Source organism: Lepisma saccharinum, chromosome 23, assembly GCF_977018435.1.
Source record: "Lepisma saccharinum chromosome 23, izLepSacc3.1, whole genome shotgun sequence".
NCBI lineage: Eukaryota > Metazoa > Arthropoda > Insecta > Zygentoma > Lepismatidae > Lepisma > Lepisma saccharinum.
The window spans coordinates 49,660,303-49,948,660 of record NC_139251.1 but is presented as its reverse complement, the minus strand read 5'-3'; the positions used below and the strand labels follow the sequence as shown (position 1 = coordinate 49,948,660).

Genomic DNA, 288,358 nt, shown 5'->3' with positions numbered 1-288,358 from the left:
AATCACGTACTGGACAACATACAGGGTGACTTGGAATCGTTACGGACGAGCGTACCTTCGAGCGAAGATTTGGAAAAATTGAAAACAGCGGTGACGGCACTATCCGAATCGAGCGACATCAAAAGTTCATTGAGCGATCTCGAGAGTAGGGTGGCCAATCTCCCCACCTCCAAAGAATTGCACGCTTTGAAAAGAAACATATCTCGAATGCTGAAACGACTAGAAACGGAAACGGCGAGCGTGGAACAGATTCGAGACGAAATTAGTTCGCTGGTGTCGACGCTGCCCACTTCGCAGAGCGTCGCCGACCTTCACACGCAGTTTACAGAGATGCGAAGCATCGTGAACGATCTTACCGAGAAGAGCTCGAAATTGAATCAAGTCGAGAACCTTCAGAACATCGTCGTCAACATCAGAGATCAAGTCGGAGTGCTGGAATCCACGCAGGAATCGACGCTGGCCTCTTTCGGTGCCAAGTTGCAAGAACTCAACGAAAACTACAAGCAGTTGAACGTGGAAGTGAAAAACAAACCGTCGTTTTCTGCCGTAACGGATACCATAATCGAGCATTTGCTGCCCATCGAAAATAAACTCGGACAAGTTCACAGTAATCTGCTCGGCGTCGACACTAAATTCGCTAAACTGCATTCTCTGCAAGCCATCGAAATCAACAGCGTACCCAATCAACAGAGAATCTCCACGTTCGTCGAAGGTAACAAACTGTACATGCTACTTCCTTATCACCCGTACTACAAGTTTCTCCTCGATGGCACGATTCAGATAAACGAATTTTCGTACTGGTCTCACGGTAGAAAAGCTAGCGTTCCCACCATGACTTTGATATCGAATCGTGGCGTCCAGAAAGCAGGAAACATTCCTCTGGCACGTTGGAACGAAACGCGCAACATATATGAAATACACGAAGACGAAGATCTTACCGTTTTCGACGTGAGTGCCGGCGATAAGCTGATCATTCAAAACACGAGCGAAGTGCCACCCTCTTTGAATCCCATCACGCTTGTGCTTCTCTTGAAACGTAATCTCTAAAAAAAATGTCTAGGCAAGCCATCGTCGAAGAATTGCATAAACCTGCACGCCGTAACTACGAACGTTTGGCTGTGGTAACCAAGGGCATCGACGACCTCTGGCAAAGTGACCTCGTGGAGATGAGTAGCGGCAATTTGAAAAACGTACATAAATTGAACAAGGGCAACAAGTACCTTCTCACCGTCATAGACACGTTTTCGAAATTCGCATGGGCTCTACCTTTGAAGGCGAAAACGGGAACATGCGTCACGGAAGCATTCAAATTAATTTTTCGCGAAAGCGGCGGCAGACTACCACGGTTTCTGCAAACGGACAAGGGGAAGGAATTTTATAACGCTGTATTCCAAAAGTTTATTCAAAAACACAAGATTCGACATTATTCGACCTTCAGTCACATCAAAGCCAGCATCGTGGAAAGATTCAATCGAACCTTGAAAACACACATGTGGAAACGATTCACGCTTCGGGGAAATTACAAATGGGTCGACATCCTGCCGGAACTCGTCGACACCTATAATGATACGGTACACAGAACGATAGGCATGAAGCCAGCCGACGTTACCAAGTCTGACGAGCAGCGTTTAATTTCTACCGTTTACTGTCCAAAGTACACACCCACGACAAGAAAAGCTAAATACAAAATTGGAGACCAGGTGAGGATCAGCAAATTCAAACGCACCTTCGAGAAGGGATTCACAAAAAATTGGAGCACGGAACTCTTTACGGTGGTTCGAGTTCTACCCGGAAACCGACACACGTATATAATAAAAGATAGTAGCGGCGAGATTTTGAAAGGAAGATTTTACGAAGAGGAACTCTCTAAAACAAAACACCCCGACACGTACCTCATCGAGAAAGTATTGCGTAGGAAAGGTGACAAACTGTTTGTCAAATGGCTGGGACTTCCGGAAAAGAGTTGGATCGACGCGAACGAAGTGATCTTGTGAGTACGTGGAACGTGGTGAAGCGTCTACCGGATCCGGAAAGTCAAACGAGAAAAAAAAAGAACGGCGAGTTGCTTCCCGACAGCATCCGCTGTCTGATCGTAGGTCCTTCGGGGTGTGGGAAAACGACACTGCTCGTGGACAATTTTCTGCTCGCACCGAATTGGTTAGATTGGAAGAACAGGCACCTGTACGTGTTCTCGAAAAGTTTGGAGCAATCCAAATACCAGCAACTGATGAAAGTGTACGATGGTCTGGACATTGCAACGTTCGCTTCGGAAATAAAACCACTCGACGATTGTCGTGAAAATTCAGTCGTTGTGTTCGACGACGCCATCCTGGAAAATCAAAATGAAATTCGCAACTTTTTCACGCAAGGTCGTCACAAAGGAATGGATTGCTTCTACCTAGCTCAAACGTTTTCCAAAATTCCAAAACAGTTAGTACGCGACAACGCTAATTTCATATGTTTGTTTCGTCAAGATCACACCAACCTCAAGCACGCGTACGATGACTACGTAGGCGGAGACATGAACTACAATCAATTTTCGGAACGCTGCTGCTCTACTTGCTGGAACGGTGACGATTTCGGATTCGCAACGATCGACATGACGAGGAAACCCAACGATGGAAAATACAGAAACAAAATCAACGACTTTCTAAACGTTGCAACGTTGTGAGAAACGACGTGTATAAATAACGTCATGACGAAACGAGAAATCGAATCCGAAAATCTCAAGCTTCGCGATTACCTCGCGAAACGCTTCAAAGGTTGGAAATCCGAGAATCGCGGATTCTACGAAGAGAAGAAACGTCAGGATCAACCTGTGATCGATGCCATCAGCGGTCTAGGTAAAGAAATTAAAAGTGTCACGGAACAAAATAAAAATTTGATTAATGAACTCGTACCACTCGCAGCTAAAAGTTACGCCGTACCCACGCCCATTTCGAGCATTCCTTCGACGCCGTTCGAACTGAAGGATGCACCGGCACGACGTCGAGCCATAGGCAGCACGTCTTCGGATAAAATCGAGTTGGGGCCTTTGGCACGAGATTACCTGAGCACGGGGATATTCGACAAGGATGAAGTGTTCGGATTGTATCCTACCATGGAAACCAGCGAAGGCGGCGGTGTGGTGTGGAAGATTGGGAAATCGAAGGTGACCTTCGAAGGCAACGACATTAAAGTCAATTTTGGCGACAAGGATAGTTGGAACAGGTATCCGGGTACGGTGGGACTGTGGGAACTCGTCGCCAAAAAGCAGCCGAAAGATCACACCGACGAAGATTACCAAAGTTACAAGGAAATTCTGATCATGACGGATGCCTTGTACCAGAACAACGACGCCTCGCAGAATAGGGTGAAATCGAGCAGCGGCGAGAAGTACAGGAATCTCATCAAACCGATTTGGAACCAGGTCAAAACAGGCAGCGGCGTCAAACGCTACAACACGTTACCCAAAGAATTCGTTTGGGTGGACGACGTTAGGAAACTCGTGGACCGATTGTTGGTGATAGCAGGCGAAGAGAATGCAGGCAATCGTAATTTCTACAACGAGAAGGTTGGCATCGTAGACATGATCAGCACGAAACTTTCCAACTTCATCGTGAACGACGACAAGGGCATAGGTTACCTGATCAAAATCATCAACACGCTGCCTCCGAAATTTTGGAACGTGGCCGAAGGAAAGGGACTCGTGAACGACATCATCAACAAGTTACCTTTCGAGATGCATCTACCTGGCTACCAGTACTGCGGACCGGGTACCAAACTCGAGAAAAGATTGGAGAGAGGAGACAAGGGTGTGAATCCGTTGGACGCGGCATGCAAAGATCACGACATCGCCTACAACACCACGCAGACGGATCTGGACGCACGTCACGAAGCAGACAGAAAGTTAGAGCACGCAGCTTTCGAAAGGTTCGTGAGCAGAGACGCATCGTTGGGTGAACGGGTCGCCGCACTGGGTACCACCATCGCCATGAACACGAAACAAAAATTGGGGTGGGGTATATAAATAACATAGAGTAAAAAATAATAATAATAACAACATGTCTCACATAACCAATTTGCCACCCGAGCTACTATCTAAAATATTCAAAAAAGTAGTAAACGGAGATGTGGGGAAACTTGTAATCATAGCAAGAACGACGCCGGAATTTCGCACCCCTTGTGAAATGGTTCTCAAGGACCTTCTTCGGGAGATCAGCGGCCTGAGGTGCGGTGATCTCAACATTCTGCTTTCGGCTGCAGGGGAAAAATTAAACGAAAGGTTAGATGAATTGCACGAGGCAAGGCAGGGAAGAAGACGGTACACAGTAGATTGGCGCAAGTCTAAGCAGGAGACGGAAGATATCATTACGCACATCATCGCGTTTTCCGAAGCACGGACTTTCTTCCTCTGTTAAAAAAATAATAATATATATACGTGCCAAAAAAAAAACTTGATATATAAATAACACACATCGTGAAAAAAATAATCTTCGGTATATATAAATAACACACATCGTGAAAAAAACAAATAAATTTCTCTCTAACACTTTGAAATTTTTCTTTGATATGACGACTGAAAAAATAAGTGATCTCCAAGCATTAAAACAAATGCTAAATTTGTCAGTCGAGTATGTAAAAATTCAGGAATTGGAAGTCGACAAACCTTACACGATAACTTCCGGTTCAATTGTCTCTACCCAGTATGGTCCCAAGGTACGCCTGTTGCTCAACGCACAATACAGTCTATTTTTACCAGATCGATACGCTAACATGTTATCCGACGAGAAGCTATCTATTTTAATCGAGAACAAAACTCGAATCGTGTACAAGGGGACAAAGGAACTTCTTGGCAAGAAAACGAAGCACGTAATAGAATTTGTGTAACGACTGCGAGGCCTTGAAAATATATAAATAACATACCGTAAAAAAACTACACAAGAAAAAATCTCAGAATATATATATAAATAACATACCGTGAAAATAACACATAGAGCATCAACATGAAGCCCAAGGGTGTCGTGTACCAGATACCATACTCCAATCTTAAAAATCTAGGTACCCTCGATGGGTTACTCACCAAGAAACAACGCGAGAAGAAACGTTCTTGCTTGACGAAAGGACACGGAATGAAATTACCTCTCAGCACACCTCAATTGAGACGCTTGCAGCGTTCGCGGAAACAGCAAAAAATCGGAGGTTTCATATTCAGCATCCCGGCCATCCTGGCAGCATTGGGGGCCGTTGGAAGTTTGGCCGGCGGAAGCGCCGCCATCGCAAAAACCGTCATCGACTCGAAGAAGAACAAGGCGGAATTGGAAGAACAGAAACGTCACAACCTGGCCATGGAGAAGAAAGGAGGAAAGGGCGTGATGAAGAAGTTTAAAAAAAAGAAACAGCAGCACTCACCAACCGAGACATTGAATCTCTGATCGAACCGTTACAAATCAAACACTTCAGAGGAGTTTTCATGTCCGACTCGTTACCTTCAAGCGTTAAAAGAAGAGAATGCGGAGTAGTCAACTTGGACGGTCAAGAAAATCCAGGCACGCATTGGATATGTTACCACAAAAACGACAATGATAAAGCATTCGTTTTCGATTCTTTCGGAGGTGTTCCACCTACAAATTTAATTCATTATCTGAAAACAAACAAAACCTCTATATACTACAACGACGAACGCATTCAAAATTTCGGAGACGTGAACTGCGGTCATCTCTGCCTCTCCGTGCTCGCGTTTCTCTCTAAAATAAATAACCCTACGATCGAGGATTTCCAGAAAGCATTGTGGAACCTCAAACAGCATCACTAGGATGGGCGTGTTCCATCTCACGAGCGAATCTTCAATCTTGAAACTCACGCTGCACGACGACATCGTCTATCCTAAATCCGTGGCTCTGCGCGCATTCTACAGCATGTACCTCATACCTAACGTTACGCAGCACAACAACAAAATTAGCGTCGGAAGCGAACACATCGTCGTCACGCCAGGACAATACAATCTTTCCACTTTGCAAGCTCAATTACCCAAAGGCACATACCTTTCTCAAAATTCGGTCACGCACAGAGTGGAAATCCTATCCGCGACGGAGACCGTGGACCTGGGCACCATGGGAGAACTTTTAGGTTTCGAGAACGACACCAAACTCGAAGCTGGCATCAAGCACACGGCAGTCAATATTCCTAAATTCTTGGCCATAGAGACTCTGAACGTACACTGTAACGTGGCCGAAGGCATGATCACGAAATCTTCGGACGGATTGTTAGGAAGTCACAAGCAGACGGGAATCATAGCCACGTTCAAACCAAGTTCCGAGTTCATGGAACCGATCATCTACACACCCTCTTCGCCGATCTATTTTCCAGTATGTCGCAACCGCATAGACGACATAGAGTTGGTGGTGACGAACGAGAAAGGAGACGTGGTGGATTTCGCAGGTGCAACGACCACTGCCATCGTGGAGATCAACGTATAATAAATAACACACATAGTGAAAAAAAAAATGGAGCAAATCGAAAGTTACGAATTGCAATCTTTCCCTCCCAACCGTCGCACGTTCGCCAATCTCAACGAAGCGAACAGGGAGATCGAATACGACGTGGACGTAGGGGATGGGTTCGTTCATCCTCACAGAGCGGACCTCTACCTTCAATTCGACGTGGTGAAGAAGGAAAGCGGAGACGCGTTTCCCGCAGCAGCAAATTTGATACTCGTGGACAACTTCGTGCCTCACCTGTTCTCGCAGGTGGAGGTGAGGAAACACAACACCGTCATTGACAGAATAGATTATCCAGGCATCACGTCGACGGCAGTGGGAACGTTGAAATTATCCAAAACGGACGCAGCGTACTACCAGGCCGGGGGATTCGAAGCCGGGACCAAAATATCGACGAGAAGTCACACGGTGCTCTTTCCCATGCGTCTGCTGCCGGGTTTCTTCTCGGACTACAAGGAGATCATGTGGAAGGGGGGACTGCGCGTTACGTTTCGAAGAGCGGCCAACGACAACGACGCACTGATGCGATACACCAACTTAAACGCCGACGGCACGCCGATAGCCAACACTTTACCCGAAGCAGCCAAGTGCGTCATCCGGAGCATGGAATTGAGAATGCCGATCGTGGAATACGAAACAAACTACGCCCTCAAGTACAAAGCGGAGATCTTGAAAAGTCCGCAGGTGCCGATTCACTTTCACGGTTACCAGTGCGTGCAGAAGATGGCGTCGGGAAGTCACATGGAATTCGACGTGACGACTCAGTTCAACAACATACAGTTCGACATGCCAGATTTCGTCGTGGTGCTCTTTCAGACCGGGCGCAATAACAATCAGGAAAAAGATTCCAGTAAATTCGACGACTGCAAGATCAAGAACGTTTATCTCAAGAATGGACGCAACGAAGTGTTCCCGCGCGAAAATTACAACCTGGACATAACCAAAGATGATTACCTCAAACTTTACGAAGCTTACACGGCTTACAAACGCGTGACCGAGGGAAGTGTGGACATGTACTACACCCCCAGCGAATTCAAAATCCGCAGGCCGATGTTCGTCATCAACACATCTAAGAGGAAGAAGGTTGTGGTCAACGATCGAACCAACATCAAGGTCGTCTGCGAGTTCCACGATGCCTTGCCCGAGGATACCCTATGCAGTGTCATCCTGATTGCAGAGAAGTCCTTCGCCTACGACGTGAAGAACGAGAGGGTCACAGAGCAGTTTTAACAAGTTTTTTACATCTTTTCTTGCACAATAAGTAATTTTTTGGACTAGCACAATCAGTTACAATAGCACAATACAAATTTCACTAGTTCAGATCAGTTACAAATGTCAATTTCATTAGTTATCAGTTACAATATCTTTTTTTGCACTATAGCACGAGACAATCAGAATTTGCACAAAATTTGTTGTTGTTTTTACACGTGAAAATTAACAATAAAATTTCTTTTTTTATCGTTTCAGATGCTGTCGAAACATCAAAAACACATACACACACTAGAAAAAAAGCATGCAACTTTATTTGTAACACACACATATTCTCCATCTTCATCAAGAAAATATTATAATAAACATAATTATTTTTATCTATATCTCACAATAAAACTCTATATCCAAAAATATCACAACATCAAATAACACTAGAGCTGTTAGTACACGTTGCATGCATTACGGAGGTCCTCTGTAGAGTTTCATAGAAGTTTGAGAAAAAAAAAACACGTGAAACTCTACAGAGGCATGACTTTGTTAGCCGTGGCCATTAGAACTGTGTTGGGCACCACGCACCCCTCGCGAGGTTATAGGGGCCAGGTATCCTAAAAGACAACAATTATTATTTTGTTTGTTTGCTTGCGTCACAATACAGGTGTGTGCGCGCGTGTGTGTGGCACATCGTTCCCCCGAGAGAGGTTTACAAAGGTCACGATATACGGAGTTGGAAAATTACGATATGGCGCATTCGCTCACCACTGTTGCCAGCCATAAATCTCTCTCTCTCTCTCTCTTCATCTTACACCAACGTTGGCATCTCTATTTTTTTTTTAGTTGTAAGTAAATTGCCAACACACTCTAGTTAATAATGCTACATATTATACACACATACGCACACACATACTGCGTTGCCATCCACCCATCTCTCTCTCTTTTACAGCAGTGTCGCTTCTTTTTGTCCAGTGTGTGCAGGTTGGCAAAAATTGCTTTATGCGCTGTAAGGCAAGCCTCAAGCAAAATTGCCAGCTCCTTGCTTTAGGTTAGGTTAGACCAAAAAAAAATCTTGGTGATTTTTTTTCGAGTGAGGAGTTGGCAACGCTGATTTTTACTTGAGGGCGGTCAACCGGGTTGATTGCACAAGCAAAATTGCCAGCTCCTTGCTTTAGGTTAGGTTAGACCAAAAAAAATCTTGGTGATTTTTTTTCGAGTGAGGAGTTGGCAACGCTGATTTTTACTTGAGGGGGGTCAACCGGGTTGATTGCACAAGCAAAATTGCCAGCTCCTTGCTTTAGGTTAGGTTAGAGCAAAAAAAGGCTGTGGGTAAGCTGTCGGTTGTTTAACTCTTCCCTTTCTCTTTTTTTTTCTTGTAAAAGGCTATGGCAAAAGTACCAGTGGGTTGGCAACCTTGCTTTATGCACTGTAAGGCAAGCCTCAAGCAAGGTTGCCAGCTCCTTGCTTTAGGCTAGGTTAGACCCCAAAAAAAAAACCTTGGCGATTTTTTCGAGTGAGGAGTTGGCAACACTGCGAGAAAATACCTCAAGCAAGGTTGCCACCTCCTTGCTTTAGGTTAGGTTAGATCCAAAAACAAAAACCTTGGTGATTTTTTCGAGTGAGGAGCTGGCAACACTGCGCGCGAAAAGTAGGTCAAAGGACCCAGCCAGAACGTACCATTCCACCTACTATACGAATTTCAACTCCCTTAGTATTAACCACAATTCTATTGTTTTCTCCTATCACTCGAACACAAGAGCACCCACAAAACCAATTTCAACCCCCCCCGTGTCGTATCCACAATTACGTTGTGTCTCTCCACTCACTCGAACACAAGAGCACCTCCAATAAGAATTTCAACTCCCCTAGTATGTATTAGCCACAATTCTATTGTGCTTCTTCACTTACTCGAACACAGGAGTACCTTTCATACGAATTTCAACTTCCCTAGTCATAATCACAATTACGTTGGTGTCTCTCAACTCACTCGAACACAAGAGTACTTAAATACGAATTTCAACTCACTCAGTATTAAGCACAATTCTATTGTTTTCTCCTATCACTCGCACACAAGAGCACCAACAAAACCAATTTCAACCCCCCCCCCCTTCCGTGTCGTATCCACAATTATGTTGTGTCTCTCCACTTACTCGAACACAAGAGTACCTACAATACGAATTTCAACTCCCTTAGTATTAACCACAATTCTATTGTTTTCTCCTATCACTCGCACACAAGAGCACCCACAAAACCAATTTCAACCCCCCCCCCCGTGTCGTAACCACAATTACGTTGTGTCTCTCCACTTACTCGAACACAAGAGTACCTACAATACGAATTTCAACTCCCTTAGTATTAACCACAATTCTATTGTTTTCTCCTATCACTCGAACACAAGAGCACCCACAAAACCAATTTCAACCCCCCCCCGTGTCGTATCCACAATTACGTTGTGTCTCTCCACTCACTCGAACACAAGAGTACCTCCAATAAGAATTTCAACTCCCCTAGTACGTATTAGCCACAATTCTATTGTGCTTCTTCACTGACTCGAACACAGGAGTACCTTTCATACGAATTTCAACTTCCCTAGTCATAATCACAATTACGTTGTGTCTCTTAACTCACTCGAACACAAGAGTACTTCCAATACGAATTTCAACTCCCCTTGTCGTAACCACAATTACGTTGTGTCTCTCCACTTACTCGAACACAAGAGTACCTACAATACGAATTTCAACTCCCTTAGTATTAACCACAATTCTATTGTTTTCTCCTATCACTCGCACACAAGAGCACCCACAAAACCAATTTCAACCCCCCCCCCCGTGTCGTAACCACAATTACGTTGTGTCTCTCCACTTAATCGAACACAAGAGTACCTACAATAAGAATTTCATCTCCCTTAGTATTAACCACAATTCTATTGTTTTCTCCTATCACTCGAACACAAGAGCACCCACAAAACCAATTTCAACCCCCCCCGTGTCGTATCCACAATTACGTTGTGTCTCTCCACTCACTCGAACACAAGAGTACTTCCAATAAGAATTTCAACTCCCCTAGTACGTATTAGCCACAATTCTATTATACTTCTTCACTTACTCGAACACAGGAGTACCTTTCATACGAATTTCAACTTCCCTAGTCATAATCACAATTACGTTGTGTCTCTTAACTCACTCGAACACAAGAGTACTTCCAATACGAATTTCAACTCCCCTTGTGTTAACCACAATTACGTTGTGTCTCTCCACTTACTCGAACACAAGAGTACCTACAATACGAATTTCAACTCCCTTAGTATTAACCACAATTCTATTGTTTTCTAATATCACTCGAACACAAGAGCACCCACAAAACCAATTTCAACCCCCCCCCCCGTATCCTATCCACAATTACGTTGTGTCTCTCCACTCACTCGAACACAAGAGTACCTCCAATAAGAATTTCAACTCCCCTAGTACGTATTAGCCACAATTCTATTGTGCTTCTTCACTTACTCGAACACAGGAGTACCTTTCATACGAATTTCAACTTCCCTAGTCATAATCACAATTACGTTGTGTCTCTTAACTCACTCGAACACAAGAGTACTTCCAATACGAATTTGAACTCCCTTAGTATTAACCACAATTCTATTGTTTTCTCCTATCACTCGCACACAAGAGCACCAACAAAACCAATTTCAACCCCCCCCCGTGTCGTATCCACAATTACGTTGTGTCTCTCCACTTACTCGAACACAAGAGTACCTACAATACGAATTTCAACTCCCTTAGTATTAACCACAATTCTATTGTTTTCTCCTATCACTCGCACACAAGAGCACCCACAAAACCAATTTCAACCCCCCCCGTGTCGTATCCACAATTAAGTTGTGTCTCTTAACTCACTCGAACACAAGAGTACCTCCAATAAGAATTTCAACTCCCCTAGTACGTATTAGCCACAATTGTATTGTGCTTCTTCACTTACTCGAACACAGGAGTACCTTTCATACGAATTTCAACTTCCCTAGTCATAATCACAATTACGTTGTGTCTCTTAACTCACTCGAACACAAGAGTACTTCCAATGCGAATTTCAACTCCCCTTGTCGTAACCACAATTACGTTGTGTCTCTCCACTTACTCGAACACAAGAGTACCTACAATACGAATTTCAACTCCCTTAGTATTAACCACAATTCTATTGTTTTCTCCTATCACTCGAACACAAGAGCACCCACAAAACCAATTTAAACCCCTCCCGTGTCGTATCCACAATTACGTTGTGTCTCTCCACTCACTCGAACACAAGAGTACCTCCAATAAGAATTTATACTCCCCTAGTACGTATTAGCCACAATTCTATTGTGCTTCTTCACTTACTCGAACACAGGAGTACCTTTCATACGAATTTCAACTTCCCTAGTCATAATCACAATTACGTTGTGTCTCTTAACTCACTCGAACACAAGAGTACTTCCAATACGAATTTCAACTCCCCTTGTCGTAACCACAATTACGTTGTGTCTCTCCACTTACTCGAACACAAGAGTACCTACAATACGAATTTCAACTCCCTTAGTATTAACCACAAATCTATTGTTTTCTCCTATCACTCGAACACAAGAGCACCCACAAAACCAATTTCAACCCCCCCCGTATCCTATCCACAATTACGTTGTGTCTCTCCACTCACTCGAACACAAGAGTACCTCCAATAAGAATTTATACTCCCCTAGTACGTATTAGCCACAATTCTATTGTGCTTCTTCACTTACTCGAACACAGGAGTACCTTTCATACGAATTTCAACTTCCCTAGTCATAATCACAATTACGTTGTGTCTCTTAACTCACTCGAACACAAGAGTACTTCCAATACGAATTTCAACTCCCCTTGTCGTAACCACAATTACGTTGTGTCTCTCCACTTACTCGAACACAAGAGTACCTACAATAAGAATTTCAACTCCCTTAGTATTAACCACAATTCTATTGTTTTCTCCTATCACTCGCACACAAGAGCACCCACAAAACCAATTTCAACCCCCCTCCGTGTCGTAACCACAATTACGTTGTGTCTCTCCACTTGCTCGAACACAAGAGTACCTACAATACGAATTTCAACTACCTTAGTATTAACCACAATTCTATTGTTTTCTCCTATCACTCGAACACAAGAGCACCCACAAAATCAATTTCAACCCCCCCCCCCGTGTCGTATCCACAATTACGTTGTGTCTCTCCACTCACTCGAACACAAGAGTACCTCCAATAAGAATTTCAACTCCCCTAGTACGTATTAGCCACAATTCTATTGTGCTTCTTCACTTACTCGAACACAGGAGTACCTTTCATACGAATTTCAACTTCCCTAGTCATAATCACAATTACGTTGTGTCTCTTAACTCACTCGAACACAAGAGTACTTCCAATACGAATTTCAACTCCCCTTGTCGTAACCACAATTACGTTGTGTCTCTCCACTTACTCGAACACAAGAGTACCTACAATACGAATTTCAACTCCCTTAGTATTAACCACAATTCTATTGTTTTCTCCTATCACTCGCACACAAGAGCACCCACAAAACCAATTTCAACCCCCCCCCGTGTCGTAACCACAATTACGTTGTGTCTCTCCACTTACTCGAACACAAGAGTACCTACAATAAGAATTTCATCTCCCTTAGTATTAACCACAATTCTATTGTTTTCTCCTATCACTCGAACACAAGAGCACCCACAAAACCAATTTCAACCCCCCCCGTGTCGTATCCACAATTATGTTGTGTCTCTCCACTCACTCGAACACAAGAGTACTTCCAATAAGAATTTCAACTCCCCTAGTACGTATTAGCCACAATTTTATTATGCTTTTTCACTTACTCGAACACAGGAGTACCTTTCATACGAATTTCAACTTCCCTAGTCATAATCACAATTACGTTGTGTCTCTTAACTCACTCGAACACAAGAGTACTTCCAATACGTATTTCAACTCCCTTAGTATTAACCACAATTCTATTGTTTTCTCCTATCACTCGCACACAAGAGCACCAACAAAACCAATTTCAACCCCCTCCCGTGTCGTATCCACAATTACGTTGTGTCTCTCCACTTACTCGAACACAAGAGTACCTACAATACGAATTTCAACTCCCTTAGTATTAACCACAATTCTATTGTTTTCTCCTATCACTCGCACACAAGAGCACCCACAAAACCAATTTCAACCCCCCCCGTGTCGTATCCACAATTAAGTTGTGTCTCTTAACTCACTCGAACACAAGAGTACCTCCAATAAGAATTTCAACTCCCCTAGTACGTATTAGCCACAATTGTATTGTGCTTCTTCACTTACTCGAACACAGGAGTACCTTTCATACGAATTTCAACTTCCCTAGTGATAATCACAATTACGTTGTGTCTCTTAACTCACTCGAACACAAGAGTACTTCCAATGCGAATTTCAACTCCCCTTGTCGTAACCACAATTACGTTGTGTCTCTCCACTTACTCGAACACAAGAGTACCTACAATACGAATTTCAACTCCCTTAGTATTAACCACAATTCTATTGTTTTCTCCTATCACTCGAACACAAGAGCACCCACAAAACCAATTTAAACCCCCCCCCGTGTCGTATCCACAATTACGTTGTGTCTCTCCACTCACTCGAACACAAGAGTACCTCCAATAAGAATTTATACTCCCCTAGTACGTATTAGCCACAATTCTATTGTGCTTCTTCACTTACTCGAACACAGGAGTACCTTTCATACGAATTTCAACTTCCCTAGTCATAATCACAATTACGTTGTGTCTCTTAACTCACTCGAACACAAGAGTACTTCCAATACGAATTTCAACTCCCCTTGTCGTAACCACAATTACGTTGTGTCTCTCCACTTACTCGAACACAAGAGTACCTACAATACGAATTTCAACTCCCTTAGTATTAACCACAAATCTATTGTTTTCTCCTATCACTCGAACACAAGAGCACCCACAAAACCAATTTCAACCCCCCCCGTATCCTATCCACAATTACGTTGTGTCTCTCCACTCACTCGAACACAAGAGTACCTCCAATAAGAATTTATACTCCCCTAGTACGTATTAGCCACAATTCTATTGTGCTTCTTCACTTACTCGAACACAGGCGTACCTTTCATACGAATTTCAACTTCCCTAGTCATAATCACAATTACGTTGTGTCTCTTAACTCACTCGAACACAAGAGTACTTCCAATACGAATTTCAACTCCCCTTGTCGTAACCACAATTACGTTGTGTCTCTCCACTTACTCGAACACAAGAGTACCTACAATACGAATTTCAACTCCCTTAGTATTAACCACAATTCTATTGTTTTCTCCTATCACTCGCACACAAGAGCACCCACAAAACCAATTTCAACCCCCCTCCGTGTCGTAACCACAATTACGTTGTGTCTCTCCACTTGCTCGAACACAAGAGTACCTACAATACGAATTTCAACTCCCTTAGTATTAACCACAATTCTATTGTTTTCTCCTATCACTCGAACACAAGAGCAAACACAAAACCAATGTCAACCCCCCCCCCCGTGTCGTATCCACAATTACGTTGTGTCTCTCCACTCACTCGAACACAAGAGTACTTCCAATAAGAATTTCAACTCCCCTAGTACGTATTAGCCACAATTCTATTATACTTCTTCACCTACTCGAACACAGGAGTACCTTTCATACGAATTTCAACTTCCCTAGTCATAATCACAATTACGTTGTGTCTCTTAACTCACTCGAACACAAGAGTACTTCCAATACGAATTTCAACTCCCCTTGTCGTAACCACAATTACGTTGTGTCTCTCCACTTACTCGAACACAAGAGTACCTACAATACGAATTTCAACTCCCTTAGTATTAACCACAATTCTATTGTTTTCTCCTATCACTCGAACACAAGAGCACCCACAAAACCAATTTCAACCCCCCCCCGTATTCTATCCACAATTACGTTGTGTCTCTCCACTCACTCGAACACAAGAGTACCTCCAATAAGAATTTCAACTCCCCTAGTACGTATTAGCCACAATTCTATTGTGCTTCTTCACTTACTCGAACACAGGAGTACCTTTCATACGAATTTCAACGTCCCTAGTCATAATCACAATTACGTTGTGTCTCTTAACTCACTCGAACACAAGAGTACTTCCAATACGAATTTCAACTCCCCTTGTCGTAACCACAATTACGTTGTGTCTCTCCGCTTACTCGAACACAAGAGTACCTACAATACGAATTTCAACTCCTTTAGTATTAACTACAATTCTATTGTTTTCTCCTATCACTCGAACACAAGAGCACCCACAAAACCAATTTCAACCCCCCCCCCGTGTCGTATCCACAATTACGTTGTGTCTCTCCACTCACTCGAACACAAGAGTACCTCCAATAAGAATTTCAACTCCCCTAGTACGTATTAGCCACAATTATATTGTGCTTCTTCACTTACTCGAACACAGGAGTACCTTTCATACGAATTTCAACTTCCCTAGTCATAAACACAATTACGTTGTGTCTCTTAACTCACTCGAACACAAGAGTACTTCCAATAAGAATTTCAACTCCCCTTGTCGTAACCACAATTACGTTGTGTCTCTCTACTTACTCGAACACAAGAGTACCTACAATACGAATTTCAACTCCCTTAGTATTAACCACAATTCTATTGTTTTCTCCTATCACTCGAACACAAGAGCACCCACAAATCCAATTTCAACCTCCCCCCCCGTGTCGTATCCACAATTACGTTGTGTCTCTCCACTCACTCGAACACAAGAGTACCTCCAATAAGAATTTCAACTCCCCTAGTACGTATTAGCCACAATTCTATTGTGCTTCTTCACTTACTCGAACACAGGAGTACCTTTCATACGAATTTCAACTTCCCTAGTCATAATCACAATTACGTTGTGTCTCTTAACTCACTCGAACACAAGAGTACTTCCAATACGAATTTCAACTCCCCTTGTCGTAACCACAATTCTATTGTGCTTCTTCACTTACTCGAACACAGGAGTACCTTTCATACGAATTTCAACTTCCCTAGTCATAATCACAATTACGTTGGTGTCTCTCAACTCACTCGAACACAAGAGTACTTAAATACGAATTTCAACTCCCTTAGTATTAACCACAATTCTATTGTTTTCTCCTATCACTCGAACACAAGAGCATCCGCAAAACCAATTTCAACTCCTCCAGTAGTAGCCACAATTTCGTTGGGTCTCTCAACTCACTCGACCATAACAGTACCTTTAATACGAATTTCAACTCCCCTAGTCGTAACCACAATTACGTCGTGTCTCTCATCTCACTCGAACATAAGAGTATCTTTAATACGAATTTCAACTTCCCTAATGTTAGTCACAATTCTATTGTGGTTCTCCACCCACTCGAACAGAAGAGCAGCCTCAATACGAATTACAACTCCCTTAGTATTAACCACAATTCTATTGATTTTCTCCTATCACTCGAACACAAGAGCACCCACAAAACCAATTTCAACCCCCCCCCGTGTCGTATCCACAATTACGTTGTGTCTCTCCACTTACTCGAACATAAGAGTACCTTTAATACGAATTTCAACTCCCCTAGTCGTAACCACAATTACATTGTGTCCCTGAAATCACACGAACACAATATTACCTCCAATAAGGATTTCAGCTCCCTTAGTATTATCCACAATTCATTGATTTTTCTTCTATCACTCGAACACAAGACTACTTCCAATACGAATTTCAACTCCCCTAGTCGTAACCACAATTACGTTGTGTCTCTCTCCACTCACTCGAACACAAGAGTACCTACAATACGAATTTCAACTCCCTTAGTATTAACCACAATTCTATTGTTTTCCTCCTATCACTCAAACACAAGAGCACCCACAAAACCAATTTCAATTCCCTTGTGGTGTCCACAATTACGTTTTTTCTCTCCACTTACTCGAACATAAGAGTACCTTTAATACGAATTTCAACTCCCCTTGTCGTAACCACAATTACATTGTGTCCCTGAAATCACACGAACACAATATTACCTCCAATAGGAATTTCAGTTCCCTTAGTATTAAACACAATTCATTGATTTTTCTTCTATCACTCGAACACAAGAGCACCCACAATACCAATTTCCACCCCCCAAGTCGTTACCACAATTACGTTTTGTCTCACCACTTACAAGAGTTCCTCAAATGCGAATAGCAACTCCACTAGTATCCACAAGTCTATTCTATTGTTTCTCTCTTATCACTGGAACACAAGAGGACCCACAGAACCAATTTCAACTTCCCTAGTCGAAACCACAAGTACGTTGTGTATCTCAATTTACTCGAACACGAGTCTTCAATAGGAATTTCAACTCCGCCAGTATTGGATACAATTCTATTGTGTTTCTCCACTTCCTCGAACAAGAATACACCTGCAATAGGAATTTCAACTCTCCTAGTAGTATCCACAATTCTGTTGTGTTTCTCCTATTACTGGAACATAAGAGTACCTCCAATACGAATTTCGACTCCCCTAGTATTAAGGACAGTTGCATTGTTTTTCACCACTCACTCGAATACAAGAGAACCAAGAAAACGAATTTCAACTCTCGTAGACGTAATCACACTTACGGTATATCTCTCCACTCACTCGAACACAAGACTACCCCAAATAGGAATTTCAACTCTCGTATTATTAAACTCAATTCTATTGTGTTTCTGCACTCACTCGAACACTAGAGTACCTTCAATACGAGTTTCAATTCTCCTAGATTTAACCACAATTAAGTTTTGTACGAGTTTCAATTCTCCTAGATTTAACCACAATTAAGTTTTGTATCTCCACTCGTCCCAGGTTCGATTCCCGGTGAAGGCCCATAGTTGTTCGGATCACATTTTAACCTGTAGATTCAGTCCCAATTAGACTTACTGTGCAGAAAGTGGACTTGAAACCCCGAATCAATCAATCAATCTCTCCACTCACTCGAACACAAGAACTCCCCTAGTATTATGCACAATTCTATTGTGTTTCTCCACTGAATCGAACACAAGAAAACCCCGAATACGAATTTCAACTCCCCTAGTCGTAACCACAATTATGTTTTGTCACTCCAATCAAGCGAAAACCAGAGCACTCGCAATACAATTTTTTCTTATTTTTTGGTGGGTGGAGGTATTCTGCCGGTTCTACATGTTTCACTTTTCTGTAATTTTTGCTCTTCTGACGCGTGTACAGTCCGATTGAGAAGTGGGAGGCAAGTAGAAACATGTTCGAAACAATGCTGTAGATTTCTATCAGTATTTCCTTTGTTTGGATTTTAAGTCCAATGTATGCAGAGACAAGTTAATCGGGACAGAATCTACAGTTTAAATGGGATCCAAATCACTATGTGCTTCCATCGGGTATTGTACCCGGGGAACCATTGAATTCACTGCAACGACGTTACCACTAAGCCACGCTTGATTGCGTTTGGTCATTTTTTTTATTATCGCTCGCTTTGTTGTGTCCGTAATGGCTGATAAAACTCGTAACACTCTCCTCGTTAACGCATTGTACTGGCCATGTTTCTATGTGTGATATTAAGTGTTAGTTTAGCATACGATTTTCACGGAAAGTATTCCCCGCATGCGTTTGGTGCGGGGCACATTCAGCAGCTAACACTTCATGAAATCTGTTTCTCAAACATGTTGATATCAAAATTAACCCTCCTAATCAACCACATGTATTAAGTTTGCAATGCCAATTCTAATAATGCCTTTGTTAGGTTAGAAGGTCAGGTTTAGGGCTGATATCAACCCATTTTCGCTACGTGTTAGCACCTGGATGTGCCTCTCACTCGATCATTCCCCGTATCCGTTGCACTTGCTGCTCTCACGAATGTTTGGCCACTGCACTTAACGCACGCAAACGTAGGACTAACACCTAACACCTAACACAAGAGGACTGTAGCTCAACGATGAGTATGAGTGATGAAATAGACGAAACATCCTCAATAGTCGAGATTGTAAGCCACATACTCAACACTCTTAGCCAAGGAAGATTGTAAATATCAGAGCATGAACTTCAGGCACAAGGCATAACGAAGTAATCTTATATTACTGTAGAAGCATTTTCGGGAACGACCAAGGATCTATTGTTGAAACAAACATTGTAAACTCAAAATTAAGCTGCACCGTCAAAATGCATGGATTAATAACGAGAGAAACACAATTTTTTGAATATCTTCGGCCACCATATTGATGACGTCACTAAAATTTCATACTACATCATCACACTGCAACCAATTGTACACATGAATGTTTTTCTTTGTTAAACAAAGCAGATTCGCGCCATTTTCGCCACTAAACGGAACACAAATCATTCTTTCTTCAGTTGCACATATTTTCCACATCACCCGCGCGCCAAACATTTACGGAAAACGTTGTTCCACGCTGAATAAAATATTCTGTGCTTTAATCTCTGATGTTCTTTTACCAGATTTTATAACACTTTCATCGGTTACTTTCTTCTGCGAAGTTTCACAACATTGTAAACGATAAGAATATTTCTGCGGATTCGATCCATCGTAACACACACACTAGAACAATACATCTTTAAACCTTATAAATTCATACAAAGACTAATGTCACTGGAATGAAGCAAGCGCATTCAAATCCTCTAGTTTGTTGTCACGTTGCAAGTGAATTCGAAATCTCGTGAGTTAAATATCCTTCATCGTAACCTTAAGGCACATAAATGCATCTTCATAACTTTCCAGCACTCCTGAAACAGTTTAAAAGCCTGTAAAAGGTAACTGAAAACACAATGAACTTACCGAGTAGAGTTGTTGCCTTTGCTCCATGCTGCTCAACCACTATCACTGGTGAAGTCCACTCGCTGTATACAGCCAGTCTAGTGCCGGGGACACCCTGCGTACAATGAGCCAATTAGATGGCAGCATAATAAGATATTTACAAAACATTATGCGACGTTGGTGGACGATATCCAGCAAGGGGGAGGTTCGGCGACTGCACTGAGCTGGCCGTGACGTCACATGCAAGGAATTCAAAACATAACCAACGACCTACTGCATGCAGGTGGGTTTCTGTGAAGAATAGGACTTCAATATTGAAGTCATGCGATTCAATACAGGCAAACAAACAAGAGAGTGTTGTGATTTCTATATAGGGTATCGCACCTTCAAACACGTTTACAGTTTTATTTATTTTATATTACTTTACGGGGGCATGCGATAAAATAGAAAAAAATAGGATTATCAGTATTTCGGTGGTTTGCTTCCATTCACTACCGTAGGCAGGAATTTTTATTCGGAGGAGGTTGGAATTGTAGAAGTACATAGCTGCGTTTAAAAGGGGGGGGGGGGTATTCACTATTAAATATTTCGTAATTACCATTTTCAACCTTCGTTTTAAAAGTTGTTCAAAGACGAAAAATAGTAATTGGAGTCATTTAAAGGGGGAGTTTGCATTACCACTTTGTTTATTCCTGAGTTCTTTGCTGCTTTCACTTTATAATTTTGATTTTCTCAAATTTTGGGGAGGAGCTGTAGCAACTTCCTCCTTGCTTACGCCACTGCTTCCGCTATGTTGTCCAGGGTAAAGGAACAATATTTAAAATTAATATTTGCTTGATTTGAGTATTTAACTTATCTGTCATTTTAACTAATCGTGACGATGAGGATGAATAGTGAAAAAGAGTGGCGGTGATTGGATGCCAAAGCTTTCGGGGGAAAGGACAGTTCACTTAGATATTCTTGGTAGGCAAGGCTTAGCCATAGTGGAGGGAGATAAGTGGCACCAATGGGGGGGGGGGGCGACTCACTCCTTTGTACCCTATTCGCTGTCGCTGGTAATTAGAATATATAAATGAAAGGACAATAACAAAAGTGGATGGTCTTTAGATCGAATGAGGTTATTTTACGTCGCTTTTCTGCCAATTTTGGTTAATCGCGAAGATAAGAATGAGCGATGATATGAAATTTGTGCACCCAAAAAGAATAGCCATGCCCAAACCGGGATTCGAACTGTGCTAACCACTCCGCCATGGAAGGGTGCACATATGAACAGGACATATCAGAATCTTCACAAAAGGGCCTTCCAGTTGTTGTAGTTGTAACGTCGTTACCTTGCAATCAAGAGGTCTCGGGTTCGATACACTGTGGAAGCACATGGCTAAGTGATCCCGATCCAACTTTAATCTTTACGTCCAACCCCGATTAGCCTATCTATGTCTAAAGTGGACTTAAAAAACAAACTCACAATCTTCACAAGGGATTATGAATTCAGACGCCAAAGCAAGGAGCTTGCAAACGTACTAATTAGCATAAAAATAGCAAGATTGGAAGGGAAGCAGCAACGGCGCAAAACATAATATATTGGATTCGTCAGCGCTTGGGTTATTTGCACCGTTATATTTTCTATTATGTTGGCAAATTCCTTATTACGAACTTAATACATTTCATACATTGCTCCTTTGGAGAAGGAAAGTTTTGTGACTTGGCGATTCTTGTCTCCGTGCATGGTTCGTGTTTTGTATCATCATTCATCATAAGGTCTGATCGTGATGTTACTGTTAATTCCAAGGGTTATATTTGCCTCTGTGTAGCGTAAAATTTTATGCCTTTAAGTTGAAGATCGTGGCCTACTGCTTGAATCTCTTCAGTGACATCATCCTGCAGAAGCTGCGAATCTTGCTGGAACACTGGAAACCTCATCGTGAGTCAGGCGAGGATTTCCATGAGCTGTTCCCTTTGGCTGTTCCGTTCCTCCTCCCCGGTAACAAGGGCCCCTTAATATAGGCAACCAATGTTAAATCCAGCCAATTTCCTCCAGGAGGGATATCAAACTTCACGGTGGTGTGTCATAGGTATCCAATTATAATATCAATATAGCAATTCTAATATTTTAAAAATTACCTTACTTCTGATATTAATTAAATTAAGTGTATTTATTTATTTATTTATTTATTTATTTATTTATTGCGTCTTGTTTATCATGGCGAAGTTAAGGCTTTGTAGCCTTTTCTACCACTTAACCATGTTTACAACAACATTTAAACCATTACATAGAAGGGTAAATTTTAAAATATAAAAAGAGAAATATAAAATTACAAAGAAAAAATTACTGAAAAAAAAATGATAAGAAAAAAAATACATATGGGAATAAAATCCTAACCTATACACACGAACATACAACAAAACACACACATACACACACACACACACAATCAGATATTCATGACAGTAGTCAGGGATTTGAAATATTAAGGTGAATAAGGATTTTCAGTGTTGTTCTGCGCTTAACTGTATGCAACTTATCACTAAAATATAATGTGCTAACTATTTGTGCCCAATAAAAAATGTTTTAATTGCGTCTTAAAAACATATACTGAAGATGAGTTTCGGATTTCGAGGGGCAGTGAGTTCCAAAGACGAGAAGTAGAAACGGTGAAAGATTTTGAATAAAAATTTGAGTTATGAAGGGGGATGAGTAGTTGAGTTCTCCCTCGCGATCTGGTGTCAAGGCTGTGTGATTCGGAAAGCATTGAGAATCTGCTCGAGAGATAAGCCGGTTCCTTTGAACTGATTGCCCTATAGAGAAGGGTGAGGTTGTGTACCTTTCGCCGATCAATTAATTTGAGCCAATTTAGCTTTGTAAAGAAAACGGATAAATGGTCCCTATATTTCAGATCGAAAATAAAGCGGACGCAGGTGTTTTGTACTCGTTGAAGACGTTGAGCGAGATCATCTGGTAATTCGGAATAGACAGAATCGCAGTAATCGAAGTGTGGAAAAACAAGTGCTTGCACCAGTTTGATTTTAATGCTAACGGGTAGAAAATGTTTAAGCCGAACAAGAGCGTGTAATGCAGCGAAGGCTCTTTTACTAGTTAAATTTACGTGATCTGACCATGAGAGATGCTGATTAAACATTACGCCCAGATTTTTGGCTGTTTTACTTAATTTAATAGCTTTCCCTAAGACCATTATGGGCGGGAGGGAAGAAATTTCAAATGCTGAAAGCATTTTTTGTGAACCTATAATAATAGTTTTGGTTTTAGAAGGATTAATTAGTAGCCCATGATTAGCTGACCAAGTACTGATTTTGTTCAGATCATAATTTATATCGCGAATTGAATTTTCAATATTCTTTGGAGGAAATGACAAATACAGCTGAACATCATCTGCATAGATGTGATATTTGCAGTGTTCGAGTGCGTCAGGAATATGGTTAATGTACAGAGAGAAGAGGAGTGGACCGAGGACGGTTCCCTGGGGGACACCGGCGCTGATTGATCGCCAAGACGATTTCTCACCAGAGTTGAAGACGCATTGTTGGCGTTCATTAATATACGAACGGAACCAAGCTACGGTTGGGTCAGAGAAGTTGTACAGGAAGGATAGCTTGGATAGCAGGATGTCGTGGTCAATAGTCTGAAAAGCTTTACTAAAGTCCAAAAGTACAAGAATAGTTACTTCTTTAATGTCCATGGCGTGTCTTATGTCGTCCGTCACGTTGATGAGCGCTGTGCAGGTGCTATGGTTGCGCCGGAATCCTGATTGGAGGGGATTCATTAGATTGTTTCGTGATAAGAAATTACGCGTTTGGTTACTGACAACGTGTTCGAGAGCTTTGGACAGAGCCGGAAGAATACTTATCGGCCGGTGGTCGCCGAGGCTGAGAACTTTGTTTGTTTTCGGCAGAGGGCGAACCTTAGCCAGTTTCCAAATCGACGGGAATATGCCGAAGGACAGGGAGAAATTAAAAATGCCTGTTATAGGAACGAGAACGTACGGGAGAATTTTTTTAATCATTAGAACAGAGATTTCGTCTATTCCCACAGCAGTGGATTTTATTTTATTGAGAGCTGACTGAACGTGTTCTGGCCGAATGGGCGAGAAGAAAAATTTTGGTGCGGTTCTGTGAACGGTGGTCGAAATCGTTCGTATTGTTTCTTCCCTTACATTATTGTCCAGTGTTTGAACTTCGCTGAAATATTCGTTCAACATTTCTATGGAGAAGTTTAATTGATCGTTCCTTTTTTGTTTACCAACCCCTAAAGTTTTCAGTTTTTTCCAAATAACATCCGACTTTTTCTCATAATTCAGAAGATCGTTCGCGAATCGACGCTTTGCTTTCCTGACCTCTTGGTTACAACGATTTCGTAATATTCTGAAACTTTCGAAACTGCCACTTGCCGACTGGCCGCGCTTTACGTCCCTCCGATGTTTGCCGTAGGCTCGATCCCTGGCTGCCATGAGCTGCCGCAGGTCGTCCGTCAACCACGGACAAGGGGGGCGAGAGACGCGTTTCTTTTTCACCGGGGCGTGCTTGTCGTACAACTGGAGAATGAAAGTGTTAAGGAGATTCACCTGTTGGTCGAGAGTGGGCAACGTGCTGATTACGTGCCATGGGAGAAGGGCGGCGTCGGCAGATAATTGCCCATCGTTTATGTTTTTAATGTCTCTGTAACATACAAGTTTGGCTCTGTACTTGGGATGATTAACTATCATTTTAAGAATGAGATTATGAGAAGCAATAAAATAATATTGCAGCATGTAATAATTTACATTTACAGCAAACTAAGGGTCTAGGGTTTCTACAGCATTTCCGTGGATGACATCAATGAAACATTCTGTGGGTTTCTCGTCCCCATCAGCTGCCACCTTCACACAAACTTGAAGCGTATCCTGATCCCATCATATTTCTTAATTAGCAGTTATTCAAAACGGACGACAATTTAAATTCATTCATTATTTTAACTTTTAATTATAAAGAGAACTGAATCAATGCTTATTACTACGAAAATAACAACAACTGAATAAGCACTTTCTACGTTACATCAAAATTAATTAAAGAAATGCAAAGTGAACATAGTGCTAATTTTCTTAACTATTGTCAAAATACTCTCCCAGCTTACTGACATTTTCCGGAGGTACTTCCTAATTTCCGGAAAAATTCCCCCCTCCCCCGGGCCTCCACCTAAATTCATCACTGTTGGCAACTCTCCCATAGTATTTCCAGCTCTCTTGTGTTGCCCTCTGTCGGATGTTTATCGGATGCCATGTAGCCCGCTCCGTCAAGGTGTATAACTTATCGCACACCGTATTGACCTCCTTCGACTACTGACGTCAGCGCGGATTGAATTCTTTGTTAGGTTAGGCGTGTAAATTTAGGGATCTTAGCATAAATGCACTGAAATTTTTCGGGGCTTGACAAAAATAGTATTATCTATGCTAAGAACTAGAAACCTAGCATGCCTAACCTAACAACGAGAAGATTTATCGTGACGTTAGTAGACGAAGGATATTTTCTTTATTGAAAAACTTTTAGAGATGAATCGTACATACAATCTAATAGTTTTGAAAATTCCACATTCATGTTTAGTATGTTCTTAGATTGAAGATTGATTGCAGATTGATTTGCTTAATTTTTCTTCGCTTTTTGTGCCACTTTTGGCTAATTTGCAAAGATGGGGATGAGTGGTAATATGATACAATTGATGAATGGACACTCACAAACATCCATGCCCAAGCCAGGATTCGAACCTCTGGCGTTGTAGAGCGATGTGCTAACCACTCCGTCACTGAGGCCGGTTAGTATGTTCTTAGATATAGGCTAGTCCATGAGCCAGGTCCTCAAATCTAGGAGATTCGTACCACTCGGAGGGATGGGTTCTCATATGACTTTCTTACAAGGTCTGGATGCCTGGGCCTGGGAAATGTGTGACAGCATCTCATAACTCTTTTCCTTTTATAAAATACTAGCTGATTGCCCGGCGTTGTCCGGGTATTTATTTATTTATTCCAATTTTCTATTAGACAGGAAAATAATGAATTCTAACTATAGTCTAAAATGAACTTGGAGTTGAACGACATTGGGAGTGTCACTATTCATCTTAGCAACCCCGAAAACTATGGATTCCACTAATATCGGTCGATTTACATGTCACCCCTTTCCACCCCCCACTCCTAGGGGTGGCAGGGGTGTCTTACTCCTCACAATATTTCTTTCCAGATTGCAAGTTATACGTGTTCCAAGTTTGGTTGACATCGCTCCAGGCGTTCCAGAGTTATGCCGGAACAAACACACATACACACATACATACATCCATTTTTATATATAAGTATATAGAGTATTGAATTAGTAACCATACAGGAAAAATAATGTTTTTCCCATATTTTATATAAATTGCACATAAAATCATCACAACATGTGAATAAATGAACTTAATTTCAAAAGACTTATTAAATTCAATATTAGTTTATAATAATTATAATTATTAAGTGTTATAATATTAATATAATCCTTATAATAATAACAAAACTTTATTATATTGCATTTATACTGACATATATTAAATGTATAAGATTTACTTACACTTTTCAATAATAATACAGAAGTGGCTAATTCTTAAATACGCGGCATGTATGTTATGATTCTATATAAACAAAATTTCATTATTTATATTCATCATCGTCATCATTATCTTCTGAATAGGTGCCATTGATTTTCACATGTGGGAAGTTTGCACTTCTCAGTGCGTCTGATGTTATTTAGACAGAAGACACACGTTGGCAGTTTGAAATTTCTAATGGAGTTGCAAGCTAGCTAGACCTAACACAGTTTGAGGTGCTGCTTGCCACTCCATCCAATCCACTATCAGCTATTGTTCTCCACCGTGATTTTTTCTATGTCCACCTTCTCTCACTTGGACTACGTGTACGTACATGGATTATTCAGAAGGCATCTTTTGCTTACAGAAGCTGAATATTCGCACGTTAAGCATGTTTCTTGAGACAGTTCCTTTAAGGTTTAAATTGATAAATGTCTATCTCACTCAACCTTCTTTGCAAAGAATAGACGACATGCCATGTCATTCATATAATGTGCTGAAGATTTTGGAGCATACAGTAAGCACGAGAACTACAATTTGCCCATTACTTCTTCATTGAGATCCCATTGATCTTCGAGGCTGCGAGAATATATCCTGTGTATGTCTGTTGGCAGGAAGGATTTTCAACGCACTTACTTTCATTTTTCCTGCAAATGCATATGGAGACGTATAATATCTCGACAAACATGTTTAATAAGAACTGAAGCTATTTTCTCAATGTCAAGAACCCACATGGGTATTTTAGTACTATATTTCAGAAATAATTTAACCATGATTCTTTCGTGGAATCTCAAACACATAATACACACAGCTGGTGTCATCTGAGCCTCTCATTACCACTTCATAACCCTCATTAGCAGCGGCAGTATTCACCAACAAATTACCATCTCTACTTTATCTTTACTGCTATTACTATCCACTGCCTTCTTCTTGGATCAAGAGAGGAACAGAATGAACTAGACGAACACTATGTACAGCCGATGATTATGCAACTGAAATAACATGCAGAGACAGATACAGTAGAGTATGGATTATTACAGGTAACAGAAAGACCCTACAGTCGCTTGAACCAATGCTCACATGATATGCGTCACTATAGAGTAATGTGTGTATCAATAGAACAGGGTCATAGCACTAACTCACACCTAGTTTGGTGTGTGATTTCGAATGACCAATACCGGTGCACATCTGTATGGCATGGACTCGATGAGGTGATCGATGAGACCTTACGGAGATTCCTACCTACTCTTCGCTTTGGGCAACTTCAGCTCTGGAAGAGTTGAGGGAGATGCCATCCTGCCTACAATGCGTCTGCAAAGCGCATCCCAGACATACTCTATGGGATTTTAGTCCAGTAATCACGGTGCTAACTCCATACTATCGATTTCCTCGTCCTCTGGCACGTTGTGCACTAACAAAACTTTGCGAGGACGAGCATTATCGCCGATGAAAAGGAAACGATCACTTATTGCATCTGCGCACGGCATTGAAGAGGTCTGAGGTTCTCGTCCCCATATCTAACGGTCGTCAAACTCCCATTTTGGATCACGTGGAGTTCCATACGTCCCACAGTTTTGATTCCAACACACAACATCAGTCCACCACCTCCATTTTAGAACATTTCTTGCACAAAAGCAGTGTTATAGAGTGTTCAACATTCCCTCCAGATTAGGCACATATATTGTAAGGCAGGAGGCTGATCCACGACTCATTGAAGATCACCGCTCAACCCCATTCGCTGTGGCACCAATTACGATGTTCCTCAGCCAAGTTTCTACGGACTGAAAGCTGTACAGTGATGGAACACACACCATGAGGCTATATGCATAGGGGCCATCTTCAAGAAGACGATTGCAGACAGTTTGAGATGACACCTGCGCCGTATAGCTGTGAGAATGATGGCATGTTGTAGTTTCGTTGCATTCTGTCATCTGTTCCAATGTGAATGTTGTATTTTCGCTGAAATGTTTTGTTTTATTAAGGACAAAATGTGTTGAAAACGAGAGAAAGAACACAATTCGTGTATTACGCACAATTCGCGTTATTTCGCAATTTCGAATGCATGAAGGACTTCACACTTCCACTGATAACAGTCCTAGTGTATACAGTGAATAATGAGTTTCATCTTTTAATTCCAACAAATTTTCATGGCTTTATGTCATTCGTATATAATTTTGCATACCTTAAAATGCATTACATTTGAAAGCCTTCCCTGGTGGCGTAGTAATAACGACGAGGAATTGTAATTAAGTGGTCCCGGGTTAGATACCCGGTGGATGTACACAGTAGTTGGTATCACACTTTAAACTGTTTTTTTCCATGCCATTATCACCAAAAAATGAAATTTTTAACCCGACCATCTCAGATTTTCATAAAATTTGAGAGAATGGTAGAGGACATGAAGTAACTCACAGATGTAAAATTTTAACCCTCAATGATACACGGTGTTTGTACAGCAGGGTTGCCTGTAAATGTCAAATTTATGTTTACAAGGTCAACAAAAAATCATAACGTTTCTTCTATTCATGGTATAACTTTCAACTTGGGCTTATTTTGAAGCTATGGGAGTATAGTTTTCATAAAAAATAGTATCATATGAAAATATTGAAATTTTCATTTCAAGGCCATACGATGTGACAGTTCAATGTAATCTCTTTGTTTGGTGTAAGTTTCATTTTGGGATGGCTTTGGGAACAGGAATATAAAATATCTGACCGTAGTATATGCTACTTTTCAGTCAAGTAAAGCAATGTCGTGTTGGACCAACTGCCTCTACAGTAAAAACATGTGAAGAATCCGATTTTGAAGAGTTTACCACTCTTTGACCTATAGGATCGCTTCTATCCTTGAAAAAATGGCTCCAAAATTCACCTTGAAAATTAAAAATAAATAATATCTCGAAAACGGTGAATTTTACACAAGAAGGGAAGATAACCAAAACGTTAGGGCAGAAAAGTTTCTAAATTACGGTTTTGTTTGATAGAGCTACCTTGAATCGTAATTGATTTAGAAAGCTAAAGTTATTTTCTTAATTTTTAGAATTTGCGTAAAAGTTGGTTTCTGGCACAAAATAACAGCAAATATGAAACAACCTACTGTATGTGATTTACGTCCAAAAGTCACTGGACGAAATGCATAACTCATGATTTCCTCTAGAAAATGGTAATTGTTTCGTGCCTGTAGCGTCAGGGGTTGAGGAGATACGTAATTAAAATAAGCGTCATATGTTTCACTCATTGCGTTGTTGGTGAGAACGTAATGCACTTTTCTGCAGTGTCGTTCACTTCAGTTTGTTGGCTGCTGTTTTAATTGTTTCGAAATGTATGCACAATATTTAACTAATATGATATTGTGAAATAAGGTTCAGTTGCCAGGTAAACCAAAAATCGGCCACTTCGTCTAACATGTAGTTCGTTGCAGATTTTTCAGAGATAGCTTGTGATTGATTACACGTTGGGTTTTATCATTTCCTGTTCATACTGACGTGTACTTAAAAAGGGGGAGTGTATCCGTAACTGATCAGATGCAAACTTTATTTCCAAATACTCTGGGCTTTCCAAGAATATGGAGCACCCTAATATTTGGTAACAAAGAGAATCAGTATCCTGTTATTTTTCAGAGTTGAAGAAAATGTAGTTAAAATTCTTCGGAATTTCATTAAAGCCCCTGAATCTACAGGCACGAAACAATAACAATGTTCTAGAGGTAATCATGAGTTATGAATTTGGTCCAGTGACTTTTGGACGTAAATAACATTGTTTGTTTCATATTTGCTGTTATTTTGTGCCAAAAACCAACTTTTACGCAAATTCTAAAAATTAAGTAATTAACTTTAGCTTTCTAAATCAATTAGGATTCCAGATAGCTCTATCAAACAAAATCCATAATTTAGCAAATTTTCTGCTTTATCGTTTTGGTTATCTTCACATTTTGTGTACGTACAATTCACCGTTTTCAAGATATTATTTATTTTTAATTTTCAAGGTGAAGTTTGGAGCCATTTTTTCAAGATGGAAGCGATCCTACAGGTCAAAGAGTGGTAAACTCTTGAAAATCGGATTCTTCACATCTTTTTACTGTAGAAGAAGTTGGTTTAATTTCTGTTGCAATTAGTTCAAAACACGACATTGCTTTACTAGACTCTAAGGCGTTCACTGAATGTAGTAGCACTATATTCTACTATCAGATTTCTTATTATTCTTGTTCCCAAAGCCATCCCAAAATGAAACTTACACCAAAGAAAGATTACATTGAACTGTATAACATACCTTATTTACACAAAAAATTAAGATACGTTTTTTTTAGATATTCAAGGCCAAAGTCACATCATGTGACCTTGAAATGAAAATTTCAATATTTTGATATGACACTATTTTTTATGAAAACTATGCTCCCTTAGCTTCATATATGACCAAGATGAAAGTTATACCATGATTAGAAAAAAAGTTATGCATTTTTTTGTTGACCTTGTAAGCATAAATTTGACATTTTGTATTAAGTTGGCAACCCTGCTCCATGAACACCGTGTATCATTGAGTGCTAAAATTTTACACCTGCGAGTTACTTCATGTCCTCTACCATCCTACCAAATTTTGTGAAAATCTGAGGTGGTCGGGTTGGGAGCTGTGGTGATTTGGCATGGAGTGATCCAACTGTATGTCCAGTCTAGATTAGCCATTGCGTGCACCAAGTGAACTTGAAAACCAAAATCTCAAAACCCAAGGATTACATTTGTACAATCATTCTAGGGATGTGTGATCAAGGATTTTTCCAGCAAGTCAAGTACATAAGTAAATTAAGCGCCACCTCCACCTCTTACATTTTGCATCTTGCCATAAAGGCACATAGGGGAACGTGTCCACACATTCTACATCTTGGCCACTTTTTTGAGCTAATGTCATCAGCACAATGCTTTGGCCGTCTTTACTGACCATGGTTGGCCCGGTACACACTTATTCGCCCCTTGTATCGAACCAGAGGCTCTTGCGTGGCAGTCAGACACCTTACCGACTAGACCATCGCAGCCCCTGGACAACATAGGTATTACCAAGCAAATTGTTCTGACCATGTTTATTCTCAATGAGAGCTAAAATAATTGAAGCAAGACGCCAAATAAGCTGCTGACAGACCCTTCAACCAGCAGAGGTAAAAATCGATTCATTAAAAACCATTCGAAGCAAGAGAAAAATTAATGCAAATAGTCGTGGACAATTTTCCGAGCAATACTTTGATACGTTCTTGCTATTACTTCACGCGTCGTATTATTTTACTATTAATATTAACTTAATAATACTCAGCGGTGAACGATGAGACTCAGTGAAGTACACAGACTCCTCTCAGGTATAGGGATAGTGTTAGGCAAAGTCAATATTCACACCACAGAGAAATAAAACCACATTACTGCAGTATGTATAAACTGAAAGGGTTTATTCTTTATTTATTGCAATTATAATGCAAATGTACTTGAGACGAAGGCGAGCACTTCACTTTGTCGATGAATTGACTCAACTAAAACGCATAATCTCAATGCGTGGCTATGGGAAAGCCTATGATCACATAGACCTAGCTTGCGCCCCGAACTACCACACCAAGAGATATGCAATGATAACTGAGCCAATATTTGCTCTTTAGCCTTTTATTTCCAAATTAATTCTTAGGCTAGCTTTATTATTTAACGTAGAATGGTTGCAGTATTGTGCATATCATCAATGCATGGCTATCGGCGTACCTATGATCACAAAGGCCTAGCTTGCGCCCCGAACTACCATACCAAGATGTATGCACAACATCGAGGAGTTCTTTTTAATTTTAAAAGCTTCGTCGATCCGTGGCGAAAAAGTGTGATGTTTCTTACGCGATATCGTAGCTTTTATACTATTTTCGAGAACACAGATTAAAGTACAGATGAATCACTCACTATCTACAAAAGGATACTATCAACAAAACTGACATCTATACATCTTTAGAAAAACAAATTCGTATAGTGCACTCTCGCAAACATGAAGATACATTAAACTACTCATAACGGAGCATAAAATACAATAAACATTAAACAAAATATATACATTACAAACAGGGTGCAATATTACATATAATAACACAACATTTACGTGTCCTTTCATAAAAGTATAATATATCAGTGACATATTTTAAAGTTGTGACGTCACATAAAAATATGGATCATATCAACTTCTGCATCCCATTGTACCGTTAACATTTATGCCATGACCAAAATGCTACCGTGTAAAGTGAATATTTCATGGCATTTCTCAAGGATAGGATCCATCTTCTTTCCGTAGCATAGCCACTCAGAAGCGGCCTCTAGGTAACGAGTGCAGATGTAATGGCGGCCGAGTGATATGTAAACAATGTATCACTTCACATTTTTAGAAGCCGATAACTATTCAACCGAGAGGAATAACGTATCCTAAAATACGGTGTTAGGTACAAATCAGTGGCACTGCTTAAATACATGTTTATAACGTATACTGTACATGTATGGAAGAATATTTTAGTTGTATGAAATGTGAACACCGTGAACTCACCATAGATGGTGTAATTCGGCGTGCCTTTTGTGCTGTAATACATTATTTATTGTAATCGCAAAAGTCAAGCGAAATGTCACATGAAATGTCTCCGCGTAAAGTACTACCTGCTAAAAAATTTTTGGAAGCATTTACATAATACAGGGTGCGGCAGAACCAACTAAGCAGTTTTAAGGAGCAATAAAAAGTAAATCTGGATATATAGAGAAAAAATGTATTTGTTTTCTAAATTAGTACAATATACCATTTTACATTCATTTAGTTTTGAAAATAATGTCCTCAAGATGGCGGCCGTCAGCATCAATACATTGTTGTAGACGATCCCTGAAGTTTCGAGCAGCTCTTGCACACATATCGCGGGGTATCATGGCCGTAGGCAGGAAAAAATTTCGGGGGGGGTTCATTCATAATTGTTCGCATGGGCGTCGCCAGAAATTTGAATAATAGAGATAATAACAATAATTGTACAATAATAATTAAAATTTCATAGTAATAAAACAATTTTATTCCATAATAATAATACTAATAATAATTATTATTATATTATTGTTATATCCTTGAGGGGGCTTACTCAATCCAGCAGATGAGTGAATATCCAGCACAAGTTTCTTTTTTTTTTTTTACGTTTCATACAGTGTGTACTGAAATGCACAATTATTATACTTCGTCATTAAACTTTAGATACCTTCAAGAGAAAAGCTTTAAAAGTTAGATGGAAATTTTAGTCATAAAGTTTTTGTTGTTTGACTTTAAAATTAAATTTTTGGAATTTTGAAAAGTGTGGAACCAGTTATTCTTTTTAAAAACTTAGCCTGGTGCATGGATTGTAACCTCAATCGCGAACGTAATGCGCTACAAAACTGGAGATCCTAGGTTTGAACTCCTATCAAGGGGGATTTTCGACTTTATCGGACAGGAAATTTAAAAGCTGGAAAGGGAATTTTTGCACAATCATAAGGGAATCTGCAGTCTATATTCCTTGTGACGCAGGAGCAACACTGGAAAGAGGACAGCAGAAGTGAAAGAGGAGGGGTCACCGGTTGGCTGTGATTCCAAGAATAAATCCTGTTTCACTCAAGTTTCAGAATTCCAAATGTATGAAAATTCTAGCTCGATCGTTTCAACATTGTCTCAATGTATTTTTGTGATGCCTCGAAATAAAAAATTGAAAATTTGTTACAGATTTTGGTTTCTGAACTTCCATTAATCCAACATGTCAGAAGTTTCGGGGGGGGTTTGAACCCTAGAAACCCCCCCTCTAAATACGGCCATGCGGGGTATGGCATTCACTTCGTCAATAATTCGCTCTTTTAACTCTGGTAGGGTGTGAGGGCGGCTTTTGAAAACCTTTTCCTTCAGATATCCCCAAAGAAAGTAGTCACAAATGCTCAAATCTGGTGACCGCGCAGGCAACCGGACATCACCCCTCAAAGAGACGAGGCGTCCCGGAAACATTTCTCTCAAAACATCAAGTGAAATTCGAGCTGTGTGAGCAGTAGCTCCATCCTGTTGGAACCAAAGTCCCCCAGTCCATGTTCTTCAACAATCTCGTCCATTCTGGGTTGCAGAAAATTTTGCAACATTGAAACATAACGTGTGGAATTGACTGTCACTGTCACTCCTTCCTCCTCAAAAAAGTAAGGGCCTACCACGCCAAATTGTGATATGGTACACCACACTGTCACTTTAGGAGAATGTTGCGGTCTTTCATGAATAATGCGGGGGTCATGTTCAGCCCAGTAGCGAAAGTTTTGCTTATTCACGAACCCACAAAGATGAAAATGTGCCTCGTCACTACTGAAGAAAGCTGCATTCGGAGGGATCTGAGCAAGCATTTGCTCACACAGAGTTTTACGGTTGGCGTAGTCTGCTGGGCGTAATTCTTGAGCAATCATTATTTGGAAAGGATGGAACTTCAAATCGCAGTGCAGAATCCTTCTCAAACTGCGGTCTGAAATCCCCAATGCAACAGCATGTCGTCGAGCAGAACGTTGCGGCGATTGTTGAACTGCTGTTCTCACCCGCTGCACATTTTCTGGCGTTCTGATGGATCTGCGTCGGCCATGTGTATCTCTTCTTAGTGTGCTACCAGTTTCCTCCAACTGCCGAACCCACGACCGAATTGTGTTTGCATTAGGAACGGCATTGTTGCGTGGAATGTTGAACTGGCGCCGAAAAGCTCGTTGTGTAGCGATCACAGATCTGTTGTTTTCATAATACGCGCGAACGGCAAAACCACGATGTGCACCGGTCCAGACCATCTTAGCTACTGAAATGGGGTCAACGCCTGAACAAAGGCAGACCACGTGCAACTGCCTACCCCCACCACAGCTCCCGCGGTAATCGATAGAAACTGCTTAGTCGGTTCTGCCGCACCCTGTACTTATGCTAGGAAAAATGCTAAGGGAAATGCATTCGTCTAAAGCGGGCTTAAAGGATAACCCTACTAACAATTCCCACCTAAGGGGGACTTCAGACGGAAGAGAAAAGAAAAACCCAACACATGTCGCTTGGGAACGAGCCAATGAACATCATTGTTTCGCACTGTAGTGACATGACAGGCTGCACAAGCCTGTGTTCGATTGGTGATATCCTCAAGCGACTTTTGTTGCGTGTCGCTTTGGTGTGAAATCTCTCTTAGAGTGAAGGGGCTCATGTCACTTGTCGCTTGGCGCTTCGATGTAAATTCTCCGCGCCCCTTCCCATTTGTCGCGTGTCGCTTGTCACCTGTCGCTTACCGCCTGTTGCTTCGGTCTGAAACCTCTCTTAAGGGGCATTTTTCTTAACGAAGCGAGAAGAGCATATTGAGAGGGAGTTAAACGTGACCAAGTGACGTCATGAAGTTTGTGCGTTTTAAGTCCTCGCCGGTGCTTTAAGTCCACTTTGTGTACACATAGGTTAAAGGCGAATTTACCTACAGTTTAAAGTGGGATCCAAACCACCAAGTGCCTCCACCTGGTATCGAACCCGGGACACCCTTGATTTCAAGATGTTACCACTAAGCCATTAAAGAATAATATAATTCAACTAAAAATGCTAAGTAGTAAAAAATCTTAAGTCAGACATTCTCCATAATAAATCAACGGAGTCCCAAACACATTTTTTATGGTATTTTCAACAACATTTATGTATCATAATCATAATAATCAAAGTTACTTGCAACTACCACACGAAAAAAGGACGTTCACTAGCGGTTCTAGACTAGAACAAAGTCAGAATAGGATGTTTATGCGATATTGTACTCGGAGAATGGATAGGAATAGTGTTAGAGTGCGCGTCAACTCTCCTGCATATAGCGATAGCCAATAGCAGCTCACTGCAGCGATGCCATGTCGAAATCTCACACGGTTGAGCGAAACCTCTTGTCACAGAGAGCACGGAACTAGGCAACGCTGCACGTCTGTGATTCGCTGGTGCTGTTCAGCCGTACAAGGCCATATGCAGGAGATTTGACGAGCACTCTACACCAGACAACAATGGCATTACGCAATTTGGCTGTGTCATTTCCGCTGCTTATCGATAAGCGTTCCTACGTGGTATTGTGAGAATGTTAACCTTCAACGCGCAGTAATGGTGTTGCATTTTGGATTGTCAAAATAATTGAGAATATCTAGGGGAAAATTAACGTCTAAACCTTTAAAGGTTGTTATAGTTATTTATAGTGGTGTAGTGCGGTATTCTACTCTCTCCTTTAAAGATAAGAACCCGTGGCTCCTATAGCTCTTTTCAGTTCTTACGTCGTGCGCTCTAGAAGCTGGCAGGGGAAGTGGGGAGCGGGGAACGTGCCGCTGACCAACCAGAGAACAGACCACCTAGCGGTGGAGCCGAGAGTTACGCAGTTGCGGGAGGAAGCTGCAGCGCTAACTTCGTTCTGCACGTTGCTGTGTTGCCAATTCACCGCGTTGCCGATGGCGTTTTGCCTCAGTGTTGATTCCTGTTTGTTATGAGCGGAATGTAGGAATAACATACGTGGGAGTAATTGTTGTCGCGTCGTGTATTGCCTAACTGCATTGTTTCTTCGATAAACGTGTATGTGGCATGTGATGTGACGTTTATTTGTACTCTCGTTGTTCCATAGGGAGCTTTGTGCTTATTAAGGAAGTCAGTATCGTACGATGGCGAACAGGAAAGAGGTAGTTTGTAGCCAATGCAGGAAAATAATCAATAGGGTTCATGGATATTTTCAGAAGGAAGCAGAAAACAGTAGTCCCTTGGTAAGTGTGCACAAAGTGCAACAGAGAGTGTTGGAAGCTTGTGGAGTGAGTACGCGAACTGTGCAGCGTATTGTTAGGGAAGGCAAAGACAGTATTGAGGCGTCGGGTTCCATGTCATTTGAATCACCGCGCAAACGAATCAAAAGGAATAGTATCACAAAGGCAATCGGCGGTTGCGATAAAGATATAATGAGAAGAATAATCCTCGGGTATTATGTAAAGGGTGAATATCCAACACTGAACAAGTTACGCGTTGATTTGCAAACACAAATAAGCTTTCAGTGGGGAGTTTCGTCGTTGTGGAGGATACTGAAGTATATGGGGTTCACGTACAAAAGTAGCAATGACGGTAGACGATTTCTGATGGAGAGAGCCGATATAGTTACAGCCAGAGTAACGTTTTTGCAAAAAATGCATCTTCTAAAAAATAAGGAACCTTTGCCCTATATAGGTATTTCATTTAGATGAAACGTACATACATCAGAATTACGCTCCAACGAAAATCTGGCAAAATAAAGAGGGTACCGGGGGTTTAAAAGTGCCCGTGGGTAAAGGTGGGCGCATTATTGTTTGTCACGTAGGTTCCAGTCACACTGGTTTTCTACAGGAATGTAAATTAGTTTTCAGTGGTTTTTGCAGTTTTTAGATACGCTTGACGAAAGGAACATCAAAGACGCAGTGATTGTAATGGACAATGCTAGCTACCATTCGGTACAGTTGGAAAGAATTCCTACAACGTATACACTTGATATCATACACTTATCGGTATTCTACTGACCACAAGATGGGGATAATACGCATTCTCAGGCCATACGCGAACAATGGGACGTCTGTATTTCATGGTTCTTTCGATTTAAACTCCCCTTTCCCGCTACTCTGGCAACGCTGCAGTCTCTCTCTCTAACTGGCCTGTCTCGTTGCGCTGGATAGCTCGTTTCCCCGCTCTCCACTTCCCCTGCCAGCTTCTAGAGCGCACGCCGTAACAACTGAAAACAGCTATAGTAATAAAAGTGGTCAGTGGTCAGAACGTGGCTCTGTAAACTTTTTTCAAAGTTTATTCCTAGATCACAACTATTTTACTCGTAATTATCTTTCAAATTTTTGAACTTTATGCATAAACTAAGATTACCCACGGAATTCAATATTAATAAATATTTGTGGCAAATAGCTCGAGTTTGTCTAAGCTTGGTCATACATATAAAATTAAGTTTAAATTAGTTGTCAATCATTGCACCCGGATTCGATTCTCGTTGTGGGTGATCTTAGGTTTGAATTCTTCCGACTTTGTCACCGCACAAAGCGGCTCAGGGGCTTACCCAGCCTCAAATCGATGGGTACCTGGGGGCATACGTGGATGGTAAAGACGGCCAGAGCGTGGTGTTGATCACATCACCTACAAAATGGCAGAGATCGATAATGTGTGCGGGTCCACCCTCACACCTCCTGAATATGCCTTCATTGCACGCTGCTATATATACGGGGAACTTTACCTTTTTATGTTGCATTTTGAATGCAATTCAAAATTCCAATTAAAACTAATTGGGAAATCGATGCTCGGACAACGGAAAACTATATTATCTGCATTAATTGGTTTTATTGATGTTTGTGGGAGCCAAACTTATGCATTACAACTTACTAATTCTGTTAGCTGAACAAGTGATGCGGCAAAATGACGTCAACTTTACGAAACACCTGAAATTCGGCCTAATTCTACACGCAACCCACCATTGTGTAAGTTGGGTTGCCTAGTATAAAATATTGCTATCCTCAAACTTTTAGCCAACGCTGTACAAAATTAATGAAAACTTCTAATTTTGCATAACTTCCAGGATAACTAGAATCCGCCAAAGTGTCGCACTACTTTTTGCAGACCCCGCGAACGATCCAAAGGCAGGAAAAATATCGGCCGATACCGGCAAATAAAATTCAACCGATACTTTCCGATACCGATACCGACACATAAACATCGGTATCCGCTCAACCGTAGTATAAACACGTACACACACGAGAATATGTCACCTACTTACGAAGAAACGAGTCACCACTGAGATGCGGAAATAACTTTATATCCAGTAAACTAGAATATAAGATCCTTAGGAAAATATTTGGACCTAAAAGGGATGAGGAGACAGATGAGTGGAGAATGTTACATAATTTAGAACTACATAATTTGTATTCATCTCCAGATATTATTAGAATGCTTATATTAAGAATGCAATGCAATGCCCTGGTTGTCGCCCTCGGGGGCCGCCATACCAGGGATTCTCCCTTCATTAGCGCCAAAACCCTGTACATAAATGTGGCTATTTGTTTGATTGAGTTTATTTTTTAAGTCCAATGCATGCACAGAAACGGTACCGGGAATGGACCTACAGTTTAAAGTGTGATCCGAAACGCTTTGTGCTGCTGACCTCTTATGCGAAGCGGTTATCACAACGCGCTACGACGACAGGGATCTTGGGTTCCAATCATGGCCTGGACGTGGGTGTTACTTATGAATATGCCATCGTTGAGACTGCGCTCAAACTCAGCGATGGAATCTTATTCATTGAGATAATTTCAATTCCCGAAGAAAGTGCAGATCCAGAAAATGGCAATCATGATGTAAATAGACATATATATATGAAATACGAACAGTTCAAGGAATTAGAAGTTTGCTGTATTCACTTCTTTCTCCAAAAACTTAGATATTGGCAAAATAAACATATGGTGAAGCCTGAAAAGGAAAACTAGAAAATAGCATTACGCAGTTTCATCATGTCATCACTCATTCTCATGGTAGCGATTTGCCAAAAGTGGCAGAAAAGGAACGATAAATAACAACAATCTAATCAAATCAATTCGAACCACTATGCACCTCTATCAACTAACTAACTAACTAGCCTTCTGAAACCCGAAGGTCTATGGCTGCAGTAACACAAGCATTCCATCTGTCCCTATCCTGAGCAAGCTCAATCCAATCTTTTCCGTCTTTTCATTTAGGTCCATCACAACGTTATCTCTCCGTCTTCGTCTTGGCCTTCCTACAAGTCTCTTACCACCAGGCTTCCCAACAAGAATCCTCTAAACTCTTCTATTCTATCCCATTCGTAACACATGACCTACCCATCTAAGTCTTATTGAATTAATTATTCTAATAATATCTGGACACGGACACAATTTATGATGTTCTAAATTATGTAATCTTCTTCGCTACCTGTCTCCTCATCCTTTTTAGATCCAAATATTTTTATACGGATATTTACTCTTAATTTATGTTCCTCTTTTAATGTAAGGTACCAAGTTTCACATCCATAAAATACTAAATAATACCATATTATATCCACATAGCTTTTTATATTTTAACTTTTAGTTTCTTACATATTAGACGAGAAGATAAAAGCTTGTCTTCGCTTCGACTCCGCCTGTAGTATACGAGGAACTATATTGTACAGATGTTATTAAACAGCTACTGCCAGAGTAATGACCTACATTTGTTGAGAGTTTCCTTTCTAAGGCCGTGTCCGAAAGGTACAAGACCGTACTTGAAGCGAGCATCCCCCGGGTATGGTCTTGGAGTTCGATCTTCTAGTCGTGGACTGGAAGTGAAAGTCTTTCGAATTGCACTTCGACTGCAGCGCCAAATACGAACAGTAGATAAAACTGAGTATTCGTTGTTTTCCCAACGTTTTAAACATTTGTTTTTCGCCATAGAAATCACGAGAGAAGAACACGTTTGGTCTCTCTCGTGACCTGTAGAAACTTGAGCATTCGATAACCTGACAAAATCACTCACAACGCTGTACCGATAAACTGATATGGTTTGCAAGGAATAATAATATTACCAGTATTCTGTGTAATTATCTTGTTTTAATATGTATATTATCTTTCTTCAATATAAATATATCCCTTCAGAAATCCAAGTTTAATGCTACATAAACATTTCAGCGTACACTTCAGTTAATTACCATTTTTAACGAACTTATTAAATTTTGTCATTATCATGAGGATCCTCGAAACCCTAATCAAATGCAGATAGTTCTTTCCAGAATCTTTGCAAAAAAATTCTAAAATCAGTAACATGTAGTATAAGTTAAAAATTATCGTATGCACTGCATAACGAATTGGATTGACTGCTCTATGACAAAAATACAAGATTAAACTCTGATTATTTAATTTTTTTGTTAAACTTCCAAATTCAAGTGAGAGTTTCTAAATGACACCAATTCCCACGACCTTATGAATGGGTTTAATTCAAACCATTGGCATTTTTAAAGTATTTTTCCAGCATCTGTATCTCTGAATTCCACTCATCGTATCTGGCCTTGCATCGTTGAATACGCTCGTCACTACACGCCACGAATGAGCATATATCAATGCTCTATTCCAGTGTTTTATAAGTTGCATACCATCCAGAGTCTTACATGTTGCATCTATTCCAGTGTTTTACAGGTTGCATACCATCGAGAGTCTTACGTGTTACATATCTTCCAGTGTCTTTCAGGTTCTATACCATCCAGAGTGTTACATGTTGCATGTATTCCAGTGTTTTAGAGTAGGGATGGCCAGATCCGGATCCTGGCGGATCCGAAATCCGGATCCGGTTGGTTTCGGATCCTAAGCATCCGTATCCTAAAATTTCTCGGATCCGGAATTTTCAGATTCGGATCCGGTACTTTCGGATCCGGATCCAGAACTTTCGGATCCGGATCCGTTTTGCCATCCCACATGCGCTTCTTTGGAAAGTAAGAATGTGTTTATAACATATTGTTACCTGCTAATATACATATATAATATACATACATACACACATATACAGGGTGTCGCAAAACTCTTTCAACAACGCTTGGGAGCTGGTAGATATCATAAAAACAAGTAACTTTTCCCTATAAAGTTTACCTCGAAAGCGCTTAGTTTCTGCGCTATAAGGGCTTAAAATCAATCCTGTACGTATGCAACCCAACACAGCAAACGCTTGCTCTGACATAATTACCAGGGGCGCATGACAGGGTTGCCACTAGCCTTCCTCGTTAAGAGAGACGACTTGAAAACAACAACCTGGGAGTCTTGCCTGAGCAAAATCCAAAACATTAATGATACTTGCGATGTTGTAAGAAGCATTGACAGTATTTATAAACTGACCAAGACAAATAATTGGCAGACTGAAATTCAAGATTACGTACTCATTCTAAAATATCTCCATAATTGATCGATTGATTTGGTTTATTTTAATTTGCTTTTCTGCCACCTTTGGCTAATCGCGAAGATGAGGATGATAGCTATGATGAAATAACAAATGACACCATTGTCTAGGCCAGGATTTAAACCCGAGACACCTGGCGCCTTAGCGATCTTTGCTAACAACATCACCACGGAGTGTTTCGTGTATCATGCAATATCAACAATTGCAAGGGACACGTAAGATAGGGGGAAATCCACGATTTATTGATTGAGTGTTTTAAGTCCATTTTATGCACAGTAAGGCTAATTGGGACTGGAGCTACAGTTTAAAGTGGGATCCGAACCACTATGTGCCTCCACAGGGTATCGAACCGGGGACTCCTTGATTAGAAGTCGACGACGCTACCACTGCGCCATCGGGGATGCCTAATGAGACGAACACGATTAGCAATAACGGTAGCACAGATAGGAATAATTTTCAAATAAATTGTAATAACATTACAGTCTGCAAGTTCGAAACGAGGCAGCAAACACATCATGTTTACATTTGTTCGTTCGTGGATTTCCCCCTATCTTACGTGTCCCTTGCAATTGTTGATATTGCATGATACACGAAACACTCCGTGGTGATGTTGTTAGCAAAGATCGCTAAGGCGCCTGGTGTCTCGGGTTTAAATCCTGGCCTAGACAATGGTGTCATTTGTTATTTCATCATAGCTATCATCCTCATCTTCGCGATTAGCCAAAGGTGGCAGAAAAGCAAATTAAAATAAACCAAATCAATCGATCAATTATGGAGATATTTTAGAATGAGTACGTAATCTTGAATTTCAGTCTGCCAATTATTTGTCTTGGTCAGTTTATAAATACTGTCAATGCTTCTTACAACATCGCAAGTATCATTAATGTTTTGGATTTTGCTCAGGCAAGACTCCCAGGTTGTTGTTTTCAAGTCGTCTCTCTTAACGAGGAAGGCTAGTGGCAACCCTGTCATGCGCCCCTGGTAATTATGTCAGAGCAAGCGTTTGCTGTGTTGGGTTGCATACGTACAGGATTGATTTTAAGCCCTTATAGCGCAGAAACTAAGCGCTTTCGAGGTAAACTTTATAGGGAAAAGTTACTTGTTTTTATGATATCTACCAGCACCCAAGCGTTGTTGAAAGAGTTTTGCGACACCCTATATATATATATATTTATAATTATATATAATTATATATGTAATTAATTAATACACTTACAAGGGAGGTCTAAGTCTCCCCCTCCGATTTCATGAAACTTGGCAGGTGTATAGAGGCCCCCCTCAAATGTCAAGATGAGGAGAAATTGAAGTGGGGATCTGACCCCGAAACCACGTAAATATGGCATAGGAAGAAACAGGGGGCATAGGGCCCTTCTATACACCTGCCAAATTTCATGGAAATCGGAGAGGCCACAGGGGTCAGATGATCCCCACGTCAATTTGTCCTCATCTTGACATTTTGGCGGGTTTTTCCCCCTAAAACAGTTTTTTAGCCGAAACAAAAAAAAGACACGTATTTCTTGCTTTGGGCCCCTCTATACACCTGCCACGTTTCATGGAAATCGGAGGGGAGCACAGGGGTCAGATCCTCACTTCAATTTTTCCTTATCTTGATATTTGAAAGGAGGTTGCTCCTAAGAACAGATTTTTAGGCGAAACAAAAAAAAACACGCACATCTTCCTTTTGGCCCACTATACACCTGCAAAGTTTCATGGAAATCGGAGGGGGACACAGGGGTCAAATGCCCACTTAAATTTGTCCTCATATTGACATTTGAGGGGGGTTGCTCCCTAAAACAGATTTTTAGCCGAAACAAAAAAAACACGTATTTCTTCCTTTGGGCCTGTTTATACACACACCTGCCAAGTATCATGGAAATCGGAGGGGGACACAGGGGTCAGATCCTCACTTCAATTTGTCCTCATCTTGACATTTGAGGGGGTTTTGCCCCCTAAAACAGTTTTTTTAGCTGAAACAAAAAAACACGTATTTCTTCCATTGGGCCCCATTATATACCTGCCAAGTTTCATGGAAATCGGAGGGGTACACTTAGATAACCTCCCTTGTTAGTCTTACACTTTGTAATTATATAACACTGCATATATTATAATGTTTTATTTAATTTGTAAAACTGTAACTAGAAAAATTGTATAATTTTTGTATAAAATTTCTATCTTGTTATATGTGTTAAAGGTTTCATCCTGGAATGGAATGTCTCACATTTATGTGGGTTTTCATTTCCAATACATTCGAATGAATACATATTCGTTTCAATGGCATTTACAAAATCACCTCTGACATTTTATGTTAAACAAGTAAGATTATTTTTGTGCACGAGTGTGTTAGCCGATGCGTAGCAAAGTATTTTAGGAACAACACTTGAAAAAAATTCTTGTAGGACTAACTAATGAAAAATGTCTTTGTAATCGAAGATCATAATACCTTTTAAGGTGTGGTAATATTATAATGGGATTGAGATACGAAACTCTCGGATCCGGAACTTTCGGATCCGGATCCAGATCAGAAACTTTCAGACCCGGATCCGGATCCGGAATTTTCGGATCCGGATCCGTTTGGCCATCCCTATTTTAGAGGTTGCATACTATCCATAGGTTTACATGTTGTATCTATTTAAGTGCTTTACAGGTAGCATACAATCCAGAGGCTTACATGTTGCATCTATTCAAGTGCTTTACAGGTTGCATACTATCCAAAGTCTTACATGTTGCTTCTATTCTAGTGTTTTAGAGGTTGCATACCACCCAGAGTCTTACATGTTGCATGTGTTCAAGTGTTTTAGAGGTTGCATTCCATCCAGAGTCTTAGATGTTGCATCTATTCAAGTGCTTTACAGGTTGCATACCATCGAGAGTCTTAAATGTTGCGTCTATTCCAGTGTTTTACAGGTTGCATACCATCCAGAGTCTTACATGTTGCATATATTCCAGTGTTTTACAGGTTGCATATCATCTAGAGTCTTACATGTTGCATTTCTTCAAGTGTTTTAGAGCTTGCATTCCATCCAGAGTCTTAGATGTTACATCTATTCCAGTGTTTTATAGGTTGCATACAATCCAGAGTCTTACATGTTGCATCTGTTCAAGTCTTTTAGAGGTTGCATTCCATCCAGGGTCTTAGATGTTGCATGTATTCCAGTGTTTTAGAGTAGGGATGGCCAGATTCGGATCCGGTTGGTTCCGGATCCTAAGGATCCGGATCTGGATCCGTTTTGCCATCCCACATGCGCTTCTTTGGAAAGTAAGAATGTGTTTATAACATATTGTTACCTGCTAATATACATATATATATAATATACATACATACACACATATACAGTGTTTTAGAGGTTGCATTCAATCCAGAATCTAAGATGTTGCATCTATTCAAGTGTTTTACAGGTTGCATACCATCCAGATTCTTACACGTTGCATCTATTCTAGTGTTTCACAGGTTGCATTCCATTCAGAGTCTTACATGTTTCATCTATTCCAGTGTTTTACAGGTTGCATACCATCCAGAGTCTTACATGTTGCATTTCTTCAAGTGTTTTAGAGGTTGCATTCCATCCAGAGTCTTAGATGTTGCATCTATTCCAGTGTTTTATAGGTTGCATACAATCCAGAGTCTTACATGTTGCATTTATTCAAGTGCTTTACAGGTTGCATACCATCGAGAGTCTTACATGTTGCGTCTATTCCAGTGTTTTACAGGTTGCATACCACCCAGAGTCTTACATGTTGCATATGCTTCAGTGCCTTACTGGTTACTTTATTTATTGATTTTCTTTATTTTACTTCGCTTCTTGTGCCACTTTTGACTAATTTGCGAAGATGGGGACGCTTGATGATATGATGAAATTAATGAATGGACACACACAAACATACATGCCCAGGCCAGGATTCGAACCCGAGAGCCCAGGCGTCGTACCGCGATGTTGTAACCACTCCGCCATGGGAGCTGACTCTTACAGGTTACATATCCGGAAATGTACCTTGCTTGTCTCACATATAGTCTGCCCAGAAGAATGTGGAGAATCGTTACACTTAAACGTTAAAGAAGGGAACAAAGCGATTGGGCGGATCATAACATAGCGCTCTGCTTGAAACAGGTTTTAGCTGCAGTCACGTTTTCGCCTCCATACCATCTCCTTCTCGCTCACGTGTTCATTGGTCGAGCCCTCTCGAATCACTGCTTGCGCAGATGGTTTGTTTTCGTTCGTTTGCTCCACAGACTCCTGGGACAGAGTATGGTACGAGAAAGATCTGTGGGTATCTTGAGAGCTATGAGAATATTATTGACCCGATGAAGGCTTAAAATAATTGATGGTCCAAATGGCCACCATCTTAAATTTCAATCAGATCATCAATAGTAATACTTTTTTTTGCAATATATTAGTACTACACAGATCATTGCCAGAATTTCTTGTAGCGTAAAAATGCTAAATGTTTAATCAGAGGCATACCTAGGAGTTGGCGAGACCGGGTCCTGTTGGAGCTCAGCTAGCGGCTTGCAAAAGTCAACCCAAAAATATGTAAATAGTTATGTTGATTGATTGATTGATTTAGTTTATTTTACTTCGCGTTTTGTGTCTCTTGGATAATTTGCAAAGATGGGGATGAGTGATGAAATTGATGAATGAACGTTCACAAACAACCAAGCCCGAGCGGGATTCGAAACCGGGACCCTTGGCGTCGCAGCGCGATATGCTAATCACTCAGCCACAAGGTCCGGCGTAAATAGTTATGTGTTTAAGTCCTAAGGGTAATTAAAATCTCGAGAATGGTTGATGCTCAAATTGTGGTACAATTTTTTAAATTCAATCTTGTTATTTTTATGAGTTTTATTTTAAATTCACTCAATTCACAGTTAGGCTAATCGGGACTGTACCTACACTATGTGCTCCACGGGGTAGAATTCAATCTCGGTGAAAGCTTTGTGGAGAGCGAATAGATAGAACTCAACACCGATGCATATAGGGATATTTGATTTATTATGAAGAAGTGCGATATTTTGCTTCTTAGTGAAGGAAAATTTATTGTAATGAAGATAATTCATCATATGTACCACACAAAATTAACAAAGATGAAAGGGTTCCGACGTCGATACCATTGATTTTTTGGTTTTAAGTGTACTTTATGCTCAGATAGGTTAATAGGGACCTACAGTTTAAAGTACGATCCGAATCCTTGTGAAGTGTATCTCTACTGGATAAAGAACCCGAGATTATTTGATTACAAGGCGACCAGAAGCCATGGTGGTGGTCCATGCACGTTCACGAGGCTCCCAGAGTACCAACTCTTAACGCATTTCACGCACATACATTACTATCCTACATAATTATACAAATGAAGTATACTTTAGTATCTTCAAAAGAGTGTGTATAATTTATTTAGAAATTTGGATAGTGCTGTGTCTTGAATCACCACGATATTTCGTACATTTTGTGTATAGTTTCCTTCCAAGTACAAAATATGAACAACCAGAAGAGGGATTCAAACCCCATAAGGAGGAATATTTTTCCTTATTCTCCCTTCAAATATCAACCTAGACACCACTAAACCAAGATGACACGCATCCAGGAAAATTATTACAAGGAAACCAGAGTGGAAAGAGAATTAGAGGATGTACGGCATTACAATATAAATGCCAATTTGGAACGATATCACCAAAAATTAAGAAATATATTATACAACGTTCTTCTTCAAACGTGTAATGCAGTTATATAAAGAATTGTAATGAAAGACAAGGAATAAAAGTTAAAACTACTGAAGCGTTCAAGTGTTTGATAACTCTGTACTTGCCTCCTATTTCTGCGAGGGTCTCTGCTCAATTAACTTTTCTAACGAAGCAGGACCAATGTTCTAAGTCGGAGAGGAGGGGGTAGGGAATTTCCTCTCTGTGGATTCTCTCTTCAATGCTTTGATTCTTTTTATTAGTCAATTTTCACAATTAATGTAAGAAGCTGAAAGTGGCAGGTGTCATGCAGTTTGCTTACAGAGCCAATACTACGTGTACCTGGAAGCAAGGACGACAGGAAATAACAAAAACACATGATCTGGATAGCTGTGCACCGCGCCAGCTCTGGGCGAGATTACATCACACCTTAGCACTGCCTCATGGCTTCAGCATTTGCTTCTCAACTTTTAACTACCATGGACCATCTCTCAGACCGATCTGACTTTAGCTTTTTCTTGCATCCTCCAAGAGTAAACCCTTCCCCACGCCTTTCAGTTGGGGTGCTGGCTACACGTTTTCAAGGTCACGAGGTCTTGCCTTTGTTTGTTCCAATATTATTGAATTCTATTTTCGGCAAGCTGTCTGACAGACATACCATAGTAGTTACTTGTGATTTTTGTCAAGTTGATCTTCCAATAACTCATTACTCATTCTTAGGGACATTGAATTTTGGCGATGCTCGAAATCGCGAAATGTAAAAAAAAAGATTCAATTTTGAACATTCTGCACGTAACTACACCCCCAATAATGAAATATGCCTGAGTTTTATTCGCGAAGTAATGCGAAATGTGTGCTTTTACACGAAATGAACGCTTTTTCGAGAAATAACCGTGAAATATCATCAAATTAAGTAGAAAACACGCAAAAACCGGCAATCGAGGTTGCGAGCGCAAACTGTCGATTTGTAACGAAACGTTTGCCTAAAGTTTCCTACCACTAGCAGCTGAAGAACGTTTTATCTTCGATCACATCAGGAAGACGCTGGAAATTGGGATTTCCCATGCACATAATCTCAGTTCGAAAACTTCGCTCCCTGTCAAGCTGCATTCCTTTCTTCCCCCGAATGTCTACTCAACTTCCAGTTTCATTGAACTTGCTAGCTGTAGCAGCGATAAGATTAGTCTGTTCCCGCACATCAAGGGAAAGAATGGTGTCATTGGTGTTCAGTCATGAATGAATTTTGTTTATCATCATGTGATTTTTAACATGTGTTTGTGTATGTGCAGAAGTGATTATTTTATTTGTTGGACAGCAAGGATATCCTTTAAATACATACAATGAATAAATCACTTGAGACATGCAATTTAGAAATGAAGTGATTTTGTGTTGATGTTTTCTTTTTGGTTGGACAACTAAGTACTTGTGCATGTGTACAGTATATAAAAATGAAGTAGTTTATCAATTTATAGGTCTTTTGTATGTTGTTTCCTCTCATAATGAAAAAGTGTGTGCATTTTTTTCACCGCTGGTATATACCGCTGATCTAACATTTTATTTACAGCTCTCCTCAGTTTTTATTTACCATAAATTTGTGTCCCTACTCATTCTCAATTTCAGTAAAAAAAAAATACATATTGGTTTGAGCTGCTCTTCAAAAAAGAATGAAGACATTTTAAGAATTTGGAAATTAGAAAAAATAAAGAAACGACTGCTGCAATTTTTTATCGATTTTCTTCCCCTTCCATCAATTTCGTTACGTTTCTTTAACTAAACAATAATAATGAAAAACTGCTTCACAATAGTTTTCTATAACCATGTCAAGTGAAACGTGTCAGAAATTGGAAATAGTAAATCATCTATTTCACAGTTCATAATCCAAACATCGGTCTGACAGACCCCTCCAAAGTACGTATTTGTTTTATTATCCACCTCAAGAGTAGTTGATGGTTAAAAATCTAGAACTAGAACCTACAGCCAAAAGGAAAAAAAGTTACACACACACACACAGTGGCGTCGCGTGGAGTAATTCCTTGGGTGTTCACAGCCAGCCTAAAATCAGAAAAAAATACACTCCCTCCCCCAGACCGAGGGGGCTACAAACACACAGATAAATCAATTATTGATCACCATCGCAGAGAAGAGAACAGTGAACCTAAGTGACATTGGATAATCGAGCATAGAAAGGCGAAATTTCAGCCAAGAATCGAAGCTAAGATTTCTTTTCTTTTTTCTTCGAGTGTCTTTGCCAAATGTCGTAGAAAAGCAACATAAAAGTACGAATATAACAGCGTGTGTTTTATCGAGGACGCGAACCTGGGACATTTTATTTGTAGCGCATTGTGTAGACACTCTGCCAGAGTGCTTAGCGAAAATACATTTACAAAATACAGGCCAATTTTAATTTAATCGTGTCCGCTTAACACACCCTCGCCCGTGAAGACTCCCTAAAAAAAACAAGGGGAAATTACCAAGTTAAACAATGCAAAAATTATTTTGCAAATTTGAATTATTGAAATTCCTTACTTTTCTCCTCGCCGAACTCCGTGGCAGAGTGATTATCACAGCATCCTACAACTCTAGGGGTCCAGGGTTCGAATCCCGGCCAGGGAATGGACGTTCTTTGTCATTGTCCCTTCATCAGTTTCATCATGTCATCACGCATCTCCTCATCTTGGTGATTAGCCAAAAGTGGCAGAAAATCGAAGTAAAATATACCAAACCAATAAACAATTACTTTCATCTTTATTTTAGTTTTGGAAATTCCTTTTCTTGCTCCTAAAAATTAAGCCCCTCCCTCATTTTAGCTAATCATGATACTGTCGCATATGTGATTTGTTTTAATAGCTATTTGTAATTGCACAGCAGCTTCCCTATATTTGATTCGTAAGTCTCTGGTAATGCTCAAATTTCATGATGAGAATTGCAACTTTCGATACTTAAAAATTATTGTTTTAAAGCTTAATTATAATTTATTTTCCAAAATATGTAACTGGTAAATATCCATATTCGTTTTACATGTGTACCAAGATAAATATTATTTTCTGCTAACAGTGTCTTATTCTGAAGAAAAAAGTGGGAATATAATCAAAATGTCCATCAGCTATTCATTGATTTCAAAAAAGCATATGATTCGGTCAAAAGAGATAAATTATATAAGATATTAGTCGAGTATGGAATACATAACAAGCTTGTTAGTATGATAAAAGTATGCACCAGTGAAGCAGAAAGTAAAATTTGTGTGGGTATTAATGTGTCTGACAAATTTACAATTCATGATGGGTTAAAACAAGGAGATGCATTATCTCCATTGCTCTTTAATTTTGCCTTAGAATATGCTGTTAGGAAGGTAAAAGAAACTAAAGAAGGACTAAAATTAAATGGTGTGACTCAGTTGTTAGCATATGCAGATGATGTAGACTTACTGGGGGATGATATAAATACAATTAAGAATAATGCTAAAATATTTTTCAAAACTGCTAAAGAGATAGGTTTGGAAGTTAACAAAGAGAAAACTAAATATATGCTTCCAGGCGGAAACCAAGTGTTAGGAAATTATCAAAAAACTAATTATTAATAACAACTCGGTTGAACCAGTTTCCAAATTCAAATACTTAGGTGTAATATTAACAAATGAAAATTATATTCAAGAGGAAATAAAAAGTAGGCTTAATTCAGGAAATGCATGTTACTTCTCTCTTCATGAACTTTTGACTTCTCGTTTAATATCTAAAAAAACTAAAAGTGAAAATATACAGAACAGTAATTTTGCCTGTAGTATTATATGGGTGTGAAACTTGGTCCCTTACATTGAAAGAGGAACATAAATTGAGAGTATTTGGAATTAAGATCCTTAGGAAAATCTTTGGACCTAAAAGGGATGAGGAAACAGGTGAGTGGAGAAGGTTACATAATTTAGAACTACATAATTTGTATTCATGTCCAGATATTATTAGAATAATTAAATCAAGAAGACTTAGGTGGGCAGGCCATGTGGCACGAATGGGAGAGGAAAGAGGAGTTTACAGGATTCTTGTTGGGAAACCTGATGGTAAGAGACCTGTAGGAAGGCCAAAACGAAGATGGAGGACAAGGTTGAGATGGATCTAAGGGAAATCGGTAGGGATGAAAAAGAGTATATAGATCTTGCTCAAGATAGGGACAGATGGAATGCCTGTGTTGCTGCAGCAACGAATCTTCGGGTTTAAGAAGGCAGAGAATTAGGTAGTTAGTTAGTGTTTTATTCTTCTTTCGTTTTGACTCATCTGCATTATCTAAAGTTTTAAGCAACACATTTGAACTATCGATGTAAGTGTAAATCTGCTAATTTTGGTGATATAGTGTTTTAAAACGTAAAACCTTCGGCATGCAAGGGTTTGGGTGCAAGACAACTATTTGCAATGGGGTTGTTGAGGAGGTTTGCGGCCTTAATTTTTGGTGAAATGTATTGGAAAAGAAATATATTAGGCTAAAAGATCGAAGACCTTAAGAATTACTATAACTAGGGAACGGAAGTTTAGGTAAATAAATGTTTTTTCTGCGATAAGATAGATACCCTCTTTTTTGCCAAAATTCTGATCATAGCCTTATATGTCAACACAGCAAATTTTATTTTACATAAAAACACATATTTTACACTTTTCCGTATGTAAATACATATTTTGCGAATTTTTATTTTATATACATAAAATCACTCATTGACTTCAGCTACCTCGATATCCTCGAAGGAAAAATGTTTATTCTCCGCACCTCTTTCATATCGAGAGTGTTAGGTTTGTTTTGTCTTTGAACAAGCTCGCTGGCAGACTTCTGGCGCCTCGTCTACGATCCTATTGGGGGAAAATATTACCCCCACTGGATCTAACCCTCAAGTGCTAATGTCTAAATGTACATAAATTTTTGGGAAAAACCAAGGTTTTCAAACTTTGTGCCAAATTGCACGTGTTTTGGAAGCTGAAAAGGAAGCTTTGGAAAACTTCAGCGTTAGTGGCATTTCGTGCTTCAAATATGCAAGAATTGTTTCTTGTGACGTGGAGCGATCTTTCTCACAATATAAGATGCTTTTTAGAGACAATCGTCACAGATTTACAGCGGAGAATTTGGAAAAAACTATGGTGATTCACTGCAACTCTTCCAAAATATCTCGCTAAGAGGTAAACATTTAGAAACAGATTTCAGGTGTTTAAAATGCATGTAATATTTTTGTTTTTATTACCAAATGTTTTTTTTTAATTTTTGTCACATATTTTCCTGTTTTTATCACATATTTTCAACATTATGACACATAAAAAAATAAATATTTCTGAGTTTTTTAGCACATAAAGTTCCGTTCCCTAACTATAACAATGCAAACAGTGCTTGCATTATATCTTAACTATTGTTTACTTCTCCCCAATACAGAAGCTAAACGAAACGAAAAAGAATACCTTGTTCCTTCGCCGCTATCGGCATTCTCCGAACAGTTGCTGCTATCTGTTGACAGTGTTCTTTCGGAAGGCGCACGGGCTCCGATCTGCAGTTTTCCCCCCTTGGTTTCTCTCGGCTCCTTCCGTAGTGCTACAACAACACAGGAAGAATACAGCAGAGGGAGTTCATAGCGCCAGATGTGCGCCGGGCTCTCGCTGCCTAACCTGGTGAGCTTTTCTTGTCAACAGTCGGGGAAAAATGGAAAAAATTGAAGCATTGTGAAGACTTTATGAACGAAAAAAGCTGCTTTGTAATATAAGTATATTGAAATGTAGTGTTTCATTGTGCAGAAAAGAAAACAAATTGAAAATTTTTCATTTTCGGTTGGGGGTTCGTGTGCTCCGTGTGCTCAGGCGACGCCTCTGTACACAGATAACACTCTGGACTTAAGTTTATCATGTAATGATATAGGAAAATGTCTTGCATCTCCTGTATATATCGTAACATAGCCCAGCGGTGAGGGTAGAATCATGCCAAGACTTTTCTGAACTTGCATCTCGATTTTGTTCAGGAGAGAGGTTTTGACAGAAAGCGGCGGGGGAAGGTGAGTGAGAGGAAACAAAGCTAGGAGGATAGAGATGAAAAGGGTCTTTTGTTTTGTATTGGTCACTGGAAGAGGAGTAAGATTACTGGAATAGAGGCTGCTCGCACCGAACGGGATAAGTTATTCCTTATTCCTGTAACCTGCCATTCTGTCAGAAGGGTTGGGACAAAACATCTGTTATGTCTTTTAATTACTTATGCTAGGTTATCTACCTCACCTCTGGCCCTTTTAGGGCCGTCGCAGCAAGCAAGTGTTATTATTTGGGGGAAGGAGCTAGTTCCCCATTGGTTCGATCCCCAGTTCTACGGGGTAGAACATTACATAGTGGAGATGCGGGTCATTTACGTTACGACATGTATATTTTCAAGAACGGCTTCACATTTGTAACTGCTCCAATGCGTGAATTTATTGAAAAAAATATAGTATTTTTGTATGATAGTAATATTTCTGACTTACAAAGTTAACTGAAAAAAAATCTATCATAATGAACTTTGAAACATGTTTTTACACAACCAAATGTTTTTGATCAATTCGTGTATATTTTTTAAAAACCTAATAGTGGGAGAAAAAAACTTTTATGCAACCAGCTGTGACCTACGCACAACTTCCAGTCCTAAGTTTGGATAAAGCATGAAGGGGAGGTTTGTGAAATGATAAGTAGCTAAATACATACTTTCCCTCAGACGTGTATGTAAATTCCACGTCGCCTGTCACTTCCAGGAAGGCAGGTATAACCCCCCACAACTCTCGTCCTTCCCCTATACCAAATTCTACGAATATTTCTTGTACGCATTCTCCACGTCCGCATCCTCGCTGACACCCTTCAGTGTATCTCTGGGCTGCTTGTTTTTTCTCCCTGTCCGTACTGGCAGCTGACGTGTGTAGGTACCTCCATACCCCAGCCTGTTACTCGGCTACGGCCTTGATTGCATCCTCTGATTCCCTTCTTCGAGACCAGAAAGTGAGGAGTCGTAACAAGAATAGAATATGGAAGAAGGAATAATGATATCATAAAGAAGAAGTCGAAATACAGTGAACTAATAGGTACGAGTGTGTGCTAACTAATTTAAGAGATGTGTAATGTCTTCTAAACAATATAAAACAATTGTTATTTGACAACTAAAGTGTTCTGAAGTTCCAGTTCTTCCAACTGGAGAGGAGAGGAGTGGCTGCAAGGTCAAACGTCTGCATTTATGCTAACGAGATGGTGACGACCGCGCTTTGAACGTAAAATATGCCATTCAAGCATTTGTCTGAAGAGGGTGAGGAAAATCTTCGCCAGGGAGTTCACCCGCTGCTAGATTTCCACTTTACAGCCTTGTTCGTTGAAGATTTTCTTGCTCTTGAAAATTTTCAGTTGGTGCACGAGGCGACAGCCCGTTGAACGTAGCAAGTACCACTCCAGCATTTGGCTGAAGCGAGAGAGAATTTTCGCCAGTAGCGTCAACCGCTGCTGGTTTTACGCTTTCTGTTTTTAACTTGTTAAAGATCTTCATCATCCTTGGAATATGCCATTGGCACATGTTGAGGAGTTTTCCTGAAGCGAGTGACGAAAATTCTCGGCAGGAGTCTCAACCATTGCTGATTTTACACTTTGCAGTTCCATTGGTTGAAGATCTTGTTTCTTTGAGGAATTTCGAACTGGTACAGAGCATTTCAAATTCTCCTTCCTTGCAGTTTTAGATTTACAGAATGTAAAGATTGGCCTTATGGTGAACAAGTGGATATATTCAACGCTCGCTCCAACAATTAAGCCAAACATCCAATAGAAACTGAAATGATAGAATTGTGATCGACAATTAGAATTTGGTAAATAATGTGTGCATTTTTAAAAGCTCGGGATTAGTTATCATACTCATTTCATTTAAAAGAAAATAATATTTGAAATAGTTACATGTCATTAGCGTTGTAACACATGGAATGGCGTTATACGAACGACATAACACATGTAATATATGTTTACAAGGTCCATGCTCGTGGAAGGCCATGGGAACGACGCTCCTCTTCCTAAGAACTATGAAATATATAAACCTACAAAAATAACATTGACGATTTTTCAGATTTAGAAAAAAAATGGATTTCGTTATTGCAAAAACGAATGGATTGTTTCTGGAGAGGGGCAGGATCCAGAAATCTGCAGTCTGAAAAATTTGTTAATTTAGTTTTATTACCATTGATGCAAGAGTACCAGAAGTCCCGTTTAGTCGAGACAGGCCATTCTTATTAATCCCAGTTCCAATATTTCCGAACTTTAGTTGTGATGTGAAATATGCCCCCTTTATTTTGTTAACTCACATTCAGATACGATCTTCATTATAAGAGACATTGTAAATACGTATAATATAATTTGTATGTATATAAGTTGTATATACCCCGTGGTTTTGGCAGGGAAACGGATTGGGGTAAGGTTGTACAGAACAGGCGATAAGAGCATATATGTATAATAGCAGTTAAAGTATGAAGCTAAAACTGCAATAATTCACGAGATTTCTATAATTAAACCTAACCTTACCCGTACAAGAAACTTACCTGAGGGGAGGGGGCCTAAGAGACCTCACATATTTTTTTATCACTATAGTTCTAAAGTTGAAGAAACTATTTTGTTTTTGAATTACTTATTTTCTTTGTTGTTTATATAGATGCGGTTGTGCAATAATTAGAAAAATTACCATTATTAATAAAGAGTTAGAACCAATTATTGCATCATTATCACACATATAAGTGTATTTTATCATTCAATGAACTTGAAAACAAGGGATCTCGTGTTCGATATCCGATGGAGGCACATAGTAGTTCGGATCCCACTTAAACTGTAGATCCAGTCCCGATTAGCCTTAGTGTGTATAAAGTGAACTTAAGCATCAACTCAAACAAGCAAACAATAAACCTAAACATTATTAATATTGCATCTGTTTGTGTTTCTGTTTTAGTCTAGTTATATAGTAATTATAAAAGTAACAAGAATTATCATCGATACTAACCAGACGAGTGTCATGTCGGAACACAATATTGAAACGCAAGGGATGTCTGATAGACCCACCACGTGAATTTTTCCTTTTATGTATTTTAAATTACAAACTACCGTAGAATGCATCTCCTCTCAACATCATATAAAATATTATCTAACACTCTTCTAACAAGACTAACCCAATATGCTAATGAAACTATAGGTGATTATCAATGTGAATTTATACGCAACAGATGAAGTATAGATCATATTTTTCACATCAGACAGACACTTGAGAAAAAGTGGGAATGTGATCAAAATGTCCATCAGGTATTCATTGATTTTAAAAAGCATATAATTTGGTTGTCCTCCACCGTGGCCGTGTGGTCTAAGACACTGTGCTTTGGACTTGGACTGCTGGACGAGTCCGCCTTGGTTCAGTCTCTTCGTTTTTGGCCTGTGTATAGGACCGGTGGCAACCCACCATTGTGAGGAAATTGGAGAGCTACGAGAGAGTAGCGTAATCCGGTCTCGGAAATCTCCTATAACTAACTAACTGTACAATCTGGAGGGGAATAGCTTTGCTAAATATACCAAGGATGTTGTAGAATCAAGACTGAGGAAGGAACAAGCTGATTTCCGCAAACAACGTAGTTGTGTCGGTTTAATAAATGTTATAAGAATGATTCTGGAACAATACAGTGAATGGAAAGCCACTTTATAAATTACATTCATCGACTTTGAAAAGGCTTTTGACTCACTAAATAGAAGAGTCATGTGGCAGACATTAGCAGATTATGGTATTCCAACGAAGATATTAAACCTAATAAAATATATGTACGAAGGTTTCAGATGTAAAATCCTACATGAAGGACAACTGACAGACTACTTCAATGCTACAAATGGAGTGAGACAGGGCTGCATCCTATCTCCTACAATAATTCTATTAGTACTAGATAGAGTTATGAAGAAAAGGTTGGATTGTGGGAAAAGAGGAATACAATGGCGACTGAAAAATAGATTAGACGATTAATATATTGCGGATAACATCTGCTTATTAGCACAAAGACTTAGTGATATGAAGGAGAAACTAAAAAGAGTACAGGAGGAAGCGAAGATAGAAGTACTCACTATTAATGTGAACAAGACTAAAGAAATGAGAGTCAATGCAAGGGGAAAAGAAAAATTGAATGTTTGCCATGAGCTGGTTGAACAAGTAGAGTCATTTACATACTTAGGAAGTGTCATAACAAAACAAGGAGGTTCAGATGAAGACAGAATCTTTGGGTCGGGAAGGGAAAAATTCGCAAGTTCCCGACTAGTAGATTAGTATAGTTTGAAACACCTACGAAGCTTGTTAATATGATAAAAGTGTGCAACAATGAAACAGAAAATAAAATTCGTGTGGGTATCAATGTGTCTGACAAACTTACAATTTATGATGCGTTAAGACAGGAAGATGCATTTAATTTTGCCTTAGGATATGCTGTTAGGATGGTAAAAGAAACTAATGAAGAACTCAACGTAAATTGCCTGACTGTTGTTAGCACATGCAGATGATGTACACTGTGAAAAACAGACTGATTGAAAATACAATGGACATATTTCCTTTGCCGTTGGGTGTACACAACTGAATTTTGCCGACCACCGTAACGAAGTGGTTAGCACAGCGCGTTACGACGCCTTAGGTCCTGTTTTCGAATCACGGGACGAAGTCTCACTTCATCAATTTCATCATATCGTCACTTATCCTCATCGTTGTGATTAGCCAAAAATGTCAGAAAATCGACGTAGAACATCCTAACTCAATCAATCCAACAGTACTATTTCGGATCTTCCCTTTGTTCCACATTTTCGGATGTACCCCCCCCCCCCCTTCAAAAACTCTTCGGTACGGACCTGCTGTAGGAATGAATGAAACAACACAGGGATTTAAATGTCTCACACTTGCTTCTTGGCAGTTGGAGGTGCTTTATTATTAAAATCGGGACTACAAGGTCAAGAGATAGAAGAAAATACAAGACAAACTGCTTATTATTCAATAAAATAAGAAATGGGTAAAAATGTCCAAGCAAGTTATCGTGAAATTTTTGGTAATTGTTTCACATGAGAGGTACGACGATAATCTTTACTTCTTTCGGACCCCATTAGGCTTAGGGTCAGCTTGCCTGTATGTTACGCCCATAATTTTATGTATTTAATAACAGATAAAATCAGAACATTTTAATTTTATTGCCCATAAACATTAGCCTTCTCCATATTTTTCTGACTTCTATTTATTACATACTAACTGATTGCCCGGCGTTGCCCGGGTATTTATTTATCCCGATCTTCTATTAGACAGGATTTTGTGTTTTAAGTTCACTTTATGCACAGTAAGGCTAATCGGGACTGGATCTACAGTTTAAAGTGGAATCCGAACCACTATGTGCCTCCACCGGGTGTCGAATCCCGGACCCTTTGATTACAAGGCGACGAGGTTACTACTGCGCAATCACGGAGGCCTCTATTAGACAGGAAAATAATGAATTCTAACTATAGTGTAAAATTAATTTGGAGTTAAACGGCATTGGGAGTGTCACTAAGCATCTCAGCGACCCCGAAAACTATTTATTCCACAGTAATGTCGGTCGTTTTCGATTATTTTTACATGTCACCCCTTCCCACCCGCTCCCTTAGGGGTGCCAGGGGTGTCTTACCCTCACAGTATTCATTTTCATATTGCAAGTGATACGTGTACCAAGTTTGGTTTAAATTGCTCCAGGCGTTCGAGAGTTATGCCGAAACAAACATACGTACATACAAACAAACACACACACACGTACATCCATTTTTATATATATAGAAGATGATAGATTTGTTATCTGTCTCGTGGGACACAAGGCCCCGGCCGGTCGCCCAATTGGCCCACCCTTGCTACGCCACTAGTTGTGATTTTCCTTTCGCAATTGCCATTAGCAAATAGTGAAAAAAATGCGATGCAAAGTCACCAAACAAATCAATCGAGTTTGGCAGTGGTAATTTTCTGATGTAATGGGCGGGGGCAGTTAATGGACATCCACAGGATTCTTTCCAAGGAGGGGCAAGGAAGATAATATTTAACACTGGGGGCAAGCAAGGCATATTTTCTTCCATAATAGTGTAGCTAGCTCGTCGTCAAAATAGCTCCCTCAGATAGAAGTCATCATGTTCCTTTAACGCCCTTCTAATAAGTAACTTAAATTCCTCTGACTGTGATTACATTTTTATGTGTAAAATATAATATTTATGTCAAAATTAAATTTTAAGGGGGGGGTTGTAGATGTACATGGGCTGTCGATTTGAGGGCTGGTAATTCTCAATATATTGAACACGTCAATCTCTCTTAAATTAGATCTTTTGATATGAAATTCTCACAGAAGTCACATACAATGAAGTACTGCTCTGGCAAGGGTCAAGCGGGTTATGATTGGTTGATTTTTAATGTACAGTAACAAAACGGAAACATGGGCACGGTTGTTAAAGGAAGAGTGTTTTTTTCTCTCTCGAGAAACGCACCAGAAGGACGCTGGTTGCGGAATATGTTTTGAATTCCTTATACTTGACGTCATCATTAGCTCAATGCTGTCAGCAACGAGTTAGAATAAACTATAGGTTGGCAGAAGAGCACTGCACTAATCCTTTCTCCGACGTGACTCTAGAGTCCGAAATAACGAATGCTCCGTAGGAGTCCATTGTAAATGCTACAGGAGTATTCGGCAGAAGGAAATAAAATAATATTCCAGCGAAGAGTATATGAGTTCATGGGCGTATTTAAGGGAAGGGGTCAACGGGTACAACCTCTCCTTTTGGTTCAGTAAAATTACCAGATTACCTGTTCAATCCGGTTGTTCATTAAAATTTCTTCTGACTTTTGGAGTCTCCTAAATTGGATGTGAAAGAAATTACGTAAGTCCACACATCAGATGGGATTGCAGACCAAATATCTGCAATTTACTGATAGTTTCGGAATTTCTGCGATAAGAAACTGAATTGGGACTGTAAAATCAATTATATATTTTTTTCCTCGAGTCTTCTTAAAGGAATTTTTTTAAAAAAAGAAAACGCAGTGCAACAAAACCAGGGAAACACCGTAACATTCTCAATTTGTTTGACACCAGAAGAACAGAGAAGTATCAATACAAAGAAGCGTGACTTGTTGAATTGTATTCACTAATTGTAGAAACTTTACAGACTTTACAATTTACTAGTAGAAGAGAAATATTTCAGCAAGCTCTTCAGCTTCTTCACTGTGTGCAACCTGTGGGGAGTTTGAAATATTCCCACTTGTTCTAACCAAATTGTTTTCATCCAGTGCAAGGTTACGTTGGGCACCTCAAAAGGTGGACTGTTCAGTACTGTGAATATGTCAGTATTCTAATAGATATATTAAAAACAAAACTAAGAGAGAGTTCTGAGAACTATAATGAAATTTATTCCAAAGCAGAGAAGCTACTTAGAGACTATGATGAAGAAATGAAGAGACCTAGAACACCCAGACGTCAAATCTGAGGGATTAATGCACCAGCGGAGAGCACCAAAGAATATTACAAGGTAAACATTCGTTGTTAATTTTTTGAACCATTTTGTGGTACCTATCGAACTCACGTTTCTCTGACCACAGTCAACACATTGCAAAATGCAACAGCGTATTCCAAAAATGTGAAATGCTATACCTCATTCATTGGAACAGTGTGTCAAAATGTTGGATGGCCTGGTTGATAGATTGGTTATTGATAGCCTTATCATACCTAGGCCTGCTATACGTCCCGGATTTTTCGGGACAATCCCTGAATTATATAATTTGTCCTGGTGTTTCGAATAGTTTCTACAGGATGCACAAATGTCCTGGAATCGGGTGGGAAAGAAGAAATGATTAAGACTATACTTTCCTCAACTTTATTTATATTTAAATGCATAATATTAAAAATGCTCATTTCACTAAACAATCTAACTGTACATTTAACTGGTCCCTCTAGAAAATACAAGAGTTATCGAGTTACAAGATGATGCTGCAATGATATTTGATTTCACGATAGCGCCACCGTCTGCTAGCAGCACTGAATTTCTGTTGAAAATCTCTTCCATTGCATAAGAAGCTACTTACTGTAAACAGTCAGTGCTTGGGTGCCCGAACTGTTCAGTCCACAGTTCTCAAAGAAAGTTTCGACATTTTGAGATAGCAGTTAATTTCATAATTGATATACTTTGAAGTGGATTTCTTTTAAGAAGTGTAAAGAATATGATAACAGATATAGCTACACATACACACAACTTTGTTGGGTCCAGCACCCACCCCCCGCTCCCCAACAAGCTTCTGGTCAGCAGTGTCCCGGATTTTCACTTATGAAATATAGCAACCCTAACCATTCCAAAAGTTGAACCCCTCCACTTACGTGAACTATATATACGCCCATGTATGAGTGTATATATTTCATAGAAACACCGGAAAATATTAACACAATGGTCAGATATTGGCTTAAATGTAATCTTTATATAGAAATCTTTACATGTCTACTGTGCCGAATCCAGGGAGATTGATAGGGGTATATCCATTGGCCAAAAATGTGTTTGAATAAAATATAACGTCGGGTACGATTGAAACGGAATGTCCTGGCATGTTTTTCGGCTTTCACTAAGAAATCTGAGGTCGAACATATCTTCATGTATTGGTCCCACGTTCATTTAATTTTAAAGAAAGAGTTCGTGAAAAATTTTAATTTATTAGGCGTTTTAGGTTATGGTTGGGGCCCGGACAATTATGAACTTAAACGACCTTAAATATGCACTTTAGAAATCCCCTTACCTTATAAAATGTTTCCTTTCAGCTACCACCGAAACATTATGTTAACAGATATTTGTACTTTTCTCAGCTTCTGGGATTTAACATGATAAAAAATGTAGAAGTTGCAGTTCCGAATTCTTGCACACGCTCTTGTTCTTTTTACAATGCTGTTTAATAAGATAAATAAAATTACAATTGCACTTAATTACAACACGATATCTCAAGTTTTAACCTTGAATTTCCTTCTGCTTTAGGCAATAATATTTTTAAACTCAGAAAAAAACTCGCTCAAGGGCGAAGTCAACAAATGCACATTGTGAGGAAAATGCGAATTCCACAAAAACGTGGTAAGATTTCCAAAGTTTTTTGTTGAGTTTGATTCTTGTCTCACAACTTGAAACACATTTTCCTCTAAATGTACTTTTGTTGAGTTCACCCTTCCTATCCGCAACGCCTCAATTGGACAATATTTTGAGGCAACAGTATCTGACAAGTCATCCTCATCATCTGAAAGACTGCCCATTTCATTTTTGAGTAAGGTAGGTGAGTTCCCATAGTTCCCAAGGTGGCCCACTTCACAAAAATCATATTAGTATTTAACAAAGTTAGCAAATGACACTACGTCAATGTACACAGTCCCCCGCTAGTGTACTATGCAGAAAACGAACTGTCTCGGGTTTCCAGCAGCCATTTTATGTAAGTTTTTGTGTTAGGGATCGAGCTGATTAGTTGTCGTTGTTATTTTAAGGTAAGAAATGTGTGTGTGTATATGTCCTTGAAATTAACAAATGTAAATATTTCATGAAAAATTTGAAAGCTTGTTTAATTATCTTTTTGATCACATAGTTACGTTGTAAAAATGTTTTTTGTGTCAAAGGAACGATACCTATTTTTGTTGAAAAACGTAGTCCAGAGGCGAGTTTCTAAGGTGGCCCGTAGGGACAGGTTACACTCGCCTCTGTAATTTACCCTTTAAAATACGTTTTATTGTTAAAGATTACCTAATAATGTTAAATTTGCACACACTTGCATGAATCACTAAATGTTATTAATATGTTCGGTTTATATGTTAAATACTTCACTGATTTTTTTTTTCTGAGGTATTTCTTTTCTTTATTTCGAAGACAATTAGTAGGGTGAAAATAGTTAAAATTTTGTTCCAACCCGGAATGAAATAATACAGAAAATATTTTTCCAGGAATGTTCCCCAATGATAAGACAACTCAAATCCAAAATGCCAAGAGATGGAAGCTTGGGGAAATCATTCTACAAACGAGTGTTGGCCAATAAGTAACCACTCCGCCACGGAGGTCGGTTATGCGTCGTTACTGTACATAATGCATGTCACCAATCAAAAGTTTGAGACTAACAATTTCTTTAATAAATTATAAAAAAATGAATAAACATGAATAAATATGTTTTCTTGAGCACAAGCAACATTTTCTACGAAACTATAAGCAATGAGCCACCTTTAGTACCCATGGTCCGCCTTGGGAACAGATGTAACAGTTTTGTAATTATCTTATTTTAAATAACGTGACAAGCAATTTTACAAAATATTTATATGGTGCATGTTGTTAATTAGTTATAAGAGTTATTTCTTAAAAATTTCATAAATTTATCTCTCATTGGAGATTTGTAAATTGGCCTAGAACCTTAACTATGGCCACCATTAGCTCACCTACCTTAGTTGTTGAGTGTTGCTGCGAGTACAACGAAACAAGTCTTGTCTCTTCGTTTTGTAAAATAAAGTTAAGAATGAATAGGAGTGATGAAAGGAAATAGAAAATTATTTTTATTAAAAAGACATTCGAGTCATTCCATATGAAATCAACAAAGCCCACAACCTGACCATCTCCGAGTTTCATGAAATTTGGGGAGTTGAAACTATGAATGGAAGTTAGTAACTATGAAACGTTTTAGTTTCGTGCGTCTTGTAATTGTTAAATTATTCAAGGTCAAATTTAGCATAAATTGGCACTTTTTGAGCCCGCTTAGCTATACTAAATCTGCTGTAACTCCGCCCCCTATTTCGCCTAGGAAGCTCAAATAAAGCTTATTGTAGAGGGAATTGAATACGCTTTCCAGTGATATATAACAAGCCTACCTTTGGATAAAAAATATAATTTTGTCACCTGACCTTGTCTTTTGACCTTGAATATCTCAAAACATGTCATCACCAAAAATCGTGAAAAAAATATATTTGGTCCCTCGTACCATACTGTAAAACATCAAAAAATCATCCTGGGAGTGCAATGGGATCACAAGATACAAAATAATATGTGTAACTATGTGACTGATAAAAGCCCCATTATATGAACTATGACAAGTCAAATGTTATCCTGGGTATAATTGGTCATGAAAGAAATAGGTTTGGCACAGGGAGATCCCTATCCGTGTGTGTCAAGCGCAGGTTCGGCGTATTGTTGACGCCATACTGAATTCAACGCAAAAATTTGAAAGGAAAGGGGATGACGTTATGTATCAAATCAGGCTAGAAAAAGAAAAAAAGAAAAAGAAAAAAGTAGAAAAGGAACAGACTACTGCCTGGTCACAGTTGCCAACTCATAGTAAATCTCTACAAACAAAGTTACTAAAACAAATATCTCCTACAATCCCATCCCCCCCCCCATCTCGAAATGATATCTTACAAACATTTAATACCATTTCCATTTAAACAGCATTATGAATAATACTCTTGCAATGTTTCTCATGCAGATTACGACATAGTGATTTCGTAAATAAGTCTGCTAGATTATTTTCACTTTATACAAATTGCACTTCCACAACTCCTTCCATTACTTTCTCTCTTATGAAGTGATGTTTTATTGCAATGTGCTTGGTTCTTGACTTATCCACAAAGTTCTTAGTATGTGCAATGGCTGCTACTGTCACTTTTGATCATTGTTGGTTCCACATCTGCATCTTATAATTTAAGTGAATTCAGCATTTGCTTCATCCAAGTAATTTCACGTGCACAAGACGCTAATGCTACATACGATCAGCTTCCATGGTACTTAATGGAATTGCAGTTTGCTTCATGCTTTTCCAAGAATGACTAAGTAACCAGCAATGCTCTTGCGATACTCTTCACAGTTAGCCCAGTCAGCATCGCAGTATGCCACCGTTGGTTTACCTACAGGTTGATATGTAATACCACAATGTTTGGTAGTTTTCATATATCAAAAAATCATCTTGGCTGCGTTCCAATGTTTTCTATTATATTTGCAACAATATTGTGCTAGTTTACCAACCCGAAATGCTATATCTGGTCTGGTCCTTTGAGATAAATATAATAGCCCACCAATAAGTTCTCGATAAGGGACATCAACTTCCTGTCCGTCTTCATCTGAGGATTCAGATCGACTTTCTATTGGTGTATGGAAATCCTTGGCATCTTGTAATTCAAATCATCTCAGTAGCTGATCAACATAATCTTCCTGTGATAATGTTATTCCGCCTGTATCTAGATAATTAAATTTCACCCCTAGCAAATGTGATGCTAATCCCATATATTTCACTTTGAAACACAATTCCAAACATGTCTTCAACCACTGCTTCATTTGTGATATGGCTAGTATATCATGAACGTATACCATTAGTATCAATCTTCCCCTTTTTAAATCTAAGCTGTAAACATAAGGATCAACTTTGTTTCTAATAAACCATTTCTTTCTTAGGCTCTCGTCCAAATATTCATTCCAACATCTTCCACTTTGCATTAAGCCATATATAGACTTTTTCAATCTGCAACAGTCTTTCTTGTCCCCTTTTTACATAGCCTTCTGGCAGTTTCATATATATATATATATATATATATATATATATATATATATATATAGTTTCCATCAGTTCACTATGTAGGTAAGAATTCTTCACATCATATTGGTCCAGCTTCTATCCTTTTTCGACAGCAATTGCAGTGAGTAATCTAGTTGTGTTGAAACTTGGTACAGGAGCATAAATGTCATTATAATCTATGCCCTTTTTCTGTGTGAAACCTTTAGCTACTAGTCGTGCTTTGAACCGCACTTTATTCTCATTGGTCTTTTTCTTGAATACCCATTTGCAATCAACAAGAGTGACTCCATGTAGCAATTCTGCTAATTCCCAAACATTATGTTCATTTAGTGATTCTATATCTTCTTGCATGGCTTCAACCCAATGCTTCATTACCATTCATTGCCTCCTCAAACGTTGTAGGATCTTCAACGTACTCATTTTGGACTGAGTATGACTGTTTATTTATTGTCTGATTACAGCAATGTTCTTTCCGAGTCGGATTCTTTCTTAGTGGGAGATTCAAGCTAGAATAAAACTTTAATTTAAAAACATAAAGAGAGGTTCCTTATTATTACATACTATGTATTATATTAAATTAAATTATAATTAGAAATTATCTCACGAAAATTTCCTCCTCTTTGTATTTTTACTCACTTTCTTAGTGTCATATGATGTTTTCTGGTTAAATTTTCTTCATGAGATTTTTCACCCATTTCCTCTTCTTTTCTTGAGACATATTTTGCAAGTTATATTCAGATTCTGCTTGGTTATCTTCGTTGAAGAATATAACTTTTTTCTTTAAATTTCCTTTGTCTGGGGAGTTGTCATGCTACAGTTCATATGTTTTTTTTGCTTCATTATGACTATTTGTTGTACGGTTTCTAATGTAAGCTGCTGTGTATGTTAGTTCAACCCAAAGTGTCCTTGGCATGCTACTATCACTGAAAGCACTTCTCACATGATTCACAAGTGTTCGATTCATACGTTTGGCCACCACATTTTGTTCTGGTGTATATATACTATTGTTCTTTCATGTATTATTCAATGTTCCTTACAAAAGTCATCCCATTCCATCGAACAGAATTCCAACCCATTATCAATTCGTATTATTTTCAAACTTTTTCCAGTTTGTTTTTCAACTTCCACTTTCCAATCCCTAAATGTCCTAAACACATCATCTTTGGATTTCAAAAAGTAAACATATGTATATCTTCTTGCATCATCTATTATGCTATTATGCGTATATACGCCACCTAAACTTTTCACATCCGAAGGTCTCATAAGATTGGATTGCACAAGTTCGAGTACTGACGTTTCCCTTTTGTGAAATAACTACTCATAAATGATTGCCGGCTTGACTTTCCCACTAAACAACTATTACATGGTGTTGGCTTATCTAATTTGCAATTAAGCTCTAACACAGTCTCTTACTTTGCCATTTCTAGAATTTGATGTTTCCCTACATGCATAAAACGACGATGCCACAAATTTAATGATTCATTATGTTTTCTTGTTGACGCAGCACACTTTACACCCTGACTTAATGTATTTACAACATATAATCTACCTTGCTTTTCAGCCTCAATAAATTTGTTCCCATACTCATCATAAATGCAACAACCCTTCTTGTAAAATACAATTTCCTTATTATTATTATTTTAACTGAGGAAGATTAACAATATTTTTTTACGCATAATGTATACACTTCTTGAGGAATTGAAGGAGGTAGAAAGTGCCTCACCCTCCTAAGTCAGCGCCTATGCTTATTCCACAAATAATATAAAATTACAAAAATATATGAAGCGAAACACGAACTGGCTTCCTTTCACGTACTCTCACATTTCTAGTAACATATACATAAAATAGTTACGTATTTCACAGTAGAAATGTAGGTCCACAATTAATAGATACATATATATGAAAGGAAACATCCGACCTTGGTTTACCCAGAGTTATGCAGTCATGTGCACTGCAAGAAATGACCATATATAGGGCTACCGCGCATACAGACAACGGGTTCTTGTAAAACACGGAGACCTCCTGTGTGGCTTCACTTGTCGGTGGCGAGTTAGCTATCTAGCTATTTATATATCATTGGCTGAAACACACCTACGTAGTTTTATAAAAAGACAGTTAATTCTTTGCAAAATAATAAAATGACTAAAAAAGTAACAGTGAGCACAGTGGAAGGTGATATGTGGTGGGAAATGGATTGTGAGAGATTATATTTTGATATAGTTACCGTTAATATTACCACTACTTCTACTACAATTACTGGTCACGCTCCTAACTCGTATGAGTATTACTAACACTGCTACTAATGAAATGCATTTCATATTTATGCCTGAATCCAGCAATAGACGTTATTCTCCAAAAAGTTAAAATAATAATAATAATTGCAAATGTATACACGTGAATTTTACACAAGGACCAATCACGCCAATACCTGAGCACCACATCAATTCTTTCCTACGCTCCTGCCGTCATCGTCACAGCGAAGCAGGCAGGAATCTGCCTATTTACGCCAACATAATATTTCAAATCGGATATTGACACAACAAAGCATTAGAAATGAAGTACACTCTCGTATCTTCTCTACCCAGGGACATTACTTTGTTTTCTTTTGCATAAAATTCCCGCCGCAATTGAGATCGGCACTTGTGGAACTTTGATTGTTTCGGACATTTCCATCATGGCGGACTGACCTTCAATGTGCCTCGGGAGTTCCCTTCCCCCTCGCTATGTATGTATTCTAACTCGTTGCCTGTTACCGAACCTCCCCATTTCTGGTGCAACGTGGCCTGCGCGCGCACGATACATTGATACGTCATGTAAATCGGTTGCTGGCTCTACTAACCTAACCGCGTCAACAGAAGTAGGACTTGGCGTAATTGTAATTGCAAAAGTGTGCACGTTAGTAGGTTAGGTGAGTTAGATTTGGTGTTCGTAGCATATTTTTGTTGCCACGTGATGCTTGGATAGAGATGTTTTCGAACGCAACGTGTGCATGAAGACAAATAAAGAAAGCAACTTCGTACGTTGGTGCAATCTTATTGGATGATTTTGCGCGGGTTGTCTTCGGCGCTACTCTGGGTGCAACGTGAAGTGCAGTGGACTGTCAGTCTTGAGGCGATCTCATAATACGTGTAGTATTTAGTGCCTTCATAGTTGGGTTATGGGGAAACTCGACTGCCCTGAAACTTCAGAGGTAGGTTTATCGTATTTTATTCACTAATTAATGTATTGATGTTGTACGTTGTAACTGTGCACTAAAAATTTCCAATTTTGCGTACTTCAATATGTAGTGAACAATTTCTATGGTGCGTTGTTGTGTCCAACTGATTATGATTCGATTTTATGCATCGGTAAGTGCTTTTAAAGCCTTTTTGGTGAGGTTGAAAGGACTGACACTCACTAATAGACAAAACCAAACATGGTAAGAACTTGACCTTGAGTCGTTCTAAATATACAGAATTTCGATGAACCCCAAGGGTTTTATAACATGAATTTCGGTTCATGATCTTTCGTAATAAAATAACTGAACAAAGTATTATTAAACTTGCTTAAAAAATACAAGAACTTGTAAAGTAACTAACTAACTAACTCTCTAGCCTTCTTAAATAGAAGGTTCATGGCTGCAAAAACATAGGCTATCCATCTTTCCCTATCTTGAGCAAGATCTATATACTCTTTTCCATCCCTACTGATTTCCTTTAGGTCCATCTCAACGTTGTCCCTCCATCTTTCTTCTTGGCCTTCCTACTGGTCTCTTACCATCAGGTTTCCCAACAAGAATCCTGTAAACTCCTCTTTCCTCTCCCATTCGTGCCACAGGGACTGCCCACCTAAGTTTTCTTGATTTAATTATTCTAATAATATCTGGACATGAATACAAATTATGTAGTTCTAAATTATGTAACCTTCTCCACTCACCTGTCTCCTCATCCCTTTTAGGTCCAAAGATTTTCCTAAGGATCTTATTTTCAAATACTCTCAATTTATGTTGTTCTTTCAATGTAAGGGACCAAGTTTCACATCCATATAATACTACAGGCAAAATTACGGTTTTGTATATTTTAACTTTTAGTTTCTTAGATATTAAACGAGAAGACAAAAGTTTATGAAGAGAGAAGTAACATGCATTTCCTGAATTAAGCGTACTTTTTATTTCCTCTTGAATATAATTTTCATTTGTTAATATTACTCCTAAGTATTTGAATTTGGAAACTGTTCAAACGAGTTGTTATCAATAATTAGATTTTGATTATTACGTAACACTTGGTTTCGGCCTGTAAGCATATATTTAGTTTTCTCTTTGTTAACTTCCAAACCTATCTCTTTAGCAGTTTTGAAAAATATTTTAGCATTATTCTTAATTGTATTCACATCATCCCCCAGTAAGTCTACATCATCTGCATATGCTAACAACTGAGTTACACCATTTAATTTTAGTCCTTCTTTAGTTTCTTTTACCTTCCTAACAGCATATTCTAAGGCAAAATTAAAGAGCAATGGAGATAATACATCTCCTTGTTCTAACACATCATGAATTGTAAATTTGTCAGACATATTAATACCCACACGAATTTTACTTTCTGTTTCACAGGTGCATATTTTTATCATACTAACAAGCTTCTTAGGTATTCCAAACTCTACTAATATATTATATAATTTATCTCTTTTGACCGAATCATATGCTTTTTTGAAATCAATGAATAGCTGATGGACATTTTGATTATATTCCCACTTTTTTTCAAGTGTCTGTCTGTTGTGAAAAATTTGATCTGTAGTTGATTTGTTACGTTTAAATCCACATTGATAATCACCTATAATTTCATTAGCATATGGGGTTAGTCTTATTAAAAGAATGTTAGACGATATTTTGTATGTTGTTGAGAGTAGAGAAATTCCACGGTAATTATTGCAGTTCATTTTATCACATTTTTTAAACACAGGAACAATTATGGATTCTTTCCACTGTTAAGGGATTTCTTCTTTATTCCATATTAAACAAATTAATTTATGAATTTGACATATTAACGAATTTCCACCATATTTAATTAACTCAGCTGGAATTAAATCAAAGCCAGGTGCTTTGTTATTCTTTAGCCTTTTAATAGCATCTTTAACTTCAGTCAAGTTAGGTTCTGGAACTAAAGGTTCTGCTGTGTGGACTTCATTTACTTGTGATTTATCTCCTACATGGACATTTAAAAGGTCATTAAAGTAGTTCTTCCATCTATTTAGAATATCGCTTGTGTCAGCTAGAAAATCACCGTCTTTATCTTTTATCAAGTTTACTTTAGGTTGCCACCCGTTTCTAAACTCATTTACATCTTTATATAAATCTCTGATATTTTTATTTTTGCTGTTTGTTTCAATTTCGTTAATTTTGCTTTTCAAGTAATCTCTTTTTTTACTTCTAAACGTGCAGTTAACTTCTCGCTTTATTATATTATAATTGTTTAGATTTGTATCATCGGAGTTATTTAACCACCTAAGTCTAGCCTGATTTCTTATTTCTATTAAATTATGACATTCATTATTAAACCATGGCTTACTTTTTCTCGGTTTATGGTATCTTATACTTTCTTTAGCTGCTGATTCTATTGCATTACGTATGTGCTCCCAATTCTTATTTACGTCTGTTTCATTTATATTTTCATCATCATTTAAATCCTGTAAAACATCAAATCTATTTGACAGTTTAATTTGGTAATCTTTCTTAATTCTTTCATCAGTAAACTTTCCTGTATTAAATTTTAGAACTTTTAGATTTTGTTGCTTATAATTTATCACTGAGAGTCTTTCTCTTAGTTTAGCAATTACCAAATAATGGTCACTTGCACAGTCAGCACCTCTATGTGTTCGAACGTCAATTATACTAGTATGCCTTCTCTTATCAATGAGAATATGATCTATCTGATTATGAGTTTTACCATCTGGAGAAGACCAGGTATATTTATGGATATCTTTATGTTTAAAAGTGGTACTTTTCACAATTAAATTCTTTGAGGTTGCAAAAGTAATCAATCTTATACCATTATCATTACTTAATTCATGAAGACTTTCTTTACCAATTGTGCGTTTAAATGTCTCTTCTTTGCCAATCTGTGCATTACAGTCATCTAACAGAATTTTCATATCATACTGAGAAAATTTATCAAAGACCTGTTCTAACTCTGTATAAGAATCATCTTTAGTATTATCATCTTTATCTTCCGTTGGTGCATGTATGTTTATTAAAATAATTTTACACCACCTACCCTGCAAAACTGCATATGATATCCTATCATTAATAAATTCTACTGTTTTAAGAGCCGAGATAATTCTATTATTTATGAAAAAGCCTGTTCCAAAATTATGATTTTCAGTACCACCCTAGAGAAAAGTATAATTTTTAGTTTTACAATTCCCTTCTCCTGGCCACCTAACTTCCTGGACAGCTACTACATCTAATTTATACTTAACTATCTCATTAACTGTACACTGAAATGCCCCAGGCCGGTAAAGGCTCAGAACATTCCAGGTGCCTAATTTAATATCCTTATTCCTAACGTAGATCTTATCCTTAGTCCAGGGACCTCCCAAAGTAGTCCCCACCCGGAGATCCGAACTGGGGACTATTTTACCTCCGGAATATTTTACCTTGGGAACATCCATGGCCTTATATTCTTGTTTCTTGACATGTCTTTTTACAGTGCAGAGTTGTCAGCTCTACGCCTAACCCCCAATATGAATGGAGGAACTACTACACAAGACAAACACAAACACATTAGACAGCACAATTACTACACAAGACGAACACAAACACATTAGACAGCGCAACTATTACGCAAGACACATTGAAAAAAACTTGTAAAGTATAATATATTATTCACACATACACATTTCTGCATAACTGCCACGACGAATTCCGTAAGATTGTCTTACGATTTTAAAGAAATAACATATGTGCAGTGAAAATATGCTTTGTGCAATTTGTTGTGCAAGTAAAGCGCGAGGCTGTTTTTGTTTAATCGAAAACAATATTATGTTTATGTGTTATATTCTAGTTATAGTGCGTTGTTTTGATATCTATAACAATATGGCCGCGAGACAAATTCATAAAACGTATGTGTCTCACATTTTAATACCTCAATTTAATTTTGTGATTAAAGCCCACTCTTCAACAATAGGGTTAGGTTAATGTTTCCAAAAATGGTTCTAGATTTAAAGAGCCTTGCCTGACAATGTTCCGGTTGAAAAACCTCTGTGGTTTAGGGCACTACAGACGACTTTCGTGGTGGAGTGGTCAGCAAAGTGCGCTACCACGCCAGGGGTGAAGGGTTTAAATCCCTTTCTGGACATCGCTGCTTTTATATCTGTCCATTAATTTTATCACATCATCACTCATCCTCATAGTCGCTGTTAGTCAAAAGTACCAGGAAAGCTACGAGAAATGCTACGAGCATTGAAACAAACAGAACTTGTTAAGTGTGCGACTCAGGATCTTCACTTCTAATTTTCCAGGTTTGAGTACTGAGCAGTACACAGGAGTTTCTTTATGTATTCTTCTTGAAACACCATTAAGCCTTGTTTCCATGATATGAAAAACTCAATATGCTGACCAAGGCAGAAATTTATTTTATTATAAAACATAAACTAACCGTAACGTTTCAATCTACTAGCAAGGTCGTCTTCAGACTCTGCACCAAGTACAAATGTAACAAGGTACAGAACAGGACGATATATATACACAAACATTACTCCCCTCCAGACTATTAGAAAGTTGTTCTGGAAACATTCTAGCAGGTGGCTTTCTCTTGTCAACTGTACGTTCACCTAAAAGGCTAAACATATTTACTTCCATCTAGAATGTGGTTGGACTCTTTATCCTAACGCTCTTTTTCCTTAATTCTTCTTCCTTCTTCTCTCCTCTTTCTCTCTTGTCCTTTCCACTCTTTCTAACACCTTCTTTCATTCTTTGTTTATCATCAGTCCCCCATTCCAGTTCATTAGTCCTCTTCACCTTTCTTCTCTATTTCCTTTTACTCCTTCCATTTTCTCACTAGTATTCTCTTCTCCCTTCATATCTACTTAGCCTCATCCCACTCTATGCCATGTCCTGTTTCTCTCGTGTGTTTAAATATCGCATTTCTCTCTCTCTTAAGTCGTACATCATCCCTATGTTGTTTCAACCTGTCTTTCAGCCTCTTTTTCGTTTCTCCTATTTACACACTCTGACATTCTTTACATTTCACTTCGTAGATAATCCCTTCCTATTCCTCTTCTCTGTTTTCCTTTTTCTTGTTTGCATTCTTCGATATTCTTAAGATGCTTCTCCCTCCCTTCCTGTAAGTTTTAATGCCCGCTTTTCTAAGCACTTTGCATATCTTCTCTGTGGTCTTCTCCATACTCCTTCTTCCTTATGTTTTATAATAAAACAAATATCTGCCTTAGTCAGCATATTGAGTATTCTTCTATTTGATGTAATAATATTGCATTAAATGTGAAAAATGATAAAGAAAATTTAATATATTCGTATTCACCAGCTCTAAATAGCAACATAACGGAATTGCGGCATATTGCAAAGAAATGACCGCTAGTTGCGAACACTAGCCTACGCACATTTTTTTTCGGGAGGGGCTGGAATCGTGATGGTAGCCAGTACCTAGCTGATTTCTATGGAAACAGTATACACAATAATAATATTTTGTATATTAAGAACTTTCTTACTCTCAAAAATAGCAATGGGGGTTTATTTTAACGGGGTTTTGTACGTAGGACTCAGGATTTTTCGGATTTCTTCACTGCTTTTATTTGAAAATGTTGACACTCTCAAAATTTCGGAGGGCGCTGTAGCCCCATCATCTCCGACTCTGCGTACGCCAGTGCTTGCGAAAAAGTTATCAAGGAGTTGCAAATGGTTGGAAATACAATTTTTTTTTCGATCCGGGGAAACTCAAAGAACGAAATGGAGTGGGTGATCAGTGGAGTTCCCAAAATGTCGTAAATAAAGAAATGGGATGGAAGCGAGCTTACATATTATTGTTGTCATTTTATATTTTCTCATTGATCCATGCATCCAGTGTTGTGTCATGATTACAAAACCACACTGAGAATATCGTGAACACTTCTGGCAGGGTGACTAAACGCTAAGTTTATTTTAAAAATCCCTTAGTACTTTTCAGTCATAAATCAAAAGTTGCCGAAGATATACTACCCTGCAGAAACAAATATAATATATTATAAGATAGGGAAGGTATAAATCACCCTCCCCTATGTGGAGTATCCATGACTGCTTTTCAAATATTTCTTATGTTACATACAAATTGCTTCGGACGTTTTCTCATTACCAATTTGGTGAGGAACCTCAGTCACTTTGAAGTTGTAATATTGTAGTATAGTATTGCATGCATATACTTAACTAACTCTGTGGCAAATCTACACCAGCAAGCATCAAATACCTTACCAACATGTTTTTCACTTGCACCAAAGTCAATCCTATCTTGACCTTCTTCTTCCTTAGTGTTGAAGTCTGAATTTCGTTTACTCTAGTTTTTTTTTAATTCGAAAATTTTACTTCCCCCTTCAAATATTTCCCTGTTCACTTCATATTTCCTTCATCTCTTATTTCCTCTTTTGCTCCTGGTTTCCCGTGGATTCAATTTAATTTGTAAGAATTTGTAAGGATCTGTTTCTATTCTGTTCTTGCTATTTTGTTGGATTTATACATTTGTTCATCTGCTAATGTTTCCAATTCTTCCTAGCTTTCACAATTCACATCTGTAGCAATTTGTTTGATATGCTCTATACTGAACCTGCCAACGTCGTTGATGTTTTCTTCTATTTTTCCTTCAATTGCCGTTTTCACTCTTCTATTTAGTTTCAAGATTTGGCCTACCACCCTTCATCCTGTCTGTAGGATGGGTTTCCACAGGCTTCTGTTGTGCAACGTACATGTCTCAAAAATATATTCTTTTGTTCGTTCTTCTGTCTATCTGTTTCATCTTCAACATTCTGCTAGAGCTCCACATCTAAAAAGCTTCTATTATTTTCCTTTCAGCTTGAGCCAATGTTCATCTTCCACCTCAAAAAGTGGTGAGTTAGGAATAACTTCCTTATAGTCAAATATGTTCTTGGATGTTGACAATTGTTTCTTTTCAAAAAAATAACCCTCTTTGAATGTGATATGATACTTCAGCATTGGCTTTGTATTCCCAGGATACTAAAGTTCCTCCGCTTCATCAATTCTGTTCTGCCCTATCATTATGTTTGTTTTTTAAGCTCTAAGAGTCTCCATTGCTTATAATTATCTTTGTTCCCCTCATGTCTATTTTAATTTTATAACCACCCTGAACTACTTTTCTATTTCGGTTGTTATTGTGCCAAGACCTGATTCGTCCTCACTCAGAAGTGCTCTATCATTTGCAAATCAAAGGATACTGTTGAAAAACAATAGTCACCCAGAACATTCTTGTCTGATATCTTTCTTCATTGCCTGTTCTTCTTTTCATTTATCCATATTGATTATGGCTTTTTGGCTTATATAGAGCCTGTAAATATTCTTTCCCTTCCTCACAAATGATGCCTGCCTTTTTCAGAATCCAGTATGTTGTCAAATTCTTCTTCAAGGTCTACGAAGGCTACACGTTTTTCTTCTCCTTACTCATTGTGCTTTCAATCAAGAGTAGCAGAACTGACGCTGTCACTCGTGATCCATTTTTCCTTTCAAACCCAAGCTGCTCTTCTGATAATATTTTTGACACTTTTTTTTTTCCATTCTGCCATATTCAAACCTTGTCAATTTTGTCAATCGTGGTATGTTAGAATGATACGTTTAGTATCATGACACATTTTTGCATTATTTTTTGGAATTATTATGCTATTAGTGATGTCCTTAGAAACATCCTCAGTTTCTGACATATCACCAATTATTTTATATAGTTTCCTATCTGTTCTTCCTTCTGATAACCCTATTAGCTCTGCTAAAATTTCAATCCCTCTTGCAGACTTTCCATTCCAACTCTTTTCAAATTATGCCCTTCACATAATGTCTCTTTTCTCATCTTCCGAAGTTCCTACTTTATTTCCTATGTATCTAACGGCTTGTCACTTATGCAGTTTCTTCTAGTACATTTTCCATCTGCCTGCTTTCTCTTCCCCTCCTATCAGTAACTGTCTTTTCATATTCTCTATTTTGTATCCCTCTTCTTTGGCTCAGTAATGTTGTTTCTCACCATGTTATATGTTCCATATACTTTACACTGTCCCATTTTCTGTTCACCATTTTCACATTTCGTTTCTACACAGTTTTCCTTCTGCTTCTGCTATCCTCTCTTAATCTTGTATATACGTTTTTTTATTTCTCAGTAGAATGCTTCATTCTTTGAATTTTTTAATATTCTTCTTTCTTGCATTACGTTTCAAATCTTTTTCTTACTCAAGGCTTCTTACTTTCCCTTCTGGTCTTCCGAATTTCCGCCTCTGTTTTTTAATTCTATTCTTTCCTCTTCCAAATTTATATATTTATTCATATTTTGCTTCAATGCAAAGAACGTCTAATTTTCCTTAAATTTCTACAGATTCTACACTATTTCTTTCTGTTTACATTTTTGAACTTCCTTGGGCATCATTATTAGGTTCACGTATCACTCCTTTGGATACGTTCAAAACCCTTTATCTAGATTTTAAATCTCTGCTTTACTATTATATAAACAATTTTGTATATTTCTATGTCTGTCGAAATTATCACATTTACATTCTTCCCTCATGATATTTAACAGAGTAATTGCAAAGACTACCTTGTGTTTTAAACATAATTATATTAGGGTTCGTCCTCTCCCATTTCGTTTACCAAGACCGCCTTCTCACATTATTTTTGTTTTCTCCTGCAACTGCTGTCCAGTCTCCAAGTAAGATAAGTTTTTCATCTGCTTTCACGTATTTGGTAACTATCTGTGTGTCTTAATTTACCCTTTCCACTTCATTTTCATAGTGGTCGAAAGTTAGCGTGTATATTTGTACAATGTACTTTTTATCTCAGGTTTCAGCTTGATTATAATAACAATTTCACTACATTGCATGTAGCTTTTCGCACTCGTTCCATTTTCTTTCCTTATTGTGACTCCTACAGCAGCATTTGCAATACCCTCTCCTGAGAAGATTACTCTAAATTCCTTGCTGCAAATATCATCTTGTTTTGACCATCTCACTTCACTAATTCCTAAGATATCTATATTGAGTCTTCGCACTTCGAGTTTCACATTTTCCAGTTTTCCACATTGTAGAAGTTATCCGTTCCATGTTTCGATGTTGTTGCCTTTGATGTGCTCTCTCCAGGAGTCCCCATCGTGAGATCCGAACGCTAGACTTTTAGACCTCTCTAATGTTTTGCCCATACAGCGATATCATATGAGCTTGATATCCTTGGAAAATATATGCGTTGGTTACTATCTGGTACAGCTTAATGATGCCATTTCATCTTTGTCTTGGCCTGCCCACAGATCTCTTACCATCAGGTTTACAAACAAGGATCCTGAAACCTTTCATATACTCTCTCAAATGCATGACATATGGAAGTCTTCCTGATTTAATTCCTCTAATACTATCAGGAGATGGGCGTAGATTATGCATTTCAGTGTTATGCAACCTTCTTCAATCCTTTTGGTCTTTCATCTCTTTAGGTCCGAATTTGTTTCTTAGGATTTTATTTTAAAAATCTCGTGATTTATGTTCCTCTGTTTAGCGTAAGGGACCACGTTTCGCATTCATCAAAGCCTAAGGCATAATTACCCTCTCGTATATTTAGCTATTAGATTCACTGATATTAGTCGAGAGGATAAAAGTTTATGAATGGAACCTTAGCATGCATTACCCTAATGAACTTTGATTTTAATTTTATCTTTAGTATTGTTTTCAGTTTTGTAAAAGTACTCCCAAGAATTTGGATTCAAATGAAGTGTTATCTATAATTATTATTTGTTATTATTATTTAACATTAGACTTCGTCCTGTAAACTTGCATTTACTTTCCACTGTTCAAGATTCGAAACGTATTTCGTTAGTTTTTTTAAAAGTATTTTGGTATTACTCTTCAAACGTGTTTATGTCATTGCCAACTATAAAAATTATAGAACGAGTGAATAAAATGTTGTAAATAGCCAATTAAGATAATTAAGTATATACTCATATATGAAACAATTAGGAAAGTTAATAAATGAGGAAATGAATTCAGAAATGTATCCTTTTTGATCCTAGTGATCAAAATTTCATTTAATAGCTCTGACGATGAGAAAATCGTCAGCCTTTGTGGTTGTCCGTTCCTCGGTGTCGCTGTGTCAAATTAGACGCCTCGAAGCACTTACGGTTGCGCTCCTTATTAGACGCACTGGGTCATAGGTAGCGCTTGCTGTTAGCGATCCTGGGCTATTCCCTTTTTGGTCGTTACATAGGAGGTGGCGCTTCTGTCAGTTTAGACGCCCCAAATCTTTTTATAAGTATAGCTTGTGTTGTTGTATAATGCCAAAGAAGCGGGAAAAGCGAGCACATATAGGTAATAAATAAAATACGCTTTTAAGGGAAAGAAAATAAATTTGAAGAAAGAAAGAAGAAGAGGCTTTTTCACTAATCAACGATAGAAAGGAAGAAGAAGTCTTTTCCCAAAATAGAAGGAAGAAAAAAGAAGAAACCTTTTCACTAATCAACGATAGAAAAGAAGAAGGATCCTTTTCCCAAATGAAAGATAGAAAGGATGATGAAGCCTTTTCCAAAATAGAAGGAGGTAAAGAAGAAGAAGCCTTTTCACTAATCAACGATATAAAAGAAGTAGAATACTTTTCCCAAATCAAAGAGAGGAAGGAAGAATAAGCCTTTTCCCAAAATAGAAGGAAGAAAAGAAGAAGAAACCATTCTTATTGGAAGGATAATCCATTTCTATTTGAAGAAGGTGAAGAAGAAGATTTCCTTTCAATGATACAGGCACATATATATAAGAAGAATATAACCGATGTAATTTTTGAATCAACATATATATATATATATATATATATATATATATATATATATATATATATATTTCATTGTACACACAACCTTCGCTATATATTTTTCTCTGTATTGTGTACAGTTTTCATAATATAGATCCGCATTTAACTATATCCTCTTGGCTATAAAACGCTTTCTTATTTGGAATTCTCGAATAAAGAATTTTTTCCCTGAGATTAAGATATTTCTATAGCCGTGGTAAATAACATTTTTAGTACCTTACGAGAGAGATTAGCACTTTGTGCAATAACTCGGGCCTAATGTCACTAATGCAGCGTTCGATGTTCAATCTTAATGCATCAAGGGTTCGTGGTCTGTTTGCATAGACTATAGATTTCAAATAACCCCACAAAAAGCAATCTAAAGGAGTTAAATCACAACATCTTGGAGGCCAACTAACATTTGCATTTCTTGAAATCATCATTTCCCCAAACTCTTCTTGCAATACGTTGATAGTGGCATTAACTATGTGACATGTGGCACCGTCTTGTTGGAACCACATGCCCTCTAAATCAATTTCATCTAAATTTGGCCACAAAAAAATCTGTTAACATCAATCGGTACCGCTCACCAGTCACTGTAACTGCATCTCCTATATCGTTTGAAAAAAAAAAAAAGAGAAGATGGTTCGATGATGCCTCCATGCCATAAACCACACCATGCAGTGACCTTTTGCGGATGCAAGAGCTTTTCGTGAATCTCTTGGGGATTGTTTTCACACCAAAAACGACAATTTATTTGTTAAGATATCCACTTAACCAGACATGAGCTTCATCTGAGAAGACAATGTTTTTCCCAAAATTATGATACTTTTCAAGTTTCAATAGAACGTCTATTTTCACAAAATCTTTGGATAATAACCAAACGTTCTTGAAGCGTGTATTTAGCCATGATGAATTGTCACAGTATACTAAACACAAATGACAACTAGTGACAGTTATAACATTTGAAGCATAGTTGCCAGTTCATTCCAAAATCATATCATTCTTATTGGAAAACCCTTTACAAAATATTACGTTTTTAGTTCTTACTAGGAAAACAACTGTAAATTTGTTCATGTACATGTTTTACTGAATGAGCACAAGAAATAAATAGTTAAAAGTCTTTCAATACATGTCTTTACTAAAATTCGTATAATTATAATTACCTATTGTATTTCCAAATATGCAGCATTATTTTCTCTTGAAAGAACTCGCATATTGTTAGTTCATATAAATGTAAGCAGGTTAAAAATCATAATGCATTTTATGACGTTAATTATGTTAAGAACTCTCTTTAAAACCATACCATGTAGTTTGATGTGGCAATTAATCTCTTATCCCCTGATTAATGGTAAACCTTGCTCATACTAGACGCAAGACAGATCATCGAGTCTCCACTTTGCACTACACAGTATTTGATGTAATAGTGACATGTTAGATAGAGAAAGGGAATAACTCAGGCCGGGGAGTATCAAGTGAAATTATCATTAAAACTAAATAAAAAAAAATCCGAAAGCACTGTCCTCCTAATTAAAGATTTTATGGGGATTATGACATGATGAACTGGGGGGGAGGGGGTTCTCCATTGGCTTTTAGGGAGGATGCGTCATTGGCTTTTGGGGGGAGGTTGCGCCATTGGCCTTGGGGGGAGATGGGCACCCCTGGCTACATAATACTGTTTATCCATTATACTGAACAGTTCTGTTGTCGATTACAAATGTATATGCTTACAAAATGGCTTTTGTTTTTTGTTCCAATTCGATAACAATTAGAAGCGTGTGATATAATATGGCCACAGTCTCTCGGAGCTGGGGGATACCTTTACGGCACTCTCTTCCAAAGCTAAGAAAAATATGTATTTCTCCTGTCCTCAATAATCCCTATCCCTGGCTTAATGCCTGATCCTCCCCCTATCCATCTTTCCAACAACCGTCGCTTGAACCCATGCACATACAGCCTGACAGCATGTTTCTAAAATGTCACAATCTTTGCTATATTTCATCTCAACTGTGCAAATTCTATCCCACTAGGCGTCAGGCTTTGGCCTTGGGCTGCGGGACGCGTGTTGGCTCGAGTCTCCTGGGGAAAAGCGTAACAACTTTTCTCTTGAGATTTCGCCCAGTGCAAGGGACCGGTGGCCACTCAACATCATGGTGAAATTGGGGAGCTACAACAAGTACGTAACCTGGCCATGAAAACCTACAACAACGACTGGGGGTTCGTTGTGCTGACCACACGTCACCCTGTTACTTGTTGGATAATAGCCCACCTATGCTGAGGCATTTGGGAGTGAGGCCGGCAGCCGGTAGGTAGGCAACGAACCCCAAGGGTTGTTGTGCCACTGGCTATTGTAATTGCGCAAATTATTTATCATAAATTCAAGATTCTCAGGAGAAAGTGGTCGCCTCCAAACCCCTTGAATTAGCGCTTGAAGTTATTTTCACCACTTGCATTTTCCCGTGTCCGGAACCACAGGCGTAACCAAACATGGTCTCACTTTGCAATAGCCCTTCACGAAATTTTTCCACATTATCTAGAAATATTGATCGAAGCATTGAGGTTATTTGCATAAGCGTGCACAAGCATGTAGCTTTCCGGCGGAGCGACAAAATTAGTTTCATCAAGAAAAAGAAATAGGAATAGTGGTGACAGGCTTAAACAACCTGTAAATATAGCTCATTCGAAAAACGTAAACTGTTCATACGCGACTTTCGTAGGTGCGTAAAGACAAGAACCATTGCTATTTTCTATGCATGTGTAGTCTCATGTCCTTGAATTTGTTGTGCGTACGTGCGTATTTTGCGACTGTGATCTCCAGATATATTTCCATGTTTTGAGAGACTTTTTCAAGTTATCGAATGCTGAATTATCTACAGGTCACGAAAGAGATTCACGTCGATTTTCTCGTGATGGACGGAAGAAATCACCAAGGTATTGAAAATTTGTAATAAATAATATTTAATTTTTTTTGGCGAAATACAAGTCTGCGTATTGTCAGTGATAGGTGGGTATAACGAGTTGTGAATACATTTAGCATGATTTAGTGGGTAAAAACGGGTGTGAGTAATTGAGAGGGGTTGATTACTACGGAGCAAATATTGATGTGCTAAGGAACTTGAATATATTTATTTTCACGTTCTAAAAAACAGCGGAAATAAGTTGCTTAATGTAAAAAAATATTTTCTTTCAAAATCAGTCAAACAGATAACTAGATACTCACAAGTGACAGTAGAACGTTAGTTGCTTGTTGAATTCTGTTGATTACAATCAACAGCAAACGACATTTCTAAATTGTCCATTGGAAATGAACGTCGAATATCCATGAACATTGCCTTGTATCGGGAAAACGACCTTTCTACATGACACATAGACGCGCATATTTGAAGTGAGGTATGTCATGCACACTCACATCATTAATTTCACCTACGTGTTCTCGACCTTATAATGAAGGGGTCCCAGCCTCAATACCCGCTGGAGGCACATAGTGGTTAAAGATCTCACTTTACACTGTAGACCAGTAAGGCAGCGCAACTGTACTCGCTGTGTCAGTGTTGTGCAGTTCCGAATAGGATATAACTACTTTACCGTGTATATCGTGTATTTTATGTATTAACTCCAAAATATGCATTTACGCAAAGAATTCGGAAACTTTTTTTTTGTTTGGATTGTTAAAAATATGTACATTATATTCTTTCCTTAGTAATATGTCTTATGTGCCAAAGGGAAAATTCATTTTTATGTGATATAAGAATTCGCAGTGCCATATGGTTGGCACTACTACCTAAAAATTCGCTTCCTAGTGATGATAACACTTCTTATGGACTCGATGGTGCGATGCACACCAGATGGCCAAATCTGGATATTGAAAACGGAGAATCCTGATTTCGGAGGCAATCCGGGTTTCGGAGGGAATCCGATTGCGTCCGAAAAATAGATAAATATATGTGTCTCTTGGCACAGGGAAATAATTCACGTGACGTCACTTCGGGACAGATAACTTGAAAGCAGTGATGTGTCGTGGACGATAAGGCAGAAACTACATTTGCACATTGTCCTTCCCACATGTGGGGAAGCAATTTGGGTGGCGAATCTTGAGTTTCCCGATGACCAATTTGGTGACTAGATTCTAGAGCCTATAACTTGACAAGTTTAAAAACAAGACGCTGCAATACATTGTTTGCGCACCTCGCATCACATTTCCCCACCCCATTGTCTGCGGCGACGTTAGTTCGCAGTGTTGCAAACCTGGAGGGAGAGGAATCGTCTGAGAATTTTCAACGAAATTTGAATGTGAAAGGCATGAATTAGTATCCCCTCACCTACGCTACCTATTGATTACGCTAAATTCTAAATACATTTTGGTATTTTCCCTTTAAACCTTAAATGAATTAAGTAAGGGATATTTCTTACCAGCATAAGAAATGTAAGAAATAAAATGATAGAAAAATGAAAAATATATAAACGATAGAACTGAGCTCACCTTCTAAATGTTTTCCAGTTCTCCTTCTTCAGTTTCACTCTCCCACTCATCCGAGTCTGTGTCTACCGATGAATCTGTGTCCGTGTCTGAACCGGCTTCACCAAGTCTAATTATCAGTTCATCTACACGCTAGTCCTTAAGTCCATCTCTTTCAAAGTAAGAATCTTCAATTTTTTTCACGTGTTCACAGCATTTAATCCATTTCTGTACAGAAATTCACTAAATAATTTTCCCAGCAATTCTTTCTTTGCATCCAGTGAATCCGAAATGAATTCCCTTGCCTTACCCTTGATTTCCCCCCCCCCACAAGTTCAATGGGATTTAAGTCTGCGTGGTAAGGCGGAAGTCGTATTATGGTGTGGCCCGCGTTACTAAATTTCGTGTCAATCGCATACTGTTTCACATAAGGTACACTTTGAATTTTTAAGTACAATTGCCTTTTGTTCATTGTTCACAATGCTTTCACTCTATTCTCCGCATCAATTTCAGTTTCGTTTGCAGGTTTGTCTGTCGCTGAGAGCCACTGTACCATGAAAATCGTCATATTTGTTTTAGCTTAATTTTGCTGAGTTGGCACCACTGGTACTCTCAACGCCAGACCAGTGAGTAGAAGAGTGGTGGGAGGATGACGTAATAGGAAGTGCTCCGCAGCGATCTGCGCATATCGGGACTTAACGTGTCAGGCTATAGAATATTTTTATAGGGATCAGAGAGGCACCAGGAATATATACTTCGGACGGTTGTGTTCAGAAATAATAATAATAATAATAATTATTATTATTATTCGACAGGTTCGTTGTGCTGACCACACGTCACCCTGTTACTTGTTGGATAATAGCCCACCTATGTTGAGGCATTTCGGAGTGAGGTCGGCAGCCGGTAGGTAGGCAACGAACCTCAAGGGTTGTTGTGCCACTGGCTATTGTAATTGCACAAATTATTTATCATAAATTGAAGATTCTCAGGAGAAAGTGGTCGCCTCCAAACCCCTTGAATTAGCGCTTGAAGTTATTTTCACCACTTGCATTTTCCCGTGTCCGGAACCACAGGCGTAACCAAACATGGTCTCACTTTGCAATAGCCCTTCACGAAATTTTTCCACATTATCTAGAAATATTGATCGAAGCATTGAGGTTATTTGCATAAGCGTGCACAAGCATGTAGCTTTCCGGCGGAGCGACAAAATTAGTTTCATCAAGAAAAAGAAATAGGAATAGTGGTGACAGGCTTAAACAACCTGTAAATATAGCTCATTCGAAAAACGTAAACTGTTCATACGCGACTTTCGTAGGTGCGTAAAGACAAGAACCATTGCTATTTTCTATGCATGTGTAGTCTCATGTCCTTGAATTTGTTGTGCGTACGTGCGTATTTTGCGACTGTGATCTCCAGATATATTTCCATGTTTTGAGAGACTTTTTCAAGTTATCGAATGCTGAATTATCTACAGGTCACGAAAGAGATTCACGTCGATTTTCTCGTGATGGACGGAAGAAATCACCAAGGTATTGAAAATTTGTAATAAATAATATTTAATTTTTTTTGGCGAAATACAAGTCTGCGTATTGTCAGTGATAGGTGGGTATAACGAGTTGTGAATACATTTAGCATGATTTAGTGGGTAAAAACGGGTGTGAGTAATTGAGAGGGGTTGATTACTACGGAGCAAATATTGATGTGCTAAGGAACTTGAATATATTTATTTTCACGTTCTAAAAAACAGCGGAAATAAGTTGCTTAATGTAAAAAAATATTTTCTTTCAAAATCAGTCAAACAGATAACTAGATACTCACAAGTGACAGTAGAACGTTAGTTGCTTGTTGAATTCTGTTGATTACAATCAACAGCAAACGACATTTCTAAATTGTCCATTGGAAATGAACGTCGAATATCCATGAACATTGCCTTGTATCGGGAAAACGACCTTTCTACATGACACATAGACGCGCATATTTGAAGTGAGGTATGTCATGCACACTCACATCATTAATTTCACCTACGTGTTCTCGACCTTATAATGAAGGGGTCCCAGCCTCAATACCCGCTGGAGGCACATAGTGGTTAAAGATCTCACTTTACACTGTAGACCAGTAAGGCAGCGCAACTGTACTCGCTGTGTCAGTGTTGTGCAGTTCCGAATAGGATATAACTACTTTACCGTGTATATCGTGTATTTTATGTATTAACTCCAAAATATGCATTTACGCAAAGAATTCGGAAACTTTTTTTTTGTTTGGATTGTTAAAAATATGTACATTATATTCTTTCCTTAGTAATATGTCTTATGTGCCAAAGGGAAAATTCATTTTTATGTGATATAAGAATTCGCAGTGCCATATGGTTGGCACTACTACCTAAAAATTCGCTTCCTAGTGATGATAACACTTCTTATGGACTCGATGGTGCGATGCACACCAGATGGCCAAATCTGGATATTGAAAACGGAGAATCCTGATTTCGGAGGCAATCCGGGTTTCGGAGGGAATCCGATTGCGTCCGAAAAATAGATAAATATATGTGTCTCTTGGCACAGGGAAATAATTCACGTGACGTCACTTCGGGACAGATAACTTGAAAGCAGTGATGTGTCGTGGACGATAAGGCAGAAACTACATTTGCACATTGTCCTTCCCACATGTGGGGAAGCAATTTGGGTGGCGAATCTTGAGTTTCCCGATGACCAATTTGGTGACTAGATTCTAGAGCCTATAACTTGACAAGTTTAAAAACAAGACGCTGCAATACATTGTTTGCGCACCTCGCATCACATTTCCCCACCCCATTGTCTGCGGCGACGTTAGTTCGCAGTGTTGCAAACCTGGAGGGAGAGGAATCGTCTGAGAATTTTCAACGAAATTTGAATGTGAAAGGCATGAATTAGTATCCCCTCACCTACGCTACCTATTGATTACGCTAAATTCTAAATACATTTTGGTATTTTCCCTTTAAACCTTAAATGAATTAAGTAAGGGATATTTCTTACCAGCATAAGAAATGTAAGAAATAAAATGATAGAAAAATGAAAAATATATAAACGATAGAACTGAGCTCACCTTCTAAATGTTTTCCAGTTCTCCTTCTTCAGTTTCACTCTCCCACTCATCCGAGTCTGTGTCTACCGATGAATCTGTGTCCGTGTCTGAACCGGCTTCACCAAGTCTAATTATCAGTTCATCTACACGCTAGTCCTTAAGTCCATCTCTTTCAAAGTAAGAATCTTCAATTTTTTTCACGTGTTCACAGCATTTAATCCATTTCTGTACAGAAATTCACTAAATAATTTTCCCAGCAATTCTTTCTTTGCATCCAGTGAATCCGAAATGAATTCCCTTGCCTTACCCTTGATTTCCCCCCCCCCACAAGTTCAATGGGATTTAAGTCTGCGTGGTAAGGCGGAAGTCGTATTATGGTGTGGCCCGCGTTACTAAATTTCGTGTCAATCGCATACTGTTTCACATAAGGTACACTTTGAATTTTTAAGTACAATTGCCTTTTGTTCATTGTTCACAATGCTTTCACTCTATTCTCCGCATCAATTTCAGTTTCGTTTGCAGGTTTGTCTGTCGCTGAGAGCCACTGTACCATGAAAATCGTCATATTTGTTTTAGCTTAATTTTGCTGAGTTGGCACCACTGGTACTCTCAACGCCAGACCAGTGAGTAGAAGAGTGGTGGGAGGATGACGTAATAGGAAGTGCTCCGCAGCGATCTGCGCATATCGGGACTTAACGTGTCAGGCTATAGAATATTTTTATAGGGATCAGAGAGGCACCAGGAATATATACTTCGGACGGTTGTGTTCAGAAATAATAATAATAATAATAATTATTATTATTATTCGACAGGTTCGTTGTGCTGACCACACGTCACCCTGTTACTTGTTGGATAATAGCCCACCTATGTTGAGGCATTTCGGAGTGAGGTCGGCAGCCGGTAGGTAGGCAACGAACCTCAAGGGTTGTTGTGCCACTGGCTATTGTAATTGCACAAATTATTTATCATAAATTGAAGATTCTCAGGAGAAAGTGGTCGCCTCCAAACCCCTTGAATTAGCGCTTGAAGTTATTTTCACCACTTGCATTTTCCCGTGTCCGGAACCACAGGCGTAACCAAACATGGTCTCACTGGGCAATGGCCCTTCACGAAATTTTTCCACATTATCTAGAAATATTGATCGAAGCATTGAGGTTATTTGCACAAGCGTGCACAAGCATGTAGCTTTGCGGCTGGAGCGACAAAATTAGTTTCATCAAGAAAAAGAAATAGGAATAGTGGTGACACGCTTAGACAACCTGTAAATATAGCTCATTCGAAAAACGTAAACTGTCCATACGCGACTCTCGTAGCTGCGTAAAGAGAAGAACCATTGCTATTTTCTATGCATGTGTAGTCTCATGTCCTTGAATTTGTTGTGCGTACGTGCGTATTTTGCGACTGTGATCTCCAGCTATATTTCCATGTTTTGAGAGACTTTTTCAAGTTATCGAATGCTGTCACGGAAGAGATTCACGTCGATTTTCTCGTGATGGACAGAAGAAATCACCACGGTATTGAAAATTTGTAATAAATAATATTTTAAATTTTTTGGCGAAATACAAGTCTGCGTATTGTCAGTGAAAGGTGGGCATAACGAATTGTGAATACATTTAGCATGATTAAGTGGGTAAAAACGGGTATGAGTAATTGAGAGGGGTTGATTGCTACGGAGCGAATATTGAGGTGCTAAAAAACTTAAATATATTTATTTTTATGTTCTAAAAAGAGCGGAAAATAAGTGGCTTAAAGTAAAAAAAAAAATTTTCTTTCAAAATCAGTCAAACAAATAACTAGATACTCAGAAGTGACAGTAGAACGTTAGTTGCTTGTTGAATTCTGTTGATTACAATCAACAGCAAACGACATTTCCAAATTGTCGATTGGAAATGCACGTAGAATATCCATGAACAATGAATGCCTTGTATCGCGAAAACGACCCTTCTACATCACACGTAGACGTGCATATTTGAAGTGAGGTGTGTCATGCACGCTCACATCATCAATTTCACCTACGTGTTCTCGACCTTATAATGAAGGGGTCGCAGCCTCAATACCCGCTGGAGGCACATAGTGGTTAGAGATCTCACTTTACACTGTAGATCAGTAAAGGAGCGCAACTGTACTCGCTGTGTCAGTGTTGTGCAGTCCCGAATAGGATATAACTACTTTACCCTGTATTTCGTTTATTTTATGTATCAACTCCAAAATATGCATTTACGCAAAGAATTCGGAAACTTTTTTTTTGTTTGGAATGTTAAAAATATGTACATTATATTCTTTCCTTAGTAATATGTCTTATGTGCCAAAGGGAAAATTCATTTTTATGTGAAATAAGAATTCGCAGTGCCATATGGTTGACACTACTACGTAAAAATTCGCTTCCTAGTGATGATAACACTTCTTATGGACTCGAGGGTACGATGCACACCAGATGGCCAAATCTGGATATTGAAAACGGAGAATCCTGATTTCGGAGGCAATCCGGGTTTCGGAGGGAATCCGGATTGCCTCCGAAAAATAGATAAATATATGTGTCTCTTGGCACAGGGAAATAATTCACGTGACGTCACTTCGGGACAGATAACTTGAAAGCAGTGATGTGTCGTGGACGATAAGGCAGAAACTACATTCGCACATTGTCCTTCCCACATGTGGGGAAGCAATTTGGGTGGCGAATCTTGAGTTTCCCGATGATCAATTTGGTGACTAGATTCTAGAGCCTAGAATATTTTATAGGGATCAGAGAGGCACCAGGAATATATACTTCGGACGGTTGTGTTCAGAAATAATAATAATAATAATAATTATTATTATTATAATAGAAATGTTTAATATTTATAATTGCATTAAATTAAATAAAATATGTAAATTAATTAATACTGTATTGCTATTATTAAATGAATCTTTAAAAAGACCGTATAAGAATAGAGATATATCAGCACGTATTCATTATCTAGCTTACGTGTACGGGTTCGATACCCGGTGGAGGCACATAGTAGTTCGGATCCTACTTTAAACTGTAGGTCTAGTCCCAATTAGCCTTATTGTGCATAAAGTGGACTTAAAACAACAATTCAATTCAGTAGCTTACGTGTAGTTACCATCGCCAAAATGTATATAAAAACAACTGCCCTGGCAAGGAAATTAATGTCAAAAAGATAAAGAATTAAAATGTATTGAGTAACAAAAAGAATGTTAGAACCAGTTGACGAAAAGTAAAGTTCCTGATTAATATTTTATGTATATTATTATGAGTTTTGCTTTGAAGTTCGCTTTATACACAGATAGGCTAATCGGGACTGGACCTGCAGGTTATGTGGGATCTTAACCATGCCTCCACAGGTTACCAGGTATAATCTAGGGATATTTATTTCCGCCTAACTTTATGGAAAGCAAGGATTAGAGCTTCACAACATGTAGCTAAACGGAGTTAACATCGTGTGTAATATAGGAAAAGAGCGAAAAGGTGTGTGGCAGTAGGATGTAAAATGCTATCAGGGCTAAACAACACTGGTCTATATGGGTTTCGATGTCTCTTAGGTGACTGTTGTCTCTGAATAATTTCAACATGCTGAATCAAAAAATGAAATCCATCCTTATCCATCACGTCAGAATTTTTCACAATTTCATAATGAAAATTCTCATATTCGCCATTACATTGCATTCATTACAAAACGCAACAAAATAAATTTATACAGTATTTTTTTTTTCATTTGTTTACAAACCAACAGGTAATTCTGGAAGTATTTTGAATACTGATCACGCAAACGGCATGCATTTTTTTCACAATCGCGTCAGGATTTTTCACAATTTCACAACCAAATGTGTTCGTTCCATTATTTCCCCAACAGATGGCTCTGTTTTAATGGTGGTAAAATATTGATTTTCTACAATACAAATCCTTAAATTTTCAGCCATAAATTCATGTAACATTGTATGCATTTAATCCGCCTTCTACCTTGACATGAAACATTGGCATGAAAATTGTATTGACTTAGGGTACGTAGTTTTACTTTCGAAATCCCTCATGAAAATTACCGTCACAAAATTTTATAACATGGTGGGTTGATGGAACACTGTGATATGGAGAAAAAGCCTACCTAGGGAAAAATTAGTGATGGCCAAATCAGGAATCCGGTTTTTGGAGGTAATTTGGATTTGGGGAACCCTGATTTCGGAGGGAATTCGGATTTCAAATGAAATTTGTATTTCGAATTCCAGGATGGCTATCACTTATTTTAATACTAAGTTCAAGTCAAATACAAGTTAATTTGAGAATTTTGTCCTGATTGTCCTGAATTTTTAAAAAAGAAAGAAAATACCAGTGCAGTGCTGTTTTTAGACTTACAAGCTAGATTAAACACCTATTTTAATATTCTCAAACAAACGATAAAAGTATAATTTTTAATGTGTAGACTGTGGCACGAATCATTCTGTGTCGATCATGGCTAGGAGCCTGGTAGAAAGACAAAGGAAGTTGATTCAGCGAGTGAATGCAATAGATATCAGGCGTCACTTCCACGTCATATGATATGCAAATAGGGTTCACTCTCCACAAACATGCAGGGGTTTCGGTGGGGCAGTTGCACGTGCAAGAATGTTCAAGGCCAATATGCGAGCGGAAATGGGTTTCAGTTATCACACCCGAGAGAGAGAAAATAAACGATTGATTGTTCAGCCCTTGACAGCAGGAACTATGTGTATATACATCTATTAGAATAGTGTGTCCTTATTTTAGACAGTGGTTATAACTTGACAAGTTTAAAAACAAGACGCTGCAATCCATTGTTTGCGCACCTCACATCACATTTCCCCACTCCATTGTCTGCGGCGACGTTCGTTCGCAGTGTTGCAACCTGGAGGGAGCGGAATTGTCTGAGAATTTTCAACGAAATTTGAATGTGAAAGGCATGAATTAGTATCCCCTCACCTACGCTACCTATTGATTACGCCAAATTCTAAATACATTTTGATATTTTCCCTTTAAACCTGAAAGGAATTAAGTTATATTACGGATATTTCTTACCAGCATAAGAAATGTATGAAATAAAAAGATAGAAAAATGAAAAATATATAAACGATAGAACTGAGCTCACCTTCTAAATGTTTTCTAGTTCTCCTTCTTCAGTTTCACTTTCCCACTCATCCGAGTCTGTGTCTAACGATGAATCAATCTGTGTCCGTGTCTGAATCGGCTTCACCAAGTCTAATTCAGTTCATCTACACGCTCGTACATAACTAAGAATCTTGCAGAAAAGAGTAAAGAGCATGAACATTTCAATGCTTTAAAAACGAACACAGGCAAGCGTGTTATCAGATTGCGTTCTCGTAGTGATTGTTGTACGATAAACAAACGAACCACCACCCCACTAGTTTAAAAAAAAAAAAAAACTGGCCACTGCTCGATGTTGCATTCAGAAAATGAAGTTATTCGCCCTGTAGTTTCTCTTCGTTATAAAACTTAACGCACGTGCGTAATACTACACTTTACGATCGGCCCACCGCACGCACTTTCAAAGGCCGGATTAAATAAAACGAACCACTGATATAATAGGAGCCTGCATGCACCGTCACGTTAAACAGTGAAAATTGTTTGTCATATTTGTTTTAGCTTAATTTTGCTGAGCTGGCACCACTGGTACTCTCAACGCCAGATCAGTGAGTAGAAGAGTGGTGGGGAGGATAACGTAATAGGAAGTGTTCCGCAGTGATCTGCGCATGTCGGGACTTAACTTGTCAGGCTATAGTCAAGATTTCAGTACATTCAGCTTCAGGTGTGCGCAGGGACAGCGCTACATGGGGGGCTAGGGGGGTTGAAGCACTCCAAAATAGGTCTCAGCCCCCCTGTAGCCCCACTGGATTTTTGTAGTACAGCAGACGCATTTGGTCCAAAAATTTTAAAAGTAAAAGTTTACATTTCCCATTGTAAAACATCCATTGGAACAAGTACAATGTTCAAGTACATTTTCTAGTTTGGTTAGATGGTAAGGTTACTTGATTACGATGTGCTATAAAGTCAGGGTGTAGGGAAAGCTGCAGATATGCCTGGATAACAGTGATCATTTGATACTAAGTGATGGGCCAAATATGAGTCGCCAATGTTGCTACGAAATCTGCTGCCTGTCTGGTAGATGGACGTATTCACTGGCTGTGAGAATGTTCTTTGATTATTGTGTCATATATAGCTAAATGTGTACATAGCCTCTATAAATCGCATCACTATATTTCGTAATAGGTCTAACAGGTGTGAAAAATGAATTTTTTATGAGTAGGACGACTTTCAAAATCTAAGGAAGCGTTATGTTTCTTTTCTGTCCTGTTTGTTAGTTCCTCGTTTGAGTACAGATAATTACATGAGTGTTAGCGATGTTCTCTCTTTATTTTCATCGTCATATTTATCCTTATCGATGATGCCGGACCCTGTAGCCGAGTGGTTAACGCATCCCGGGTTCGAATCCCGCTCGGGCTTGGTTGTTTGTGAATGTCCATTCATCAATTTCATCAATTCATCACTCATCCCCATCTTCGCAAATTAGTCAAGAGGCAAAAAACGCGAAGTAAAATAAACTAAATCAATCAATCAATTATCCTTATCGATGCAAATATTTGCGAGGGAGAAATACGATGTTAAAGTTTAAAAATAAACAAAGAGTAAACAAAGTATCAAATTATTAAATGCTAATATTGGAATGATTAAAATTGAGCTTCCAGCACCGATAGTCTAGCGATAGAACTGCTGCCTTGTTATCAAGGGATACCATGTTCAATCCCCGGTGGAGGTAACATTTCATTAAGTGGTTCGGATTCTACCATAATCTTTCGCCGCTCCATGCTGTTTTTACCTTTTATGAAATTTACAAGCATTGTGTTATTGAAATGTGTATGCCCCCATCAACGACTGCTTGTGGCAAATCAAGAATTACCTTCGTAATCAAATTGTTAACGAGAGGTTGAGTGCTCTAAAAAAGCAAATATACCCCTGCTTGTACTCGCTCCGGTTGATACCCCCTCTATCTGTAAAGAGCTTACAAAATCTTTGGAACGAGGTTGTAGCTGCTCAGAAAAACATAGAGTTTCTTGCTGTTTTTCATTTCCTCACTTTAGCAAAAAAATGTACCTATAATCTTTGCATAGAAATAGTGGTACGTGTAGTATTTATACGTATATGTAGCGAGTTGATAATGAGTGTGGTTTTTATGGTATATTTAGGTACTGTTCATATGTGTAGTATATCTGTGATATAATTCCATTCAATAATGCCTTAGGAAAAGAAAACAATATAATTATTGCATTTTATTTGACATAAAAGATTCGTGCCTGAAAGTACTTTTGTATATTATGGAAAAAATCAACATCTGAGTCATTTATCTTTGCGTCTGATTGTAAAATATGTCGCTGGTAAAATTATACCAGAGTAAGGTTTAAAGTAAAATCATTTTAGCCGGTATTAGTTAACTCCCGAGAATTTGACACCCCAAGGCCCATGACACACTCCCCCCAAAAAGGTAGAACCAGTAGTAGTAGTAGTATCAAAGACGTTATTATCCTCATAAATTACGCAGAAAGGTGGTAGAAGTCTGTGCTAAAGCATTTGTTTGGAACAAACTTTCTGAAATACGTAGTTTTTCAACGCAGTTCATTTCACATTAGCTTATAATGGAAAACAAGGACACAAACTGTATTTTTGAATGGCAGAAAATTAATGATAAGTGCATTCCGAAGATACATGTGTAACTTACATGTACAACATATGTTTTACACATATGCAACATGGAGCGACATAAAATACTTACCCATCCCTGAGATTTCTGGAAAACGTTTATGTAATTCGAATGATGAAATTGTAGAGATATTTTATAACAAAAAGTATTGTTTTCTGTGACTTACAGGCCGTAAGTTACAGAAACTATTATTATTATTATTATTTGAAATAGGTTTACATTTAAGCTTACAGTTTATTTTACACTGATTACTTATCTAACTATAAAAAAACAGCTTTTTGTCTAACATGAATTAATGAATGTTAAGTATACAGTTATGCAAATTGTATATAGATATGCAGAATATGGCAATATTACAAATGAATTTCATTTTGAAAAGCATAAGTAGTAGTAGTAGTAATAGTAATGTAATAATAATAATAATAATAATAATAATAAGTTTCTGTGACTCTTCCGCCTGAGAAAAATACTGCGGCCTCCCTTGAGCACTACTAATCTATTTTGTTATATTTTCCTCTATTCGAAGTTATTTTTTCCGGGAAATAGGAAAATACACTATAAAAGACACTGTCGTGCAGGAGCGGGTTAAGGCCCGAGTGACTTTCGGGAGGGAGCGTCAAATCTGGGCGTTCTCATTTAGTAGCGCCAAAGCATTAATTTTGAAATAAACGTTGTTATTTAAAAATATCATAGAGAGATGTAAAAAAGATAAAATAAATGAATGGAAAATAGATAATAGATCAAAAGGAAAATAGAAGTGGTTTACACCATTCATCAAGTTCAAGCCTGTAGTCAATTGCTAGACAAGTAAGAAGAAATCAACGAAGTTAAACATTTAGGAACTTCAGAAGCACAGTTCAATATAGCCTTTGCCTTCAATACTACCAACTCTCCAAGGAAGAAATTATTGATTTTAGTGCTGCAATAACATAAGAAATACATTGGAAAATCATGTAGCAATTTCAGTTAAGTTATGTAGGTTTTAAATGCATACCTGTAATGAACGTATTCTTTAACTGTAATACTTAAAATATTTTGAAATAAGCCTATTATTTTCTTATTTAAAATGGTAAATATGTAACATGGTCAAGGATTTTATTGGGAGTGGAGAGCAGGGGAGGGGGACCAATGTGGAAAGAAGGTTTGCGCCAAAAATCCACCTCGAACGGGCCCTCGTGAGTCGTGGTGGATTATCAATATGGAACCGCAATTTATACATTGATATCGAGTAGTAGAACATATGTGCTTCTATATGTGGTGTCTCAAAAGTAATAGCGCAAACTGACACAGGTGAAAGTACACGATAATAGAAGCAAAAAAGTCTCAGTAAACATGTGTCTGCAAACGAGCCGTTTTCGTGATAATCGCGAATTACAAGCCGCCACTGACTTCATTGTTTGAAAACGTCGTCCTAGTTGGTAAAATTCTAATAATGTGTGCGAATGTGTGGATACAAGCCGTCACTGACTTCAGTGTTTGTAAACTTCGTCCTAGTTGATAAAATACCAATAATACAGTATGAAAAATCAGGAGATCTCATTGCTTTTATTGAACATTCTACTTACTTTAACAAGGAATACAGCACTACTTTAGTATGTTCTACGTTACAATTACTGTACACTGGTACCTGTTAAAGGAGGTGTTCAAAGTGTCGTTCTTCGATCTGGATGCAATACTGTACGCGATTCCGCATTGAGTTTCGAATTATTTCGAACACACCCGGATCATTTCGGAATTGGTCACAAGCATGTACAATTCTCTGTTCCAGTTCTTCAACCATGTTAACGGGAGTGTTGTACACTACGCTTTTGAGGTGACCCCAGACACAAAAATCCAAAGGATTTAGATCCGGTGGCCTTGGCCCGCCTCGACCTATCCATCTATGATGATATCTGCGTCTTAGATGTCGTCTAAGATCAGCAGAAAAATGTGCCGGTGCTCCATCATGCATGTACCATATACTCTGACCTGGATCAAGGGGAACATCCTCAAGTAATCCTGGAAGATCATGCCTCAAAAACCGAAGGTATCTCGGTCCATTGAGTCTTCTTGGAAGAATGTGTGGTCCAATGAGACGATCACCTTGTACCCCTAACCACACATTTAATGAGAAACGTTGCTGATGTGGTGCCTCATGAACATGTCGGTTTAATACACTTCAAACATGAGAATTATGAAAATTAAAAAATCCATCGCTTGTGAAACCCACTTCGTCTGTAAATAAAATGTTGCTTGCAAAACGAGGGTTGAGTACAACCTGCTGTTGCATCCACTGACAAAACGTCACTCTAGGAACATAATCCGTATCACTGAGACACTGAACTCGTTGGAGGTGGTAAGGGTAGAGTGAATTGCGATGTAAAATTCTCCATACACTACTGTGGCTTACTGGCACTTGTGTGGCAATTCTTCTCGTCGAGGTTCCTGGAGATTGTTCTACTGCTTCCAACACCATATCCTCAACTTCAGGCGTAATGCGTGCAGGTCTACCTGCTCTCCTACCATGATCGAAGCTCTTTTCTTTGAGACGCTGATGTACCCTAGTAAATGTGCGACTCTCGGGGTGCCTTCGAGCAGGGTATTTTTCTTGGTACAAGCGTGCAGCCTCCAGTGAATTGCCGTTAGCCAAACCATACACAAAATGTATATCCGTGCTCTTCGTTGCACGGGTGCCCATCCCCCCAAGGCCAATGGCGCATCCCCCCACAATCATGTCATGCGTCCCCCCAAATCATATCATTCGCGCCCTTAAACTACATGGTAATCCCCACAAAATATTTAATTACGACAGCGTGTCTACCGAATGTAACTTTTTTCTTAGCTTTACCGAACATTATAATTGATCTGCCCCTCCTCCCCAAACAGGGGTGCCATCACTCAAGAGCACTCCTAAATTCGGTCATCATAATCGAGAATATCGCGTGGATCTCACTTTAAACTGTAGGTTCAGTCCCGATTAGACTTAGAGTGCATAAAGTGAACTTAAAACACCAAATCAATCAATCAATCAATCGAGAATATCGCTTGTCTTGTAATGCAGCTTTAGCATTAAAACTTCATATTCATCTCACTAAAGCGCCAAACACACATCGTAGTAACAAATCATTGCGAGCGAAGCAAGCAAGAAAATTTTTACATCCATTTCTTTGCAGCCTTTGAAGAATATTATTTTAATGGGGTTTCAATACTTTCTTAAGATCCAGAGATATTTAGTCCTTTCCCTATCCAGCTTTTTCTTTGGCACATTTGGAGTCGAAAACGTGTGGATGCCTTATCGCTAAATACAGTCTCCAAAATGTAATGTTCGAACTCTCTCTCCACTACAGAAATCCCTTGACAATCTAAGATGTAACACTTTATCAAGAGAAATCTCCCTCTTTAAATTTCATAATGAATCCAATACCACCAAAATTTTCATGACAATTTTAGACTTACTATTAATATTGAAGAGTGGATATTGCCTCCTTCAAAAAATTAATTCTCAGTCTCCACACCAGAATTTCAGTCTAAGACAATAGTAATACACAAAAATTGGATACCCCCTTCAATGTAATGCTCAATCCCCCTCTAACTAAAGTTCTCGCCATAATCTAACAGCTAGAGTTGGATACTGTCCCTCCAAAGTTTAATTCAGAACCCCCCTCAGGACCCACGTGTCAATTAAGGCCTAATATGTACGAGTTCGATATTCACCCTTTCGATAATGCCCTAAACACTTTCATTTCTAAATCTAATGGATTAAATATGGTGCATTTAAGGTGTAAAATTTTTACATATATTTTGGAAAATATTTAAATGTTGAATTTTATATTATTTGTAGGGAAAAAAATCCCCCCCCCCGAAATCTCGATGGCACAACCTGCGCCATAAAAACCCCCTGTGGACACCCCTGCTTCGGTGCTGTAAGGTTCCATTTTCACTACGCAGTCCAACACAACTGACGTAACTCCCACAGTGCGATTACACTGTGTACTGATTGTATCCATACAACGTCACCTCTCGGAAATGTTCTGTTTTGTAAACAAAGAGCAAACCTCGGACCGCGCAAAGAGTAAAGCACTCGGTGTTTACAAAATGCAATCAATGACGGCTTGTAACCACTCATTCGCACACATTATTAGCATTTTACCAACTAGGACGACGTTTACACACAATGAAGTCAGTGGTGGCTTGTAATCACACATTCGAGATTATCTCGAAAACGGCTCGTTTGCAGACCCATGTTTAAAGAGACTTTTTTGCTTCTACTATTGTTTACTTTCACCTGTGTCAGTTTACGCTATTACTTATGAGACACCCTGTATAGCTACATAAATATTTCCACCATTTGACCATTTTTGAAATCTTTGTACAGGCTACACTTTTTTTTGTTTTTTTTTTGCTAATTGTCATATAATCCTTTGCCCTACAAGTAATGTTAGAACATAAATTGGGACGAAAATATAATGGCATTTCAAAAATTTATTGCAAAGTTTAGGATGGGAGTAGGGGCCAAGTACGAATATTTGACAACTACAAATACTTTTTTGATTTGAGATATTTACAACTGCTGATATCTTTCAGCATTCATCTCGTTCTGTATGGGATCAAAATTCGTGTACACTTTATATCAGTCTTCCTCATATTGAGACATTCAGCAACATTGAAACCAAATGAAAAATACATACTTCAGAAAATAATCCAAGTTGAAATGTTATAAGGTACCAGATTTTACTGCTTCATTAGGCCAGTTTTGGTAGCATCTGGGTACTTTTGTCTGCGTTCACTAACAATTTGAATGTTCTGATATTCTCGAATTAACTTCACTCCTCTCTCAGTTACGTCTTTGGCAACAATAATTATTTCCAGTGTTGGAAACCCTGGAAGTTGACATAATCTTTCCAAGTAGATGGGTAGTTTTGTAGAAAATTTGTGTTGATTGGAAATCTTGAGAACAACTTCAATCCAGAAGAAATAAAATGAAAATTGGTTTTCTTTTAAACGGTTGAGGACTTTATCGTGTTTATTTGATTTCCTATATGCAACCTTCTTCTTCTTTGCTGCCTTCTATAGCCACTTTTTGCTTAATGACTAGTGGAACTTCATTATAGAATGGGAATGGCGCAGTTTCTGGTGAGAGATACCATAAATTGTTTACGAGTTATTTTATATCTTTTTAATGGCAGCACTACCAATTTCTGGATTTATTTACTCATACTCGATTAATTTGAGTAAAAAATTGTAATCCAGGTAGGAAGTTTCGAAGCCGCAAGGAACCGGTAGGAACCAAGCTTGTAAATACAGTCTGATAAGAAAAAAAATGCAACAACATGAAAAATGAGGTTTCTTTTGGAAAAAACCCACCAAGTAATATCATCCACAATTCAAATAATAAACGGTAATCATATCCCCACTATTTCTGACATAACTGCTCTTGTAGAAATTCCAGGCTACTGACAATAACTAATTATTAATTTTAAAAGTTTTTGTGTCATGCTTATTTATTTATTTATTTATTTATTTATTTACATTAATGAACTCAACAGGCTGGCGCCCAGTTAGAGAGTTCAGAGATACAGGTTTTCATACATGCTTCAGTGACCGTTATTTGATATTGTTTTCATTACACTGTTTTTAAATTGTATATACGGCATAGACAACAAATCAATATTTTTGTTACGCTTTTCTAAGGCATTGTAGAGAACATTCATTCTCCAGATAGGGGATTTTTGACAATGTTTGTTCGCGCTCTATTCACAAAAAAGGTTTGATGATTGGGTCGCGTCTTATTGTTAGGAACGCGTAATTTAAATTGTGAGATCCAATGAGGAGAGCGAAGTTTTCCATTACATATTTTCGGAGCTCGTCAATTAGATTATTGTACGAATCAAATCTGGGATAAGTATATTCAAGTTTATACTTCATATAACGTAACATTTTTGATTGTACTCGCTCTATTTTTGTAGTCTGTACTATACTGTCAGTGTTCCACACAACAGACCTGAATTCAAGTTTTGAACGCACTAATGAGTAATATAATACCTTAAGTGTTTGGGTGTCTCGAAAGTCTCTGCCCATTCTAATAATGAACCCGATAAGTTTGTAAGCGTTGCCTATTACTTTGTTAATATGGTGAGTGAAAGTTAGCTTAGAGTCAAAATATATTCCTAGGTCCTTTGCTGTTTTAGATTTTTTTAGATTGGTATTATTAAGTTTATATTGAAAATTAAGATCGTTCTTTGTTTAGAATATGTAACGGAATAGCATTTTGCTGCATTTTCTATTTGCCACGTATTACCTGAATGTTGAACAGAATTTTCTCAAAACACTGAAGAAAAAGTACCATTTGGCTAAAAATTATTTTATAGTTTTTGCTTTACAGTTTTCAACTATGCTATTTTTGGTTTTGTATGTACATATTTTTTCTAGGATAATCCAAATTTTTAAGGTACTTACTTATTCGAAATATGTTCCTTGTTAAATCAAGGAATTCGTGAAACGTTGCCACACCTGCATTGAACGTGGCGGACACTATGTTGAAAAAGTGAGGAAGTGTTTTCAATCGTGTTGTATATATTCTGTTAATAAAAATATTAAGGGTACTTTTTGACTCTCCTATGTAATTTCAAATTAATAAACATTTTTTTAAAAGTATACTTTAAAATTATGAAACTCTCTTTTATCTTCCAGTTTCTTCAGTTCACAATTTTACATGTGTTTTATTTAGTACTGTAAAGGGGTTAATTTTGACTAAATTTAATCTCGGATATCTTATTCGCAAAAAGATCTTCACCAAATTTTAATATTATATTAAGCTTCAAGAGATTACAATGTTCTTCAAAATTCAGGTTTTATCCTGTCCCCATTTTCAGGTTACAGAGCTTCCAACGTTTTTAATTTTTTCAAAATTTTCAATTTTTGGAAGTTTGTACACCTGATATATTTAATAATGTAAACGTAAGAAATATGGTTAAGGTTTTTGCCATTGCGGTATTTTGTGTCAAAGAAAAGGAATTATGAAATATTATCTGTAGGATGCATCATACTGTAGTATGGAAACTACTAATCTGGACGCAAAGAAGGTAATAAACAAAATGAAAGATAATTTATTTCTGAAGAAAACTGTTTTTGAATTATTATATTTGAAATTATAGAGCAGAAGTTACAACCATTTTAACAGAGGTCTGAAAATACTAAACTCACCGCATATGATTAATTGCAAATGGGAGCCAGATCTAAACTCAAGCCTGAAAATAAGTTCAGTTTTGATTTTGAACATTTGAAGGATATAGAACTAAGTGGGTTAAAATATTAATACTTTTAAAATGGTGAAGCGATAATGGTTGGTCAAGATTGGATGGAATGACGCAAGTATAAATAGAAACATTGCGTCATTTATCCGGTAACAATATCAACAGAAAACTTCTCTGAAGTCAGTTACTGGTCACTAGCTGGTCGCGTTAATATGCTTTGAATTCCTTACATGTGACGTCATTTGCGCGCTCGACGCGGCGGTTGAACCTTTCTCCAGCCTATGTTTTGTAAATATCATATTGTGCTGTTATTTAATTGGCTGACTGAACCGGCCCATCGTCGGTAATAGATTGCATGCAGTGGTCTTCATCAGCTGGCAGGTATCAGCAGGTATTCCACGAGTTAGTTTGCGTCCGTCTCTTTATGCGCCATGGAAAGAAGTGGACACGACTGCCAAGAATTCCTGGTATGTTTTATGTGATTTTTAGTAACTTTGTAGCCGTCAGACACCGAACTTTTTCAATGTAGTATTTTGTGATTACTGGTAATTTTCACTTCCGGTTAAACATTAAGATTCCCTATGTGAGAGGAGGAGGTGGTGGTTATGGAGCGGATTTTTGCCTAATTCTCTGTTCTGTTCCTTTGCAGTAAAACAAACATAGGCTTTAATGTTTTGTATTCATTCGTTTCATGTTGTGTATAGGGTGGCCTTTTCTAAAGGTTTTCAAATGTTCATATCTTTTTCATGTAGCATACACCGGCGTTCATTTCTTGCAGGCTTACCAGGCTCGGGCGCCTACACCCGGGCCAGGACAATCTTCTTTGATTTTTGTGTTCCGTCGTCTACATGTAGAGATTGTTGTTTCAGCCATCTCAACTTATCGCCATCCATTTCTATCGCCGTGAATAGCTCAAAGTGGTCGAAAACGACCTAAATAAAATGAAACCAAGTCGTTTCATGTTATTCATTCCTATTAACGTAGTTTTGTAGTATCTGTAAATGCTAACTTTGAGGTTCATTGCATATTTTGCTATAAAAAAATAAACCTTTGTGTGGAATTTTTAGTGGTCCCCTCTTTCCTTCACTGCATTGTAGTAGACCCTTGACTGCGATTTGAAGGCTAGCGAGGCTCCGGCGTCTGTGCTAACAGGCAGTATAATCCTCTGCGAGTTTCGTGTCGTGTGCTGTCTATTTGTGTTTGTGATCGTCCCTTCATCCATTTCATCTTATCATTCATCCTCATATCCGCATTTAGCCAAAAGTGGAAAAATCGAATTAAATTAAATTTATCAATAAATATCCTTCACTTCTTTGCGTCGGTCGAAAAATTCATTGCAGAAAAGGACTTCTTTAAAACAGTTGATCTGAAAAGGCATTTTCTGAATTCCGGAATCGCAATGAATGTTGGATTCCATCGACTCACATGCCTCCGAGATGGCGCTGTCGCTTCGTAATCAAGGGGTCACGGGTTCTATAATCGGTGGACGCACATAGTTGTTTGGATCTCACTTTAAACTGTAGGTCCAGTCACGATTACAATATTAACTTGTAATAAACTTATGTTCCTCTCTCTCCCTACATACATACAGCTTAATTAACAGTTCAGAAAAAATAAAAAAATAGAATTTCAAACACTTGTATCTAAAATGTCTCCAAGCAAAACGCTGATTGGACAAAATGTGAAAAATATTTCGTCAGAAACAAATAAATTGCAAGGCTCTTGAGCATTTTTACAAAATTCCCCTATTCCAGGCTTTCTAGCCAATGAGAACCTTGTATTAACAATCTTTATTATTATTATTATTTGTTTACCTAGCGCCGCTTTTCTGCCACCTTTGTCATCGCGACGATGAGGATGCGTGATATGATGACACTGATCGAGGGACATTCACAAAGAACACCCGTAACCATACGGATAATCCTAACATATGGATAATTCGGATATATCCGGATAGTACAGCTTTGATGAAGCTATAAAAAATCCGTACAGTTAAATACGAAGATAACGAATAAAATAATATGTAGATATCCTGCAAAACTGCTCGGATAATGCACACATTCGGATATCATGACATTTCGGATAATCCAAATATCCGGATAACTAGATAATTCGGATAATCCGAATATCTGGATAACTGGATAATTCGGATAATCCGAATATCCGGATAACTGGACAATTAGGATAATCCAAATATCCGGAAAACTGTATAATTAGGATAATCCGATATTTGGATAAGTGGATAATTCGGATAATCCGAATATCCGGATAACTGGATAATTAGGATAATCCGACTATCCCGATAACGGGATAAATCTGTTAATCCGAATATCCCGATAACTGGATAATTCGTGTTCCGTTTGTATATCATATTAGCGTAAAATTTTACCCAAATTTCGCCATCCCTACTAAACTCCGGCACTGAGGTCGGCTGTATTCAGCATGATGATAATGAACACTGACGTATTTGATCTGATTACAGTGATATTGTGCTTGGAAACTATGGGCGGGTGGTGAAAGCGTGAAGTTAAATGTTAAGCAACCAGGTACATCACTATAAATGTTAATAATATTAAAAATAATAATATAATAATATATATAATATATCTGTGGCTTAACTTTTAGTCAAAAGTACTTTTTCCTTAGTGATTACAGAACTTATTTCAATAATAGACAAAATTTTAAGTTAAAAATTAGTAAATATAAGATACAAAACGCAATAAATAGAAAAATTAATACAAGAAGTTGTAAAAATCTCTTTGTGTGTCCAAAATATAATAAAAAATGTGGCCTGAATATACTAAATTGTGTTATTTGAGTAAAAAATTGACATAAAGTTGTAAAATAAGTCGTTAAAAGTTGAAAAAATCTCTTTGCGAGTCCAGAATTGTTATAAAGTCTTGATTGAATAGATTAAAATGTGTTATTTGAGTTAGAATTGGTAAACACTTGTAAAATAATCAGTTAAAAGTTGACAAAACACACTTTGTGTGTTTAAAATATAATGCAAAATCTTGTCTTATAAGTTTAAATTGTGTTATTTGAGTAAAACGTTTACTCAAATATTTACCCAATTTTTAAAAAAATCGTCTAAAAAGCATTTCTTTTACTAATGACTGTGCAAAGTATGGTAGAAGCGATGCCTAAATCTGCAGTTATTTCACTTTTAATTTTACGTGGATTAGCGTCCACTTTACGTATAATGGTCGAACCTGTGACTTTTTCTCTTTCTGTTATCCATGGCCCACCAGAAGCAGCTGAAAACGACAAAAGTCAGCTATCGGCATCTTTTAACGCGTGTACTTTCGTATCGCGACTACTTACAAAAGAAAATGTGTCTCATGCTCTGAACAACTGCGGCAAATCTTTCTCCTCTGATTTCATGCCACCTCTCCTTGCCTTCTATGTGACACCGCCGCTACATGGCGCTGCGGCACAATCGTCTTTCGAGACCGAGCATCGACTTTTCGTTTCGTATTTGAAACTCGCCTTGTATTTTTTTGTAACGAGAAGGAATGCATACCTCTGTGACATTGTTGTAGCTTGGTTACGTACAAATCAACTGTATTTTATGAAAATGAGTACTTATAACACCGAATTACATATAAATGTAATTACCTACAAATAAGGTTTAATTAACACATTTTAAAACTATTTTGACGGAACCTACAGTAATTTACGTATAGAACAGAATTACGCAGAACTGAGTTACATGCAAAGCAGTCTCAACTGTATAAATAATAGTCATCAAGATCCACGGAAGAAAAATCACACATGAAAGAGAGGAAATTTTCGTAACAGTCAAATTTACAAATGAAAGTGAAAAAAAAATATCGAGTGCACTTCATGTCAAGAGAAAATCGTTCGTTGCACTAAATTTGCAATCAAAACTGGGAATTTTTTGTTTGAGAAGACCACAGGGAAATTCTCGCAATCAAATCTGCTAACTTATGAGGGTAATTTGAAGGAAGTCGTTTTTTGTTGAAACAATACACTTTTTCTTCACTTCATCAAATTGACGTCTTTCTCTTCAAATCAGATATTCTGCCATCCTTTCTATTGTTGCATAGCCGCCACCAGTGGCGGAGTGGTTAACCCTTCGCCGTACGACGTCAAGGGTCTCGGGTTCGAATCCCGGCTGGGTATTGATGTTTGAGAGTGTCCATTCGTCAATTTCATCATATTGTCACTCATCCCCATCTTTGCATATTAGCCTCAAGTGGCACAAAAATCGAAGTAAAATAAAGCAAGTCAATTAATCAATTAATTGTTGGATATTAAGAAAATTTCCTCCCACAGTAACTTTCGGATTACTTTCTCTAATACGATTTAGGGCCTCCCCGATGGCGCAGTGGAACCGTTATTGCCTTGTAATCAAGGGATCCCGGGTTTGATACCCGGGATCATTTCCCACTTTAAACTGTACGTCCAGTCCCGATTAGCCTTACTGTTCATAAAGTGGACTTAAAGCACCCAATCATCGAATCTAATACGATTTCCCTCAAACATAGGGTGGCATATTTCATAAGTAAAAATCCTGAACACCGCTGACTGAAAGCCTGTTCATGCAGAGGGAAGGGGTGGGGGTGGAGGGTGGGGGGATACTTGGCTAGATAAAGTAGTATGCATGTACACCATAAGTATTATGGGTGGTCTCATTATCATATTTTTTACTCTTCTTAGTAAATGGAAATTCACTTCGAAGTCCATCATTATACTTACACTTAGTTTTCGGTGACATAGTAAACTAAGCTGCTATTTCACAATGTCGAAACTTTTTCTGAAAACTGCAGACTGAACAGATAAGCACCCGAGCACTGCAGAGGAGTATAAATGTAGCATTATTACTGTTGTCAGCAAGTGTACTGAGCGGCGCCATCTTGAAGTCAAAGTAGCACAAAGTCCCTGTAGCACATTCCTGAAACTCGGTAACTCTTGTATTATTGTGGGAGAATGTATAGCCTACAGTTAAATTGTTTTGTAAAATGAGCGTATTTAAATAGAAATAATGTTCGTGAAAGTATCGTTTCAATCATTTCTGCTTTCCCACCCGATTCCGGGCCACCGGGATTCTCGCGGAAAATTCGTTAAGTGCAGTAACCGTGTTCAAAGAGGAAGTTCCACGGTGGATAAACCTCTTTCATCTGTTCATCAAACGTGTTATTGCCATATTATAGGAGCCAAAAACAAATTATCTTGAATTTAATATCTTCGTTGGCAACACTGTTGGTTGCAAGTTTGTTCATCTGACCGATTCAGATGTAAATGTTATTTTTGATATGTGCAGACAATTGTGCGTAACATTGATTTTCCTTTCCATTTAGTTGAAACTAGGCTCCATTTGAACAGTGAAATGTTATACTTGATAGCGATGTGAACATTATTATATACAATAGTGCTGTACCGTGTTATTTATATTACAAAGATTATTCTCATCTCGTCTGCATGTTCCTGCAAACTTTGAAATCCGTTGTTCCCTGATATTGTTGGAATAAATAAATAAAATGAGCAAACAAGAATAAAATAATGTATTTAAATTGCCAAAGGTGGCCAACACATAAATTCTTATTTTAAGTAGTTTTAAATCTTTGATTTGTTTGGTTTGATGTTTTAAGTCCACTTTATACACAGTAAGACTAATCGGGACTGGACCTACAGTTTAAAGTGGGATCCGAACCACTACGTTCCTCCACCGGGTATCGAACCCCGGACCCCTTGATTACAAGGCGACGACGCTACCATTGCGCCATCGGGGTGACCACTCTTTGATTAGTGAATGAAGTGTAAGATGAAAATGCATTATTATTAACACTATGATACGATTTCGAATTTATTTGCAGGAATCGGAAACTGAAGACGAACCTATGGATCCAGTGGCGGGAAATACCTGTTCTCCCGGATGCCCCGTGTGTGCAGCAATCCATGCTACAATGGTAAGTACGAGATCACGTTTTCAACTTTGAATTAGGTTCTTTATTGGTGTGTTATTCGTGGATAAAATAGATTACATTCAATGTTGTTTAACATCGGGTGTTAAGAAACCTGTTCAATATTCGCATACCACCAGGTGGTCACAATTTATGTTCCCCTTCTGAGAGCCCGATCAAAGCTTAGATTTCAGTAAAAAATACAGTAATCACTTCAGTGGCCGAATTGGAAATTAATTACTGCCGGTATGCTCGTATGCACAGGTCTGTCTTTTGATACAATCCTTTATTCTTTTGTGACTTGTTAAAATATACACCGATTCACATTCTCTCTCCTTTATCACTATAAATTGCGCTCCTTTTTTATGTGTTTCACGCATGAATTGAGGACTAAAAGTGGTAAACGTTGTAAGTGCCAAAAGCGAAAGTGTTGGGAAATCGCATCGTTCCGCACATCAGCCCGTAAGAACGTGCACACTAGTGACCTCTTTACACGCGCTTTGAACTACTTAGAGGCTACCAGCCACATTTCATGTTTACCACATTATAAAGCATGGCACATTTCACAGTTTGACGTGGAAAACGGTGTTTGAATTATTGTGGCACTTACAGCTTTTACCAATTTTAGTCTTTAATTGTTTGGTTTGATTTGGTGTTTTAAGTCTACTTTATGCACAGTAAGGCTAATCGGGACTGGATCTACAGTTTAAAGTGGGATTCGAACCCCTTGATTACAAGGCAACGACGCTACCACTGCGCCACGAGGAGGCCCCACGCATGAATTGTAAGAAATTTTTCAGTACTTACGTTTTTATCACTTTGAAGTTCAACTTCAGTTGTATCGCGTTTGTTGGAAGGTGTCCGTTTTAGCCATAAATCTAAACTCATTTTTCACTTGTGACTTTAACACGCAAAATCAATATGTCGCACAAGTCAGCCCGTGATACCAACATGACGAAAAACAAACATTTATACAGAACAATAACAACTCAATGCGTTTGTTTTTACACTTCAATCCACGAACACAAGAATTGAGATCAGAACTGAAAATGCACGTGAGTAAATGAACTAACCACGTGCAGTTGGAGTCACTACTTCATACATACTATATGAAATCACACCTAGCACTATGGCATATCATAATCTACAACGATGAACGTAAAAGTATTTCCATTAATTAATTTTTTTTGAAAGGCTTATCCACCTCATTTTATTCAATATGGCGCTATTCATAATTTAGCCACACGAAATAAATGTGTAGTTATTTCCATTTTTTATCAAGAATTGGACCCTTTGTGGCAATCTTGTAATTAACATCGCGGCCATTTTGAATCAAAAGTTGTAATTTTCTGTAACGACAGCGACTGAAAGCTACTCAATTTGTCTGAATGTATATTTTATGTAAATTTTCAATGTGGTTAATTGTGGTCAGTGAAAATTTTTGAAAAACATTGGGTGGGCTGAACTCGAAGATTTTTTTGTAATTTTATACAATAATATAGCCTATGGACATAAGTAGGCTGAGGGTTTGCCCTAAAATACCTTTTTAGTTCCTTGGTCAGGGAAAATGTAAATTTGTACATTTAAAAATCGTTTCAAGCAATTTCTGAGAGGAACACATGAATTGTACAGTGGTTGTTTGGCCGTTTTAGTCAAGTGCCTAATTCGCAGATAACTGCTTTTTTTGGGTGGGAAATCCGCGAAAATGACGGAAAAACTGTCTATTTGTCAATTTTAGTGTGTTTGTATTTTCGTTGCTTTTTTTCCTGCCTATTTTGAGAGTTTTTAGTCCCAACAATCCTGGTTACAAACCCTTAACCACCGTTACTATCCGAATCACGATGTGACCATAGATAGTGTAAAATAATATAGGACAAATGTAACAAATTTTCATGAAAGATTTGATATCAGTCAGTTATTTAGTTGTAAGAATTCTGTAGTTGTATTATTAGGCTATGAAATATTTTATTTCTTAGACGCGCGGACTTTATTTCTAAAATAAAATAGAATAGAAAGCAAATTATTGGGTGGGCTCGACCCCTTCCCCCCCTTCCCCCAGGCCCATATAAGTTGGCGCCAGTCCTTGGTCCTCTGATATGGCTACCATGATTTTTCCAACGAATAAAATGACACCAACGTCGCTGTACTCTATCACAAAGCTTGCATACGAAGGTCAAAACCCACCATACAGTGGGATCCATGAGTATTCCCAGTAAGTTGTCCATGACTATTTTCGTTAATATTCCTCTTACATCCAATATGTTTTTAAGCAATGTATTTGTATGTATGCTGGTGCAGAAGTTGTCAACAGCTTGTTTTGAGTTTTCTTTTAATTCTTGAAGCTCTTATTGGATCAAATAAAGTGCACGAACATGGCGATGGACAATTTGCACGGTAATACTCACGGATCCCACTGTACTGATATTTACGCCTTAAAATTAATTAATTAGAACTACTGCAGAAATACCCTCCCCCCAACTATGTGCTGTTACAAACACCACAAAAATCAAGGAACGTAAATAGATGGCGATAGATGGCATCACCGTGAAGTAAATTTTCTATAAGTTGTTACGCGGACAAATCAAATAGAATGAGAATAAATTCTCAACAGAAAGATGGTGAATGATTTGGAAAATATAGAGGAAAGAATAGAAATGAAACGGATATTGGAAGGAAGTGTAACCACTTCCTTCTGTTGGAATATGTTAATTTAACTAGTTTTATATACTTTATTTTATTTGCGTGTCTCAATTATCAAATATAGTTGGTTTGGTTATAACACTGTGCTAAAGGCAATTTTCTGGTAACTTTTCGTGAAGCACCGTTTTCATGGCAATTGAGTTCCATGTTGCCAGATCTACGCGTATATATAATGAAGTTGATAAATACAGGTTGGTCGATCAGGGTATTTTGTTGATGAGTTGATTGCTTAATTGGTTGATTTGGTTTATTCTACTTCACTTCTGCCACTATTGAATAATCGCGATGATATTCGTTGATGGAAGATAATGTCACATTGGTTAGTGGATTTAAAAAAACTAATAAGGACGAGTGGAGCAACCTAATCGACATTTTAGTTATACAGTATGATGAAGAAGTTCTCTCGGGATATCAGCCAGGTGATTTCCGGATAGTCTTCAAGAATTACTATTTTATTTATATGGTCTTAGGAAAAGATCAAATGTATCAGCAACTGACTTTGCTAAAAATTGAAATATTAATATGAAATGCATCATTGTACATACTGCACTGTGGATTTATTTGAATATTTCGAACGAAGAAAAGAAACACCACGAAACGGACCAATATTAAATGAAAACATTTTGCAATTACGTTTGTAGCAATTGTTGCGATGACTGTACAATCAATTTTGTACAGCAATACTTTTACTTTTTATCAGAGACTTTACAGTGTTCGATAAAATGTGAATTGTGGAAGATAGTACGACGAAACACCATTTCTTTTTAAAAAAAGCACCGGTCCTTGTAGGAACACCACTTCAGCATAATCTGTACGCAGCAGTTTGAGTATGATATAGACGTTATATTTTCTATTATTTACCAAAATACATTTATTATAATAATTTTATAAGTAATCCAAAGTGTAATAAATAAAACAATCTTTTAAGTTGCAAAATTTCTTCCTTGCGGAATCTATATTTGTGATACGATTGCCTAGAATTTGAGCCCATGTGCTGGTAGTATACTTTAACAGTCTATGACAGTGTCAGCGATTAGGGGCGCAGTTGGCACCCTACATTTTCACCCTCCCCCCGCACTATGCTAAACCTTATCTACAAAGGGAAAATAACTGTCCTTGCCCCCCAGTTTTTTAACACCATCGCCGCCACTGCTCTATGCTATACACTGGCGCTCACGTTTGGCATCTTAACTGGTAACACTAGTATGTCGATGTTATGTCAACAGACACAGGCAACATGTGCTAATGTATTGGCCATACATTTACATGAAAAATCATAAATCGTAACTTGCATCGACATTTACGTGAAATTTTATGCACCTGGCAACACCGTTGTTGAAGTAGTTGTTTAAAATTTGCAAGAGGGGTGTCATAAAGGAGGCTCCCGATTTCGTCGAGAATGTATATTTCTTAATATTCTTTGAAAAACATAATATCGTTTGGACATTAAATGTCCCGGTTAAACCATTAAACTAACCCTTAACTGGTAACGTGGGGTGCCTACACACCCCAGTCAGTTTTTGCTGGTGGATAGTTCAGCGCTTAGTCACTATAGGGCACTGTGCTCTCGTATACCTCTCAGTCGGTACCTAGCCTTCACACGTGTAGGATCGGCGCTTTGCACAGGGTGAGTAATCTTCCGCTGGAAATATTACAATCCTTGGCTGGGGTGGACTACACCCCCACGTTCCTATTAGCGTAAGTTTTTTTGTGATCGGGCTCTGCATCTTGTTTCGTGCATTATGGAGAGTGAGAGGCACCGAATGAGATAAGATGACTGGGTTTGAAGAGTGGGCCCGCGGCATACTTGATGAGGCTGAAAGCGATCTTAGTGGAGATGATGACTCTGAGGTTGACCCAGATTTTGTCAGTGACTATTCGAGGAAATCCGAATTAGACATCTGAATCTGATTCCGAGAGCGATGAGCCTGCACGTCCTGCAAGACGAGTTTGCACTTCACAACGTGGAAATGATCGCGACAATACCACGCCTGACCCCAGGTATTACTACGGCAAAAATAGGTTCAGATGGGCCTCCGATGCCCCCTCCATTAACGTTCGAACGCGGAGACAAAATAGGTATCATTTCGCATTTGCCTGGCCTGAAAGTACCTGCATAAGCTTTGGGGACATATTGTTCGTATCTTAACGGATGGCACTGTATATTTACAAACGATGTACTTGAAGAAATTGTTGTGCAAACAAACTGTAAGATTGCGCTGATCAGAACTAAGTTGAAAAATCCAGGGAATTCCACTTACAAGGACATTGACTTGGTTGAATTGAAGGCTTTCCTGGGGCTTCTTATGTACACTTATGTATTCAAATCAAATCATGAGGATTTGAGTGCAATCTTTTCCACAGGAAGGGAAATCTTCCGATGTGTTATGTCGGAAAAGCGCATGCATGTAATCCTTATTTGTCTACGCTTTGATGATGCTGACACCAGAGAAAGGGAAGATGTTTCGGCAGCCATTTCTTGGGTTTTCAAGAAATTTGTAGAAAACTGCCAACAGAACTATTCCATCGGCGAGTATGCATGTATGATGAAATGCTTATCGGCTTTCGAGGAAAATGCAGATTTTGGATGTATATTGCCAAACAAACCAATCAAGTATGGTCTAAAGATGTTGATCTTGAGCGATGCAAAGACCCACTACTTTTTGAATGTATATATTTACACGGGGATGGACAATGACGGGATTACTCTTTCTGCTGAACAGAAACAGCTGAGCAAACCTACACAATCGGTACTTCGACATGTCAAGCCCATTAAAGGCTCGAATAGGAACGTCACAGCCGATAACTTGTTCACTTCTATGGAAGTAGTTTCAGAATTGGGACGACGTTCCTTGACGTACGTTGGCACGTGTAGGAAGAATAAAAAGGAAATTCCTATAGAATTCTTGCCATCAAAGCAGAAAGAAGAGAATTCATCGATGTATGGTTTCAGTAGCAATGTGACACTCGTATCATTTGTCCCTAAGAAAAAGCCAGCTGTAATATTGTTGTCGTCTATGCATTTCACCAAATGCACAGACGCTGAAACTGGAAATCCAGAAATAGTAGCATTTTATAACAGCACAAAGGGCGGAGTCGACTCTCTTGATGAGAAGTGTTCCAAGTACTCAACAAGTAGGCGTACACGACGGTGGTCGATGGCTATCTTCTACTCACTCATTAACATTACCTCGATAGAAGGCTGGCCACTGCCAATCTCCCACGAGAGCTGAAGCTTACTATAGCAAGAGTCGTGAACAAGGAAATTCCAACAATAGCAAACGCGCAGCCACTAGGCACACAAAAGAGGTGCTACTAATGCCCCAGAGCAAAGGACAAGAAGACTAACACAGTGTGCGCTGTATGTGAAAAGCCCATCTGCAAAGAGTGTTCCGAAACTGTATGTAAGAATTGTTGAAGTTCAGAACTTGCAGAAATCATTATGTTTGCTGCGTTTTCAAAGTGCTTGGTTTTGTTATTTTCTGTGTTCATTTGAAATTCAGAAAATGCACTGAAACATTTAATTTGAGTATACTATGGTGAATAGCTAGAATTTAAGGATAATATGACGTTATTGCATAATTTATGTACTTGGTTAAGAAATATATGTAGTATTTTGTGTGCCAATTATTTTTCCTCTGCGATCTTCTATGGAGATGACCAAACATAAAAAAATAGTTTACATAGGTTTTACATAATAGTGATCGGGAAGGGGGGGGAAGAAAAAGTGGGGTGTGAAATACCAATTACGCTAAAAAAAACAACAAAAAAAACACGTTACCAGTTAAGGGCTAATCGTGTAGGCTATTATTGAGTTAACAAATTTGTATGATCCTTCATGGTTTTCACTCTTCTGGTTTCCCGAAATCGACGCATGAGTTGTAAAATTGAATGAGTCACACGAACAACATTGCAGCCAACAGTTTTGCCGACAGCAACGACAGAGATGTTAAATTGGAGAATAATTGCTTTTGGCACATTTTATGAATAGAAATTAGAGAATTTTTTTTCCCATGGTGAAATTTTTTTTGGGGCAAAAACTTACTCGATCCAATTGTCATTCAAACAGAGCCTTAGTGACCCAAAAAATCGAGAATTGAAAGTCGCTGAACGAAGTTCTTATTGGAGATTTTCAAATGTCTGAGACTGCACCCGTACACGGTCAAGGAAACATTTGACGACGATTTCACATTTTACCAACAGATGGCAGTACGTGCGGCAAGGAAGAGAAATAAAGTAGATCAGTAATTAGAAAGGTAATAACTTTCTTTCAAGAGGAAGAAGCACAAAGTTGTTTTTTTCCGCTTGGACAGTTTTGATGGTGTTGGCAACACTTCATGATTGTCATTTGCATCACAACTGTACGGCATATACCGAGATCATTGGTGCGAAACTCAACGCTACGTATGAGGGCGTTCCATAAAACTTCTGCTGCCTTTTTTATCTCGGGTGACATGACCTTATTCCATCGTCCAATGGAATTAATATGTTGGTGAAGAATTTTGAAGCTATCGGATGATCATTTAAGCAGACATCCCTACTCAGATATTTAACGTGTCATGGATGATTTCCATCATCATAATTTTCAAAGCATGGCAGTGATTGTGATTGTGGCTATTCATATTTCGTAAATGTGTATTTTTATCTAATAAAACCTAGTATTAGTTCGTTGCATTTAAAAGAGTCCATTCATTTGCCACATCCTGTGTATGAGGAACTCAATAGATTCGAGACGCACTTTCTCGATATTATAAATATAATACAGAGAAACTGTGTGATCCTAAGGACATAAAATTATTGACTTTTCTAAATTTTGTTATTTTAAACAAAATTATTATATTTACGGTTGGTTGTCAAATATAACGTATTACCAAATTACTAACTGCTGTACAAATTGTACATTTTTCTTTATTGTATAGCTGCGATTAAACACAGACAAGAATGCTCCACCGCTTCTCCTTTCCTTTCTTGCAAGTCGTTGTGACTTGTTTCTACACGTTCGGCGTCGCTTTCTTTTCACACAGAATAGGTTTGATATCGTCTGGATACACACAGTGAATCGGATTCCACTTTAAACTGTAGGTCTAGTCCAAATTAACCTATCTCAAAGGTAGAGCTTGGAAAAGATGAACTAAGGCTTCATGGCACCAAACAGACGTGGTGGTACCATTGGTTTCGTCGTACCATTTTATGTGCACATGGTGTCTGAATCATCAAAATCTAAAATCAACGAAAGAAAGTAACAGAAAGCATAGCAAAAACTCTTTATTATGGTATTTCTGGATGATGGAGATTTTAAGGTTTGAAGTGCGCTGTGCGCTAAAGAAGGCAATACGAATATTGTACATTAAAAGAAAATACTGGAACGTGAACAGGATTCTACACAATTCTGCATACACCTGCATCAGTTCAGAGTTGATATCAAACTAATTCGTGGAATTTAAACCAATCAGTAAAAATAAACATGATATTATGGACCTGGCCCATACATACATACATATGTATATAATGTGAAGAGATTACAAGATAGTTCAAATGATTTTTTTTAAGTGTTAGATTTTATTTAATTCTTGCTTTATAATGATTAATAATGAACAATAAAATTTCATACTTATATTAGTCTTTCTTTGTGTTTTATCTTCATTTTGTATATGTTGGTATGTATATGTTGCCGTACGCAGGATATTTTGGGGTGAAGGGATGGTGCGAAAATGTGGAACAAAGTGAAGGTCAGGAATGTTGTGAGATTGATGAAATTAGGTTATTTTGCATTGCTTGTCTGCTAAGTTTGTTTAATTGCGACGATGAGAATGATTGATGATATAATGAAATTGATGAAGGAACATAAAAAGAACGCCTATGCCCAAGCTATGATTCGAACCCGGGACCACTGTCTTCGTAGCGCAATGTTCTAAATACTCCTCCATGGGAGGACAGCTTTCGTCTCTTATACCAGGAACACTGATAAAAACATGATAGTTTTATGTTTTAAAAATATATATTTATAAAATAAATTATACGTTTTAGTAATTAAATTAAAATAAAAAAACATGCCTAAATGTGAATTTTAAAATACGAGATAATTTCGCATCACATATGTAGTTCGAAGAAAGGTCGAGACGGGGATCAACTGTCCCGAATAAATCGGGAAGTTCGGAATCCTTACATCAATTCTTAGACAGGAAAATGATGAATTTTAATTATAGTGCAAAATGAACTTGGAGTTGAACGGCATTGGGAGTGTCACTATTCATCTTAGCGACCCCGAAAACTCTGGATTCCACACTAATATCGGCCGTTTTACATGTCACCCCCTTCCCACCTCCACCCCTAAGGGTGCCAGATGTGTCTTGGAGTTGAACAGCTTTGGGAGTGTCACTATTCATCTTAGCGACCCCGAAAACTATGGATTACACACTAATGTCGGTTGTTTAACATGTCACACCCATCCCACCCCCACCACTAGGGGTGTTAGAGGTGTCTTGGAGTTGAATCGCATTCGGAGTGTCACTATTCTCTTAGCAACTCCGACAACTATGGATTCCACACTAATACCGGTCGTTTTATATGTCACCCCCTTCCCAATCCTACTCCTAGTGGTGCCAGATGTTCCTTGGAGTTGAATGGCATTATGAGTCATCTTACAGATCTCGAAAACTATGAATTCAAAACTAATATTGGGCGTTTTACATGTCACCCCCTTCCCAACCCCACCCGTAGGGGTGCCAGGGGTGTCTTGGATTTGAATCGCATTCGGAGTGTCACTATTCTCTTAGCAACTCCGACAACTATGGATTCCACACTAATACCGGTCGTTTTCGATTATTTTTAAATGTCACCAACTTCCTACCCCCCCCCCCCCTTTATGGGTTTCAAGGGTGTCTTGGAGTTGAACGCCATTGGGAGCGTCACTATTCATTTTAGCGACACCGAAAACTATGGATTTCACACTAATATCGTTCGTTTTCTATTATATTTGCATGTAACCCCCTCCCACCCCCACCCCTAGGGGTGCCAGTGCCCCTCACACCCCCACAGTATTTCTTTCGAGATTGCAAGTGATACGTGTTACAAGTTTGGTTGAAATCGCTACAGGCGTTCGAGAGTTATGCCGAAAGAAACACCCATACATACATACACACATACATACATTTTTATACACCGTATTAGATTTCACATGAGGTATAATTTATTTGGAGATTATGAATGGCACAGTGGAAAAGCAACCAAAATCCACTTCTTAACCTTTTACACGAATGCAATGTAAAGTTTGAAAACGCTACAGAATGAAGCAGAATTTTTTTTTCGATGCTGATTTATGCAGGACCATGTTTTTCCTAAAACTTGGCACGTGGGGATGTAGTACACCACCCCTAAAACATCTTGGATCAAAATCTTAATACTCGCCAAAAGTGGTTCCACCCTGTAGGTACCATTCATTTATATTACAGACATGTAATTTATGTTGTCGTATATTTTGTATTATTCTTATTTTACACCTTCGTTCTTCTACTTCAATGAGAATGAAGGGCGAGTTTCACAAATATATGAAAGAAAACCCCAAAAGGCTTTGCACAAGCTAGAACTCTAATCTGTAACCTTCGGTGGCTAGAGAGTAAGGCGGAAGATTTCAAACATTTCAAGTTTGAGAAAAAAACGTTGTATGCGTATTAAAATATTTGGTATTTGCCCTCACAAATGATATAGTGTGCTCATATATTCATATAATAGGTAGTTTTATTAATTAAACGAAAAAAAAAATATTCTCAGTCTTATTTTGAGGCAGTGTTGGCAAATATTGATATTAATTACAATAATAAAATATATTATTAATACATTTTCAGAGATATACTACAGTATCATTTTACGTGGTTACTTTGTTATTAATTGTATATATACACTATAAACACGAAATGTAGCTGAAGAAAGTATCGGATGCAGTGCTTTAAAGAATGGTAGTGAACTTCAACACTTTCTTTGATTTCCTGTAATAAAATTACAATTGCGTAACTTTTGATGTTTGAACAATCCGCGAATTTCTGGTTACTTATATTGCTAGAGGTCTGGTAAAAAGACAAAAGCAGAGACATTCAAAACATGAGAAGACAATAATGGATTGTCACTTCCCGTTGATACGATTCAGAAGGAATGCATTCAGCCACGCGTACAGGCAACCAGGCAGCTTCAAGTGCAGTTGTTGCCCAAGACCATTGTGGCATTGTTCAAGGTTTTCCTGTTATCAGACCCAGACAGACAATACACAAAAGATACTGAGACCCTGGCAGTAGCATTTTTGTATACGTTCATTGAGTTGTGTGTCATGGAATGCGGTTTGGGGGGGGGGGGGAGGATATGACTTTAATGAGAGTAATGATACCTATGTTGCTCATCTTTTCCTGAACCTTTCGTTCTTTCTTGGAAAGATAATTGTATTAGGTTTTTAGTTTGTTTGTTATAGTGTCGCTTTTCCGGCAATACTGGCTGATCGGGACGATGAATATGAATTATAATTCATTGAGTGATTGATTGATTTGTTATATTTCACTTTCCGTTTCCACCAATTTTGGCTAATAGCGAAGATGAGGGTGAGTGATGATATGATGAAGGAACGCTCACTTAGAACAGCCATGCCCAGATCGGGATTCGAACCACCAAACTCGCTCGGGCACCTTGTAAGGGAAATTGTGTTTCAATTTATTTTAAGTCAATTTTACGCACAGGTGAGCTAGTCGAGACTGGGCCTACAGTTTAAAGTGCGAACCGAACGGTTATGAGCATCCACCAGGTATCGAACCTCGGATCCTTTGATAAGGCACGACGATACCACTGCGCCTTGCGGAAGACCATGGTACGAAAGTATAGATCCAACAAGAACGAACCTGAGTGAGTTAGCCTATACATTCACATAGGCGACTTAAATATTCAAACAGAAACCCACTCCCTTCCCCATTGGCCATGAACCTAATGTCAAAATTCCTTATTGATAAAGTAGAATACTTGATTTTCAATATATAGATAGCAATGTTGTAATAATCTTCGGCAAATACAAATGGATTTATCTTACCTACTGTATCATTCACTTTGTGAAGGAATTAATTTCTGTAATTTCTCTCTTCTTGTTAAAGTGCAATCAGAAAAAATACATTGCATTCAAATTTGTCTCTCAGGTATTGATTTTTGACATCTCTTCTTAGATTGGAATAAGTTCCTCAGATAGCCAGCCTTCGTCGCGGAGTGGTTAGCAGACCGTGCTACAAGGCCAGAGGTTCTGGGTTCGAATTCAATTTACTGCCGTTCCATCGCTTCTCCAAAAGTGGGCGTGGTTTGTCTCGATACAACGCTCCTGATAACGAAAGTGTTTGATCCGGGTCAGGTGTTCCCGATTCATCGCTTCCGAAAATAAGGAAATGAACACTCACAGAATGTACCAGGTTTTTATAATTAAAGTGACGGTGTTCAGAGTGGTACAGCACGGGCTGTAATGAGAGTAGCAGTCTGAAACTTCGTAGATATGCTAATGAAGCAATGCGGTCGCAAAAAAAAAAAGTTCCAATTCTCACCATCAGGGTGAAAAATGGCGCTGTAAACAGTCAAAACGTGGAATTTTCCGTAACTCTGACGTCGAAGTCGGTGACATTGCCTAACCATTGTGTGAGCTCCCTGGTTGTGGTTGGTGACGCTTGTTGCTTTTTCCTTTAGTAATGTTCATGTAATTCGAATAGTGAAATTGTAGCGATATTTTATTACAAAGAGTATTATTTTCTGCGATTTATAGTGTTTTTCCTGTAACTATACCAAGTTTTGACTGCTTACAGCGCCATTTTTACCCTGGTGGCGAGAATTGGAACTATTTTTTTTATTTTTTTGCATTATTCGCGAGCGCATTGCTTCATTAGCATATCTACGAAGTTTAAGACTGCTACTCTCATTACAGCCCGTGCTGTACCACTCTGAACACCGTCACTTTAATTATAACCACCTGGTATATAAAAATCTGTGCCAGTCGCACAAACAAAACTAACCTAACCTAACCTAACCCAATTTGCTACCAAACCCAATAATTCTGGCATCTCTTTCAGAATACTCATCAAACTGAAGAAAATGTTCTCCATCTGATGTCTTCAAGTTGTTTCCCGGAAACTTGATGCCTCTCACTGAAATCGCTGTCAACGGAACTCTTAGGGATGTCGCACGAGATCTATACATGCTCGACTTCAAGCCTAATAGAGACGGCATTCTGGTGACAAACTCTATTTCTTGCTTTACCAAATTCCTCCTCAAATATCTTCGTAACTTATGAAAGTTCTTCCCTCGCTGACCCGGGAAAACCACTTTCGTTATCAGGAGCGATGGATCGGGAAAAACTACGCCCACTTTTCGAGAAGCGATGGATCGTGAAGCGTTGGAACAGGAAGACACCTCGAATAGAGGCCTGGGAATGAGTGTCCCTTCATCCATTTCATCATATCATCACATTCCTCATCTTTGTAATTAGCCAAAAGTGTAAATGCGAAGTAAAATTAAGTAAATCAATCAATTAATGAATCTCAATTTACCAGTTTGTTTATATTTGTCATGATATTTCCTCTTTTTTTATTCAATACTTTGTTTCGTGGTCATACAAAACAAACTATCAGACATTCTTCCAACTTTTAGAGGTGTATTTACTTTCCCACATTAGTTGAAAAAAGCTATTAACATTCTCAACATATTCATCTACATAAGTATCGAGTAAAAACATATATATTTTAAAAATCACGATAAATATTAACATATCATTTGCACAACTTCTGCACAACTGAAATCATTGCTTGAAATACCTATGACCAACAAGTTGCCTGTCTTGTTTTTTTAATCATAGCGAAAGTGAGTTTGGATTGTCAATATTATAAAATGGATTAGTATTAACATAAATTTATCTATTCAGTATGTTAGACAAACATAAAACTAGGATAAGTTATGCAACATATGGATCAACATATACTCGTACATCGAAATGAATTAAATTTGTTAGGGCAGCTGATTCTACAATGGTGTCAGCTTTCTGTGTAACACAAAAGATCAATAGCACCTATGTTAAAATCACCTATCAAAATAATTTGATGTGCTCGTTTAATTTTATTGCAACACCCAATATAAGTACTTAATACGTGTCTAATAGTTAAATTCTGGGGGTATCATCGCTATATAGCAGCTACAATATTAACAATAAAAGGACACTCATTTTCATATAATTTATTACGAATCTTAAATTATATTTTTCATTTTACATTGTTCCTGACGCATACATTTGTGTTGAACAAAAGCTCTGGCTTCAAAGAATGCATTTGTATGGTAGCCGCTGATTTTCTTGAATGTGGACCTCGAAATTCGGTAGTTTTTTCTCTTGTCCAGACATTCTCACTCTAGGCTCGCAGGAAAACATTCCAAGTTTCAGTGCCTGCATGGGCGTAACTTTTGGCCTAATTTAGCGGGGACGAAATCAAACTTGGGGCTCAATCTTAATAGAGGTGAGGACTATTTTCTAAATAACTCCCACACTTGCGAAATCGCAACAATTGCCCTTCCTTACTTTTCTCCAGAGGTCCCAGGAGGGTAAAAACAAACCTTGAAAAGTCTAACGTTTTGGGGGGCAAGTGCAGGGGTCTCAAGATAATATTATCACCTGGACGAGGTGGATTTTCCACCCTGTACTCCCCTTCTTCTACCCCGGTCCTCCTATTTTACACCTTCGCCGTTCTTCGGTAATCACAGAGCGATAGGGCGCGTGGGTTCTCGGGTTCGAATCCCGTACAGGGCATGGGTGGTTTTTGTGATTGTCCCTTGATCATTTTTTTTATATTCTTTATTTTACTTAGTTTTTTGTGCCACTTTTGACTAATTTGCAAAGATGGGGATGAGTGATAGTACCATGAGTGCACAACTGAACTCATTGCTTGAAATACCTATGACCAACAAGTTGCCTGTCTTGTTTTTTTTAATCATAGTGAAAGTGGGATTGGATTGTCAATATTATAACATTAATTAGCATTAACATAAGTTTAGCTATTTACTATGTTAGACAAACACAAAACTAGGAAAAGCTATGCAACATATGGATCAACATATACTCGTACATTGATATATGGACACTCACAAAAATATATGTCCAGGTCGGGATTCGAATTTTTCATATCATCACCCATCCTCATATCCGCGATTAGCCAAAACTGGAAGAAAAGCGAAGTAAATTACACTAAATCAATCAATAAATACTAACCACTTTTCAATGAAGAAACAAGACCACCATGTTATACATTTACAGACTTAATGATGAAAAATACTGAAGTGGACGTCAGCGTGGGAACGAAGCACTTCGATGGTTCTCAGAATTTTCAGGGAGTGGCCCTTTATCCTCGCTTGCAGGCCAACAACATGAGAGGTTGGGTGTCACTGGAACGTCGGCGTTGCTTGCAAGCAATGTATCCAGCTCAAGTACTTTGTAACCAGATTGAAGAGTGACATATTTACAGCAGTAAACAGTTACAAACTCATATGACCACAATACCAAATCAGACGGAACAGGGTGCGAAATCTCGGGGGGGGGGGGCAGGAGAGATTTCCCCCACAAGCGATCATGTTCTAAAATCCCACACAAATCTTTTCCGCGCGGGGGGGGGGTGTAAACAAAGACAAGAGGTTTTGAAGTCTAATATACTTTACTGGAACAATATCGATAACTCACACAAAGAAAGAACAACAAAGAGCCTCATATCTAATCCCCAGAATACAGAAATTAAATCTGACATGTTACCCATTTCTCATCACCTTTCGTCAGCTACTGCGAAGTAATGTAATTTAGATGTAAAATTTTATGCAGGAAACTATTAGGTTTCATAATGTGTCTCTACTTTTGCCCCTTTCAATAGCCTCGCAAATCACTGTTCATAGAATTAGTAGTATATAAAAAACTTCATATTGCAATCTAATTTTGAAAGAAGGACGAGCCGTATAATATATGTTAGTAGTGTGATTTACCATATTATAAACCCGACAAATGAGGAGGTGTTTTGACTGTATAGAAATACTTAAAACTAAGGCAAAATGTCTATAAAATTTTATTGTTACTGTGTAAAACCTACGATTTTTGTAAAAAAAAAGCTTCCGAGAAAAGAGGACCCCCTCAAATTGATGTGGCTAAACCTGAATTTGCTAAAATTGCTGTTTATAAATTTGTTAAAAATATGGCTTTTCTCGATATTGTTTCGGCATCACTTAAAACTAATCCAAGATGCTCTTAAGAGTTTTTTCGATTATACAATAGTACACTGTAATATAATGTTAAATACTTATTCAAAATATTTTTGTATTATTATGTTAATATATTGTTCTGTAATATTCTAAATATTTTAATTTAAGACCAGGTACAACTTGTTTATCTAATACTAAGAAAATGTAATATGCAGAGGTTTTTCTAGAATTGCTCTGTGACTCTTTCATTTCTTACATCATAAACATATGATTTTTCACCTATAAGAATAACACTACATATGGTGTCATCGGGAAGTGTATCATGGAATTCACAAATAATTTTAATATTTGTCCTGTCATTAACCACAACCTGTTTCCTTTTTGAGGTGTTGATGACAAACATGGGTCTCTGTGCTTTGAATTCATCTGGTGAGTAATACATGTCTGTATTCCCAATTGTAACCCTTTTGAATGCTGTAAATGCCTCATATAATTTGAGGACATCATCCTTGGACATGTTTAAATTATAACTTTCTCTAGGAAACACCTCATTTCTGCCATTTTTAAGATATATGTTCTTGATGTTGCAGTTATCAAACTTACTTGAATTTTTTTCTTGGTTATTGTTTCTTCCAGTCTGAAACAGTACTACCACAAAATCTGGCATGTCATATTGTATACTGGAGAATGAGTTTGTAGCATCAAATTCATAATAGCTACCAGTGGCGGGCTTCTGCACACATTGATATGTATAAAATTGTAAAGGCACCTGTGGATTTTTTAGGATATCTGCTTTGTATTTAAGAGCATAACTGGCCTCATATTCAACAACTGGAATTCTTAGCTCCATAGTCTGAATAAGACATTTGCCTTCATCAGGTAAGGTATTAGGCAGAGCTGTCCCAGTAGAATTTAATGAACTATACCTCATCAAAGCATTATTATCATTGGCAGCTCTTCTAAATGTGATTCTTAAACCACCCTTCCACATAATTTCTTTGTAATCTGAGAAGAATCCTGGCAACAAGCGCATAGGAAATAATACTGTGTGGCTCTTGGATAATATTTTATCACCAGCCTCAAATCCACCTATTTTGTAGTATGAGGCCTCGGTTTTGGATAATTTTAGTGTGGCCAAAGCAGTAGATGTAATACCAGGATAGTCTACTCTGTTTATAACAACACCATGTTTTCTAATCTCGATTTCAGAGAACAGATGTGGCACAAAATTGTCTACCAGTCTTATATTTGAATTTGCCGGATAATCAGTACCATCGAGTTTTACAACATCAAATTTGATATATAGGTCTGCACTGTGAGGGTGTATAAAGCCATCCCCTACATCAAGGTCAATCTCAATCTCTGTGTTGGGCTGATTCAAATTGGCAAGAGTCCTCCTGTTTGGGGGGAATGATTGTAGCTCATAACTCTCAATATTTTCCATTTTATTTATTTATTTATTTTATTTTTTTATATTTGTATGTATTTTTATTTAAATATTAATTTCTATGATAGCAGTTGTTGTGGCTCCAGCAAAATCAACTAATTCTTCTTTTTCATTAGTGACCATCAACACAGGAAAATATAATGTTGGCGATGGAGTGTAGAGGATCGGTTCCATAAATTCAGAGTTAGGTTTGAATGTTGCAATAATGCCAGTTTGTTTGTGAGTGCCTATGCCATTTGATTTGGTTATCATACCCTCGGCCACATTACAGTGAATATTTAGAGTCTCTATGGCTAAGAATTTAGGTATATTAATAGCAGTGTGTTTAATGGCTGGTTCAAATTTTGTGTTGTTTTCGAATCCTAATAGCTCTCCTATAGTACCCAGATCTACTGTCTCTGTAGCAGACACAATTTCTACTCTGTGAGTGACAGAATTTTGAGTTAACAATATACCTCTAGGTAACTGAGCATTTAAAGTAGACAAATTATACTGGCCTGGAGTGATGACAATTTTTTGGACACCAACTGTGATTGTGTTGTTGTGGTGTGTAATATTAGGGATCAAATACATGCCATAGAATGCTCTAAGAGCTATTGTTTTGGGATATACTATATCATCATGTAGTCTGAGCTTCAATATTGAATTTTGGCTGGTAAGATGGAATACTCCCATGATGTTTTAGATACCACAGGGCTTTTTGAAAATTTTCAATTAATGGTTTATTTATTTGAGACAGATATCTAAGAACAGATAAACACAAATGTCCACAATTAATATCTTTGAAATTTTGAATACGGGTATTATTATAATAAAGATTAGTTGATTTTAGATATTTTACTAAATTCTCAGGTGGAACACCTCCAAATGAATCAAACACAAATGCCTCATCTTTTAAATATTTAAGATAACAAATCCAGTGAGTGCCCTGATTTTTGTACTTATCCAAATTAACTATGCCACACTCTTTTTTGAGTGGTTGTTCTGGTAAAGAATCAGACATGTATACTCCTCTAAAATGTTTGATGCCCAGTGGTTTGATTAAAGCTTCAATATCTTGGTTGGTAAGCGGCTCTTGTTTTTTTTAAACTTATTTATAACTCTCTTAAGACCTTTGCCTTGTTTTTCCATAGTCAAATTATGGCGCTTTTGTTCATCTAATTCTGCCTTATTTTTCTTGGCATCTATTACTGTTTTTGCTATGGCAGCCGATCCCCCAGCCAAACTCCCCACGGCCCCCAATGCTGCTAAAATAGCTGGGATACTAAATATGAAGCCACCTATATGTGATTTTTTTCTAGATTGCTGTAATTTTTTTAATTGTGGGGTACTAAGTAATAATTTCATACCATGTCCCTTGGCAAGACAAGAACTTTTTTCTTGCGCTGCTTTTTAGTTAGAAGACTATCAATAGTTTTAAGAGATTTAAGACCTGCATAAGGTATTTGATACATAACACCCTTGGCCTTCATTGTTGGTTTATTATATACATATTTTGGGATTAACTAATTCAATTAAATTGTAACTAATTTACTTAATATATTACAACCCCCACCCCAGTTTTTGTTTGGTATTCATAGCTATGGTAGTCCCTAATGCTGCTATTTTTTCACCCAAAGAAGCATCTTTGCTTACAAATCTACCAAAAGCAGCTTCTTCTAATTTTTTTGTCTGCCACATGTCGCTTGTCAAGATTGGTATGTGTGTTGTATGCTATGTCATGGTCTCTGCAAGCAGCATCTAGGGGATTAACACCAGGGTCACCTCTGTTTAATCTATGGTCTAGTTTAGTACCTGGACCACAATACTGATAGCCTGGTATGTGTAGCTCAAATGGCAACTTGTTTATAATATCATTAACTAGCCCCCGACCCTCGGAGATATTCCAAAATTTAGGTGGTAGAGTATTAATAATTTTTATAAGATATCCAATGCCCTTAGTGTCATTCACTATAAAATTAGACAATTTGGTGCTTATCATGTCCATAATTCCAACTTTTTCATTGTAACAATTGTGGTTACCAGCATTTTCTTCCCCAGCTATTACTAGCAATCTATCTACAAGTTTCCTGACATCGTCAACCCAGACAAATTCTTTAGGCAATGTGTTGTACTGTTTGATCCCACTACCTGTTTTGATTTGTGACCATATAGGCTTGATTAAGTTATTGTATTTTGCTCCACTGCTAGACTTGACTCTTTTTTGTGTGGGATCATTGTTCTGGTATAGAGCATCTGATTTTATTAATATTTCTTTGTAGTGCTCATAGTCTTGATCTGTATAGCTACCAGGTCTCTTACGAGTCATCAGTTTTCATAATCCAGGTGTTCCAGGATACTTAACAAAACCACCTCTTTCTCCAAGATGAGATTCTGAATATACTATCAAATCATCTCCCATAAATGTTACCCTAAAATTGCCAATTCTATGTATGATGCTACCATCATGTTCTGTGTCGGCATATAAACCAAAAACCTCATCTTTGTTGTCTTTAGGTGTGCTTAAATATTTTTGAGCAAGAAGACCCAATTCAATAGGATCCTGAGAAGCTTCAATTCTTCGAGGAGGAACAGGACTAGGTGTATGAATACTAGAAAGTGGGGTGATTGGATAATCTAATATGTTCCTAGCAGCTACAGGTTCAAGTTCTGTGATCAAATTTTGATTCTGCTCTGTAACAGTTTTGATATTTTTACCTAGTTCACTAATAACATCAATAATAGGCTGTTCTGTGCGCTTGTGTTGTTCATAGATACCTCGGTTCTCTGATTTCCATCCCTTAAATCTTTTTACAAGATAATCTCTTAATTTAAGATCATCAATAATTGGTCTTTTCATGTTTATTTTTATATATTTCAATATCTAGAAAATTGTTAATTTTATTTCTATATTTACCATTATTAGGTTTTCTTGTCATATCAATTGTAACAAACCCATAACTATCCTGGTTCCAGCACCTACTGCAAAACTTAGAAAAATCATTGTAGCTCAAGTCACCACCTACATATTCATCATGTATGTGTTTGAGGTTGGTATGGTCTTGATGAAACACACATATAAAATTGCTGTTGTCTCTTATCAGCTGTTTTGGTATTTTAGAAAAAGTCTGTGCTAGGTAGAAGCAATCTATGTTTTTGTGTCGGCCCTGTGTAAAGAAATTTCTAACCTTGTTTTGGTTTTCCAGTATAGTATCATCAAATACAACAACAGAGTTATCGAGACATTCATGAAGTGGTTTAACATCTGATTCAAAAGTGGCTATATCCAGTCCATCATATATCTTCATCAGTTGCTGATATTTTAATTGTTCTAAACTCTTAGAAAAGACATACAAGTGCCTGTTTTTCCAGTCTAACCAGTTGGGTGCCAATATAAAATTATCAATCATTAGTGTAGTTTTACCACAAGCCGATGGCCCAACAATAAGACATCTAATATTATCAGGTAGTAGTTTGCCATTTTTCTTAGTCTGCTGTTCAGGCTCTGGTAGTCTTTTTATAACATCCCAGGTGTTCATAGTATTACTTTGTCTGCCTCGATCCAACTGTGTTCTGGGAGACCTAGCCATTTGACCAGTATTTTATTGCCTTTTTTGCGAAAGACTTTTTCTATAAGATATGTATCAGGCTGTTTAGTTTTGTTAAGTTCTTCTTCATAAAACCTGCCTTTGAGAATTTCACCTCGATGGTCCTTTATTATATATGTGTTACGGGTCCCAGGTTTAACTTGAACCACTGTAAATAATTCAGTACTGCAATTTCTGGTAAAACCTCTTTTAAATAAGTGCTTATATTTGCTAATTCTTACTTGATCACCAATTTTGTATTTAGCTTTTCTAGTTGTTGGTTGGTATCTAGGATAGTTAACAGTACTGATCAATTTCTGCTCATCAGATGAAGTTACCTCAGAGGGTTTCATGTTAATTGTAGTGTGAACTGAATTATTATATCTATCTAAAAGTTCTGGTAGGATAGTAAGCCATTTATAATTACCTTGAAGGGTAAATTGTTTATACATATGATTTTTTAAAGTTCTGTTGAATCTTTCCACAATAGAGGCCTTAAGATCACTGTAACTCGAATAATGTTTTATTGACCGGCTTTTAATAAATTGTTGGAACACAAAATTATAGAATTCTTTGCCATTATTTCTTTGTAGATAGCGTGGTGATCTTCCACTCTGATTAATAATTGTCCTAAAAGCTTCTGTAACACATTTTCCAGTCTTAGATTTGAGCGGCAATGCCCAGGCAAATTTTGAAAATGTATCTATGACAGTAAGTATATACTTGTATCCTTTGTTGACCTTGTCTAAGTTTTTCAACTGTCCCGCCTTTAGGCGAGGGGCCATTTCCACCAAGTCACACTGCCATAAATCATCTATGCCTTTTGTAACTACTGGTAGTCGCTTATAGTTACGTCTAGCTGGTTTGTGTAGTTCATTAACAATAGTTTGTCTAGACATAGTATGTAAACAAGAATATTGCAACTATAGGGTGTTCAGCAGCTGATACTACAGGATTTTCTAAATATAATTTGTCTCCTATTTGTATTTTAAATTCCAGAGATCCGTCATCTTCAGCATAGAATGTTTCTAATGTATTGGGATCTGTAAAATCCTCTAACTCTATTTTCGTGACCTTTGGTTTGTTGTCAGCATTCGTTATTGACAAGGTAGGGTAGTGATGTGCCTGTGGTTGTAACCAATATTTAATTTTGATTGGTCTAAGTGTACCTCCAACAATAAACTGGTAATAAAATTGTGCAGGAGACAGCTTATACAGTTTCCCACCTGGTGTAAATGGTGAGTCATATTCTTTGTTGGGGATACTGTACAATTCAAGAATTATTGTATGCTTAGGATTCTCGATTAGGCCAGTTATTTCTCTTTCTGCCGTAAGTAATCTACTTGTTACAGATTCAAGATGCTCGTTGATAGTTCTAACAATCTCATCGTGGCCTGGTTTTATTCTTATGTCTACAGCAAGTTTTTTGTATTGTTGCACAATTTCTTGAAGCTGGGTGGCAAAAACAGACAGGGCATTTGCTTGGTTGGATTCCATGGTCCCTAGCTGTTGCTTGATGTTGGCTACAATTTGCTGTAAATTTTCAACAACTGCCAATTTTGAATTTTGGGCAGTAAGATCATGGACTTGTCTTCTGATATCCTCAAACAAAGCATGCATTCATTAATATGTTGATTAGTTGGAAGAGTGGCCACTGTCTGAGTAAGCTGTTTGATCTCTGTCTGGATATTTTTGATATCTTCTGATTTTAGTATGCGATTTACTGCTCTTTTAATATTTTTAAGTTCCTGAGATGTAGGCAAATTAGATACAGTATTTTGCAAAGATTCAAGTGCTAATTTTACACTATTTAATTCAGAAGCATCAGCCACACTTTGCATAGCATCTTGGAGCAAGGATATGTCCGCCTGAGTAGGTGTCGACTGTTGTAAAATTTCAAGTTTTGTTTGGATATCATCAATCAAGTGATGAAAATGAGATAGCTCAGATTCGGTGTTGAGGTTTTCAAGTTTGGTTATTTGTTGCTGAACACTGACAAGAGTGTCTACAATACCAGGCAAGCGAGATTCTAGAGTTTCTTGTACATCTGTCAGATCATTTTGTACTGCTGCTATGGTACCCTCAAGGTGGGTTATGGTACTCTGAATTTTTCCAAAATCTTCATATGTCTCAAGTTGCAGCTTGATGTTAGCTACACTACGAGTTATAGCACTCAGAGCATCAGAAGATGGTAAGTTGTTCATAAAATTTTCAAGTGTCTCAATTTTTTCTTTAACCTCGGCTAAGGCATTGTTCAAGGGGTCCAGATTAAGTATTTGTAGTATTTGAATTTGTTCTTTTAGAGTGGAAATTACTAGATCAAAATCTTCTTGTGATTTTATGCTTTTGACAATTGTTTGGAGCTGTGTCTGGACATTATTTATCTGTTCTTCCAATTGTTGTTTCAATTGCTCAGAGTTGGTGGCCTGGGTCTTAAATTTGGCTTGAAGAGCTGCTACAGCCTCCTCTAAACTTTGAAAATTATCCAATGTTGCCAAATCAGTATATTTCTGAAGCAATAATTTAAGTTCTGAATCAATTTTAAGAAGAGGGTCCATGCATTGTGATTGTAAATTTGTAATTTCTAGTTGAAGACTGGCATTAAGTGTGGTTTGTAAAGCTTGTAAATCACTTCTTAATTTTTTCACTCTGACATCAAGCATCAGAATCTCATCACTGTGATCTTCATGTCTTGTATGGCCAAATATATCATTAGGCATTTTTATTTTTATTTTGATTTAGTGGTTATTTATTATAACATAACTAATTCTTAATTCTATAAAAAAAGGTATAAGTTTGTCGTAATATCCCGGGACCTCAATATATAAGCAGTCACCGGCAGAGACGGTATATACAGTGCCAGAAACCATGTTTGAGTGCTTAATTCTATAAATATTTCTCCCTACTGAAATTTTGACATCACCCTCGAGAGTTGTAATAAATTGTAATTGACCACCTATAGGTAATTGGTAGTGGTTTAAGTTATTGTTAAATATGTATAATGTTTTACCTGTTTTATCATCAACATCTGTAAGTATGCTATTGAGATGAATAATTAGCAAACCAGTTAGTTTAGATATTATATCAGGAGAGGGTGCTGGTGTCGGCAGGTCCATAATAGCCTTTTTTTAAATCCAAATAAATTCATTGACATGTTTTATTTATTTCAAATCATGCTCTGTAATTGGGCATTGATTACCACTTATCAAGTCACAATGCCCCCATGGTAAAGTATGTATGCCACATGATAAAATACATCTCTTATCGTCATGTGGGTCCAGAGCCACTTTTCTTACAATATTTGTGGTCAACAAATGATCCACACTCTGGATTCTACATTCTGATGTTCTAATTAACCTATCTGATTTAAGACAATCTTCATAATCTTTAAATTCAAGCTCTTTATCTACAATTACTCTACCAACGCCCTTGGCTTTTTTTAGTAACACCACCACTACATGTTTTAAAACTATACATTTTAGCTCTTAACCCAGCAAATCCTACAATAACATCGCCAAGTGTCTCATCTTTTAACTTGCCAGGCACCTTTTTGTTGTGGGGTTGAATATTCAGATGGCCTGGTAATTCACTGGTATCAAAATATTTAATTAATTCAGGATGTGATATATCTTTATAAACATCTTCTGTTTGAATATCAAGAATAAAACTATCTGTATCCATATACATTAATTTTATACTATTACCATAAAATTTTTTCAACACATCATAATATAGTTTTAACATATGTAATTTCGCCAATTCTAATATCACCGCCCCTACATAAATAGGTTTATCAAACTTAATTTTTGTTTTTTTCATGTTGAAGAGTGCCATATTGTCATCATAAATTCTTCTATAATTAAAATTCGGCTTTGCCACTAATTTTTTGCTCCGGCTGGGGTCGGTAACCAATTTAACATCACTATGCCTTCTAACATTTTCTATAGTTTTGCCATACACTGAATTGACCATTAATTTAAACAATGTTTTATCAAATTGGCTTACTGCAGATGTTCGAAGCTCGGTGTTCGTATCAATATATGATTTCAATCATCTTGAGTGCCTGAACCTCAAAACTTTGCCAACCTTAGTTACTTGAACACCATGACGCATCAGAAACTGCAAGTTTTTGTAATATATTACATAATCCTGTTTTGCTTTCAAAGTCATCATTAGCTTTTTTTGTTTAGAATTAGGTGAACTCTCAACCTCAGAAATTGGGGGCAGATCAGAAAACTTATTGTGTAAATCTTCAGGAATTGTCAGATCAACCTCTAAGAATAGACCATAGTGACTGTCATCAAAATCCTGAAGATCCCCAATACTAAAATTTTCAACCCACTCAAGTCCTGCATATGGCAATTTACCCATCATAGCATACCCATACAAATTATTTGCATCCACATAAAGTATATAATTTGATGGCAATTCTGGATCATAATTAGAAATATATTTATTATTAGCTCTGGCATATTTCTGAGAACATTGCACCATGCCCCCTCTTATACACTGTTCCATAAACAAGTACATATCTTGATCTTGGATTAAATTTAACTACATTTTAATGTTTAAAAACATTGCAGACCATGCTAGACCTGGAGCACTATAGAAATAAATTGGACCTAGCTTATAATTTTTTATTGAAGATTTTCTAAATGCCTGAAGTATATCGGCTAAAAGAGTTACATCAAGTTTTAAATATGCCTTGTGATAATCACCAAATGTCTGGCATTTTAAATTAGTCCACATCAACTGAGCATGGTGATAATCTTCATCAGTGATTTCGGATGTCCTGAGTTTACTATAGAATGATTTTTGTGGTGGCAGAGAACACTCATCAAATTTAGAAAAATCAGTAACATAATCATATGGGTATACACCTTTTCGCCTAATTAATTTCAAGTCCTGATTTGGAAACATATCACAAGTAATTTTAAATTGATCATCAGATAATTGACTGGCCAGAGTAGCCAAGCTAGCCGACAAAATTCTGTATGAATCAAGAAATCTTAAGTGAATAGGAACACCATTAACTTTAATTATCTTGCTAATAGCTATATATTTCTCATCATTTTCTGCTAAAATATTTAAATTCTGCTTGTCAAACCCCTCGTACCTGATCAGATGATGAAAATCATAATTAGATGCACCATGGCAAAATATCGGGACAAATTTTGGTCTCTGGATCTTAATATTACAGTTATTACACAGAGCCATTAAGAATTTACCATTTGTATGGGAATGGTGTTTCACCTTGATATTTGTATCTGAAAAATCACAATCACATACCAGACATTTTTCTGCATTTTTAAAATTTTCAATTTGTTCATCTGTTAAAGGCATCATAGGTCTTGATTTTAATAAGATATTAGATGCTATATTATGGCACTCATTTTCTATTCTATGTGCAAATTCTTTGATAGCATTTGGTCCCATATATAATTGTGGTTCACTAGCTACACCATCCCGTATAACTATATAACAAAAACTAGAAGGTTCATGTAATTGGTATGATGTAATTGAAGATTCATCAGGATCTGGGTTGCAGAATGCAAGAGGTTTCAGGTTTGATTCAAAATCACAAACTATATATGCTGGGTGTTCCAACAAAGCTTCAAATTTTTAAAATTTGGCATTTTTACTTGGCATAGGCATAATCATATGAACAGGTTTATGATTCCCACAATATTTTAAATGTTCAACTAACTTGTTTTTAGCAATTTCTGCATTCTCTTTACTAATCCCATTTACCATTTTTTGACCATCAAATACAGTTAAAAATCTTCGGCACAAGATGTTGTATATTGTTTTAGATTTATTTATTTGTTTTCTTACTAAAGCTTCAAGATTGCGTATTAAAGTGTAATGGTATGTGCCATCCCCCTCAATTAAAAGCAAATCAATCGGAACAGCAAAATCGTCAAGTGCACTAATTCTCAGAGGTTCTATCAAGCAATCCCCAGCACCAGTGGAACAAATAAATACATTAATAGATAATTGTTTACCATTGATATCTCTGGCCTTTTTTTCAAATTTATCAATATTTTGAATTGACATTGGATATTTTAAGCCCTCCATTGCTTCATCAAAATCGTGTTCATATTTTTTATAATAACTTATTCTCTCAGGATGCTTTGAAACTGGATACAAAGCAGCTAAAATACACCACAAAAAACATTTCTCATCATTATTTTCTAGGTTAACCACGGCTCTTTTGTTTTTAATATTAGCAGGTAATGGCACATATGTCGAACCTTGTAGTGGGTTAAATTTAGAAATATTAATATATAACTTGTGTGGAGATCCACATAAACTCCATCCGGATTCTTTTGCGGCAAATTCAGAGTGTTTAATAATTAATTGCTCTATCAAACTACTTATTATTTCGTTTAAATTTGTATTTGAATATATAACTACAGTTACTGTTATGTGGGGGTGGGTAAATTTCGTTCCATTTGGCTTCTTATATTGTACAAATAATTTAAAAGATAATTTATAAGAGTTATTTTGCTTATTTAGAATATCTTGCACATCAGAATTGATATTATTCAAAAAATTCTTAATATCACATTTTGGGTCTGATATAAAACGGTAATCACTTAGTTGGTTATTAAAACTAGTATGAATAGGTGCATAGCGAAGCTGCTTTGTTGGTTTATAATTAATAGGGGTTTCAATTTTTCTTTTTAGACCAGATGAAGATGTAGATGGTTGTGATAAAGTAGAAAACTGTGCAGAACAAGTATTTTTATGTTTATATGTAAAATATTCCAAATTATATTTTCTATGACATTTTGGGCAAATTTTTGTGGGAGTTCGATATTTGTCGGGATTACAATTCTTTTGGTGCCTAGCCCAATTGTTGCTAGAGATATTCGTATTGCATTGATCACAATATTTTTGATTTGGCATTTTTGTTATTAGTTATAAAATTTTTGGGGTTCAAATTAAATCTCTATATTTAATATAAAATATGAATTGGGTTCAGCAGTGTACTTTATATAATTATTGTATATATTTAATATGTTAATATTATTAATTTTTATCCTAGGTTTATTATATCAGATTTCTCGGGATTCAAATCAAAATTTTATACTTAATAAAACTATGACAAATTGTAATGCCAATGGCTTACATGCACGAAGGTGGAATAATTATTGATCCACAGGAAAACAGCGACCTTCCTCAATTGCGTGTTAGTACAGGCACGTCGGTGGCAGTGACCCAATAGCGTGTGCTATGTATCGCTTCTGTGGGTCAGTAATTCCGTGGATCAATAATTTGGCAGAGCTTGGTAGAGCTATGTTCTATCCCTCGGTTCCTCTGCTAATCTAGCAAAAGTAGGAAATCGGCACTGTGCTCTGATTTATATAGATTTATAGAGCTAATAGAAATCTTGCTTACTTAAACCAATCAGAAAACACCACGTATAAATTATTAGCCAATCAAAATCTCTGTTTTTTAGCTATCATATTAAAAAAATGCAAAATATCCCAGTTTCAATTCAACCGACAATTCACATATCCCCATATCACTGTATCTTACCCTATTAGCCTCTTTTGCTGTTGTGCTCAATTAGTTTTTACTAATTGGCGGTCTAATAGAGCAAGATACGGCGGTATGAGAAATATGTGAATTAAAGATATTTTAGCAATATACGACGTCTTAAGAAAGGTATATTCGGCTCCAAAGTACTTTGTCTAGCGCTTACTACCAATCCCTATTGCTGGCAGAGAGAGTTCAAAATGATGATGTAGTATTGAAAAAAGTTGACTTGTCGACTCGGGTCTGTTCACCGAGTTCAGACATTTGTACATAGATGGCTCTGTTGAATATTTCTAAAACAAGAAATTCTGCTTGCCGTTTTTTCTAATATCCACTCGGTAATAAGTAAAAGTATAAATACAACTTATACCTAACAAAATAGGGCAATATCAGGCTTATTTTTAACCAGAAATAAACTAGAAATAGACCAAAAATAAATATGTATAAGTATAGGTATAAGTGTGGTTCTTAAGAGCATCTTGGATTAGTTTTAAGTGATGCCAAAACAATATGGAGAAAAGCTATATTTTTAACAAATTTATAAACAGCAATTTTAGCAAATTCAGGTTTTGTCACATCAATTTGAGGGGGTCCTCTTTTCTCGGAAGCTTTTTTTTACAAAAATCGTAGGTTTTACACAGTTACAATAAAATTTTATAGACATTTTGCCTTAGTTTTAAGTATTTCTATACAGTCAAAACACCTCCTCATTTGTCGGGTTTATAATATGGTAAATCACACTACTTATGTTTTATAATATAATGTAATTATTAATGATTAGCATCTATTTATTGAGCTTATATATATATATATATATATATACACACACACACACACTATAATGTGTTGTGTGTGTGTGTGTGTGCGTGCCTGTCTGTCTGCTCCTTCCCCAACCAATCCGCAGTGATTTCCCACCCTGAGACAGAGCGCAGCACACGCCAAATGAGGATAATAATAGTGGGGATGCCTGTGCAAATTATCATATCTCAGGGCAAGTAGAAAAAGGACCGTACCAGTATTCTACTATTAAGGCAACATAAAACTTGCAACATGTTAATATTAATGTCTTCATAAATTTTACGATATGATTTCTTGAGTCACGTATTATTATTTTTCGGATTCCTTGAAGATCAACATATTGTACATTTCGAATAATCTACATTTTCAACAAATGTAAATATGTAGTCTTTTTACTATTTTATTATTATAACTTTTTATTTCTTTTTTGCCATTTTCGGCTCCTAAGTTCGTGCACATTTGTGTAAGTTAATCCTCTGAAATACGCCACTGGAAGAGCGTGTGCGGTTGCAAACATACATATTTAAGCATCTAAAGAATAATTATGTTGTTAGGGCAAGGAGGCGTTGTCATTTGAAGTCAGTAGCGCGACCAAGGGGGTTGAGGGGTTCGGGGTTGTGGGTTGGTGGGTTGGCGGTGGACATTGCCCCACGATTGACCCAATATTCCTAAAAAAAGAACGTCAAGGACAGGAAAAGAAAGCGAAATTGGATTACTTTCCTAAATTTAATAAGGAATTTTTTTCTTTGTTGAAGAGCAGTTTCGTCTTTGGAGTATTCTAATGTTTGGAAGAAATTTAAGAATAGTGATGTTTATCAGGGGGATAAACATCTGTGGATGTTTTACAGTGAATATCTTGGATGTCAGGTTTCTTCGTATTTGAGATGTTTATTTTTCGCAACAAATGTCCTCCGTGTGACGAGTCTTTGATGATTTGGACAAAATTCCAAACCAGAGATGGCAACACTTGCAGGCACGAACGAACTTTCCGCAGAGCTTTACAGAGTTGCCAATTGTCTTAATAAGTAGCTTCACCTAACGGTAGTTCGAGTGTGCTTTCGTGTAAAAATATTGGCGATTCTGAGGTCCTGCTTATCATCATCCTTGTACTATTTTTCTACGGATTTTTTTGTGAAAATGTAGGGCTCAGGACTTTATGTTATAACATATTTTTTATTTGAAAATCATCCGAAACGTGATAAGACATATTTTACCACTTTTGCGTTTTTAACCCTCCTGTTGCCAAGCTTTTCGACACCTTTATTTTACCAAGCGGGGTATGTTGACTACCCCAATACAATTTTGTGATTTAGTGTAATATTTGTTTTTAGATTCTGTTATTTTCAATGAATAGCTTTATTTAGTATTGAAATACAGTCTTTTAAATTATTAAAAGTATTTAAACTGAACTTAAACACCGTATGGTGACACTAGTGCAGCGTTGCCATGTATGAGTGATCTAATTCAACTCAACAATAGTAACTGAAACAATAGAGAACAATATATGTTATTTGAGCTAAACAAAGGATGTATGGTAAAACTCAACAATGCAAAAATTAAATATCGAAGATGAATGAGAGACATATTTCGTAAAACCTTCATTTTTGACATATAAGAAGATAAGACATTTCATACCAAGCGGGGTAGTGTCACAACCCCACCAATATATCCCGTGAATAATAACTATAAATAAAAAAAAATTGGGTCAGTCACGAGTGTGAATACAATTGCAATCATTTTAGGACAAAGTCATGAAACCACAAGTATGTAGCTATTCAGATAAAATTATTAGGGAAAAATCAACGTGGGGTAGTCAGAATACCCCGGTTGGGAAAGCGTGGGTTAAACATATTTCTTTAATTTTCTCGTAATAAGGCATATTTCTGCATAATTTCGTAAATGTATTGCACATAATTGGTTATTTTCTAATTTATTCTTCGTATCTCTAGCGCAACGGATAGTTTATATTATTTATTTGAATTTAAAATTTTGGGTGCGTCGGCACTAAGGCTATTTTGCATCCGTCACACTATACGGGGTCCAGCCCCTTACCATAACTAAAGTGGCATAACTGTAATGCCGTACAACTAAAATCTTAACACTTTCTGACTTTGGTTAAAAGCTGAGGCTGTAAAGGGGCACTCAGCACATATAACGACAAAACACAGGACAAAACACAGAATCATACTGGCCATAGTGCCAGTCGCCAGAGCCTCGTTCGTCTGCAAAATGCAGTCCAGGGCTTGATATTATTTATGGCAGGATCAGGAAATTACGGACGAAGAAATTAAAAGCAGATGCCTTATTTTCTTATGTAGTACAGAACAATCATACCCCATTTTTTTATCCCTCCGACAATTGATAGCCATGCGAACATTATTGAAGGAAAATGTTCTCCGTCATTGTTGTGCAGGCACGAGATTGGCAGAAAGTAAACAAGTTTTGGTAAATTTCTTATATCCGCAAGACGGATTTCTTCAAATTTACAGGAGAAATTACTTACCTAATGCAATTTCTTTATAGTTGCGGAAGTTCGGGATAGTGTTTTCTCGCATCGTTCATTGAATTTTGCCGGTAAATAATTTATTTTTCGATATAAATGTGTGACCGATGCACGAAAGCTGTTGCATCCATTTCCTTCCAGCCGGATGTTGCCTGTGTGTGATGACGTAATCACGGTCAATGCCGGTCAGTGTTTCCAAACACGTGTTTTTGTAACTGAAGAAGGGACGTTTCCGCAAATGGTTTGTGGTGCTGTGTGTCAATGGTTCGTGGGGCTATGCGAGAATGGTGTGTGGGGCTACGCATTTTTGTTTCCAATTTTTAACTATTCTTACCTAAACGTGACCCAACCTAATCTAACCTTACCGGAAATGGTTCGTGGGGCTATGCGTCAATGGTTTGTGGTGCTCCGTAGGTATTTTTGGGTGCAGTGCATGCATGCATGCCGAGTACGGTAGTGAAACTGTGACCGCCATTTTGCGTGTTACCGAAGGCAAAAACAAACGAAGAAAACTTACTCGATATGTCGCAAATAGAGCTTATTTCCATGAAATAAGTGAAATGCCACAACAATGTTTCTCAATGCAGAATACGTAAGTAAGAATATTCAAATTAAATGAAGCAGCAAATTTCAGCCGTCTTGCGGATGTAAGAAATTTACCCAAGTTTCAATTGTTCTAATTTCTTTACCTTTCTTTCGTCTCTCACAACAATCTGTCAAAAGGAAAAACAACATTTCGTACATTACAGCCCCTACACTATCCACAATCGAGCACGGGAATTTCAAGATCACTTGGCGTTTAAGCTACTTAGGCATGTATCAGTGTGTCGAGTGGAGGCGGCAAATGTGGAATACCGTTTTTGTTTTGAACTATAATTACTTTATTTGTGCACATTTTTATATGAAAATTCAACAAAAAAAATACAATACACATTCCTTTTTAAAAAAAACACTCAGGATATTTGAAATAATTAATGTGCTTTTGAAGAAAAAAACATTATTAAAAAAGTGCGAAATGTCAACAAAATGAAAGTGGGGGGTAATTTGGAATAGTATTCCACATTACCCTCATAATTAGAGATTACACAACTTTGACACTTAGCCTTATTGTTCTGTTCATTTATCTTAATTAGACATTCGTTATGCAGTTAAATGAAAAACTACAAATTTACTTGCAAAAAAATAAACACATGTCCCTCTGATGCACTACAGAGCTCATGGGCCCACAATTCACACAATAAACACTGGATCTACTTACACTTCCACATTAACCACCCTCACCTATTCCACATTACCCGCTAACTACTTTTCTTTTTTAATCTTAAATTAGATAATAACGGAAACTTCCAGGACACCTAATTGACAATGGTTATTTAGCTACGACATTGGTGAACAATGTCACATAGAACACTTGCAGAAATCTTACCTTGTGTTTGCTTTGTGTGTACAAAACGACGGTAACGAAAAAAAGTCCGCTCCCTCCAAAACAGCTTTATGTGCTCTGTCAGCAAACATTCATGGCGGGGGTTGCTTCAGTGCTGCCATCTGTACATACCATGTGATGGTTTTAAACTTCCCCGATAGATGGTAGACGTATGTAGTTGTAAATATCATGGCATTCCACTTTTGCCGACCATTCCACATTCGCCGCCTCTACTCTATACTCTGTCCTGGGCATCTCTGAAGCAGTCGAACGAAAACAAGTCTCTGCGCAAGTAGTGACGCGATATGACTCCACTACAAAGTTTCCAGAAAGGTGTAGTAAACTTAGAAACTTAGGACAATTGCATTGAACCTCATGATATTTTCAGTATTTTTTCCCCACTGCATTCTTCAGTTCAAGGGATTCTGACTTCATTTAATAGCCCACCCCCACCCTTGTCGATCGGCCCTGAAAGATACTAACTTCCCATATAATGAGAAATTTGAAAGTATTGCTGTGCATATTTTTGGCTTTACTGGGAATATTTCTGCATTTTTCTGACATATTGTAAAATTTTTATGACATATTTTTAAACTTTTATGACATAACATACATATTTTACAGTTTTATAGGACATAAAAAGGCGAGGGTCCAATTCAAAGGAGCATGTTTGCAGGAAATAAAAATAAAAGTATGTCCAGATCTTATTTCTACTTTCCACCGGACATGTTTCAAACAGAAGGGAGTATGCTCTATCTATCTATTCTTTATCCTGCCCGATTTAGTTCGGGAGGAAATTTTATTGCAGGAAATCAGTAGAAAATTCGGGATAAACAATCAATTTTCTCAAACATTTTCAAGTTCTATGGTGAAACCATTTCGTTTGTTGAGCCATTGTAAACAATATTGTGGGAAAATTAATAATATTACATAACGTTCGTGCAAGTTGAAAACTCTAGGAGTAGATGCATAATTGAGCTTAAAACTACAGTTACTTTTTTAAAAAAAATGATGAAACCTAGCACAAGTTAGAAGTACTTAGCATACTTTCAGAGTATAAGCAGCACTTTTTTTTATCCTCAATTCACACGACGACAGGAAGGAAGGACAGAATCGAAAATATTGCAAAATTTGAAATATAATCGATATAATTTTCGTAGGTGTTTATAGGTTCACATTTAAATATTTTGTAGCTCAAAAGGGGCAAGGATCACCTGGTCCTTAAGCCGCTTCTAGGCAAGTGTCCCCTTCCCACCGCCAAGAGCTGCCTTCCCCAACGTTACAGAAAGGTTACCGTTCAACTTCAACACCCATTGCAAATCCTGCCACCGCGTTGGTCTGTGCTGCCATGCCATCTAGTAGAATGTGGCAGAACTATTTGACTCCCACATTAGTGTGGAACACACATCCCATGACTGAGTAAGTGCAATTTATGGGAACAATTCTTCGTGTGAGAACAAGCGGGACATAACTACAATTTATAAAATTCACAGGATAGTAAATAATGAATTCTTAGAAATATATCCAAATATATCCAAAGGGTCAGTAAATTGGAGATATATGACTCCACCTTACTGCTAAGGATTAGAATTGGAGATATGTCAGTCTGACTAGAAATAGAGTAGTCCATTTTAACAAAACTGATAACAACATTTTTGAACTCATACTAAGAGTTATAACGAGCACGTTGTCCCGGAAATCTCTGGAGCGAGAGGACGAAAACAAGTCTCTGCGCAAGTAGTGACTCCAGAGGGCACGACCAATCAACCCGTGAGAAGAGAAGTGAATGCATAGAAGAGAAATCACGTCGCAGTTGCTTCACAGATTTCAAAATATAACTGTTTCACAAATATAGGCTCATCCTGACTTCTATGAAGAAGATTGTAAATGAAATAGAAGGGAATTTTATTTAGAACAAGGTATAAAAACACCAGTTTAAGGGAAGCAAGTAATTACGTCATAAAGTATAGATAATATATAAGGCTTATTATCTTCTAAATAACGGAAGCAATGAACGCACTCAAAATTCTGAAACATTTTCTATTCATATTACTCAGTACGACATGGTTTGTTGTATTTTAGTTTCATGATGGACTGAAAGCACAAAATCTCACGCCATTGCGTAATTGCGCTTATTTAATTCAATATCGGCATCCCTTTACATTGAAAACACAAAATAATAAAACACAAACACAACGACGCATCCATGCATCATTATTTCAATTACGCATAACACATTTTAATTATTTCGAACATTTTGTAATTTTCTATTACAAGAAAGAAAATGGATCCAATCCAAAATGGACATATTAGGTGAACCACTGGATTATCTTATCCTGACAGGGATCTCTACTAAGTGCTAAGGACGGTAACGGTATGAACAAAAGTCGGCCCCCGTGACGGAGTGGTTTGCACATCACTCTACGACGCCAGGGGTCCCGGGTTCGAATCCCGGCCTGGTCAAGGATGTTTATGAGTGTACATTGATCAATTTCATTCTATCATCACTCATCCCCATCTTAGCAAATTAACCAAAACTGGCACGAAGGCGAAGTAAAATAAAGCAAATTAACCAAATAATCAAAGCTATGAACAAAAGGATAAGTCAAAACACTAGAATACACCATGAAACAAGGCATCTAGTTTTAGATAAGAAAAATGAACATTCTTAAAGACATTATTCTATGAATATTGACCCGGTGCCTCCCTCCCATATGCTACAGTCGGTCCGCGATAAGAAGCAGTGTGCAATCAGAACGCAGAACGGCAGAACGTCACCAAATTCTGTCTCCTCGTTGGCTGCCATGTGGCTGTGGGTTTTCTGGGTTGCCACGTTCGCACAAACAGGCGGACTAATCAGCTGTTGGCAAGCTCGGGAAAAAATAAAACGTCACGCGAAATTAAGAACGTACGTATCAGTATGCTAACATAGTATGTTATTTCCGTCGTAAAGTGGTAAATTAACGAATGTAGAAGTTTGAATCTGAAGTTTCTTGTAGGTTTACGTTAACCTCCCGTGTGAATTTTACTTTCTGGCAAGCATGAAACATTTTCTCTTCCTGCTCTACACAGCAACCCAAAACTTTCACTGAAAGAACCTTTGTTGTGTTTTTATTATGGTACATTGCAAACATCAGCTACCGGCATCTTTTTACTTGTGTTGTATCGTATCACAATTACCAAAAAAAAGAAAATGCATCTTGTGTTATGAACAACACTGTGGCAAATCGTTCCCCTTTGATTTCATACCACCTCTCTTTACCTTCTTTGTCACGCCGCGATTGTTGAAGCTTCAGAACTTACAAATGAAATGTCTTTCTTGAAAATTAGGGCGAATTACGTATAAACATTTTACGTACAACTTCGTTTCGTTAACACGTTTTTAAAATATATTTTGCGGAACGTACAAAAATTCACCTCTAAAACAGAATTTCACAGAACTGAGTTACTGTATTACAGAGAAGAATTTATCAAGAACAAATCAATTGTGTGTGAATTGATTGATTGAGTTGGTGTTTTAAAGTCCACTTTATGCACACTACAGCTAATCTGGAATGGACCTACAGTTGGATAAGGAATCCGAACCACTATGTGCCTCGACAGGGCATCGAACCCAGGACTCCTTGATTACAAGGCGACGACGCTTACCCTACCACTGTACCATCGGGGAGGCACATGTGGGTGTGTGAAGTGAGTTAATTTTGGAAGCTACATGACAATACAGGTTCTGGCAATACAGAGTTCAATAAATTACAACCAAACGCATGGCAATTGCTCGATTTTCGTAACATTAATAATATATTTGGTACATGTGTTATTAATGCTTCGAGCTACCTGTATGTAAAAACATTAAAAAATGAATGAAAAAACAGAAGTAGTTAACGTTGTTCCTTTAAATAGGAAAAGAGTCGGAATGAGAACAATGGAAGGGTCCCGTTGTTGACTGTTTAACCAGATGATTAATCCTACACGTGTCTCTGTGGGCTCGCGAAAATCCTGAAGTAGGTCAATCCAGCAACGACGCGCCACCCACTACCAGAGCGGGTGGTTCCACGCCGCTTGCTAGAGCGTCCCGACTTTAGTTACGAACAGTTTTTATACATGCCTTATTTACGTTTTTTTTAAAAATTATAACTATTTCTAAATTTCTGCATTAATTATTGTTAGGCAAAAAGCCTTTTTAAAAATATTACAGAATCGGTAAAAAGTAAAATTCAAACTAAGTTTTCGCCAGACGATATTCTTAGTTCGTATACAGAGGCACTATACGCCGATATTAGAGAAGGTGGTAAGATATTTCTACGAACATTACACTGGGTTGATGATACCAATTTCTTAGGATGGGAATATCCCTTCACCCAATTAACATATGAATTCCTTCTGTAGTGCCATCATGTGCCGATATTACAGAAATGAGTAATATATTTGTAGGAATTTTTATCCAGATCCGATAATAATTTCCTGAGTAGGATTACTCCTATTCAGTTAAGCCATTAACGAAGTAGGCAAACCATTCCTAGGAATATTTTTTTCCGGGCTACAAGCCGACAGCGTCATATCTACGGTATATAATGGAATGTACTTCAAATACGAACCTCTGTATGCATGAAGTTTTCTAAGGGAGCTCTCAGACCGAAGCGACACATATGCAGCTTCATATGCAAAACACACGTAAGGTATGTTTTGCACGTTGCATAAAATGACTTCTCCGTAACTTTACCTGCATATTGTGTCAGAACTGCAGGTGAATCGTGTGCAGTCAAATGCTTGCTCATCTATTGTAGGCGGTATATGCTTCAGTCACACGACAAACAACAATATCAATGTTAAAGCTTCAAGTTCTCTGGATCACAGTAGAGTGGAAATTATAAATCTGTTTTGACCACGTGAGAATAGTCATTTTCCAAGATATTGATATTAATTCATAGCGTAAGATATAATCTTGTCCGTTCATACAACAATTTCATGAAACCTCGGTTGTCTAAACGCTAAATTTTTCTTACCGATGAGCATCTCTTTACATACATTACTAACGAAATGAAGTGCTTAAAATATTTTATTACCCTCGCTCAGGGAACGATCTCTTAAAAAATCATATTATTCAGAACACCACGTTTCATTGTAAATTAGTTAACTCCCAGTGCCAACATGAAAGAGGAACTGAATGACATTTTCCTAGTCATTAAGTTCGCTTTCCTTTCCACAGAAAAAGAATGTACAGGATGTCCGAATTGAAAGGCCAAAATTTCAAATCCGTACAAGAAACATAATAAACAGGCAAGAACCGTGTGGTAGGTGGTGTATGGTAGCTTACCTGTGGAAATTTTAAATAGGGAATGAATTATAAGGATTTGTTTATTTTGTATCGTTCCAGGTGGTGAAAAGTGAAAATGACAACCAATGCTGAAAAAGAGCAAACTGTGTGCTGGTACGCAGAATTGGGATCCATTATTGCAGTTCAACGGTTTCGTGCAGAGTATCACAGAGACCCTCCCGATGCCAAGAGAATCATGGCGTGGAAAGCAGCGTCTCTAGAGACAGGATCTTTCGAAAAGAGCCATGGTGGTGGCGGATCATGAACATCAGAGGAAAACGTTCAGTGCATTGCAGATTTTATTTGCACGAAGTCCCAAGAAATCCGTTCGTACTGCATCACGTGTGATTGCTCTCCCACGATGTGCTTCACAAGCGTCTTAAGCTTTATGCATCCCAATTCTGTGTACCACCATACAGTTTACGCTTTTTCAGCATTGGTTGTCATTTTCACTTTTCACCAGCTGGAACGATACAAAATAAACGAATCCTTACAATTCCTTACCTATTTAAAATTTCCGCAGCTAAGCTATCATAATTATACCATCTACCACACTGTTCTTGCCTATATATTGTGTTTAATATAATCATTTGAAATTAAGGCCTTTCAATTCGGACATCCTGTATATTATGCACAATTTTACATCAAGGACCAATGTTATGTAATGCACAAGGATGCATTTAATACAATTGACGTACTACATACTATATGCTCCACTATTCGTTGACATGCAGAAAATAGTTACACCATCTAAACATTCCCATGGCGCAGTGTATTGTACAGCGCGCTACGACGTCTGGTATCCAGTGTTCGGGTATGGGGGTTCCTTGTGATGTCCTTTCATCAGTTTCATAATATCATCACTCATCATTATTGACGTCAAATAACCTAATTTAATAAATCACTCAATATAAACCTTCAATTTCGATATTATTAGATGTCAAGATCAGAGGCGTCACCTGAACGCATGCGGTGCATGCTGCGCATGCGTCAATTGTGGGAAAATGGACAGCTTGCTCTGCGACGACATTAATGAGCATTTCTACATTCTAATTTCTTCATATAGGAGAAGTATTTATTTTACACGAGAGCTCTCAACTAAACTTATATTACATTTCTTGGATCTGAAGTGAAAGAAAGTAATAATTATTTTCCCACAATTGACGCATGCGTCACTTCAGATCCAAGAAATGCAATATAAGCTTAGTTGAACGCTCTCGTGTAAAATAAATACTTCTCCTATGTGAAGAAATTAGAATGTAGAAATGCTCATTAATGTCGTCGCTGAGCAAGCTGTCTTTATTCCCACAATTGACGCATGCGCAGCATGCGCCGCATGCGTTTAGGAGTCTCCTCTGGTCAAAATTGATTGTAAAAAAATGAATAAAATATTCAGCAGGGAATATTTCAACAAAGTAAAAGTAGTAATGGTATGCATATTTCAATTTCTTATTTGTCATTAACGAGAACGATATTGATTTTTAAATATAAAAATGCTTAGATATATCATAGCATTTTGTATTTACTTACAGAACTTGATCCAGCAGGATGCGGGAGAGAACGTGTTCCCTGTTCTAGAGGATGTTGAAGGGGCAGCTGCTATGGTAAGTAGCAGACATGGGCGTAGTTAGGTAGGGGCTAGGGGGACCAGACATTAGCGTCCCAAAACGCTGTGGCATAATGCATACACTAATTAAGGAAAGAGAAGCTGCATACAAAAATTAGAAATTTCTCATGAAACTTTTATGTGCTACTCTTGTGGTGTGCTAGTCAGGCATAAGGAAAGAATTTCAAATTATATCCTGATGTATAATACAATGAAAGTTGAAGTGCATGTGCCTCTTTACGGGGACTATATGATCTGGACAAGATTTCAAAGAAAATATATTACCCTTCTTTCTTTTGATCTTCCACATTGGAGCGCTAAATAAATATTGCTACATCCAAACAATAGCGGCGTTGCATCCAGTGTTTACATACATGTAGGCTTCCAACAATGAGATCCTACAATTGTGTATTGTCGAACATGAAAAAGGGAAGCCGTCATTGTAGAGACTTGGGCAGAATAGCAGTTTTAATAGGAAAAAGGCGCCAGTTCTAAGAAGTGTATTTAGTTTCGGTGGATTTTTATTGTCCTGCGGAACAGTTAAGGATGTACGCCTAAATTTCGCACGAATGTGTCGGGATCCTCTAGAAGCGATTAATCGCGCGTAATTGTTTTAGTAAATATTAATACGATACAGCCACAGGCGTAGCTAGAACTTTATATTTGGGTGTGCACAAAGTAAAAAAAATTAGGTCTTGTACCTTTTTAATAGCATATTTTGCAACACAATCACTTGGCTCTTTAACTGCACTGATGTTTGTAAAGCAATATAAATTCACTAAATGACAGTGTTGAAAATTTCTGACAATATGTAGTAGAAAATCAAATTGCATAGAAATTACACACACACAAAATGTTCATAAATGTTACAAACAAATACATCAAAATACACGTCATCTATAACAAGAGACGTCTGTCAAAAGGTGCAATGTTCTTAAACTCATCAATAACTTCATTTAACATCAATAGACTAAGCTTTTCCCTTTTCCACAAATAGCAAGAGCAGGGCTTCCAATCTATCCTGCTTCTGAGTTGCTCTTAATTTAGTTTTAACTTGGGTAAGCTTGGAGAAAGCTCTCTCACACTTGCAGCTTGTGACAGGTATAGAAGAAAAGCGCTGTAGTACAGAGTAGAATGCAGTAAATATCTTCTTTCTCCAATGACATCAAAAAATCGAAAAACTATAGACACTCGTTTCATCAGCGATAATGCACACGTTTGTGCCAAGTAATGACATTTCAACTTCTTACAAACTGTCGCTTATTTTCTCTCTTATTGAAATATCTGTCTTTAATTCTCTTTGATGCACACCCCGCACACCCCGTAGCTACGCCTATGGATACAGCTCAAATCCAGACGAACGTTGAGTTTAAATAGTATTGAAACATTGTTCATATTGATACTTTCTTATGTCAACAAATTATAGGTTCAAAAATGTTGTAAGGCTTCCGCTTGGGCTTTCTTTCTTCAAGAGTTTGAATATAGCTTTTTTTTGGGGGGGGGGGGTTAAGCATTCACTGCGCATACACAAACTACAACCTGAGGTGACACGATGCACTTTATTGAGAAAACGGACCAGTCCAAGCAACACGCAAGCAACGAGAGACACGTGCAGCTTGTCGTGTCGCTTCGGTTCGAAAGGTTCAATTAACTACTAGGAATTCGCTCTCAACATACACGTGTTTCCTGTCGCCTGTCTCTTGTTGCTTCGGTGTGAAATCTCCCTAACACTGGGGCCAGTCTTTGTGACGGTGCGTTCGCTCTAAAGTGCTACTAAGTACGTGTGTTAAGAATCACTAGAGCTTGATCTTTTTAATATTGCAATTTTAATCCAATATATGTAGAAGTCTCCATCCCACCACTCACTCAACGACATTAATGCTCTCCATGAATGAAGCCCCGCAGACCAAAAAATGCTCCATTACAACCGCCTATGAAATGGCATGGAAACATCGAGAAAATGTTTAAAAATCACTCACCCCTTTTTTAAGGGTGAAAATTACATTTTAACGTTCTTTGCAACATCTGTTTCCAAGGACGAAAAATCCTACATTCTTTCTCAGAGATCAATAACACACAGATGAATCAATTCCTAGTGAGAAAACGTGCTTCAAACAAGAAGTACATTAAATAAGAAGATTCAGTGCAGATATACTTAGATACTGGTACTCAATACGAACATATCTTCATAATGGTCTAATAAAATATTTAGGGGTATACCAAAAAAAAAATAATAATAATAATAATAATAAATGAAAATCAGGCTTAATTCAGGAAATGCATGTTACTTTTCATAAACTTTTGTCTTCTCGTTTAATATCTAAGAAACTAAAAGTTAAAATATACAAAACAGTAAATTTGCCTGTAATATTATATGGATGCGAAACTTGGTCCCTTACATTTAAAGATGAACATAAATTCAGAGTATTTGAAAATAAGATCCTTATAAAAATATTTGAACCTAAAAGGAATGAAGAGACAGATAAGGGGAGAAGGTTACATAATTTAGAAATACATAATTTGTATTCTTGTCCAGAATTATTAGAATGATTAAATCAAGAAGACTTAGGTGGGCAGGCCATGTAGCACTAATAGGACAGGAAAGAAGAGTTTACAGGATTCTTGTTGGGAAACCTGATGGTAAGAGACCTGTAGGAAGGACAAGACGAAGATGGAGGGATAATCTTGAGACGTATCTAAAGGAAATTGGTAGGGATTGAAAGGAGTATATAGATCTTGCTCAGAATAGGGACAGATGGAAGGTCTGGGTTGCTGCAGCCATGAACTTAAGGGTTCAAGAAGGCAAGAGAGTTACTTAGGGGTATAACAATTATCAATTATTTCGAGTTTGTCATGTTTGTTATTGACCATAAAAATAAACTTAGGGAACTTAAAAGTTTATTTTCACTCCGAAAATTATGGTGAGTTGTACTTGAATTTTCGTATTAAAGTACGAGCATCAGACTATTAGAGAGGCAAAGTTGGAATTTGCGGGGAATGAAGGAAAACACTTAATTTTCAGTTAGATTTAAAAATGTGAAAATGACAAAAGATGTACCGTATTTACCAGCGTAAAAGATGCAATTGCTTCCCTTAAAAATAGGTACGAAAAAAGCCGATACTCAGTTTTTTTTATTACCTTCATTTCTGAAAATTTAGATGATGTCGTCCTTGTTTCCTTGCGATGTGTGACGAAGATTAAAATGTTTTCTTTGCTAATCAGATTAGGAAAGTTATTTGTTGAAAGTAGACCTACGTATTACTTTACATTTGAATTACGGCAAATTAATTATAAATTCAGTGATAAAGCTTTTCCTAAAATAAAATGTGTAAGCCAGCAAATACGGTAAATATTGTTTTTCCAATTTACTGTCGAGAACATCTAACACACACTTTTTTTTATATATTATTACGTAGCGTTCCAACATGAACGCGGGGATCTTAAATAACGATGTAACTTGCCCCTCCCGATTAATACTGTTGATGGTAGAGACAACCCTGAACGGACAAGGTACAATTATCTAAATTAACATTAAAATAAACTCATGATTCGGTTTAGACTGAAGTGAGCAATGCGAATGGCAGATAAGGGGTGTAGAATAGCTTACCCTGTTCGGTTTAGAAAACAGACCAGTAGCTCCTGCTTCTCCGATGATTCCAAGTAAAAAGACCTCGTGTCGCTCTCATGCGCACCTATTTAAACCCTCGCTTGGCCTCTCGTCACCTCTAGCCAAAGGCCAGTGTTCTTACCATTTCCTGTGAAAGGCTTACCCTACACATTTCTGAGCAGGAGCTGACAAGATCTGCCAGGGTCAATATTTCTTAATCGAACGGATATGCTACGATTATACACTTACCCAGTTTAATATTGAGAAAATAGGCAAACAATAATATTTTGAATATGTGTACAATATTAGAACCCGTACACATATAACGTTACGTTTTAAACTTTTCAAATAAGCGAACGTAGTCACTCGTTTCCCTTCCTGCAATAATACTTGCTGACATTTTCAAAGAGCACTGGGGAACCCAAAACGTTACCGGAGGTCACGTCGGTTAGCGCAGAAAACTTGGTCAATGGCCACGTGGAAGTGGGCGGGTATATATGATAATTCCGTAGACGTGATTTTTATGTTGTGCCAAAAGTGTAATAATTATGATGATGAAGCTGTGCCCATACTTCAAACGCATGATGATTTTTCTCTGTTCATACATAGATTGCACATTCACAACACAACAAGTATGAAAAAGAAATATACATCAATGTTTTGTATGCGTGTCTATTTTATGTAGTGTTTAGCACAAACACACATGTTCAATAGGATTGCCTTTCTGCACACTATGCACTATTCTTGCCTCCTGTGTTTACGAGCTGAAAATAGTTAGTCTCTACCTTTGCATTTATTGGAAACTTGACTGATATAATTATGTGGAAAAATAAATAAAACAGGTGGAATGAATTGTTTGAACTAAGCTGTACAAGGAGCAATACAGTGTGTTTTATGGTAGCATATTCCAATCACTGATTAGCCAGTAGCAAGATCATTTCTAATATCAATATATAATATATTTATCTTAGATATATTATAGTTTTTTTTAAATTTATTTTCAGAATGTACAACAACAGGCAGGAGCTATGCATCCTGTCCCAGAGGCTGGTCAAGGTGCTGCTGCTACGGTAAGTTATACTAGAGAGACCCCGCTGGTAGCAAATGCTCCACTGGCATAGCTCTCAGCCTCATGAAAGCACGCAAAGTCCTCCGCCCGCATGGTCTGTGCTACGCTGCTGCTGCTGATGTTGAGTTGGTGTTTTAAGTCCACGTTATGCACAGCAAGGCTAATCGGGACTGGACCTACAGTTTAAAGTGGGATCCGAACTACTATGTGACTCCACAGGCTATCGAATCTGGACCCCTTGTTTACAAGGCGACGACGCCACTGCGCCATCAGGGAGACCCTGGTCTGAGCTACGCTTAAGCTGCTTTCCCCGGAGGGGTCCACACATATCTTGTGCATTGCAATTTTTTTTAACTATCAGAAATTAACCTCAGGAATGCTTGTGCACAATTGCATTCACAAATCTTGTGGATAGAGTTCAGAGATATGTCAAAAATTAAAACAAAATGTTAATGAGAAAGAAAAACATTTTAATATCCACATTTTCCTTTGTTTAGAGACAGATTACGTCAACCACGAGAGGGAGGGGTATTATGCCGAGAGCCATACGTTTTCAGCCTCCTCATGCTGTGCATGGAGAAGCTCTTCAGTGCAACACAAGCAACCTCGCCAGTGAGTGACAGTTTCCGACTCCACGTAATTCCGTAATCAGAATAGTTAATTGCCCCGTCTAGTTTGCTGCACTTTTTGACACTAGGTGTAGTGCAGGTGTATCCCGGTGTCAGGCTGGTTCAAGGAAATGACGTTCAACCAAGTAAACAAATAGCGGTGTTCAAGTTCAGAAGATTCAACAAATGAATGTCTTCTCCATTAAACGTAAATTTGATTAGTTAGCATGTGATCATACACCATTCACTACATCGACCGTCGGCACTTACAGTATGTAACATTGTTATTCGTACACATATAATTTCCGAGGAAAAAATGTAATATCTACTAGTAAATATAATCATTTTCATATGTACCCGGAAATTACTGTTAATGAAGGTTTCACCAACAAATGTCAATAAAAATGTATGTTCAAAGTGTATAAACAGAGCATATAATTTGTGTGAAAAGAGAAAAACACGATGTTTCATGCAACATTTGTTATTCGTACAGGCAAGAGTTTCAACCTTCCTCGCATACAGCGCCACTGCTATTCGGGCGATTTCGTGCAGTTTGCAACTTCGTAACAAGTTTTAACATGCAGGCGCGCTCCCCGTCAAGCGGAATGCTGGCGTAGGTATTGTTATAGGCCTATCGTCTATCTATCAGCATGTTCGAAATGGGCAAGGTAAAGGAACTTAATTTCGATCTGAAAGATGTTATTATAAATTTGGCCCTTAGAGGTTATTCGTTAAGAAAACATGTACAAACAGTCAATAAATCACACTCCACAGTTCAATACATAGTAAACAAATTTATAGAGGAAGGTTCAACACAGAATGTGCAGAGAAAACCAAAAGAGAGACGGTTGAATAAACGTGATGAACGCTTTATTTTAAAAAGAGTGCGAGAAAACCCTCGACTAAGTGTTCCTCAGTTACGACCGTTAGTAGAAAATGTTGCTGGCAAGGTGATGTCCGATCAAACGGTCCGACCTGCCTTGTGGAAGCATGGATATCATGGCAGAATACCACGAAAGAGGTCGTATGTAAATAAGGTGAATCGCAGGAATAGACTTTCATTCGCGAAAGAGCACATCCACAAGGACCAGGAATTTTGGGATAGTGTCATATGGTGAGACGAGTCCAAGATTAATATATATGGGTCAGATGGGATAAATAGGGTCTGGAGAAAATCAAATATAGACAATGATCACATTAACACAGTTCCAACAGTTAAACACGATGGTGGGTCATTAATGATTTGGGCCTGTATGTCATCCAAAGGTGTTGGTACCATCCAGTTTATTGATGGTATCGTGGATGCATATGTCTATTTGGACATATTGAAAAACAATGTTAAGCAGAGTGCCAAAAAAATGGACATGCCGCCTATCTACAGATTCCAACAAGAGAATGACAGTAAGCACAAGGCGCGAGTTAACATGAATTGGCTAATATGGAATGTGCTCAAACTACTACAAACACCAAGTCAAAGTCCAGCCTTAAATCTCATTGAGCATTTATGGGCAATTTTGAAGAAGCGTCAAGTCCAAACAAGAGTTGAAAACTTGTGCAAGCCGAGTGGAATAAAATAAGCTTTGAAACATGTTGGAAAGCGGTTAATTCTATGAAGAACAGTTGTGAAGGAGTAATTAAAGCCAAAGGATACGCATCAAAGTATTAGAACTGTCAGTCAATTTGTTCTGAATATACTTTTTTCTTTTATATTATTAAGTGTACGAATAGAAAAGTTGTATAAAAAATGGCATGTTTCTCTTTCAGTTTCATTTAATTTATTATGTCATTGGTTATACAGAATTTGGGTAAAATTTTATGTTCCCAATGATATTAGTTATTGAATTGTAAAGAAAAAGATTCAAAAGAGTGTATTTCCTTTCAGATATTAAAGCATTGTCTTTGAAAATCCGTGTGTATGAATAAGAATGTTACATACTGTATTTATTATCGATAGATAAACCTTGTTTCTTGTCTCGAGTTCGTTTGGTTCTGGCATTTTGTGACACTGGATAGGTTGTTCGGTGATACGTAGGAAGATAAATTTTGTTAGTGAGTTTGAAATAAGTGCTCACCAGATTGGATGCCTTGTAGCATTTGGAACATCCCACCCCCCCTAAAGGCCGTGGATGCATCCCCCTAAAGTCGTTCATCAAAATTCCCTTCAAAAGAATAGTTAATCAACCCACACACAAAAATATAATTTGGATAAATACACAGTAATTGAATTTTTTTAAAATGTCGATAATTTGATATCTTTTTTAATAATTAAGTTTTCGAAATACGTAAGCTTTAGACAACAAAAACTGACTATATTTTACAATTATCGAGTCATTCTTAGCACATGGACACATGCAAACTTAGCTAATCGTTCCTGATATCATCCTTGGAGCCGACTTGGAACCACCTCAAAGAAAACACCAGATATTGTTTACCACTGGCCGAGATGACAACAATAGAAAGGCGCATGACATTCGAAACCTTTCATTGCATTTGAAATTAAAAGAGTAAAGTATAGCACGGCTCACTTTCATGTTTGCTACAGGAAATATTATTCTTGTTGAAGTTGTTAAATCATGAAGTAGATGCTGAACATCTAATAAGCATAACGGAAAATCCCTAACAATGAATGAAACGAAACGATCCCCCCATTTTTTGTGAAGATATATATAATTGGTAGCTAAACTATAAAATTTTGTCCACCTTAAAAATTGCCATGACGCAGGCGTGACATCAATACCCCCTGTGGGCACCCCTGCACCACAGTAACATACATATTTCACAATCCAACAGCAGTTCAATGTTTCAAAACCTCTCCCAAGAGACAATATGCACTGAACCGCAATAAATTAAGAAAAACACCTTAAATTATACTTGAATACGGTTAGCTATATACTCAAGCCACAGACAGTTAATCAAAAACATGTTATGCTGTGGCATCTATTAGAAGAATTATCACCAAAAAAAGCTGTCACCAAATTATCTTAATTTACCTATAACTAGAATAATCGACATCACATCCTGTAGGATGTTCCTCTTTTAATCAACGTACCAACACAATTTCAGCACCAGCTTCATTTCCAGAAACAGAGAGTTAGTTTTCTTTCATAATCATTCATGGCACTGGAACGTGTAAATTATAAATAAAACTTTTTCCATCATAAGAAAGCACAAAATTGTGTGAAACCCTTGACTTTTACAGTTTCACTTTCTTTCCCTTGGGTAAATATAGCCAATCCCATTTTCCACTTTGCGTTTCGTAAAAGTGTCATAGTGAAATTCTCAGTTTCATCTTCCACAATGTAGAATTTAAGATAAATTAAGTCTGCGAGTAGTTTGTACAATGTTTTGATGAAACTTAATCTTTACTCGCAGATTGATATCGATTGTGTAACGACACCTACACTTCCTTTGCATGATGGTATAACTCCGAGTATGACATGTTTCAGGTTGTAGATTATGAATACACAATATACACACATTGAATATATAAGTGGTAGCAAACATATAAAAATCTTGATGTGACACTAAAATATTTATTGGAAGAATGTTGCCCCCCTCGCTCGGCCTAAATTACAGGCTGTGTCTCACCTGGGGTGGACAAGTGCAGCTCATGCACAATGTTTAGGGGAATACACATAGCTGTTTTTAGTTCATAAGGTGTGTCTGGAGGTAGAAATCTACCAGCACTTTAACCTCCAAAATACGCAACAAATGTTCAATTATTTTAAGATCAGTTGACTATGGAGACCACATTTGATTCTCCAATTTATCTTCGTGTGTCAAACAAACCATGCTTTCATGCACCGGACAGTGTGAAGGGGACATTTTATCTTGGAACACAGGGAAGAGTCCGAATCATACGTAGAATGAAGGTTATCGCACAGAATACTGTCATAATCCTCTCCCGTGATCCTACCATGGTGGATTACAAGTGGACGAAGATCAAGCCTAGATATCGCACCCCACACCATCACAGAACTTCCTTCCTGATTAACAGGAGCAAGGTAGCAGTCAACATGAAAGGCTTCTGCAGGTTGTACGTACAACAAAAAATGCTCTGCTGTCTGGTATAATGTGAATGCAGATTCGTCACACCAGATTACCTATTTGCATTCCTATTGAGACCAGTCTTTGTGCTCTTGGCAACATTTTAGATGCTATACATCATTTCGCTTTGTCACCAATGACTTTGGAATAGTAGTTCTACCATGAATGTTTACAATATGCAGTTCCCATTGTGTAGGTTTCGTTGATATATAGTTTTGAATTTTGAAGTTCTTCTCGGTTGTTATCTGACACACCGTTGTCTTATATTTTTGGGCTACTATCCACTTCAACACCACTTTATCCTTGTCGGGGTTCTTCATTTTACTTCCACTGTTCTGTTTCAAAGATAATGTATTACCTCCTTTATTATAGTTTGTCATGACAGTTAACAGCACATTCCTTGAGACATCTAAAAAGGTTGTAGAATTTGACACTGAGGCTCCAGCTAGGAGCGTTCCAATTATAATATCTTGCCTCTCTGGAACTCTTAGAGCTCAGATATAGACAACATTTGATTGTTAGCAAAATCTGCATATACAACTGATATGACTACTGGTTATAACTTATTAACTTATACCACTACCTTCACCACAACTAACTGGCAGGCATCTTTGCCAGTTGGAGTGGATGTATTGCAAGATCGAAATGAGACTTGATTCCACAGTCCGGGTGTTGATATTAATGTATCAACCACCTGTATTATATTATTGGACAATATAAAGTTTGTGTTCATTCCTTAATTGCGCAAATGTTACCCCTTGAATTCATCGATTTTTCCCTTTCTCTCTTATTCTATATTGTTGTAGAGCCACTAGAGGATGATCCCCAAATACTTGTGACATTCATGTCTATTAATGTCGCCTCTAGAAACGCACATGCAATAATGAGTTATTCCAAGAAAAAAAGTTGTATTAATATTAAAATTGTAGTACGAAATCTTTCTATGACACACAGAAAACTGGGGTTCATTATGAGAACTGCAAAAGAATTCAATGAAAATGAAGCGTTGTTATCATTATTTAACCTATATGTTAGGCCCAAATTAGAATACGCATCTATAGTGTGGAGTCCACAAACCAGTAAACAAATAGATCTTATTGAAAAAGTTCAAAATAAGTTCACTCGCTATATAGTTTTTAGGATAGATGGTGCATATCGAAAAATGACACCTTATAACGAATTACTAATTAAATTACACATTACCTCCCTTGCAAACAGAAGAAACATACTTCAGCTCCTTCTTCTTTACACACTTCTCAACGACAAATTGGATTCTTCCTCTCTGCTTTCAAAAATTGCTTTCTATGTCCCCCATCCAAAGTTGCGATCAAGAAAGCAACTCTTTGCAATTTCCCGCACCCGTACAAAATCCGCAGAAATGGCTCCTCTGCGAAGAATGACTGGTTAGAGAGGGGCATACACTTGGATACATTTGCTAAATTTTCTGAGTATAAACGCTATTTAATGGACAACATTCTTACTTAATTTTTTATTTTATTTTATTTTATTTTTAATATTTTTATTATTATTATTTTACCTTCTTTATGTGCGTATATATACCCATACATATATGAATGTAATTGTGTAAGATTTGATTCATTTTTAATCCACGGTAATGTATAAGGATGATATATATAACCTCTATATGTGTTTTTCTTTATATCTGAAAATGTGTATAAATATTCTATTTATTTGTATAAATCCTCCAATGTAAGACATTTACTGTGCACTGTAAAAGGGCAGATGCCTGTTGTGTGCAGGATAATAAATAAATAAATAAATATGTTCTTAATAGAAAATTATGGGTGATATTGAAATTTATCGGTATTAATAGAAAGAAGAAGCAATATTTCTGTTTTCCTTTCAATACTGCAAATTTAACTTTAAACAGCAATTTCTGTGTGAAGCCAGAATCGAATATCTACTACTCCATAAAGTCAGAGTTAAAGTAATAATTTGCCAACTTTTTAGTTACCATAAATCTTCCTCCACATGTATGTAGTGCTTTCAACGTACAATACCTGCCAGAAATTAACTTCTGGTATGCTTGTATTCAGAATTGCAAAGTTAAATATTCTAGATATAGTTCAGAAATACACCATGAATTAAAACAAAATACCAATGAGAAAGCCAAACATTTTAATGTACATATTTTTCTTTGTTTAGATACAGATTCCGGCTGTGCCATCAACCAGCAGAGGGAGGGGTGCTGTGCCGAGAACCAGACGTTTTCAGCCTCCTCGTTCTATGCATGGAGATGCACTTCAATCCAATACAAGCAACCGCGCCAGTGAGTCACAGTTTCCGACTCGACGACAGGTGAGGGAATCTTAATGGACTACCTTTACTTCACCTTGTTTTCCTTCAATTGGTATTCTTCGATGTAATCACATCAATTCTGACTCTCCGAAAATTAATATTTCCTCATTGTCATTCTCAGTAAATCACTCACCCTTCATTTCAGTAGAACTTCCACTGCAAGGGACAACGTGTTACCCTGTCATGGCTTCAAGAGTACCAGAAGTATTTCGTGATATATACTGCGTGTTTGCATATTTTTACAAGTAAATGAAAATGATGAAATTCTCCTGGTGATTATTGCTGACTTCCGATTATATAGAAGTTCATTTCCGATCACGATTATTTATGATATGGCGCAGTGATATATGATCTATCCGTGAGACTATTTTTACAAGAACACATAAAGATAACTTATTTATTACCTACTAAACCCTGGCTAGTTATATATGCATTATTACATTGTCAACTTAAGAAAAAACTTAATTCGTAATGTATGATTTCGTTTCAGATATTACTCTCTGTGTACTTTCAATCAATTTGATTTTCCTTCTTCCAATTTATACATGCGACTCTTTCAAACGTGAAGCAAATGATATTCATAAGAGGGAAAATATTGTTAGTATAACAGGATGTTCAGTTCTGTTACATAATTACAATTTATATTTGATATCCTGTTACACGCTAGATGGCAACAAGATGCTGGCACGTGAAGAATTACTCATGTGTTGACGTAATAAGACTAAACTCAGTGTCTTCATGTATGACAGAGCGGGCGTGGTGCGGCCACAAGTGATAGTACCTTGTCGTCGTACAAACTGTGTTATATGTGTGTAATATCTGTTATTATAATACATTTTTATAAAGGTAAACTGTGTGAAATTTAATTCAGTCTCCAAACACGGGATCAGCACACTACTGGACGTGAGAAAGTTACGCCAAGTGTTTGAACGGTGTAACGCTACCACAGGCTCTTCTAAGCCCGGATTTGACCAGTAACTACAACGAAAGTGAATTGAATTAACCAACAGTTTTCTTGGCATCTTATCGCATGCCAGGTGTGTTCTCACTCATGTGTCCGGTCTAGTGTTAGTGTTGTGAACAATGGAGCAGATAATTTCGTGTAAACGCGTTCTAAAACACGATGTTATGCTTGTTGGAAACAAGATTGCGTCAGACGATCTATCACAAGAGAGTGTTACCATGTACATAAACAAAACCGTGAAATTTGTCCAAGGGCAATCCGAAAGTCACGTGATCTGTCGTACGAGTGTAGTGATGAGCAATTTGCGGAATTCGATGACGAAATAAGCTGGATTGAAGACAGATTAGAGGTGATAAACTGGCAGACTTCTCTGCCAAGTTGCTTGACTGTACTGCAAGGGTGAAATAAGACCGACCCATACAGGTGTTCATATTAATTTATCAACCACCTGTATTGTGGGACAACATATAATTTGTTTCATTACATAATTGTGCAAATTTTACCTTCCAATTAATCGAACTTTCCCTTCTACCTCCTTATGCTTTATTTTGCAGAGCCACTGGAGGATGGTCCCCAAATATTTACCTCTGTTAAAGTTGCCTCCAGAAAACAGTAAAAACATCTGCAATAATTCGAAGAAAGAATATATTTGTATTAGTATTAAAATTGTGTTACAAAACCCCAATATGTCCTTAATAGAAAATTATTGGTGAAATAGAATTTCAACTATATTAATAGAAAGAAGTAGCAATACTACTGTTTTCATTTTCAAATTGGCAATTTAACTTTAAAGAAAATTTTCGAAGTGAAGTCAGGATACAATAGCTACTGCTCCATACAGACAGAGAAAAAGTAATAATTTGCCATAAATCGTACTCCACATATTTCTAGTGCTTTCAACATTGTATAACTACTCAAAATTAACCTGAGGTATGTTTGTATTCAGAATTGAATAGTAAAATATTTTAGACAGAATTCAGAGATATACCATGATTTAAAACAAAATACTAATAAGAAAGCCAAACATTTTAATTTACATATTATTCTTCATATAGAGACAGATTCCGGCCGTGCCGTCAACCAGCAGAGGGAGGGGTGCTATGCCGAGAGACATACGTTTTCTGCCTCCTCGTGCTGTCCATGGAGATGCTCTTCAATCCAATACAAGCAACCGCGCCAGTGAGTCACAGTTTCCGATTCCACGACAGGTGAGGGAACCTTAATGGACTACCTTTACTACATCTTGTTTTCCATCAATTGGTGTTCTTCGTAAACACAACAAATGTGAACTCCCGGATTTTTTTTTCCCATTACCATTCTCACTAAATGCCTCACCATTGCTTTCTTTCGTTTCAGTAGAAGATCCCCTGGAAAGAACAATGTGTTGCCTTGAAGTGACTTCAAAAGAACCAGAAATATTTCGTGATATATACTGCATGTTTTCGTATTTTTACAAGTAAATGGAAATTATGAAATTCACCTGCTGATTATTGTTGGCTCAAAACTATGAGGCTTGTCCAGAAAGTAAAGATACAAACACATTTATACCTTAGGGGAAACATGTGTACCAAATTTGGCAACACTGGCAGCAACCGTGATGAGGATTGGGAGTGAGTCGTCAGTGCTGCGCTGAGTTTTGTGAGTGGAACACGCACAAGAGGAACAAGCATTGGAAATGGCAGAGGCGATACCGAATCCCGCCAAGTGCGAAGTGCACACCATGATCAGGTTTTTGCAGGCACAAGAAAAGCGCCCATCGGAGATCCACCGAGAAATTGTGACTGTGTACGGGAACGTAATGAATCGTCAAAATGTGGCAAAATGGTGCCGTGCCTTCGGAGAAGGTCTACGTGATGTTCATGATGAAGAGAGAAGTGGCAGGCCGTCCGTGATCACTGACGCATTCGTATTAAATCAGAGGTGCGTGCGAATAAGCGGGTGACAATTTGAGAATTTTGTGTGATGTTTCCTGACAGTTCGAAAACCACTATTCATGAAGTTGTGTGCGCGCTGGGTCCCAAAACATTTGACTGACGAACACAAAACCAAATGACTGCGATATGCACTGGACTTTCTAACTCGCTACGCAGAAGAGGGAGATGCATTCCTGGACTCCATTGTGACAGGTGATGAGACATGGGCCTTCCACCATACGCCTGAATCCAAGCAGCAGTCACTGCAGTGGTGCCATACCCATTCTCCAAAAGCCAAAAAATTTAAAACGTCAAATTCAACCCACAAGCTGATGGCACCCGTTTTCTGGGATCGCCACAATATCCTTCTGGTGGAATTCATGGTGCCTGGAAGAACGATTAATGCTGAAACCTACTGCCAGACTTTGAAACATCTTCGACGTGCAATTCAAAACAAACGGAGAGGCATGTTGTCAAGTGGAATCCGCTTTATTCATGACAACGCTCACCCCCATGTAGCAAATGTCACCAAGGATCTGCTTGCACATCCATGGGAGGTCCTTCACCATCCACCATACAGCCTCGACCTTACACCCAGCGACTACCACATGTTCCTGTACCTCAAGAAAAATCTTGGTGGCAAAGCACTTTGTCGACAACGATGAAGTCAGGGAAGAAGTCACAACTTGGTTCCAGATGCAGGTGGCGGATTTCTACGATTCAGGGATACAAAAACTTGTTCCGCGTCAGAACAAATGTTTGGACAATGGTGGCACTTATGTGGAGAAATAGCCTATGTATCAGTGTATCAAGTGTAACTTTAGTTGCGAGCAATACATTTATTTTATATCTTATTTTTGGTTTGTATCTTTACTTTCCGGACAAGTCTCGTATATAGAAGTTCGTTATATGATGTGGCGGAGTAATATGTGACCTGTCCCTGAGACTATTTTTACAAGAATGCATGAAGATAACATTATTTAACTACTAAACCCATCCTGCCTACACATGCGATATTACATAGTCATCCTCAAAAACATATGTCGGTAATAGAAAAGTAATGTTGAAGTCGAATTTAATCATGTCTATATTCATAGAAATAATCAGCAATATTACTGAGTTTGTTAATATTGGAAAATTAACTTTAAACAGCAGTTTCAAGGTGAAGCCAATATAGAATATCTGCTGCTTCATAGAGTCAGAGTTAAGATAATAATTTGCTAAATCCTTACTTACCATAAATCTTCATTCACATATATCTAGTGCTTACAAAGTTCTATAACTATCCCAAATTAACCTTAGGTATGTTTGTATTCGGAATTGGATAGTTTAATATTCTAGATAGTGTTCAGAGGTATGTCATGAATTAAAACAAAATGCTATTGAAACAGCCAAACACTTTAATTATAATTTTCTTTGTTTAGAGGCAGATTCCGTCAACCAGCAGAGGGAGGGGTGCTGTGCCGAGAGCCAGACGTTTTCAGCCTCCTCGTGCTGTGCATGGAGAATCTCTTCAATCCAATACAAGGAACCTTGCCAGTGAGTCACAGTTTCCGATTCCACCACAGGTGAGGGAACCTTAATGTGAAGTTTTTTTTATCTCCCATTAGGATTATTTATGTAATATATGATCTATCTGTGAGACTATTTTTAAAAAATACATAAACATAACTTATTATTTACCTACTAAACCCTTAATATTTCTGTATGCGTTATTACATCGTCATCTTTAAAAACATAATTATTAATATATATCTTTTCCGATGTTACTCTCTGTGTACTTTCAATCAACTTCATGTCCCTGCTTTCAAATTTATTCATGCGACTCTTTCAAACTTGAACCAAATTTTATTCATAGGAGGGAAAATATTGATGGCTATGTAGAGCACTTTATTGTTAGTGTAATAGCGCAAGTTGTTTTGAAATGATCTCTCACTATGGACACTAGATACATTTCTGTACATACAGTTTACAACATATTTGGTTTTTGAACGGTGAATGAAAAAGGCAAGACAGAAGAGCGACTTCAATCCACAAACAGTTGTGAATCGGGTCTTGCTAATTAGTAAATGCGAGAGTTAGTGTGGCTGCACTATAAGGCATCCTCCCACAATTCATGGACAGCTATATGTTTTCCTCATGCGTGAGTCTCACTTAATCCACAAATATTAATTAATGTTATTAGTTAAACTTAGAGGTTTCCCTTCATCTGCCTTATTTGAGTGTCTTGTTGCAGAGCCACTTGCGGATGACTCCCAAAGATTTCTTCCATTCACTTCCATTAAAATTGCACCCGAAGGCTCTACATCTATATGGGTGATTTTTTTAAAACTCAAGGTTTTCTTTGTTGTGTAAAATTTGTAAATGAAGTATAATTTCCATGCGGTTTGTGGCAAATGAATAAGGAAGGATGGGAGATTTGTTGGAGTATGTTTACCGGTTTATATGCATCTTGTGTAATATCGCCCACGCCTCAACAAATACAGCAAATATTCACCAGTGTACCTTTTGCGTCTATATGGTCTGGGTGTTTGGATGCAGTGCAGAGGTTTAACTTCACTTGACTTCTTTCTGTGGAGCATCCTAAAGGGACGCGTGTACACAAACCCCTACATCCTTGGAAATGTTGAAGCAGAACATTATCACTGAAAATGCGAACATTAGCGCAGAAACACTATGTCAGACAGCCCTTAACATGGAACGGCATGTTCGACTTTGTTTACAGGAAGGAGGTCGACACTTTCAGCACCTTCTTTAAAGGTGAGATGTTATGTCATATGTCTGTGCCATAACTTTTGTTTTATTTATGTTTGAGTGAATACAAAAAAAAGAACTCATTTTCATTTTCATTAATTCAGTTTAGCAAAAATCCAATACTTCAATGTTATTGTAGGGTACTCTGGTGAATATTTGCTGTTTTTGTTGAGGCGTGGGCGATATTACCCGGGATGCATATAAACTGGTAAACATACTCCAATAAATCTCCCATCCTTCCTTATTCATTTGCCACAAACTGCATGGAAATAATACTTCATTTATAAATTTTACACAACAAAGAAAACCATGAGTTTTAAAAAAATCACCCGTATAAATGACTATCTTTGAAATATGCAGAGTTCATATGGGGGGGGGGGGGTGTAGGGCCCACCACATTATCGATCCCAGAAATTTTGGAGGTGTTGTGAGCAGCACCATGAATTTACCCTCCAGGTATCCGATGATTTGAAGCTGGGTGAATGGATGAGCTGCATAACTGCTTTATGTGGGGACAAGGCCGGTGAAATTCCGACCTTAGATCACCAACACTGGGAATCTACCCCAGGTCTCCTACGTGTCTGTCAGATGCCATACCGAACAGACCACGTGGCTCAAATTGTAAAATAATACTAATGTAAAAGCCAGACTTTTGTACAATTCCCTTGTTTTCTTTTTAGATACAGTTTCCATCTTTGGGTAATATACCGGGTTTTCTACATTATGAAGGGCCTCAAGCCAGCTCAACTACCCACGCCAATGAGCCTCAGTTTCCGAATCCACTACAGGTGAGAGAACTCAATAAACCAGCTTTATTTCAATTGGTTTTCTTCTTCATAATCACAACAATTCTGAACTCTCAGAAAATTATTTATGTTTATCATACTCACTAAATCTCTCATTTCAGCATCAGATCCCCTGCAAAGAACAATGTGGTTCCCTCATCAGACTTGCAATTTGACAGAAATTTTGCATGACTTTTTTTTCTTTCTTGTAGCTAGAGAATGAAATTCTCCTGATGAATATTGTTGGCTCGAATTACGTAGAAGTTTATTTCCGATTACGATTACTTACGTGATATGGGGAATTCACATATGACCTAGCCGTAGTATAATTTTTACAAGAACACATACAGAGAATACATTATTTAACAACTAAATGATTGCTACATACATTTGCATTATTACTTCTTCATCCTTAAAAACATAATAAATTATGTATGATGTATTTTGAAAATGAATGATATTAATAAGTTGGGAGAGCAAGATTTCTTTGGAAGACGATACGATACGTGGTCTTCTGGAAGTAAGTTCCTCACACGTTCTACATTTTCAGTGCTATGTGCTGTTGATTGCCGGCCTAATCGTGGATTGTCTTCAATTGAGAGCCTGCCGTCCCGAAACCTCTTGCGCCATTCTAACACACGGCCTCTCAATAACACATGATTAGATCAACATAGCCTTGCTGTATTAAGTTCCATGTTTCCCTAGCTTAACCCAAAACAAGATGTTGATGCTGTTCCAACTATGCTTCAATCATATCACTCGTGTAAGTCAACTAAATGTGCGAACTCTGCCAGCTGGTAGTGTTGATGCCTTACTACTTCCAAGGAAACGTTTATTCATATCAGGTGACAAAATAAACCCGAGTTCGCATTTTTTAATGTCACAGTTTCAGAATTTAAGTAGGTCCTGGAGATTTTCTAAGAAAAGTTTATATTTTCAGAGATATTTTACTGAACATCAATTGAACATTTCATACCATTGATGATTTCTATAACAATAATATGAATGAAATCGGTCAACACAAGTTTATAATTTTAATAGAAGCTGTAAATCAATGCAATACGTTTGAACATTGTGAGCAAATGGTATGTAGAAAAAAAATATTAGGTTTTTCAAAGTAGGACTAACACACTCCAGTCACTGCAGGAAAATTTTCCACACATGCAGCCCCAGAGCAGTCAGCAAATGGTGAGTCAATACTATTGTGATATAGACATGATCTTCCCTAATTCTCTCCTAACATTGGCAATTGATTGACAGATTAAGCCCTTCAGCTATTGAAACCATCCCAAGTGTCCACAATTGTTCAGATCTATACATTAGTTGTAGTGATAGATATTTTAGATATTCGAACCACAGAAAGAATTCTCGTGACTGAGTTTTACCTTGCTTTTATAATATACGTTTTCAATGTTTACATCCTATGTGTTTGTCGTGGTTATGAACTCATGCGTCTTTGTAAAAATAATTGTTGTTTCAAATTTCAATCGAGTTTAATTCTTTCTGATTGATAGGAAATCTATTATAATTTTATCTTTAATTTATGATTGGTCATGCTATCTTGATGTTAACAATCATTGTATTTCTCTTCATTTGTCTTCTAAGAAAAGTACAGTCACAGCCACTACTGTGTTGTACCAATAGCTTTTTCTTCGAGTGAGGTCGAGGCAAATGAGAATAGTGTGTGACTGTGTATTACATTCTGCATAATAACTGCATGGTTCCCTACTTTAAGTTCTCATGATAATTTCGTTTTGTGCCATCGAACGACACGATACTTGCATACATTTTGTCATTAGTCTGCCCCATAGTTGTATAGAAACCTAATTAAGAGGTAACTAATTTCCAGTGTGGAGTCAGAATTTATCTGTGGAGTATATCCTTTAGGCCAATACATTTGAACAGTTTGTTACTTTTTTGCCCCTAAGTGAGATCATTGGTTGAGTAGATAGCAATTGTCTTTCCGGCTCCAGCCTACCTATCGGTCAGCACAAAAAATTTGTTACTATATTTTTATTTTACAAATCATGTATATGTACAGTTTTTACACACAAAAATTAAATTTTAAAAAATTACCTAATGATGCTTCAATGAATTAATCTTACACAATAATTACTGATCTTTACAATTCAGTTATTTGAACACATTTTAAGTGTGAGGATTGTACTTAGAAAATGCTAATTTACACAATTGCATGTAAGTCTCGTTTATATAAATATGTGTTTTCACACACATCTATGTTAGTTTAAAAGTTATTCATGCCTGGTTAGAGAAGTTGTGAAAATAAAGTACAAAAATGCCAGATAAATGGCAATTTGTAATACCTGTCTTAAACAAGCGGGAAACCCATAGTCATGGATATTCTTCAGTGAGTAAACTGTAGTGTTTGTTTTTAAAATCCACTCGTTTATTATTAAAAAAGAGGTCAAAGGAAAATCGAAAGGGAGTGAGCGAAGAAAGGGAACACTACTGCAAATAAAGTACAATACTAAATGAAAAAAAAAAAACTCGAAACTATAATTTCATTACAGTCACATACATTTTATAATGTAAATAATTACTCATGCAACAATGGTACAAGGTACATGGTCATTTCTGGAGAGTAAGAATTTGAAATTGAAGCAGTGAGTTTTGGAGTGCAGTGGTGTTTATGCTGAAAAATGCCTGACGTGCTCATTTTACAGATAGCCAAGAAGAGATTAATTCCTTGTCATGAACTGAAAACAACTCAAACATATGAGGCCTGAAATCTCCATACCTAACAATGTAAGCTAAAAATTGAGGCAGTGCAAGGACATATATCACAAATGTGGGCAAAATACAATTTTACGGTTCTTGGTCCAGCACCCTTATTTTGCAAAAATATAGTTCCAGGATGTGGTATGAGGGTGAGAGATAAGGAAGCACAATAAGCACATTTCCTTACATTTTCATTCATTGATTGATTGAGTTGGTGTTTTAAGTCCACTTTATACACAGTAAGGCTAATCGTGATTGGACCTACAGTTTAAAGTGTGCCTCCACCAGGAATTGAACCCAGGAACCAATGATTCCTTACACTTTGGTTCATTATTGGGTGGGGGAGGGGGCGAAAAGTATATAACAACAAATAAGCCCAAATACAATTCAACGAAGACGCGAGACGGCTGACTATATATTACTATGCAAACTTATTAATGGTATACTTGACTGTTAAATTCTTTTACAGTTGATAAACTTTGACGTCAATTATAAGGTATTAGGAGTAAGACAACCATTTTACTGCAATAAATCAAACATAAAATTGCATCAAAATTCTCCAATCATTAGTAATAATATTGTCTTGAATGGAATTGACTTGGATTTTGCTTTTGATATTAAAACTTTCTATATAGTATAAACAACATATTAGATATAATATACAAATAAAACAGATCCAGTTATAGAGTGATATATTTATATAAATAGTCTCAAATACAATTTATAACTTTTATCTCATATATCTAGAATTAAATTTTGTATACATATAAATGAATTCAAATTTGAACTTTGCTTTGCATTGATTATTGCTGTTTTATATTTAAACAGTGGCATTTGAATAATTTCTTTATTATTCTCAAGCTTTTATAGCTTGTTACTTGTTTATTTTTTGTTTTTTTGTCCTTTAGTTTTCTCCTCTGTGTAATATATACTATATGCAATTTTTTGTTTTTGTGTAACTTTTGTATTTGTATAAATTTTGAATTAGTATTTATCTAAGATTTTGTGTAATAATTACTATGTGTTTGTAACATGTATTATATATTTATTTCAATTATATTGTATATAGCAAATTGTAATGCCTATTGTAATTGGAGCATTCGCTCTGATATAGGCGACTAGTTAATAAATAAATATAAATATATCGTGGAGATATATTTCATAGATATATTGTATATTGTAACAATATACTAATAAAAAGCCAAACTTCAAAATACGTACATTTTGCTTTTTTAGACACAGATGCCAGATCTGCTATCAACCAGTACAGGAACTGGTGCCATACCGACACCCCTTCGTTATCAGCAGCCTCAAGCCAGCACAAGCGGCTATGCCAATAACTCTCAGTTTCCAATTCAACCGATTCCACCGATACCACCGATCCCTCCATTTCCACTAATTCTACAACAGGTGAGCATATCTTCATAAACTAGTTGTAATTTGATTGGTTCTTGTCTTCATAATCACAAGAAATTTGAACACACTGAAAACGAACATTCATTTCAGCTGCAGATCCCCTGCAAAGAACAATGTGGTTCTCTCTTGAAACTTCAAATGTACTAGAAAGTTTCGTGATATTTACTGCGTCTTTTGATATTTTTGTAACTAAAGAATGAAATTCTCCTGGTGACTATTGTGGTCTCGAATTATATAGATGTTCATCTCCGATTACTTAAGAGATATGGAGGAGTCATATATGACCTAGCTGTGAGATAACTTTTACAAGAACACATAAAGAAAATACAGTATTTAACACACGTGCAATGTTACGTCATCCTTTAAAACGTAATAAATAATATCTGATATATACTGATAATGAATTATATAAATAGGATAGAACAAAATGTTTCGGAAGCAAGGTTTCGTTGGAAGACTATCCGATTCATGGTCCTCTGGAAGTAAGTTCCTCACACGTTCCACATTTTCAGCGCTATGTGATGACCTGATGGATCATCTTCAACTGAAAGCCTGCTCTCCCGAAACCTCTTGTGCCACGGCATCTCGATAATACCTGGTCAACATACTATTGCTGTATCACGTTCCCTGATTTCGTAGACACTTGTGAATTAAGTTTATAGCTTTGGGGAAATGCCCACCCAGTGATGTATTTGTGTTTTATATTTGGGAGAGAGTTTTTTAGGTATGTAAATTTGTGCATGTTGTCAGTTCGTGAACCAAACTATTGCTTCGCATTTTTAAGTACGTATTAGCATTTTGCATTTTTTCTTACCTAGGTATTTAAATCTCCTTGTAACATTTACAGGTAAATTCGAAACATTTAGGATATATTATTACAAGGAAACCCAAACTCGTACACAAAATGAGTGTTACATGAATAAGTAACACTGACAACTTTATGAACGTTCTATTGTAAAGTTCAAACCTAATGTTTATCCAACCTACTTACAAGTTTTGTGTGTACATTTTAATACATTTGAAATATCACTCTGCCATGAAATCTTGAGTGGAAAACAGCCTGTTGCGTCTCTACGTGAGTGTGATGTTCAGTTTCAGAATGGTATCCTTCCTTAATCCACAAGGCTGCATACTTTTTAGCAGTGAAATCTTTGATGGCTGGACCATTAAAGGACAAGAATGATTTTTCAATTTTGTTTTATTTATAGTTAAGAAATGTTCTTTCAGGGAGATCAAACATCCCTTTCAGGGATAACAGTAATTTTCTTTTGCCAAGCTTTTTTTTTTTTTTTTTTTTTGTGGGAGGGAAATCTTTGGCATCCTCATCGTCAATTCGCACTCTGTCCCTAGATGTTTTACCTAGCTTAACCCAAAACATGATGTTGACGCTCTGCACGAACTCTGCTTCCATGACGTAACTTGTGTAACACACTGTGTGAATTGAACTTTTTTTGTTTTTTTTTTGCGGGGGATGCCCACTCCAAGGCCTCCCCTCCTGCAAGATAGTGAGGCATAGTAAGATTTCACATCTAGCCCTTGAGACGTATAAACTTGTATTGTTGTTGTTGTTGTTTTTCTTTATTATTGTTATTATTGTATTTTTATTATTATTATCATATTAGTATTATCATCATTACCAAGGTGATTAGAAGTATAGGTTGGGCCAATCCGTTGTTTACTCGTAATGACGAAACGACGGTAAGAGGTGAGTTTATCTATGAAATGAATTCCAAATCTATGCGCTAGTGTTGCACTATGCAGATAGGGAACCATGCCAGAAACTGAACACACAAAATCGAGTACACAAATGAGGATTTTCACCCATTTACATTTTGTGGCTTCTGACAAATTGAAAATAAATATAGATAGGTACTTATTGTTATGCGGGACAGAATATTATTGATTCGGAACGGGAATTTTTCTTTAAATCCCGACATTCGGGATGGGAAATATTCGCAATTTCTCGACTAGTCGGGAAATCTCAAATTCTCATTTTCACCTTAAGTGATTTTCTTTGCATTTCTGGAATGAAAACTAACAATTTTCGATAAGTTCCAGACACTTGCAATGTAGAAAACGTCAAGAATTAATACCATTTTAAAATTACCATTCGGTATTTCCCGACTGCTCGGAATCCAGAAAAGTAGGAAAGTCATTTGCTGAAGTTGGGATAGGGACGGTATTTTTCTTTCTTATCCCGGTCCCGACTTTTGGAGACACCACTTGTTATTATTATTTATTTTAGTTCAGCACAAAATACAACTTCCAAGTACGTTGAACATAATATACTGTGCATACCAGAAAAGAAAAGTTCAAATGAGCATTTATGTGCACTATATTTACACTAGGCTATGCGCTTCTATTTTGTTCTTCAGAGCACAACATGTTTCCGCGAAAATATCAAAGTCTGCCTAACATAAAATGTAATACTGTTCAACTGTGCTTTCACGCAAACTTGGCATGAAGTAATATTTCATTCTCTTAGGCAGTGGCGTGCCCAGTGGGGAGTTGGTGGGGGTTTTAACCGCCACCCCCCTTTGGCCCAGTATTCCTAAAAAGAAAGAACGTCAAATGTAGGAAAAGATGGCAAAATGAGGGATGACTACCAAAATTACTATACATACCCCTAGCCTTTCGAAAATCCTGGGCACGCCACTGCAGTCTCAGGTTAACATGCAATGGTACATTTTTTCCACCTTTCGATGTGTAGTCATTAATTTCTGCAGTAGAAACCAAGTGTGGCTTCTTACCAATGTGTAAAATGATTAATACAACTTTCGTGTCGGTATTTTGTAAGCACAAAATATACACGAAGTTTTGTTCAACGCTAAGTAGCATTACTGCAAAGTCGTAATTAGATTTTGATCAGCTGTAGGAGTTTAGCTTAATTGTTTAATTTTTGCTTTGTAACTTAGCCATAAAGTAGAATTCAGTTGCAGAAGTATTGTATTTTTAATATCGCTTATACGTTCTATGAAATAAATATTACTGTGTCTGTAATGGTCTTACTTATTAGAGTATATTTTTAAGAATACTTCAGTGAATTGAATACGTTGCCACAAATATCTAAAATACTATTACTAATTTGTATAATAAATTTTAAACTTCTGCTCTATAGAATCCTTAAAAATATCACCAGTATTTTTTCACATAATCAAAAGAACATCACGTTATGAATATCCTGCTTTTGATTGCGGAGTAATCAAACAACGCCAAATTATCTATTCTTCCATTGCCCGTTAAGGAACAAACACAGACACACCCTTTTTAACAGACTACACAGAGCCAAGATACCATTTCCTGTATCATACACTCCCTGTTATCATCTCCCTCCCCTTGTACAATGTGGATATTATATAGTTTTTTCCTGCCAGAGTGGTATTTAATTTTAAAATTTGTGTATATATGCAAGTTTGTGATCAGTGTTACAGTTCAGTGAAGTGAAGTATAGTATTGCGATATCTACACGACCACAACTGCTACTACGAATTCGATTCTATGGTACTCCTCCACAATTCCCAGTGTTCTACACCTTAGATCCTTGACCAAGACTGCCACTTACTCAGCGGTGAGGGTCACGGAGAAGAAGAAGAATTACGAACGCTGTCTTGACTTTTTTATATTGTTTAATCAGCACTATAGTAACATCTGGTAACTATTGTTATTTGTGATCTGATTTTGTACCGCATTCTCAGTCTTCAGTCCAACATTAAAAATGCCTTCGTTTGCAATAGTAGGATGCAAAAATTACAGTGCCAAAACAAAAGGCATTATACAGGGTGGCTCAATAAGTCACTTAACACCCCCAGTACAAGGCCACTACGGCATGGAACGTGAAAATGGAGATGACCAATCTTTGCTGGCCAAGGGGGAACCACATTGACGTCACCCATATGGTCGGAAGCCATCTTGAAATAAACTTCAGAAATTTAAATGGGAAGGGGGTCGTGTGACATATCAAAATGGGCTAGAATTTCACCAGGAAAACAACTGTGACATTTGTTTTCACCTAACTTTAATTGTTGCAGAGTTAACAATACCACAAAGTTATAACACATGCTCAATATGACGTCTCTCTTGCACAACACACATGTTTAATCGTCTCTCCTATGACCTTATCACATTCTGAAGAACCTCAGGAGTTCTTGCAGTACAGGCATCCACAATGCGTGTGCGCAAATGGGCCAGATCCCTGATTGTCGTAGCATACACCATGGCTTTCAGGTGTCCCCAGAGGTAAAAGTCCAATGGTGACAGGTCAGGTGAGCGTGCAGGCCATTCCAGTCCCTCGGCGACCAATCCAGTGGTGAGGGAATTGTTGATCCAGATACTGACGGACTATCATCCCATAGTGCGGTGGAGCACCATCTTGCTGGAACCATTCAGGATAGCTCCCATCCTCAGACAGTAAGGATGGTAAGATCTGCTCCCGTAGCAGACGCAAGTAGCCCTCAATGAAAAATGGACCAACAAGTCGGGAACCTCAAGTACCACACCACACCATTAGCTTCCCGACTCCCGTCACCTTGCTAGGATCTGTTCAATGTGGATTTTCGGGTGACCAGTACCGCAGATTTTGCTTATTCACCTCCCCCGACACATAAAAATTAGCCTCATCACTGAACAGAATCTTGCTACCGACGACAGGGTCACATTGCAGTTGTGCTATAGCCCACTCACAAAACTGCAAACGCCTGTCTGGATCGTCCTCACCAAGGTGCTGCTGCAGCTGTATCTTATATGGATGCCAGTGGCGGTCACGTACAATCCTTTGAATTGAACCCTGCTGACACCGTTTTCCAGCACCAGTCTCCGTTTGCTACAGGTTGGGGACTTTGCAAATGATTCCAACAACACTACAGCAGTACCCTCATCCGTGGCAGTTTTCGGACGTCCACATGTGACATCGGTTGTCTTGCAGGATTGCGGTTATTGAAGTCTGCTGCAATGTCACGCATACTTCTCTCCCCTGACATCAATATAATGGCAATCCGTTCCTCACGTGTTAGGGGCATTTTCATTCAGATCAGTGAAAAAGGAAATGTGCTACTCTTGAAACGATCAATTCACATCATCACTCTTTTAAACTTTTATGTAAAGACAAAATACAATCTTAATTCCCATGTCAACCAATACTACAAGATATGTACATACCGGTAAGTCAATATCCGGATATTTTCAGTGACTGGTCTAAACAATAAATACCACATAATCACATACTAAGGATAATTTGAACAATAAACATTTAAGCAAAAAGGAAAGGATGTGTCACTCTCCCATGCGGGAATCACCCTTAAATTTAAAGTTAGGTGACAACAAATGTCACAGTTGTTCTCCTGGTGAAATTCTAGCCCATTTTGATATGTCGCACGACCCCCTTCCCATTTAAATTTCTGAAGTTGATTTCAAGATGGCGGAAATCAAAATGGCTGCCGACCATGTGGGTGACGTCAATGTGGTTCCCCCTTGGCCAGGCAACGTTCCATGCCGCAGTGACTTTATACTGGGGGTGTTAAGTGACTTATTGAGCCACCCTGCATATATACGTTATATACATTTTTCAAATGGATTCTTCGGTAACAGAGCTTTGGATTCGTGTGGAAACGCTAACGTGAATCATGCTAATGCTAGAATCTGCAGTGCGCATTTCTGCCCAGAAGATTATGTACGCAATCTGAAAAGTCAACTTTTAGATTTACATCGAAGAAAGATCCTTAAGCAAGATACCTTCGACTCCTCATTGTGATTAGGAATGTAGGGAGTATAATCATGGTAAATACTTCGCCTACCATTTCTTTGCCATTGGTGTACAATTCTCTCTTGCTTTTTCCCTACATATTCACATAAAGCAATAAAAATACAAACTGCTAACTTTTCATTCTATTTTGGTTATTTATTAAACGATACGTATTTGCATTTATATTTGATAAATTTACTTTGCTCTTCCGGCCATTTTAGTCAATTGAGATGATGAAGAAGTGATAAAATAGATGAATGACCAATCACAGTTCCCCTTACTTACAAGAGCGACTACAAAAAAAAAAAAAAGAACCTTCCTCCTCTTCCGTTCAACTCGGACTATAAGAGAGCATGCTCAAATCTCCCCCTCCCCTCCACACTGGAGTACGGTGCACAGGAGTCGCGAGTCTGCGCGGGTTTCTTTGCTTGTGGTTTCCACTATAATAGTAATATAAAATTGTACACTCACCTCACTTAGTTCTCCTGCAGTTTGTTTCTTTATACTTCATATTTGGAGAAGATACAATTCAATCTATAGTTGTACGTACACTGTATATAACACACCTTATTACTGACTTCCTTGACCCTGGAAGTTAAGGAAAACAAAGAAATGAGCATAATTTTCTCTTCGGTGAAGATGTTGAACCTAAAAAAAAAAAGAAGAAGGAAAAAAAACTGAAATAATGAATTCGACAATGTAAATTGATGAGATTTAGTAAATCATTTGATGAAGTGCACTAATTCTGAGTGGACTAATCGCAAAGGACATAATCAGCTCAGATCCTATTACTTCTTCATGGTATGTGACGTAAAGTTTCCGCCCAACAGTTTGACGGCGTTAGTGGCTATCGTATCTCCTTTTCCACAGCCTGTAGTACACATCCTCATCTAGACATTGTTCTTGTTCTGGTGTTTAATATCTGCATACTGCAACACTGTCATTTTGTCATTTCACGTGACTTCACATTGAAGTGATGCATTCACTTGGCCGGTTATACGTCATCGCACACAAAAACTTCAACCGTTACCATGGTTTTGGGCCAGGGCTGATCATTACTACTACTACTACTACTACTACTAGTTACTACTTTACAAACCCTATAATTCTATTTGAATTTTAATCACTTCGGCGCTGTATACAAATTCACTGTTTTCTAGATTGAAACTTCATTTGCCTTACTTCCTTTCCATAAGCAGCTATTACTTTGTTAATGTACATATCTTTGTCTTCTTGTACTTTGTCACAAAGCACGGATATCAAACAAATATTACTTAATCTACTGTCCTTCATGATACCTCTGATTATGTTTTTACATGCCGAAGGGTAGGTCTACTATAAAAAAAAATAATAATTGAAAATGACGGGGTGTGAATTATGGATGATAATTCTACTTTCTGTTTCACTGGTGCTTTGTCATATTAACAAGCTTCTTAGGTATTTCAAACTCGACTAATATATTATATAATTTATACCTTTTGACTAAATCATATGGTTTTTTTAAAATCAATGAATAAGTGATGGCATTTTGATTATATTCCCACTTTTTATCAAGTATCTGTCTAATGTGAAAAAATTTGATGCATGGTTGATTTGTTACATTTAAATATACATTGATAATTACCTATAATTTCATTAGCATATGGGTTTAGTCTTGTTAAAAGAATGTTAGATAATATTTTATATGTTGTTGAGAGTAGATCAATTCCACGGTAATTATTTCAGTTCATTTTATCACCTTCTTAAACACAGGAACAATTATGGATTCTTCCCACTGATGATGGATTTCTTCTTTATTCCATATTAAACAAATTACAAATTTGACATATTAACGAATTCCCACCATACTTCATACCATATTCATACTCAGCTGGTATTCGATCAATGCCAGGTGCTTTGTTATTCTCTAGCCTTTTAATAGCATCTTTAACTTCAGTCAAATTAGGTTCTGCAACTAAAGGTTCTGTTGCGTGTACTTCATTATTTATTACAATATTCTTTGTAATATAATGATGCTACAATTTCGTCATTGATCAAATTTGTATATATGTTCCCAGTCAGTAAACTAAACTAATGCCCGGCGGTTCTAAGTGCCTTGAATATTGGTTCTAACCTAGGTCATCATAATTTACTTAATACACTTATAACGTAATTTAGAAAAAATGTATTTGCATTCTTAGAAAACCCAAACTCATAAACAGAAGAGTCAAGTTTAAATTTTATGTCAATATAACCTAACTACAAGTTTCTTGAGAAATCTTGAATACATGTTTGGTGAGATTAGTGAGTTTCAGAATGGCCCTCCTTTATTCCACAAGGGTGCATAATGTTTGGCACGGGAATCTTTGATGACTTGACAATTAATGGACACAAAATAATTTTGCAGTTGTGTTTGTTACCGTTTAGAAATGGTACGCTATATGCTTTCAAATTCTATTTTCTTTGAGGGGGATATAAACATCCCTGGCAGGGATGAAAATAATTTTCTTTTGCTGGGGATAAAATGTTTTGTGTGAGGTAGAATCTTTGGCCATCGAGTTAATTCGCAGACTGGTAACTGAACTAAATGAACAACAATGAGGAACAGTGTGTTTCTAGGTGTAACTCGGCCACCTTGTGGTGGTGACGTGGAACCATCATATCGTTGATGATTTTTATAACATTAATTTAAGTAAAGTAGGTCAACACAAATTTATAATATTAACACGAAGTGTAAATCAATGTAAAACGTCAGAATATCATGAGAAAAATGTCTCTAAAATAAATTACCTCATGTTTTTTAACAAAGTTCATGCTCAATGAACACATAGTACAGAATGCGGTAGCACTTTGATAGATTGAGATGACATTGTCTTTTCAGTTACTTGCACCGCTCTTGTCTGGTGATATCTGCAATCTGATGAGTAACGCACTCCAGCCACTGTGGGAAAATTATCCACAAATGCAGCCCCAGAACAGTCAGCAAATGGTGAGTTAATACAATTGTAATATAGACATGATCTCCCCTAACATTGGCAATTGATTGGCAGATTAAGTCCTTCAGCTATTGAAACCATTCCAAGTGTTCACAATTGTTCAGATCTATACATTAGTTGTAGTATAGCATTTTAGATATTTGTCGTGGGGATGAACTCTTGCGTCTTTGTAAAAATAATTGTTGTTTCAAATTCAATTGAGTTTATTTCTTTCTGATTGATAGGATATATATTATAATTTTATATATAATTTATGATTGGTCATGCTATCTTGATGTTAACAATCATTTAATTCTCTTCATTTGTCTTCTAAGAGAAGTACAGTCACAGACACTACTGTGTTGTACCAATAGCTTTTTCTTCGAGTGAGGTCGAGGCAACTGAGTATAGTGTGTGACTGTGTATTACATTCTGCATAATAACTGCATGGTTCCCTACTTTAAGATCATGATAATTTCGTTTTGTGCCATCGAACGACACGATACTTGCATACATTTTGTCATTAGTCTGCCCCATAGTTGTATGGAAACCTAATTAAGAGGTAACTAAATTCCAGTGTGGAGTCACAATTTATCTGTGGAGTATATCCTTTAGGCCAATAAATTTGAACAGTTTGTTACTTTTTTGCCCCTAAGTGAGATCATTGGTTGAGTAGATAGCAATTGCCTTTCCGGCCCCTGCCTACCTATTGGTCAGCACAAAAAAATTGTTACAATATTTTTATTTTATAAATCACGTATTAGATGTACAGTTTGCACACACAAAAATGAAATTTTAAAAAATTACCTAATCCTGCTTCATCGAATTAATCTTACACAATAATCACTGATCTTTACAATTCAGTTATTTGAACACATTTGTAATGCGAGGATTGTATTTAGAAAATGCTAATTTACACCATTGAATGTAAGTCTCGTTTATATAAATATGTGTTTTCACACACATCTGTGTTAGTTTAAAAATTATTCACGCCTGGTTAGAGAAGTTGTGAAAATAAAGTACAAAAATGCCAGATAAATGGCAATTTGTAATACCTGTCTTAAACAAGCGGGAAACCCATAGTCATAGATATTCTTCAGTGAGTAAACTGTAGTGTTTGTTTTTAATATCCATTGGTTTATTTTTAATAAAGAGGTCAAAGGAAAATCGAAAGGGAGGGAGCGAAGAAAGGGAACACTACTGCAAATAAAGTACAATCCTAAATGAAAAAAAAACAAACTCGAAACTATAATTTCATTACAGTCACATACATTTAATAATCTATATAATTACCCATGTAACACTGGCACAAGGTACATGGTTATTTCTGGTGAGTAAGAATTTGAAATTGAAGCAGTGAGGTTTGGAGTGCAGCATTGCTTATGCTGAAAAAATGCCTCACGTGCTCATTTTGCAGAAGAGATTAATTCCTTATCATGAACTGAAAACAACTCAAACATATGAGGCCTGAAATCTCCATACCTAATAATGTAAGCTAAAAATTGAGGCAGTGCAAGGACACATATCACAAATATGGACAAAATACAATTTTACGGTTCTGGGTGCAACACCCTTATCCTGCAAAAATACCGTTTCAGGATGTGGTATGAGGGTGAGAGATTAAGAAGCACAATAAGCACATTTCGTTACATTTTCATTGATGGATTGATTGAGTTGGTGTTTTAAGTCCACTTTATGCACAGTAAGGCTAATGATGATTCGACCTTCAGTTTAAAGTGGGATCCGAACCACTATGTGCCTCCACCAGGATTCGAACCCAGGAACCATTGATTCCTTATACTTTGGTTCATTATGGGGGGGGGGGGGCAAAAAGTATATAACAACATCTAAAGCCAAAAGACTAGCCAGAATACCTATTTTCTACTACATAGCCATCCACGTATATCCAGTGCTTTGATTATTCTGTAACTAAAGTTAATCTATTGCTAATTAACCCCTGGTTTATTTGTACTCGCAAATCCTTTGGTATATTGATTATATTGTTAACTGAAACTTGATAACATAATAGTATTTTTGACAGCGAATTTATAGATGATAGATACCTTGTCTTTCGTCAAGACAGATCGAGCAAAAAATTAGCATACGAGAGTACAGTATGGAACCTATACATGTCATGCCATGTCAAAGTAATTGAAAAAGTTCAGAAAAAAAATTTACGACATATTTACTACAAAAAATACAAGAGATATTCATATGAAGATCATATCTCCTATGTTAAATTACTAAATTAATTCTCAAGTGTAACACTTCAACGAAGATGTGAGACGGCTGACCATATATTACTATACAAACTTGTTAATGTTATACTTAAGTGTTAAAATCTTTTTCAGTTGATAAACTTTGACGTCAATTATAAGGTATTAAGAGTAAGACAACCATTTTACTGCAATAAATAAAATACAAAATTGCATCAAAATTCTCCAATCATTAGATTATTATTAACATAATAATATTGTCTCGAATGGAGCTGATTTGGTTTTTGCTTTTAATATTAAAAACTTTCTATATAGTATAAATAACATATTAGATATAATATACAAATAAAACAGATCCAATTCTAGAGTGATATATTTATATAAATAGTCTCAAATACAATTTATAACTTTTATCTCATATATCTAGAATTAAATTTTGTATACATATAAATTAATTCAAATTTGAACTTTTCTTTGCATTGATTATTGCTGTTTTATAATTAAACAGTGGCATTTGTATAATTTCTTTATTATTCTCAAGCTTTTATAGCTTGTTACTTGTTTATTTTTTGTTTCTTCTGTCCTTTAGTTTTCTCCTCTGTTCAAAATTTGTAATATATACAATATGCAATTTTTTGTTTATGTGTAACTTTTGTATTTGTATAAATTTTTGTATTCGTATTTATCTAAGATTTTGTGTAATAATTACTATGTGTTTGTAACATGTATTATGTATTTATGTAAATTATATTGTATATAGCAAATTGTAATGCCTATTGTAATTGGAGCATTCACTCTGATATAGGTGACTAGTTAATAAATAAATATAAATATATCGTGGAGATATATTTCATAGATGTATTGTATATTGTAACAATTTACTAATAAAAATCCAAACTTCAAAATACGTACATTTTGCTTTTTTACCACAGATGCCAGATCTGCTATCAACCAGTACAGGGACTGGTGCCATACCGACACCCCTTCGTTATCAGCAGCCTCAACCCAGCACAAGTAGCTACGCCAATGATTCTCAGTTTCCAATTCCACAGATTCCACAGATTCCACCGATTCCACCGATTCCACAACAGGTGAGCAAATCTTAATGAACTATTTGTACTTCAGTTGGTTCTAATCTTCCGAATCACAAGAAATCTGAACTCTCAGAAAATTATTTATTTATCTCATTCTTATTAAATTCCTCACCCTTGCCAACCTTCATTTCAGCTGCAGATCCCCTCCAAAGAACAATGTGGTTCTCTCTTGAAACTTCAAATGTACTAGAACGTTTTTGTGATATGTACTGTGTCTATACATATTTTTGTAACTAAAGAATGAAATTCTCCTGGTGACTATATTTGTTGTCTCGAATTATATAGATGTTCATCTCCGATTATGATTACTTAGTGATATGGAGGAATCATATATGACCTAGCTGTGAGATAACTTTTACAAGAACACAAAGAAAATACAATATTTAACACACGTGCAATGTTACAACGTCATCCTTTAAACCGTAATAAATAATGTCTGATATATACTGATAATGAATTATATAAATAGGATAGAACAAAATGTTTTGGGAGCAGGGTTTCGTTGGAAGACTATACGATCCATGGTCCTCTGGAAGTAAGTTCCTCACACATTCCATATTTTCAGCGCTATGCACTGTTGAAGGTCGACCTGATGGATCGTCTTCAACTGAAAACCTGCTCTCCCGAAACCTCTTGTGCCACGGCTTCTCGATAATACCTGGTCAACATAGTATTGCTGTATCACGTTCCCTGATTTCGTAGACACTTGCGAATTAATTTTTAGCTTTGGGGAAATGCCCACTCAGTTACGTATTTGTGTTTTATATTCGGGAGAGAGGTTTTTAGGTATGTATATTTGTGCATCTTGTCAGTCCGTGAATCAAACTATTGCCTAGCATTTTTAAGTATGTATTAGCATTTTTCTTACCTATTTAAATCTTCTTGTAACATTTGCAGGCAAATACGAAACACTTATTGTTAGTATATTTTATTATAAGCAAATCCAAACTCATACACAAAATGAGTGTTACACGAAAAAGTAACACCAACAACTCTATCAAAGTTCTATTGTAATGTTCAAACTTAATGTTTATCCAACCTACTTACAAGTTTTATGTGAACATTTTAATACATCTGAAATATCAGCACTCTGCCATGAAATCTTGAGTGGAAAACAGTCTTCTGTGTCTTGACATGAGTGTGATGTTCAGTTTCAGAACAGTATCCTTCCTTAATCCACAAGCCTGCATACTTTTCGGAAGTGAAATCTTTGATGGCTGGACCATTAAAGGACACAAATGATTTTTCAATTGTGTTTGATTTAGAGTATGGAGATGTTCTTTCAGGGGGATCAAACATCCCTGGCAGGGATAACAATAATTTTCTTTTGCCAAGCATTTTTTTTTTTTGAGGGAATAAAATCCCTGGAATCCTCATCGTCAATTCACACACTGTCCCTAGATGTTATACCTAGATTAACCCAAAACTTGATGTTGACGCTCTGCACGAACTCTTCTTCCATCACATAACTTGTGTAACACACTTTGTGAATTGAACTTTTGCTTTGGGGGGGGGGATGCCCACTCCAAGGCCTCCCCTTCCCCAATATAGTGAAGCATAGTAAGATTTCACATCTAGCCCTTCAGACATAGAAGCTTGTATTGTTGTTGTTGTTGTTGTTTTTCTTTATTATTGTTATATTGTATTATTATTATTATTACCACATTATTATTGTAGTGAGAATGGTACCTTCTGGCCCACCCCCCCAAAATCCAACCATTTTATAGTGTAAAAAAGTGAAAATTTGCTTCACGAAAGAGTTCAACATTTTTTTATAACTAAAGCGAAATTTATTTGTTTGTCTAAGTGTAAAAAATAATTGAACCAAAGTTGAATTTTAAAAATCTCTCGATTGCAGATTTTCTCAATTTAAAGAACTTTTTCTTTTTTTAAGGAGTAACAGAAATATTGCAAGAATTATTGAAGTAACCTATTTTACTCAAAAAAATCAAGTGTTGTCATGTATAATTCTTGCATGCAAGAATTTTCATGTAACCTAGTTTTACTCAGACAAATCAATAGTGTTGTTACGAGAATTCTTGCATTCCAATATTACCGAGTGTGCGTTTGTGGAGATCGATGCAGTAATGGGTGCGTGTGAACATCGAGGCATTGGCCTGATAAGAATGTCACATCAATAATACTGGATCGGGAATGTCATGCCCACAAGGTTATTTGACTTCTGCTCATTGGTTGGCTAAGTTGAATTTCCCGGTTATTAAATTGAGGTTATAAATATTAAGGTTTGCTTTCTTAAATTATTATTTGAGAATTAGAGGTTGTAAGAAGAGGTTTGTTAATAATTAAATACCTAAAATTATATAGTTTTTGAGAAGACACATATAAAAAATAAATATTTATTGCAGTGTATAGTATATTTTTATATTTTTTGTTTTTCTACAGATTTTTAATAATACAAATTTATAATTATTTTTAATTAAATATATTAACCTATTTTTTATATATAAAACCTAATTATAAAAAAATGAATAACAAACAAATTAAACCAAACCAAAAAACCAAAAAACAAAAAAAATGTCATGTTGGATATGATACAACAGATATAAATAATAAAGCCTTAGATATTCCAAATTTTCTAGCTAATCTTAACCCTAGAACATTACTGTGTTCCAATATTACAGTGTAACTACCACTACGTAAATTTTACGTACATGAAGGAATCTATTTTTAAAACAATCTCTACATCATAAAAACAAATATCTGTTCATTGTGAACATTATTTTGTTTATTTTTCTTTATATTGGAATATTATTCTTCATTTTAAAATGTATAAACATTGTTTTATTAAACGTAGATTATTTTAAGAGAAGGTCTTGCTTGACAAGCCCGTTCGTACATTAAGAATGAAGGCGAAAAGTTTGAACAATGAAAAGCAAACAATAATAATATTCATTACGCTGTAAATAAGGAACAAATGTAATTTTAAAATCTTACAAGAAAATAGGGCATGCTTCTAAACTTTCGTTTTCAAAATATAAGTATCCAAATCGAATTTACCAATGTCAAAATTACGTGAAAGATATTTCTCGTTTTACACAGCTACGTAAAATTGACGTACAGTGCACAACATAACAAACCAAATCAAGACGATCAGCACTTGGACCCTCCTTACTCAAGTGCTGCCTTATATCCGACAGACAATTTGAATCCTGCTAGGCAGAGGGGTGAGTGGGTGCAAGGTGGGATGTAGGGGAGGGATTTGAGCGGAAAGCATATGTAAATTTTATGTACGGTAGTGTTCCACAAATTGGCTTCCCACAGGAGCAGTACGTAGTTGTCATCCTCCTTTTCTTGTAGTTGCAGAAACTTCAATACTTTCTGTTCCCTTGTGACGTGGCTGCTACTGTACTTGTCTCTTCCTTCCCCAGTACCTTCAAAATTGACTTTCTTAACTCCAGTGATAGTCCCGGATTTATTAGCCTTTGCTCCTGCCAGATCTTGGTCAAGTTCTCATGGAGGTGAAGCATGAACTGAATTCGTGAGAATGGTCTCTTTTCTGAGTTGCCCTGATTGTTGTAGAAGTTGTGAGTGTGAATAATGTATCCATTGATCGCTGCGATGTTGATCATATTATAGAAAAATGTGATATTATAGAAAAATTCACGCAAATTTTACGTGAACACAAATGGCGTTATTACTACATGCACGTCAAAATTACGTGCAAGATTTTTCTTCTGTTACTATTGCTATGTATTATTGACGTACAGAGTTCCACATAATGCACAAACTAAAGACGTTCACTGCTTCCGCCCTCCTTACCACAGTGCTGCCACGCACCTGACAGAATGTCCGAGGAATACCATAGGCAGAGGGGTAGGTTGTGTGATGTGGGAGGTAGGGGAGGGAATTGAACGTGAAGCATACGTAAATTTTACGGTAGTGTTCTAGGGTTAAATCCAAAATTAAAAATGAAATCTGTAAAAAATTTACAGAATGTTCCCTCAAAATATATTTTATTTTATCACTAATGTATATAAATGATCTTCGGAATGAAATGAAAACTATTCCTCATCCTACCCATATGCTAACTTTACACTATGATGATATTCTTCGATTAGATGATATTTATGATAAAATTTATGAAGAACTTAAGTTAAAACAACAAGAGTAAGAAGGGCAAGGTTCGGGTTTGTCACTCTGTGACACAAACCATAAACTTGAATTGAAAATAGCAAAATATACCCCATTTGGTGGATCTAGTTATATTAATTTGCCTGAACAGATTGAAAACAAAAAGCTGTATTGAATATTAAAAATAATGATAATAAATGTTTTCTCTGGTGCATCGTAGCATATTTTCATCCAGTTAAAAATCATAAATACTGTGTCTCCCAATACAAAGATTTCGAAACAAAATTTAAAAAATCCATGTCGGGAATAAAATATCCACTAGACATCTCAGCTATTGAGCAATTTGAAAAACAACATAAACAGTATAATAATCAGTCGGTAGCTGTGCATGTTTATGGTTATAATAAAAATAATAATATGTATGTACTCAGACACCATCCACCAGCAGATGGTGCACATGTTATAAGATTATTATATGTTACAGAGAGAAACAAGAAACACTATTGTCTTATACAGAATCTCCCAAAATTGGTACATAAAGAAATAACACCACATTGTCATAAAATTACTATATGTGATAGATGCTTGTCAATATTTTATGGAAGGGGTAACAAATCATGCGAACAGCAATTAGAAGAACCTGTTGAAAATTGTTATCTTTATCCTCATGTAACTTACAAATTTCCATCATACAAAAATATAAAATTTCCTAATTATAATTCATTGGTACAACATCCATTTGTAATTTATGCTGATTTTGAAACAATACAGAAACAAATGGCAATATCTTTTTCCAGATTCAAATGCATAATACACAACAAATGTAGCTAAGCATGAAGCCTGTAGCTTTGCACTAAAATTAGTTAACTTTTGGAAAAAATAATCCACCTCTATACATTTATCGAGGCAAAGATTCATCTCTAATATTTATCAAAACACTTCGAGAGTGGGTGAAAACTCTTGCCCCAATCTTACATAATATAGAACCGATGAAGGATCTTACACCAGAAGAACAACAGGAACATGATAATACCATACAATGTAAATACTGTAAAAATAATTTTAATTCAGATTATCCAAAAGTTTGACACCACAACCATTTTAATGGAGAATATATTCATACAATTTGTAATTCATGTAACTTGAAAATACAGAAACCAAATTATATTCCAGTATTTATTCATAATTTGCAAAATTTTGATGGACATTTATTTATCAGAGAATTGGGATATGATGCAGAGAATATTAATATTATAACACGCAGTAATGATAAATATATTGCTATAGAGAAAACTACCAATTAGAAAATGGAAAAAAGTTGTTCTTAAATTCCTGGATTCATATTAGTTTCTTTCCAGCAGTTTAGCTACTCTGGTGAGTCAATTAACTGATGATGAATTTGTTCATACAACAGAATATTTTGGTAGTGATAACATGAAATTGCTAAGGAGAAAAGGAGTCTACCCCCTATCAATACATGAATAGTTTTAATAAATTTGATGAGATACAGTTACCATTGAGAGATAAATTTTATAACCATCTTCAGAATGAAGAATGTAGTGAGTTAGATTATCAATATGCACAGACAATTTGGAATACACTAGGTTGTAAATCAATGGGAGATTATCATGACAAGTACTTGATTCTAGATATTCTCTTGTTGGCTGATGTATTCGAGATTTTTCGATATATATTTTTCAAGAAATAAAATTTGGATCCTGTTTTTATGTATACAACAGCCAGTTTATCCTGGCAGGCTATGCTTTTAAATACAAAAGTTGAAATTGGTCTCATCAACAATATCGAGCAGTTCATGTTTGTTGAAAATGGTAAACATGGTGGTATAGTCCAGTGTCCTTTAAGATATGCAAAAGCAAACAATAAATATTTATCTAATTATAATGCTAATGAGTTGGTGAAAAAAGATCTATACTGGAGACCATCAAGAAGAGGAAAAGAAACTAGTTAGGACATTGTCTCAGAAGGAACTGCCTGCTAAGAGATGCCTTGGAGGGAATAGTTGAAGGAGGAAAAGTCCATGGAAGAAAGATATATCAGCTTATGGATGATATTAAATTAACTGGGTCGTATGCTATTACGAAGCGTAAGGCGGAGAATAGGGAAAGCTGGAGATTCCAGTGAAAACCCTGCCAATTAGGCAGAAAACAATAAATGAATGAATGAAATGCTGATGAAAAAATAAATATATTCTATATATTGATATGAATAATTTATATAGGTATGTCATGACTCAATCACTCCCAATTGGTAATTACGAATGGATGACCAATTCAGAACTGAAAAGCAGGGATTTCTTAAACTGGTCTGAAGATCATCCAAAAGATTGTCTACTGGAAGTTGATTTGGAATATCCTTCAGATCTCCATGACGAACACCATGGATTAGCTATGGCACAAGTTTCTCAAAAGGTTTCGGGTACAGAGGAAACAAAATTGATATTATCATTTGAAAACAAAAATAATTATGTGCTTCATTTTCAACTGTTACAAAATTATTTGAAACATGGTATGAAATTAATAAAAATCCATAAGGGGTTAAAATTTGACCAAGAAATATGGTTAGCTCAATATATTAAGAAAAATACAGACAATCGAATACAAACAAATTCGAAAGTTGAAAAAAAATATTTATAAATTAATGAGTAACTCCATGTATGGAAAATGTCTAGAGAACAAAAGAAATCGAGTAAGGTGTAATTTGGTGTCCGATCGAAAAAAACTCCAGAAACTTATTGCCGATCCCACATACACAGGTTTTACAAGAATTACTTGTGATCTGACTCTTATTCAAAGATCCAATATCAATGTAATGTGTGATGCACCAATAGCTGTGTGTGTTACCATCCTAGAATTATCTACATTGGAGATGTATAAATGTCATTCTGATGTTATGAAACCCAGATACAAAAATTAAATTAAAGTAGCTTATATAGATACTGACGGTTTTATATATGGGATAGAAACATGTGATTTATACAGTGATTTGTTTGCTATGAAAGAATATTTCGATTTTAGCAACTATTCAGAAAATAATCTATTATACAGTCTTAAAAACCAGATGATCCCTGGGAAAATGAAAGGCGAGGCGGCATGATCTAAAATATCAGAATTTGCCGGTACCAGACCAAAAATGTATTTCCTGAAAATAGATGGGAAAGGAGAAATTAAAAATCTAAGGGTGTGAATCGAGCATGTACAGCAAGACTCACAATAGAAGATTTCATACACTATTTAAAAAATAAAAATGAAAAAAATTAATGTCTGCATATCATCTCACTAGCTAATTGGATGGTGTTTATACTACAATAAAAAATAAAATAGTCCTTGATGGCAATGATAATAAATTGCAAATATTAGATTGCAATATCCATACTAGAGAATATGGATACTATAATACAAATAAACAATGTGATAAATGTTAATCCAAGTTTTTTAAAATTGATATAGATATTAATATTATATTTTCTTAACATTTTTCTTATTTATGTTCAATTTATTCATGTTATATAATTACTTTTTACATTTTATTGTAATATCTATTTGCAGAGTTAGGTGGTGTAGAGTAGTCTAAGGCTAAATTTTGCTCTGAAGTAAATAAATAAAAATATATTCTATTCTATTAAAATTGTTCTATCACTCTCTCATTTTTTACATCATATAATATATATGATTTCTCTACAATTAAAATTCCATTGCATATGGTATTTTCAGGTAAAGTTTCATGAAACTCACATATTAACTTAATATTTGTTCGATCATTAATAACTACCAATTTTCTTTTTGATGCATTTATTAAAAACATTGGTCTGTGAACTATGAACTCGTATGGATTATAATGCATATTGATATTTCCTTCAGTTACTCTTTTAAATGAACTATATGCTTCATGTAATTTCAAATAATCGTGATCTGCAATGTTTAAATTATAATTTTCTTGTGGGAATACCTCATTTCGGCCATTCTTCAGATATATATTTTTAATTTTACAATTATCAAACTGGCTGGTATTTCTTTCCTGTTTGTCATTTCTACCTGTCTGAAACAATACAGCTACGAACTCTGGCATATCGTATTGTAGAGATTGAAACTGATTAGTAATATCAAATTCAAAGAATTTAGCCTCTACTGGTCTCTGTATGCATTGATATGTATAAAATTGTATTGGAATTTGAGGATTTTTCAAAATGTTGGCTTTGTATTTAAGAGCATAATTCGATTCATATTCAACTATAGGCATATGTAACTCCAAAGACTGAATCACACATTTTGCAGCTTCGGGTAAACTAGCATCATTGGCTGTTCCATCTGGATTCAAAGTTTTGTATCTTATTATTGAATTATGATCATTGGGTGATCTGCAAAATATGATACTTAAACCACCTTTCCATATAATTTCTTTATAATCAGATAAAACACCAAATAGCAATCTCATGGGGAACAGTACTGTGTGACTTTTTGTTATGATATTTGTTCCAGCCTCGAATCCACCAACTTTATAATATACACTCTCTGATTTAGATAATTTTAATTTCCCCACTGTAGTGGATGTAATTCAAGGATAATCAATTCTATCAATGACTTTACCAAGCTTTCTGATTTCAATTTGCGAGAATAAGAATGGAACAAAATTATCTATAAGTTTTACATTAGCAGTAGGGGGATATTCTTCACTATTATTTTTTTTTAGAATATCAAATTTTATATACAGATCCGATCTATGTGGATGAATAAAACCATCGCCTACTGTAATATCAGATTGAATTTCCTTATTCGGTTCATTAAGATTAGCAAATGTCCTTCTGTTTGGAGGGAATGATTGTAATTCATAACTTTCGATATTTTCCATTGGTATTTATTTACATTTTAATTTATATTATTGCAGTAGTATTAGCACCGGCAAAATTAATTATCTCATTTTTCTCATTAGTAATTCTTATCTCTATGTAATTAAGTTTATTATAAAAAACAGGAAAATAGATTGGTGAGATTCTGGGGTTCCATAAATTCCGAATTTGGTTTTAATGTGGCAATGATACCTGTCTCCTTGTGAGTACCAATTGAATTTTCTTCAGCTTTGATAATCATTCCTTTGGCAATATTACAGTGAATATTTAATGTTTCAAAAGCTAGGAAGTTTGGTATAAATTTACCTGTGTGTAATACCAGGTTCTAATTTTGAATTGTTCGGATATCCTAGAAGTTCACCCATGTTATATAGATCTACTATTTCTTTGGTGGATACGATATCTACTCTATGTGTTACAGAATTTTGAGAGAGTAATACAGTGTTAGGAAATTCAGATTGTAGAGTGGATAAGCTATATTGTCCAGGAGGAATAATAATTTTTTTATTACCTACAAATATAGTATTGTTGTATGAAGTTATATTTGGAATCAGATACATGCTGTAGAATGCTCTCAGAGCTATGGATATTGGATACATAATATTATCGTGGAGATGTAGTTCCAAGATTGAAGTTTCACTAGAAAGATGAAAAATTCCCATATTCTATATATCATATTGCTTTTTAAAAAACCTTGTAATTTGATGTGTTGTATTTTATTTAATATTCTGAGCATCATAATACAAATATGACCACATATAATTTGATCGAAATCTTGTAGTGGTGCTATGCACAGGGGACCACTTTACCTTTTTTTACCTTTTCTTGTATAGGATCGTCGTTGTAATAAATATTAAGATGGTTTAAATAATTAAATAATTCTATAGGTGGTTTCCCTCCAAAGAATCAAAAATAAAAACATTGTTATTTTGTTTATAATAACAGATTCAGTGGGTACCAATGTTTTCAAACTTATCCAAATTAACCACACCACATTCTCGAGAATGGGGACTATCTTGATGGAGAGAATCGGACAAGAAAACTCCCCTGAAATATCGAATTTTAAACATTTTAACTAAAGATTCAATGTCTTCGTTCCTAAGTGGGTTTTTTTCTGAGTACTCTGGATTTCACACCACTGCATATTTTTTTTTTCTCCATGGCAAGATTATGACGTTTCTGTTCCTCTAATTCAGCTTTATTCTTTTTTGAATCGATAACAGTTTTTGCAATAGGAGCACTACCACCAGCTAAACTTCGCACAGCACCCAAAGCTGCTAGGATGGCAGGAATACGGAATATAAATCCACCACTATGTATTTTTTTTCTTATATTTTGCAAACGTTTTAATTGGGGTGTACTGAGTAATAATTTCATCCAATTTCCTTTGGATATACATTGTTTCTTTTTTCCTGTTGTTTTTTTTTAGTTAAAATTGGATTTCAAATTTTTAAATTTTTAAGATCATGATATGGAACTTGATATACCATTTGGTTTCATATTTTTTAAAGGGGTATTTATATATTATAGACCCACCCTAATTTTTGTTTTGTGTTCATAGCAATTGTTGTACCCAATGCTGCTATTTTTTTACCCAAAGAAGCATCTCTACTGGTTAATCTTCCAAATGCTGCCTGTTCCAATTTTTGATCAGCTACATGACGATTATCGAGATCTTTGTGTGTGTTGTATGCAATATCATGATCTTTACAAGCTGCATCGAGTTGATTGATTCCCGTCTCCTCTTTTTAACTGTTTTTCAAGTTTGGTCCCCGGACCACAGTATTGGTAACCAGGTACATGTAATTCGAATGGGAGTTTATTAATAATATCATTAACCAAAACTCGACCCTCTAATATATTCCAGAATTTAGGAGGAAGAGTATTGATAATTTTAATTAAGTATCCTATACCTTTGGGATCATTTACAATAAAATTGGCTAGTTTGTCACTAATCATGTTTACAATACCCATTTTTTTCATTATAGAAATCATTGTTCCTAGCATTTTCTTCACCGGCTATAACCAGCAATCTATCTATGAGTTTTTCTCACATCATCCACCCACACAAACTCTTTAGGTAGAGTATTGTATTGTTTGATACCACTACCGGTTTTAAGTTGGTTCCAGATGAGTTTAATGAGATTTTTGTATTTATCCCCACTGTGCAACTGTCCCCGGTGTGGAGCAGTTTGTCGCAATATTTTAAATTAAAAATAACTTTTCAAATGTTACTTAACAAAATTAGTCTATTAACCAAATTTTACAGTCACTATAGTAACGAATAATAAACAAAATAACATCAAAATTAAACAGAGTAGCACAACAGAATTTTCTTCATTCTTTTCAGATTATGCTCACAACTAAATAACAAAATATAATTGTAAAATGTCTTTGAATTAAAGAACTGTTGCAATAGCCTCCTCCTCCGGTTGAAAACGTTGACATCATACTTTGATGTAGAAATACGTATATTTTTCAAACTTAACATCTTCAATGTATCATCTTCACTTCTTCTTCTACTACTTCTTTGGCAGCAATCTCATTCTTTTCACATCTTCTTTACTGCCATCTTCAGTAGACATCTTCTTTACTGCAATCTCATTACCATTACTATTTCATAACCATCTTATGTCCATTTAAAAAGGTTTTATTCTTCACGAGTGCACTTCTTCCGTTTGAAACTATATGTGCAAATGAAGCCCTTCAATAAAAATGCGAACCACATTACATTCAACTTACATTATATATATATTCCTTCTTATCATTCTTCTAGAGAGACACTTTGTATAATTATCCCTTTGTTATTCGTGTCAACACTCTTCCTCAATACATTGACATACACCATACTGATGAGAATAGAAGCCAAACATAAGTTCTTACATAAAAGATAATATGATGATCAACAGAACAGAGATAATAAATTCATGCTGGTTTACACATGATAATAAAATACATAATGCAAACAACTGAACTCGTTTTTGCACAAAATTACAACAAATTCAACCCTTATGTACAATTAAAACATAAATCAGTATTTCTTAACAACTCCTTTCTTTTCTCCTCCGAACAATTAAAAGGTTTAATGTTTTCTAGGTTTTGTCTACCTTTTGTTCCCTTTCCATCTAGAGAAACTACAGTCGCACAATTGTTTCTTACTTCTATTACCAAGAATGGGCCAATAAACAAATCATACAATTTGTAGATAGTTTTGTTTAAAGCAGAGCTCTTAGCATGATTTTTAATCATGATTAAATCTCCTTTGACAATATTTTTAGTACCAGAGCTTGTTTGAACACCTTTAGAATTTCTTCGATGTTTAAGTTTTTCTTTTAGCTCCAAGTATTTTGCCTTCCAGGATAATTCTTCAATATTCTCAGGCCAATCGACAATATTAGTTATATTATCTTTAACTTGATCGTGTAAAAATAGTTCCGCAGGTGTAAAACCAATAGATTCAGAATATGAATTGTTCAACAATTTCACAACGTTTGTCAAACATTTAGCCCAAGATTTATGATTATCCTTGCAAAATAACCTCAGTAAACGCACAATCTCTTTATTGTAGCGTTCGATTGGATTAGCGTGTGGTGAATATGGCGAAGTAAAAATATGCTTGATGTTCTTGGAGGTAATAAAACTTCGCCACTCCTTAGATTTAAATTGTGAACCATTATCACTTAATATAATTAGACATGCAGGATAATGATGAAAATACGATTGGTTTAGTTTATTGATAATTTCCATAGATGAAGCTTTACGCAAAGGATAAACCATAATAAACTTACTTGCAAGATCCACTATACTTAGTATATATTGATAACCTTGAGAAGCTGGTAACGGACCAATCAAATCTAATGAAAGGAATTGATGTATTTTAGGAGTTAATATGTGAAGATCTTCTCGTGTGATACGTTGCACTCTCTGCTTTGACTTGGCACATTCAAGACAATTTCTCAGATATAATTTAATGCTGGCTTTCATGTTTGGCCAAAAGAAAAATTTTGAACACTTTCTGAAGGTTTTTGAATAACCAAAATGTCCACATAAATCATGATGATCATACAGTACCTTTTCCACAGCTTTTTTAGGTACAAATATTCTCCAGTGTTCAGACGCAATAGATTTATAGAATAAGATATCTTCATGCATTCTAAAATGTCCTCTGATTTCGAACTTAGAATCTCCTTTGTTTATCGCAATTCTTAACTTTTGACACTGCTCATCGTTCTGTTGAGATTGTACCCAATATTGTGGAGTATCTTGGGATAGGAGATCGATATTTGTATTATTAACGTAGAGTTTCGATGTGAATAAATCTCCCTGTGACCTTGCAGGATATCTGCTTAAGGCATCAGCCACAATATTGGTAGAACCTTGAATATGTTCAACAGTAAAATCAAAACTTTGAAGTTTTAATGCCCAGCGGTTTAGTCTTGGGTTTAAACTTCTAGCCGACTGCAGCCATGAAAGTGACTGATGGTCACAATGAATAACAAATGTTCTTCCACTAAGATAAACACTAAACTTTTCTACTGAAAAGAGGATAGCAAGACATTCAATCTCATGAGTTGAATAAGTTAATTCTGTACCACGCAATACTCTACTAACATATTGTATTACTAACGTTTCATCTTCATCTGATAACTGCCATAAAACTCCTCCAATTCCAACTTTGCTTCCATCAGTGTTAAGATGGAAAATTTTACTAAAATCCGGTTGAGCTAATACATCAGGAGATGTAACTAGCTGTTTCAAATCATTAAAAGCTTGGTGATGATTCTCCTTCCAGTCCCACTTGTTATTTGATTTTAGTAAATCATACAAAGGAGCAGCTATCATTGCAAATTTGTGAACAAATTTTCTCCTCCAATTTACTATTCCTAAAAATTTCCTTAGAGCCTTCTTGTTTTGAGGAACTGGAAAATCCATGATTGCTTGGTTCCTTTCAGGATCAATATGAATGGTTTCTCCAGAAATCACATGGCCTAGGAAATGTATTTCAGTTTGGAAGAACTTGCATTTCGACAATTTAATAGACATATTAGCTGTCTTCAGAGTTGATAAAACATAACGTAAATGTTCTAAGTGGTTTTGAATTGATGGAGAGAAAATTAAAATATCATCAATATAAACAATCAGGAAAGAATTTGTATGATTGCCAAATATTTTATGCATTTTATCAACGAACACACTCACGGCACTTTTGATTCCAAAAGGCAAAAAATGGAACTCCATCAAAATACCTCTATAAGAAAATGCCGTAAACTTAAACGACCTTGGCGTCAAAGGAATCTGAAAATAACCGCAACTAAGGTCAATAGATGTGAAGTATTTTGCTCCCTTCAATCTTTGTAGTAATTCCGAGATAGGCTCTACCTGTGTCATCGGAGAAATTACGTGTTGGTTTAATTTACGGAAGTCGACCACTGGTCTCCATGAACCTCCCGCCTTTGGGACTATGTGGAGTGGATTCCTATAGGGAGATGTGCTTTCTTGTATAACGCCCCACTGTTGCCATTTTTGTAACTCTCTTTCCATATCATCCCGTCTAGCATAAGGAACAGGGTAAGTGGGTGCTATTATTGGCACATCAGTATCCAATTGTATATCGTAAGCTTCCACATTTGCTTTTTTAGGTCTGTCAGAAAATAAAACTTGGTATTCGAGAAGAAGATGAAATAACTGATCCAAACAATCATATGGAAGAGTATTGTTCATGTACGCTGCACGCCGAATATCTTCCTCCGAAGCGATGTCAGATGTTCCTTCAATTTGTGAAGTGGTTGAAATTGGTAATTTGCAAGAACGTACTATTCCCTTCATTGACGGAAGACTTTCTTCAGATTGCACTAAAAACGGAGTAATTATTTCCTGACCTAATGAATTCGAAAGCATGACGGTTGCGTTGCTGTAATTTATAATCGCCTTATATTGCCACAAAAACGGCGAACCCAGAATTAAATCAGCGTGTAACTGTTTAACAATATACAGTCCCATGTGGAAAAACTCATTTGCTATTTGAACTGTTACATATTTGAAACCCATTACCTTTATACGTTGATCTCCTGCAAAGCAAGCCAATTGTATTCCTTCTAATTGTTCCAATTTTGCTCCTGATATAATTGAACTTAGAATTGTCCAGATTTTATAATCTAATAAATTACACTGACTTCCAGTATCAATTAAACAATTTAAAGACAGATCCGCAATTTTACCTTGTATTTCTGGATTCTCAATTTTTGGTATTGGAGTACCGTTTTCTGACATAATCCACTCTGGTTCAGAATCGTACCATTCTAATAAAAATGCTACAGATAAAACTTTATCTCTGGTAACGCCTAAAGATTTAATTTTATTATAATCCTTCAGACATTCCTTAACATGTACTAAATAAGGGTTATTAACTCTACCATCCAGCTCCTTTGCATTTATTTGTGGCAAGGTAAATCGGAGCATATCACCCTGCCTTAGTTGTTTAAGTAGTTAGAAGAATGTGCACTTGTGGTAGTAGTAGCAGTCGGAGTTAGGTGTTCCATATTTGCAGAATTACGCTGCAAGTTGGTGCTGCCTACTGTAACACTATTTTCCTGTGAACTATGAGATGCATTACCATACTCTATTGGTTGTTCATTGTAATTTCCAGTTCTACTATATCTTCTGTTATCAGATGTTGGGGTATTGCCAAGTCTGAAATTCGAATTATTTACGTTATTATTAATTCTTTCAGACCTCACAAACTGCCTTCTTGAGGGATTGCGTTCAAATCTTCTGGGAGATGGGCGATGATTTACATTGATTCCTGCATTTTCGGTCTGTGTTGTAGAATCATAAGAATTCCGCTCCACATTTACTTGCCTGACGAAGTATTTTGGTCTGTCGAAACTTCTCTTCTTATTAGCCTTGTCATCAGAATCTGTATTATCACCGGGCAAAGATAAACTTTTATTCTTTTCGCTCGAATACAAATCAATAGTCCTTAATTTCTGCGTCAGTTGCTTAAGATCTGTAATATTATGGCAGCCCACATTCTTTGAAATTGACTCAGGTAGCTGTTTCAAAATCATCCGTATTACTTCAACTTTGTTTGGAGTTTCCACAAGGTTACAATAAGCAGAATACGTTTTTAAAGCGTATGCTTCCAATGACAAACCTGAAGCTGGGTTGTATTTTCGTGATCGTAACAATGTCAACTGACTTTCTAATAACTCATTAGATGCAAACTGATCAAGAAATTTATGTACAAAGTCCTCATAAGAAATGAAACTCTTCTTTTCACTGTTGAACCAGTAAGCGCCTACGTTATAAAAACACTTACGAATTATACATAATTTATACTTGGGAGGAACACCAATTATGTTTAACATTGTAGTTAGTTGTTCGATAAATTCTCTAGCAGACTGTTTTGAAACATCTCCTCCAAAACGTGGCAATTGACTAAGTTCACTAACTCGTGAAAATCTATTAGAGCATGTATCAGACTGATTATAAGAATTCCATGTAGAATCATTATTCAGCCACATCGGGTTATAAGTACAGTTTGTTCTAGTACAAGGACTATGATTTACATTTAAGTCATCAGGAAACTGATCATGGATTAAGGAATGACATGTACTTTGACGTTGGCAATCACATACTGAAGTTTCAAGACCTGTGAAATTGTCTTTACTATCACAAGCAACATAAGTTCTAGAAGGTATGGAATTTCTGTTAGATGTAGAACAAATTTGCTTTGATGTGTCTGTAGCACATAAAGAACTAGGTGCATTATTTTCAGTATCACAAGTATGTGCGTGCTTATTATCATACAGTAAAGAGTTGTTCAACGAAGAAAGACATGAATGGTTATTGAGTGAACATGTACAATGGATTTTGTCAACAGTAGGATTGCTATTACTAAATTCAGTATTATCTAAAACACAATGCCGCAATGCATGTGTATTCTTGCCTTGTGAAGTGGAAGCTTTAGCAAATTTATTTCTACTTTTATTGTGAGCAGATTTGCCCTTGCACAATTTGGTTACATTTTCCTTTACAGAATTCACTTCAGCATCAGATGTATCATAGCCAGAAGAACCTGTATGAAATGTTTCGCATTTATTGTGTTCACTAAAAACAACATGCTTTATTTTAGAATTTAATCTTGTATCAGTTTGGCATGCTATGTGCCTATGTTCATTAATAAGTGCATCATCATTACTTAGTTCTTTATCTGGTTGTAGAACGTCTCTAACCATACTAGTACAAATAACATCGCTTTGCTCTAAGTTAATGCATTTCTCATTTAAATCCTTAAGCATAGAATCAAATTCTTGCAACTTTACCTGAGTAGTATTCATATTTGTTTGTAGTGTACTTATAGAAGTTTCATGTTGGCACAACTGGTTTGATAAGTGTTGTTTTAACTCATCATCATGATGGTCTAGTTTTGATTCAAGATCACTGACTTTCGAATTTAATAAAGTTACTTCATCATTTATACGTTCATTTAGTAACCTATTAGCTGATTGACAAGAATCAGAAACCTCCTGCAACTTATTTTCTACATGTTGGAGTCCTTCGTTCAGTTTTTCAGTACTTTGCTGCAACCTAACCAATTTTGTGCCCCAAACTTCACAGTTTGTTTGTAAACTTTCGCGCAGCGTTTCAGCGTTCTGATCAAGTCTATCTTGTAACCTATTCTCCAAAGCTTCAGTATTCTGGAGCAACTTCTCTTGCAACCTATTCTCCAGAGCTTCAGTATTCTGAAGTAACCTATTTTCCAGAGCTTCAGTGTTCTGAAGTAACCTATTCTCCAGAGCTTCAGTGTTCTGAAGTAACCTATTCTCCAGCGTTTCGGTATTCTGGAGCAACTTGTTTTGCAACCTATTCTCATGTTGGGCCAAACTCAAGTGAAAAGCAGATAAAATTTGGTCAATATTGGGATTTACTGTATCCAAGTATGATTTTAGAGTAAATGGATTGAATTCCGGTTTGCATGCCTTACAGTAATAGTCTTCTTTCATAGAGTTGAATATTACCCAGTGAATAACTGTAAGACCCCTACAATTTACGTGTTCCCATTTCTTGCATGACGTGCATTCAATCATGCGAGTGTCAGAAAATCTGTCCTTACAACAGAGTAAATCCTCCATTTGCTTACCAGAATTGTCCTCTTCGTTGCTTACTTCAGCAACATCACTGAGATCCGGTTGAAGGCACACACTACTTCGAAGCACGTAAGGAACTTCTCTTTTCTTCATTGTAGCATTATCAGTTCAGTTCTTATCAACTTACAATTTTCGAATCCTGGCTCTAGGTCGCCAATTTATTGCAACTGTCCCCGGTGTGGAGCAGTTTGTCGCAATATTTTAAATTAAAAATAACTTTTCAAATGTTACTTAACAAAATTAGTCTATTAACCAAATTTTACAGTCACTATAGTAACGAATAATAAACAAAATAACATCAAAATTAAACAGAGTAGCACAACAGAATTTTCTTCATTCTTTTCAGATTATGCTCACAACTAAATAACAAAATATAATTGTAAAATGTCTTTGAATTAAAGAACTGTTGCAACTGCTTGATTTAACTCTATTCTGACTGGTATCATTGTTTTGGTATAGCATCAGACAATATCAAAATATCTGAGTAACTCTGGTAATCTTCATTTGTATAGTCTCGGGGGTGTTTTTTTGGTAATCAATTTCCACAGCCCCACAGTACCATGATATCTGGACCAGCTGTTTTTTTCACCCAAATTAATTTTCACATCATCGCCTTGAAATGTTACTCTAGATGACCCAATTTTCCATATCAGACCCTCATTTGGCTCCATGGTCGGATACAATCCAAACACTTCATATTTTTCAAATTTTCCAGTACTTAGATAATTCCTTGCCAAGGGACCCAACTCAATTTTTTCAGGTTCACTTATAGTTTTGGTAGGTGGTCGTTGACGGTTCAGAGGTGTGTGAATACTAGATAACGGTGTAGGAGAAAATCTGCATAATTTTTAGCAGTAAGAGGTACCAATTCATTTATGAGATTTTTATTTTGTTCTGTGACACCCTTAATGTCTTTACCGAGACCACTGATTGCATCGATAATTGTTTGGTCTTGACGTTTGTGTTGTTCATAGAATCCTCGATTCTCTGATTTCCAGCCTTTAAATCATTTGGTCAGGTAATCACATAATTTCAAATTGTCTTCGATTTTATGTTTTGTCATATTTTTGATTAGAGGTTATTTTATAATGTTATAACGTTTTTTCATATCGATTCTACGTTCATAAAATCGTTGATTTTGTTTCTAAATTTTCCATTGTTGGGTTTTCGAGTCATATCAATTGTAACAAATCCAAAATCATTATTGTTCCAACAGGGTGAACAGAATTTGGAAAATTGGTTGTAATTTAAATCTCCCCCCACATAATCATCATAAACATGTTTAAGATTAGTGTCATCTTGACGAAACAAACAAATTAGGTTTGTATTATCCCTCAGTAGCTCTTTGGGAATCTTGGAATAAGTTTGAGCCAAATGAAAACAATCTATTCCCCTGTGTCTACCCTGAGTCAAGAAATTTCGAATTTGATTTTGATTTTCCAGAATCTCATCATCAAACACCACAACAGAATTTTTTAAACAGTGGTCAAGAGGTTTTATTTTTGGTTGTTCCAAACTCTTTGAGAATACATACAAGTGTATATTTTTCCAATCTAACCAATTGGGGGCAAGCAAAAAATTATTTACCAGCAGTGTAGTTTTTCCACAACCAGAGGGACCTACTATGAGACATCTTATATTATCGGGTAACAACTCACCATTTTTTTACTAGTTTCCACTAAATCTGGTAATCGTTGTACAACATTCCAAGTTGGTATCATAGAATCACCTGGATTGCATCTATCCAACTTTTGTCTGGGAATCCCAGCCATTTAACATACAATTTGTTTTTTTTTGTTTAATATTTTTTCAATAAGATATGTATCTGGATATTTTGTTTTACTAAGTTCCTCTTCATAAAATCTTCCTTTCAGTATTTTATTATAATTATCTTTTATTATATATGTATACCTGTTCCCTGGTAAAACTCAAACCACAGTAAATAACTCTGTGCTCCAGATTTTGGTGAAACCTTTTTCAAATAAATGTTTGAATTTACTGACTCTCGCCTGATGTCCAATTTTAAACTTGAGTTTTGGTTGTGTATTTATATTTTTGACAATGAATAGTAGAAATCAATATTTTCTCGTCAGATTTGGTCACCTCAGCCGGTTTCATAGTTCTATATATCGAGTTATTGTAATTATAAACTAGGTCAGGCAAAATTTGTACCCATTTACAGTTACCCTGTAAAGTAAATTGTTTCCACATGTGATTTTTTAATGTTCTGTTGAATCATTCTACTATGCTTGCTTTAAGATCACTGTTTGCAAATAATTCGGTATCTTTAACTCAGTAAATATTAATTTAAAAGCCTCGGTAACACAAGTACCAGTAAGTATCTATCACAGTGAGTAAATATTTGTAACCATGATTTATCTTATGTCATTTTTTAAAAAATTCCTGTGTTTATTTCAATCAAGTCTGACTACCATAGATCATCTATGCCTTTTGTTACTACAGATAATCGTTTGTAGTTACTACATTCTGGTCTGTGTAATTCATTAACTATATCTTGTCTAGACATTTAGTACGAAGAGAGAATATTATATAAAATGGATTATTTTCAGGGTATAAGTGTTTTATATCAAAAATTAATTTATCACCAATTTCAATATTAAAAACAGATAATTGTTCATCCTCATGTATTTTATATTTGTTGGTAGACTCATCCTAGTATGCTATAGGTATTTGAACTGCCTTATGTATACCATATTTTCTATCTATAGTAACTGAGGAACTTAAACATGTTTTCCATTTTTTACAAATCTAAACTTCAGAAATCGAAGATTGCCATCGATGAAAAATTCACGTGCATGTGTGTATTGATATAATTTGTAAACATTACCAGCATTAACATATGTACAGTGCCCTCGAGCATTTGGAACACTTTGTAATCTAACAATTTGAAGATTTATTTATTTATGCTTTGCACTTCTACAGAGGATTCAACCTCCCCAATTACAGAAGGCGTACACTGTGTTTGATTAATACAATAGAAATTACATGGAAATATACAAACACATATTCATTCATTCACGTACAATACATATAACATACAACATACAACATACGTAATGCATGATATATATATATATATATATATATATATATATATATATATATATATATATGTATATACACACACATATATATACTTATCTACATTCATTTAGGCAAGAGGTTTATACGTGATTCACAAATATTGCACACTGTAAATGGTAACATTTATTTTAAACAATCTACCTAGGTATATTCTATCAGAGTTTCTATAGCACTGAATCTATTATTCTTTTATATTTGTCAAATAGAAGTGAAAAATCCACACATTGATTGTTTGCAACAAGCATATTGTAACTGTGACACATTCTATTTATTGGTGAGTTTCTATATTTCTGAGTTTTTGAAATTTTAGAAGTTAGAATATTTCTATTACGCAGATTATTTTTTCTTATATTGAATTGTATTTGACCGAGAAAGGAGCTGTTGTCTACGACACCATTAATTGTTTTATACAAGTACAACTGTTCTAAAATTTTCCTCCTATTACTAAGACTCTTAAATCTAAATATGTCAAGCAGATTAATGTAATTCACGTTATTTTGTCGTGGGGACATATCATATTTTTTTCTAAAAGAGATACCTTAGGAATCTTTTCTGAAGTCTTTCTATACTATTTTCGTACGATCTATACATTGGAGACCAAATAACGGATGCGTATTCAAGTCTACTTCTTACTATGCTATTATATAGAGTTGTAATACAATGTATATTATTAAAATCTCTAGAATTCCTTATAACAAAACCTAATGATCTGTAGGCCTTATTTTCCATATATGATATGTGTTCTTTGAAGGTCAAAGCAGAATCAATGAAAACACCAAGTTCTTTGATTAGGTTCACCTCTGGAAGTAATTTACCACAAATTGAATATGTACACCTCAAATTATTTCTTTTATTCGTTAGTTGCATAAAGTAGCATTTATTTGTATTAAATGTGAGATCATTTAAGCAACTCCAATCATATAGTTTCTCTATATCTTCTTTGAGATCTATTGTATCGTCTAGACCATTAATTACTTTGTACAATTTAATATCATCAGCATACAGAAGAATCTGTGAGTTCTTAACACAAGTTGGAATATCGTTTACATACAAAATAAATAAGAGAGGTCCTAGATTAGATCCTTAGACCTCGATAGAGTAAAATTGATGGGAATCTACATCATCCAATTTAGTTAATACTGGTTTCAGGTGTTCATTGATAGTACGAACCAACTCATCATAACCTGGTTTAATTTTTGCTTCGACAATAAGTTGTTTGAATTGTTCTTTCAAATCAAGGAGTTGAATGGTAAAATTCAATAAGTTCGATTATTGAGCTGTTTCAATGGTGCTAATTTGTAACTTGATGATTGAGATAATCTGCTGTAAAGTCTCTACGAGTTTTAATTTCGAACTCTGGCTAGCAAGATCGTGTACTTGATTTCTGATGTCCATAAATAATGAGTGGAGTTCATTGATTATTTGGTTGGTGGGAAGAGTAGCAATAGTTTCTCTAATTTGTACAATTTCCCCTGGATGTTTTTGATATCCTTTGATTTGAGTATTCGATTTACTGCTCTCTTCATGGCTCTGATTTCCTGCGAAGTAGGTAACCCAGCTACAGTATTTTGAAGTGTAGTCAGAGTTGCATCAGCTACAGTTTTCAAAATTGTTTGGAGTTGTGTTATGTCATTTAACGTAGGTGTCAATTGTTGCAGTATTTCTAATTTGTTCTGTATGTCATCAATCAGATGATGGAAATGTGATAGTTCAGATTCGGTATTGAGGTTTTCTAACTTAGTAATCTGCTGTTGGAGTATGGCTAGAATTTCAGTAATACCTGGCAGTTTTGATTCCAGAGTTTCCTGTACACTAATTAACTCATTTTTCATGGTTACCAGAGTATCCTCGATGTGAGCTATGCTTGCTTGTATTTTACCAAAATCTTCAAGAGTTTCAAGATGAAGTTTAATATTTGTTACACTACGAGCAATGGCATTGAATTCAGTAGATGAAGGAAAATTATTAATAAAATCTTCCAAGGTGTGAAGTTTAAATTAAACCTGGGTTATAGTTGCAGGCAGTTCATCTGTTTGCAATTCTTGAAAGATTGAAACTGTTCTTGTAATTTGGCAATACTAGCATTTACCTGTTCATATTCCTCTTGAGTTTTGATACCCTGGATGATGGTTTTCAGTTTGGTACGAATACTATTTGCCTGGTCGTTTAATTGTTGTTTAAATTGTTTGTATTAGTTATCTGGATTTGTCGAAATTTCTCGAGTTTATTTTTCAATTTGGCTACACTTTCTTCCAAATTTTGAAGATTGTCTATTGAAGCTAAATTGGTATATTTCTCAAGTAGGGATTTGAGTTTGCCATCAATTTTTACTATGGGGTCAATTAGTTGTGTTTGGAGATTTGTAATCTCAGCTTGTATATTTACATTTAATGAATTCTGTAAAATTAATAAATTTGATTTAAGTTTCTTAAGACGTTCATCTAATCTATCTTTGGAATTATCTGGTATCTCTTGTCGTCTCCTATTCCCAAATATATCTATTTTTTTTGTTTGGTATTTTTATATATTCATGAGAGGATAGATTATTCTTATTCGATGAAGAGAGGAATTAACTTATCATACTCCCCAAATATTTCAGCTTACAGGAAATCACCTGCTTGCACATCGTATGTTGTGTTTGGATCTATTGCATTGTGTTTAATTCTATACAAATTTAGACCTATGTGTAGAACTGCTGCATTGGATGGGGAGATACGTATTTGAAATTTTCCACTGACAGGAATTTTATATGATGGTTGGTTATTATTAAATAAATATAATTGTTTACCCGTATCCTGATCAACTTGATACCAGATACTATTTAGATGGTAGATAAACAGGCCTCTTAGTTTACAATGAATATCCCTAATGATATCCATGTTTACTGGAATTCTCTCTATTTGTTGAATATGTTTCTTAAACCCTAACACATTCATGTGCATTATTTCAAAAATCGAGTTTGGTGTCAAATGATAGAGAACATCAAAGCAAACCAATGCAAAAACCACATAGCTAATTGCTACAAGTTGCATATTGCTAAAATATCTTTCTACTTGTATATTTCTCATACCGCCATTATGTTACTGATTAGTTTCAGGCACAAACAGTGTAAAAGATTAATTAGTACATATGGTAATATGCAAATACAGTATTTATGGTTCAGATAAATGGACCAAATTGATACTGGCATATTTTGCAAAAATTTTTAAAATTCAACTTGGGTACAATTATTTTTTTACACTTAGAAAAACAAATAAATTTCGCTTTAGTTACAAAAAAAGCAAAATTTTAAAAAATAAGAGGAAATTATCTAAATCTTGCCATTTTACTCTATAAAAATTAAATGTTGAGCTCTTGCGTGAAGCAAATTTTCAATTTTTTTACACTTAGAAAAACAGCTAAATTTTGATTTTTGATTAAATTACACTTGAAGAGATCAATATAAAATGGTTGGATTTTTGGGGGGGGGGTTGCCCAGAAGATACCGTTCTCACTACTTGTTATTATTACCATCATTACTACTACTACTACTAGCTACTACTTTACATACCATAAAATTCTATTTGAATTTTAATTACTTTGGCACTGTATACAAATTCACTGTTTTCTAGATTGAAACTTCCTTACTTCCTTTCCATAAGCATCTATTACTTTGTTAATGTACAGATCTTTGTCTTCTTGTACTTGTCACAAAGCACGGATATCAAACAAATATTATTTAATCTACTGTTCTTCATGATACCTCTGATTATGTTTTTACATGCCGAAGGGTATGTCTACTATAAAAAAAGTAATAATTGAAAATGACGGGGTGTGAATTATCAATGATAATTTGACTTTCTGTTTCACTAGTGCTTTAACATATTAACAAGCTTCTTAGGTATTTCAAACTCGACTAATATATTATATAACTTATACCTTTTGACTAAATCATATCGTTTTTTGAAATAAATGAATAAGTTATATCATTATGATTATATTCCCACTTTTTCTACAAGTGTCTGTCTGATGTGATAAACTCGATCTGTGGTTGATTTGTTACGTTTACATATACATTGATAATTACCTATAATTTCATTAACATAGGGGTTTAGTCTTGTTAGAAGAATGTTAGATAATATTTTATATGTTGTTGAGAATAGAGAAATTCCACAGTAATTATTTCAGTTCATTTTATCACTTTTTTAAACACAGGAACAATTATGGATTCTTTCCACTGATGAGGGATTTCTTCTTTATTCCATATTAAACAAATTAATTTACGAATTTGACATCTTAATGAATTCCCACCATACTTCATTATTTATTTAATTCAGCTGTAATTCGATCAATACCAGGTGCTTTGTTATTCTCTAGCCTTTTAATAGTATCTTTAACTTCAGTCAAATTAGGTTCCGCAACTACTGGTTCTGCTGCGTGTACTTCATTATTTATTACAATATTCTTTGTAATATAATAATGCTACAATTTTGTCATTTGAATTACATGAACGTTTTCCAGATATCTCCGGTGGCCGAGTATCTCTTACCCTTGTGGCGCCACTCAGTGACGTAATTGTGATTTCAATTTAAGAAATGTGTTTTTTGGGTGTTCAAATTTGTATATATGTTCCCAGTCAGTAAACTAAACTAATCCCCGGCGGTTCTAAGTGCCTTGAAGTTCAAATTTTATGTCAATTTAACCTAACTACAAGTTTCTTGAGAAATCTTGAATATATGTTCGGTGAGATTAGTGAGTTTCAGAATGGCCCTCCTTTATTCCACAAGGGTGCATAATTTTTGGCATGGGAATCTTTGATGACTTGACAATTAATGGACACAAAATAATTTTGCAGTTGTGTTTGTTACCGTTAGAAATGGTACACTATATTCTTTCAAATTCCATTTTCTTTGAGGGGGATGAAAATAATTTTCTTTTGCCAGGGATAAAATATTTTGTGTGATGGAGAATCCCTGGCCACCCTGTTAATTCGCACACTGGTAACTGAACTAAATGAACAACCATGCATAACAGTGTGTTTCTAGGTGTAACTTGGTGACACGGTACCGTCATATTGGTGATGATTTTTATAAAATTAATTTAAGTAAAGTGGGTCAACACAAATTTATAATTTTAACACGACGTGTAAATCAATGTAAAACGTCAGAATATTATGAGAAAAATGTCTCTAAAGTAAGTTACATTATGTTTTTTAACAAAGTTCACGCTCAATGAACACATAGTACAGAATGCGGTAACACTTTGATAGATTGAGATGACATTGTTTTTTCAGGTACTTATGCCACCCTTTTGTAGTGGTATCTCCAATGCAAGGGCACTGTGGGAAAATGATCCATACATGCAGCCCCAGAGCAGTCAGCAAATGGTGAGTCAATACTATTGTAATATAGACATGATCTCAATTCTCTCCTAACATTGGCAATCGATTGACAGATTAAACCCTTCGGCTTTCAAAACCATACCAAGTATTCACAATTCAGATCTATACATTAGTTGTAATATAGCATCTTACATATTCGAACTACCCAAAGAATTCTTGTGATTGAGTTTACCTTGTTTTTATAATATACGTTTTCCATGTTCGGTATGTTTTTAAACCCATTTGTTCGTCGTAGGTATGAATACATATTTCTTTTTAAAAATAACAGCCTTGCATATTTGAACGTTATGTCTGTGGTTTGGAAAATTACAGGTGAACCATGCTGAGTTCGAAAATGGCATCCTTTCCTCTCCATCACGTAAGGTTTCTTCACAATCATCATCATTATCATGAATGTGAGTGTTAGGTTACTTTCAATGCTGATAAAGTAACCTTTATTCACCCTAAAACAGTAACAAATGCATGGATAACAAGCACACTATTAAGTTACATTTAATTGCAAGAATTTGAGGAAGTGCGATAAAAATAGTCAGTCATCATCATGATTATTACCATACCTGTTCTCTTTCATAATATGAAGTATTGACATAATAACCTTTGTACGTACAAGTGTTCAGTGATTTTTTTCCCCACGGAAATGCATGCAGTTGATGAAGTTGGAGTGTTGCTTTGAAAATATGATTGGTTTTCTTAAAGCAAATAACATCCAAAGGCATCATTGAAAGCAGATAGGCACTACATTAGAAAATATGCACCTCATTACCGATAACGACTTTATGTTACTGAGTGTTCTAAAAACTATACAACACTATATTACATTTGACATTACGTTAGTAACATGTGATAAAGTGAGTGAGTTTGTGTTTTAAGTCCACTTTATGCACAGATAGGCTGATTGGAGCTATGGTTAAAAGTGGGATCTGAAACACTATGTGCCTCCATAAGATGGGATAATATAAACATTGCAGTTCATTTGTGTGGTGCATTTCAAGTCAGCAGTTCATTTCAGTAACGAGAGCCCCTTTGTTTTGGAAAGATTGTCTGGTTGTCTTTCTTTTTAAATCTCTCCACTTTCCTCTCTTAATAGACTAAGAGAGTGGTCCTTGATCTGCTTACGTACATTATCGTATAGCAGATCGTGGTTGAATTGCTGCTCGGTGTAATAGTCCCGAGGATGGTGATGGTGGGGATGATGGTGGTGGTGGTGATACCCCTGTGCATGGTGGGGTCGATGCCGTGCTCCTTGACTGTGACCGAATTGATTCAGCACCACGGTATCGTTGTCATCGCTGTCGTCGTCGATGCGTTGCATCTTCGGCAGCATTGGTAACATCACCGCCACCATCGGCAGCGTCGCCACTAGCATCTGCAGAATCTTCAGCTGCACCAACACCTTCATCACCATCTCCTCCTTCTTCGCCGCCTCCTTCCCCCTGATCATCGTTGTTGGATAGACTACTTGCAGGAGCGTAAGATCTTCGAATGAAAGGAGTGAGTTTTCAAGGTCAGTAGTGTTTATACTGAAAATATGCCTTGTGTGCTCATTTTGCAGTTAACCATGAATAAATAAATTTCTTATCATTAATTACAAATGAAACAAACATCTGAGACCTGAAATCCAAATACCTAAGAATGTAAGCTTAAAATTGAGGCTGAGCAAGAGTACTTATCACAAATAAGTTCTGGGTCCAGCACTCTTTTGGTACAAAAATAGAGTTCCAGGATGTGGTATGTTTCAGGGAGGTTATCAAGCAAAATAAACATATTCCTTATACTTCGGTTGAATAAAAATATTGGATGACAAAAATATATATGAATAGAGCTAAGGGTGGTAGACTAGCCAGAATGGTTATTTTCTGCTACTTACCCCTTCACGTATGTTGGATGCTTTGAATATTCTGTAAATAAAATACATGTATTGCTAATTAACCCCAGGTGTGAATGAATCGTCTAGATATATTACAAATTGTAGTACTATATTAATAAAAACCCAAAGGTTACAATAGAAATATTTTTCTTGTTTAGACACAGATGCCAGATCTGCCATCAACCAGCACAGGGACGGGTGCTGTACAAGGACCTCAACGTTATCAAGTGCCTCAAGCAAGCACCAATGAGTTCCAGTTTCCATTTCCAGAACAGGTGAGCAAACCTTAAACGTGGCTTCTCCTTTTGCGTAATCCCCTTTTGCCTAATGACCTAGAAGCGCATTATATCACATTTATCATCTGTGTAAAGTTTTAGTGAAATGGGAGATAGGATTTATCTGAATTCGAATATGCTTTCGCTGAATATTATTTAACGAAGGGAATTTTCATTGCGTTTGGAAATTTTAGGTTTTCGTCTAGATGCACCAGTTTACATTTTGTAATCACAAGAAAAATTGAGTTGCTAGAGATAAAAGAGAAAGAGAAGGAAGTGTTTGTGGATCTGGAGAAAGTATTCGATAGAGTGAATTCTGTGACGCAGAGACACACTAGTGTTGGTGGAAGACTCAACTGTCCTTGAATTTCTTCTTCATCTGCCTTTGGTTTTGGAAGGTGTCTAAAATAGTCTGCTTATTCTTCTTCTTCAGCAGGATGGACCAAAAGTATTGCATGTAATTGCCATTCAGCAAATCTGCCTCTCTGTTGAGAGGTTAATCATGTGTGATGTTATTGGTGTACTGCTCGTTATGCAGAAAATTTGTTGCGCAAGGCGTTCTTTATTCAAGGCTCTACTAACTGTTTATAATTGAAATTGTTAACAAATTGTATGCACATTAAATTATATTAATTTTTATAAAATGAGTCCTAGCTGAGTGGGAACGTAGTGCAGAATTTATATTTGCAAACTAAGTTAGTGAATAATTACAATTTGAGAAATTGAAATAACATTGTGTATTTTAGACACTGATGGCACCCTCCTCTTATGAGAACACCACTACCAAGACGAACGAACCTCTGCGTTGTACATTTCCAACAAAGAAACATGGATATTTTTATTTCAACACATAGTTGCTAATGTTTTCATTTGGTCCAGAACAACTCTACAAAATATTGTAGCGCACACATCCAGTAGATGTGAAAGAAGTGTACAAAATGAACCAAAATTAGACAAATGCATCTTCGAACAGCGCTGTTGACGTTATTGCATGCAATTTGAGTGGAGGCATCACAGAGAGTGCGAAGGATTGCAAGAAGAAAACAGGTAGAGGTTCATGTATATTGAGACAGAAGCAATTTTTAAAATTAAACTTCTCTTACCAACCAGTTAATTTTACGAGTACATCAATGTTCACAGTTAATTGTTTGAAATGTGTGAATTTGTTTCTTGTGCAAATATACGTAACAAGGAGATGGCCTCTACTGTTTCCTTGAACATCTTCTCATTTTACTTCAGTTCTAGAATTCATAAACTTTTTCAGACAGGGGCGGCACAGAGGGGTGCAAAGGGGTGCTTTTAGTCTACTTAATATTCTTCCGCACCCATTCTCAAAACCTATTTTCAATCTAATATTCACTGTGTCCCAAAAGGTACTTTACAACTTTTATGTCATACATTACTTGTAATTGAAATAGGGGAATATACTTTATTGTTGGCGATTCACCAATGCCTAAAGTTTCTTTGTCAAGTATTTAATAAGATGGTGCACCATCACACTGGGGCTTAGACGTGAGACATGTCCTGGATAGGACATTTCCAACAAGTTAGATTGCACGAGATGGTCTAATTGTCTGGCCTCTTAGATCCCCTGACATTACACATGTGGACTTTTCTTCTGTGCGGCTATGTCAAAGACAAAGTGTACATTACTCCTATGATTGATCTTCATGATTTGAGGGCCCGAACAAGAGCTGCCATTGCTATAGTTGACGGGATATGGACAGACTTGGAATTTCCATTAGATGGCGTACTACTCACCATCAGAGGTGCACATGTTGAAGTTTATGAATACACAATAAAACTTCATGCTTTGGTAAATCAAATGGGGCATGGTGTGTTTCTCTATGGCAATTGCAAGTTGACCTGTATGACATCAAACTTGTATAATACCTTTAGGGACACCTTATACTATTAAGTCTTACAGTGTCATATTGCATCATGGTTTATGTGAAACCATATCGACATACGGAGCGTAGAGTCGCGATTAGGCAAAAGTGACAGAAAGGCGACGTAAAATAAATCAATCGCCGTTTAACGTGGAATGTTATTTATTAATTGATTGAATGATTTCGTTTATTTTACTTCACATTTCTGCCACTTCTGGCTAATCTCGAAAATGAGAATGAGTTATGATGTGATGGAATTTATGAACGGATATACAAAAAGAACATCCATGCCGAGGTGGGATTCGAACTCGGGACCTCTGGCATCGTAGCGCTGTTTGCTAATTACTCCCACACGCAGGCCATTTATTAAGGTGTTGAAGTGAAGCTGATATAAATGCCCTTCATGGTGGCTCAGTCGGTAACGCGACAGACTACCATGCTAAACGTCCCGGGTTTGATCCCCGGCTGGTTCAAATCCGGGAACTTTTCTAACAATGGAAGCGGCCCCGGCATCCACCCAGCGTCGAATAACATGGGTACCTGAGGGAAACCCTGAGGGGTAAAGGCGGTCAGGGGCGTGATGCTGATCACATCACCCCCACTCATGACCGGATCAAGAAAGTGTGGGGCATTACCCCCACACCCCCTATACGCCTTCATGGCATGGTGCTAAGCACAGGGGAGCACTTTACCTTTTTTTTCATCCTAATCCAAAAGAGAAGTCGCATACTTGCCCATTATAGGCAATCTCTACAAATATCATCATCTGCAGTATTTTTTCCGTCAGCATTGTTGATGAGAATTGTCTCTTCTTTTGTAAGATACAATGGCTCTGGAGACAAGGGCAGACCCATTTCCCTTCTTTCACCACTTTCATTGCTTCTGAAAAGATAATAAAGGACTGAATTTACAAATTTACCTCTCCATACATACATACAGCACAGCATGGCTTCTTATCAGGCAGCTCCTGCTTAACTGACTTGAGCATTTTACTATCTGACGCTAATTACACTGTATCTGAAAATCCCCAACTGAGGTCGTAAAACAACTTCCACAACGCTTGGGTGCTGGCAAATATCATAAAAACAAGTAAGTTTTCCTTATGAACTTTACTTTGAAAGCACTTACTTTCGGCACTATAAGCGCTTAAGATCTATGTTGTATGTATGTAACCCAACAACGAAAATGACCACTCTGGTATAACTTCCAGGGACATGCGGCAGGGTTGCTACTAGCGTCAGTTTGCAGTCTTGCCTGAGCAAAATACAAAAGAATAATGATACTTGCGATTTTGTAAGAAGTATTTACAGTACTTACAAACTTACCAAGGCAAAGGATTTTTAATAAGTGAGGACTGAAATTCAAGAATGCTCATTACAAAAAGGCTCCATCGTGTTTCGACTGTCATGTCATTTGAATAATCCCAAAGGAGGCTTGTGAGATATGATGATGAAATCGAAGAACGAGCAAGTGCTAACATAATGTGCTTGCTGCTTTGTTTCGAACACGCAGACTGTAACAATGGCATGTAGCGTAATTTATAATCAAGTCACATAATACGGGAGCAATCCCCGTATAAAAACCAATTGATGATGATGGCTCTTGCAATAAAACGAATAACGTCATTTAAACACAAATTAATTCAGAATTAAACTAACGAAGGAATCAACTTCTTATTAGGTACTAATTCCATACGCAAGTCAAGTGCTGAGCTGTATAAGATAATAGTACCTAAGGGAAACAAAACGTTCATCTTTCTGTAGAACGAAACATCTTATTCACATGCAAGTAAAGTATTCTGTGTACACTCAGTTTAGATAAATAGGTTTCAGCGAAACGGGAATAATTTGTACGGTACTAAGAAACCTTTGGATATGTATCTACAGCGCCCGCATAAGAAACACAGAGCAAAGTATTATGAGGCCAAGGTCACCAAATAAGAAACATGCAATAGGAATTCTGGAAAATAGTGGCAAGAAGGATTTACTAAACACGTACTGCCTACGACCTTCAGTGATGACTGATATGCATGTGAGGAAAATTATTTGGTGTTTCAAAAGAGGGTTTCAATTTTTCTTTCAATACTGTGGTGTGAATACCAAAGAAACGTGCAAATTAAAAATATGTTACAACAATTTCACTCGCTCGCACTTTCTCTGTATTATAACACCATTAAGCCTTGTTTCCATGATTATGAAAAAATATAAATATGCTGACCAAGGCAGTAATTTATTTTATTAAAAACTTAAACTAAACGTAACGTTTCAACCTTCTATCAAGGTCTTCATCAGACTCTGTATCAAATACAAAAGTAACAAGATACCAAAAATAGGGCATTATATATACACAAAACATTACTCCCTCCAGACTATTAGAAAGTTCTTTTGGAACTTTCTAGCAGGTGGCTTTCACTAGTGAACTGTACTTTCACCTAAAAGGCTAAAAATATATACTTCCATATAGAATGTGGTTGGGCTTTATATCTCATGCTCTTTTTCCTTCATTTTCTTCGTTCCCCTCCTTCAACCACATTCTATATGGAAGTATATATTTTTAGCCTTTTAGGTGAAAGTACAGTTCACTAGTGAAAGCCACCTGCTAGAAAGTTCCAAAGGAACTGTTAGATATTATGTGAGTTGGCACCTGGCAATATTGTTTACTCTGTTTTCCGGGCAATAGCCTGTGCAGTATTTTCCTTGTTCTATGCTGTGTTATATTACTGTCATCCCGCGCAGAAAAAGTATGAAGATTGTCATGTTTTTTACTGTGTTCTGTACATGTTCTTGAGAATATAGCCAAAGGATATTAGCAGCGAGTCTTTTATTTCTCGATCCAACATTTATTGGCGACCGTGACAGGACCTGTCTTTTCTTTCTGTGTTTGACCGGAGAAGAAGTAAATGCAAATATCGGAAAAATGTCAACGGACATTGATCGTCTCAAGAAAAGCCGTGCAGTGGCTAGGTCAGCTTTTACACGTATTTTGGAGAAGATTGCAAATGAGTTAGCGATGCAAACTCCGGACAGGAATGTTATTCAAGCAAATATCCAGTTGCTTGAAAATAAGGCAAGTGATCTGCATGCTGCTGACATAACTGTTTTTGATTTGATGTTGGAATCTGGTGCTAGTGAAAATGAGTTAGGGAAAGAACAGTCAGTGTCGGATGATTATCAGTGTTCGTTCAACAAGCGACATATTGAAGTGTCGAACTTTTTGAAGTTGTCGGAAGGAAACTGCTGTCAAGGCGAGTCATTTTCGGAAGTAAAGAATCGAAGATTCAAGTTACCTAAAATCGAACTGAAGAAGTTTGGAGGGGACTTGAAAGAGTGGTTACATTTTTGGGGACAGTTCAAGAAGATCGATGAAGATGATACAATTCCTGCAGAGGACAAGTTTCAGTATTTGATACAAGCGACAATTGAAGGTTCTCGTGCACGCCAGCTTGTGAACAGTTTTCCACCAACAAAAGAAAATTACCCGAAAGTTGTGCAGTCCATGAAATCACGTTTTGGTCGCGATGATATGCTCGTGGAAGTGTACGTGCGTGAACTGCTAAAATTGGTGTTACAAAAGGTGTTGAACCGTCAAGAAAAAATTTGTTTGAGCACTTTGTATGACACACTGGAGTCCCAACTTCGAGCATTAGAATCGATGGGTGTTACCAGCGACAAATATGCAGCAATGCTGTTTCCATTGGTGGAGTCCAGTCTCCCAGAGGATTTGATGCGTGTGTGGCAGAGAAGAACATTGTCTGCTGCTGAGGAAAATAATGAGACAACACCGACCGGAAGAATGCAGTCCTTGATGTCATTCCTGCGAGCTGAAGTGGAAGGAGAAGAACGAATCAACCTTGCAGCAGCTGGGTTTGAATTGGATGGTGCAGCAGTGAAAGTTCGGAAGAAAAGGTGTTCTCCACCGCGTCAGCCTATTATCCCCAGTGCGACAGATTTGTTGAGTGTCATTGGTGGTAGGGAGAAAAGTTGTGTGTTCTGTGGTGGTAAGCACAGTTCATATGATTGCTTTAAAGCCCAGAAAATGTCTCTCTCTGAAAGACAAAAGGTTCTAAAAGATAAAAAGCATTGTTTTGCATGTTTAAAATTTGGTCATTTTTCGAAGAAGTGCAAGGCCAATTTGAAATGTATTGTTTGCAAGAAAAAGCATGTTGTATTGATGTGTCCTAATATTTCAGACAAAGATAATGATTCTGACCATTATTCTGAAGGCAAAGAATCAAATGCTGAGGTAAACAATACACTGATAAACCAACTTGAAAATCCGCATGTATTCATGCAGACATTGGTAGTAGATTTGAAAGGTAACTACAATAAGAGCAGGAATGTGAGAGTTCTTATTGACACAGGTTCACAAAAATCGTATATATGCAAATCTCTTGTAACAGATATGGGTTATAACTCCATTGGCAAACAAAGTTTGATACATTCGCTATTTGGTGGTACCATGTCTAGTCCTTGTAATCATAATGTTTATAATGTTAAGGTATGTAGCATTGAGAGAGAATATTCGTGCACATTTGATGTTCTTGATCAAGATACAATATGTGGTGAGATTCCTTATGTAACTCCAGGTGTTTGGTTAAATGAGCTGAACAAAAGTCAAATAAGGTTAACAGATACTGGTAAGATGAAAGGTCCAGTTGAAATTCTTATTGGTGCGGATGTTTGTGGTAAATTACTGACTGGCCATGTTGTGAAATTAAAGTGTGGTTTAGTGGCTGTGGAAACTCAGCTGGGATGGACACTTATGGGTAAAGTTCCAGGTGAAAACAGAAAATCAGATACAGCTTTGTTGGTATCAAATTTATATGTTGGTGAAGCCGTAGCTGATCTGTGGGAACTGGATACCATAGGAATCAAGGATCCCATTGCCAAGAAGTCTGCGGAAGAACACACACGGGCTGTCAAATAACAATTTTTGCAGACACTGACATTCAATGCTGAAGGAAGATATGAAGTACAGTTACCATGGAAGGAAGATTGTTCGCCTCTCCCCACCAATAAAGATCTAGCAGAGAAACGACTTTGGTCAACTACACAGAAGTTGAAACAAGAACATCTGTTGCAGAGTTACGATGGAGTGCTACAAGAATGGTTGTCCGAGGGAGTCATTGAGGTGGTTCCAGAGGGTGAAACAGAGAATTTTGGCCATTACTTACCCCATCGACATGTAGTGAAAGAGAGCAGTAACACGACAAAAATTAGACCAGTGTTTGACGCTTCTGCTAAAGTAAAAGGTCAACAGTCTTTGAACCAATGTTTAGAACCTGGACCCAACTTGATTGCTCTTATTGCTGATATTTTACTACATTTTCGGAAAGGAAAAATTGGAGTTATAGCAGATATTAAACGAGCTTTTTTACAAATTGCTGTACACCCTAAAGATAGAGACTACCTGAGATTTCTCTGGTGGCACGATATTAATACTGGAACGGTTCAAGAATTCAGACATACTCGTGTAGTGTTTGGTGTTACGAGCAGTCCATTTCTGTTGGGTGCTGTTATTGAACATCATTTGGATCAAGCATTGCAGAGTTGTCATTTTGGGAAGAAAGACTTAGCTTATACAGAAGATACTATTTTAAAATTACGAGGTTCCTTTTATGTGGACAATTGTGCCACCAGTGTAGACAATCACAAAAATCTCCATAAATTTATAAGAGAATCACGTGCAGTTATGGCTGAAGCAGGTTTTGACCTTAGAGGGTGGGAGTATTCAGTCCCTCAAAGGGTTGATGAGGACATTAGCCCTACTTCAGTGTTAGGACTCAGTTGGAATCCTCAAGCCGATACATTTACAGTTAATTTTGACATTGAAGATGTTGAGCTCAAGACAGTTTCGAAACGTGTGATATTATCTGTAGCACACCGTATATTTGATCCTATAGGTTTTACTTGTCCCGTGACACTTCTACCAAAATTGTTACTTCAGCAGACTTGGGCAGAGGGGCTCGGATGGGATGAGCAAGTTAGTGAAGAAATAAGAACACAGTTTTTAAACTGGGTACGAGAATTGCCGATGTTGAAAGAGGTAAGGATACCCAGAAGTTTCATGGGCTGGGATTATGAATCCAATGAACTTAACTCTATGAGCATTCACGTGTTCTGTGATGCTAGCAAAGTGGCATATGCATCAGCAGTTTTCATGAGGGTTGACACAAGGAGAGGTGTTAGCGTACAATTGATTGAGGCAAAGGCACGAGTGGCTCCAAAGAATAGTACAATTCCTCGGCTAGAATTGCTTGCCGCAATGGTGGGGGCAAGGCTAGCAACCAGGATTCGAGAACATTTGAATTTAAAAGATAACTCCATTATCTTTTGGACTGATTCTTCTACGGTGCTGACTTGGATTCGACGAGAAGGAGTTTGGGGAGTATTTGTTGGGAACAGAGTTAAAGAAATTAGAAAACTGTCTGATCCCAGTGCATGGAAATATGTACCCAGTGAAATGAATCCAGCTGATTTTCCTTCAAGAGGTTGTGATGCAAGGCAGTTGTTGAGATCCTTATGGTGGGAGGGACCTCATTGGTGGAAAGGGGATCCGTGTGAGTGGCCACCGATGGAGTTTCTTATCAACAAGGAGGAAATTGACAGAGAAAGAAGGAACGTGCTACCTTCATCAACGATGCTTAGTATGAAAGCTCAAGATGCTGAGTCTAGATGGTATTACAGATATTTCTCTAACTATAACCAAGTGATTAGACTCATTGGATGGATCAAAAGATTTTTGTATAATAGTAGAAATTCGAAGAATCATAGATCTGGAGATCTTGGTGTTCGCGAACTTCAGGAAGCAGAAAATGCAGTATTAAGACTAATACAACAAGAAGCATTCCGAGCAAAGGATGACAAATCCCTTTCCTCTTTGTGCACATATGAGGGCAAGGACAAGATTATTCGTTTGATAACCAAAATTATTGCCAGAGAAGATACTGAAAATTTCAGGCTTCCCATAGTTCTTCCAGCACAACATCCAGTCGTTAAATTGCTGATAATGTATTGGCACAAGAAAGCATGTCATGCAGGTGTAAACATATTACTAAGTATTTTAAGAGAGAACTTCTGGATCCTTCGTGGTAGAAGAGCTGTACGTTCAGTGCTGTCGAAATGTGTTACTTGCAGGAGACACGCAGCCAAACCAATCCAAGCTCTTCCAGCACCATTGCCAGCTGATCGAGTTAGAGATGCTAATGTATTTGAAGTAACAGGTGTGGACTTTGCAGGACCTGTTTATCTTAAAGATGGCAAAAAGGCATGGATATGCCTTTTTACATGTGCAGTATATAGAGCCATTCACTTAGAGTTAGTTACTTCTCTATCAACTGGGATTTTTATCCAGGCTTTTAGACGATTCGTGTCAAGGAGAGGCAGACCCTCTGTAATCTACAGTGATAATGGTACCAATTTCAGAGGAACTGAGAATGCATTTATGACACTCGATTGGAAGAAAGTTGAAGAATATTCCACAGCTCAGCGAATCCAGTGGAAGTTCATTCCACCCAGTGCAGCCTGGTGGGGTGGTTTTTGGGAGAGATTGGTTCGTGTCCTGAAGGGTCTGTTGAAAAGAACACTCGGAAAATCAGTTTTGTACTATGAAGAAATGACAACAATCCTCTGTGACTGTGAAGCCATAATTAATTCACGTCCACTTACCTACATGTATGAAAGTGAGACAGAATTAGTTCCTCTAACACCTGCTATGTTTTTACAAGAAATCAGGGAGACGGGTGTACCTGATTGTGACCATGTGGATTCTTCAATGCTCAACAATCGTCTCCGTTACTGTCAGAAGTTGAGACAAGATATCAGGCATCGTTTCAGGAATGAGTATCTTGGACAGTTAACGCAAAAGGCCATAAACAGAGCATGTGGGTCTGTCAGGGTAGGAGATATTGTGTTGATTGGTTTTGACAATATGAAAAGATATAATTGGCCATTGGGTTGTGTAACTGAGATTCTTCCAGGTAAGGATCAAGTGACAAGATTGGTATGTCTGAAAACTTGCCATGGTGAACTACTTCGTCCTGTCCAGAGATTGTATCCATTGGAGGTGACTGCAGTGGAGGGTGAAGAAATGAAGAGTTCATTACCTAAACCACAAACCAAAAAGAAACATCAGAAAGACATTCTCCCTCCCACTGAAACCAAACCTTGTACCACACGTAGTGGGAGAGAGATAAAATTACCTAAGAAACTATTATTGTTTGATATGCCAACTCAGGTGGGAGGATGTTAGATATTATGTGAGTTGGCACCTGGCAATATTGTTTACTCTGTTTTCCGGGCAATAGCCTGTGCAGTATTTTCCTTGTTCTATGCTGTGTTATATTACTGTCATCCCGCGCAGAAAAAGTATGAAGATTGTCATGTTTTTTACTGTGTTCTGTACATGTTCTTGAGAATATAGCCAAAGGATATTAGCAGCGAGTCTTTTATTTCTCGATCCAACAGGAACTTTCTAATAGTCTGGAGGGAGTAATGTTTTGTGTATATATAATGCCCTATTTTTGGTATCTTGTTACTTTTGTATTTGATACAGAGTCTGATGAAGACCTTGCTAAAAGGTTGAAACGTTACGTTTAGTTTATGTTTTTAATAAAATAAATTACTGCCTTGGTCAGCATATTTATATTTTTTCTCTATATATGTAGGCAAACTGGGTCATATCAAATCCTCTATTAATGAGGTTATATCAAGAATTTATTTCTTTATCGAAATGAATTACAGTGAGTTCAGTGCCTGTTTGTGCAAGTTTACTCAACATTTCATGATATCTAATGACTTTGGTTCATAAACAGAGATTTTCGTAATTCATACTGTATTTACGTGTACAAATTAGTTTCCTTATTTGTAGCTGATTCTTTTTTCATCGAGCGAGGAAGAGTGTTAAGCAAACGAAAACTGAGAACACGTCATAAATTGCTCCAATTTTTCTTTATACATTGTAGTGAAAGTCTTACATTTTTTGAAGGCATACAATATTCAACTTTTAAATTTGCCCTTTGCAGAAGACGAACTTCTGACACGCGGATCAGTTTCTAGGGTGATCCTCGTGTATTTCTACTTTTCTCATTTTACTTAACCTTTGTGACTTTCCAGGCAAATACGACACCTTTGTCCAGGCAGGAACTAGAATCCTGAACCCTCAGTGGTGAGAACGTGTTCCGATATGTAAACAATCGTTCCCTGAGGCGGCTCGAGAATATTCCTTTGCGTGGTTTTATGTTGTCTTTTGTTTTCTCATTTTGCATTCGAAACGCCCTATCCAGCTTGGCATTTGATATAAGTATGGATAATTTGGTTTTAGTTCTTAATAAGGATTGATTGATTGACCGATCAATTAATTGATTTGTTTCATTTTACATTTCTGCTACTTTTGGCTAATCCCGAAAATGAGGATGAATGATGGATGATATGATGAAATTGATGAAGGAACACCCACAAAGAACATCCATTCGCAGGTCGGTAAATGAACCCGCGGGCCCTGTAGTCGTAACGTGCTGTGAGTACCACTCCGCCAATGAGGCCGGCTCTCAACAAGCACTTGATTTCTTTGTTATTTATTAATTCACGTATGTTTAAACTACTTTTTTTATTTTATTGCAAAGACAGAAACATTATTTTGTTTTCAGGGAGGGGCGTGCTTCCGTATTTTGTGACGGACTCGATTAGAAATTACCCTACATGCCAAGGTGTAATTTTCAAATAAATTGTTACAGCCTGCGTGTTCGAAACGAGCCGGGGAGCTCATTATGTTAGCATTTGCTAGTTCGTCGATTTCATCAACATCTGTCGCAAACCTCCCGTGGTTGATTGATTTATTTATTTGGTGTTTTAAGTCCACTTTATGCACAGAAAGGCTAATCGGGACTGGACCTACAGTTTAAAGTTGGATCCGAACCACTATGTGCCTCCACCGGGCACGACGCAACCACTGCACCATCGGAGAGGCCCAAGCCTCCCTTGGGATTATTCAAATTACATGACAGTCGACACACCATGGAGACTTTTTATAATGAGCATTCTTGAATTTCAGTCCTCACTTATTGGAAATCCTTTGCCTTGGTAAGTTTGTATGTACTGTAAATACTTCTTACAACGTAGCAAGTATTATTATTCTTTTGTATTTTGCTCTTGCAAGACTGCAAACTGACGCTAGTGGCAACCTTGCCATGTGCCCCTGGAAGTTATGCCAGAGCATTGTTGGGTTGCATACATACAACATAGATTTTAAGCGCTTATAGCACCGAATCTAAGTGCTTGCTTTTATGATATTTACCAGCACCGAAGCGTTGTTGAAGTTGTTTTGTGACACCCTGTATATTTTGATTTTTCGATAGCCTTTGACTCCATAAACCACAGCTAGCTCCTTCATAATTTATCTCATCGATTCAACACTCATGGAAAATTTCTCTCTCTGATCAAACACTACCTCAAAAATAGACAACAGAAAGTTGTTATTTCCGAAATCTCTTCTTCTTATCAAGCTCTATTTTCTGGTGTAGCCCGAAGGCAGTGTTCTTGGACCTCTTCTCTTCATCCTGTACCTTGATGACCTTCCAGAATATATTTCCAACTCATGTAAAAACCTTCTCTTGTTCGCTGACAATTACAAAATATATAGAAAAATCTCAAATTTCAGTGACATGACACGTCTGAATACGAACTTGGATTATCTAATAAAGTGGTATGAATTATAGAACTTAAAACGTAACCCTCAAAAGTGTAACACATTAAATACTAAATATTTCATAAATAATAATTGTGTTCAAAGAGTTCCCGCCCAGAAGGACCTGGGCATCATATTTGACGAGAAACTCTCCTTTTCTGACCACATCTCTGCAGTCACTATGGGTTCCATGCGTATGCTGGGTCTACTCTATCGTTTCATCGAAATAAACAACCTGACTGCTCTCAACACATTTTTTCAAATCTTTTGTTTCACCAAGAATTGAATACTGCTCTCAGATGTGGTCTATGGCATGCCCCTCAAGCTTAGATAGACAAAATTCCATGCTAAATTTCTTCCTGGCCATTGTTCGTCACGGAATTCCATACATAAACACTTGCAAAAGCATTTTCTTCTGAAGATGAAAAATATCCAAACTCCTCAGGAAATACAGACTTTCCGACCACATATCCCTGCATAAAGTAGTGAATGGCAACATCAGAAGTGACTGCCTTCTTCAGAAAATCCCCTTTCGAGTGACGCAAAGCTCAACAAGAAGCAATCACTTTTGGCTTCTCAGAATCCAAGATTGTGCCTCATCCAGCATTCTCTGTCCCATACGCTGCCCAGCCAATATAATAATCTGACAAGCGAAATATACTTTTTTGATAATCAGGCACATTTTAGAAGACTGTTGGCTAGACGTATCTTAGTGTCTTAATCACGTGTAAGTTTAGTTCATGTTATTATTATTGTTATTTTATTCTATTATTTTTGTTGTTATTTTCAGTTGTTAATACTTTCCAATGTAGAATGGATAACGCTGTATTGGAATCTTCTATTAAATTAATAAATAAGTAAATAAATATGCACTATTCAGAGTCGCAAGCACAAATTCTTGTCTGTGGGGGAAGAGAGTGTCCATTGGCGTCACCAGTAAAAATATATAGGGGGGGTTCAGGCCAATGGTAATAACTGAATAGTAGTAATAATAATAACAACAATGATAATAATTCATATGATTACATTATTATTATTATTATTATATCCTTGAGGAGACTCTTGCGCTGTATCGGCCAGATGAGTGATATCCAGCACAACTGTTTTTCTATGATTTTGTATTATTTTTGTGATATTTCCTGCAGTAAGTGGACTGAAATGCACATTTATTCAATTTTGTTATTACCTTTTAAACATCTTGTTATGTCCCCGGCTAGGAGTATGAAACTCTATTACACCCAGGGCTTGCTGGGTTTAAGTAACAGGCAACAGTCTTAATGTTGCATAATTAATGCTTTATTAACAGTAATTTGTTTAACTAGAAACTAGTTAACAGACATGACTCAACACGTTTAAAAGACACTTTCACTAAGATACTTACATTACACAAGCCTTGAAAGGCAAATCTTTCAATTAATATTCAGTTCTGCTATTTTCAACACATTAGAAAAAGAAAATAGTCACAAGATTACTCACATAAGCTTTGAAATAGCACAAATTTAGACTTTTGTCATCTTTCTTTCTTGATAACCACACCAGAATATGTATATTTTCCCATCGTTACCAAAACGCTTGTTTGCAGAGTTGCCAACCTCAAACAGAAAATTACTGTAACTAATTGTGTCATAACACTAGAAATCTTCTATGACCATACAGACCCGTGTTATAAAATGAATCAATAACATTGGGTCAAACGAACATGTACATAAATTAAACAAGGAAATAATAAATAAATTGGTGCCGTTGCAGGCTCGCTCCGAAAAGAGGTTAAACAGCTAGGATATATGTTAGTCATTGAGTTTATGTTGTGTGACGTACCACATAAAACTCTAAGTTTTGAAATTTTGAAAATTGCAAAACTAGTTGTTCTTTGGTTTAAGTGACAGAATATGAGAACATAAACTTTATTCTGTATTTTGCACTATTTTTTCGACTTAGTTCATATTTTACTTCATTATTCTGTTTGGAAAGTGACTAATATCAATAAAAGTAGAAAGCTTTCTGACATTTTGCAACCTTATATGAAGACTGTCAATTTCCAGGGGAGTGATGGACAAATTCGACACCCGCGCCCCCTTACAGACATCCATGCCTGGATCTGTGGGACGTGCATACCGCAAAAACAACATCTAAAAACCCGCGTTTGGTAATTGATAGTTCTCTTACTTGGACAGAACACATCAATGGACTGTGTAGAAAATCATTCTACATTCTCAGAAATTTATATAGGTCTCAAAATTATCTAACAGAAAAAGTTAAACTTAAGCTCGTTGAGCTCTTATTGTGGTCACTCTTTGTTTCCTGTGATGTAGTTTATGGTCCTGGGGTCTCAGTCAGATATAAAAGGAAAATTCAGGTGATGCAAAATTCTTGTATACGATTTGCATTGAACATAAGAAAATATGAACATATCCTGCCTCATTTGAACACAAAGAAAATATTAACAATGGACAGAAGAAGGCATCTGCACTATATCACCTTCATAAACAAAATTTTGAAAGTAAGTAAACCAGATTATCTATTTAGAAAACTTAAAGTAGGCACTCAAATACACTCACACTTCACGTGAGGGCATAACAAACTTTTTACATGTCATCACAGTACCACCTCCTTCAAATCATAATTCTCGGTAAATGCAGTTTCAACCTGGAATAAATTACCCATAACAATAACTAACCAGTCAACACTGCATGCTCTTAAATCCACAGCAAAGGACTATCTATTATGTAAACAGTTTGAATCTAGAAGCACACACGAATAAAAATACATCCCACAATGTATTAATGTCAATGTAAGAATTTGGTATTACTTCATGTCAAATATTTCTATTTTTGCACCATCAAATATTAACAAATATGCATTTACGTGTACATGTGTGTGTTCCTATATATATATATATATATATATACTTAAAATTGTATTTAGAATTTAGTTTTATGTGTATACATATACTCATTAATTGTATCTTTACAGTTCTTATTTGATTTTAAATTGTCCATACGTTTTTCTTTCATCTTTCTTACTTATTTACTATTATTATTATTATTTTTGGTTTTGTTTCTTTTTTCTTATTGGATATATATACCTTTTGTAACTGTAGACTGTATTCTGACAAGGGTTAGGTGGGAGAACAGCATATGCTGAACCTCGCCCGCTCAATAAAGATATATTATTATTATTATTATTATATATATCAGAAAACACGAAACCAAAACGGAAAACCTCTTAATTATTCTCCGCCTGGAAAGTTTCAAGAATTAATTTTCTACTACATAGTTCATTCTTACGTTTCTGTGCCATGCATACATTTGTGATGCAACCTGTTGGAGGAAATAAAAATAAATCTGCAGTATATTTGAGTACTCCTGTGTACTAGTATAGTCTCTCAACTGTAAATAGAATTTCAATAATATGTCCTCTCCTTTCTGTTTAGATACCTCTCCCGCATAGTGTGAACCATTTGCTTTGGAGGTCTGGGATAATGTTCCGAGTACCTCGTACAATGACAGAGGCCCTACGGCAGCAACTTGAACATCCAGAAGAGGTGAGTGAATTCTAACGGATTTCCTATTTTTAATTAGTTCTAAACGTAAATTTAGCTGTAATCAAAATTGCAAAATCTTTTGTTCACAACTTCGATTTTAAGCACTAAATTGTTACATAATAAGTAGTGTTATCATACTTTAACCACAGAAACATAATGTAATTCGAAGTCTGTCTTATTATCCATCTCAGCTAATGTAGTTTGACATTTTATGAGTCCACCAAATATTACTGTTTCTTTTTTCCTTTGCATATAAATAGTGGGGTGTTTTTAATTTTCTGGAGTGCTTTCATATTTTCCTTCCCGCTTTTTTTACATTCAGAGTGTTTCAATCCGAACACCCTCATCACCCCTAAATCATTAATCCTGGCAGTGCCGATTGCACGGGTTCTGAGGCAAGTTACGTCCGTAAAAATCCCGCAGTGCTAGTGGTACTCAACGGGTCCAGGGTTCGATTCCCTGTCGATGGTGGTTCGGATCCTGCTTTAAACTGTAGGTCCAGTCCCGATTAGCCTTACTGTGCATAAAGTGGACTTAAAGCACGAACTCAATCAATCAATCAAACTAGAAAGCACAGAACAAAAGCATCTGCAAACTGCATAAAGCGCTGGATTGTGAAGGGTATGCTGATGAGTACGAATGATGAATAAGTTTGGAAATTGGAATGTAATTTGAGATCAAGAGGAAATTTTGCAGCATCCTAGTTCTTGGAGCAGATATTGTAGCTTTTTGTAGTGGGAGGATGGTAGTGTATACTGGAGCATGAACTTTTGTGGCAAAACGTACATTCTTTGTAGTAGATTTGACTGTTTTATTTTGAAAGCACATTTCAATGATGCTGCCGGTTCTTTGGTTCTTTTTCTATTGTAGTTCGTTGTTATTAACCGCAAATCTCAGGGTACCAGACTGAAGATGATATGCTTTGTTTGAAGCCGCGGATCTTCACTCGCGTATAGCCCCAGAGGTGGTAACATGACGGAAATACGCATTGTGATTTCAACCTGCAGAATGAACCATTGATACCAACCTATTTTGCATTACCTATAGTACTATTTTAATTTGTTGTGTTTGCATCTACTGCTCATTACAGTGCTATCAGAGCTTCAGAGCATTTAAAACAGTACTCTACTAGAATCCGTAGCATTCTAATTATTCAGACAGTACATTACAGACCTCCGTGACGGAGTTGTTGGCTCTGTGCGCTACCACAGAGAAATATTTCTTTGGCGCTACGGTGCTAGTGGTTCTGGGTTCGATACCCAGTGGAGGCACATAGTGGTTCGGATACCACTTCAAACTTAAGGTCCAGTCCCAATTAGCTATTCTGTGCATAAAGTAGACTTAAAGCAACAGTAAATCAATCAAGCCAATACCAATGCCTATAATTTCACCGATTCCCACAAATACCGATACTTGAAAATTTAACAATCACAAAGTTGTTTAAAATATTAAATAATATTTGTGTATTAGTATTCTACTATAATCATACGTATCAGGTTATCAAGATTTTAGCTTCAAAATCTTCAATAATTACGTCAGAATATTGAATTACATGTTTTCACAAAATTCAGTTTTACACATATGACTGGTGCAAAAGAAAATGAAACTTTGTTTCTTGCATACTTTTCATAATAAATAAACCCCGCTGAACTATAGCATAACATTTTTGGGGAATCCATAAACTACCAAAATTCCGTAAAAAGTATCGGCCGATACCGATACACCGGCATCATTTCAGCTCAGCTCTATTTTAGAACACCTGAAAAGAATGTATATGTGAAGTCTAATTTTATGAGAAAGTAATACGCCTTTTTAAAGTAACAAATAATTATGTGTGCGAAGTTATGTATTGAGAAGTCGATTCTGTAAGTCGCCAAATCAATAAAGATTTCGGCTTGAACCGAAAACCTCTTTGTCACAGAGTTATCTGTTTGTGTGAAAGGGGATGAAGTTCAATATAAGGGTTTTGATTCAAGATTGTTTAATTTCTTTCATTTGCTTCATGAATGTTAATCTGTTTTGATATTTTGTTAGTTAGCGTCACTATTCTTTCACTTTCAATTAATCGCGGCGATGAGGACAAATGATGATATGAGAAAATTGATGAAGGACACTCGCAAGGATCACCCATTCCCAAGACGGAAATCAATCCCGGTTCCCCTGGATGAACGCCAACGTTGTTGTTATGTCATGCTAGGGGAAGGGGGTAATAATAGAACCACCATCCATTCCCTTCTGCATTCAAATAAATACGAGCTTTTTCTTAAAGGAAGGAAATGAGCCAGTTTCTTTTTTACATTAGTTATGGGATACTTAGTTTTTCGAACGTTTTTCCATATTTTTCCCCCGCTGTTTGCATGTAAAATTGGATACTGTATTGCATTAATAATTACAATGTAAGGCTTTCCTGTAGCCCTTTTATTTCACTCGGCAGTTAACAAGTCAGAAAGTTGCCTGCATACGGTGAAAAACTTTAGTGGTAAGCACCACTGCAGGGTAATTCTTTTACTTCGGCTCTACTGCCAGACTCGGTCGGCTCCGAAGCTAAACTTTAACTCAAACGAGAGAGCTACCTTATGTGAACAGAAGTGTACAATCATTTCACTTTGTATTTACCTATTTTCCGTAATTTTGCTACCATTTTAGCTCATAACAACAATGTCAAATTATGTGAAATAGATGAAGTGTTATATGCAAAGAAATACGAAGGAGAAACTGAAAGTGAAAGAAAAGTGACGCTAACTAACAAAATATCAAAACAAATTGACATTCATGAAGCGAACGGGAGATAATAAACAATCTTGAATCAAACACCTTATAATTAACTTTATCCCCTTTCACACCATCAACTAACTCTGTGACAAAGAGATTAGCTCGAGCCATTAGCAAAATGATATGAGATAGGATTCTGAGCTTTCGAGAGCTAATGCTACTCTCATCTCCATTGAATAAAGTAACTTGATTGATTGGTTAAATCATGGAAGCTTATTGAAACGGGCTGGGTGGCGTAGCTTAGATGTTGTGCAGGTAAAGGGAATACATTAACCCAAGTGGTAGAGACTTAACTTACTACTTAGGTTACTAAGACATGAGTTGACCTGCTGTTTAGGGAAGAACGTAATCGTACACATAAGTAACAACAACAAGGTTTATTACAATGCAGTGCATGATATAATGGAGATTCATCCTAAAGTGTTAGAGAGAGGAGCTGCATGGAATAAAAGGATAGTTAGTGGATAATTAGTAAGACCAAGAGAAGTCCAGCGAAGTCCATCTTGTGTCGGTCTGGTAGTCGACAGCAGCGGCCTGTCCTCTGGATGTTGACATAGTCAGCACCTCCAGGAAACACGCGGTGAGAGCACAGTGAGTGACTCCACGCTGACTTCACACAGACTGGTGGTCGAACTAGAGGTTATATACTTTAAATGTATTTTGGTTCGTCGACAGTCACATTACCTTGCATCATCTTGCATAGGATTTGTCATTATTGCACATCAGGTCTGTGGCCAGCCCAGGAATTTCTTGAATGCAGGTGTTGAAATGTCACTTAGTCTCAAATGAGAGGAACGCTCATCAAGTATCATATGACGCAACAGGGCTGCAGAACACACGTGTACAAATATTTATGGACATGATGCAATTCTTACGATGTAGAATATTTCCGGCTCTCACACTTACTCATTTCCAAATATTGTTAGCCAAAACATGAATATCACCCATTTCACTGTACGAAAATCACCTGGCTGATGGATCGGGAAAACCTTATTATCATTCGCTGCCAGGAAAGCTTGAAGAACTAATTCTCTACGCAAAATATGAATATAAAAATGCTAAAAAAAATATGGCCTACCCTCAGAAGCCAGGGACATTTACCAAATAAAAAGAGTAATACGCTCTCCTCAGATATACGTATATTGGGCAGATGCAGTAAACAAATTCTTTGTTGACCCAAGTGCACCCTCAGATAGCAATGCAGCGCTAAATGATGAAACTAACACTAATCTCCAGCAACCCAAGAATGACATATTATTTTTTAAACTCACTAAATTTCGTACAAGTACGTAAAATTATAAACAAAATGAAATTAAAGGCTTGTGGTTGTGATGGCATAAACCTAAGTGTTCTACAATATTGCTTCACCGTTTACTTACAAGACCTCAACTACATAAATCTTTCCCTTTCCAAAGGTTGGTTTCCTCAAGAGTGGAAAAAAATGTGAAGTGACACCCGTACTTAAAAAGAACCCACAGAAATTAAGGATCTAAGATCTATGAGCATTCTACCCATAAAATACTTTAAAAAGTAATTCATGAACAAATACGACTTCCACATATTCAAGTTTTCCTACAACACTTTTAATCTGGTTTTAGAAAAATCATCGTACTTGCACTGCGCTGGTAGATATTGTAGACAATTTAAGTAAAGGAATAGATAAAAAATAAAGTTACATTTTTAGTGTTGTTGGACTATTCAAGAGCTTTCGACTAGATTAATCATGAACTGCTCTTGGCCAAACTGTACCACTCTGCCATTACTGGAAACACGCTAAATTGGTTTCTTTCATATTCTTAATAGTTGGCTGTTGAAAAAGACGTATCTCTACAAAGTATATTAGGTCCACTACTATATATGATTTACGTAGCTGATTTCGACCATGCTGACCAATATTGCCACTACCATCAGCATGCTGACGATTCTCAAATCTATATTCAGTGTAATACAGAGGACTACGATAATGTGATGAAAGAAACTCAAATTCAACTTGACGCTATGAAAAATTGGTCGCGTAGAAACTCCCTTCAATAAAATCCAACATAATCTTGTTTCATGATCATAGGAACTCAGGGTACTCTTAAGAAACTTCATAAGAAGGGGTTTTCTCCTCCAACTCTCGCCAGTATACCTCTAAGCTATGTGGATTCAAGCAAGAACTTGGGATTGTGTTCGATAGACACTTAAATTGGGAGGCAGAAAATTGTATTTATTGTGAAAAATTGTATGGGGAAACTTAAAGCTTTGAACAATTTAAAGCATACTCTGGACACTAATGTTAAAGATCGTCTTAAGCAAGCACTCCTCCTATCCACATCAGATTCATTTATTGATTTATTTATTTTATTTTACTTCACGTTTTGTGTCTCTTGGCTAATTTTCGAAGATGGGGATTAGTGATGAAATGATGAAATTGATGAATGGAATTCACAAACAACCATGGCCGAGTGGGGTTCGAATCCGGGACCCCTGGCATCGCAGCGCGATGTGCTAACCACTCATCCAAATTAGACTATTGCGCTCAAGTATACAGTAATATTTCCCAGGGCCTCAATTATAAAATTCACAAAATTCAGAATTGTTGTATACATTTTATATTTAACCTAAAAAGAAGACAACATGTATCCCCTATTTAAAGAAACTTTCTTGCCTAATCATCAACAACACAGAAATACTTAGCACTCACCTTGATGCACATAGTTCTTAAAGAGCGGCTCTCCAAAACACATATCCGATAACATCTGTTCTTGTAGAATATAGGTCGAACAGGATTTCCGCAAGAAACACATTCTCACAATTCCCAAACATAAAACCACCACCTACAACATGTCATTCATTGTTACAGGGATTACGGAATGGAACAAACTACCTGCACCATTGGCCAAACTTTTAAGAAAAACTAAAGAAATTACTATTGTAAGTGCACCTGAACTTACACATTATAAAATGCATACTTAACCCCCCCCCCCCCACACACACAACGCACTACTGCATTAACTTTACTTCACAATATACATACTAACTAATTCAATGTATTATTTTATCTTTGTATAATCTTTATATTATTTTAAATGTATTATCATGATCAGTGCCCGGATTTTGATGATCCAAAATCATCTGAAAAATGATCTATAAAATGACCTAAAATATCAATAAATTGACCTAAAAATGACTTAAGAATTCTCTCTTTATATCAGAGCCGAACAATTAGTATGGCATAGTTCTTATTTCTGTAACGTTACAACTGAAATTTCTAAGTATATGTGAATGTTACGTATAAAAATCTGTAATAATCATAACGTATTCAAAGTTATTGCAGTAGGTAATGTCGAGCAGCATGTTGCTTTGTTCCTACAATCACATGGTGATACAATTTATGTTTTCATTGTTACAGACATCAAGGCGGTACATGTCAGTTCCTGGTTAAAAATGAAGGAGTGAAACGTAATGCAATTACATTACTTTTTCTTTTGCAATTACACCAAAACAAGACCAGAAAAAGAAGTAAAATGCAAATGCATACTACATAAGGAAAGAAAGATGACAAGTCATAAAAATCCGGACACTGATCATGACCATTATGCTTTATCTTTTCATTTTATTTATTTATTGTATCTGTATCAAGGTTTCATTGTAACAACAGCCCATGAAGCCAAAACACGACTGCTCAAGTAAAGATCATTCTATTCTAATCTATTATACTCCTGTATACTAGTATAGTCTCTCGGCAGTAAATAATATTTAAATAAAATGTCCTCTCCTTTCTGTTTAGATATTGCTGCCCAATAGAATCCACCTTTTGCTCTGGAGGTCCGGAATGATATTTCGAAACCTTCACCGAATGACACAACCTGCAAATGAAGAGGATGTGAGTGAATTCTAATAGATTTTTTAAAAATAAATTAGTTCTAAATGTAAATTTATCTGTAATCAAAAGTGCAAAATCTTTTGGTCACAACTTTAACTTTAAACATTGATTTGATAAACATGAAATATATTTATGAGACATGAAGTACAGAAACATAACAAATATCAAATTCTGTCTTTTCATCCCTCCCGGTTTATATACTTTGACATTTTATGAGTCCACCGCATATTACGTCTGTTTTAAATGTAAATAGTGAGGTATTTTTAATTTCTTGGTGTGTTTTCATTTAATTTTATTTATTTACTTATAGTTTCAGATAGAGCACATAATGGCCATTTTATACTGAAGCAGTAACAGCAGAAAAAAGACAACAATAATAACAAGAAAATAATAGAGTACAATGTGGCACAGAAAGAAATTAAGATTACACATTCATTGTTAACAATTTTCTGAAATTGTGCTCTGGTAAAAATATGTCAACATTTGAAGGCAGGCTATTATATGAATGAGGAAGCCAGTAGAGAAGAGACCCCTGTAGAAGGGAGAGCCTTGTGGTGGGATTGTGAAAGAGCTCTACGTTGCGGGTTGGCCATGTGGGGTCTCGCAGATGAAAATTGTTGATCAGAAATTTGGATTTTATTTTACTGTTGATGATTTTATGCACAAATTTCAAGTCTGGCTATTCGCGACAAGTGTGTGGTACTTGTATATTCAAGACAGACATAATATCTGTTTTATGGGGTTGCCTCAGAGAAGGTATACGATTGCGAGCAATGGCGAGGAAAACGTTTAGAACAGAACCAATGCGAGAGAGGTTAGTTTTTGAAGCCATGGTCCAGATAGGAGAGAAGTATTCAAGAATAGGGGAGATGGGAGATAAGAGATTTGTGAAATATGTTGATGGATGATTGTTCTTGGATTTCAGTGAATCTGTACAGATAACCGAGAAGATGCATTGCTCTTTTAGTAGTATGCGTAATGTTCTCATTGAAGTTTAGTTTTTCGTCGATGATAACACCAAGGTCTTTTCGTGAGGAAACTTTTTGTTGGGATTGTTTTCAAGAGAATAAGCAGAATTGAGTTTGTTCCATTTTATGGAAAATGATGAGACAGAAGTATTCTTGGGCGTTCAATTCAAGTTTCCACTGTCGATACCACACAAGTAGTTCCATAAGAGTTTGCTGTAATATTAAAGAATCGTATTATGACGAGATTCCTCGAAGAGTTTGTAGTCATGGGCAAACAGAAGTATATTTATTTGGAGAGAAGACAGTCTGTCAGGGAGATCATCCATGTATAGAAAGAATCATCCATGTAGAGAAAAGTTGGCCTATGACGCTCCCAGGCGGACTCCAGACAAAACAGGAAAAAAGCTGGAAGATGTGCAAGGAAGGATAACATGCAGCTTTCATGTACGCACATAGTCTTGTAGTAAGGATAGAAATTTCCTATGAATGTTAAATCTGGTTTGTAATTTATGAATGAGGAAGTTATGATTAATTTTATCAAAGGTTTTTGAAATGTCCAAATATATAAAGTCTAGCTAGGAATTATTGGAAATTGATTGAGTAGCATGAGAAATTTGTACTGAAAGATAGGCCAAGCAAGAGCTGCCTGGAAGGAAACCATGCTAAGCAGTATTTATAAGGGCAGAGGTGAACTTTCGAAACCTGTCTTTGATTATTTTGTCGCATACAATAGAGATAGATAACAAATGAGAGATTAGTCTATAAGATTTTGTGGAATTTTTGTCTCCGTAAAATATTGGCACGCTTGAACAAGTCAGGAAACACACCTTTACAAAAACACTTATAAAGTAAGAGGCTTAGAGGGTGATTCAAGGAGTTTTGCGAAGGAAAATTGTCAGAATTCCATCTGGAGCTAATGGCCGGCACAACTGCAAAGAGGTGAGGAGAGATTTTACTTCTTCAGGAGATGCTTTCATCGGATAGAGTGTGTGTGAGCTGACAGACTTTACATGATGAAGAGGTTCAGAAACTGTCTCCGAGGAGAAATTTTCATAACAACACACTAAGAAATTGTTCTCTCTCATCTACTACAATGGTTGTAGAATTGTACACAATTTCCATCGGCACATGAGTTCTGCTTTTTTGAATTTACTACCGAAAATATGTTCTTTTTAAATAAATACGTATTTTGATTACCTCCGAATATCGCACAACATTTTATAAGTATGTTTGTTCATTGGGGTACTGTTTCCACAAGTTCCAAACCTTTCTTTTAAAATAAGAACAAGTTCACTGTCAAACCATATTGAGTTTCCCACAGAGCGCACATTTTTGGTGGGAAGAAAGTCGTTTATTTCAGCACGCAGAGCTTCCAAAAACATCTCCACGGCATGGATGAACTGTTCCTTTCCAGCAGAAACCAGGGGTAGCAACTAAGTAGTACTCGGCGGATGTCATTCCATGGTGTATTTCGCCACCGCCACAGGTGGCGAGGTCCGTTCCCGGGGGGTGTTTTTTTTTTCTTCTCAGCCAGGAGAAGGAGAACAGTGACATAGAGAGAGGCATGATGTGCGAATATCAAATTCTTTTGAGGTGTTATCTCTAGTTCACACAGTGTTGCCAGAACATAATAACGTGTTTTGTGCATGTTATGCTGCTTCAGCCCAATGCCATGTATGGAAGTGTCGATAAACCACCAGTCGTTTGAGCAATTTACACTTCCATTGTTTGGATTGTCCCAGTCAATGAAGAGAATAAAGTCGCTGCACAACACGAAGTTTCCACACTTCATAGCTACCAACACAGAATCCCTGCTAGCTTCGAGGATATTTAGGGGAGAGCTTTTGTCCGGCCGATAATAGAAGTCAAGAAATTTATATTTTTCTTTCAGAATATTAAGTTCCACTCAATGAATTTCACAAGCCTGACTCAGATCCTCGCGAACTTTACTTCTCCTTTTCGTGTTTACACAAATCATAACACAACCACCAAGTTGATTTAAGCAGTCACTTGTAAAGATATTAAAATAATTGGCGAACGGTAATTGAGTGTCAGTTACAGAATCATTTAGCCAGGTCTCAGAAATTAGTCATATTGAATTAACTCAATTAAGTTGATAGCACACACAGAATTCTTGATTTTAATGCTTTGTAAATTCTGACAGTAGAAAACAGTTTTGTTTTGTTTTGAGAGACTGTACGTTCGTTCCATGATAATTCCCTGAGCGTTGTAGGAAACACAGGAGAGCATGTGCTGAACCAAAAGCACAGAATTAAAAGCCTTTCCAAACTGCGGAAAGCGCTGCATTGTTTGACTTAAGGAGATGAGGAGGAGTTACGTCTAAGTAAGGGATATGCAATATAATTAAAAAACAAGCGGAAATCATGCAGCATACTAGACCTTTGAGCAAGTTTTATAGTTCTTTATAGTAAAAATATATTAGTGTAGCAGAGTAGGAAATTTTATGGCAAAAACTACATTCTTGGTGAAAGCATTGTCTATCTTATTTTTACTCGTAAAATCTCTTTGCAAAAGTGCTAACAGCTAATGCAATAAATAATTATCGACGATTTATGAAACTATTAACGTCTGATGTGGACATGCAGGTAGGGGTCAGGATAGAGCAAAGCATGTGGTACACTTGGTCCAGTGCAAGTGAAATCCACACAAGTATTCAAGTTAGTTTCAAGTATTCAAACTATGACAATTTTTAAGTGTCTTCTTTAAAGAAAGTATTTAACATTTAGTTGAAATCTGGGTTTACACAGATATGTATCGTCAATATTATTGTTGTTGTTGTACACGTGGTGTAATAGACTTGAGTGTTTTATTTTGAAAGCACATTTCTTTGGAGCTGCCAGTTCTCTTTCATTTGTAGTTAGTTGGAATTAACAATGGAATCTGCAGCACATTTTGTTAGCACTAACATATAGCACATTTTTTATTGTCCGTCATTGGTAAATATTCTAATCAAAACACAGTCGATGTCATTCCAAAAAGTTACAATATTAACTAGTTTCAATAGGTTCACGAAGCCCGTAATTTTTGTTCGATTCATGTGTTTGACCGCACCCAAAGTATCTGCAATATACGGTTCAGCAACCTTTTGCTCTTTCTCTTAGAGGAAAGGTGGAACTCATGTACCAATGTTATCTGGAGTGCTGGAGTAAATAACACAAATTTCCAAAGCACTGTGGTCGTGTAAGGAAGAGTTCGAGTTCTTTGACCGAGGCCGTGCGAGGCATAACTAGAATCAACATTTGTTGGCATAGGGGTCGTTGCAAAGGAGAGGTAGAAGGCGCAACACGTATTAAAATATTATCGCTGTAGAGCCACCATCCTCGACATCCATATTGCCGTATGAGTTTTATTCAAGTTTTAGCAATGTTAGATGAAAGCTATTTTACCCTCACATTGCATTTAATTGGTCCGAAATTGCTGGCGATTTATGCTGGACCTGGAAAAATCAATTTCATATGAAATACACCATTATGGGATGAGACATTAACTACAATGGCAGTTAAATATGTCGCAAACCTCAATTTGGTGACTTAAAAGAATGATTTCAAGTCAGAGGTGCTTGTCCCCGTCAATGTCGTGCCCCTTCAAATTGTATCATACCATGATAAAATTGTGTGGTAAAAATAATTGAGCTGACAAGAATTTATAACGTAGACTTCATTTTTTAAATATTCTAGTTTGAACTGGTTATAAGAAGTTCGAGGTAGTACATGAATTCAAATACCTGGGAAATCAAATAAATGAAATAAATAACATAGGAAGATGTGTAGAAGGAAGGATCAGAGCAGGAAATAGAGCATATTATGCAAATAGAAATCTGCTGAAAAGTAAGATAATAACAAGAACAACAAAAATGAAAATATACAATACATTAATCAGGCCAGTAGTAACATATGGAGCCGAAACTTGGACGTTGACCAAAGATACAGAAAGAAGGCTAATGGTATTTGAAAGAGCAATATTAAGAAAAATATTTGGACCAACTAGAGAAGAAACAGGATGGAGAATAAAATACAACCACGAACTAGAGGATCTAATAAAACATAAAAATATAGTTCGCTTCATTAAAGCCAGGAGAATCAGCTGGATAGGACATGTATATCGCCTACCAAAAGATGCCATGCCGAGAAGAATAATAGAGAGTAAGCTATATTCAACTAAAAGGAAAGGAAGACCTAGAAGCAGATGGAAGGAAGAAGTATGCACGGACCTAAACAAGATAGGAGTAACAAGATGGAAACAGAAATGCCAGGACAGACAGAAATGGAGGGACATAGTGGAGGAGGCCATGGCCCGACAGGAGCTGTAGCGCCGGATGGTAAGGTAAGGTAAGTTTGAACTGGTTCCACAACTTACCTTGAATCAGAATTATTATAATTATTTTCATCCCCTTTCACAACAACAACAAAATCTCGAATAACGAGGTCTTCTCGGACCATCAGCCAGATGATATCACATAGGCTTCTGAGCTTTCGAGAGCTAAGGCCACTCTCCTCTTCATTGAATCAAGTCAATTGGTTGATTGATTGAACCACGGACACCTATACGGAAATCAGCTGGCTAATGGCACGGGAAAACCTCTTTATCATTCGTTGGCAGGAAAGCTTCATGAATTATTTCTCTACTAAATAGTTCATTCTTACTTTTCTGAGACGTGCATACATTTGTGTTGCAGTCTGTTGGAGGAATGAAAAGGAAAATCTGTAGTAAATTTGAGTACTCATGTCTACTAGTATAGTCTCCCGACCTTAAATAGGATATCAATAAAATATGCTCTACTTTCTGTTTAGATATCTCTGGTTAATGGAATTCGCTATTTGCTTTGGAACACCATCATGCTATTTCGAGAGGCTCACCAAATGCCACAAGGCTCCCTGCATCAAGATGTACATGCAGAGCTGGTGAGTGGATTCTAAGGAATATTATTTTTTAAATTTTTTCTTAGCTATAATGAAATGTGTAAAATATTTTGGCCACAACTTTAATAAACATGTGCAAGGTCTTTGAGTGTAAAAAGAGAAATGTTTAGTTGGTTTGCCACCAGATGGCTTTGATTAGGAGAAAGAGGCATGGCTAGGAAATACCGGAAGCCAAAGGTAGGTGAAGCTCACGTAGGAACTTCACTTTCCACTGATTAGCTGAGGTCGACGCACATTGAGTTATTTTGAGTTCCATCCTTGGAATGGAACAAATACCAGGGAATAGACGTTTTTGTAGTGGTTTTGTATTTTAAGTTGTTTTATGTAGAGTATGTAGTTAGGTTATTTTAGTTAAAGCACAGCACACTTTGTTCTTTTCTAAGAGATGTCCTTTGGGGAAAATGAGTATAAAATTCGTAAAACATTAAAATATTGACCAAGAAAAAATTTTATAGTATTAAAAAAATATAAACTAAAAACGTAACTTTTCCACCCTTTAGCAGTGTCTCCTTCAGACGAAACATCACAATAAATTTATTTAAGATACAAATCATCATCTTATATATACCTCCATACAGGGTCCATACACACAACAACATGAAGACACCAGCCCTTATCTTAGAACATTTACTGTCAGGAATTCCTGAGTATGGAATTTCCTGACAGGTAATTGTGCTTGTATATACAGGGTGGCTCAAAAAGTCACTTAACGCCCCCAGTACAAGGCCATTGCAGCGCGCAATAGGGAAATGGTGATGACCAATCGTTGCCTGGCCAAGGGGGAACCACATTGACATCACCCACATGGTCGGTGGCCATCTTGATGTCCGCCATCTTGAATTCAAATTCAGAATTTTGAATGGGAAGAGGGTGATATGAAATATCAAATCAGGCTACAATTTTACGAGAAATGCAATGGTGAAGGTTTTTTCGACGTATCTTTAACCAGTAAAACGTTATGACTGAATTCTTGTACCAATTTGCTCCTTTTCGAGGTGTTAGAAAAATGCCTTCAAATTTGTTTAGCGCATTGGTAACACATCGAGATCAAAGTGATGTCTAGGGAGAGAAGCTCGCATGCCATTGCACAAGATTTTAATCGGATACATCCATGAAGAGCTGTGCATTATGAATGGTTGTCGCGAACAATTACAGTGTGACACTTCCATTAAATGAAAAGTCCTTCACAGTGACAAGGCTAATGTTTATATTCATAAGGAAGTTCATAAACAGAATATTCGATGCTTTTTATCTGACAACCCATTTTCGACAGATCAAAGCTGAATGGTTAGTGCTGGTAAGTTAATGGTGTGGCGTGTTGTGTGGAACACGATTGGTTAGTCAACTTTCCATCAACGGAACCTTAAATGCTTAGGGCTACTTGGATTTGTTAACTAAACATGTTTTTTCATCCTTGCATATGGAAGAAGGTACTTTTTACAGAGTTTTTTTTCAATAGGGAGAAATACTAGAACACTATGGGAATGTTGTGAAGCAATTTCTGTCCAAAGTTAGTTATCAGATGACAAGGGTCGAATATTCTGTTTATGAACTTCCTCATGAACATAAACATTAGCCTTGTCACTGTGAAGGTTTTTAATTCAATGGAAGCGTCACACTGTAAATTGTTCGCGACAACCATTCATAATGTGCAGCTCTTCGTGGATGTATCCAATTAAAATTTTGTGCAATGGCATGTAAAATTCTCTCCCTACACATCACTTTTATCTCGAAAATAAATTTTAAGGCTTTTTTCTAACACTTCGAAAAGGAGCAAATTGGTACAAGAATTGAGTCATAACTTTTTACTGGTTAAAGATACATCGAAAAATCCTTCACCATTAAAATTCTAGCCTGATTTGATATATCATATCAGCCCCTTCCCATTCAAAATTTTGAAGTTGAATTCAAGATGGCGGACATCATTTGTGGCGTCAATGTGGTTCCCCCTTGGCCTGATAACGATTGGCCATCACCATTTTCATGTTGCACGCTGCAGTGGCCTTGTACCAAGGGTGTTAAGTGACTTTTTGAGCCAGCCTGTAGTATTTTTCTCCCTCTTTAACCTTACGTTATCCTTATGCTTTAACCTGTCTTTCAGTCTCTTTTTGTTTCCCCTATGTACACACTATGAAATTTATTGCACTGAACTTCATATATAATCCCCTCCTCTTCCTCCTCTCTGTTTTCTTCCTCCTTCTTCTTCTTCGCTATCCTTTGCGTACTGTGGCCTCCCTTTCTGTATGATTTTATGCCTGCTTTTCTAAGTTCTTTGCTTATCATCTCTGTGGGTTTCCCCATAATCCTTATACCCATCTACCTCAGTTTTCTTTCTCTTCTCCCTCTCCTGTTTATTTATTTTCTTTCTTCATTCTTCTTCTGTTTACATCAAGTCTATCTTCCTTTTCATACCCATTTTTTTCTAGCTGCTCCTGTAGGTTATTTATTTTGCTATTGTGAAGTTTTGTCTAAAGAAGACCTTGTTAGAGGATGGGAACGTTACGTTTTTAGTGTATACATTTTATATACTATAAAATTTTGCCTTGATCAGTATTTTTATGTTTTAATAAAATTAGGTGTTGAATTGAAATTACTATAATCTCTCTCTTTCCACACCTTGAAACCCAAATCAGGCCCTTTTTCGGCATGTTTCTAATCACAAAAACCGATTTTTAGAAAACCATTAGGTTCTTTTTATCCATTTTTCACAATTTTGTCTGCATTCGAGCATTTTCCTAGCTCTGATGTGAGTTTGGCTAACACATTTGATTTTCACGTTCGGGACTTTTCCTGTCGGCTCAGGCGTCACTCATCACGCATGAGAAAACTTGGTGAGTTCTGATTGGCTGGAAATTCGGTCACGTGTAACGCATGACTGGCAACGTTTCTAGTTCTGATTGGGAGGAAAGTACGTCATGGGGAGTGGCCTACGATCTTTGCTGTGTATATATAGGGGCCCGTCACAGTTATTTTCTTACCTCCGCAGGATCGCCGAGGGAACGAACTCGTGGGTGGTCAAATCTGAACGGGTCCACCTAGACATCGGACATTCGATAGAAATGACTTGACGGATGAACCCAAGTAGGATCATAGTGGTAAAATATTTGCAAATGGAACACACACACACACACACACACACACACACACATATGTGTCGATGAGATATTCTTTCTCGATGTCGATGGCTATCGAAGAGATATGTAGAGTCTTCCTCAGTGTCGATGAGATATGTACTCATCCTCGATGTTGATGAGGCATGTAGAGTCTTCCTCGGTGTCGATGACCAATGTGGAGTCTTCCTCGGTGTCGATGGTTGTCGATGTGGAATGTAGAGTGATCCTCGTTGTCGATGAGACATGTAGAATATTCCTCGTTGTCAATGGGTCAAGTAGAGTCTTCCTCGTTGTCGATGAGATATGCAGAGTTTTCCTGGGTTTCGATGGGTATCGATTAGGTATGTAGAGTCTTCCTCGGTGTCAGTGAGATAAGTAGAGTCTTCTTCGGTGTTGACGAGACATGTAGAATCTTTCTCGGTCTCGATGACCCATGTGGAGTCTTCCTCGGTGTCGATGTGGAATGTAGAGTCATCCTCATTGTCGATGAGATATGTAGAATATTTCTTGTTGTCGATGGGTCAAGTAGAGTCTTCCTCAGTGTCGATGAGATATGCAGAGTTTTCCTGGGTTTCGATGGGTATCGATTATGTATGTAGAGTCTTTCTCGGTGTCGATGAGATAAGTAGAGTCTTCTTTGGTGTTGACGAGATATGTAGAGTCTTCCTTCGGTGTGATGAGATATGTAGAGTCTTCCTCGCACACCCCCATCCCCCACAGATATCTAGGGTCAGCTGTAGGAGGCAGAGCAAGGTAGTGTGTGTCTGATCTCGCCTGTTGTCTATAGAAAAATAGGATTCCCACTATTCCCAAGAGTGTATTGGGTTACAGAAAGCAGCATATTCTCCAACCGATGAAAATGTCAGTAGTGGAGGGGGTTTCAACCAATATGGACTTGATCAAAAATATTCACGGCCTACTCGTGGTGCATCTGAATGGGATGTGGCATGAGACAGACAAGGACAACGGGAAGACATTATATGTATTCGACAACAATGCCACTCATTACAGACTGCCTGTGGGGAGCAAGATTCAGGTTGCAGTCAACCCATCCGATGTGACGATGGCGATGGTGCATGTAGGTAAGGATCTATATTGATTCAAGCATGCTGCTATGGAACAGAATGTAATCTACTACATCGAGGTGAGGGAATGTCTCTATGCCTCTTCATCGAGCTTCGAATAGTCTACCCTCTATATCATCTCGGTTAAGAGAGAATAAAGAATGATATATTTGGAATTACCCGACGCAAGAAAGACAACAGCGATGAATTATTAATGTTGGATATTCGAGTCAAGAAGTTAGGGAGTGATCTGCAGGCTCTGCAGACGACCCTTATTTCGAGTATCCAGTCGGAAATTGCCAGCCTCCAATTACAATTCCTGGACCCAATTACCAAAATTGATTCTGAACTCAAATCGCTGTTGCAAAAATACATCGATCTTGCCTCCATCGACAATCTCCAAACCCTGACTGAGTTTGGTTTGATTTGATTTGGTTTGATTTGGTGTTTTAAGTCCACTTTATGCGCAGTAAGGCTAATCGGGACTGGACCTACAGTTTAAAGTGGAATCCGAACCACTTGTGCCTCCACCGGGTATCGAACCCGGGACCCCTTGATTACAAGGCAATGACGCTACCACTGCGCCATGGGGGAGGCCCCCCTGACTGAGTGTTTAGGCAAGTTTGAAAAAGAACTTCAGAGGCTGCGACAGACTCAGACCTCCGACGTGGAAGTACCCAATCAGCAATTGGAGAACCAAATAAGTATCATCTAGAATGAATTGAATGTCATCGCCCACATTGTTGTCAACATCAGCTCCAACTCGAGACATCTGAGGATCTTCGGAAATTACAAGGTACCATTGCCCACATCGAGGATGTCTTGTCCGTCATCAGGAATGACCTGACTAATGTACAAGAAGTCCTAGAATCCAAGTTGCTGGACATTAGGAATACTCTGGCCAGCGTCCAACAACAGATTATTAAATTAGAGAATCTGAGTACCATTACCGACCACTGCCATTTCCATCACGTGATCGACGACATACAGACTAATTTGGAAACCCTGCAACAATCCACACCCACCCAAGGTAACATCTCCCAGCTGCAGGAGGCTATTCGTAATGTGGCAGATGCCTATGCATTGGATACTGTGAAGAAGGCAGTCGCCTCATTGCAGGACATCGTGACCACCCTACCTACCTCCCAGGAGGTGAAGGGTGTAAGGAGAACCTTGAATGGAATAATCAAATCCAAGGATGTCAAAAATATTCAGGCCGAAGTCGCGGATCTTCAAGACACCGTCGCTACTCTGCATATCAATCACAATATTAGCAATCTTCTTGTCATATTCGCCGAAATTAGGACCCAGGTCCACAATCTTAAAGCCCAGAGCTCCAAGATGACCCTCGTGTAGAGTCTGCAGCAGATCATCGCGATTGTGAAAATACAAATTCGCCACATCGATGAGAGTCAGTATCGGCCTTGGCCCACCTTCAGCAGCCACCTTCGCGACCTGAAAGAGCAATTGAGGCAACTGTATGTCGAAAGAGGGATCAAGCCTGGCTATGTTGAGGTTGTCCAGACAATTGGTGAGTACCTGGGATCTGTACAGAGTAGATTGGAGAATGTGGAGAGTGAGGTGGGCACAAATATGACAGCATGAAAAACCTGAAATCGACGGTCATAATTGATTGTACAGCATCCCAGGTCTAAAGTATACTTCACCATTCAATCTGGGGGGTAAATTGTGCATGCTAACTCCACCCTATGCTACCATCAATTTTTCATCAAGGGAAAACTTACACTGATCAAGATTAAGTACTGGTACTGGCCTCATGAGTTGCACTACCCGACCATGTCGGTGACGGACTTCGAAGACGAACCTAAAATATCGAACACAGAATTGACGAATTTCACCCATCCTGATACCATCGAGACAGCCTACGCCAAGAATATTGACTCCCAAATTATTAACACAGAAGTAGGTGCCAAGTTGTGCATTGAAAATTCAGTTGCCTCGGCAGCTGACAATCCCATTCAGGCCATAATCCTTTTTTTTTTTAAATCATGAATAGGCAAACTATGGTGGACAAGCCCCACAAACCGGCGTGCCGAAATTACCCACGACTACCGGTGTTCACCAAAGGCATCGATGATTTGTGGCAGGCCGACCTGGTTGAAATGAGGAGCGGCAATTTAAAGAATTTACATAAAATCAACCGGGGCTACAAGTACATTCTGACAGTCATCAATACCTTCTACAAATATGAATGGGCCCTACCCTTCAAAAACCAAGACCAGCTAATGAGTCACCGAAGCTTTCAAGATCATCTTCGAGGAATGTCGATTGCCAAATTATATGCAGACCGACAAGGTCAAGGAATTCTACAACTCTGTGTTAGGCAATTCATTTGTAAGCACAAAATCGAGTATTATTCAACGTACAGCGACCTGAAGTTCAACGTTCTGGAAATTCAATCAGACCTTGAAAATGCGCATGTGGAAGAAATTCACCCTCAATAGTAGTTACAAGTGGGTTGACATGCTACCCCCATTGGTACATTACAATAACACCGTCCAAAGGATGATAGGCATGAGGCGTGCTGATGTAACACAATCTGACGAGACATGATTGATCTGCACTCTCCCAAGTATAGAATCACTTCCAAGAAGCCTAAGTACAGTGTGGGGATCGTGTGAGAGGTTCGCCAAAAAATTAGAGCACCGAATTATTCACCATTGATAGTGCCTGGTAGCCGGCACACCTATACAATAAAGGATTTTATGTAAAGGAGCTCAACAAGACTCGATACCCCGACACATACCTTATCGAGAAGGTGCTGCGCAGAAAGAAAAATAGGCGCTGGTCAAATGGCTGGGAATTGAGGGGAAAAAATTGGATCGACGCCGACGATGTGATCCTATGACAGAGTGGAATGTGGTGCAGTACCTATCCGACCTAGTGCATCTAATTAGAAAAATTTTGAGTAACTACCCGATAACATTCGATGTCTCATTCTGGACCCTTCGGGCTGCGGTAAGATTACCCTGCTTGTGGACAATTTTCTGCGCTCATGCAATTCGCTGGACTGGAAGAATAGACACCTGTATGTGTCTTCTCCAAAAGTCTAGAGCAGCCAAAGTACCAGCAACTGATGAGTCTGTATGAGGGACTGGGCATAGCCATTTTGCATTTCAAATAATACCTCTTACTCATTGTCTCGAGAATTCTGTTGTGGTTTTCGATGATGTGATCCTAGATAATCAAAATGAGATACGTAATTTCTTCAGCCAGGATCGACATAGGAGGATGGACTGCTTCTACCTAGGCCAACAATCCTTCTCCAAGATTCCCAAGCAGCTCCTTCGCGATAATGCTAACCTTGTGTATCTCTTTCGTCAGGATCACACCAACATCAGATATGTATATGATGACTGTGTGGGTGGCGACTTCAACTTCAATCAATTTTCAAATGTCTGCACTTCATGCTGGAATCGAGGCAAGTCTGGATTCATAACAATCAACATGATACATAAAGTAAAAAATGGAAAATACAAATATAAAATCAACCATTTTCGGAATATTGATTGATCGATCTAATGATTTATTGATTAATTGATTGATTGACAATATCTTAATGTTGCAACAATGCAGAAAATCGTCATGTTGATGATAAAAATAGACATCGCAAGGTAATGAGCACATAAAATAGAGGACAATCTGAAATTGCGCGACTACCTGGCAAGAAGATTCAAGGGTTGGAAATCCGAGAATCGAGGTCTCTATTAGGAGAAATAACGCCAGAACCAACCAATCATCGACGCCATCAGCGGACTCGGCAAGGAGATCAACGATATCACAGAGCATAATAAAGATTCGATCAATGATCTTGTGCCACTTGCTGCTCGGAATTATGCGAATTTTCTCCGCACTAGCATACACACACCACTGGAATTCCAAGACCCACCAAGAAGCTATGCCATCGGGAGCACCCCCTCTTCTTTGGAGAAAATCGAGTTAGGTCTCTTGGCAAAGGTTAGTTGAGCACCTAGAAATTTGACAAGGATGAAGTCTTTGGATTACACCCGGTCATGGGACCTAACGAAGACGTGGTCTGGAAGATTTGGAAATCGAGAGTTTCCTTTTACAGTGATGACGTGCAAATCAACCTGGGTGAGAAGAATAGTTGGGCTAGGCACCGTAGGATTGTGGGAACTCATCACCAAAAGTATCCCAAAGACTACACAGACTTATACTACCATTATTACATGAAAATATTGACATGGTCGGATACCCTGTAACAAAATAATTATGCCACAAGAACCGAGTCCAATCCAGAAGCAGTCATAAATATAAGAACCTCATCAAGCTCATATGGAATCAACTCAAGGCAGGCAGGAGCATCAAGCATTACAATACCTTGTCTAAGGAATTTCTGTGGGTGGACGATGTGAGGAAGCTCGTGGATCGCCTTTTGGTTATTGCGGACAAGGAGCATGCCGGTAATCTTAATTTCAGCAATGAAAAGATGGTGATTATGGACATGATCAGTGCCAAGTTCACCAATTTCATTGTGAATGACAGTAAAGACATAGGCTACCTAATCAAGATCATCAACACCCTGCCTCCCAAATTCTGGAATATGGCCAAGGGTCGAGGTCTAGTGAATGACATTATCAACAAGCTCCCCTTCGAAGTGCAAGTGTTGACCAGGTACCAATCTCGGGCATCGGTTGGAGAGAGAAGACAAGGGCGTTAACCCCCTCGATGCTGCAAACAAGGAGCATGATATCGCCTACAATACCAACACCGACCTCAATGCACATCATGAGTTGATCGAAAATTGGAGCATGCTGCCTTCGGAAGGTTGATTAGAAGGGATGCATCGTTGGGTGAGAAAATGGCCACATTGGGTACAACCATCGACATGAATACAAAATATAAAATGGGATGGGTATTGTAACACATATATAAATACCCATCATCATGCAACCTACGGGTGTTGTGTATCAGGTGCCATATGGCGATCTGAAATCTCTGGGACCCATAGAGAGTCTCCACACCAAGAAGGAGAGTGACAAAAAGGAAACGTGCTTGGCCAAGGTTTATGGGATGAAGTTGTTACTGAGCACATCACAATTGAGAAGACACCAGCATTTGAGGAAGAAGACAAGCACCGGGGGATTCATATTCAGTATACCTTCCATCCTGGCTGCTCTGGGCACTGTGAATAGTATTGCCGATGGAAGTGCCGGCATTTCCAAGACCGTCACAGATGCCAAGGAGAACAAGGCCGAATTGGAGGAGTAGAGACGGCATAATCTGGCCATGGAGAAGAAGAGTAAATGTGTGAAGCAGCAGCATGCTGCCTTGATCACATTCTAAATAAAGAGCCGCTGTCGAACTACAACATTGAATCTCTGATCTACTCATTAGGTTTCTACACTTCAGGGTGGTTTCATGTCTGATACTCTACCTCGCAATAAATTTCTTCAAAGAGGGTGCGGGGTCGTCAACCTAGACAATTCTAAGAACCCAGGGTCCCATTGGATCTGCTATCACAGACAAGGTAATAAAGCCTTCCTGTTCTATTCTTTCGGAGGTCGACGACCTGTAGCCTTGGTCATTTGCCTAGACATCAATGACCTCTACTACAATGGCGATCGCATCCAAGGATTCGATTAAGTCAACTGCAGTCATCAATACATTTCCATGTTTGCCTCTCTGTTCAGAATAAATAAACCGACATTGAAAAATCACCATAAAATATTGTGGCACCTCAAGCATGGGGTGATCCACCACTCAAGTGAGACATCGGTCTTGACCTTGACCTTGCATGATGACGTCATCTATCCTAAGTCCATAGCCCCCCACGCCTTCTACAGCATGTATCTGATTCCTAATGTGACTGACAGAACAATACCATCACGGTCGTTTATAAGAAGATCAGCATCACTCCCGGCCAGTACAATCTTTCATCTTTGCAAGCCCAACTGCTGAGAGGTAAGTATTATTGAAGAATTCTATGACACACAGGGTGGAGATGATGTCTGCATCAGAGGCTGTGGATCTGGGAACCATCAGTGAGCTCCTGGGATTCGACAATCACACTATGCTCGAGGCAGGCATCAAGCACATCGGTCCCAATATCTCTAAATTTTTGACAATCGAGACTTTGAATGTACATTGTCATGTGGTCGAAGGTATAATCACCAAGGCTGACTGTATTGGCAGTCACAAGCAGACGGGGATCATCACCACATACAAACCCAACTCAAATTCATGGAGTCCATCATCTTCACCCCCTCTTTGCCCATCTACTTTTCCCTGTCTCGCAAACGCATCGACCAGATCGAATTAATCGTGACTAACAAGAAGGGCGAGGTGGTAGATTTCGCCGGTGCCACGACCATAACCGTCATAGAGATCAATATATAAATAACCATTGAACAAGTCAATGGTTTTGAGTAGCAGTCCTTCCCTCCCAACCGTCACACCTTCGCCAAACTCAACGAACCAAATCGAGAAATAGAATTCAATGTGGATGTGGGAGATGGATTCATTCACCCTCAAAGAAGTGATCTGTACATTAAATTTGATGTTGTGAAGAAGAATAGTGGCGAAGCCTTCCCAGCCGCCGCGAATGTGAAATTGGTAGACAACTTGGTGCTGCATCTTTTGTTGCAGACAGAGGTCAGGATATATGGCATCATCATCAACCTCATTGACTACCCGGGCATCACCTCCACAGCCGTGGGGACATTAAAATTATCCAAGACTGATGTCGCATACTACTGGGCAGGAGGATTGGAGGCAGGTGGGAAGATCAATTCCAAAAGTCATACTGTGCTCTTCCCCATGCGACTGCTTCCTAGGTTCTTCCGGACTACAAGGAAATCATGTCGAAGGGTCGATTGCACATCACATTCCATAGAGCCACCAACGACAATGATGTGGTGATGCGCTACAGCACCTTGAATTCGATTGGACTGTGATAGCCAGTTCATTACCCGAGGTCACCAAGTGTGTCGTCCAGACCATGGAGTTGTGCATGCATTTGGTGGAGTATGAATCCAAATACGCCCTTAAATACAAGACAGACATCCTGAAGAATCCGAACACTGCTGCTGGTGCTGCTCGACTCATTGATCATCCTGGTCACCACATACTATGCAGTGCTCAGATGTATTGCAATGACCATGCTTTAAGGTGTGCTGGTGGCAGTCCAATACTCACAATTTTTTTCTGCCCCATCGAGGGTAACCTTGCTTGTCATCTCGGTGTTCACACTATTCAGATTGCTGGTGAGTCGAGTTCTGGTCATCATTTTAGATTCTCCTTCTAAAAGGCATCTCTTGTAGTCTTCCATTGTGAGCCTGGCGGTGCATGTGCGATTGACACCTTTTGCCTTCTTCACGTCACCCTTATCTAGTATTTTGAGGCAGTGCATCTTTTCTCGGGGTCGTAATAATTCGTAATGATATGTCCCCCTACCTCGTTCTTCTTATTGCCCAGTACCATTTTATTCTGAATGTTGAAGAGGGGATGGTCTGGAAGTTATTGCTGAGGTTGTAGTGCTCTGCCATGGATTTGAGGTCCTTGTACAGGTCAGTCGTCTCTATCACATAGACGAAGGATTTGGATGTGAGGTTCATATTAAAACTTCATAATGTCATAATGAAATTCGTACATGGCCTATTTCAATAATTCCAGGACAGTGACAACCACCCCAATAGGGACATTGCATGCCACTGATGGATTAATCCTTTCGATGAAGGTTAGGTCATCAGTGACGTGGGTGAATCCTTTGAATGTGGGGTCGTCGATCAATGTCAGGAGATTTTTCACATTAGTGACCAATTTGAATCTTAGCATCCTTCCTTTGTTCTTCAAGGTCTTGCCATAGATTGCATTACTCAACAATTTGTAGAAGTGTTTGTCTGCCTTGGATTGAGATTGGGCACGGCATGCTGTGTTCAGGTTGATATAGGAGGTGAACCATAAGGTCTCCCCGAATTTCAGACATCTGTGGACCTTCTTGAGCCACAAACCCTGCCTCAGGTAAAGTTGGAGAAGGCGATTCTTCTTAGACTCGAAGGTGAGTATAAGCTTCGTGTCATCTGTGGCTGGCACCTTCTGCAAGACGGGCACCATGGTGTACCCATGATGCTCATTGTGATGATGTGGGGTGTACTCTAGGTCGACCTCCAGGATACACTCCCATTCACTGTGTTTGGAGCAATCCAGAAATGCACATTTTTCAAGATCAGCAGGCGACATTGACATATGGGAGTCGACAGGTAGATGTTGAGTCATCGCAGAGCCACACAGATTTTAATGTCGATATACGTACATTATGTATTTTCTAGATTTACCGGGATCATAGTGAGGGGTGTATTGATTTTTCGCCTCTGCATGTCGAAGAGAGCACTGGACAATACCCTCTCTTGCCCGACCCTGTGGCCGAGTGGTTAGCACATCGCGCTGCGACACCAAGGGTCCCGGTTTCAAATCCCGGCAGGGCTTGGTTGTTTGTGAATGTCCATTCATCAATTTCATCATTTCATCACTCATCCCCATCTTCGCAAATTAGCCAAGAGACACAAAACACGAAGTAAAATAAACTAAATCAATCAATCAACTACTCTCGCTTTTGCTACCTTCGAGAAACTTGAATTAGTTAATACTCTTCACAAGGCCTTCTTCTACTCTGTTGAATAAGAACATTGTCTGCCAAAACAATTCTGGTGTACTGTACATGTACACAGGGTCCAAATAATATGTGGCAATGCATCGTCTGCGAAATCGGCTAGCAAGGTGATGTCATGTCAGGTAGTGGTCATGATAATTGCCCATGTTAGTACATTACATCTGATCCCAGATCCTGCGAGCATGCGCATAGTCCTCACTACAGCTACTGTCATGAAGTCGACTGTAGAAAGACTCTCGGGATGGCAGTTATCAAATCTGGCAAAGAAGTCCATATATCCATATATTCATATGGGTAAATACCTTTGCGCCTCAACAGGGGTAATCGGTCAGCTTGAAAATACTCTCTCTCTCGTGTGTACCAGATCATTGCCTAGGTTGGCTAGGCTGCTGTTCAGGAATTGGTAGGAGTCGAGTAATCTGTCCAACTGTATAATTCTTTCTATACAAATGTATTTTTCCCGGTTGCACGCCATGATGTTGATCTTCTCCTTGTCAAACCCAAGTTCCTTTATGATGAGGTGGGCATCAAAATTTTGCATATTGTGGATATATATAAAATTAGGCTTGCTGATTATCATATTGCACCCATCGCAAAGAGAAGCAATGAACTCCCCTGTGTATTGATTGTGGTGGTGAACATTTTCAATTGGTCAGTAAATTTCCTTCGATAGAGCTGGCAATATGTTGCATGATCGTGCCATTGCTGCTCTTCTGGTGTGAGGTCCCACATTGACTCCTCCCTGCATAAAGGTAGGGCGAGCTCCCACACCCACTTCCCGAGGATTTAAATAAATCTCTTGGCTGCATCCTCACCTCGATATAAAATGGTACAGGACTTTGCTTTGCACCTGCATCGTGGCAAATCCGAAGGGCTCATGCATGGAGACACAGATGGTATTCGGTCCTTGTGGATCGGGTAGACAGGAGGCGATCGGACAGCCTAGGGTCTCGAAGTCAGCATAGATTACAAAGGCATGCTGCACTTAGACTGGGAATGTCTTAAATATTGCGATGGGGTGTGTAACGTCATGCTTGCTGCTTTAATTATACAAAGGTAGGAAGCTACCATATGTTGAAAATAAGAGGCCGGGATGTTAGCAAACAAAGAAATAGCATAACGCACAAAAATCTTTTCACTTGAGGTATTAGCTGTATTCTTCACAGCACCTCAAATTCCGAAGTACTACATCAAATTTGTGTGGGTCACAATAAGAGGAGAAAAGTTATGTAAAGTCGAAAATACAGGTGTCAAAATTTACGAGCGACGTTTCAACGCGCGTGACTGCAAGTTAAAACTTTAACAACTCTACATAAAATATAACAGCACAGAAATCTTCCAGTCTGTGCCAGCGTTGTACATGTTTTATCATACACAATCTAGTCTAACATCACCATCTAAATACACAAAACTACAAGCTTGACAATCTTGTTGAGTAGTTGCAAATCAGGTTGAAAATGATAGCAAAAAGTTTACAGTTAACATAATAATACTTTTATTCAAGTTTTCATTAAAAACAACTTTTGTAACTATGCCACAATTAACAAGTGCCACTACATTTAACGCCAAAATTGATCACATAACATGAACCATTATTCTTGACACAAAATCAGGCATCCAATTTTTTGCAATAGCATGTTCCAATATTGCACCTTGATTTACAAATATTTCAACTAACTGTTAAAATAAAAAATAAATAAGAATGAGCAATCAAACTCAGGCTAAACAAGAATTTACATTACTATGTGATTTCACTTTTTTTAATTATCAAAACTCGATTGCGAGCAAATTAAGATTACTCCAGGATTTTTACTTTAAACCTAAATAAAATTACAAATAGTGCTTTGACCAGCAAAAATACTACTATAAGAACGTTGTAATGTGTGCTTGTTTAAATTACAGTAATTTACAGTCATCTCTCATCGGCATTCTGAATATTCAACTCAACCTACTTGTTGTTGATCTCCGGGGCAGGTCGAAGTGACCTCTATCTCCAGAAGGGAGATATTTTGCTATTTTGACCCAAAGTTCATAACTGTAGCTGCACAGATACCACCCTGACCCGCAACCTTGGAACTCCTGTTGCGTGACTCCAAGGGCGCAGGCAACATCGTTGTAAATCTCATATATTCGTGGGATGTCATCTTGATGGAGTGTCTTTACTGGGGTTTGGTGCTGGTATTTTTCAACTTGTATAGAGTGGCGATAGAATTAAGTAGATTTTGATAGAGTGTAGCAGGAGGAAACTACGCATGCAATCTGTGACCTGCTATCTCAGGCTGTCGAATAAATGTGGGACATCGTATGTCGTATTCGGTGTATCCGAAGAGGAGAAGGTGCGATCCAGCAATATATTGTGCTCAATACGTGGTTTTTGGTTGGTGGGGGTGTACTCACTTTGATGGGTTTTATATATATAGCTGTCACAAGTGGGTGAAATGGTGTTGTGTATTTATATACAATGTCTCCGATTTTTTCTGGGGAATACCACACTAAGCTGACGGATTTCTTACCTCGACGGATTCTGACGATTCAATTTCGATTGTCTTCCCGCTGTGCGCATGGGAGTGTGTATTATTTCGATAGTCCGGTGAAAAAGAAAAAATTGAGAAGGGGAGACATTATATACCAGCGAGCACCTGACACATTTCCTGCCCCTCCCACAGATCAATAACCGACCCAATGATGTCAACCACAACTCAGTGCAGAGAGAGGGACACACTAAATTCCATCGACACCGAGGAAGACTTACATATCTCATCGACACCCATCGGCATCAAGGAGTACTGTACATATGTCATCGACACCCATCGACATCGAGGAAGACTCTATATGCCTCACCGACATCCATCAACACCGATGAAGACTCTACTTGCCTCATAGACATCAAGTAAGATTTTACATATCACATCGAAAATGAGGAAAAACTCTATGTGACTCATCAACACCAAGGAAGACTCTACTTGCCTCACTGACACCGAGGAAGACTCTACATATCTCATCTAGACACATAGATATGAAGGAAGAATCTACTTATCTCATCGACACATGCGTAATTAAGTAGTAGCTTGGGCGCGATCAGTACCGATTACCTTAATGGTTTCCCAATAATCGATAAGTGATCAATAATTTTGGTGGAGGGGCAAAAATGAGTTTTGTAATTTTTTGTATATTTTAGGTAAAAAAGTGTTGCCAACTATGGGTATTGAATAATTGCTATAGGTAAAAAATAGATTTCTTTGTAATTTTTTTGTATATTTTAGGTAAACAAATGTTTCCAACTAGGTTTATTGCTTGATTGTTATGAAAAGGTGGATCAGGTATAGTTTATTTGTTTGTTGTGGGGGCTACGACAGGTAAACAATGGAGTTTTTAATATGGTCATCGATTGTTTGTTATGAGAGGGTGTGGTTAGGTATTACGTCATCGATTGATTATAATACACGTTCGACCTTCGTTGGTTCCCACGGGAAGCGACTCATCATTTTCGATCCAGATGTTCCCGACACGAATGTGGTGTCATGTAGTGCAATGTCAGATTATATGTTTTGAGTTGAGGCATGTTTCTTACCACGGGGTACGAAGATTGTATCCGGTTGCCACATGCAGGTGTTCTAAAAGTGTAGGATCTCTGACATGTTTACTTTGCACCTGCAGCTAGGGTAGAAGAGTCGTGGGAATACTTACGTAGTGAATTTCCCACGCTAAAGCATGTACGACTTGACATTGTTCTCACGGATTCCAAGAACTGCAGGTATCGGTTGTGCAAGAAGGTGGAGATGAGACACGTTCGACCTTCGTGGGTTCCCACAATCCAGATGTTGTGCAATGTCAGATTATATGTTTTGAGTCGAGTCATGTTTCTTCCCACGGGTTACGAAGATCGCATCCGGTTGCCACATGCAGGTGTGCGAGGGTGTTGGATCGCTGACGTGTTGATTTTGCAACTGCAGCAAGGGTTGAAGATTCTCGCCGATCCAGCAAAGGTAAGAAAATCACTGGCGTACTCCTATATATATACACCCAACAAAAGTTGTAGGCCTCACCCCATGACGTACTTTTCACACAATCCGAACTACGTTGCCAGCCATGCATTACGAGTGACCTACTACCCAGCCAATCAGAACTCACCTCGTTTTCTCATGCCTGAAGAGTGACGCCTGAGCGGACTGGAAAAGTCCCGAATATGAAAATCAAATGCGTTATCCAAACTCACATCAGAACTGGGAAAATGTTCGTATGTAGACAAAATTGTGAAAAATGGATGAAAGCACCTAATGGTTTTCAAGAAATTGTTTTTTGTGATTGCAAATATACCCAAAAAGACCCGATCTGGGAAACAAATTTTTTAAAAAGAGGGATTTTTGGCTGTAAAATGACGACTTAAAGAACTTACTTAAGATTTACTCTAAATTTTGGGGGTTAAGAGATGAACAGCTTCTATGTTGTCTTTTTAGATGTACACATGATGTAGTAGATTGAGTGTTGTATTTTCATAGCAATCTTCTATGTAGTTGCCGGTTTTTTGTAGTTCGTTGGAATTAACAATGGAATCCGCAGCACATTTTGTTAGCACTAGTATATAGCATATTTTTTATGGTCTCCCATTGGTAGATATTCTAATCAAAACACAGTCGATGTCGTTTCAAAAAGTTGCAATATTAACTAGTTCCACTAGATTCATGAAACGCGTAATTTTGTTCGATTCGTGTGTTTATTATGGGCTTTCTGACGTCATCCAAAGTATCTGCAATATACGCTTCAGCAACCTTTTGCGCTTTCTCTTAGAGGAAACGTCTAACTCATGTACCAATGTTATCTGGACTGCTGGAGTATTTAACAAAAATTTCCTACAGATCAAAGCACTGTTACCCTGTAAGGAAGAGTTTGACTTCTGTGACCTTGGCCTTGTGAGGTATAAGTAAAATGAACACTTCTTCGCATAAATGTAGTAGAAAAGGAGAGGTAGAAGGCGCGACAAGTATTCAAATCTTATCGCTGTAGAGCCATTCTCGACATCTATATTGCTGTATGAGTTTTATTCAAGTTTTAGCAATGTTTTTCTTCCTGATTCCAAACGCTTAGCGCACATTAGACAAAAGCTATTTTACCGACATATTGCATTTAATTGGTCCAAAATTGCTGGTGATTTATGCTGGCCCTGGAAAAGTCCATTTCATATGAAATACACCATTATGGGATGAGACGTTGACTTCAATGGGCGTTAAATATGTTGCACACCTCGATTTGATGACTCATGAGAATGATTTCAAGTCAGAGGTGCTTGTCCCCATCAATGTCGTGCCCCTTCAAATTGTAGCGTACCATGATAAATGTCTATGCAAAAATAATTGGGGCAGACAAAAATGTATAACGTAAACTTTATTTTAAGTAAGCACTCTGATTAAAGTTTTCTTCGCAAGTATACTAATTTGAACTGGTTCCACAACTTACCTTGAATCAGAATCATTATAATTATTTTCATCCCCTTTCACACCAACAACTAAATCTCGGATAACGAGGTCTTCTCAGGCCATCAGCCAGATGATATCACATAGGCTTCTGAGCTTTCGAGAGCTAAGGCCATTTCTCCTCTTCATTGAATCAAGTCAATTGGTTGATTGATTGAACCACGGACACCTATACGGAAATCAGCTGGCTAATGGCATGGGAAAACTTCTTTATCATTCGTTGGCAGGAAAGCTTCAAGAATTATTTCTCTACTAAATATTTCATTGTTACTTTTCTGAGACGTGCATACATCTGTGTTGCAGTCTGTTGGAGGAATGAAAAGGAAAATCTGTAGTAAATTTGAGTACTCCTGTTTACTAGTATAGTCTCTGGACTTTAAATAGGATATCAATAAATTATCCTCTACTTTCTGTTTAGGTATGGCTGATCCGTAGAGTTCACAGTTTGATTTGGAGGACTCTAATTCTGTTTCGAAACATTCACCGAATGACACAAGGGTCTCAGCAACAAGATGCACATGCAGAGCTGGTGAGTATATTATAACGGATATTATTTTCTAAATTAGTTCTAAACGTACATTTAGCTATAATGAAATGTGCAAAATATTTTGGCCACAACTTTAATAGACATATGCAAGGTCTTTGGGTGTAAATATTTGGACCTAAAAGAGATGGGGAGGCAGGTGAGTGGAGAAGGTTACATAATTTAGAACTACATGTTATAAGAGTAATGGTTCGAATTAGTTTAATAGGCTGGATGTTGATTACCACGAAATAAAATTTAAGGAAAAAACACATAACATGTGTACCAAAAATAGAACATCAAAGATGTGGATACAATGTTCAGCTTTGAAAGGTCCAGTGGTTCGGCCAATGGTTAAGGAAGATTAAATTATTTAACATCGGTCTTCAGACTCAAGCAAGCTGTAATTTTTACGCTATAAATGAAAGTCATCAGGACACTTTAATTAGATATGAAAAGACATTTATTGCACTGTTATATATTACAAAGCTTACCGCCCACTACATACTCGCCTTGCTCAACAGGTGAGCATCGCTGCAAGCAAGTCCAGTTAGCACGAGTTAAAAACATACAAAGCTCGTGAAGCGGGGATCGTCATACCCGGTAGAAGCATGTATTCCCGATGTACTTGATGCACTATGGGTCACTAAGCCATTTCAGAGTACTACATACTAACTTCGGAGCACTATATATCAAAGAAACTGTTCACGTACGAAGAAGTAAAACTGTTTCCATCTAATCAGTCAGAGCGCAAGATAAGAAGTGTTTATTCACGTTCGGGAAGAAAACTTTTCCTCCCAAATCGGTCAGGTCGGTGGATGTAGACTGTGTCTGGAGTACTGTCTTTCACCCTCCAGTGTCTGAATATTGCTGTGCCACCAAGGGTGGTGGTGTCCTTTTTTCCTATTGGTCAGTGGGCTTTATTCCCGCCCACGTGTGGCTGCGTGTTTACACTGGGGAGACAATGGGATTTTCGGATCGCAGCACGAAAACACACAAACCCCTTGGCCGTGAGAGTGATTTGGAGATTTAAAAGTCAAATCAATTTAAACTTCTCCTAAATTTGTTTCGGAAATATTACTTGCAGCTGGGCTACATCATGAGAATAGAGAGTTCCTCATTCTCTGGGTCCATGTGGCGAGTGAGAGAAATGTCCCAGGAAAAGGTGTTGCGACATTTAAACTTTAACTATCTAGAACACAGTGATTAATGGTATTTCTTTGTTGGCTACCTGCATCTCGAATTATCGACCATCCACAGTGTACAAAGTTTATGGTGGCTGGAGCCAAAATGGAATTTGGAGGAAGATCAGAGTTCACAGCGAGAATTTACTGGCATCCATTTCTGGGTGTACGTTTCTCAGATTACATGATGTTTGGCTCCGTGGGGAGAATGTTGGCTGAATAGAGACAGTCGCGTCATTTTTTGGAGAGCGAGAAATCTTGGGGAGCTTTTAGGCAAGACCGTAATTGCAAATCGTTCATACATCCCCCTGCTCCCGAATAAGATTTGCTGAATTGTAACGAAGCAAACTTTTCAGCTTGCTGTAGTGATGCATCATGCAGGAATTCTGTTGTTTCTTGCCTCACGTTCTCTTCGTCGTTAGCTTAGGTTAGAATGTAACCCTTGAACCCATAGACTTAATTGCAAATCGTTCATACATCCCCCTGCTCCCGAATAAGATTTGCTGAATTGTAACGAAGCAAACTTTTCAGCTTGCTGTAGTGACGCATCATGCAGGAATTCTGTTGTTTCTTGCCTCACGTTCTCTTCGTCGTTAGCTTAGGTTAGAATGTAACCCTTGAACCCATAGACTTAATTGCAAATCGTTCATACATCCCCCTGCTCCCGAATAAGATTTGCTGAATTGTAACGAAGCAAACTTTTCAGCTTGCTGTAGTGACGCATCATGCAGGAATTCTGTTGTTTCTTGCCTCACGTTCTCTTCGTCGTTAGCTTAGGTTAGAATGTAACCCTTGAACCCATAGACTTAAGTGTTTGGGTCACATCTGCCTTTCTTTGGCAAGTCAGCCTGTTTCTTTCTTTCTCCCTCTGATGTTGTTGTCTGCTGCTTCATCTTCTGCCTGGATTGGCTCTGGGCTAGTGAGTTGTGCCCCTACTACTTCATCTGATGTCCCTGGCATCATCTTCCATCTTCAGTGCTGTCTGGAAGATCTGCGGAGCTCATCGTCTTCCCAACTCCTAACTCTCCGATGTTGGCTGGCTTAGGCATACGGTTGGTATTAAAGACTGTACCGCTTGCATGGCAGAGTCATCATGGAGTAGACTTTTAGCCCACCCTGGCATCTTCTTCTGTCATCTGATCCGCACGGCGGACTGCAACAATAGGTCTAGGATTCCATTAATGCATCTTCTCCCTCTTATTGGCAGCGGTAATCTGTGCCGGCATAAGTGGCTCTCTTTACAGACGTCCAAGTCTGTGAAAGTTCATAGACATTAGAATATAGATTAGTTGAAAGTCTTAATTTATCTTCATGAACTATCTTCCCATGTCACATGTTCAAGTCTCTTGACCACTTTATAGTTTTCGTCTTCATGCACTCCCTCACTACGTGTTTACCACTATGTCTCTTGAGATTTTACATTTAATGCTTTCACATATTTTAATGTTGTTAAGATTAATAATGAAAGGTACAAAAAAAAATTGTGTAAAGTTTAACATAAGTAACATATCTAAAATCATTAATACATGATTTAATAAACTCTCAGACCTTCATGTTATATAGGGAGATATTATATTATCTCTTTTATTTGTCCTTATACAAATGGTGACTTCTTAGTTTTGAAATTGAAAATCAAATTAATTACAGCTTAAGATATTAAATATGATTTTTTTTAAATTTTATTTTATTCATGCATCGTTATCTTCATATCCATATGCAATTCATTTATCCTTTTCCAAATTTAAATAGTGGGCTCAAGCACTTACCAACACTTTGCAATGTCCTACACCTGCTCGGGAAAGGGAAGGTGCCTAAGGTGGAAGAGAACTAGCTTGGCAATGACCAATCAGTATCACCATACGCTCTGCAATTTTTTTTTCCACCATGCTAACCTTTTCTCCAGCAGTGGCATGAGACTCTATTTCACTCAGGGTTCGGGAATAAGTACAATGTTTAACGTTAGAGAAAGTTTAATTAATATATCTGGATACACTTAAGCAACTGTAAACGTTGTATGTTTAGCACATGCCCGTGTAGGATATTACACTCACTTGGCCAATATATTGCCACACAATGGGGGGAGAATGGCTTCTGCAAACTGCCGTAAACTGGGAACAGGTACACTGCTGCTGCTGCCCTCTGGAGTCATATCCTTAGCTCCAACAAATGTCAGGAAACTGCAGTCCTTTACTAGCGCCGACTTCTGTAGCTGCAGGCTTTTACAGGGAACTGTTGGCTTTCGAGGAGCAAGGGGCATCTACCTATTACGGTCACCCTCACGATAACCTCAGTACTTCACCTGACCTGTAATTTTACCTTCTGGGCAGTTGCCTAGAAACCCAACGCCACACTACCCTGGCGGGGTACCGCAGGTTGATAAGGGAGGAAATCTCTCGCAGGAAGCAGAGCAGGTCCTCTCACTCTAAAGTGGAGTTTATCTCTCGCCAATAAGCAGAGTGGGATATCTCTCACTCGAAAGTAGAGTGGGTTCTCTTGCCAGTGCTTGGCCTCTCGCAAGAGCGGAGAGCACCTTCCTTCCTTCTGGTATGCTTGGACTCTCGCAAGAGCAGAGTGCTCCTTCTTCCAGGTCAGTTGGTAAGAGAGATCTTATCGTGAGCCGACCTGAAAGCCAACTGAAGAATATGGGTAATAAACATTTTCGGGCAAGGCCTCATCTCCAGGAAGCTATCAACTCGCGGCAAGCCATGGCACCTAGCGACCTGTTGAGCGAGATGAGTCAAGGCAAAATGGATAATAAACCTTTTCCTGCTCCCACAAAAATAGGCAATAATTAGGCTGGAGAGTTCAATGAACTAACCGATCTCTAACTACTCACTGGTAATGATCAGGCTGGAAAGTTCATACGAACTAACCTATTACTGATCAGGTTGTTAGGTAATCCAACTGAAGAATATCAGCTGCGCGGCCGGTTATATAGCCTCGGTTCAAGTAGCGCCTCTAGCGCCATTCACGCGAACTACGTGGAACCTTGTTAGAGCAGGCAAGGCCATCTCTACGGCAGTAGATTGAACTACGTGCACAAGGCACAAACGATAAATACATAGTATAATATTAAACGTGTGCTAAACGTTAATATACAATTACAAGATAAATAATATATTCTTTGCGACCGCGCAGGGTCTGATAACATTACAACTCAGCATAATAAGCTAACACTGAGCACCTGACCTCATTTTCAATAAATCATAACACCATTTACAATGAATGGTTAACTATATTATCAATTAACATGGAATAATAATGCTCAGAAATTAAATAATTGTGATGACCTCACAGGATCATTACAACTTATTAAAAGTTAATTCTCCAAACTTAGTTAAAGTTTAATCAACGCATGGTTACACAGCCACTTATATGTGCATATAATATACAATATAGGTCCCTTTTGGCAAGTCCTCTGCATTATGGCAGGAATGATTAGTGCATCATCAGCACATTCTTTATATATGCAACATAAAACCTAGGCTTCTTTGGGCAAATCATATAAGTGCATCTTCACAAATTCATTATAAACTCAATAGAGTTACTAAAAATAAAAATAAAAACTTGTTAAGTGTTGTCAGCAAGTGTATGTAGTATGTGTGTGTATGCTGTATTTTACATGTTACGTTAAGCTATAATCATGCATCTTGAGCCACCAAAGATGTGAAAGTCCAAAGTATTAATATTAACTCTTTTCTTCAATTATCATCTTATAAAGCAAACAATGTAGAACAATTTTTGAAATTTAACATGGATTTCCTCCTTATCATTAAACATAACTGGTGCATGAAAACTAGTTTTGACATTATTTGTGTCTGATTACTCCAAAAACATAATAAGTCATTTAAATATATAGACCCAAACTATCATCTTCATCATCCTTGGCCGTTCCATGCCTGTGGCTGGGTTGGCATACCTGTCTATCAAACCTTACTACATTAATTCAAAATACACTTTAGATAAAACACAAATGAAAATAGATCAAATAATAACCAAATTGTACTATTGATAAAACATTTCCAGTAGGTATACTTGAAAAATAAATGTGAAAAAATTAGGTAAAAATTATCACTTGTAAAGAAATCAAAACGAAAAAATCGTATTATATTATAAATGTGCTAATTGCACTTAATAAACAAAAACTGACTGGCTGATTACAAGATGCACATTAATAAAATAAATGTAGGTGACCTTCTATGTAAACAGAGTCACCAGTGCAAAGTTATAATAATGCTATTTGCACTACAAAAAAGCAGGCAAAAGTACAAAATCACGAAATAATAAAGTAATTAAATTGAACGAAAGTATATAGTTCATACATCTAGAGTAAATATCATCATGAAATACTATATCACCTCATAATGAAACACAGGGCCTCCCGATGGCACAGTGGTAGCGTCGTCGCCTTGTATTCAAGGGGTCCCGGTTCGATACCCGGTGGAGGCACAAGTGGTTCGGATCCCACTTTAAACTGTAGGTCCAGTCTCGATTAGCCTTACTGTGCATAAAGTGGACTTAAAACACCAAATCAACCAACCAACCATAATGAAACACAAAAATTAAAACACATTTATAATATAAGTGTTAGCATGTGTACTATTCTTGCGTTTCATCGAGTGTACTTGTAAGGTTAAGAAATCTTAAAAATGTTTTAGCCCCTTTAGGACTGTATTATGAGGATAACGTAGTTAATCCCTAACTTCTAAGAACGATATGTCGACCTATCACCTGGTTGCTAGAAATTAGAAGCTAAATACATCTAAAACCCAACCTCTCTCTCTCTCTCTCTCTCTCTCTCTCTCTCTCTCTCTCTCTCTGTGTATATATATATATATATATATATATATATATATATATATATATATATATACTGCATGATTACACAAGTTGCAGGTATGATGGTTAAATCAGTACATCAAAAGAAAGATGAAACGTGAAAAGAATTTCCACGGAACGTCGACAAATTTTCTAAAAGAATCAGTTGGCAACACTGATTTTTACTAAATTTATCCCTTTGCAGTTTACATAGCATATTGAACATTCGAATTAAATAGTTAAACAAGTTCCAAGCAATATCATGAAATAAAAGTAAAATTTTTACAAAAATTCAAAATCTCTTCAGTTTCCGACATTCTCGGAGAACAACACATTTACATAAAAACCGAGTATTATAAAATAAAATTATGCAGGTTTTTGGTGCTACTTAGTAATTTTCTTCAAGGTTAAGGTGTTTATGACTTCAGCAGGTAGTTTTGTGTAAAGGTTTAACTATAATTAATCATTTCATGGCTAATTTAAAATTCAAGTTTTCCGCAAAAATTACCAATTAAGACAGAATTTGGATTTTAAGTTACAATAATTAGATTTTATGAAACAATACAAGTTTAATACACTAGATTTAAGTTATTTATGGTTTGATTCTTATTATTAAGTTTCAAAATGTGTAGAATTGTTAAAAAATTGTTATTTTTATGCTAGAAATCTACGTAGGTATATGTTTATCAGCGAAATTACGCTTTTAGTCTAGAAGATGAAAGATAAGCCAAACATTGTTTTAGAATACCAATTTTTAGATTGAAGAGGAAATAAAGTACTTGAATCTGTATACTCCATCCTAAGAATCAAGTGTTAAAAATTCTCCCAGTCTCCTGTCCTTGAAGAGGACTTCCCTTTTGTAAAGTGTGTGTTCATGTAACATGTGTATAATTAGAATCTTGTGGAAAAAGATCTGGTCTCCTACCTTTCAAGATCCTGAGGTATATTGTTCATTTACCTTCGGTACAATGCCACAGCTTCATGTTTTCTAATTGCTGATTGGTTACCATGTGACCGGTACAGCAATTCAACACTGTGGAGACATCGGGCCGCTCCTTTCGGGAACAGTAGTATGGACCTGAGTAGGTGTTGCAGTATTTCCTCCTGATGGCATCAAGCAGGCTACTAAGAAAGTGTGCCTTTAAAAATATTAGGTTACCTACAATGACACTTTGCCTTTGCATTTCTTTTGTTCCTTTCATCTGTTGTATTAATATTAACCATGTATAGTTTGTGGTCCCAATTCATTTCTTCACCAGCTGGCAAGTCAAAGTGTGTTTTTCATGCATAGTCAGTGGGATAATTTAGCTGAAGATCTATTGGTGCAAAACCAGTGGAATGGTTGACACTTCCGATCAACAAGTTAACAACTTTAGTGACATGTTCTGGCCAGGCATTATGCGTGCCTTCACAGACAACTCGCAAGAACCTGTTTAAATCCTTGTGGATCCTCTTTACTAAGTTACTGCTTGGTTTATTTACTGGTGTGTAAGCAACTATTAAGCCTCGAGAGGCTAACGATTGTACACTTCAACCAAATGTTACTTGACCGCCCTGAACGTTTTCTAAGTCCAGAAATAGTTAACTTGGCAAGATAGTTCTTGAGAACCAGCAGAGAGTAGCCAACTTTACTGCAGGTTCCTCTACTAGGCGAGAAACCTTCTGGTGAAAGATTTATATTCTTGTTTATAACATGAAGTCAGAAACTATACTCACACAACATATTAATAGACAACATAACTGAAAACTCAAGAATGAGGAATAATTTAAGAGAATACTTGCGATTCGTCATCTTAAAATTGTAATCAGAGAAACTATTGTGAGGTTAGAAACACTGCACTCGCTCGCTGTCCACCTGGACGAAATTGCTGTCAAGTTTGAACACAAAAGGACATAATCATGAATAGTTTATGCAAATAAAATTTAACATCACCTTGCAAAGTACTGTGCAATTATCCAAAAGCAATAATTATCGCAATTTACAGTGAAATGTGTTCGTCATTTAGAAATCTGGTAGGTTGCGCAATCATTAACACGTTTCTAGACATTTGACTCAAGCGATGTTGTAGAGTATTGTTAAAGTACTCGTATCACAGATATCTTTCTCACTGGACGTTAAGGGTTGCGGATTCAAATCTAAAGCCCTCCACATTTTCTTCCTTTTTTGTTTGTAAGTATGATATTCAGATACATTGGGTAGGAAGTTTAGTAATTAACTTGAATAGTATTTAGTTTCGGAATGTTTGCAAAAAGTAATTCGGTGTGGAATTCGACCAATGTTTCCATCAGCTCAATGTATTTGTATTTTCCTTCTGGCAGCAAGGTATACAATTCAGAGAGATTTATTTCAAAGCAATAAGTTTCCACTCAACATAGGCATGCTACATGTGAAAAGTCTGCAATTATTTTGAAACTCAACCCAACGTATCCATGATTATTACCATTCACTCTAAGTAATTCATTTTATTCATCAATTTGGATCTAAAAATACCTAAATTGTTGTTGTATTCCAACAGAAAGTATTTGGTCAAACAATGAATGTGCCGACTAGGTCTGAATTCTGAGCCTTCAGAACAATGCTAAACCTGATATCCACTTTTCCCTTCAGCTAGAACCAGAAAACTTTTTTTTTTCGTTTGTGGGCCCTTTTCTTGCTTTTAGGTTATTTTCACTATCTTTTGCTAATTTGTTACATTTTTATTAAGTTTATAGCTTATTTTTCTCCTTTTTTTGTTTCGTGAATTTAAAATGCATTTGCAAGCATACCTTATAGATTTAAACTTTCTGACATGGTCCTTTTAACAAGGTCGTCATTAAACGAATATATGGTCAATGATAAAGCAAACTATTGTTTTCAATTGAAATATTTGGTAATGCATAAACTAATTAATTGTGGTAAATTTATTTTTCCTGCAGCAAACTTAAAATGCTTTGTGTGAAGCCTACTTTGAGATTTCCTTGCTAGCTTCTGTTATCGCTTTAATCTATGCTTTATAATAAAATTAGTCACAATATTAAAAAATATATAATCTTATGTTTGCCGAAAACAAATTCATTTTCAGTTGCTGGCCTTCTACTGTATCTTGGAAGATCCATTCTCAAAGGAGGTGAATAATTTATTCAAAAGGTGCAGTGCATACAAGTTATGTAACCTTGAAGTTAAAATGAAGAAAACTAAATTAGCACATAAATGCTTTTATTCCCTTTCTTCAGTAGTTAGTAGTTTAAATCTCCAAACAGCTGTTTATCGAACTATTCAACGACTCTCTTTTAATTTATTAAAACATCAAGCTTTTATTTTCAGCGCAAAAAGTATTTAAGGCCATTTTTAAAACAATTTTAAGGTTACTCGACAGGACAACTTCCAAGCCCTTGCGATGACTAAGCTATGCTTTCTATATGGTTTCTGCACCTGTCAGGCGGTATCCGATTGTCTGCCTCAATTTAGATAGCTGTCTGGAATTTAATGTTTACAACTCTTGGAAGAAATCAACATTATTTCCATAAATCTGAAGAAATATTTTTTGCCTTCTGAAAACGTATCTGCTGTGATTAGGGATTGATCTTACGACCCCTGTCACACGAATCCAGCATGCTACCACTTCACCACAGGTGCAACTAGTACTACACATGTAGTTTAAAAAATGACAGTCCGCTATTTAGGTCATTTAGTTTAACAATATCTCGTATCCGTATTTCTCAAATGATGCAAAATTAAATTGTAAATACCCAGTTGAGATAGTGAGGTGTCTTTCTCCCTCCCTCTCTCTCAATCAATACACACAAATAATTTCACTTTTCCCACTTGTAGGATCGGAAAGGCTTGTGCTTGGCTTCTCTTCATTCTCTCACATTTCTCAGTACCTCGACGTTCTGAACACTCGAACGCACTACTTGGACATCCATGAATAATTCCCCGCACGTTTCGGTTTCACATAATTAATAGTGAATACGAATACGAGATTTTGTTAAACTAAAGGACTTAAATAGTGGACTGTCATTTTTTAAACTACATGTTTAGTACTAGTGGCTCCTGTGGGATAATGGTATCATGCTCGACGTGTGTGACAGGGGTCGAAAGACTTTTCATACGTAGCATGTCCAGATTGAGTGGACAGTTAGTGCTTTTGAAAAAAAAATCTGATCTCTGAATTGTATACCTTACTGCCAGAAAGAAGAAACAAATACATTGAGCTGATGAAAACATTGGTCGAATTTCACACCGAATTACATTTTGCGAACATTCTGATATTAAAAATTATTCAACTTAATTACGAAACTCCATACTCAATGTATCTGAATGCCATACTTACGAAATAAAAGAGGAATAAAAAATTGTGCAGGGTTTTGGATTTTAAAACCGCGACTCTTAACTTCCAGCGAGAAAGACATTTGTGATGCGAGTACTTTACCAATACTCTACAACATCGCATGTAGCAATTGCTTTGAAACATGTAGATGTTTGCTCAAGTTAGAACTATTCTAGTCGATGAACACATTTTCACTGCAAATTCCGAGAATTATTACTTTTCGATCATTGCACAGTACTTTGCAAGGTGATGTTAAATTTGATTTGCATAAACTATTCGTGATTATGCACTTTTGTGTTCAAACTTGACAGCGTATTTCCTCCAGGTGGACCACGAGCGAGTTCAGTGTTTCCAACCTCACAACAGTTTCTCTGATTCCAATTTTAAGATAACGAATCACAAGTATTCTCTTAAATTATTCCTCACACTTGAGTTTTCCGTATTGTTCTCTATTAATATGTTGAGCAATAATAGTTTATGACTTCATATTATTAAAAATAATGTAAATCTTTCACCACAGGGTTTCTCGCTTAGTACAGGAACCTGCAGTAAAGTTGGCCACTCTCTGCTCATTCTCAAGAGCTATGATGCCAAATTAAGAATTTCTGGACTTAGAAAACTTTCAGGGCAGTCAAGTAACTTTTGGAGAAGTGTACATACTTACAGGTTGCTCTGAACTGAACACCATTGTCACTTACTATTAAAAGAGAATGATGAAATGGTAGAAATTATGTGTTCAAAAACCTTTGCCATGGCATTGGCCTATAATTATTAATATCATTGACTTTTCCATATTTGTTTTTTTTTTGTTGCAGGTACAATAAACACATTTTTCCAGATATCTGGAAATATTCAAGAGGATAGTGACATATTGTAATTTTTAGTTAACAATGGTACAAAAACATCTTTGTTTGCTTTCAAAATAAAATTAGTTATGCCATCAGGACCTTCTTAAGACCTGCCTTTTAGTTCGTTAATTGTATTACTTACATTCTTTCCAAGATAATAAATATATCAATTAAGTTGGAGTTAAGTTTCTGTTTCAGAAAGATTTGTGAAAAATCTCACTAAATGCATGTACTATTCATTGAAAAGTACATCATTATCATAAATTATTTCAGTGATATGTATTTTCTCTCTTCTTTCTATTAAAGTGGAACCAAAAAGCATTCCTGTCACCATTAACATTATTTTCTAAGGAGGAATAGTATTGCTACTTTTAATTATAATATTCTTTTTAACATCTTTCCTTAATTGGGAATTAATACTCTATTCACAATTATTTGTAAGTTTAAATTTATCGTGATATCTTATCTTTTTATTGATCAATCTATTTAATTTCCTTGTCATCCAAGGGATCTGAATAATAATAATAATAATAATAATAGTAAAATAATAATAATATTATTAATAATAATCGTTTATTTTTTAAGTGTTGAGCACAGTATAAAACATAATACAGCACTAAGACAAGTAAAAAAGTACAAAGTTACACGGATAAAATACATAAGCTGTAGAATAACATAATGAGAGCAGCTTATTTACACTTCAAGTTAAGTTTCAAACAAGATCTATTATATCTGTGATACTAATAATTGTTCATTGTTATATAACATTGTGCTATTAACTGTGTATTGTTCTAATAATAATAATATTTATTAAGCGATGATCACGATTATCAACCAGGTACATCACTATGTCAAATTTGGTTATACAAAATTAAAGAATAAAACAGTGGATCTTACAATCTTATACATCATCATAAATTCAAATTGTAGGTTTCAACAAGATCTGCATCTAAACCTCTGGCCTTATTTTGACCTTGTAAGATTTGAGATATACCTATGGGAATATCTGGGAATTTTATAAGCTATATTAATAAAAATATATTGACTGTCAACTTGGAAAGTTAAGATATTCTCTACAAAATTTATCCTTTTCATTTTTCTTCTTTCTTCTAAGGTAAACATATTCAACTGTGTTAGAGTAATGTTGGTCATAGTATTTTTTTTTAAAACTTTGTGCATAATAACCTGATAATAAGTTTTTGAACTGATTCAGCTTTTTGAAGGTGACTGGTTGATGTCAGAATCCATAATTCGTTAGCATATTAAAGCATATTCAATAATAAATAATAATAATAATAGTCGCTATAACTAAGTTATAAACAACAATGTTTTTGTTAAAAAATATCGCTATCATTTCACCATTTGAATAACATTAACTCTATGCAAAAATCTTAAGGGGCACCCCTGTGGGCGCCCTTGCTTATAACTGTTTGAATTTTTTGAATTTGAATTTAAAATTTTGGTAGCATCAGCACTTAGGCTATTTTGCTCCCGTCACATTGTACGGGGGCCAGCTCCTTACCAAAACAAATAACAACTCTAACGTTGTATAACTAAAAATCTTAAAATCTTCTGACTTCTGTTAAAAGCTGAGGCTGTAAACGGGCACTCAGCACACACAAGGACAAAAAACAAAACAACACACACAAAATTACACTGGCCATAGTGCCAGTCGCCAGAGCCTCGTTAGTCAATAGTCCAGGGTGCACTATGTGGAAGTGAGGTTGACTTTTGGGCACCTATGTGGAAGGTACCCCTTACACCCCGCTTGTAACTGTGTCAATTGATGCATTCAGAGTGCAATTTTGTTAAATTTGAAATCATCTTGTCTGATCTTCCCAATTTATACATTTTAGTGTATCAGACTGAACAGAATCTGATAAAAGTATCCTTTTTTGCATTCTATGTGCATTTTGACACACCGAGAAGTGTGTCATTTGCAGTTTATGCACGTAAATGTGATATTGGAGTTAAAATATATGTGTCAATCGACACGTTTTTGGGTTCTGTGTGTAGGTTCTAAATTTATATATTTCATCAGCTATCAGTTGATTTTCAGAAAAAAAAATAATCTTTTCAGCTATTCTGGGGAAATCCAATTGAAGGTCTGGTAAGAGGCTTGGATGGTCTTGAATTGAACTTGAGAGATCGTGAAAACCAGGAACCATGGCAACGAGTCATACATCCACGACAGGTGAGTGAACATTCACTTGTTGCCTTTTTGCACAGTCATATTGAAACCTTCATAAATGTATTAGTGTAGTCATACGTTCAAACATATAGGTCAAATATTTAGTTTTGAAAATTCCTTTGGTGTGTATTCTTGGTATTTGACTCACAGGAACATAATATCGATGAATGAGTACTTTATTATTTTCCTTGTCCTTATGGTTTGACTTTGTTAGGTGTAATTTTCATATTCTGGTCTTTTGTCTTCAGATACTCCAGAGAATTTGTGCTATCAGCATCCTTCGTTTTACCATTTCGCTAGAATAATTTGTCTTTTTTTGTTGCATTACTTGTCAGTACCCAAATTACTATTTCATTTATTTGCTTATACTTTTTTAATGATTCATTTTCTTTTCATTGTGACATTTTTTCCATCAGATATAGGCGATTCATTGATTGATACTTTGCCATATGCGTTATTTACATTTCAGTTGCTTTGTTGTTTGTCTCATATTGTAAAGCAATGAAACATGTATAGTTATTTATAATATTATCTCTGACTCCTGAATTATCTCGTTGTCTCTCATCTATTTTCCGTTATTTTACATGCGAGATTATCTACTGTTGTTGAGTGCCTCCATTGTACTTTGATATGGGATAATACTTACTATCCATTGTTTCTGAACTTTAATTCATTACACAATTACTTTTTTTATCAATTGATAACCTATGATATTTCTTGTCTTGTGTATTATTCATTATCCACAATGGATACATACGGGAACTATACTATGAAATCATATACTATTGTTTTTCATTCTTAAAGAACAGGCAACTCTATGGTGGTAAATATAATGTAAGAACATCATATAGACCAGGAACGATAGGCATAAAATGATGGGGTACTTGGAAGAAAATCCAAGTAACATGAGACTTTGCACAGATAGAACTGTTAGTAAGCACCATACAAACAGTTCCACATTTATCAGCCTACTCACAGAGAACTAAATGCATCAAATGTAGTTGATGCAGATGCACCACAAATGCATCAAAATGTGATTTCGGAATTTTCTCAGAATCAGGTATACGGTTTGATGCATTCTTACATCATTTGTAAAGGTAACGCCACAGTGGGTATTTTTATCCATTTAAAGCTATACTTTCTTTGTATCTTCCTGCATCTTTCTTGAAGATGCGCTGAAACAATAGAGGCATTGAAAGAGAGAAGGGGCCTAGCCACGTGCGGTTTGATCCATTCTCTCACTCCTAAGGCTGCACACAGACACTACCCACATTCTGATCTTGGCCAATAGATGGTTGTACAGCTAAGCCACGATTTTACTGTTAGCGAAAATGTCAATAGAACATGAAAAGATGTTGTCACACATATTTTTTGCAAGATGAAACTAAATTTTTATAGGTTTGTGGCTTAACCGCTTCTCTCGTTCAATGCCTCAATTGCTTGAACCACACTATGCATTTTTTTTGTTTCAGCTGATGCATTTACCTATCTGTGTGTATGATTTTGATAAACGGCGAATACCATTCTCTTGTTTTCGTACCAACAGGTGTGCAATCACAGCGCAGAACGATAATTTTGACAAAATCCTTTTGGCTGTTCAGGGAGGAGGGATTTCACTTTTGCCCAAGCAATAGGCCTAATTAGCTGTTTGACCGCGAGTGCTTTCGTAGGTAAACGCGGTAACAGAGGGCCACTGCAATAAAGGCGGTCTCCGCGGCGGATACTAGACCGTACTGACTAAAGGGACATTCCTGTTATTAAGAATTTAGAAAGTTAACCCTAGAGATAACATCAAAAATACTTTTTAGGACAAATCTGACAGTAATCCTCTCTTACTAATCTTCGCTTCCTTTCAGAATGCAACCATAACGTCCACTGGCTGCGCGATGCATCAGCAGCTTGCACAGGAACAGAGGGCAGCAGATTGTGTCCTGTGCGGCATAGCCCCTTGCCACCTTGACGGCAGGAACGCAGGACACACCACTCCTACTCCCAGTGGAAACAATGAAGGGCGTCTCTGCGAACGCCACTGCTATTCACGAACTAGCAATCGCTTCGATAACCTAAGAGGATATTTTAAAAGAATGGACAACTGTTGCGGAGATCGTTACCTCTTTATGCACAGGAGGAGAGGTGGCCAGGAAGCGACACCATATCCCCAACCAGCCACCCCGATGGCTTCTAGCTCGAAAGAGTCTGCTTCAAAGAGACCCTGCACCTGTCGTGGAGACGGCCCTAGTAACAAGCGAGAAAAGATAGAAGGAAGCTCTGAGGTTAACAATCGCTCAACACCCCCAGGTAATCAACATTCCATGTCACAGATGGGATCAGAAAGACCAGAGGAAATTGAAGCATGTCTGAATGAACTTCTGGAATTGGAGAACGATGATGAAGATATGCAGTATGTCCGCGAATGTGATGCTGCTTCCACTTCAGCTCAATGTTCGGATCCTGGCTCACCAGGAAGGTTGTTGATGGTTGAAGAAGATTTCACAGGTGATTTATCAAGTTCCAGCGAACTCGATCTTTTTGAAGTTTCGGACATGGAAGAAAGGATCGAAGACGAATTGCCACCGCCAGACCAAGCTTCAAGGAGAGCTACTAGCGAACATCCCACAGTCAATGTCTTTGAGAATGAAAATACTGAAGACACCGTTGAAAATCACAGTGACGATGACGAAGTGCTGTGATTTGCCTTAATTTGATCCAAGAAGAAATACACTACGCAGTGACCTGATATTTTGTAAATTGCTGATTCACCTTAAAGTTTCTTGAGTGCTTGCCAGAAAGAAATATATCAGACAAGAGACATAAAAATAACCACATCTCAGGTATAATTCTAATTATGGTGTTTTTATAAACTGCAGTTCATAAACCACAGCTCAGGTATAATTCCAATTATGGTGTTTTTATAAACTGCAATTTTCTGGTTTGATAGGAATATGATTAGTAAAGGTAACGTTTCCTTAAGAAGCGAGAAGAAAAGTGTGGGTATGAACACTTCTAATGTAAGAATAAATATTCAAAGAAAATGTTAATATGGTACAAAGCTTTGATTGCAGGGTAATCAAAAATGTATTTTTGATTTTGCAAGTAATGGTGTCGAATGATACTAATTACTAGTTAACTGTTTCATTTACGTATATCATGAATTATGTATAGCTAATAGTATATATTATAAAATATTATATAATTAATATATGTTTTGTAATTACCATGTGTCACAACGAATTACGCTTAGAATTTCAGGGAAATATCTGGATTTTACAGATATTCTATTTTACATGAACCTTTTTTCTCTTGTCATGCATATTGTCATTTTTATGTATGCTGGTACGATCAGATATTTTATGCTGTTGTATGTAAGTATATTGAAATTGTTCATTTTATATTATTTTTAAATGGATATCAGGGTGAATTTAATGTTCACTTTTTGTAGTATCTGTAGGTTCTTCTTCTTCTTGAGGCGCTACAACTTCATATATTGAAAGTTTTGGCCTTCTCAACAACATCTCTCCATTTTTTCCTATCCTGGATGCTCTTCGTCCAATTCTTTACTTTCATGTCTTTCAGATCTTGAATTATTTCATCTTCCCACCGTTTCTTTGGCCTGCCTATGGCTCGTATCCCAAGTGGTTTCCATTTATATATTTCTCTTACTAATCTTTCATCAGACATTCTATTTACGTGCTCAAACCATCTAAGTCTTTGTCATTTTATGAAATTTATGATACTTTCATTCCTGATTAACTTGTTGAGTTCTTCGTTGGTATTCTCCAATTTCCATCAGGTTCTTTCAGAGGGCCGGCCATAAATTCTTCTTAAGATTTTCCTTTCAAATATTGAGAGTTTCTGTTTACAGGAGTCTTTGAGGGTCCAAGTTTCGCATGCATATGTGGTTATGGGTCTTATTATGCTATAATAAAGTCTCAGTTTCGCAGATTTAGATATTAGTTTGCTCTTAAATAGGGCTAAGTTGGCAAAATATGCTTTATTACCTAGAATAATTCTCTCTCTAATTTCTTCTTCAATTGTGTTGTCGCCATTTACAACATTGGAACTGATCCAAGATATTTGAAAGATCTCACTTCTTCTATTCTCTCGTCGTTTATAATTAGGTCTTGTAATCTGCTTTTACCTTTTATACATCTGAGATATTTAGTTTTCTGCATATTAGTTACGAGCCCTATGTTCAAAGCTTCACTTTTTAGTTCTTCAAATGTTTCTATTAATGTCTTTTTGTCCTTGCTGTTATAAGGATGTCATCAGCATATGCAATACATTGTTTTAATCTTGTTGATATGTTTCCTCTCAATTTCATCTGTTTCAATACAGAGTCTATCACTATACTAAACAGAGTTGCAGATAAGGGATCACCTTGCTTGACTCCACCTTCTACTTCGAATTCTTCACTCAGTTCCCTGTTAATTTTGACTCTTCCTTTATTGTTGGTTAAGATTAACATAATAAGTCTGATTAGTTTAGATGGTACTTCATATGATTTTAAAACATCTATTACTTTGTTCCTGTGCACTGAGTCAAATTCCTGGGTAGAATCTATAAACAAGTTGTAGAGTCCAATATTAAATTCATAGCTTTTTTAAAAAATCTGTCTTACTATGAATATATTATCTTTAGTTGATCTGTTGGCTCGGAATCCCATTTGATATTCGTCAAGTTTGTATTCAGTGCATTCCAATAGCCTTTTATTTAGTATTATAGCAAGTATTTTATATGCAATGTTTAGGAGTGTAATTGGTCTGTAATTATCACAATTTAATCTATCTCCCTTTTTGAAAATTGGGCACACTATACCTTCATTCCATTGAGTTGGTAACTTTTCATCATTCCATACACTTAATATCAGCTTCTGCAACTTCTGTTTCAATGTTCTCCCTCCATTTTTAATTAATTCTGGAGGGATGTTGTCTGATCCTGCAGGTTTATTTGTTTTTAGATTTTGTATTATGTGGGTTATTTCGTTACACGATGGAGGATGTAGTTCTTGTTGATTATTGTCATTCTGTTCTATTGGTGCTTGCATACTTGTTGTTACATTATTATTAAGAATCTTTTTAAAGTATTCCTTCCATCTATTTAGGACTAGTGCTTTTTCTGAGATGATGTTACCTTCTGTATCTTTACACATCATTGGCAATACTGTTTGCTGTTGTTTAAAGGATTGTATCTCTTTGAAAAATTTTCTTGTCTCATTTTTGTTATAATTAATTTCAATTTGCCTTATTTTATCATTCAACCATTTCTTCTTCTTCTCTCTACACATATTATTAGCTTCTTTCCTTTTTATGTTATATATTTCTTGGCTGGCCCTGGTCTTTATTTGCATTGCTCTCCTTCTTGCTTTGTTCTTTTCTTGAATAATCCTTCTGCAATCTTCATCCCACCATTCATTTTTGGGGGTATTTCTTTCATTTTGTATAACTTCTTTAGCTGCTTTATTTATCGCAGTCTGTATGTTACCCCAATCTTCGTTAACACCTTTGCTTCCCTGGAGATTTTTCAATTTTTCATGTAATACTGCTCGATATTCCTTCATTTTTTTCGGGTTTTGTAGGTTTGATTTATTCCATTTGCTTTTTGGCGAAGATTTTATCTTATACATTGCAGGAATAGTCTGTTTTAGGATTACTCGCACCAATATGTGGTCAGAGTCAATGTTTGGGCCTCTTAAAGATCTTACATCATTTATCAAATCCTTTTTGCTGCTGTTAATCAGGACAAGGTCTATCTGATTAATAGTACTTTGGTCAGGTGATATCCATGTTCTTTTATGTATTCGTTTATGCTGGAATTGGGTGCTCATAACCATCAGGTTATTTGCAGCTGCAAATTCACATAATATTTCACCATTCTTACTTGTTACATCATGTAATGTGTGCCTACCTGATATTTTACTATATATTTGTTCTTTTCCCAACTTTGCATTAAAATCTCCTAATATAATCATTATATCACTTTTTGGAACACTGTCTATCATATTTTGAATATTTTCATAAAAGTTTTCTTTTATTTCATCTTCTTTATCTTCAGTTGGTGCATATGTGTTGATTAGGGTTATATTGTTATACTTGCCCTTAATTCTCAGTTTACATAATCTTTCGTTGTAAGGCACAAATCCTATTATGTGATTTTGTATTCTTTTTTGTACAATGAAACCTGTACCAACTAGTCCTCTTTTATCTCTTGCACCACTATAGAATACTGTATAGTCCTTTTTGTTTATTACACCATCTGTAGGTTACATATGTAACAAAAATTATACTTTCAAAATGAGAAAAATGTGAACATTGAAGCACAGGATTGTTTAAAAAGTTTTCACCAAAATGCGTATTATAAAAATGATATTTGAAAATAAGCATTTACTTTACATTTTCCATTGCCGAATTTAGCATAAGTTTCATGAAATATTTCCATTTTTTTGTCACTGCTTAGAGCTCCATGAAGGCTCGTGGTGCTAACATTAAGGTGGTGAAATATTGCAGGGAAATCGACAAAACGTATGTAGCACTATGATGTTTTCTGAATGCGATATGCTCAAGAAGAAAACATATGAATTAAAACATTAGAGCAACATAGTACATTAAATTTTAGAATTGGAGATTTCGAGCCAGTACCATGAACATAATGAATCTAAAAGTACCTGAAAGACTTTTCTCAGTATCTATTGTGGTGATTTGCTATTCGTAACTTAGTGCCTTCAATGCCAATGCCAATGCCAATGCTTTATTAACAGTTTTTTTTGTAAGTATCGGGACCATTGTGCCCTTGACTTACTATCATGTTCTTACAAAATAGTGTATATACAACATTTTTCTTGCTATAACCCGGGTCGACTGTCGGCCGGGATTTGGACAATAGTTCATCTGTATTATTTCACTAATTTGAAATTGTTGAGTTCCTTGTTATAATTTTGCATTGACAGAGGAAGGAAATAATCACTATTATTTTTCAAACCATACATAGTTCGGTGCACTGATGAAAAGTTCTAATCACAAACTACATTTTGCACATCACTTTAAGACACAAAACATAAAATAACCACATAGAATAATAATAATGATAGCAATATATAAGTAACAATAAGTAACAAAGAAACAACAAAATCACAATCTATGCTTTTATAGCTGCACTATCAAGGAACACTAATCTGCTCCATTGAAAACAGTACTTTGAAGTACTCATAAACATGGAGTATATGTAACACATAACATAATAATACAATAGCATTTTTGAATTTAGATTTGTTCAAAATTTCGGGGCATGGAGTGGGTCATCCGGACCTGTGGTCGGGTTCCAATGCCCCGAACCGCTGGATTTGGATGCTGTTGGATCTGGCTCCAGAACTTGTAACACATGGCATATATAGCAGATTGAACATAATCTAGTTCAAGGTCCTCATGGATTTGTAAGATACGAGTATCTCGGCTATGACCAGTAATAAGTCGAGCAACATTATTCTGTATAATCTGCAATGTCCTTATGACTGAAGGTCGGAGATGACCCCAAGCTGGTGCTGCATACAGGAGTGTGGGACGTACCATCATCTTATACACATGCAAGCGAGTCGTCAGTCCCAAGGTAGGATTTCGGAAAACTGGGTACAATTGTCCAACTCGATTTTGTGCTTTTGCTGTCACAGTTGAGATGTGTTTATGGAAATTTAGTCTTCGGTCCAAAACCACTCCTAGATATGAGGTAAAAGGTTTGTCCGGTATAGAAGATCCCTGGAGTCGTAGAATCTTTGGTAGTTGTCTATGTCGACGTGTAAATAAAACCGCAGCACTCTTCAGTGAATTATACTTCATGCACCAGCGAGTAGACCAATCTTCCTTAGTGCCTTCATAAAATATTACGTGCCGTGATTGACTATTGAATTCTCAGTCTGCACTTGTATACGACCACATTATAAGGAATTATCGAAAATCCAATATATAATAAAAACTCTGTGACTGACTGTTGGAAAATGTAAACTGTTGTGATTAGAAAGTAGAGCCTACAAATATTTTCCTTTGTTTTGCATAAACTGTCATATAGTCTTCATTCAGAGAAATAATTTAGGCCTCTTTTGCAACGTTAGAAGTCTCCCAAAGGCATGCCAGATAGATACAATGCACAAGTACAAAAGCAGAATCTGAATTGAATTTTTAGTGCATATTTATGAACTTGCAATTGTGTGAGAGAATAGAAACTGCCTGATGCTTTAAAAAAATGACCTTGACGATGTGTTGTTTTCACTCAATGGGTGTGGCTTCTATGCATCTAACATTATTACCAGGCTGAATAAAGAAACAAATCATCATTGCCAGAATAATTTTACAATGGCTATTTTAATGTGGAAATATATCCAATGACAATTCAACTGTATGTATAGTCATCGACAACAAAAATGTGACACCTGGATCCTGAAATACCCGCTTCCTTGAAAGGCATTGCGTGTCCCTATCTCTATGGTGCGATAGAAATTGGATTAAATTTATTCTATGAAAATCCATTTATGGCCGTAGAGTTAGGTAACACACATAAGGCGTTGCAGGGAAAGGAGTGTCTTAGGATCCTGGTGTATCATTCTTATTGTCCGTAACTGTTTATTGGCTAGTAAGATATATATATGTGCATAATGTGGTTTTATAATTCTAAACTGAATCTCATTTCTTATGTTTCAAAGTGTATAACTTCAATGCATGCAACGATTTTTTTTAATTCTGTCATTTCCTTGATTATGCACAGGACATGGAGAAAGTTAACGAATATATTATAAAGGTAATTTCTGAACAATATTCGAGAATTTAGTCAAGTAATTGATGTATGACATGCATTTTGCAGCAATATCTGTTCCCAATGACACAGATTTTTAAACAAATACTTTTTAATCTCTTTACACACTTTATCGAAATGCAGCGAAAATTTTCATTTGAAGTTATATTCAGCTAAATGCTTTACCAATAAAATTTTGTCTCATTTGTAAGCCATTGAAAACAATGAATTTTTGATATTTAGAAAATATATATGTTATATACATTCTAATACAGAAATAAGTATACAAGAATATGTTGTTTCCATTCAAAATTATCATATGTAGTTATTATCATGTGAATAATTATAAATTTCACGAACAAATTATGTCCAAACACACACAAAGATCTATCTAAAGAATATGATCATTGTATTAAAAGACTGGTTTGATAATGATTTTTTCAATATGTATTACGTAAATTATACAGTATCCCAGTGTGTATTCTGTATTGGTCAAGATGTTAGTGATATTTGTAATTCTAGTAGACACTTCTTTTTTATCCGTGCATGAAATCTAATGTTAGCATTAAATAATTACCTTTCAATTCAGCTGAATGTGATTGCTGAATTGAAGTAGTCTCAGAAGGAAAGTAATATGCTTATATTTTCTTAAGGTTGTAGTGATGTTTTTGGTCATTTCACCTATTGGTTATGCAGGTATATTGTATGATGTGGAGAGAGATATATAAAAAAGACTATTACATATCCATATAATTAAATTTGCGATTGTAGGCTTTTGATATGTTAATGTTTACACTGGAATGTAATAAACTCTTTCCTGAATAAAGACTCCATTTCATGCAAACCTGATCTTTTCTTTCACTATTTAAGGGGAAAAGTATCCATCGTAAGATGTTTTTGGGGTACTAAGCAAAAGCTGAGAAAATACCTCTCTGTTGCCTTTGTTGTGTTCTTCTTGATTTAGGATAAGAAAACTAAAGGAAATTTCATGGTGTCACGGAGGAGTTGTAACCTTTATGAAAATCGTGAGTTTACAAACAGAAATCAGATGCCAATATGTTCATTGGAAGAGTTCTTAATTAACAGTTCCTTTTTTTGGGGGGCGAGGGGAGAAATCCTAATTTAAAAAGTAAGTAGCTGTAATTGTCACAGTTACTTTCAAATGAATAAATTCATTGATTTATTTTACTTTGTGTTTTTTCACTTTTGGCTAATTGCAAAGATGAGAATGAATTGTGATAAGATGAAATAGATTAAGGGACATATGGATAACACACAAGACAATTCCAAAAGATGATTATACTGGCCATGGGTTTAGATGCCACAGCCTCATTAGTCTGCAAATTGTCCAGGTTGTACTACGTGGAAGTGAGGATACAATTTGGTTCCTTGAGAAAGGGTCACAGAAGTAATACTATCAACACTTACTTTTACTGCTACTTGGTGACATTTAAATTTATGACTTGAAAATTCTTAACGTGGAGCTGAATTTTACAACTCTGTTTCCAACTATGTATGTCTTATATTGATGATAAGGTGAAAGCATTTTCGTGGAATGGTCTGAATCAAGAAAGCTAGGCTTCTATGTATGGTTAATTTAAAATACCAAAGCTTTATCGCCATTTGTAATTTCTAATGTCACCGAACACTTCAGTGAGTGAGCCTCTGTTGATCGGGAGGGATTCCCTCCTTATTCTGTATTTTCTGCTTTATAGCAGCAACAGTGTCCTCTGGATTTACCTCCAGGGTCACTGTCTTGCCTGTCAATGTTTTCACAAATATCTGCATTAATGGCTGCTTCTTTCTTCCTACATACAGACCCGAGCCTGGCTGATATTTCTACAGCACTGATGAGCAGGGATTTGGAACTACATGCAAAACAAGACAGGAGAAGAGCCTATTAAAAATTAAACTTGTTAGAATTGATTACTGTTATTGATTACAGATATGTTTTCAGGTTTAGATTATGAAGTTGTTAGCATAGAACATGTGGCAGATATTATTATAGTGGTGGCAATATTGCAGAGAGAAACAAGATTGTAACAAGAGAGCCTGAAAAATACAGAAACAAAACATCTCATACATCCAGATTATTGCATGCAAATTTCAACTACAAATATCTTGCCTGTTCCTACACACAGACCCGAGCCTGGCTGATATTTCTACAGCACTGATGGGCAGGGATGGAACTGCATGTGAAACAAGACAGGAAATTTGTTACACTGATGAGGAGAAGAGCCTATTAAGAATTAAACTTGTTAGAATTGATTACTGACAAGAATAATTATTATTGATTACAAATATGTTTTCATTGAAGTTGTTAGAGCATATAATCATAGAACATGTGGCAGATATTATTATAGTGATGCAGAGAGAAACAAGATTGTAACAAGAGAGCCTGAAAAATATGTCCCTATCTCTATCAGAGCTATGCTGTGATGCTATTATTAGGTACAGGCTTCAGAAAATTATACCCAAGCAGATTTCAAACAAATATCTTGCCTCTTCCTACACATAAACCCGAGCCTGGCTGATATTTCTACAGCACTGATGGGCAGGGATTTGGAACTGCATGTAAAACAAGACAAGAAGAGCCTATTAAAAATTAAACTTGTTAGAATTGATTACTGACAAATTATTGATTACAAATATGTTTTCAAATTTATATTATTAAAACATATAATCATAAAACATGTGGCAGATATTATTATAATGATGCAGAGAGAAACAAGATTGTAACAAGAGAGCCTGAAAAATACAGAATCAATAAAACATCTCATACATCCAGATTATTGCAAATTGTGATATCTTATAAAAATTTGTTCTGAATATTTTATTGATACTCAATGTCCCTATCTCTATCAGAGTTATGCTGTGATGCTATTATTAGGTACAGGCTTCAGAAAATTATACCCAAGCAGATTTCAAACAAATATCTTGCCTCTTCCTGCATACAGACCCGAGCCTGGCTGTGATGGGCAGGGATTTGGAACTGCATGTGAAACAAGACAGGAAATTTATTACACTCATGAGAAGATCCTATACAGCATATAATCATAGAACATGTGGCAGATATTATTATAGTGATGGCAATAGAGAGAAACAAGATTGTAACAAGAGAGCCTGAAAAATAGAGAATCAATAAAACATCTCATACATCCAGATTGTTGCAGGTTGTCATATCTTATAGAGGTTTGTTCTGAATATTGATACTCAATGTCCCTATGTCCCTATCTCTATCAGAGTTATGCTGTGATGCTATTATTAGGTACAGGATTCAGAAAATTATACCCAAGCAGATTTCAAACAAATATCTTGCCTCTTCCTGCATACAGACCCGAGCCTGGCTATGATGGGCAGGGATTTACACTTGCAGCAAATATTTATTTACCTTGATTGCTGTCTCTGCTGAAATAATCAGGGCTGCCTGCTGCGAGTTGATTCCCAACTGCCAGATTCCTGTGCCTGAAATCACACTGAGAGACTGGACAAAACTCTCCCACAGTTGCATATGTCATGCAAATTATTCTGCCCCAGTGCCTCAACAATACAATCATAAGTGCAATCTCTAAATTTTTGCCTTATAAAATACATGACAAGCTCATTGAAATATATATAGTTGGAATATGATACAAACTCTGGATTGAAATCTTCACCACTGTACAAATTCCCATTATCAGTTGTAACAAATTCAATCTTCTTATTTTTAGATATCTTGTTAATAATTTTATTTGAATATTTATAATGTCTCCAATTTAAACTCTGAGATGCAATCATGGGCATCCTATACTCAAAACAATGTTCATAGCAATTGTTGAACCAATAATTGTCAAACAATTTCAACCTTAAATTATAATGGCACCTGTCTGTATAAAAATTAACAAACAATCCAACAATTCTCTTGTACTTGTTGTATACAAGACTTTCAAACTTGGTGATAAAATTGAGATAGAGGCATTGGAATGGCCTGTCACTGGCAAGCACCCACTGCATTTCAGTTTCATTTTGCACTGTAAACAGGTCATACTCGGACAGGCCAAAGAATCTAAGCTTTGAATCATCAACAAGTGACTTAGATTTTATGTATTTTGAAATACATCTTCTCAAAAAATCCTGTGTCAAGATTATCCATGCAATTAGATAGGATACACACTGCCTTCTATAAGTTATTTGCTTGCTGCTGCTGCTGCCTTGTATTCCTCAGAAACTGCTTATGTGCTCAGAACTTGTTGTACCTGTTAAACAAAAATAAATATTAGAATTTTGTTATGTTTATTATATAAAATTTCTTGGGGTTCAAATCAAAATTCTATGCTTAATAAAAAAATATCAGTTGGGTTCAGCAGTGTGTTTTGTATATTTAGTGTGTGTGTGTGTGTGTATGTGTGTGAATATTTTTGGCTTTGGTATTTATATAAAATTTCTTGGGGTTCAAATCAAAACTCTATACTTAATAAAAAATATCAGTTGGGTTCAACAATGTGCTTTGTGTGTGTATGTGTGTGTGTGTGTGTGTGTGTGTGTGTGTGTGGGTGTGTAGGTGTGTGTGTGTGTGTGTGTGGCTTAGTTTTAAGTGTAGCCAAAAAAATATCAAGAGGGGCATATTTTTAACAAGCTTATGGACAACAATCTGACAGAAGTGCCTTTTGTAAGTGTGGACAAATCAATCTGAGGGGGCTCATCATTTCACAGGAACTTCCCGAGGGCATTTTTACAAAAATCTTGGATTAGGCAGGGTTCCACACTTGAGCAAAAAGCTCATATGGGCATGTTGAGCAAGTTTTAAGTGTAGCCAAATCTGCCTGAGGGGGTTCATCATTTATCGAAATGGTTGTAGCACAAATCATACTAACTTTGCACAGATAGAACTGTTAGTAAGCACCATACAAACAGTTCCACATTTATCAGCCTACACACAGATAACTAAATGCATCAAATGTAGTTGATGCAGATGCACCACAAACACATCAAAATGTGATTTCGGACTTTCCTCAGAATCAGGTATACGTTTTGATGCATTCTTACATCATTTGTGAAGGTAAGGTCACAGTGGGTATTTTTATCCATTTAAAGCTATAATTTGTTTGTATCTTCCTGCATCTTTCTTGAAGATGCGCTGAAACAATAGAGGCATTGAAAGAGAGAAGGGGCCTAGCCATGTGCGGTTTGATCCACTCTCTCACTCCTAAGGCTGCACACAAACACTGCCCACATTCTGATCTTGGCCAATACACGGTTGTGCAGCTAAGCCATGATTTTAGTGTTAGCGAAAATGTCAATAGAACATGAAAAGATGTTGTCACGCATATTTTTTGCAAGATGAAACTAAATTTTCATAGGTTTGCGGTTTAACCGCATCTCTCGTTCAACGCCTCAATTGCTTGAACCACACTATGCATTTTTTTGTTTCAGCTGATGCATTTACCTATCTGTGTATATGATTTTGATAAACGGCGAATACCATTCTCTGGTTTTCGTACCAACAGGTGTGCAATCACAGCTCAGAACGATAATTTTGACAAAATCCTTTTGGCTGTTCAGGGAGGAGGGATTTCACTTTTGCCCAAGCAATAGGCCTAATTAGCTGTTTGCCCGCGAGTGCTTTCGTAGGTAAATGCGGTAACAGAGGGCCACTGCAATAAAGGTGGTCTCCGCGTCGGATACTATACCGTACTGACTAAAGGGACATTCCTGTTATTCAGAATTTAGAAAGTTAACCCTAGAGATAACATCAAAAATACTTTTTAGGACAAATGTGACAGTAATCCTCTCTTACTAATCTTCACTTCCTTTCAGAATGCAACCATAACGTCCACAGGCTGCGCGATGCATCAGCAGATTGCACAGGAACAGGGGGCAGCAGATTGTGTCCTGTGCGGCATAGCCCCTTGCCACCTTGACGGCAGGAATGCAGGACACACCACTCCTACTCACAGTGGAAACAATGAAGGGCGTCTCTGCGAACGCCACTGCTATTCACGAACTAGCAATCGCT

The 288,358-nt window shown here is 37.2% G+C and overlaps 1 protein-coding gene across 2 annotated transcripts; it reads left to right on the top strand.

Annotated features, from left to right (window-relative positions):
- Positions 1-70,195: 70,195 nt before the first annotated feature.
- LOC146005324 (uncharacterized) lies at positions 70,196-276,595 on the top strand. 2 transcript variants are annotated; one of them, XM_083144487.1, is made up of 19 exons: positions 70,196-70,466; positions 109,576-109,668; positions 149,721-149,792; positions 154,407-154,472; positions 161,293-161,445; positions 163,465-163,617; positions 165,747-165,890; positions 167,757-167,864; positions 171,837-172,010; positions 180,614-180,721; positions 183,856-184,014; positions 210,500-210,592; positions 212,633-212,749; positions 228,755-228,865; positions 235,410-235,505; positions 241,285-241,395; positions 260,133-260,243; positions 273,478-273,591; positions 275,445-276,595. In XM_083144487.1, the coding sequence occupies exons 1-19, from the start codon at positions 70,434-70,436 to the stop codon at positions 276,276-276,278; spliced, it is 2,850 nt and encodes a 949-aa protein (XP_083000613.1). In that variant the 5' UTR covers positions 70,196-70,433; the 3' UTR covers positions 276,279-276,595. The 2 variants fall into 2 exon arrangements, with proteins under 2 accessions (XP_083000613.1, XP_083000614.1); XM_083144488.1 differs by lacking the exon at positions 241,285-241,395.
- The last annotated feature ends 11,763 nt before the right edge of the window (positions 276,596-288,358 follow it).

Coding starts and splice junctions, on each gene's coding strand:
- LOC146005324 (XM_083144487.1), top strand. CDS start 70,434: ATGGGGAAACTCGACTGCCCTGAAACTTCAGAG. Junction 154,473..161,292: donor GTCAAGGTGCTGCTGCTACG/GTAAGTTATACT, acceptor TTCTTTGTTTAG/ATACAGATTCCGGCTGTGCC. Junction 235,506..241,284: donor AACCTGCAAATGAAGAGGAT/GTGAGTGAATTC, acceptor CTTTCTGTTTAG/ATATCTCTGGTTAATGGAAT.